General features: G+C 38.6%; 5 protein-coding genes and 1 pseudogene across 6 annotated transcripts; 2 read left to right on the plus strand and 4 right to left on the minus strand.

Annotated features, from left to right (window-relative positions):
• Window positions 1-29,881: 29,881 nt before the first annotated feature.
• wars2 (tryptophanyl tRNA synthetase 2, mitochondrial) lies at window positions 29,882-106,073 on the plus strand. Of its 2 annotated transcripts, XM_051959135.1 has the most exons (7): window positions 29,899-30,009; window positions 67,646-67,745; window positions 85,269-85,529; window positions 93,335-93,415; window positions 97,478-97,560; window positions 100,041-100,159; window positions 104,997-106,073. In XM_051959135.1, the coding sequence occupies exons 2-7, from the start codon at window positions 67,722-67,724 to the stop codon at window positions 105,443-105,445; spliced, it is 1,017 nt and encodes a 338-aa protein (XP_051815095.1). In that variant the 5' UTR covers window positions 29,899-30,009; window positions 67,646-67,721; the 3' UTR covers window positions 105,446-106,073. The 2 variants fall into 2 exon arrangements, with proteins under 2 accessions (XP_051815094.1, XP_051815095.1); XM_051959134.1 differs by lacking the exon at window positions 67,646-67,745 and having other exon boundaries at window positions 29,882-30,009.
• Window positions 31,685-53,170, minus strand: LOC127537184 (tripartite motif-containing protein 16-like). The gene is given in 3 exon segments (XM_051959130.1): window positions 31,685-32,853; window positions 51,646-52,992; window positions 52,995-53,170. Coding segments are annotated over 3 exon segments (1,662 nt in total). The 5' UTR covers window position 53,170; the 3' UTR covers window positions 31,685-32,713.
• Window positions 40,369-46,356, minus strand: LOC127537185 (E3 ubiquitin/ISG15 ligase TRIM25-like). The gene is made up of 2 exons (XM_051959133.1): window positions 45,227-46,356; window positions 40,369-40,510 (listed from the first exon to the last, which is right to left on the minus strand). The coding sequence occupies exons 1-2, from the start codon at window positions 46,354-46,356 to the stop codon at window positions 40,468-40,470; spliced, it is 1,173 nt and encodes a 390-aa protein (XP_051815093.1). The 3' UTR covers window positions 40,369-40,467.
• LOC110945626 (tripartite motif-containing protein 16-like) lies at window positions 58,784-60,555 on the minus strand. Its single transcript, XM_022187214.2, has one exon. It carries the CDS (start codon window positions 60,520-60,522, stop codon window positions 58,819-58,821), a length of 1,704 nt encoding a protein of 567 aa, XP_022042906.2. The 5' UTR covers window positions 60,523-60,555; the 3' UTR covers window positions 58,784-58,818.
• A 6,930-nt stretch (window positions 106,074-113,003) lies between the features above and the next one.
• Window positions 113,004-164,219, plus strand: tbx15 (T-box transcription factor 15). The gene is made up of 8 exons (XM_022217804.2): window positions 113,004-114,323; window positions 121,912-122,119; window positions 125,421-125,522; window positions 136,980-137,151; window positions 148,145-148,312; window positions 149,877-149,941; window positions 160,153-160,250; window positions 162,566-164,219. Exons 1-8 carry the CDS (start codon window positions 114,137-114,139, stop codon window positions 163,399-163,401), a joined length of 1,836 nt encoding a protein of 611 aa, XP_022073496.1. The 5' UTR covers window positions 113,004-114,136; the 3' UTR covers window positions 163,402-164,219.
• Window positions 164,220-174,300: 10,081 nt separating this feature from the next.
• On the minus strand, window positions 174,301-175,971 carry LOC127537249 (nicotinamide riboside kinase 2-like; annotated as a pseudogene).
• Between the last annotated feature and the right edge of the window lie 112,387 nt (window positions 175,972-288,358).

Here is a 288,358-nt window from a genome sequence, read left to right on the forward strand (position 1 = left end):
GGATGGTTGGTTGCTTGGTTGGTGTGGTTGGTTGGTTGGTTGGTTGGAAGCTGGACGGATGGTTGGTTGGTTGTTTGGTTGGTTGGTTGGAAGCTGCATGGTTGGTTGGTTGGGTTGGTTGGTTGGTGTGGTTGGTTAGTCGGTTGGTTGGTTGGTTGGTTGGAAAGCTGGATGGTTGGTTGGTTGGTTGGTGTGGTTGGTTAGTCGGTTGGTTGGTTGGTTGGTTGGAAAGCTGGATGGTTGGTTGGTTGGTTGGTTGGTTGGTTGGTTGGTGTGGTTGGTTAGTCGGTTGGTTGGTTGTTGGTTGGAAAGCTGGACGGATGGTTGGTTGCTTGGTTGGTTGGTTGCTTGGTTGGTTGGTTGCTTGGTTGGAAAACTGGATGGTTGGTTGCTTGGTTGGTGTGGTTGGTTGGTTGGTTGGTTGGAAAGCTGGACGGATGGTTGGTTGGTTGTTTGGTTGGTTGGTTGGAAAGCTGCATGGTTGGTTGGTTGGTTGGTTGGTTGGTTGGTTGGTGTGGTTGGTTAGTCGGTTGGTTGGTTGGTTGGTTGGAAAGCTGGATGGTTGGTTGGTTGGTTGGTGTGGTTGGTTAGTCGGTTGGTTGGTTGGTTGGTTGGAAAGCTGGATGGTTGGTTGGTTGGTTGGTGTGGTTGGTTAGTCGGTTGGTTGGTTGGTTGGTTGGTTGGAAAGCTGGATGGATGGTTGGTTGGTTGGTTGGTTGATTGGTGTGGTTGATGGGGTTGTTGGTTGGTTGGTGTGGTTGATGGGGTTGTTGGTTGGTTGGTGTGGTTGATGGGGTTGATGGTTGGTTGGATAATTCAAGGAAACTAAGTTGCAAAAGAACTTGGAATTAGCATATAACTTATGCTGGTTGCAGACATAAGGTGCAAAAACCAAAGACATTTCACAAAATCTTTCTTGGACATTCCTTGTTTGCAGTTTAATTTGCATAAACTCTTCAGTGCGAGACAGTTTTCATTTTATTATCCAGTTTATTGCTTTACTGTGACAAAAATAAACACAAATACTGCAGTACATGAACATTGTACACAGCACCACTGTGAAGGCACATACAGTCAGATTAATGGCTTTAACAGAAAGAGGAAAGCATAATGGAGGAAAAAATACCAAAGAGATATTTAATAATGGTGAAAAAAAGCAAAGCAGTTTTGTTTGTTTGTTTCGCTGATCTTCACCTAGAATTATAAGAATGCCTAAAACTTTCCAGATATGCAAATGAGCTGACTAAAAGGTCATACTTGCTGACCTGTCTTTCTGTGGTGCAGCAGAAGTGAACACGCTAACAGGCCTCTGACCCTTGTTGTTCTGCTGAACATGGCAGTAAAAAGACGTGAAAACCTCGAGGGAGCCTTTAACGTCGGCTTCTGAAGTTCATGATATAGAAACGTTAAACCCACTGCTGACAGAGATGAGGGGATTAGAGAGAAGAGACTCTACAGAGCTACAGAACCGCTCACAGCAGGACTACCTGGAATGGAGAAAACATACATTCCTGCTGCATCATAGACTCTTTACAGAGAGCATTTAGGGCCTTTCAGTGAAAAATCGCGGCCCAGACAGCTCTGAGTTCACTGTGTTTAGCTGCAAATGCCCCACTAAAGGTTATTTTGACCCTAATATGGACCTAGTGCATTTGTCTGACTTTATACTCCAGTAGAGCAGAGTAGTCAAACTCATTCTAGTTCAGGTTCCACATTCAGCCCAATTTGATCTCAAGTGATCTGGACCAATAAAATCATTACATAAAGACCTATAAATAAAACATCATGAACAACCTGAAATTTCTGAAGAAAAATAAATTCAGTGTCAACAATTTTAGTCTCAGATATCTGAAACTGAATGATATAGTATTTTACTTTCTGATCAAACAACAAAAAAGACAAAAACAACAAAACAAGACAAATGAAAGTCAGAAAAATGACAAAAAATTAGACAACACAAACAATACAAAAAAGAGACAAAAATTTGGACAAAAAAGTTACAAAGCCTCAAGAAATGGACACAAACGAGACAAAAAATTACCAAAAAGAAACAATACAACAAAAAAGACAAACAACACAAGCAAGCGAGACAAAAAGACACAAAACGACGAAAAAACAATGAACAAAGCAAAACACAAAATCACAAAACCAAACAAAAACACAAGCAAGACAAAAGGAAATACAAAACGACAAAAACAACAAAGGACAGAAACAAAAAACAAATCAACAAAACTCAGACCAACAAAACAACAAAAACAAGACAAAATATTACAAAAGTGAGACACAAAATGACAGAAGAGCAATGAGCAATCTAGTATTTTACTTCATGATCAAAACAACTTGTCATGGTCTAGAAATGAATTTAAATTTATAGTCTCACTAATTTACAATTGTTAATGTCTTCTCTGTAATTTTTACACTTTACCAAGTCATCCTGCGGGCCGTATCCTCTGGAGGGCTGGTTTTGGTCCATGGGCCGCATGTTTGACACCTCTCATCATCATATTAACAGAAATTTAAGGACAGCAGTGAGAAATGTTTCCCCAAAAAGCTGCTTGTTCACAGCGTTACCTGCAATGCACCACTAAAGTGTAAACTGATGATTGCATTGGATTTGGTCATAATATGTGACTTTATGCTGTTCTGTTTTATTAAAATGCCGCCAAGTAGAGGACAGAAAACCAGGTGCAGCATGCTGGACATGAAGTCATAGATTTCTGCTTCCTTATTGAATGAATGAATGAATGAATATATGGATGATTTTATTTGGTTACAAGATTACAATACAAATAATTTCATTTTGTGAGTTCAGTACAATATATTACACATTTTTGCAAGAAGCTCTTTTTTGGCGTGTTTTGGTTCGTCTCTGGAAATGAAAACAGCAAAACAGCTCCATGTTCACTGTGTGTGCAGCAATGAGCAGACTGACCAGTGCTGCTCTCACACTGGTGTATGAATGCGTGTGAATGTTGGTGGTGGTCAGAGGGGCCGTAGGAGTGGATTGGCAGCCACACTTCTGTCATTCTGCCCCAGGGCAGCTGTGGCTACAAATGTAGTTTACCACCACCAGAGTGAGAATGTGTGAGTGAATGAATAATGGATCCATTTGAAGCTCTTTGAGTGCCCAGAAAAGCACTATATAAATCTAATCCATTATTATTATTATTATTATTTAAGTATTAAATTTAGCATTTGACAAGAAAGGTTTATAATATTTTCTTCACATAATTAAAGACATTTCAGTGAACTGATGCAGAAAAGGCAGAAGTTGGTGCATAAAAATTCATCAGAATTCAGGAATTAGTAAACAGCAAATTTATATTATCTTACTATATTTAAGTCTTCTAAAATATCAGTATTTTAATGATATTTGCATTTATTGTCATAGTTTTTCAATAATAATAATTAATTAGTTCATTTAAACTCCAGCACAATCGTCCTGTGTTCAAATTAACTCGTTAATTATTATTTTTCTAGAGTGTTTTGTGTTTCTGTGTTAGTTTTTTGTACATAAATAAAGATATTAAAATAAATTGATGCAGAAAAGTCACAAATTGGTTCATAAAAATTCACCAGAATGCGAGAATTTAAATGTTTGACACTGTTTTGTAAATTTCTCTAGGTCATTAAAATGTATCTTACCATACCTAAATCTGCTAAACTGTCATTATGTTAACTATATCTACATTTATTGTGACAGTTTTTGAATCAAATTGTAAATTAAAATGAATTATTTTATCAATCATGTTCAGGGGCCACCTGCATATTTAATCAGGTTACTCAGAAAAGGACAGAACATTTTGCGTGCTTCTGTTTGCAATAAATTGATGCAGAAAAGGCAGAAATTGTCGCATAAAAACTCACCAGAATGCAGGGATTTAGGATCAGTGGTTTTGGGAAGTTTTAAAACTGTGCTGATGCTTTATTGGTATTTGGGGGATTAATTGACTTAAAGAACAATATCTGAGTAACAGCAGCTCTATGGTTTTACAGAGACACACCTCTGTCCCAGCTTCTCTTTCCTCCTCTGTCCAGCTTCGAGGCGTTTTAAAGCTCCAACAAACCCCGATGTGGCCTTTTTCTTCTCCTCACCGCTGGTCTGGTTTCAATTTCTGGAAAACGAAGAGGCTGTGAGGAGGAGAGAGAAAGAGGGAGAAAAAATTCCTGCCTTGTAAATCCATTATTGTGGAGGATAGAGCAGAAATCCCGCTTTAATCGTGCTGTTTGTGTAGGATCTACTCTCAATCCTCCACTACATGATCCTGCCGGCCGGCCGAGGCTTAGCTGCACAAATAAACACAGTAACGGATCTGAACGTACAGCGACCAGAAGAGGCAGCAACAACAAAAGGCCCAATCTCTTCCAGATGGCACCGATAGATCACATTATTTGCATCGGCTGTGCTCGGTTCCTACGGCAACACTGACCCAACTTTTTTTCTCCTCTTTCCTGGGCCTTGATTAGCGCAGAAGATGGATCTGTTTGGTGGAGGAAAACGCTACCGATGCACAGATGTGGTGTCACCTCTGCACATCTGGGTTCTCTTATGACATTCAATCCTGCAGCACTGATCAGCGCATCGTTTCCATTAGTGCAGCTCCGTTCACCCGTGAACCGTCTTCGGGATCCGTTATTAAAACCTCGGCTCTCCCGCTGCACTTTACGGCTAGTTAGCCTCCATTCGTGACCCCTAATCGTTTCTTTTCTCCTCTTTTTTGTGTTTTTGTGGATCCAACCGACAGGCGGAGACATCTGCATTAGAAAGAACACCAGTCTGGGGACTTTTTTAGACATAGCGACTGTTGATTTATTCCAATTCCCAGCACCAAAGTGAAAATAAGCACAATTTTAAAGTAAAGCATCTCCTCCAAGCTTGATCCTCCTCTGTATTCTAAAATACTTTGTTTTGCATCTTTCTACTGATGATATTTGGTGCATTAAAGTGAAAGAAACAGTTAATAGAACTGTAAAAATCCTCCAACTGAAGCTAAAGCAACAACAAAATGCACGTTCAACCAGAAAACTACAATGATTTACCACGAATTAGCTTTAAAACAGAAGAATCAGCATCTTAGGGTGAAAAATAAAAGTTTTATGGTTGGTGGAACATCAGAATAGACAGAAATTACCACCATCATATAAGTGGTTTGTGTTATTCTTTCAAAGCAGGGTTAAACCATTGGAGACCAGATGTTTGTATCAATGAACCTGCAAACAATTAGGACTCCAGCTACATTACATACATACAGCTATAGCTCTTTAAACATTAATCCACAGTATAATAAGTTCATGCACAGTGGTGTGGTGGTTAGCATTTTCACCTTGACGCAAGAAGATCCCTGGTTCAAATCCCGGGGTGGGCCTGGGATCTTTCTGCATGGAGTTTGCATGTTCTCCCTGTGCATGCGTGGGTTTTCTCCGGGCACTCCGGCTTCCTCTCACAGTCCAAAAATATGCTGAGGTTAATTGATTACTCTAAATTGTCCGAGGGTTGAATGTGAGTGTGATTGTGTGTCTGTATATGTAGCCCTGTGACAGACTGGTGACCTGTCCAGGGTGTCCCCTGCCTTCACCTGAGTCAGCTGGGATAGACTCCAGCCCCCCCATGACCCTAGTGAGGATGAAGCGGGGTATAGAGAATGAATGGATGGATGGATTCCCAGGAGAACTTTAGCTGCAAGCAGCATTTCTTGCATGTTTATCAAAGCTGTGGAGTCTCTGAAAGTCTGAAAACCAGCGAGAAGGTCATCCAGCTACACGAAGTCTGTTCAAAGCAGACGTTTTATTTTCTGTCTGAACCAGAAATGTTCAGCGCCGTAGTAGTCAATAGTACAATTCTGGAGATCTGTGTGTCGAACATGATTGTCTTCTACTACTATAATTTCTTCTTCTACAATGTCTTCTTCTACTATAACATCTTTGTCTACAACAACCTATAACTTCTTCTTCTTTTACCATCACTTCTTCTACAATTTCTTCTACTATTATAACTTCTTCTACTACTATAATTTCCTCTTCTACTGTAATTTCTTCTTCTACTATAACTTATTCTACTACTACTATGACTTCTTCTACAATGTCTTCTACTATAACTACTTCTTCTGCTACAACTTCTTCTTCTACTACAACTTCTACTAAAACTTCTTCTACTACAACTTCTTCTTCTTCTACTACAACTTCTTCTACTAAAACTTCTTCTACTACAACTTCTTCTTCTACTAAAACTTCTTCTACTACAACTTCTTCTTCTTCTACTACAACTTATTCTACTGAAACTTCTTCTACTATAACTTCTTCTTCTACAACTTCTTCTGCTACAACTTCTTCTTCTACTACAACTTCTACTAAAACTTCTACTACAACTTCTTCTTCTTCTACTACAACTTCTTCTTCTACTAAACTTCTTCTACTACAACTTCTTCTTCTACTAAAACTTCTTCTACTACAACTTCTTCTACTACAACTTCTTCTTCTTCTACTACAACTTCTTCTTCTGCTAAAACTTCTTCTACTACAACTTCTTCTACTACAACTTCTTCTTCTTCTACTAAACTTCTTCTACTACAACTTCTTCTTCTACTACAACTTCTACTACAACTTCTTCTACTAAAACTTCTTCTTCTACTACAACTTCTTCTACTAAAACTTCTTCTACTACTACAACTTCTTCTTCTTGTACTACTACTTTTTCTACTAAAACTTCTTCTTCTACTACAACTTCTTCTTCTACTAAAACTTCTTCTACTGCTATAACTTCTTCTTTGCTATAACTTCTACTAACTTCTTTTTCTACTACAACTTCTACTAGTATAACTTTTTCTTCTTCTACTGTAACTTCTTCTACTACTATAAGATATTCTTCTTCTACTACCACTACTACTAGTACTACTACTACACATTTCCTTCTTCTACTTATACTGCCATAACTACTTCTTCTTCTTCTTCTTCTTCTTTGATGGAAGTCAAACCTTCAGTCTGTTGCTAGTTTCTGACTTAAACAAGAACAGTTTGGAGGATGTTCAGACCTGGTGATTCTCCAGAAAGTTTTGTCTTCATGGTTTGGATTGTTGCTGCCAGTTAGATTGTGTTCATGTGTGTGTTTGGACATCAACAGTTTATGTATGAAGCAGGGTTTGACTTGATCTGCAACAGTGGAGGCCAAGATTGCAATGTTTTTAGAACTTTATAGCCGTGCAAAATATCTTGAAATATGATGAACGCAAAGAAGAAGTTTTAAAAAGTACATTTCAAGGATTACGTCTTCTTTCTGGCTGCATTATGCTGTGAAGTTTAAACCACTTTGGAGGGAAAAAAGAGTTAGTGTGTAATGCAAATATTTGCCTGCAGTCCTTCCATTAGGCTTGAAAGAGCCTTACTAAAAGATTTTTTAAGGATGTGAGTTAAAAAAAATGAAAAAAAGATAGTAAATTACAGTACCTTAATACTAAATTCCTCAAAAATGTGTTCCCCTTGTTCTTCCTTGACATGATAAGATGATAATTTATTAAGGATTATTATCTATTGTGCACATATCAGTAGTATTGGGCAGATTCTTTCTGATGTGTGTAATTTCTGTCAAGATTTGGATCATCTTGGACAAATTTTTAGTCATTTTGGACTAATCTGTTTAATTTTTGACAAAAGTTCTGTCATTTTGTGGTCTAATTTTTATCATTTTGGAATAATTTTTATCATTTTGGAATAATTTTGAGGAATTACATGCACATTTTACATTGTTCTAGACACAATCTGAGTCATTCTAGACTAATTTTATGGCATTTTGGAAACACTTTGGTCATTTTGGGTTTATTTGTGTAATTTCTGGCAAGATTTGTGTTGTTTTGGACACATTTTGTGTGACTTTGGACTGATTATTAGTCATTTTGAAAGATTTTGAGTCAGTTTGGAAGCATTAGTTCCACAGTGGGGAAATTTGCATCGTTACAGCAGCAAAGGGGAAACATGAGGAAATATCAGTAGAAAAATACAAGTAACCAAAAATATACATAACTAGTTCTAGTTCTAATTAAAGGTTCAGATTCCTCTGGATGGAAATGACAGTATTGCACATACCAATGGAAATTTGAGTCATTTTGGACTAATTTTTAGGTATTTTGTACAAATTTTGCATTATTTTGGACAAATTGACTAATTTTAGGCCAGTTTTAATGTATTACAAGTTTTGGTCATTTTGCACTAATTTGTGTCATCTTTGACAATATTTGAGTAATTTGAAATAATTTTGAGTCATTTCAAGCATTTTGATATAATATATGAAGCCTTCACTAACCCTACGGTGGGGAAATGTACATTGTTATAGCACTAAAGCGGACAGAGCAAACATTTTAAAAATATCAGGAGAAACATAGAAAATAAACCAAAATTATACAGAAGTACTACTTCAGATTGTTCAACTTCCTCTGGATGTGGAAATAACACATATTTATAATAATATAATAATAATATAATAATTACACATATTTATGGTATTGCACAGATTATTTCATGACACATTTTTAGTCCTTTTGACTTTTTTTAAGCATTTTGGATGAATTTAAGTCATTTTGGGCAATTTTTTAGTCATTTTGTAAAAAGTTTGCACTATTATGGAAACATTTTAAGTCATTTCATTCTAATTTGTAAACATTTTTGGACACGTTGCAGTTATTCTGGATTAATTTGTGTTATTTTGGGCAACTTTTGTGTCGTTTTAGATCAATTTTACATGACTTTTAAAGAATAATTAATTCTAAAGTGTACTAATGAAAGCCTCAGAAACACAGATGCAGTTTCATACGTTACAAACCTAAAGAACTTCTGCAGAATCAGTTTCAAATGTATTCGGCTGGATTATTGTAAATTACAACCTGTGCAGCGTAGAATGGTTTGTGGTGAGCCGGTGGAGGCAGAAACACTTCATAGATCCTAGAGGAGTTCAGAGTCACAGCTAAAACATTTCAAGGCAGTACAGTGTTTGTGATTCATTTCTGTGTTCTCTTTTCTGTGCAGGTTTCATGCGCCTTTTAAGTTACTTCCTGTTTTATTTTGAAATGACCTTTTCTTGTTCCTCCCTCTGTCTTTGTCACTTTACCTCCACCATGTTCAACCTCCTCTTCATTCTTTTGGTACTTCTTTTGTTCCAGCTTCTTCTTCTTTTGGTTTATCTGGACTGCTGTTAGTTTTTATGTCAGACTTCTGATGTAAGTTTTGTTTCTTTGTGTTTGTATTTAGATCCTTAATCACCGATTTATGACAAAAAGATTGCTTTGATGGACACAGATGAGTTTTTAGGGATTAAATTGATGACCAGAGAGAGAAAACTGGATTTAAAGGAGTCAGTTGTAGTAATGAATCCACAGATTTTCATTTCAGCTGCAGGGAATCAGCTGTTTTCAGAAAAAATACATAAAAACAGACTGTTTTGCACCGAATAGCATTCAGTGCTTCAGGACAGATAAACAGTGTTGAAGTCACAAAGTGACTACAACAACCTGATAAGAACAAGTTTGCACTGTTTAAAATGCAATAAAAAGAGCAGGTTATGTAGCATTAAAGGCCAATGGTGGGAGAAGAGCATAAAAAGCTGAGTTTAGAGGAAAAAGAGGCAGAAATGAGCAATCATTTGTCTCCTGTGGCGTCAGAAAGAGTCCCACCCTGTTTGCTATTGACAGATTCACAGAAGAACGTGTGTGTGCAGTTTCCAGATTGATAAATTTACCGTCTACAAAGCTCGCTGGTGATCCAGTTAAACCCGGTCAGGCCAAACTTCGACCACACAACTGTCCTTCCTCCGACTCTGACTGGAAAATGCTTTTCCTGGCTGGACCTCGTCTATTTCCTCTCCCTCCGCATGTTACTCGTGGCGATAAAACCTAATAAAGTTCTGCCCAGAAGCGTCCTGTCCACCTTCCAGAAGACTTAATTAAAGTGGAACTCGGAGCAGCTGCTAAATCTTGGTCTCCACTGACAGATTCGTTGGAATATACGACGTGACGGCGAGAGGAGGAAGCTGGGAATCTAATTATGATTAGCTTTAGCTAGCAGCGAGCAGGGCTGAGACGCTCGGCCTCCGGATGGTTGTGGGTGCGAATCCCTGGATGCTGGAGGCCCAAAGAGCAGCTGAATAAACCAGCAGAGGAATGTGGAGGCAGCAGAAGAAGTCATTAGAACCCAGATCTGCAGCTCTGAGCTCAGAGGACAGACGTCTGAAGGTAGAGGTTTTGACTGACAGTAACGAGAAGGTTTCACATTCTGGGAAATTAAAGCTTTTCTGTCCAGATGTAAAGAGTTCAGTTTGCAAAAATGAATAAATAAACCAGCAGCAAATAAACAAAGCAACACCAGATAAATTAATAAATAAAAATGTTTGATTTGAATGAATGATTAGAAACATGATTGAGAAAACAAATTAAAAAATAAAATAGAAACTGAGCTCAACTGTAATAATTATATATATTTAAAATTTAAATTAAATTAAAGAATGACTTCTTTAACCTTAAAAACCCTGAAATAAAACAGAAGTTAAGGACAGTAATGTGATAGATCTTCATTTTCATGGAGGAAAAAGTTTTTTCTGTCTCGATATGGAGTTCAGTTTGCAAAAATGAACCATTAATGACTAAACAAGGGAAAAAAGAAGAAAAATAAAATAAATATGATAGTTTATTAAGACAACCCAACACTAGTTTGACTGATGCTCTCCGAAGTAAAAAAATCTAACACAATTGGAAGAAAAATAAAATAAAAAACTGAGCTATAACCTTAATAAATATATTTTGTAATTAACTGAAAGAGGGACTTTTTAAAATAAAATAGCAGCAAAAACACTACAAGTTTAAGGACTGTAATGAGATGGTTCTGCACTTTTTCTGTCTTGATACGGAGAATTGTAAAATGAATAAATAAATTTGAAAAAAAATAACTTAGTTAATTAAAATGTTTGATTGATATTCTCTGGAGTGCATAATTGTAAATATGATTAAGAAAAAAGAAATACAGAAAAAAAGAAGAAAAACTAAGAAAAAAAACAACGTGTGATAGAACCCAGCACTAGTTTGACTGATGGAGCAAAGAATTAAAACACAACTAAGATAAATAAAAAAAAGTTACAGTTCTTATGAATATGCATTTTTAATTAAATCAAGGAGAGACTTCTTTACAAATTGAAATTTAAAAATGCATAGAAACCTTAAAAATACTTTGAATGTAAGATCTTTTTAAATGAGTTTAACTTTTGATTCAGCATTAATGAGATGGTGAAAAAATGAATTTCTTTCTGAAATGAATCAATAAACCAGCAACACTTTGACTGCACTAAAAATAAAAATAAAAACATGATGATAATCCATGGAGTGCATAATTAGCAACACAACTGTGGAAAAATAATTTTAAAAATTAAAAGTATTAAAATTAAATTGAACTTTAAAAAGCATTATCCCTTAAAATACCATCAAACTACACACAAATAAAACAATACATAAATTCTATGATTTGTGTTCATATTTAAAGTAGATTATTAGCAAGAATCTATGAATACAAAAACTGGAATAAATAGTTTTTTCAGTGAAGAGGTGATAAATAGAATCTGTTTAAGGCTGTAGATTATTTACTGATCTGTAGATTAAAATGATCGTGTTTGTAAACCAGCTTCTGTCGTTTGTTTTGCTTGAATTATTTTCATTTTTCCTTCATAAATTCCTCCAACCATCACTGTTGACTGACTCTAAACATCAGATTCTCCTTCATCTGTAAAAACATCCAGAGCTCCTGTGTTTGTTCTGATATTCTGCCTGTTTAAAGACTCTGTTTAAACTGGATTTGACTCTTTTCTCTGAGCGTCGATCAAACAAAGAGCCGCAGCTTTTTCCTTCAGCACCCAAAGTGTCCGATTATTTTTCTACAGATGAGATCAGAATGCTCCTTTAAATCAATAAAACGGCCTTTTATAAGCTAATCCTTTAAGAATCTGTCGTGTAGTCAGAGCTAACGTGTATTTTTGGGTTTAAACTGGATGAAAAAAAGCTCAGAGGAAAAATAAAACGATTAAAGAGACATTCTGTAATGTGTCTACAATCAGTCCAAATATGTGTGTTTTTGTGTTTATTTCTTAAATGGAATCACTTCCAGACGTGTCCTGATCCAGATTCCTGCTAACAGAACAAACGTGCTTCGTTTGGTTTCATCATGAGGAAAACATGACTTTAATGTTGCAGCATTTCACTTTATTTGGTCATTTAATCCCAGTTTTTGCCCTCTTTTGCCTTTTTTACTGTAATTTATTTAGTTTTGTAAGTTGTTTTTAGTTCCAGCAGCATCGTTTCACTGCTGAATGTCTCACTACATGTGCAGCACTTTGGTTTGAAAACGTACTAAATAAATCTATTTTATTATTTTAGCACAGAGACTGACTTTAGATGGTTTTTAGGTGGAGGCACTGAATGCACGCTGCAAAACTGCACTGACATCCCTAAAATATAGTGTTTTAGAGTATTTAAATGTTCTAGTCGTATAAAATCTAAATTAATTTTGATCGTTTGCAGGTGTTGTAAGTTTTATGATGTGAGTTTGTGCAGTTATGAACAAACCTGAACAACACAGATCACATCTGAATGAACGAACGACACAAGAAGAGTCAAAAACACGCAAAATGATAACAAAAAGACACAAAATAAATGAGAAAATGACTTAGAATGAATGATAAAGAGATAAAACCACAAACAAAAGCTTGAAAAATTAGATTTAAGTCAAATAAAACTTTGTGTTCAGATTCATAAACTAGTTCATCTCTGAGGAAATGTGAGACGCAGGAAGGAAGCCGACGTTAAAAAAACATTTAAATGTTGAACTAGTGAATCAATGACTAGAAAACATTCAGATTTAATAAAATAATCAGTCTGAAGCTGTTCTAAAAGATGTATATTCTATATTTACACAGCAAATATAGCGTGTAGATCTTTTAAGTGTATATTCTGAAGTGTTTTTAGGTGTAAACTGTTTCATCAGCAGCAGATGCAGACTTCACAGTGTTTACAATATTTATACGTTCACGTCATGTCAGTTATTATCGTGTTCCTTTATTTATTTTGCTTGTTTTTCATACTTTTTCTGCTTCTCGTGCTGAAAACAAACTATTTATTGCACCTGATCTCTCATGTAGTGCAAAGCAGATGTTTGCACAAAAATCTGACTTTTAAGGTTTTTTTTAAGCGGCAACTATTTAATTAGCACCAAATGCACACTTCAGTTTTTTTAGAACGTTTATATGTTCGTATACTGTAAATTAATATTTTATTACTGTCTTTATTTCCCTTCTTTGGCACATTCTGTGCTTCTCGTGCTGAAAACAGACTATTCAGCGTTTCTCTCTGTTCCAAACCTGGTGTCCTGCAGTTTGCAGCTTTTTGCACAAAAACTTTTTTGTTTTATTTAAGTGGAAACTATTAAAAAAGCACCAAATGCACATTTACAACAGTATTTTAGAATATTTACATGTTCATATACTATACATTTGTATCATATTACTGTCTTTGTGCAGTTTTTAGGGTATTTTTTCTAATTCTCATGCAGAAAACAAACTATTCATTGTGTTTCTCTCTGTTATAAACCTGATTTCCTGCAGCTTGCAAAGAAGCTTTATGCACAAAAAATAGTGTTTTTTTAAAAGTATAAACTATTTAATTGGCACCAAATTCAAACTTCAAACTGTGTTTTAGAATATTTACGTTTGCATAATGTAAATTATTATCGCATTACTTTATTTTGAAAATATTTCCACTTCCTGTGCAGCAAACAAACCATTTGTTGCACTTAATTGTTGCAAACCTGATTTGTGTTGCACAAAAAGCTGTTTTATTAGGAGCAGATGCAGACTTCCATGGTATTTTAGAATGTTTAAATGTTCTTTAAATGTAAATGATTATTGCACTTCTTTCTTTTTAATACTTCTTTGGTACTTTTCTGCTTCCTGTGCAGAAAACAAACCATTCCTGCTCCTCTCTCTGTTACAAGCCTGATTACAAAGCATTTTTCTTTTGCACATAAAGTGACTTTGCAGTAGTTTTTAGGTTCTTCTGCTCCAGATCAAGGTGATGCTGCAGCTTTTTATCAGAGAGCATAAAGGATGAAAACACGTCCACTGAGCAGTTATTGTCACTTCAGGACGTTTGCTGTTTAATCACTGCTTGTGGTCACATCCCAGAATAGTCGCCGTAGAACAGAGGAAAGCTTCAGAGGCAGAGGGACGTAAATGAGAGGAAGTTCCTGTGGATGAGCTGTAATTTCACAGATTGTGTGACTGCAGCTCGTCTCCATCACGTCTCTGCTCATAAACATGTCTCTCTGGCTTTTCATGTCCTCTTTCCAGATGGAGAAAAACGCAGACAGAAATAACTTCATGTTTTTCTGCATCTTTAACGGCTGCAGGACCAGGATCCCTTTGTGCTTCTCAGCCGTTTAGTTTAATGTTCAAAAACAGTTCTTAGGTCAGATAAACTGATGAGAACGAGAAGCAAACTACAGACAGAATAAATCAGGATTTGTGTTGATGACTGAACAGAGAACAGAGCCGTCGTCTGTTTGGAGGTTTGCAGCAAAACAACAACGTTTTTACTGCCGCCAGAATTATCGCAAACTGACATAAACATCACAAAATGTGAATAAATGCGATGCTTTAGACGTTATAATAGAGTAATAATGTCGTATCGAACTAAATATTTACTTTCTCACTCTGGTGCTGCAGATACAGAGAAAAAGGAGCAAATGATGAAGTATTTGTCATTTTAGGATGAGAAATAAAATATATAAAAATAAAAAAAGAGTAAAAAGAAAGAGAGAAAAAAGGGATTCAGAGAAACCAAACTTCAGTTTCGGGGACATTTATCCCTGTAAAACCCACTGATGTAAAACATATCGGTGGTCTTTTTTTATTATTGTTGTTTTCTATTATTTACATTTTTTATAGATTTTTGGCACGTTTTTCTACATTTATTGTCTATATTATTATTGTCATTATTATTATTATTATATTATTATTATATTATTGTCATTATTATCATTATTTATTTTTGCTACTTCTTTTTAATTTGGGTTTCTATATATGTATATATATTTTTTCAGTGTTATTTCTTTATTTATGCTCATTTTTATTTTTTTTTAAAGATTTGTGTATATATATTTATACACAAATATATAGGTTTGGTATATATATATATATATATATATATATACTTTTTAAAAAGTACTTTTGAAAATTTTCTGATTGTTTTTCTATATCTGAGTCTTTCAGGGTGAAATAACATTTTTCTTTGTAAATAAAGAGTTTTAGGGGTTTACATATTTTGACCATATAATTCAAATAATACACACATTCCTCATTAAAAATTCAACATTAATGCTGTTTATTACACTTTTGTCTTCATGCTGTTGTTCTAGAGTTTTTGTTTGGTAGTAACAAATGCTCACTTAAAAATGACACTGACATCTGGATAATGAAGTGTTTTACAGTATTTATATGTTATTATAATGTAAAATGTCATTACTTTGGTTTTCTCTGCTTCTCTGCAGCAAACAAAGTATTTATACATTTCACTGTTACAAACCTGATTTCCTGCAGTTTGCAGCTTTATTTCCCTTCAGTGAATCTGATCCGACTCTTTAGTGCAGAACTCAGATCCGTCTTTCTGCTCTGCAGCTGGAGACACAAAATATAATAAACTGTACAGAAGCACACATGCACGGATCCAGAGGCTGCAGGTTTACTTTGGTTTTACAGCTCCATAAACACAAAACAGGATTTTTAGAGCAACATGGAGTCAGTTTTAATAAAATATAGGCGACTATCGAGAAGGAGATTCATAAAAATGGATTATTTTTGATGCTCAAAGACCAAAAATAGTGAATAATAAACTGCATCTTTTGTCAGATCCTTGTCGACTTCTGCAGATCCTTTAAACTTCCTGCATGCAGTTTGGATGCAGGTTTCAGCTAAAACATGTGGTTTTCAAATCTAAATTTATTTACCAGAAGGACAGTATGAACTATCAACAACAATAACAGCTTTATTTATACAGCATCTTTTTAAAACTACGGTTACAAAGTGCTTCACAAACAGAATAAAAAGAAGCAGACGAGGACACTGAGGAAGATCATTGAACAGCAGAAGTTAGCCCTGATCAGACCACATGGTAAACCCGGTTTATGTGGTATTTCATCTGTTTCATGTTTCTGTACCTGTCCGTTTACTCTCAATTTATATTTTCACAAAACATGTGTCGTCTGTAGATACAAATATGAAGAAACAATGAAACTACTGCTGTGATTACAGACATGTGTTGCTGACAATATTAGTGTGAGAACTCCTGAAGAGCAACACACTGATAAATAAATAAAAGATGTTCAGTCCAGCTGGGTCCACGTGGCCCCAAATGATTTTCTACATAAACACCACAAACCTGGATGGAATCAAATAAGCTTTGGTTTATGTGATGGTAACTATGAGGGTGAAAACTACCTAAAGGCACTGAACAATCCAGCTAGTAAATAAAAAGATACGCCTGCTGTCTGCATGGACCACAGGTGTTCTGATGAGGGTTACACAGAATGCAATACGACAACAGCACCAGATAAAAGAACCAAAGAAAGAACAAACGAAATGAAATACAATAAAATAATAAAGCAAAAAAAATGTCATAAATAAATAAAAGGTAAAGAATAAAGTGAACAAAACATTCTTAGACAATAGAAATAGACGACAGCCAATAAAAATAAAAGCAGACAGTGATCGGAAGAAGTCATTTCCTCACACATGTTTGCTGTTGATGCTGAATAAAACAGACGCCTTTCCAAAGAAAAAATCATTTATGAAAACAGAAAAAAACTGGAAAAATAAAATGCGGATTCCCTTTCAAGGTAAATAAAGGCTCCAACCTGTTGCATTTATCTTCAGGTGAACAACACTGTCAGTGTTTTTGTTCCATTTATCATCTTTCATCTGTCTTTGACGTTTAAACTTCGTGGATCAGTCCTTTAGCTTCTTATTCGCCTTTTTTAAACCACTGATCTGCTTTCTACTTCGTTTCCTGAGTCGTCGTTGTGATGCTGCTTTCTGCTCACATTCAGGTTTGGTTCTTCTGACCTCAGTGTCACTCCTGAGAGAAAAAAACACAAACCCCTCCATAATTGTCCTGCTCGTTCCCTCTGCACTCCTCATTAGCCTGTGGGATCCAGAGAGGAGCTGCAGCAGACAATCACATGCAGATTGATGCAGGACGTCGCTGCAGCGTTTCTGTTTTCCACCGAGCGGCTGCATGTAAAACAATCCTCCATCAGGCCGGCTGAAGATCCGACGTGCTGACAGCCGTGATGAGGCCCGAGAACACATATTACACATCTATTACACATGTGAGCATGAGAGCAGCAGCGTGCACATGTAGCATCGCTGCAGCTGTCTGCTCCACACACTCAGCAAACACACACAGGATGGATTTACACACCTGATAAATGGAACAAAAACATGAAGGAACAAATGCGATCACATTCAGTTTTATTGCCAGGCAGGTTTTTGTAGGAATTAGACTCACAAAAGTGAACAATAATCAAAACATTTTTCTAAGGATTGAAGGTTCTAGAGTTTATTTTTTTTTCAGATACTCATACAGTCTGCAGGGAAATGGAACGTGACTGTCCTCAGGCCTGTGCAGGAACAAAAAGACAGCATTAGAGGACAGCTATTTAAAACAACAGGGAATTAGAAAGATTTTAAAAACGAGTCTGTAGACAACAAATGCAGCAAATCCAAGGAATTCTAAAAGTAATAAACACTTACACTGTGTAGAAACGTGCCAATTATTCACCTGAGAATGTACACAATGTGTTATAGATGCTATCAGACTGTAGCTGTTATTTCCCTCCACTGTTTATTTTCTTCTCCTTGTGAACATCAAACCAATGCAACCACATTTACCTTGTTCCTAAATCATTTCCTCTGCATTTCCTCCGGTCATAGCGTAATAATAATAATTTATGTAGCACCTTCCAAAAACAATCCAACCTACTGGATGAATCAAATAAAGTCAGCACGGCTCAGAAACAGAGAACAGAGCAGCGGGTTGTTGTTGATCCATCCAGCATGGAGAAACATGCAGAGAGAGGAAAAGTCTGGAGAGGAAACATGGAAATACTTATGTCCAAAGCTACTCAACAGTTGTCCAAAATGGTCACAAAGATCATTCAAGATGGCTGGAAATTAGTCAGAAATGACCTACATTTATCAAAGATCACCAAAAACCAGAAACGCTGGTCCAGTATTAGGTAAGATGTTAAGAAGCATCTATGACAACAGGAACGAGACAATCCATGAGTTATGATGTAAAAATATTACAATTAAAGTAATTCAGATTCAGAAAATTTATTTGTCCCCAGAGGGCAATTAAAAAGGCAGGTAGAGCAGTCAGTGCAACAATGACATAATAAGAAATAGGGGATAAATATATGCAGAAATGTAGAGCAAGTAATAATAAGAATAAAAATGAAAAGAGAGAAATAAGAAAACATGCAGCTTGATAACGGTGCAAATATGGCATACATAATAATTAATACTGATGGAAGCAGAGTGATGTATCACAACAAACAAAGAAAAACATTATTTTCTTTTATTAATTTTGGAAAATAAACTTAATAGAACATGAATTTATCACAATAAAACTCTAAAACTGCATCACAGCGTTGTATTTCTGGGTAAAGTTGACCCAGTACTGCTCTGGTGCTGTATTAGCCCAGCCCCAGGTCAACTTCTCCTCCACTTCTGGGAGGTTTCTGGTTTGGCTTTTACTCATGATGCCTATTTTCTGCTCTGGAAATGGAAAACCCCTCTGAGTGGATGTGGGTGTCGGCGTGGTGGTTTGAAAACCAGATAAAGCTGCAGCAGATGACACCGTCCATCCTGTCAGAGCGTAGCTAAAGATCCAAACATGAGAGATAGTAAAATATCTGCAGCTTTAAGGAGGCCCAGGTGTGATTTTATTTAGATTTTATTCACGTCTGAACGTAGAACAAACAGCAGTGACCTCTGCTTCACTCCTGTCTGCTTTTAAATGAGACTGAATTAGGTGTTATAATGTTGGGGCTGTTTTTAGAGCGAGGACACACACACACACACACACACACACACACACACACACACACACACACACACACACACACACACACACACAGAACAAACACTCGTATTTGTACACACATGCTGGATTTGCTGATATTTGGACAGACAGTTTATTCAGTGTTTCTAACTCTTAATCAGTCATCAGGATCAAGGAGAGGCAGGCGTCATGTATGAACACACACACACACACACACACACACACACACACACACGCTCGGCTAACTGGATAACGAGGTCACATTAGCAGATGGGGTTTACTTTGGCTGCTGCTGCAGTTCTTTAATCATTCGATCATTTATTGGTTCTGGAGCTGCTCTCAGTTCACACATTTGTGAGGCTGACGGAGTGACGGCAGCTCAACAAAGACACACACATGTCGACCGGTTTGCACCAGCACACGCTTACACTTAGCGTGTTTATTTACAGACACAGAAGACAAAGTCTTGTTGATGTTACACGCCTCAGAACACGGCTGTGTTTTCTAGAGTAATTCACTAAGTAAGGGATGTTTAAGGTCAGACACAGTACATTCAGAGCTGGACAATTATAAAAATAGTGGTAATATTTTGAGTGGTTTTTCATTTTTAGGTCACCTTGCTGGCTGACAGCAGCTGTACAGGAAATCTACTCTTATGAGCTGTTTAGAAAATGTATTTCAACTGTTTTTAACTGAATTTATTTGACAACGACACTCTACAGGTGAAATATTAATGCTAACAGACCAGTTAACATGCAGCTTACCATGTGGTTACTGATAATAAGGCACTGATTTTTAAAAGAAGTTCTCTTAAGAAGTATCTTTAAATATACAAACAAGATATTATATATGTAAAAATAGCTAATGTTCATTTCTTCTGTTGAAATATCAATGTACCGTAGTTATAGAGATACAGATAGAAATATAAAGATACAGATCTAGGGATAGAGTTATAGATATGAAGACATAGAGTGAGAGAGAGAGTGATAGAGATACAGAGATAGAGCTACAGATAGAGTGATAGAGATACAGTATAGAGTTCTAGAGATTTAGAGATATAGAAATATTGAGTTAAGAATATAAAGGTACAAATATACAGATAGAAATGCAGATGTAGAGATAGAGATATAGTGACAGAGATTGAGACATACAGATCCAGAGATATAGACATAGTGATATGGAAATAGAAATATATAGAGAGAGAGATAAAAGAAGGAAGAGATATAAGTACAGATATAAAATAGATAGATAGATAGATAGATAGATCGATCACAATAGAGATAAATATAGAGATATGGAGATATTAACAGACACAGAGATACAAATATAGATGCAGAGACAGACTTATAGATATGTAGAGACAGAGATGTAATGACAGAGATTTAGATATACAGAGATAGAGATATAGAAATACAGTAATAAGGGTAGAGATAGAGTTATTGAAATGCATAGATAGAAATATGGACATATCAAAATAGAGATATATATAGATATGGAGATATAGACATAGAGATGTAGAGATGTAGAGATAGAGATATACGGACAGACATTTAGACATACAGATGCAGACAGAGATAAAGAAATAGAGATGGATATATAAAGAGCTATATAGAGAGATATAGATATGCATAGACATAGATATGTAGAAACATTAAGATATAAACATAGAGTTAGAAATACAGAGATGTAGAGATAGAAATATCGACATAGAGATGGACTTACAGATATGTAGAGGTAGATATAGAGATATGGAGCTAGAGACATAGAGATATAGAGATAGAGATGTAGACATAGAAATAGAGATATAGAGATTGAAATCTCAAACTTCAGTTCTCATCAGAGCTTTTTGACCTACAGATGATAATAAGGTAAATAAACAGTAGGTTAGTCTTTTTTCTTTGGGCTTTACTGCTGTCGGTATTGAGATAATTAGCATTTAATGAATTAAACCAGAGCGAACAAACACTCAATTTAATCCAGTGTTTTAATGAAGTCTTTACAGATTTTATTTCAGTCAATAAACCAGTAAACTGGTTTGTTGATGAGTTTACTGTTGATGTTTGTGCTGCAGAGTTTTAACCAGAAAAACAGACGGAAAAAGTGCCTAAAAGCAAACTGATGGATAAAACCCATGTTCCTCTGTACGGCTGCTGCATGTGTTTGGGAGGTCCAGCTGAAAAATGACACACATTAGTTTGACTTCATGTTATGGAAAAGAGAAGAGAAAAAAAGAAAAGACGGCTGAATTGAGCTGCATCTGACTGCTGGGAAAACAAGCAGAACTGTCATCTGAATGGAGCGGGCCTGCCAGTTCCTTTGGTGGGCGGTTTGGAGGGAAGATGGGGGAAGATGGGGGGTTTGGTACCCAGAGAGACAGTCATTAGTCTTCAGTTCACAGGAACAGAGCAGCGCTGTCAGGCTGACTAATGACGAAGAAAGTCTGACCCAACCATGTCAGTCACGTTCTGGAGGGTCTGGCTCTGATTACACGCTGCACTGGCATCCACTCATCCCCGGATCCCTTTGTTATTCTGGAGACGGCTAATAAACACACACACATGCTGTAGACGTGCACGCCAGCTCGTGCACGTGGCATCCAGCCTTCATCGGTTTTGACGTTTTTCTTCCAACCTCAGCTCGGTCGGATGCTGGGAAACTCCCGAAAACACGCTCTGGTTCCCACAAAGCGCTCAGCTACACTTTTACTGCTCCATAATCACTTTGAAAAGAACTAAACTCACATTATTCAGACAAAACTCATGCTGTTGTTGTGATTTTTAGTTTATTTGGTGTGTTTTCTATGACTAACTTTCTAGAAATCCCCCCAAATAACTATTCAAAGCATGCTTTGTGTATTATTTACAGAACATTTCATCTGTTTTTTAAGTAAAAGCAGCAATGTTAAATGTAAAATGCATGCATTTAAATTCTACTTAGGTTAAAATATAAAAATAAACATATGAAGACATTCCTAAAGTACCTAAATTAATGCAAAATGATGCTCTTCTACAATATTTATTGGCATATTAAGTGAAAATTGTTGATATTTGGATAAATGGGCTCATTTTAATGACTTTCAATGGATGAAAATTTCCCCTTTAGGGTCAAAAAAGTAAGTAAGAATTATATATTATATTATATTGTATTACATTGTAAGTGATTTGAATTTGCAAAATAAATAGTAAATTAAAGTGGTAAATGAAGGGAAACATACGTTGTGTATTCAAATATAACGTAGCAGAAAATATTAAATATTGGCATAAAAATATTCATAAAGCATCAAAATTAAGGCAAAATGGTGGATTTCAGTTTTTTTTGTATTATATTATTGCTCAAATCTGTAAAAATGTGCTAATTTTAATGACTTTAAACGGATGAAAGTTTGCCCTGACGTCACATAATAATAACCTGTATTAATTCAGAGTTTATTTCTAGATCGTATTTTGCTCATAATTAGTCCAAATTTACTAACTGAGTTGTAGGTAAAGCTGTGAGATAAAGGAAGGGAAGTGAAATGTGCTTTATTGACCTCTGAAGTGTCCAGAGTCCAGTAAAAAGAACACGATGAGGCGTTTTCTACTTTTCTGTTCCCCTTTAAGCTTCAGTGTACCGCCGGCGGTACACCTACTAATTTGCATAGGAATTTCAAGAATGTCCGACGGGTGCAAACACGATTATACAAACACTATACGCCGATGGAAAGCTTAGATTCTCATGAATCCGCCGGTATAAACCACTTTCAGATGCGATTACCATAGCGGGTGAGAAAAACACATTTGTCCGACAAAAACAAATATCCATCCATCCGTTCTCTATACACGGCTTCAACGCACACAGCGCGACTCACATTTCCGGGTTTATTATTACACACAAAAAAAAAGATTCCACAAAAAACGGCCATAATCCAACCTTTTACATCCAGATGACACAAGCCAGTAAACTATTTTGTCCAAAACATGTCCTGAAGTCGGTATAAAATCCCCGAATCGGTCGTTTTCAAGGAAATGCACCTCCCGATGCACGTCCAATATTCCCCGTATTTTTCGTAATTTTTTTTATTTAAAAATAGAATATTAGCGATTTTTTGTACTGAAAACGGCTGGAATTGACTGAAGCTTAAAGGGTTAAAGAAAGTTCTTAGAACATGTCAGAACAGCCTGTTTACGTTTTAAATAAGGTTCTCTATGATGTCAGAACAGTCTGTTTACGTTTTAAATAAGGTTCTCTATGATGTCAGAACAGCCTGTTTACGTTTTAAATAAGGTTCTCTATGATGTCAGAACAGTCTGTTTACGTTTTAAATAAGGTTCTCTATGATGTCAGAACAGCCTGTTTACGTTAAGGTTCTCTATAACATCAGAACATTCTCTTTCCATTTCCTTCTACATTCTGCTTGAACTGACACAAACTTCTGGATCTTGTCGTTCTTCCTGCTTCCTTCAATCTTTTCTGTTCTGTCGTCACGACAACAATCAACCAGACGAGGTGCTGAAATAAACCGACTCCCTGAAGGACCCTGAACACCCCCTACTGAACATAAAATTATGCTGATAGATGTATTTTCTAGTTTCTTTTACATGTACTGTCTGGTCTAAGCATGTTTTTTTAATAGCACTAAACCAAATTTAATAGTTTGATCAGACACTTTCTGGTGTTAAGACGTATTATCTGGTCTTTTAAGATATATTGTCGAGTTTTAGGACACACACACACACACACACACACACACACACACACACACACACACACACACACACACCATGCTTTATTCTTTCATTTAGATGTTGTTTATTAATGTTCTGCTTGTTTTTGATGTTACAAGTGAAACATCAACATTTAAAGCTGTAAGTTATGACTCTGTTGTGCATTTAAAAACTGTGTATATCGTACAATCTGTTTAAAAATAAAATAAAATATTAAAGCAGCAAAGTTAAAATGATGAAAAAATATAAAATAATATGATAAAGATATAAAAATAATAAAAGAGTAATGTAAAAATTGTGAAACAAACGTACTAAATATAATCCTAATAATAATAACAATAATGTAACAATAAATAACACAAATCTTAGTAGTAAATATTTGTTTATACTCATACTAAAGATGTTTTTCTGTGTTAAAAAATCAAATATATTCCACATTTTATGAAATATCCTGTGTCCTGTGGCTAGAAAATGTTTTGATGGAGGTTTGTTTGTTTTTTTTTAGCAGAGTTAGAACTAAATATATGAAAACTATGAAACACTGGAACAGATTTGTCAGTTATCTGAGATATAAAGAGTACATTTATGCATTTCTTATCCTGTATACATCTATTTATACATAGATTCTTGCATTTTGTGTGCTTAATATCCTCATATTTCAGCGTTAACTCCCTGTATGGACCACATTAGTTATCATTTATCATCTTATTTATAAATTTATCATTTACTGATCACATTATCAGAGCAAATATTTCAGTAAAACAGTAGATTCTTGTATTTTTGGAGCTTAATATCCTCATAGTTCAGTGTTAACTCCCTGTATGGGCCATATTATTTATCATTTATCATCTTATTTATAAATGTATCATTTACTGATCACATTATCAGAGCAAATATTTCAGTAAAACAGTAGATTCTCATATTTTTGGTGCTTAATATCCTCATATTTCAGCGTTAACTCCGTGTCCAGAGCCTCCTCATGCTCCCTCCTGTCTGTGGATCACTAATGGGATCCAGACCCTCCTCAGGGAAACAAACGTTGGTCTACACAAAATACTTTGTCCTGGATGTTTATTATGTTTAGTGAGGAGATCAGCGGGTCGGTGAGGGAGGCTGTGTGCGGTCAGAGCCCCCATTCAATCCCTCACACTCCTTCTTATTGGACTTCAGTCTTATTATCATCATTTAGATGCATTAATCTGATCCCTCCAGCTCTCAGAGTAGATCTGGTCGCTCCTCCGTCCGTCCGTTCTGTCTGCCTTCCATCCGTCCATCCGTCTGTGAGTCCGTCCACTTGGGTGGTGGACGTCCTGCAGCTCTGGTGTCAGAGGGGACATCCAGTCTTTCAGCATCAGGATCCAGAGAGCAGAAACACTCCCCTCACTCAGCAGAACCCCCAGCTCCCATCACGGCCTGCCTGGTCTGTATTATGACAGGTGGAGCGTCCACAGCATCCACAGCGTCCACAGCGTCCACAGCGTCCACAGAGTCCACAGAGTCCACAGCGTCCACAGCGTCCACAGCCTCTACAGCGTCCACAGCGTCCACAGCGTCCACAGCGTCCACAGAGTCCACAGCGTCCACAGCGTCCACAGCCTCTACAGCGTCCACAGCGTCCACAGCGTCCACAGCGTCCACAGGGTCCACAGGGTCCACAGCGTCCACAGCGTCCACAGCGTCCACAGGGTCCACAGGGTCCACAGCGTCCACAGCGTCCACAGCGTCCACAGGGTCCACAGCGTCCACAGCGTCCACAGCGTCCACAGGGTCCACAGCATCTACAGCGTCCACAGGGTCCACAGCATCGACAGCGTCCACAGGGTCCACAGGGTCCACAGCGTCTACAGCGTCCACAGGGTCCACAGCGTCCACAGCGTCCACAGGGTCCACAGCGTCCACAGCGTCCACAGCGTCCACAGGGTCCACAGCGTCCACAGCGTCCACAGGGTCCACAGCGTCCACAGGGTCCACAGCGTCCACAGCGTCCACAGGTCAGTTATGTCTCCTATTTACTGTCTAGTATCGCATTTTGTGGATGTTTTTGTGGTTTTTGTGTGCATTTTTTAGTGTATTTTCTACAGAATACATCTTTTCTATCTGTGTAGCTACGTCCAAATGACAACAAGACAAATCCACAAATTATGCTGTGAAAATATCAAAACTCTAAATAATAATTCATATTAATAAGCTTAATGGTAGCAGAGAGACGTATCACAACACCAACAAGGAAAATGTGATTAGCAAAAGGCTGGTCGGTTCATAACTACAGCCAGAATCAGTCTGATGGTTGTGAGTTCTCTATAAATGATAAATGACGTGCATATCCAGACAAAAGGACTAAAAAATGTGGTAAACGACATGGATGATGGGCACAACAATAAACAAGAGCAAAAGGAAAACGAGAGAGAGAGACAGAAGAGAAAGGTGACAATTATGAAGACAGAGGCGAAAAACTGGTTTAAATGAAGCAGCAGGAGGAGCAGAGGAGCTGATGAGGAGAAAAAGGAATCCTGCTGATGGAGAAAAGAGGAAAAGATGAGCGATGAAAGCTGAAAGTCGTCACTCATCGACTGCTCGGCCTCCAGAGATCAAACTTTCTGTTTCTTCTGTTGGGCTGTAACTGACTGACGGACATTTTTTTACACCCTGAATGAGAGTAAGAAAAGAAAACGCTCCACAATTCAACCTTTGAGCTGCGACTGCAAAAGGATAAATCATTTCTGTTATTTTTGCAGATTTTTCTGTTTAGTTAAATCACAGATAATATCGAGTCAAATCACAGAAAACCCCTAAAAAAATAGCAAATATTGTAAATGTTGTTCACATTAATAAATCCGTATTTTTTAACAATTAATAATGAGTTATTTGACAAAGTTTTCTAATTAAAATTGCACAATTTTTTTTACCACATTAAAAACATCTAAATAAGCATACATATATTGTCATATTTGAAATATATATATATGTATATTAAGGTTCAAAAACTGGTAAATCATCAGTTTGTTGTTATTTTGCAGATTTTCTTTGTTTTGTTGAGTTCCAGATGATCATTGTTTAAATCATTACTTTTAATTGTTTGAAATAATTAATATTAATTCAGATAAAGACTAAAGCTGCTCATAATGTCCACATCAATAATATTAATTTTTTTTTTACAATTATTAGTTGTTTATTTTTTACATTGTGTGACTGTAAAATCACACAGTTTGACTGTATTAAAATCGGCAAAAAATCATTATTTTACAGATATTTCCGACTATTTTCACAATTTTCAAATGTTACAGTGTTGCAGTTTTTAATGTATATTTTCCGCTTTTCAAGATCTTTTTACATATTTTTTTTCAGTGTAATTTCAGCGCTAAAACAAATGCAGATGTTGGTTTCTGGAAACCTCACTTTAAAAAAAACACTTTTTTTTAACAGTTTTTATCTGTAACTTTGCATGAATTATATGTTTCTCAGTCACACATTGCAGAAATTTTATTTTATTCTATTTTATTTATGAGATCCAAAGACACACACAAAAAAATGAAATAAAAACAGATGTTCCCTCTTGGAATTTTTAAAAACTTAACGTGTACTTTTAACTGCTCCTGTAATCTATGAAGTCTTTCTCAGCCTCGTGTTGCAGAGAACATTTCCTGGTGCAGACGTGAGACCTAAAGACTGGACTATGAATGGTTTTCACATCCTCATGTCTCCACAGAGCTGCAGGAGTTCATGAGAGGCTCAGAGTGGATCCATCTGTAGATGACCAGCCCAGAACGCCTCGATATATAGACGGAAAACCAAAGCAGACCTTTAAAACGCATCAGCAGTGGGATTTTAGTGGAAGTTAAAAGTTCAGTCTCCTTTTCTAATTAATAATAATAATAACATCTGGCTTCTGGTGGTTGTTAATGGTCCTCATCTTTCAAACTTATCCTATTTATGCATAAAAAGCAGAAAAATGTGCCTCTTTCCTTTCAGAATAAAAGCAGCAGCAGCAGGTCTACTGGGTGGTCAGGAAACAGGAGCAGCAGTCGGACTCTCCAGCAGAACATCGGCTCTCCCAGTCCAGCTCAGCGCCTCGGGAAATAATAATGAATATGGAATGATGGTGTGAAGTTTGTGCTGCAAACGCAACCAGATGCCAGAAGGTGGACGGAGAGGAGGGAGAAGAAAATGAAAAACCAGGAGCAGATGTTGTGAGATGCCCTGAGAACATGCAGTAACCAGAGTGGACCAGCATCTCCTCCACAGAGAAGCTCTGAGCAGACACAGCCATCATTATTATTAGCATGATGAGCACAGCCCACATGTCTGACACTTTCTAGCAACATGTGGAGCTGAGAGGCTCCGATCAGGTTTCTGAACGCAGAGCAGAGCAGCAGCTGGTCCTCACATCACACCTGAAGATCCTCAGCTCTCCAGGAGATACTTTCTACTCTTTATGTGTGTTTTTAACCTTTATATCTCATTTTATTGGTGTTAAAACATTCATTCTACATTATGAGGCGGAAAAACAGCAGCAGATGTTAATGTTGCATCAGTTATTTATCAGGTGGAAGCTTTATTCTTTATTCATAAGCAAGAAATTCTGTAATAATTAAATGTTTACTGTGTGATAGTTTGTTCATCTTTAGTATTTAATATATGTTTTGTCTTGTTTTATCTTTTCTTCACTATTACACTTTGACTGATGTCATGATCAGCTCAGGTTCTTTTAACCTGCTACTGCAAATGTTTTTTAACTTCTAATACTACTATAACTACTACAACTATAGCTTATACTACTATAACTTCTATTATTACTACTACTACTACTGCGACCACTACTGCTACTGTGACTTCTATTATTTCTACTACTACTACTACTATTTCCATAATTTCTACTACTTCTACTACTATAATTTCTACTACTACTGTGTCTACTATACTGCTACTATAACTTCTGCTACTACCACTATAACTTCTTCTTTTACTATTATGACTACTAAATATGTACGTCTTCTCATACTACTACTGTAATTTCTTCCACTAGTTCTACTACTAAATATTTTTCTTCTTTTTTACTAGTACTACTACTACTATATATACTACTATATATTTACATCTTCCCATGCTACTACTATAAATTCTTCTACTTCTTCTTTGACTACTACTTCTACTACACATTTTCTTCTTCTGTTGCTGCTAAGATAATATAAGATAAGATAAATTTTATTGATCCCACAGTGGGGAAAGTTCACCGTTACAGCAGCTCCAAGGAGAACAAAATCATATAAAGCCAGTACAGAATAACTTGCAAACACACAGTATTTTCCTTCTTTTACTTCTACTGCTACTACATGTTGTCTTCTTCTTCTGATACCACTACTATAACGTCTTCTACTTCTTCTTTGAATGCTACTATGTATTTTCTTCTTGTCATAACACTACTATAACTTTTATCTTTTTAAATGCTACTGCTACCACATATTTTTCTTCTTTCTCTTCTTTTACTCCTTCGAGTAGTTCTGTTCACCCACTTACAAACTGTGCAATAAAAAAATGCAAATAATGATGCTTTGCAATTTCATAATTTTTTTTACTGTACATACTGCTTTCTTTTCTTCTTCTGAAGAAAATATTTCTATTTATATACATGCACTGTGTGCATTGTGTGCTGCACTCTTTCTTTGATTCAAGTGTTCTATTTGCTGCTGTACAATGTAAATTTCCCCGCTGTGGGATAAATAAAGGTTTAATCTATCTATCTATCTATCTATCTATCTATCTATCTATCTATCTATCTATCTATCTATCTATCTATCTATCTATCTATCTATCTATCTATCTATCTATCTACTCCTTTGTCTGCTACTAATACTACTGTATTTTTCTTTTCCTCTTTCTAATTATACTACTATCAGTAAAACTTCTTCTGACTATTATTTTCAGTATTGTTACAATCACTGACTTCAACTTTCCTTTTCCTTCTCAAACCAAACCTGCTCCTACGGTTCGGTTTGTGATAAATCGCTAAACCGCCGCTCCGCCTTTTGTCCCTTCACAGCCGCCGTAGTGTGAGGTCACGATCCAAGATGGCGCTTCCCGTGCGGACTAACTTCAGACATGTCCAGAGCTTCATTCAGAAGTTTAACGTCTCTAAAAGGTCTCTGAGCGCCGCGGTTCGCCCTGACATGAAGGTAGGAGGAGAAAAGTGTTGAGTTCTTGTTTCCGCTTCGTGTTTTATTCATTTATTTTATTTATTTTAGCGCTGTTCAGACACAGTTTGATGGAAACTTCTGCTGTTTGTTTCTAAATAAAACACACAGGAGGTCATTTAGTTCACTAATCTGTTAATTAACTCTAGTAGAAACATGTTTGGAGCTATTTTTGGTGTTAATTATCTCATATCTGTATATATACAGCCTATAGGTGTCCTCTGTGAGCGTCTCAATGGAGCTAAATGAGACAAACGTTTCTCATCTAATTTTACTTTCTGCTCACAGACAAACTACATAGCTGTCTATTACAACAGGTCAAAGTCTTGTTTTGTTGTTAAAATTATGCATAACTCACAATTCCAGCTGCTAAAAAATGTATTTACCGTAATAGCAGCCACACATTTGTCATATGCTAATAGTTTTTGTAAAGCAACTTATAAAAACAGAAAATGCTTCAACAGACAAGAAAAAAAGAGGATATTCAGGAAAAATAATACGACAGTAGAAAAGCAAGAAGTGGAGATATAGAGTTTTGTAAATATATGTCATGTTAAATATTGAATTTCGAAACAAATAAATAACAAAACGAACACCAGTACTCTGCTGTAAATCACTGCACTGATAAACTGGTCACTGTTATCCCATATTATCTTACTATAGCTCTGTAAATTGATGTTTTAATGAACAATAATAATAAAATAACAATGATAATAATTGTATTTTATTTGTTTGTAGCTATAAAACATTCAAGAACGCATTAGAAAACTTCAAACCTAAAAGGACAAAATGTGAGCATCACAAGTGGATCAGACAGTAAAGTTTTAATGAGGATCTAAACTCCACTTCTACAGTTTCATCCAAAGCCACCTACATCTGAGAGTAAACTAATGTGCTTCAAAACTTCTCCAAAGTGACTCGCAAAATCTTCAAAATGGTTTAAAAAAAAGTCATTCAAAATGACTCCAAGTGTTCCCAAAGGGACTCAGAATTCTGTAAATTAAAAAAAAAAAAAGAAACAGGAGTGATTAAATCTGGACACTTTGATCTATTTATGTGGGACTGACTGACAACAATGTTTCCAAAATGACTTAAAATTCTCTAAAACTTTTCCAAACCAACTCATAGTTTTTAAGGGTGAAAAAAAATGTATCCAATCTGACTTAAAATTTGAAAAAAAAAAAAAGTCAAAACATTTCCAAAATGATTTACAAAAATCCTCTAAATGGTTAAAAAGTCGTCCAAAATGACTCAAACTGATCCTAAAGTGACTCAGATTTCTCCAAATTTGGTACAGTACAAATAGACATGATTAAATGAGGACACTTTCCTGTGTTTATGTGGGATCAACTCACAAAATGTTTCCAAAAGGATTTAAAATTTTTTAAGACTTTTCTAGTTTCATGGTGAAGCTTCAAAGCCCTGTGACTGTTGTGGAAGATTTTAATAACTTTTCATCCTTAAGGCCTGATTATAAATGGACCAAATCTGAGGAGTCTTGGAGTTACATTTGTTAAACTGAGACACTTTCGGATACAACTGAAGGAACATTAACCCCTTTAATACAGTTTACAGGAGAAAAAACGACAAAAATATCAAATATAGAATAATCATTTCAATGTATAATTAGAGCATCAATGACAGAATCCAGACTCTGTTTATTTATTGTTGTTTATTTGATTTGATTAGATCAACATGAGGATGAATCACAAGTTTGTCCACAGTTTAGAAGCAAAACAAAATTTTAAAACATCACCAAGTCAGATTATTAAATGACATCTGACTGCAATAAAATATGATTAGTGTCGACCAGAAAATCCACAATAAAATACAAATCCAACACATTCTGTACAAATATCCCTGTGAAAGAGAAATGAATGCACATTTGAATACAAAGCTGGTTTTTCCTTCACCTCAGCTGGTTCCTTAAATGCATCACTAACATGAGATTGAAGAAAAATGAATTCAGATCAGATTCAGAAGGACGTTAAAAGTCATTCACTGTTACATTTTCATTCAAACTCTTAAGCTGCAAAATAGTTTCTGAGAAGGTAAAATGTGAAAACAGGTAAATATTTATGATAAAATGTAAAGAATAAAATGTGATTTTAGTGATTTCATGGTTAAGCTGATGCAGACGTTTAAATATTTCACTTGTACAAAATGTCACTCAGCGGTTCAGTGAAGAGTTTTTTACTTTTAGATGATAAATTCACACAAACATTAAACATTAACTGAATTCCATTCAGACTAACTGGTTGTTCATCAACAATAATCTCAGCTTTCACAGAAAATATCCAACATAAATGATGAAACTATGGATTCCACGACTTCAGTTAATGATTATTTCATGATGATTATTTTCTCTGTCAATGATTCTGAGTGTAAAATACCAGAAAATACTAAAACAAACAAATATTTGAATCCTCCACAGCTCAACAATTCAACAATTTTGAATCCAAAGCCCACAAAACATTCAGTTTCTGTCAGATATGAAAAATAAAATCAAGAAAAGTTTCAGAAGCTGAAAGCAGATTTTAAAATGAGTGAAACATTTCAGAATCAATAAGTTCTGTTGTCATGTGACTAATTAATGCTGCAACTACAGAAGTAAACCTTAGATGATGAACTTACATCAGAGCTGGACATGAACCGACCCTCAGACACTGGAGTTACTCTATTTGAATTAAAGGAACTCTGCAGTACCGAAACGACTAAATAGACTGCCTGAAAGCCAAACTCCAGCATGTATGGGTTCAGTGAATGTGGTCTGGACTCTGTGGAGGAGAGTCATGGTTTCAGAGACGCTGTAGAAAGACAGAATACCTGCTCTGTGATCCAGATAGACTCCAATTCTGGAGTACCGAGGACAAGAGACGGGAGTTTGGATGTTGTTGTACCAAAATGTATAACTGATGGCATTACAACGTAAAGACCAAGATTTATCATTGAGCCCAAATCCACATTCATCTGCGCTTCCTTTTCTGCAGATACTCTTGTATGCGACCGCTACATCAACTCCTCCTTCTCTCCACTCCACCTCCCAGTAACAACGTCCAGTCAGACTCTCTTTACTCAGGACCTGAGACCATCCAGTGAATCTATCTGGATGATCAGGATAACATTGGTCTTCTGTCATTGCTGTCACTTTTCTGTTACCGTCAGATAATATCAGCCATTTGTGTGCTGTGTTTGGATCCAGAGTGATTTCTCTTGAATATTTTAACAACTCATCTCTGGTCTTTGGTTCTGGTTGTGGCAGTAGAACATCCACTTCAGTGATTGCCAGTGAGATGTTTGTCCATGTGTCCCTCAGAATGTCCTGTAGATGATCTCTGAGCTCTTTCACAGCTGCTGTCACGTCCTCAAAGTGTCTCAGAGGCTGGATGATGACATTGGATGAGGGTTTGGACTCAGTGAGTGCTGACACTGAGGGGTAGTTGTGGAAGAAGTGGCTGTGATCTGGTGTATCTGAGAGCTGCTTCAGCTCAGCGTCTTTCTTCTTCAGATCCCTGATCTCCTGCTCCAGCTTCTCCTGAAGCTCTTTGACTCGACTCTCTTCCGTCTTCTGCTGGGATCTGATCTGCTGCTCCACATCTCGGCCTCTTTTCTGGATGAGACGGATCACGTGGGTGAACATCTCCTCACTGTCCTCCACTGTTTTATCAGCAGAGACTTTGATGTCCTTCATCTCCTGTTGGAGCAGCTTCACGTCTTTCTGTCTGTCCTGGATTCTCTGCTGGATCTTCAGTCGACTCACCTCCAGCTCCTTCTGCTTCTTCTTCCTTTCTGCTGCTGCTGAGACGGTTTCATGTCCTTTATGTTCATCCATGGTGCAGAGATAACAGATCAACTGCTGATCAGTGAGACAGAAAATATCCATCATCTTACCATGATGGGAGCAGATGTTCTCCTGGAGGTTCTTGGAGGGCTCCACCAGCTGGTGTTTCTTAAATGGAGGTGAATCATAGTGAGGCTGGAGGTGAATTTCACAATAAGAGGCCAAACAGACCAGACAGGACCTGACAGCCTTCATATTCCTCCCAGTGCAGACGTCACAGGACACATCTTCAGGTCCAGCATAGCAGAGATCAGCAGCTTGGAGTCTGGTCTTCTTCAGATCCTCCACTAACTCTGCTAACATGGTGCTTTTCTGCAGGACAGGCCTCGGTGTGAAAATCTTCCTGCACTGAGGGCAGCTGTAGAGTCTGGTACCATCCTCTCCATCCCAGTGTGTTTTAATACAGTCCATGCAGTAGCTGTGTCCACAGGTAGTAGTCACCGGATCCTTCAGGAGATCCAGACAGATGGAACAAGAGAATTTCTCTGAATCCGTCTGATTTCTTTCCTGCGCCATTTCTCCTGTCGCTCAAACAGACTGTGTTTGACTTCCTCTTACATGAAACTAGTCTGAGCTGTGATCTATAAATCACGTGTTCCTGCAGTGAACGGCTTCCTGTCAGCTTCTTTCAGCCGTCATCAGAGTTCAGATCTGAAGGGAGGAACCAGAAAAGGTGTGGACAGAGTAGAGCAGGAGGAGGAGGGTCATCAGGCTGAAGTTCATTCCAGGAAGAGCAGAGAGACGCTGAACCTTTTTACAGCAGACCTCATTTGTATTCAACCCTCAGACAGCGGTTTAACCCTCATGTTGTCCTCATTTATTGGCAGCAAAAAATATAATTTCCCTGTCTAAAAAAATCCAAAAATTTTGCAAAAAAATTCCCCAGATTTCTGAAAATTTGCAAAACCTTCAGGAAGAAAATTTCAATAATTCCTTAAGTTTCACTTAAAAGTTTTATTTTTCAAAACATCCCCCAAATTTGGCAAGAAAATTCTTGTAAATATTTTCAAAAAAATGAGTAAAAATCTTCCAAAAAAATCCTAAAATATCTAAAGTGATTCCATGTACATCAGTAAAACTTCTAATATTTTCTTTCAGAGCATTCACATAAAAATCAACCGAAATCCAGTGAAATTTGTTGGATTTTTGTTGATTTTTCTGTGGATGCTCTTAAGAAACATTTTGAACATTTCTTTTTTTTTAAAACTAAAAATTGGTCAACGATTTCCCCAAAATGTTGAAAATGTGGACATCAGACGTTTCACTGTGAAAATATATATTTTTTCCACATTTCCAAACTTTAAACCAAATCAATTTTGACCCACATTACGACATGAGAGTTAAAAAACGTACTCAGATTTCCTCAGTCATAAAATACGCTTGTCAAATACGCAGTGATGAAAATATTCCACGTTCACATTGTTCAGACTTTGGTGGAGTCGCTTTTTTAAACCAACATCGCTCCTGATCACAAGCATCTCAGTGGAGCTAAATGACACAAACACAAACATTTCTCATCTAATTTTATTTTCTGCTCCCTAGTGGCGTAGACTAGCTCTGGGGACGTGGAACGTCACCTCACTGACGGGGAAGGAACCTGAGCTGGTGCGGGAGGTGGCGCGATACCGGCTAGATATAGTTGGGCTCGCCTCCACGCACAGCAAGGGTTCTGGAACCAGAATCCTGGAGAGGAGTTGGACTCTCTCCTACTCCGGAGTTGCCCAGGGAGAGAGGCGCCGGGCGGGTGTGGGGATACTCACAAGCCCCCAGCTGAGCGCCGCTTTGTTGGAGTTCTCCCCGGAGAACGAGAGGGTCGCCTCTCTGCGACTTCGTGTTGCAGGGGGGAAAACTCTGACTGTTGTCTGTGCTTATGCGCCGAACAGCAGTTCAGAGTGTTCGGCCTTCTTGGAGTCTCTGGGTGGTGTCCTGGAAGGGGTACCGCCCGGGGATTCCATAGTTCTCCTGGGAGACTTCAACGCTCATGTGGGCAACGATGGAGAAACCTGGAGGGGGGTGATTGGGAGGAACGGCCTGCCCGATCTGAACCCGAGTGGTCTTTTGTTATTGGACTTCTGTGCTAGTCATGGTTTGGCCATAACAAACACCATGTTCGAGCATAAGGTTGCTCATAAGTGTACTTGGTACCAGTGCACCTTAGGCCAAAGGTCGATGATCGACTTTCTAGTCGTATCGTCAGACCTGCGGCCGTATGTCTTGGACACTCGGGTGAAGAGAGGTGCAGAGCTGTCAACTGATCACCACCTGGTGGTGAGTTGGATCCGATGGCGGGGAAGACTGCCGGACAGACCTGGTAAACCTAAACGTGTAATGCGGGTGAACTGGGAACGTCTGGCGGAGGACCCTGTCCGTAGGGTTTTCAACTCCCACCTCCGGAAGAGTTTCTCCTGCATCCCAGGGGAGGTTGGGGACATGGATTCTGAGTGGTCCATGTTCAAAGCCTCCATTGCAGAAGCAGCTGTTAGGAGCTGTGGTCTGAAGGTCACTGGTGCCTGTTGCGGCGGCAATCCAAGGACCCGCTCGTGGACACCAGCGGTGAGGGAGGCCGTCAGGCTGAAAAAGGAGACTTTTTGAGCCTGGTTGGCTCGGGGGTCTCCTGAAGCAGCTGACAGGTACCGGCTGGCCAAAAGGGCGGCAGCTGCGGCAGTTGTGGAAGCTAAAACTCGGGTGTGGGAGGAGTTCGGGGAGGCCATGGAGAAGGGCTTTTGGTCGACCTCGGGGAAGTTCTGGCAAACCATTCAACGCCTCAGGAAGGGGAGACAGGGCTTCGCTCAGGCTGTGTATGGTCGGGGTGGAGAACTGTTGACCCGTACTGGGGATATCGTCGGGCGGTGGAAAGAGCACTTCGAGGAACTCCTGAACCCGGTAAACACGTCCTCTATGGAGGAGGCAGAGCCTGAAGACTCAGGGGTATCTGCGTCCATATCCGTGGCAGAGGTCGCCGAGGTAGTTTAAAAGCTCCTTGGTGGCAAGGCGCCAGGTGTGGACGAGATTCGCCCTGAGATGCTGAAGGCTCTGGACATTGTTGGACTGTCTTGGTTGACACATCTATTGTTACAACCCTGGCTCGTGTAGTGGGTAAGGGAAGCAAGATAAGAGCCAGATGGTTATGGCTTTAAAGATATTTATTATAAAGAAATGAAAATGAGGTACAAAATAAAAGAAAAACGGAGGACACTAGTCACGACGTAAAAATAAATATAAATGAGAACAAAAAGAGACTCTAAACTAGAGCTATCAATTTAACAAAAAGATCGTAAATGTACCCAATAAACCTAAACACAGCGTGTGTAAACAACAGCAACGAAAAAGACTAGTGCCTCCACAATAACAGAGCGACCGGATGGCTAACAAAGTTTCTAAGGCGATGAGGCACATGGGCAAGACTGGAGTACAGTGACAAGCCGACGATTCTCAGGCACTCCGGCTTCTTATGCTGAACCAGGGCCGCACTGGATTGGCTGACGAGAGCACAGCACCTGATTCCAATTACCCAGCACAGGTGGAGCGGATTGCCGGCAGCCTGGGAAGATTGATAGCCACACACACACACGTACACACAAGCACTCACGTACACACAAGCACTCACGCACACACAAAGCACAGGGGAGGAGCGCACACACAAACACAGGGGAGGAGCCAAAATACGGCTGTGGCCGTAACATCTATACAATGTCGCGTGGGCATCGGGTACAGTACCTGGGGAGTGGCAGACCGGGGTGGTGGTCCCTATTTTTAAAAAGGGGGATCGGAGAGTGTGTGCCAACTACCGCGGTATCACACTTCTCAGCCTCCCCGGGAAAGTTTACTCTAGGGTGCTGGAAGGAAGGATCCGACCGATAGTCGAACCTCGGATTCAGGAGGAGCAATGCGGATTCCGTCCCGGTCGTGGAAAAGCGGACCAGCTCTTTACCCTTGCGGAGCTGCTGAGGGTGTCATTAGGGCTGGGTATCAATCTAAAAGTTTCGATACCGGTACCAATTCCGATACCTCACTTCGATACCGGTTCCTAAACGATACTTTTTCGATACCAGTTTTACAATATATACTCTAACAGAATGAAAATTGCATTACACATTACTTTTCACATCTTGAGTTTAATTTTCCAGTGATTTCCAGTGCAAAAGAACATTTGCAAGCAATGTACAGTTCAGTACATACTGAGCCACCTTCGCCCCCAGACCCTTCCTGGCTGACCCGGAGCCGGTCGCGGCGCACCGCCGCGGAGGAAATGCGCTCGGCGGGGGACGGCCCGCACCCGGCGAGAGGTCCCGCGAGGGGATCCTTCCGCACCGACCGGCCGCCCCTGGCCCGCCGAGTTGAATCCCCTGGGCGGACTGCGCGGACCCCACCCGTTTACCTCTTAACGGTTTCACGCCCTCTTGAACTCTCTCTTCAAAGTTCTTTTCAACTTTCCCTTAAGGTACTTGCCGACTATCGGTCTCGTGCTGGTATTTAGCCTTAGATGGAGTTTACCACCCGCTTTGGCATATACTGCACCACACACTATTGGCGTCCATTTTACAAAAGTAGAGCCACGTTTTAGACCTCAGAGGCATCTATTCCCACTTCGACGGAGAGGGACCTCCTGCTGCAGCCAGGTACTCTTGCTTCGACGACACGCTACACAACTGCAGTAAATTCAATGCACCTAACGTGAAACCTGTCTGTGAATGGGCAGCATGTTTTTTTTCCGGCTTGCCGCAATCACGTGTAATGTTACAGCCAATCACAGGTTTGCTTTATCATAATCACGTGATAAGTACCGGAACATGGAACCGAAAGACGAGGCTTATTTCGATACTCATTACTACCGAAACATTTCGGTCGGTGCCATTAAAGAACCGAAGTTCGGTACTCAGCCCTAGGTGTCATGGGAGTATGACCTGCCAATCTACATGTGTTTTGTAGATCTGGAGAAGGCCTACGACCGTGTCCCCCGAGGGGACTGGGCTGCCCCTTGTCTCCAATCCTGTTTGTGGTTTTCATGGACAGGATTTCAAGGCGCAGTCATGGTGGGGAGGGTTTTCGGGTTGGGAGCCTCAGGATCGCTTCTCTGCTTTTTGCAAATGATGTGGTTTTGTTGGCATCCTCAGACCGTGACCTCCGGCACGCACTGGAGCGGTTTGCAGCCGAGTGTGAAGCAGCGGGGATGCGGATCAGCACCTCCAAGTCCAAGGCCATGGTTCTCTGCCGGAAACCGGTGGAGTGCTTCCTCCGGGTTGGGGGGGAGTTGCTTCCCCAAGCGAAGGAGTTAAAGTATCTCGGGATCTTGTTCACGAGTGATGGGAAAATGGAGCGAGAGATGGACAGGCGGATTGGTGCGGCATCAGCAGTAATGCGGGCGTTGTACCGAACCGTCGTGGTGAAGAGGGAGCTGAACCGTAAGGCGAAGCTCTCGATTTACCAGTCCATCTACGTTCCAACCCTCACCTATGGTCATGAGCTTTGGGTAGTGACCAAAAGAACAAGATCGCGGATACAAGCGGCCAAAATGAGCTTCCTCCGTAGGGTGGCTGGGCTCAGCCTTAGAGATAGGGTGAGGAGCTCAGACATCCGGAGGGAGCTCGGAGTAGAGCCGCTGCTCCTTCGCATCGAAAGGAGCCAGTTGAGGTGGTTTGGCCACCTGATTCGGATGCCTCCAGGGAGACTTCCTCTGGAGGTTTTCCGAGCACGTCCGTCTGGGAGGAGACCACGGGGCAGACCCAGAACTCGCTGGAGAGATTATATATCTCGTCTGGCCTGGGAACGCCTCGGGATCCCCCAGGAAGAGCTGGAAAGCGTCGCTGGGGGGAGGGACGTCTGGAACGACCTGCTTCGCCTGCTGCCCCCGCGACCCGGCCCCGGATAAGCGGAGGAAAATGGATGGATGGATGGACATTGTTCAGACTTTGGTGGAGTCGCTTTTTTAAACCAACATCGCTCCTGATCACAAGCATCTCAGTGGAGCTAAATGACACAAACATTTCTCATCTAATTTTATTTTCTGCACTCAGAGAAACCGTACAGATGTTTGATACAGCAGGTTAAAGTCTTCTTTTGTGGTTAAAATTATGTAATACTCTCAATTCCAGCTACTAAAATGTCTTTAATAGCAGCCACACACCTGTCATATGCTAATAGTTTTTGTTAATAAACTTTTAAAACAGAAAATGCTTCGACAGACAAGACAAAAAGAGGATAATCAGGAAAATAATATAACAGTAGAAGAGCAAAAAGTGGAGATACAGAGTTTTGTAAAGATTCCTCATGTTAAATACTGAATTTTAATACAAATAAATAAAACAAACACCAGTACTCTGCTGTAAATCACTGCACTGATAAACTGGTCACTTTTATCCCATATTATCTTACTGTAGCTCTACAAATTGATGTTGTAATGAAAACTAATAAAACAACAATGATAATAATTGTATTTTATTTGTTTGTACCTACAAAACATTTAAGAACAGATTAGAAAACTTCAAACCTAAAAGGACAAAATGTGAGCATCAGAAGTGGATCAGACAGTAAAGTTTTAATGAAGATCTAAACTCCAGTTCTACAGTTTCATCCAAAGCCACCTACATCTGAGAGTAAACTCATGTGCTTTGAGTTAGGATTTCAACCAGAGACAGTTTTTTTCTTTTTGGACCCATTCTGATGCCAATTATTGGTAATCATGAAAGACCAATAACTGATATTTGGACCAGATATACATAAAATGTGATGTTTTATCAGAGAAGCTGTCATTCATAACAAGACTTCTTCATTAGTAAGAGTGACTATAACTGAAGATGTAAAACAGAAACAGGAGTGATTAAAGTAGGACGTTCTCTGTTTATGTGGGATCCACTGACAACACTATTTTCACATTGACTTAGAATCTGTCAAAAAATGACTCAAAACATTCCAAAATGATTCAAGATTCTCAGAATGATTCAAAACTTCTCCAAAGTGACACAAAATCTTCAAAATGGTTTTTAAAAAAGTCATTCAAAATGACTCCAAATGTTCTCAAAGTGAGTCAGAATTCTGCAAATTCCGAAAAAAATAGAAACAGGAGTAATTAAATCTGGACACTTTGATCTATTTATGTGGGACTGACTGACAACAATGTTTCCAAAATGACTTAAAATTCTCTGAAACTTTTCCAAAGCGACTCAGATTTTATTTTATTTTTTTCAAAATGGTTAAAGAATTGTTGCAAATCACTTAAAATCTGACGATAATGACTTGAAATGTTTCCAAAGCGATTCAAAATTAACCATCATGATTTAAAACTTTTCCAAAATGACTCAGAATTCTCCACATTTGGTAAAGTACAAACAAGAGTGATTAAATCTGGACGTTCTGCTCTGTTTATGTGGGATCCTCTGACAAAACAGTCTGCAATGACTTAAAACAAGACAAATTGACTTAAAATTCTCTGGAATTCTCAAAAACCCAAAATAAACTCAGATTTTTTTTCAAAATGGTTAAAGAATCAGTCAAGTTGACTGAAAACTTAATAAAAATAACTTGAAATGTTTCCACAATGATGAAAAATTCTGATAATATTCTGTAAAACAGAAACAGGAGTGATTAAATCATGACGCTCTGCTCTGTTTATGTGAGATCCACTGATGAAAGTTTCTCCAAAATAACTGAAAACTCTCCAAAATGACTCAGATTTTTTTCAAACAGTGAAAAAAGTCCAAACTGACTTGAAATTTGCCCCCAAAACATTGTTAAAACATTTTCAAAGTGATTTAAAAAAAATCTTAAATGGTTAAAAAGTCATTCAAAATGACTCAAAATGTTCCTAAAGTGACTCAGATTTCTCCAAATTTGGTAAAGTACAAATAGGAGTGATTAAATGAGGACACTTTCCTGTGTTTATGTGGGATCAACTCACAAAATATTTCCAAAAGGATTTAAAATTTTCTAAGACTTTTCTAGTTTCATGGTGAAGCTTCAAAGCCCTGTGACTGTTGTGGAAGATTTTAATAACTTTTCATCATTAAGGCCTGATTATAAACGGACCAAATCTGAGGAGTCTTGGAGTTACATTTGTTAAAATGAGACACTTTCGGATACAACTGAAGGAACATTAACCCATTAATACAATTTACAGGAGAAAAAATGACAAATATCAAATAATCATTTCAGCGCATAATTAGAGCATCAATGACAGAATCCAGACTCTGTTTATTTATTGTTGTTTATTTGATTTGATTAGATCAACATGAGGATGAATCACAAGTTTGTCCACAGTTTAGAAGCAAAACTACATATATAAAAATCACCAAGTCAGATTATTAAATGACATCTGACTGCAATAAAATATCATAAGTGTTGACCAGAAAATCCACAATAAAATAGAAATCCAACACATTCTGTACAAATATCCCTGTGAAAGAGAAATGAATGCACATTTGAATACAAAGCTGCTTTTTCCTTCACCTCAGCTGGTTCCTTAAATGCATCACTAACATGAGATTGAAGAAAAATGAATTCAGATCAGATTCAGAAGGACGTTAAAAGTCGTTCACTGTTACATTTTCATTCAAACTCTTAAGCTGCAAAATAGTTTCTGAGAAGGTAAAATGTGAAAACAGAGAAATATTTATTATAAAATACAACAAATAAAATGTGAATTTAGTGATTTCATGTGTCAAACTGATGCAGATGTTTAAATGTTTCTCCTGTAAAAACTGTATCACTCAAAAACACAACGGGTTATTCATCAACAATAATCTCAGCTCAATCAACAGAAATGATGAAACTATTGATTCCAGGACTTCAGTTAAAGATTATTTCATGATGATTATTTTCTCAGTCAATCATTTTGAGTGTAAAATACCTGAAAATACTAAAACAAACATTTGAATCCTCCACAGTTCAACAATTCAACAGTTTGAATCCAAAACACACAAAACATTCAGTTTCTGTCAGATATGAAAAATGAAATCAAGAAAAGTTTCAGAAGCTGAAAGCAGATTTAAAAATGAGTGAAACATTTAAGAATCAATCAGTTCTGTTGTCATGTGACTAATTAATGCTGCAACTACAGAAGTAAACCTTAGATGATGAACTTACATCAGGGCTGAACATGAACCGACCCTCAGACACTGGAGTTACTCTATTTGAGTTGAAGGAACTCAACAGTACTGAAATGACTAAATCAGGGGTGTCCAAACTATGGCCGCCCGCGGTCCATTTTTAATTGGCCCGCAAGAAATTTTACAAGTAGAATACAATATGGCCCGCATTTCAACTTTTGCCTGAGTGTATTGCACTTCTTAGTTTTAACACCAGGGGGAGCTACTGTTGATTAAGGCAGTTGCTCCACCAAAAAGGAAAATCACAGAAGAAATTTACCCCAAGTTACTAAACATGTCAGAACCAAAGAAGCAAAAAGTAGAAAGTGAGTGCAGAAAATTTCAGACACGATGGGAGAGTGAATATTTCTTCAAAGAGTTCAAGGGGAAGTGTGTCTGTTTGATCTGCACTGAAACTGTGGCAGTTCTGAAAGAGTATAATGTACAACGTCATTATGAAACCAAATATCAGGCCTATGCATCCTACACTGGTGGTCAGCGACAGCAGAAAGTAAAGCAAATGGTAGCTATCCTGCAGGGTCAGCAACAGTATTTTTTTCGTGCTCAAAAAGTCCAGGAAAAGGCTACAATAGCCAGCTACGAGGTCGCCCAACTCATCGCAAGACATGGCAAGCCATTTTCAGGTGGAGACCTCATAAAACACTGCCTCGTTAAAGTCGCAGAAATAATGTGCCCGTAAAAAAATGCAGGACTTAAACAACGTCAGCATGTCCAGAAATACAGTTGTGCGACGCACTGAAGACTTGTCAGCCAACATTAAACTGTCTGATAAAGCTTGTGCTTTTGGTTTTTACTCCATCGCATGCGATGAGAGCACTGATGCTACAGACACAGCACAGCTGCTAATTCTTTCGCGGGGAGTGGACGAGAACTTTGGAGTTACAGAGGAGCTGCTCGATCTTAAGACTCTAAAAGGCACAACAACGGGTATGGATATTTTTGAAGCTGTGTCAGACTCAACTGACAAAATGGGACAAGCTGTGTGGAGTTACAACAGACGGAATAAGCATGCATGTGCAGGTACACATATGACAAAGCATCAATTCTGTCACTACCCTGCTTTTACGCACCACTTTCTGATATGCGTTTTTCTTGTTAACACACAGGGTACACACCGCTGTGCACAGTGCACACACTGCACATGCAAAGTCAGCTGATCTCATCTGATGCAGATTTGCTCCTTGATCAGGTGACATTTGTCCGTATTTTTGGCACGAGTGGCATCGGATCAGCACTGCAGCTGGATGGCCCGATTTACATACCCAGTGCAGTTGATAATCACCAGAACAATTTACTAAAATTATATTCACGCCTGTTATTAAGTCCAGTTCAGTCTGTTAATGTTGATAACCGTTTCAAACGAACGTTACTAGGTGTGTTGCTAAGCCTAGTAACTTAAATAACAAGCTTGAAATTTATCAGTCCCATTTTCCCCTTTATTATTTTTTCTCTGCACTGTAAATCTTCTGTCTAAGAATAAATCTGAGGCTGCTGTTCTGAGAATGAGCTACTGAAGCTTTTTCTGAATAAATAAATAAAGATCCATTTATGGAAAGCTGTGATGAAGGCAGTTTTGTCTTTAATTATATTCAACAATATAACATATTTGACCACTTTTAATTGATCATTCTAACTTTAATAGACTAAAGTTAAGGCTATATACTTAATTTCTAATAGGTGGTCCAGCCCCTCCTATATTTCTATGTATGTGGCCCTCAGTGGATAAAATTGGGACACCTCTGGACTAGACTGACCCACTGAAAGCCAAACTCCAGAATGTAAGGGTTCAGTGAATGTGGTCTGGACTCTGTAGAGGAGAGTCATGGTTTCAGAGATGCTGTAGAAAGACAGAATACCTGCTCTGTGATCGAGATAGACTCCGATTCTGGTGGACCGAGGACCAGAGATGGAAGTTTGGATGTTGTTGTACCAAAATGTATAACTGTTGATGCCACAATATAAAGACCAAGATTTATCATTGAGCCCAAATCCACATTCATCTGAGCTTCCTTCTCTGCAGATACTCTTGTATGCCACCGCTACATCAAATCCTCCTCTGCTCCGCTCCACCTCCCAGTAACAACGTCCAGTCAGACTCTCTTTACTCAGGACCTGACAACATTCAGTGAATCTGTCTGGATGATCAGGATAACATCGGTCTTCCTCCATTAATGTCACTTTTCTGTTCCCTTCACATAATAACAGCCAACTGTTTGCTGTGTTTGGATCCAGAGTGATTGGTCTCGAATATTTTAACAACTCATCTCTGGTCTTTGGTTCTGGTTGTGACAGTAGAACATCCACTTCAGTGATTGCCAGTGAGATGTTTGTCCACGTGTCCCTCAGAATGTCCTGTAGCTGATCTCTGAGCTCTTTCACAGCTGCTGTCACGTCCTCAAAGTGTCTCAGAGGCTGGATGATGACGTTGGATGAGGGTTTGGACTCAGTGAGTGCTGACACTGAGGGGTAGTTGTGGAAGAAGTGGCTGTGATCTGGTGTATCTGAGAGCTGCTTCAGCTCAGCGTCTTCCCTCTTCAGATCTCTGATCTCCTCCTCCAGCTTCTCCTGAAGCTCTTTGACTCGACTCTCTTCCGTCTTCTGCTGGGATCTGATCTGCTGCTTCACATTTCGGCCTCTTTTCTGGATGAGACGGATCACGTGGGTGAACATCTCCTCACTGTCCTCCACTGTTTTATCAGCAGAGACTTTGATGTCCTTCATCTCCTGTTGGAGCAGCTCCACGTCTTTCTGTCTATCCTGGATTCTCTGCTGGATGTTCAGTCGACTCACCTCCAGCTCCTTCTGCTTCTTCTTCCTTTCTACTGCTGCTGAGACGGTTTCATGTCCTTTATGTTCATCCATGGTGCAGAGATAACAGATCAACTGCTGATCAGTGAGACAGAAAATCTCCATCATCTTACCATGATGGGAGCAGATGTTCTCCTGGAGGTTCTTGGAGGGCTCCACCAGCTGGTGTTTCTTTAATGGAGGTGAATCATAGTGAGGCTGGAGGTGAATTTCACAATAAGAGGCCAAACAGACCAGACAGGACCTGACAGCCTTCATCTTCCTCCCAGTGCAGACGTCACAGGACACATCTTCAGGTCCAGCATAGCAGAGATCAGCAGCTTGGAGTCTGGTCTTCTTCAGATCCTCCACTAACTCTGCTAACATGGTGCTTTTCTGCAGGACAGGCCTCAGTGTGAAAATCTTCCTGCACTGAGGGCAGCTGTAGAGTCTGGTACCATCCTCTCTATCCCAGTGTGTTTTAATACAGTCCATGCAGTAGCTGTGTCCACAGGTAGTAGTCACCGGATCCTTCAGAAGATCCAGACAGATGGAACAAGAGAATTTCTCTGAATCCGTCTGATTTCTTTGCTGCGCCATTTCTCCTCTCGCTCAAACAGACTGTGTTTGACTTCCTCGTACCTGAGACTAGTCTGACCTCTGATCTCTAAATCACGTGTTCCTGCAGTGAATGATTCCTGTCAGCTTCTTCCAGCCGTCGTCAGAGTTCAGATCTGAAGGGAGGAACCAGGAAAGGTGTGGACAGAGTAGAGCAGGAAGAAAAAGTAGGTTTTCAGGTTGAGCTTCATTCCAGGAGGAGCAGAGAGACGCTGAGTGTTGAATCTCTATACAGCAGAGCTCATTTCTGTTCAACCCTCCTGTTGTCTTCGTTTAACAAAAATATTGTTTCCTTGTCTGAAAAAAATCCAAAAATTCAGCAAAAAAATTTCCCAAATTTCTGAAAATTTGCAAAACCTTCAGGAAGAAAATTCCAATAATTCCTCAAAGGTTTCCCTTAAATGTTTTATTTTAAAAAAAAAACAAATTTGGCAAGAAAAGTCTTGTAAATATTTTTAAAAATGAGTAAAAATGTTCCAAAAAAATTTCTGAAAAACATCTAAAGTAATTCCATACATATCAGTAAAACTTCTAATATTTTCTTTTAGAACATTCACATAAAGATCAGCCAAAATCAGTGAAATTTGCTGGATTTTTGGTTGATTTTTATGTGAATGTTTTTAGGAAACATTTTTAACATTTCTTTTTTAAACCAAAAAATGTTCAAAGATTTCCCAGAAATGTTGAAAATGTGGACATCAGAAGTTTCACTGTGAAAACATATTTTTTCACATTTCAAAACTTTTAACTGTGTCATTTTGACCCACAGGACGACATGAGGGTTAAAAAATGTACTCAGATTTCCTCAGTCATAAAAATACGCTCGTCAAAAACGCAGTGATGAAAATATTCCACGTTCTCATTGTTCAGACTTTGGTGGAGTCTCTTTTTTAAACCAACATCGCTCCTGATCACAAGCATCTCAGTGGAGCCAAATGACACAAACACAAACATTTCTCATCTAATTTTACTTTCTGCACACAGAGAAACCATACAGATGTTTGATACAGCAGGTTAAAGTCTTCTTTTGGTTAAAATGATGTAATACTCTCAATTCCAGCTGTTAAAATGTCTTTAATAGCAGCCACACATCTGTTATATGCTAATAGTTTTTGTAAATCAACTTTTAAAACCGAAAACGCTTCGACAGAGAAGACAAAAGGAGGATAATCAGGAAAATAATATAACAGTAGAAGAGCAAGAAGTGGAGATACAGAGTTTTGTAAAGATTCCACACGTTAAACACTGAATTTTAATACAAATAAATAAAACAAACACCAGTACTCTGCTGTAAATCACTGCACTGATAAACTGGTCACTTTTGTCCCTTACTATAGCTCTGTAAATTGATGTTTTAATGAAAAATAATAATAAAATAAAAATGATTGTAATTGTATTTTATTTGTTTGTACCTACAAAACATTCAAGAACAGATTAGAAAACTTCAAACCCAAAAGGACAAAATGTGAGCATCAGAAGTGGATCAGACAGTAAAGTTTTAATGAAGATCTGAACTCCACTTCTACAGTTTCATCCAAAGCCACCTACATCTGAGAGTAAATTAATGTGCTTTGAGTTAGGATTTCAACCAGAGACAGTTTTTTTCTTTTAGGACCCATTCTGATGACAATTATTGGTAATCATGAAAGATGATAGCCAATATTTGGACCAGATATACATAAAATGTGATGTTTTATCAGAGAAGCTGTCATTCATAACTAGACTTCTTCATTAGTAAGAGTGACTATAACTGAAGATGTAAAACAGAAACAGGAGTGATTAAAGTAGGACGTTCTCTGTTTATGTGGGATCCACTGACAACACTATTTTCACATTGACTTAGAATCTGTCAAAAAATGACTCAAAACATTTCCAAAATTATTTAAAAAAATCTTCAAAATGGTTAGAAAGTCGTCCAAAATGACTCGAAATGTTCCTGAACTGACTCAGAGTTCTCCAAATTTGGTAAAGAACAAATAGGAGTGATTAAATGTGGACGCTTTCCTGTGTTTATATGGGGTCGACTCTCAAAATTTTCCAAAAGGATTTAAAATTTTCTAAAAACTTTCCGTAGCGACTCAGATTTTTTCGAAAGGGTTACAGAATTGTTCAAAATGACGTAAAAATCTGACAAAAATGACTCAAAACATTTCCAAGAAGAGCAGTTCCATCTGCTGTTCTTGTATTGATATTTCTCTTTTGTATCTCTTTTATGGCTGCACAGCGGCGTAGTGGTTAGCACTTTCGCCTTGCAGCAAGAAGATCCCGGTTCGAATCCCGGGTTGGGATCTTTCTGCATGGAGTTTGCATGTTCTCCCTGTGCATGCGTGGGTTTTCTCCGGGTTCTCCGGCTTCCTCCCACAGTCCAAAAATATGCTGAGGTTAATTGGTTACTCTAAATTGCCTGTAGGTGTGAATGTGAGTGTGATTGTTTGTCTGTATATGTAGCCCTGTGACAGACTGGTGACCTGTCCAGGGTGTCCCCTGCCTTCACCCGAGTCAGCTGGGATAGACTCCAGCACCCCCCATGACCCTAATGAGGATAAAGTGGTGTATAGAGAATGGATGGATGGATGGATCTCTTTTAGGGTCCAGATCTAGAATCTTTATTAGTTATTATTTTCCAGACTCTGTTTCAGGTTAACCTGTGGCTGCCTTCTAACTTAGCCATTAGCTGTTAGCATAGCATTAGCTGCTGTGAGAGAAGCTAACTTCCTGGTTTGTGTTTCTTGTTCAGAGACATTTCTGAGACCACAGTGATGACAGACAGAGAGACCTGAAGTGGAGCATTTTATTTAGCAATAATTGTTCATTTTACTATTAAATATTAAATCTAGACATATGCTTATCATTCTGGAATGCATGTCAGAACTACAGAAACTGATCAATGGGAAAAATTAAAATTTTTAACTTTAATTCCACAATAAGTCTAATTAAAGCTTTAAAGGAGTCGAGATTTCTAATAATAAAATTACATCAAAGCATAAAACATGTAATTTCCTGTCACCAGCAGGTGGCGCTATGACTGTAAATGGATATTAACATGCAACACGGTCTCACGGGGATTCGTGAAACTGTCACGTCAGTTTTTGTTTCGGTTTCGTGCGCACCAACACGATGTCGTCATGTTTTTCGTGCTGCTCACCACGAGCGAAACCCGCTGTGGTAATCACACCTGAAAGTGGTTTATACCGGCGGATTCATGACGATCTAAGCTGTCCATCGGCGTTTGCGGCCTCCGCTTCGGCCGCCGGACATTCTTTAAATTCCTATGCAAATTAGGCGGATTCATGACGATCTAAGCTGTCCATCGGCGTTTGCGGCCTCCGCTTCGGCCGCCGGACATTCTTTAAATTCCTATACAAATTAGGCGGATTCATGACGATCTAAGCTGTCCATCGGCGTTTGCGGCCGCCGCCGCGGCCACCATTGCGGCCGCCGGATCACATCTGAAAGTGGTTTATACCGGCGGATTCATGACGATTTAAGCTGTCCATCGGCGTTTGCGGCCGCCATGGCGGCCGCTGCTGCCGCCGGATGTCTGGCGGCCGCAATGGCAAACGCCGATGGACAGCTTAAATCGTCATGAATCCGCCGAATTTGCATAGGAATTTAAAGAATGTCCGGCGGCCGAAGCGGCGGCCGCAAACGCCGATGGACAGCTTAGATCGTCATGAATCCGCCGGTATAAACCACTTTCAGATGTGATTACCACAGCGGGTTTCACTCGTGGTGAGCGGCACGAAAAACATGACGACATCGTGTTGGTGCGCACAAAACCGAAACAAAAACTGACGTGACAGTTTCACGAATCCCCGTGAGACCGGGCTGTAACATGTGGATGTGGTCAGGACAGGACTCTATTTAAACATGTAAAGTTTGATTGAAGCATGTACAGGGGAGTTAGACATCACTTCCTGTTTCATAGTGAAGCATCAAAGCTCTTTGACTGTTGTGGAAGATTTGAATAACTTTTCATCATTAAGGCCTGATGTATGAACAGACCAAATCTGAGGAGTCTTGGAATTACCCCTTGTGAGTTTTGTTAAAATGAGACACTTTGTGACACAACTGAAGGAACATTAACCCCTTTAATACAATTTACAGGAGAAGAAATGACAAAAATATCAAATATAGAATAATCATTTCAATCTGTAATTAGAACATCAATGACAGAATCCAGACTCTGTTCATTTATTGTTGTTTATTTGCAGATTAACATGAAGCTGAATCACAAGTTTGTCAACAGTTTAGAAGCAAAACAACATTTTAACAAATCATCAAGTCACATTATGAAATGGCTACTGACTGCATTAAAATATCATAAGTGTTGAACAGAAAATCCACAGTAAAATACATATCCAACACATTCTGTACAAATATACCTGTGAAAGAGAAATGAATGCACATTTGAATAAAAAGTTGGTTTTTCCTTCACCTCAGCTGGTTCCTTAAATGCATCACTAACATGAGAATGAAGAAACATGAATTCAAATCAGATTCAGAAGGACGTTAAAAGTCATTCACTGTTACATTTTCATTCAAACTCTTGAGCTGCAAAATAGTTTCTGAGAAGGTAAAATGTGAAAACAGGGAAATATTTATAATAAAATGTAAAGAATAAAATGTGAATTTAGTGATTTCATGTGTCAAACTGATGCAGATGTTCAAATATTTCTCCTGTAAAAACTATCACTCAAAAAAAAAACAGGTTATTCATGAACAATAATCTCAGCTCAATCAACAGAAATGATGAAACTATTGATTCCAGGACTTCAGTTAATGATTATTTCATGATGATTATTTTCTCAGTCAATCATTCTGAGCGTAAAATACCAGAAAATACTAAAACAAACATTTGAATCCCCACAGTTCAACAATTCAACAGTTTGAATCAAAAACAAACAAAACATTCAGTTTCTGTCAGATGTGAAGACTAAAATCAAGAAAAGTTTCAGAAGCTGAAACAGATTTAAAAATGAGAGAAACATTTAAGAATCAATCAGTTCTGTCGTCATGTGACTAATTAATGCTGCAACTACAGAAGTAAACCTTAGATGATGAACTTACATCAGGGCTGGACATGAACCGACTCTCAGACACTGGAGTTACTCTATTTGAGTTGAAGGAACTCTGCAGTGTCTCCAAAACCAAAACGAACAAATAGACTGCCTGAAAGCCGAACTCCAGCATGTATGGGTTCAGTGAATGTGGTCTGGACTCTGTGGAGGAGAGTCATGGTTTCAGAGACACTGTAGAAAGACAGAATACCTGCTCTGTGATCCAGATAGACTCCAATTCTGGAGGACCGAGGACCAGAGACGGGAGTTTGGATGATGTTGTACTGAAATGTAGAACTGTTGGTGCCACAATATAAAGACCAAGATTTATCATTGAATCCAAATCCACATTCATCTGACTTTCCTTTTCTGCAGATACTCTTGTATGCGACCGCTACTTTAACTCCTCCTCTCCACTCCACCTCCCAGTAAGAACGTCCAGTCAGACTCTCTTTACTCAGGACCTGAGACCATCTGGTGAATCTGTCTGGATGATCAGGATAGTCTTGAAGTTTGGTAAATGTTACTTTTCTGTCTCCTTCAGATAATAACAGCTGTCTGTGTGCTGTGTTTGGATCCAGAGTGATTTCTCTTGAATATTTTAAGAACTCATCTCTGGTCTTTGGTTCTGGTTGTGGCAGTAGAACATCCACTTCAGTGATTGCCAGTGAGATGTTTGTCCACGTGTCCCTCAGAATGTCCTGTAGCTGATCTCTGAGCTCTTTCACAGCTGCTGTCACGTCCTGAAAGTGTCTCAGAGGACGGATGATGACATTGGATGAGGGTTTGGACTTAGTGAGTGCTGACACTGAGGGGTAGTTGTGGAGGAAGTGGCTGTGATCTGGTGTATCTGAGAGCTGCTTCAGCTCAGCGTCTTTCCTCTTCAGATCTCTGATCTCCTCCTCCAGCTTCTCCTGAAGCTCTTTGACTCGACTCTCTTCCGTCTTCTGCTGGGATCTGATCTGCTGCTCCACATCTCGGCCCCTTTTCTGGATGAGACGGATCATGTGGGTGAACATCTCCTCACTGTCCTCCACTGTTTTATCAGCAGAGACTTTGATGTCCTTCATCTCCTGTTGGAGCAGCTCCACGTCTTTCTGTCTGTCCTGGATTCTCTGCTGGACGTTCAGTCGACTCACCTCCAGCTCCTTCTGCTTCTTCTTCCTTTCTACTGCTGCTGAGACGGTTTCATGTCCTTTATGTTCATCCATGGTGCAGAGATAACAGATCAACTGCTGATCAGTGAGACAGAAAATCTCCATCATCTTACCATGACGAGAGCAGATGTTCTCCTGGAGGTTCTTGGAGGGCTCCACCAGCTGGTGTTTCTTTAATGGAGGTGAATCATAGTGAGGCTGGAGGTGAATTTCACAATAAGAGGCCAAACAGACCAGACAGGACCTGACAGCCTTCATCTTCCTCCCAGTGCAGACGTCACAGGACACATCTTCAGGTCCAGCATAGCAGAGATCTGCAGCTTGGAGTCTGGTCTTCTTCAGATCCTCCACTAACTCTGCTAACATGGTGCTTTTCTGCAGGACAGGCCTCGGTGTGAAATCTTCCTGCACTGAGGGCAGCTGTAGATTCTGGTACCATCCTCTCTATCCCAGTGTGTTTTAATACAGTCCATGCAGTAGCTGTGTCCACAGGTAGTAGTCACCGGATCCTTCAGGAGATCCAGACAGATGGAACAAGAGAATTTCTCTGAATCCGTCTGATTTCTTTGCTGTGCCATTTCTCCTCTCGCTCAAACAGACTGTTTGTGTTTGACTTCCTCGTACCTGAGACTAGTACTAGTCTAGTACTAGTCTGAGCTCTGATCTCTGAATCACATGTTCCTGCAGTGAATGATTCCTGTCAGCTTCTTCCAGCCGTCGTCAGAGTTCAGATCTGAAGGGAGGAACCAGGAAAGGTGTGAACAGAGTATAGCAGGAAGACAAAGTAGGTTTTCAGGTTGAGCTTCATTCCAGGAGAAGCAGAGAGACGCTGAATGTTGAATCTTTTTACAGCAGATCTTATTTCTCATTCAACTGTCAGACGGCAGTTTAACCCTCCTGTTGTCCTCATTTACCAAATAAATATTGTTTCCTTGTCTGAATAAAATCCAAAAATTCAGCAAAAAAAATCCGCAAATTTCTGAAAATTTGCAAAACCTTTAGGAAGCTGAAGCTAGACTGATACGTTTGCCACTTTTATCCCATATTATCTTACTGTAGCTCTGTAAATTGATGTTGTAATGAAAACTAATAAAACAACAATGATAATAATTGTATTTTATTTGTTTGTACCTACAAAACATTTAAGAACAGATTAGAAAACTTCAAACCTAAAAGGACAAAATGTGAGCATCAGAAGTGGATCAGACAGTAAAGTTTTAATGAGGATCTAAACTCCAGTTCTACAGTTTCATCCAAAGCCACCTACATCTGAGAGTAAACTAATGTGCTTTGAGTTAGGATTTCAACCAGAGACAGTTTTTTTTCTTTTAGGGCCGATTCTGATGCCAATTATTGGTAATCATGAAAGATGATAGCCAATATTTGGACCAGATATACATAAAATGTGATGTTTTATCAGAGAAGCTGTCATTCATAACTAGACTTCTTCATTAGTAAGAGTGACTATAACTGAAGATGTAAAACAGAAACAGGAGTGATTAAAGTAGGACGTTCTCTGTTTATGTGGGATCCACTGACAACACTATTTTCACATTGACTTAGAATCTGTCAAAAAAAAAATGACTCAAAACATTCCAAAATGATTCAAGATTCTCAGAATGATTCAAAACTTCTCCAAAGTGACTCACAAAATCTTCAAAATGGTTTTAAAAAAAAGTCATTCAAAATGACTCCAAATGTTCCCAAAGTGAGTCAGAATTCTGCAAATTCCAAAAAAAAAAAAAAAAAATTGAAACAGGAGTAATTAAATCTGGACACTATGTGGGACTGACTGACAACAATGTTTCCAAAATGACTTAAAATTCTCTGAAACTTTTCCAAAGCGACTCAGATTTTATTTTATTTTTTCAAAATGGTTAAAGAATTGTTGCAAATCACTTAAAATCTGACGATAATGACTTGAAATGTTTCCAAAGTGATTCAAAATTCACCATCATGATTTAAAACTTTTCCAAAATGACTCAGAATTCTCCAAATTTGGTAAAGTACAAACAAGAGTGATTAAATCTGGACGTTCTGCTCTGTTTATGTGGGATCCTCTGACAAAAATGTCTCCAATGACTTCAAACAAGACAAAACGACTTAGAATTCTCTTGAATTCTCAAAAACTCAAAAGTTACTCAGATTTTTTTCAAAATGGTTAAAGAATCAGCCAAATTGACTGACAACTTGATAAAAAATAACTTGAAATGTTTCCAAAATGATGAAAGATTCTCTGCTAAAATTCTGTAAAACAGAAACTGTCACACCCCCTCCCGCTCCGGTGTTCTGGCTCGTCAAGCCAACGACGAGCAGCTGTGCGTCCTGCACAGCCGCCGCGAATCTCAATCAGCAGCTGATAAAAGCCTGGCTCTGCCACAACTCAGACGCTGAAACATTGCCTCATGCTTCATGCCGGATTCTTGCCGTTCACCGCCATACACTCATCACTACCAGGACTCAGCCTTCTTTGGATTACACTGTCTCTGTCTTCGCTGACAGAGCCGGTAGTGATTATTCAAACTGACTTAAAATTTGAAAAAAAAAAAGTCATCAAAAATTTCCAAAATGACTTACAAATAGCTTCTAAATGGTTAGAAAATCATTCAAAATGACTCAAAATGTTCCTAAAGTGACTCAGAATTCTCCAAATTTGGAAAATGCACAAATAGATGTGATACTGCATGTCCACTATTCTTCTCTGAAAGAGCTTTTAGCATCTTTTAATAATGCAGTGAAGGAGGCCAGAGCTGCTTGTGTCTAATAACCAGCGTAATCCTAAAGTGTTATTTGAGACTATTGGTAGTATTGTTACCCCAGTATCACCTACTGTACCAATATTCTCTGATGAGGAATGTAAGAATTTTCTTTCTTTTTTCTTGAGCAAGATTAATGACATTACAGCGCTCGATTTAGACGGTTGCCAGGTCACCATTTGCGATATTTTTAGTTGCAAATGGGGACCTGGCGACTGTCGAAACCGAGTGCTCAATCGAGCTGAACCGCCTATCATGTTTTCTTCATGGAGGCAGCCACTTTGTATGATGTCATCAACCTGCCATGATTCCCGGCGCTCGCGGCGACCTGGCTACCGCCTAAATCGAGCGCTGCATTAGATCAAATATTGTCCCCTCTCCTGCCCCCTCTGGTTGTTGCTTCTCTTGGCGGTCTCTCCTGGAGAGTTTTTCTCCGATAATCCTGCAACAACTTTCTAACTTGGTTAACCGTATGAAAACTACCTTTTGCTCTCTTGATGTCCGACCAACATCTTTGTTTAAAGATGTTTTTGGATCAATTGATCCTGCGGTGCTCTCTATAATTAACACCTCTTTGTTAAGTGGTTGTGTCCCTGCTAATTTCAAATATGCTGTTATTCAGCCTCTACTCAAGAAATCAAATCTAGACTCTTCTCTACTTCAAAACTACAGGCCCATCTCCAAGCTGCCTTTTGTTGCAAAAATCCTGGAGAAAGTGGTTGCAAACCATCTTACAACTGTTCTAGATTAGCACTGTATTTTTGATAAGTTTCAGTCAGGTTTTCGAAGGCTGTATTCTACAGAAACTGCCCTTCTTAGAGTCTCTAATGACCTCCTGATGTGCAGTGACGCAGGAGATTGTTCAGTGGAGGTGCTGTTGGATCTCAGCTCAGCATTTGATACAGTGGACCACGGTATACTGATAGAGAGACTTGGTCAGTGGGTGGGTGTGACGGGGACAGCCCTGCGGTGGTTCTCCTCCTACCTTTCTGACAGGAGCTGTGCTGTTTCTGTTGGTAATTTCGCCTCCTCACCTGAACCTCTCCGCTGTGGTGTGCCCCAAGGTTCAGTCCTTGGTCCAGTTCTATTTGCCTTGTATTTGCTTCCTTTTGGGCAAATAATAAATCAGTTTAAAGGTATTTTTTATCATTGCTATGCTGATGATATTCAGCTTTATTTTTCCTTTAAGCCCCACAACCTTGCTTCACTGTCAGTTCTAAGTGACTGTGTGACAGCGATTTTTAAAAAAAAAAAAGCAAAAAAAAACTGGATGGGTAATAACTTTTTGCAGTTAAATTCTGACAAAACTGAATTCATTATCTCTGCTCCTCCAAGTCTTGTCCCTAGAATCAAAGATGGTTTATGTTTTCATACCTCCTTGATTAAACCTTCCGTTAAAATTCTTGGTGTCACTGTGGACCAGGCTCAGGCTCTGACTCTGGATCAGCATGTGAAATTGCTGATTCGCTCTTGCTTTTTCCAGTTGAGGAACATGGCCAAACTCAGGCCCATTGTGTCTCAAGCTGAGATGGAGATGTTAATCCTTGCGTTTGTGTCTTCACGGCTGGACTACTGCAACTCGCTTTTTACCTGCCTCAGCAAAGCGTCTCTGGACCGCCTGCAAGTGGTCCAAAACGCCGCTGCCAGACTGCTGACCAGGACCCCTAAAAGGTCCCATGTCACTCCAATTTTAATTGCTCTTCACTGGCTCCCCATTAAATTTTGGATACAGTTTAAAGTCCTTGTGGTCACTTACAGAGCTCTGCATGGTCAGGCACCGGCCTACATCAGAGATCTGCTACAGCCTTATGTCACCAGCAGGTCGTTGAGGTCCTCTGATCAGGGCCTGCTGATAGTTCCTCGTTCAAGGCTGAAAAGTAAAGGAGACTGCGCGTTTGAGGTTGTGGCACCCACTCTGTGGAACTCTCTCCCACCTAAATGAAGATCAGCGGATACTGTCGATACTTTTAAAAAGCAGCTAAAGACCCATCTTTTTAGACTTGCCTTTGTGTGATTTGTTGTATGTTTATCTGTTTTCTTTTTTTTTTTTGTCAATTTCTGCTATTACTTTGTGTTTTTATGCCTTGTTGTTTTATGCTTTTGTAAAGCACCTTGTGACTTTTATGCTCTAGATAGGTGCTATATAGATATAGTTTATTATTGTTATTATTATTATTATTATTATTATTATTAAATGAGGACGCTTTCCCGTGTTTATGTGGGATCGACTCACAAAATGTTTCCAAAAGGATTTAAAGTTTCTAAGACTTTTCTACTTTCATGGTGAAGCATCAAAGCCCTTTGACTGTTGTGGAAGATTTTAATAACTTTTCATCATTAAGGCCTGATTATAAATGGACCAAATCTGAGGAGTCTTGGAGTTACATTTGTTAAAATGAGACACTTTCTGATACAACCGAAGGAACATTAACCCCTTTAATAGAGTTAACAGGAGAAAAAATGACAAAAATATCAAATATAGAATAATCATTTCAATGTATAATTAGAGCATCAATGACAGAATCCAGACTCTGTTTATTTATTGTTGTTTATTTGATTTGATTAGATCAACATGAGGATGAATCACAAGTTTGTCCACAGTTTAGAAGCAAAACTACATATATAAAAATCACCAAGTCAGATTATTAAATGACATCTGACTGCAATAAAATATCATAAGTGTTGACCAGAAAATCCACAATAAAATAGAAATCCAACACATTCTGTACAAATATCCCTGTGAAAGAGAAATGAATGCACATTTGAATAAAAAGCTGGTTTTTCCTTCACCTCAGCTGGTTCCTTAAATGCATCACTAACATGAGATTGAAGAAACATGAATTCAAATCAGATTCAGAAGGACGTTAAAAGTCATTCACTGTTACATTTTCATTCAAACTCTTAAGCTGCAAAATAGTTTCTGAGAAGGTAAAATGTGAAAACAGGGAAATATTTATAATAAAATGTAAAGAATAAAATGTGAATTTAGTGATTTCATGTGTCAAAACTGATGCAGATGTTTAAATGTTTCTTCTGTAGAAACCGTGTCACCCAGAAAAAACAACAAGTTATTCATCAACAATAATCTCAGCTCAGTCAACAGAAATGATGAAACTATTGATTACAGGACTTCAGTTAAAGATTATTTCATGATGATTATTTTCTCAGTCAATCATTTTGAGTGTAAAATACCAGAAAATACTAAAACAAACATTTGAATCCTCCACAGTTCAACAGTTCAACAGTTTGAATCCAAAGCCCACAAAACATTCAGTTTCTGTCAGATATGAAAAATAAAATTAAGAAAAGTTTCAGAAGCTGAAAGCAGATTTAAAAATGACTGAAACATTTAAGAATCAATCAGTTCTGTCGTCATGTGACTAATTAATGCTGCAACTACAGAAGTAAACCTTAGATGATGAACTTACATCAGGGCTGAACATGAACCGACCCTCAGACACTGGAGTTACTCTATTTGAGTTTTAAGAATTCTGCAGTGGTTCCAGTACAGACAAAAACAACTCGATCGCCTGAAAGCCAAACTCCAGCATGTATGGGTTCAGTGAATGTGGTCTGGACTCTGTGGAGGAGAGTCATGGTTTCAGAGACGCTGTAGAAAGACAGAATACCTGCACTGTGATCCAGATAGACTCCGATTCTGGAGGACCGCGGACCAGAGACAGGAGTTTTAGTGTTGTTGTACCAAAATGTATAACTGATGGCATTACAACGTAAAGACCAAGATTTATCACTTCGTCCAAATCCACACTGATCTGAGCTTCCTTTTCTGCAGATACTCTTGTATGCCACCGCTGCAGAAACTCCTCCTCTCCACTCCACCTCCCAGTAACAACGTCCAGTCAGACTCTCTTTACTCAGGACCTGATGACATCCAGTGAATCTGTCTGGATGATCAGGATAACGTTCAGGTTGAAACATGAATGAAACTTTTCTGTTCCCCTCAGATAATTCCAGCCAACTGTTTGCTGTGTTTGGATCCAGAGTGATTTCTCTTGAATATTTTAAGAACTCATCTCTGGTCTTTGGTTGTGGTTTTGGTTCTGGTTGTGGCAGTAGAACATCCACTTCAGTGATTGCCAGTGAGATGTTTGTCCACGTGTCCCTCAGAATGTCCTGTAGATGATCTCTGAGCTCTTTCACAGCTGCTGTCACGTCCTGAAAGTGTCTCAGAGGACGGATGATGACGTTGGATGAGGGTTTGGACTCAGTGAGTGCTGACACTGAGGGGTAGTTGTGGAGGAAGTGGCTGTGATCTGGTGTATCTGAGAGCTGCTTCAGTTCAGCGTCTTTCCTCTCCAGATTCCTGATCTCCTGCTCCAGCTTCTCCTGAAGCTCTTTGACTCGACTCTCTTCCGTCTTCTGCTGGGATCTGATCTGCTGCTCCATATCTCGGCCTCTTTTCTGGATGAGACGGATCACGTGGGTGAACATCTCCTCACTGTCCTCCACTGTTTTATCAGCAGAGACTTTGATGTCCTTCATCTCCTGTTGGAGCAGCTTCACGACTTTCTGTCTATCCTGGATTCTCTGCTGGATGTTCAGTCGACTCACCTCCAGCTCCTTCTGCTTCTTCTTCCTTTCTGCTGCTGCTGAGACGGTTTCATGTCTTTTATGTTCATACATTGTGCAGAGAGAACAGATCAACTGCTGATCAGTGAGACAGAAAATCTCCATCATCTTACCATGATGGGAGCAGATGTTCTCCTGGAGGTTCTTGGAGGGCTCCACCAGCTGGTGTTTCTTTAATGGAGGTGAATCATAGTGAGGCTGGAGGTGAATTTCACAATAAGAGGCCAAACAGACCAGACAGGACCTGACAGCCTTCATCTTCCTCCCAGTGCAGACGTCACAGGACACATCTTCAGGTCCAGCATAGCAGAGATCAGCAGCAGCAGCTTGGAGTCTGGTCTTCTTCAGATCCTCCACTAACTCTGCTAGCATGACGTTTTTCTGCAGGACAGGCCTCAGTGTGAAAATCTTCCTGCACTGAGGGCAGTTGTAGAGTCTGGTACCATCCTCTCTATCCCAGTGTGTTTTAATACAGTCCATGCAGTAGCTGTGTCCACAGGTAGTAGTCACCGGATCCTTCAGGAGATCCAGACAGATGGAACAAGAGAGTTTCTCTGAATCCGTCTGATTTCTTTGCTGCGCCATTTGTCCTGTCGCTCACACAGACTGTTTGTGTTTGACTTCCTCGTACCTGAGACTAGTCTGACCTCTGATCTACAAATCACGTGTTCCTGCAGTGAATGATTCCTGTCAGCTTCTTCCAGCCGTCTGCAGAGTTCAGATCTGAAGGGGAGGAACCAGGAAAGGTGTGGACAGAGTAGAGCAGGAAGAAGAAGGTTTTCAGGTTGAGCTTCATTCCAGGAGGAGCAGAGAGACGCTGAATGTTGAATCTGTTTACAGCAGAGCTCATTTCTTTTTAACCCTCCTGTTGTCCTCATTTATAGACACCACAAAATATTGTTTCCTTGTCTGAAAGAAATTCAAATATTCAACAAAAAATTCCCCAAATTTCTGAAAATTTGCAAGACCTTCAGGAAGAAAATTCCAATAATTCCTTAAAAGTTTCCCTTAAATGTTTTTTTTAATAAAATCTGCCAAATTTGGCAAGAAAATTCTTGTAAATATTTTTTTTTAAAATGAGTAAAAATGTTCCAAAAAAATCCTAAAAATATCTCAACTGATTCTAGATATATCAGTAAAACTTCTAATATTTTCTTTAAGAACATTCACATAAAAATCTGCCAAAATCAAACAAAATTTGCTGGATTTTTGTTGATTTTTTTTGTGAATGTTCTTAAGAAATATTTTTAGCATTTCTTTTTTTAAACCAAAAATGTTCAAAGATTTCCCAAAAATGTTGAAAACGTGGACATCAAAAGTTTCACTGTTAAATTTTTTTTTTTTCACATTTCAAAACTTTTAACTGTGTCATTTTGACCCACAGGACGACATGAGGGTTAGAAAACGTACTCAGATTTCCTCAGTCATAAAATATGCTTGTCAAATACGCAGTGATGAAAATATTCCACGTTCACATTGTTCAGACTTTGGTGGAGTCCCTTTTTTTAAACCAACATCGCTCCTGATCACAAGCATCTCTGTGGAGCTCGGTAGCTTCGTCTTAACGCTCTTTACCCGGTGTCCAATGGCTTCATTGTCTCTAGCGATCTTTTCCATCATTTCAGAGAGCATGTTTAGACGTCCTTCAATAATGGACTTGATCTTCTGTATTCCTTTCTCCATCTCAGAAATAAACCACTGAGGCTCGTGCTCCGGAGGTTTGCTAGCTAACTCGCCGGCAATGTTAGCACTCGGAGATGGTACTTGTCTGTTCTTTTCATCTTTATTCTCGTCGGTCTTTTTCGGTGGCATTGTTTCGTTTCCAGTGTCTCTACTTACTAAGACAGGAGTAGCACCGGGTTGACTCGGTGTAAACTTGGAAAAAGGCTAGTTTTCAGTAGTCTAGCAAGCGGAGCACGGCACCTTGCGTCTGTTCTCTATGCCTCCATAACTGGAAGTCCATATGCTAATAGTTTTTGTTAATCAACTTTTAAAACAGAAAACGCTTCGACAGAGAAGACAAAAAGAGGATAATCAGGAAAATAATATAACAGTAGAAGAGCAAAAAGTGGAGATACAGAGTTTTATAAAGATTCCTCATGTTAAATACTGAATTTTAATACAAATAAATAAAACAAACACCAGTACTCTGCTGTAAATCACTGCACTGATAAACTGGTCACTTTTGTCCCTTACTATTGCTCTATAAATTGATGTTTTAATGAAAAATAATAATAAAATAACAATGATAGTAATTGTATTTTATTTGTTTGTACCTACAAAACATTCAAGAACAGATTAGAAAACTTCAAACCTAAAAGGACAAAATGTGAGCATCAGAAGTGGATCAGACAGTAAAGTTTTAATGAAGATCTAAACTCCAGTTCTACAGTTTCATCCAAAGCCACCTACATCTGAGATTAAACTAATGTACTTTGAGTTAGGATTTCAACCAGAGACAGTTTTTTTCTTTTAGGACCCATTCTGATGCCAATTATTGGTAATCATGAAAGACCAATAACTGATATTTGGACCAGATATACATAAAATGTGATGTTTTATCAGAGAAGCTGTCATTCATAACAAGACTTCTTCATTAGTAAGAGTGACTATAACTGAAGATGTAAAACAGAAACAGGAGTGATTAAAGTAGGACGTTCTCTGTTTATGTGGGATCCACTGACAAAACTATTTTCACATTGACTTAGAATCTGTCAAAAAATGACTCAAAACATTCCAAAATGATTCAAGATTCTCAGAATGATCCAAAACTTCTCCAAAGTGACACAAAATCTTCAAAATGTTTAAAAAAAATCATTCAAAATGACTCCAAATGTTCCCAAAGTGACTCAGAATTCTGCAAATTCAAAAAAAAAAAAAAAAAAATTAGAAACAGAAGTAATTAAATCTGGACACTTTGATCTATTTATGTGGGAATGACTGACAAAAGAGTTTCAAAAATGACTTAAAATTCTCTGAAACTTTTCCAAAGCGACTCCGATTTTGTTTTATTTTTTCAAAATGGTTAAAGAATTGTTGCAGATCACTTAAAATCTGACGATAATGACTTGAAATGTTTCCAAAGTGATTCAAAATTCACCATCATGATTAAAAACTTTTCCAAAATGACTCAGAATTCTCCACATTTGGTAAAGTACAAACAAGAGTGATTAAATCTGGACGTTCTGCTCTGTTTATGTGGGATCCTCTGACAAAAAAGTCTCCAATGACTTCAAACAAGACAAAACAACTTGAAATTCTCTAGAATTCTCAAAAACTCAAAAGTTACTCAGTTTTTTTTTTCAAAGGGGTTAAAGAATCAGCCAAGTTGACTTAAAACTTGATAAAAATAACTTGAAATGTTTCCAAAATGATGAAAGATTCTCTGCTAAAATTTTGTAAAACAGAAGCAGGAGTGATTAAATCAGGACGCTCTGCTCTGTTTATGTGGATCCACTGATGAAAGTTTCTCCAAAATGACTCAAAACTTTTCCAATCCGACTCATATTTTTTTAAGGGTAAAAGAAATGATCCAAACTGACTTAAAATTTGAAAAATAAAATAGTGAAAACATTTCCAAAGTGACTTACAAAAATCTTAAATGGCAAAAAAAGTTATTCAAAATGATCCTCAAGTGACTCAGATTTCTCCAAATTTGGTAAAGTAGAAATAGACGTGATTAAATGAGGACACTTTCCTGTGTTTATGTGGAATCAACTCACAAAATGTTTCCAAAAGGATTTAAAATTTTCTAAGACTTTTCTAGTTTTATGGTGAAGCATCAAAGCTCTTTGACTGTTGTGGAAGATTTTAATAACTTTTCATCATTAAGGCCTGATTATAAACGGACCAAATCTGCAAAATAGTTTCTGAGAAGGTAAAATGTGAAAACGGAAATATTTATAATGAAATGTAAAGAATAAAATGTGAATTTAGTGATTTCATGTGTCAAACTGATGCAGATGTTTAAATGTGTCTCCTGTAAAAAAAACTGTGACTCAATGTTTCAGTGACGAGTTTTTAACTTTTGGATTATGAATTCACACAAAACACTAACACAAGTACATTCAAACTGGTTGTTCATCAACAATAACCTCAGCTGTCACAGAAAATATCCAAAAGAAATGATGAAACTATGGACTCCAGGACTTCAGTTAATGATTATTTCATGATGATTATTTTCTCTGTGAATCATTCTGAGTGTAAAATGTCATAAAACACTAAAACAAAGAAACATTTGAATCCTCCACAGCTCAACAATTCAACAGTTTGAATCCAAAACCCACAAAACATTCAGTTTTTGTCAGACATGAAAAATAAAATCAAGAAAAGTTTCAGAAGCCGAAAGCAGATTTAAAAGTGACTGAAACATTTAAGAATCAATCAGTTCTGTCCTCATGTGACTAATTAATGCTGCAACTACAGAAGTAAACCTTAGATGATGAACTTACATCAGGGCTGAACATGAACCGACCCTCAGACACTGGAGTTACTCTATTTGAGTTGAAGGAACTCTACAGTGGTTCTAGTACCCCAAAGATCAAATAGACTGTCTGAAAGCCAAACTCCAGCATGTATGGGTTCAGTGAATGTGGTCTGGACTCTGTGGAGGAGAGTCATGGTTTCAGAGATGCTGTAGAAAGACAGAATACCTGCTCTGTGATCCAGATAGACTCCAATTCTGGAGGACCGCGGACCAGAGACAGGAGTTTGGATGTTGTTGTACCGAAATGAATAACTGTTGGTGCCACAATATAAAGACCAAGATTTATCACTTCGTCCAAATCCACATTCATCTGATCTTCCTTTTCTGCAGATACTCTTGTATGCGACCGCTACAGAAACTTCTAATCCTCTCCACTCCACCTCCCAGTAAGAACGTCCAATCAGACTCTCTTTACTCAGGACCTGCCAAAAATAAGTGAATCTGTCTGGATGATCAGGATAAAAAAGGCCTAGTGTGATTAATGTCACTTTTCTGTTCCCTTCAGATAATAACAGCAGGCTGTGTACTGTGTTTGGATCCAGAGTGATTTCTCTTGAATATTTTAAGAACTCATCTCTGGTCTTTGGTTGTGACAGTAGAACATCCACTTCAGTGATTGCCAGTGAGATGTTTGTCCACGTGTCCCTCAGAATGTCCTGTAGATGATCTCTGAGCTCTTTCACAGCTGCTGTCACGTCCTCAAAGTGTTTCAGAGGACGGATGATGACGTTGGATGAGGGTTTGGACTCAGTGAGTGCTGACACTGAGGGGTAGTTGTGGAGGAAGTGGCTGTGATCTGGTGTATCTGAGAGCTGCTTCAGTTCAGCGTCTTTCCTCTTCAGATCTCTGATCTCCTCCTCCAGCTTCTCCTGAAGCTCTTTGACTCGACTCTCTTCCGTCTTCTGCTGGGATCTGATCTGCTGCTCCACATCTCGGCCTCTTTTCTGGAGGAGACGGATCATGTGGGTGAACATCTCCTCACTGTCCTCCACTGTTTTATCAGCAGAGACTTTGATGTCCTTCATCTCCTGTTGGAGCAGCTTCACGTCTTTCTGTCTGTCCTGGATTGTCTGCTGGACGTTCAGTCGACTCACCTCCAGCTCCTTCTGCTTCTTCTTCCTTTCTACTGCTGCTGAGACGGTTTCATGTCCTTTATGTTCATCCATGGTGCAGAGATAACAGATCAACTGCTGATCAGTGAGACAGAAAATATCCATCATCTTACCATGATGGGAGCAGATGTTCTCCTGGAGGTTCTTGGAGGGCTCCACCAGCTGGTGTTTCTTTAATGGAGGTGAATCATAGTGAGGCTGGAGGTGAATTTCACAATAAGAGGCCAAACAGACCAGACAGGACCTGACAGCCTTCATCTTCCTCCCAGTGCAGACGTCACAGGACACATCTTCAGGTCCAGCATAGCAGAGATCAGCAGCTTGGAGTCTGGTCTTCTTCAGATCCTCCACTAACTCTGCTAACATGGTGCTTTTCTGCAGGACAGGCCTCGGTGTGAAAATCTTCCTGCACTGAGGGCAGTTGTAGAGTCTGGTACCATCCTCTCTATCCCAGTGTGTTTTAATACAGTCCATGCAGTAGCTGTGTCCACAGGTAGTAGTCACCGGATCCTTCAGGAGATCCAGACAGATGGAACAAGAGAATTTCTCTGAATCCGTCTGATTTCTTTGCTGCGCCATTTCTCCTGTCGCTCACACAGACTGTTTCTGTTTGACTTCCTCGTACCTGAGACTAGTCTGACCTCTGATCTACAAATCACGTGTTCCTGCAGTGAATGATTCCTGTCAGCTTCTTCCAGCCGTCTGCAGAGTTCAGATCTGAAGGGAGGAACCAGGAAAGGTGTGGACAGAGTAGAGCAGGAAGAGGAGGAGGATTTTCAGGCTGAAGTTCATTCCAGGAGGAGCAGAGAGACGCTGAGTGTTGAATCTTTATACAGCAGAGCTCATTTCTATTCAACCCTCCTGTTGTCCTCATTTACCAAATAAATATAGTTTCCTTGTCTGAAAAAAATCCAAAAATTCAGCAAAAAAAATCCACAAATTTCTGAAGATTTGCAAAACTTTCAGGAAGAAAATTCAAATAATTCAAATAAAGTTTTATTTTTCAAAAGATCCTTCAAATTTGACAAGAAAATTCTTGTAAATATTTTCAAAAAATGAGTAAAAATGTTCCAAAAAATGAGTAAAAATGTCTAAAGTGATTCCATATATATCAGTAAAACTTCTAATATTTTCTTTAAGAACATTCACATAAAAATCAACCAAAATCAGTGAAATTTGCTGGATTTTTGTTTACTTTTGTGTGAATGTTCTTAAGAAACATTTTTAACATTTCTTTTTTTAAACCAAAAAATGTTCAAAGATTTCCCAAAAATCAGAAGTTTCACTGTGAAAACATATTTTTTCACATTTCAAAACTTTTAACTGTGTCATTTTGACCCTCAGGACGACATGAGGGTTAAAAAACGTACTCAGATTTCCTCAGTCATAAAATACGCTTGTCAAATACGCAGTGATGAAAATATTCCACGTTCACATTGTTCAGACTTTGGTGGAGTCGCTTTTTTAAACCAACATCGCTCCTGATCACAAGCATCTCTGTGGAGCCAAATGACACAAACACAAACATTTCTCATCTAATTTTATTTTCTGCACACAGAGAAACCATACAGATGTTTGATACAGCAGGTTAAAGTCTTCTTTTGGTCAAAATGATGTAATACTCTCAATTCCAGCTGTTAAAATGTCTTTAATAGCAGCCACACATCTGTTATATGCTAATAGTTTTTGTAAATCAACTTTTAAAACAGAAAACGCTTCGACAGAGAAGACAAAAAGAGGATAATCAGGAAAATAATATCACAGTAGAAGAGCAAGAAGTGGAGATACAGAGTTTTGTAAAGATTCCACATGTTAAATACTGAATTTTAAAACAAATAAATAAAACAAACACCAGTACTGTGCTGTAAATCACTTCACTGATAAACTGGTCACTTTTATACCATATTATGTTACTATAGCTCTATAAATTGATGTTTTAATGAAAACTAATAATAAAATAACAATGATTGTAATTGTATTTTATTTGTTTGTACCTACAAAACATTCAAGAACAGATTAGAAAACTTCAAACCTAAAAGGACAAAATGTGAGCATCAGAAGTGGATCAGACAGTAAAGTTTTAATGAGGATCTGAACTCCACTTCTACAGTTTCATCCAAAGCCACCTACATCTCTGCTATGCTGGACCTGAAGATGTGTCCTGTGACGTCTGCACTGGGAGGAAGATGAAGGCTGTCAGGTCCTGTCTGGTCTGTTTGGCCTCTTATTGTGAAATTCACACAGACTTTGTGTTTGACTTCCTCGTACCTGAGACTAGTCTGACCTCTGATCTACAAATCATGTGTTCCTGCAGTAAACGGGTTCCTGTCAGCTTCTTCAGCCGTCATCAGAGTTCAGATCTGAAGGGAGGAACCAGGAAAGGTGTGGACAGAGTAGAGCAGGAAGAGTTGCAGAGAGACACTGAGTGTTGAATCTTTTTACAGCAGAGCTCATTTCAGCAATGAAAATATTCCATGTTCACATTATTTAGACTTTGGCTGATTCGCTTTTTTAAACCAACATTACTTCTGATCACAACTGACAAATTTAAAGCTTTATAAGCCAGATGGCCAATTTTTATTTCACTGTTATTTATTATGAAAACAAGCATAAAATGAGTCGTTTCTCGTATAATCAGAGGTAAATTCTAAATTCTGTCTTTTGATTTTAACAATCAGGAATATTTTAAAGATTACTGACGTTGAATCTGATGTTTTTTTTAACAGACTCAGGAGCTATAAGATATCTTCCTACTTTGACTTTCTTAATTCTTTAAAAAACGAAACACAAAATCAGTCCTGATCACGACACATAAATATTCATTTTCAGGATTGTACCATTTTAACTGCAGTTTGTCACCGTCGGTTTATTTTTAAATAAAAATAAAAATTATTATTATTATTTTGTGCAGCATCAGATTCAATGAAAAAAAAATCACTTGAGACCTTAAAGAACTCACATGTTGACTTGTAACTCATTAATCAACCTGAGGTTAACACATTTTTATGGCTACAGGTGAACTTTGGTTTGGAAGTTAAATATTTTCAGATCAGAGTCATTCCTGGATCTCTGCTGATGATGTGTGATGATTTTATGTTCAGTTTTTACTGCCAGAAATCGTGATTATTACGTCGTGTTTATGGCTTTTGTGATGAGCCATCCAGCTGAACGCAAGAATCCAGTCAAAGCAGTGTTTCTTCTGCAAATACACAGATTAAGAAGATGTATTTTTCATGTTTTTAGGTTCAGCAGTCCCTCTGTGTGTGGTGGTCTTGTTTCTTCTTGATCCCATTTTAACCGTTTTATGCAGAGAATAGTAGCGGTGCTGCAGCAGGAAGTTCTTGTATTCAGAGCAGCTGCATCCAGTTTGACAGTAGGAAGCTTTTTTTCTTTTTTAAGCTTCTACAGCGACTGTCAGCTTCGGTGTCAGCTGCTCACAATCAAAGAGGAAAGAGCAGATGAAAGCCAGCAAGGCTACGCAGATCCCCGGGGAAAGGCATTCTGGGAAATGGAGGAAATCATGGAGGGAACTAAAACGAGGCTCCGCGTAGAAACACTTTACAGCCTGCCATCGTGAGAATTAAACATCAGACACTGATTATACCCGAATCTCCTGAGTTAGAGTTTACAAACCTGTGAGTTTATTGGGATTATTTGGATTTTTTATGGATTCTTTTTTTCACCATAAAGAAAGAAATCAAAACAGCTGCCATTGTTTTCCAATGTTTTTATCAGAAAAAAATGCAAAAAGGACACCTTTAAGCTGACACATGACTGAAATAAAATAACTGAGCTAAAATTCAAAATGATCAAATGACACCATTTATTGAAGTCAGAAATGGTAAAAATACAAAGAATTGTTGGATGTTACGACGATCCTCAAACATTTTATTGGCAAAAATGAACTAAACCAAGTGTAAAATTGTCATATTTCATTCTAATAACTTTATTCTACATGCCTCATTTAAAATTAAGTGTTAATAAGATAAACTAAGGCTAGAATGGAGCAGTGAACGGTAAATGTGGCTGTTATACTGAAGATAAATTAACCAAATCTGAGTTATAAATTGTGATAATTCATCATAATCACTTTATTCTACATTTCATTTAACAATTTGCCAAAAATAAACAGATTTATGCTAAACAGAAAAAAAAATGACGTGTTTGTTGTAAAATTTTGCAAGAATTGTTTAATTTTATGACGGTCTTGGACCTTAGCATGTGTGACGTGGAGTTTTATTGCCAAACATAAACAAATAGTGTAAAATTGTCATATTTCACTATTTTCACTTTATTCTGCTCGCCTCATTTGAAAATCTCCCTACAATACGGTACTAATGAACTGAAATAAAACTAGAATTAACAGTTAATAAAAAAATAAAATAAATAAAATGTTAATGAGCTAAAATAATGCTAAAATGGAGCAGTAAAAATTTAATCTGGTGATTATACTGAGATAAATTAACCAAATTTCAGTGTAAAATTGTCATATTTCACTGTTTTCACTTTAATCTACATGCCTTGTTTAGGAATTCCCCTAAAATTAAATGTTAATGAGCTAAAATAAGGCTACAATTAACAGTAAATCTGATGATTATAGTGAGGTAATTTAAGTGTAAAATTGTCATATTTCACTATTATCACAAAAATATTTAAGAATTCCTCTAAAGTGAAGTGTTTTCTCCGACCAGATTCTTTGCTCCACCCTGAGTTTATTGATTATTTTGTTCTGTTTTATGGATCCTTTTCTGTCATTAGTTGCGTTTAGCTGCTCTAAATCGTGACTGAAACTCTTGTTGTCATCCGTCTAGAGTTCGTCCTCTACTTCCTGTCTGCTGTGTGACATCACTTCCTCGGTAGCTTTTCCTTAAGTGCAGCTTTTTATTCGAGAAATAAGCGAAACGGCTGCCCAGGAGAAGCAAATGGGGTGTGAAGAGAAACGACGAGTCCCCTGGCGCTCGTAAGAACAACGGGTCGGACAACAACGCTAAATGCTGCGGTGTAGCGGCTGATGGACGAGCTGGAAGGCTGCAGTCTGTGTTTGGTTAGGAGGAGAGTCTCCAGAGAGGCGGGGAAAGCGTGGCAGCGGTGCTTCATTAGCAGCAGGAATGAAGTGTCGCTGCTCCTTTCTGCTCCTTTTCCAGCCCCACAATGCAGCCGAGGTGTGATGTACGTCAAACCGGCTGCTCTCTCCGAGGCTTTTTCTGGACAAAAGGTGTTTTAAAAGTCGCACAACCTCTGACAGATGCTTTTAATTTGGAGAGGAAAGTTTGTCGGTAATTTAGGACAGAATAGGATGCAGGACTCTAAACATCCATAGAAAACTCTGTGCTACCTGTGGCGTTTCTTCTAGGAAGGGAATCCAAAGAACAATTTGCATTTGTTGGATTTAAAATGCTATGAGATGACATGTTGTGAATTAGCCCTATAGAAGTACAATTGCATTGGACTAAACAGAAAAATGAGCCCTGAGTGGGTAAAAAAAATGTGTGAAAACCAGCAAATCTTTACATATTTTACCAATTAACATCATAATTTTGCAACATTTGAAGCCATGTGTGAATTACCTTGAGCCTGAACCATAAATTTCATAATTTTAGTGTCAGATTCTCTAAAAAACAAACATATTTTACAAATTAAGGTATTTTTTTGAACATTTGAAGCCATATGTCAGTTAACCCAAACAGTGAATTTTTATTAATGTTTGCAGCCCTTTACTGCTTTTCGGGTTGTTGGAAACATATAAAAGAGTGAATTTAATGGAAATAAACTGAAAAATTAATCCACAGTGCATAAAAGATGGGATAAAACATCATATATCTCTGAAAAACAAACAAATGTTCAAATATTTTACTAGGTAGGCTCATAATTTCATCACATTTGAAGCTGTGTGTGAGTTAACTTTAACCCAAACATCAAATTTTGTTGTCATAGTGTTTGGTTGGCATTAAAACAGGCTTCTACTGCCTTCCAGCCTGTTGGAAAGATACAAATAAAAGTGAAATTAATAAAAACTAGAAAAGCACTCGGAGAGCGCATACCTCCGCCATGCCGTTTGTCTGTCTGTGTGTGTCTGTCTGTCTGTCTGTCTGTCTGTCTGTTTGTCTGTTAACAGCATAACTCAAAAAGTCATGGACGGGTTTTCACCAAATTTTTACAGGATGTCCGGAAGAGCAAGAGTAAGAATCGATTAGATTTTGGAGGTGATCCGAATCACCGTCTGGTTCCAGGAATTTTTTTGAAGGCCTGGCGGCCATCTCTCAATTGTCCTTCGACCTTCAAAAAATTCTTGGATCCAGACGGTGATTCGGATCGCCTCCAAAATCTAATCGATTCTTACTCTTGCTCTTCCGGACATCCTGTAAAAATTTGGTGAAAACCCGTCCATGTCTTTTTGAGTTATGCTGTTAACAGACAAACAGACACACAGACAGACAGACAGACAGACAGACAAACAAACTCCGGTAATTACATCACCTCCTGGCGGAGGTAATAAGTAGAAAAATGAGTCCACAGTGAGAAAAAAATGGGGTTTAAACATCATAATTCTCTGAAAAACAAGCAGATCTTGACATATTTTACTAATTAAGCTCATAATTTCTTCACATTTGTAGCCGTGCATGAGTTAACTTGAGCATAAACAGTGAATTTAGTCATTTTAGTTCCAGTTAGTAATAAAATTCTCGTGTTTGCAGCCTTTTACTCCCTTCCAACCTTTTGGCGCTACATAAATACAACTGAATTGAACTGAAAAATGCAAATAAAAAAGTGGTTAAACATCATAATCCTCTGAAAAACAAGCAAATCTTCACGTTTTGCTAATTAAGCTGATGATTTAATAACATTTGGAACCATGTGTAGATGAATTTGAACCTGAACAGTGAATCTTTTCATTTTAGGCTACAGTTAGTATAAAACCTTCATGTTTTCAGTCCTTTCCTGCCTCCCATCCTCCACTGGGCTGGAAACATGGCCGTCCTCTCCTGTGGTCTGTTATTGGCTGGTATCAGTCATGTCAGCTCGGGGCTCCAGGAAACAGGAAGTGACTTCTAATTTGCCTCTCCTAGTCCGAGTGTAGCGACTCGGGTGTCGGTTAAAACCATTAGAGCGGCTGCCGGACCACTGGGGAGTCTCGGGCCTGGGCGAGGAAACCGGGCCTCCCCTTTGAGGACGTTCATTAAGCGCCCTATTTGTTTTCAACTGTCAGAGACGCCCGTTAATCCTCCCTGCCGGCTAATCAACTCTGTCGTATTCCTTCTGATTCTGGAAAACAATCCCACATGTTTGAGGAAAACCTTCGTCCAGCTGATTGCAACTACAGAGTAGCTCCCACAGTGCCTTTCCTGACATTTTTAATTAAAACGTAGCGAGTGTCCGACGATATGCCGCCCCCTGACACTGAGGAAACGACGGCAGTGGAGGTTTCTCGCCATAATTGCATATTGATAAATTTACAACGTGCGTGGAGGTTATTTTTTGCAGCGTCGTGACTTTGTGTTTTTTTTCAGGTATTATTAGCTCTCCTGTCAGTCATCTTGTTTCCTGCAAGTGGAATAAAATGAAACGTGTCCATTGTCAACACAGAGAGCAGGAGGAAGCAGTTTAATGAAACTATTCAGAGAAAACAGGGAGCTTAGATTGGCTTTTCCAGCTGCTGCACATGTTTTTAACCTGAATTTACACTCAGGATGGATGGATGAATAGAGGGTGGATGGATGGGAGGATGGATGGATGGATGGATGGGAGGGTGGATAGATGATGGATGGATGGATGGATGGATGGATGGGAGGGTGGATAGATGATGGATGGATGGATGGATGGATGGATGGATGGATGGGAGGGTGGATAGATGATGGATGGGTGATAGATGGATGATTGATAAATGATAGATTGATGGATGGATGGATGATAGATGGATAGAGGATGGATAGAGGATTGATAGATGATAGATTGATGGATTAATGGATGATTGATAGATGATAGATAGATGGATAGATGATGGATGGATACTTTATTAATCCCAAAGGAAATTCAAGTTTAGTGAGAAAGTGATAAAAACTGCTGCATATAAAGTTGAAAGTGTCATGATAGTCATGAAACTCGCAGATTTTAAACACCAGACAGTAAATATCATCAAACCTGTGTTATATTCAGCATTGAGATGTTAGTCTATGTCCAGACATGAAGAAAGTAAGTCATATTTATTTCAGTGGAATTGCATTTTTCGAGAAAACATGGTTTTCTAGAAGTTTGTCTTTTTAGAAGTTTGGTTAGTTTTTTGATGTTCTGTATTCTTTCCTACTGTAGCTTTAACAGACGTCCTCGAATTACAGCATCTCATTGTTATGTCAGAACTGGTTATGTGGAAGTAGTTGACGAGTGGAGCGGATAAATATGTCATCACTCGGCGCTATAAGACGGCTTAGTTTACATTCACCACCTTGGATTGTGCTACATTCTTAACTTTTTGCCCTTCTTTATGATGCCGAAGTGTAAATCAGACTCTTCTGATGCTTCAAAGAAAAGGAAAGGCATCTCCATGGAGGTGAAATTAGATAGAATGAAATGCTGATGTTGTAAAAACAGTGGAACATATTCTGTTATCTTCTTGTAAAATAATTCATACATGCGTACGTGATTTATGATCTTTCTGAAGAACTGATCGACATTGTGATGGACGTATTAGCTTTGTTCACATTTTCGCCAGATCCGAATTTTCTCGATCCGTAGGAACGTAACTTTATCGTAAGTCTAGGACCTCCTATAGTGCGTTAGAGTCGGTCTTCTGTTGCATATTTACTGAGCATTTTCAAATCGAGTTGATACTTTTGGCATCTGTTAAATCTACAAACTCACTCAAACTTATTGGATTTCTTTTTTAGTACTTGAAGCAGAAGAATGAAAATGTGCAGACTTTCAATACAGTTGCATAAATTCTGCAAATGTTTCAAATTTTTTGCAACTATTGAGACTTTACCTTTTTCTTGGCTTTAGAAAAATTTTCCTCATTGGAGATTTTATCAGTTGTTTAACAGCAGATGTACAAGTTTTCCATTTTTTGACTTTGTCTGATAAACTTTGGACAAAAAAAAATCAGTGAAATATTCAGTGCTGGTCTGTAAAGTTTCACATGGAGGGAAATTTTCAAACTTTTTAGAGGTTTGGTTTGTTTTTCAATGTTCCAGCCTAATGTAGCTTTAATCTGTTTATTGTATTTTGTATGTTTATTACATTAGCGTCAGTCTTTTGTTGAGCACTTTTTTAAATTGAGACGATAGTTTTGGCAGCTGTTGAATCTACAAACTCACTCAAACATACTGGATTTCTTTTCCAGTTCTTGAAGCAGAAGAATGTACTACAAGGTTCAGACTTTCTAAAATCCTGTTACCTACGTTTTTTATGACTGTTTTATCGTCTCTGGACTTTGGAAACATTTTCCTCTGCTGAGATTTTATCGGTCGATGAACTGCAGATGTGCACATTTTCCTTTTTTTAATTTTTTTTTTTACTTTGTCTGATCAGCTTTGAATAAATATTCGAGTTTGATCAGTAAAGTGTGACAGATGTTGTGTAAATAACACCAGAAGGTAACCTGACGCCGTCACTGATGGACTATCAGTAAACCAGAGGAGTCCTTAAACGTTTAGTTTCTAATGAGGCAGGTTACAGCTTCCTGTCTCCAGCAGCTCCTCCTGGTTGTCCCTCCAGGCTGCAGAGGTCTGGTTCCTCCAGAAGCTGCAGCCTGTTAGGGCAGGAGGCCGGCCGTCCTGCCTGGTTATTTTTGGAGCGCCGTCGGGCCCTGTCTGCGGGGAGTGCTGTTTTTGAAGGGCCTCCAGTCCCATTAATCAGCCGGGGGACCCCACGGCGTGAACGGGCCCCGAGCCCTGGCCCGCCACACTGCAGCGTTCTGTTCCTGGACCGCCGCTCTCCTCACAGTGTGAAGCTCAGAGGAACCTCATCAATCTCACCTGTCCCACACGTCAACCGCAGATTTAATCAAACGCTCCTTCTGGGCCTCTGCTGCTGCACCAGGAAAAAACGCCTCCGCCGGACCGCTCACACGTTTCTTCTCGCTCCTTTAGCCCGTCGCTTCCTGTTATATCCTTTATTGTCCGTGCATGTTTTCTCTGTGGTCGTGTGCACTTTGTTTCCAGCTGCGATGCGTTCCCACGTCGGGGGATAAAAGAGGCCGAGCGGCCGGGGGCCGTTTCCCGTCGATGGCCGGCTGAAGTGCAGCTCTGTTGGTCGCCGGCTCTAACAGGTCCCACAGTGGGCCCAAGACAGAGATGGAGAAAGATACGCAGGAATGAGGAGGAACAGTGGACCCAGTGTGTCCCCCGTCCTCAGGCCCAGATCTGGAGCCACAAAGAGCCGATGGTGATTCACAGCGGGGTCGACGGCGGTGGCGGTTTCAGCGACGTGTTGAAGTTGGCGAGGTTCAAAAATAAGAAGGAAAAAAAAGAGGCAGCGACTGTCGTGCTGCTGCTCAGCTCCTCGGTGAGAGAGATGTCAGTGGACCACTCCAGGAACCAGAGGCTCTGAGATGATGTATGAGGCCTGAACAGACCGGAGCTGATCTGAGGACAGAAATGTTCTGTTAGCAAACCAGAACCATCGCTGTGATTAAAAACAAGCAGCCAAACGGTGGACCAGCTGTAGAGTACTGGTCCATGATGGTAGAGGAGCAGCAGTAATAATGGTAATGATAATAATAATTACTCTGCAAAGGAACTTGGTGGAGTTATGTGCTGATCAGTGTACGTCTGTCTGTGCACATCATTACTCATAAACGGACTCACAGATTTGGATGAAATTTTCGTTGAAGGTCAGAAATGGCACAAGGACCAAGTTAGTAGATTTTGACAGTGATGTGGCTTATAGTCTGGATCCATGGATTTGTTAAAGATTTCTCCATCATTGTGAGATAGCATCACCAATGTAACCATGACAACAAGTGAACACTACATCAGCTGATTGTGATCCTAATACAAATCCACCACTGAGGACTTACCAGGACTTATCCTGTGTAAATGATCCAAGGAACAACTGATTAAACTGTGGGGGTGTTTCTGAGTCCCATCGATTCCCGCTGCCCGCTACATATTGAGGTCATGTGATTCGGTATCCGTACATGACGTACACATCCAGAACACACGGCTGTGCTTAGCACAAACTCAGGAAATGAACAGCCTTGACAGTCCTGCTCTCTGAGTGCTTTTTTTTGTGCTTTTATGATAATAATAATAATAATAGTGCTGATGATGATATTTATAATAATAAAATAGTAACAACGATAGTCGTTACATTGATGATAATAGTAATAAAATAGCAATAATAATAATAATAATAATGAATCTCACTGATGAGGGAATTTGTAATCATTTCTTATTCAGATTCATTCATTTATGTATTTATGCTCCATGATACACGAATGCGTCTCATTCATGTGGTTTTCTCTCATTTTGGTCGTTTTGAGTCTCGTTTTAGTCATTTTGTATCGTTTTGCGTCTCAGTTTCACTGTCTTGCATCTCATTTGTGTCATTTAGTTTCTGTGTTTTGCCGTTTAGTGTCTCGCTCTTGTCATTTTGTGTCGTTTTGTGTCTCATTTTGGTCAAGACACGCAGGAATGAGGAGCAACACTGGACCCAGTGTGCCCTCCGTTCTCAGCCTGTGCCTCGTTTTTGTCACTTTGTGTCTTGTTTTTGTCATTTTATTTCTTTTATGTGTCGTTTTGTGTCTTGTTTTTGTCATTTTGTGTCTTGTTTGTGTTGTTTTGTGTCTCAGTTTTGTTGTCTTACGTCTCATTTTTGTCATCTAGTGTCTCTTTTTTGCTCTTTTTTCTTATTTCTGTCATGTCTCATTTTTTCTTTCATGTCTATTTTTTGTCTTTTTGTTTAGTTTCTGTGGCAGTCCAAAGAGACGAAACGGCCACATTTCCATCCCTAAAGCCAGTTAGACAGCATGTATCACATTTTCTAGCCTGAAAAACCTTTTAGTTGAATGAATCTGAGCAACAACAGTCATTTCTTTATCCGGTTAATCAGACTAAAGCCCTGATGATCAGTGGGATCCTTCTTCCTCTATCGTCTCCGAACTTTTCCGACTCTTTGCGGCCTTTTTGTTTTCCTGCCGACGAGGGAACCGCTGCTCGTTTTCTGCTCATATTATGGTCGAACCACGCCGTCGCTGGAGGTGACGAAAGCTTTCCTCGTCTGCCATCTGCTGAAGGCATTACGCTGCATGTGTGTGTGACATTAACGCCAACAGCTAGAAGGTTACATACACTGAAAGGCCATGTTTTCACACTTGCAGCACCTTTCCGGGAATACGTGTTCATTTGTCTGTGTGTGTGGTAACATCCACGGGGACGGCGGTCATGTGAAAACACACACGTATGTTCGCACGTGTTCCCGGTTCCTGCCTACATCAACATGGGTGGAGCGGTGGAGGTGTCCGTCCATGTGAAGCTGACGGCTCACATCAAGGATCAACACCGGAGCAAAGAAAACTGTCAGACGCCCATCAGGAGCAGAAACACAAGCGGATCCGAGCTGCTTTATTAAACAATAGTCTGCCGGAGCTGGTGGAGTTCACAGCTGAACAATGTCGGCTTTCCCACAACTAACCCAAACCCTCCACGGAAACTTTTCTCTCTAAAATCTTCCAGAGTCCTGCAGCGACTGCATGTTGGGAGCTGGAAAATGCTGAATTTATCATTTAAGTCGCCGCAAGAAGCAATGAAATTAAACCCTTTATAAAGAAGAATGTCAAACATGACAAATAACACTTGCATTAATGCAAAAAAAGCAGAATTTCACCTTAAATCTACATATATGCATCCTTTTTGGCAGATTTGTAAAGCGGTTGAAGACTTTGCGAGTTAAATTTTGGCACAGTATGGTTAAAACCATGCAGCTTTTACACCCATAGTGGAAACTAGCATCCTCAGAACCAGCTAGCAGGTTTGAAAGACATGCTAACATTAAAAGAGCATCAAAATTCCACCATTTATCAGAGACAGAAGCTGTAAAAACAGAAAGAGTTGCTTGATTTTCCATTAAAATCGCGAGGGCCGGACAAGAATATCTGAATATTTGGTCATTGTGGTAGTATCTGAATATTAATTTTGAGATCCGAATATTCAGGGTTGAAGCATTTTCAAGACTAGCCAAATTTTCAGATATTTGTTATTAATTGGGACCAAATATCCGGAGCCCAGAAATTGCTATCCGGACCAGCCCTGAAAATCACAATATTTTGATTTTTAAACAAAATGATGTTGGGTTTTTCACAATCACAGAGTCACAATCACAGTCTCACTCTGTGGAAACTTTTCTCTCTGAAATCTTCCGGATTCTTGACACAGCTGAATTTTGGGAAATAGAAAATGCTGAATTCATCATTTAGGTCAGTGCAACAAAAACAAAACAATTAAATTACAAGCTTAAAGAAGAAATACAACGACAAATGCAAAAATAAGTGTAGAATTTCATATATAATCATTCCATTTTGGAAGATTTTTAATGCTGTGCATTTGGATTTTCCACAATTCCGGAGAAAATCTCTCTCCGTTTCAACTTTTCTGTCTTTGAACGAGTGAATTTTAGGAAATGAAGTCAGCTCAAGAAATGACTAAATTGTTGACAGATATATATACTTTCTTGTAGATTTGTAAGACTGTATTGCCCAAATTGAATTTTCTCAAACTGTGTCTAAAATTTTGCACACTGACCAAATGCAACATCTGTTAGCTGTAATCAGCTGAATCGTTCCATCACTTCCTGTAACACAACAGGAAACAGTCAGCGTTCATCAGCTGTTGACGGCAAAACACCTGCAACAGGATCAGTGGACCAGGTGTGGCTTGAAGGGCAAAGCGTAGAATATATCCATCGATTTATGGTACCAGCCATTAATATGTTTAATAAAAAGCATGAAATATGACTATTTTCATGCAGAGCCACATTTCAGCCTCATTTTATGATGGTTTCAGGTCTTTATTCAGGCGTTTATAAAGTTTAGACAGCTCAAAGCTCGATTGATTTATCTAACTATAGTTTTTAAAAAGCCACAAGGTGTCAGTTCACCTCTAAGACGTGAACTCTGCAAGTGTTTCACCAGTGGATGAATGAACTCGCTCAGGTTTAATATAGTCCATAGCTAAGGTCTGCCAGATGATACTGTTTTATTACTGTTGGCGTTGCAGCGCAGTATTCATTACAAACATTAATTGCTTTACAGCGTTTGCTGTCTGCTCTGTCATCAAGCAGACGCTGATTTACTTCCCTGTTTAGCCTACTTTCTGCTCCAGCGGCTACAGACTTTAAAGACGACCAACAGAAACACTGAGGTGTCTGGTGAAGCAGCACGATAACATGGAAAACATCAGACCGCATGAATGAGACGCGAAAGAAATATGAGACACAAAACTATTAAACCAAGAACCAGATGGACACAAAAAGTCAGGAGATACAAAAAGACAAACAAAACTCAAAAAATAACAAAAACAAGACACAAAATGGCAAAAAGAAGAAAAAACTCACCTGAAGAAACATAAAGCAACATCAATGAAACACAAAGCAACAAAAACGAGACAAAGTGACAGAAACAAGACTCAAATTACAATGGTGAGACATAAAACAAGACAAGAAATGACACAAACGAGACACAAAATGATGAAACAAAAACACAAAAGAAAAATACTATATAAACAAGACACAAAATGACAAAAACAAGAAGGTAAAAATAACGAGACATAAAACAAGATATAAAATGAGATTCAAAACAACACAAATGAGGCACCGAGATTCAAACTATAGTAATGAGTAAACAGGACAAAAATTACACAAACGACACCTAAAAGACAAAGACAAGACACAAAACAGCAAAAAGAAGAAAAAACTGACCTAAAGAAACATTAATGAGACACAAAACAATAAAAAACAAGACACAAATTGACACAAACAAGATACAGTGATAAAACCGAAACGCAAAGGACAAATTTGAGAAAAACATGACATACACGAGACACAAAATGACAAAAACAATACAACAAAAGGCAAAAATCAAACAAAATGGTGAAACCAAAACACAAAAGCAAAATAAGACAAAAATCGACAATAACGAGACACAAAACAAGACACTAAATGGCACAAATAACACACAAAAGACAATAATGAGACACAAAATGCTGCAAATGAGAAAAAAAATGTGACGCATAATGCCAAAAAAAAGACAGGCATTTATTTACTTCCTGTTTATTATGCAGGTGTTTGTTTACTTCCTGTTTATTGTGCAGGCTTTTATCTAATTCCTAATTATCATGCAGGTGTTTATTTACTTCCTGTTTATAGTGATAGTGTTTATTTACTTCCTGTTTATCCTGCAGGTGTTTATCTACTTCCTGTTTATCCTGCAGGCATTTATCTACTTCCTGTTTATCCTGCAGGTGTTTATTTACTTCCTGTTTATCCTGCAGGTGTTTATTTACTTCCTGTTTATCCTGCAGGTGTTTATTTACTTGCTGTTTATCCTGCAGGCGTTTATCTACTTCCTGTTTATCCTGCAGGTGTTTATTTACTTCCTGTTGAACTTCCTTGAGTCTAAAGACTCTTTCCTGGTCCGACAGTGACTCTGAGGTGCAGCTTCGTAACGCCGACCCCTGATCGGCTGGTTTCTAGTCAGCCATGACTCTCATTTGACACCTGATTGGCTCAAATGACTCCATTAGCATGTCTGCATGGCTAATGGCTTCCCCTGGGGCCGGGGCAGGAGGGGAACACGGGTTTGGCGTGTCGGCTGGAGGTGAGAACACACATGAGCCAGACTCAGGGCCCAGATGGACCCTGACACCTCTTAAGAGCCCCTCAGCATCAGTGGAGCTGCAGTCAATTACCCCACTGGGTAATGACATCAGCATCCAGCTCCTTCCTGCCCTACATGGTGACTGCTGGGCTGGACGGCCTCGGAGCAGCCGGATCCTTCCCTTAGGGCCGGACGCTGCCGTTATCTGATCCCTCGGTCGGATCGAGTGTTGATACAGCTCAGCAAGCCGTCAAGATAAACGCCTTCTCAGAGAGGAAACCCTCCGAGAGCGTCGGCGTTTATTGATTGGTTGTGATAACCTCGGAGAGCGTGTGATCGTCGCACAGATTTCAGCTGATAACGCAAAAACCTCAGAGGGTTGTGGAGGGAAGTTGCCCAAAGTCATCCACGCATTTCCTACATCCTATCTAGGAACTACTATAGAGTAAACTATGTATGATCCTTGATAAAGTCTCAGAGCAACAGGTAGAGAAAAGATGTATAAAGTAGAAACAGAAATATGTTTTAAGACTTTATAATGGATCTTGATGCATGAAAACATGTCGTATTGCTGTAAAATACATCATAATGCTATAAAATACTTAAACTACAGAATACATGTTAACATAAGAAAAAAACATTTCAGAAAACTGCAAAGTATGTCTTAACACTACAAAGCGCATATAAACCAACTAGAAAATGCGTCTTAATACTAGAAACTACGTCCTAAATCAAGAAAATATGCCTTAACACTACAAAATACGTCTTGCCGCAAGAAAATAAGTCTTAATACCAGAAAATGCGTCTTTAGCGCTCTGAACATTTGTTTGGTTTTCCAAAGTTTAGCAAACCTTCGTACAGCCACGTCAATGCGTCACTGTATACAGAAGCTGTAAAAAGTCATTTTCCCCTTTTATTGATTTTCTACATTGAATTCTGGTCAATTTAATTTGGCTTTTTGACAACAATTTGCAAAAAAGACTCATGTCAAAGGGAAAACTGAATTTTGCTAAATAGTTTAAAAGATGTGATCTTGTTTTCGCTAAAAGGCGCAAAATGACTTGAACAAGACAAAAACCAGCAAAAATTAGTTTTGTGTTTCATTTTGTGTCTCGTTTGTGTTGTTTTTTTGTCTCATTTGTCATTCTATCTTGTTTTTGTTGTTTCTCTTGTTTTTAACTAGTCTGTTTTGTGTCTTGTTATTTTTGGCCTCTTCATCTTTTGTAGTCGTTTTGCGTGTCAGTTTGGTTGTCTTGCGTCTCATTTGTGTTATTTACTGTCTGTGTTTTGTTGTTTTGTGTCTTGTTTTCATCATTTTGTCTCATTTTTTGTGTCTTGTTCTACTCATTTTGTGTCACGTTTTAGTCGTTTTGTGTTTCAATTTGGTTTTCTCGTGTCTTGTTTGGTTTGTATTGTCTGGTTTTTGATGCTTTTTGTCTTTTGTCCAATTTTTTGTTCAGTTTTTAAAGCTCTTATCAGTTATTCTTCCTTTTGGCTTTGAAAAAAACAACAGCTCTTTCAATTTTTAACCATATTTTGGACTAACAGTTCACTACGGTTAGAAGTTGGCTGTATTTTTACAGTACAGTGTCATTTTTCTTGATCGTTTGATTAGTTTTTGGGCCAAAAAGTGTGTGGGGGGGATGTCAATCAGTGCCTTCCACAGCTCTTTCTGCCGTATTGTTCTCCATGTGCTCTGTCCTCTTGGAGTTTAGTAGAACCTGCAGGTCTGATCATTTGATCTCCATCCTTCATCACTTTCATGCCTCTGACTTTGAGCATCAGTCTGATCCTTGTCCTGCCGGGAACTGAATCCTGTAACGTTCATCACCGAGGCGACCAGCACTTCGTCTTCCTGCAGCCCAACATAAACACAGAGTTCCCGTCTGCGTTTCTTGTGTCTTTCTGCTCCGTCGAAGCCCAAATCTACTGTGAAATGTTCTGGTGAAGAAGAAGTTTTCTGGATGCCGCCGTGGTTTCACGTCTCATGGCAGGTGTCGCTCTGTTCGCCCTCTAATTCTATCATGTGGTCCCACAGACGGCGCTTAAAGCTTTTCTCTCAGCAGAGCCAGAAGCAATGAGGCGTTGTGGAAACTGTAAAACAACATTCTCGTTTTAATGTTGGTGATTCCGTCGACGACACGCTGCTATATTTGAAGTATTTCGTGGTTCTGCTGCAGCCTGTCGAGGTATCGGAGGCCTTGAAGCCGGTTGGATGGATGAGAAGTGATATTGTTGGCCACTGAGGTGATGCATTCTTTACTCTGGATGTGTTTGGGAGAGAACAGAGGTGTTAGCCACAAGTTAGCATCTCAGCAATACTAGCGTGACTGCCAGTAGCTTAGCACTGACTCTGCAACGGCTTCTTTCTCCCCTTTTCACCTTCAGCCACACCTTTTCCATTAGACAGATATAGACTGATATAGACAGACCAATATAGACAGTTTATTTGTCCCATTAGGGAAATTCAAGGTGTCCAGTAGCTCACATGTGCTGCATTCAAAATAGATAATGAGACTAATGTACGGAAGAACATAAAATTAACATGCAAATCATTCTAGTTGAAGAAATAGGTGCTAAAAATGTTATTTACAAAATGGTAAAAAAAATATTTGATATTTATAAAAAGAAGCAAAACTGTTGGTGTTTACAAGCAAAAAGAGTTCACAAAATGTTAATATTTATTTTAAAAAGTGCAAGAATGTTGGTATTTGCAAACAAAATGCAAAATTCGTTGGCATTTATAAACAAGAGGTACAAAACTAATGATTTTTACAAAGACAAGGTGCAAAAAATTGTTGATATTCACAAACAAAAAATTGCTCAGTAGTTTAGATTGTTAGTATTTACAAAAAAAGTGCGAAGGCATTTACAAAAAAGTTGAAAATATTATTGCTATTTACAAAAACAGGTGCACAAATTGTTGGTATTTGCAACCAAAATGTGCCCAAAATGTTAATGTTTACTAAAAATGTGCAAAAATTGTTAGTATTTCCAATAGAAAAGAAAAGTTTTTGGTATTTACCAGAAAAATGTGCAAAACCATAGGTATTTACAAAAAAGGTGCAAAAATTGTTAGTATACATTTTAAAAAGTTGCAATAATATTGGTATTTACCAAAAAAAAAGGTGCAATTTTTAGAGGTATTTACAAGAAAAGGTGCAAAAATAGTTGATATTGACAAATCACTTTGGAAATGCCATTTCAGAAAATTGCTGAGGCATTGTTGTCAAATTTTAAGATGTTTTGGACAAATCTTTAAATGTTTTAAGAAAAAAAGTCACTTTGGAAAAGTTTTGAGTCATTTTAGACAACTTTTAGTCATTTGTGTAAATTTTAAGTCATTTTGGACAATTATCCATTTTTTATAAATCTGAGTAACTATGGAATGATTTTGAGTCATTTTAGAGAATTTTAAGTCTTTTTTGTCAAATTTTTAGTCATATTAGACAACTTTTTTTAACCATTCTTCAAAATGGTTAAAAAAAAAAGTTGTCTAGAAAACTTCTGAGTTGTCTTGATTTTGCTGAGTCATTTTAGAAAATTGCTGATTCATTTTTGGCAGATTTGAAGTCATTTTGGACTATTTAACTTTTATGCTTTTTTGAAAAAAAAATAACAGTTGCTTTGGAAAGGTTTTGAGGCGTTTTAGATTTTGGAACCACTTTTGTCAGTTGATCCCACATAAACATATGTCCTATGTCTATTTTATATGCTCAGTTATGTCACCCTTTTTCATGAAGAAGTCTAGTTATGAATGACAGGTTCTCTGACATCACATGTTGGTAAAACATCACATTTAATCTATCAGTTATGAGCCTTTCTTGATCACCAGTAGTTGGTATCATCCCTTTAAAACGTGTATCTGTTGATCCCTGTTAGAACTTCCAGTCAAATCTGAGCCAGTCGTTTCCTCCTTGTCCTCCAGGACCCTCCAGTTATCGGTCGTGTCTTCTCTGGGATCCAGCCCACCGGGGTTCCTCACCTGGGGAACTACCTGGGGGCCCTGGAGAACTGGGTGTCCCTCCAGAACCAGTACTCGTCGGTCCTGTACAGCATCGTGGACCTTCACTCCATCACTCAGCCTCAGGACCCCAAGCTGCTGAGGACCAACGTCCTGGACATGGTGGCCAGTCTGCTGGCCTGTGGCATCGACCCGCAGAGGGCCGTCCTCTTCCAGCAGTCCCAGGTACGTCGTGTTTAGCAAAAAATATGGTCCAAGGAGAAGTTTTCCTGTCGTTAATAGAAGCTAATTAGAAATATACGATGACTAAATGTTCCATTTACACAAACGTATTCCAGGACTGTAACCAGCGATTAGTTTAATTTTTATCTTTTGTGTCTCGTTTTTATCTTTTTTTGGTCTGGTTTGTCACTTTTGTCTTATTTTGTGTCTCGTCTTTATTGTTTCATGTCTCATTTATGTTGTTTCATGTTTCTTTTGGTCATTTATGTCTCCTGTTTGTTTTGCCTCTTGTTTTTGTCATTTTTTTGTTGTTTTGTCTCTCGTTTGTGTCATTTTGTCTTCTTTGTGTCTGGTTTTTGTTGTTTTGTCTTAATAATGTTTTGACTGATTTGTTTTGTTTTGTGTCTCATTTTTGTCGTTTTGTGATCTTATTTTTGTCATTTTCTTCTCATTTCTGTTCTTTTATGTCTTCTTCTTGTCATTTTTGTCTCATTTTACTTGGTTTTTGTTCTATTGTTGTGCTGTTGTGTTTAATACTTGTCGTTTTGTGTCTTCTTGTTGTCATTTTCTGTCTCATTTATGTTTTTTATGTATCTGTAGGTCAGTTATGTATCCTATTTGCTGATTTCTGACTTGTTTTGTCTTGTTTGTGCCATTCTGTATCTCTTTTTTGTGTTTTCGTGTCTTGTTGTTTTTGTCTTGTTTTAGCGTTTTGAGTTTCGTTTGTCATTTTTTCTCCCGTCTGTCGTTTCGTGTCTCGTTTTAGTGTTTTATATCTTCTTTCTTTTTCTCTCATTTTACGTTTTTTTTTTACATTTTGTGTGCTGTTCACATTTCATCTTTCTTTAGCTCCTTTAATGCTGTTTTCCATCTTGTTTTCACCCTGTTGTGTCTCCTTTTAGTAATTTTGTGTTTCGTTTGTGTCTACAGTTTAATAAATACTTCTTTAAAAGCAATTCTTCAGAATAGAATAGAATAGAAATCCTTTACTGTCATTGTACACGGTATACAACGAAATTGGGAGCGCTGCTCCATTTGGTGCTTGGAAAAATATAGACATTACAATAAATAAATAAATAAAAATAGAATAAAATATGATAAAAATACAATAAAATACAGTGAGAAAGAGAATTGCACATACTGATACTGATAAAGTGACTTTGCATATTGTTCTTGGAGGTGAGTGGAGATTCAGTGTGAATGAATATTGCACAAGATTACACGTATGATGTGTGTTCCTAGTGATGTTACTGTGTTCATGTCTTCTTGTTGTTCAGAGCACTGATGGCTCTGGGGAAGAAACTGTCCCTGAGTCTATTTGTTCTTGTTTTCTGTGCTCTGTAGCGCCGACCAGAGGGCAGAAGGTTGAACAGATTGTGACTGGGGTGGGATGGGTCCTTGATGTTTGTAGCTCTGCTGAGATGGTGAGAGCTGGCGATATCGTCCATGGAGGGGAGGGGGCAGCCGGTGATCTTCTGGGTGGCGTTGATCACTCTCTGCAGTGCTCTCCTGTTGGCTGCAGTGCACCCAGCATACCACACTGTGATGCAGTACTCCAGGATGCTCTCAATGGTGGCTCGGTAGAAGGTCAACAGCAGCTTCTCCTCCAGGTGCTTTTTCCTGAGCACTCTCAAGAAGTGGAGTCGCTGCTGGGCCTTCTTCACCACTGCCGTGGTGTTAACAGTCCAGGAGAGGTCATCAGAGATGTGAACACCCAGAAGTTTGAATGAGTGGACCCTTTCAAAGCAGACCCCGTTGATGAGGAGTGGGGCCGGGTCCATGCTGCGTTTGTGGAAGTCCAGGATGAGTTCTTTAGTTTTTGTGGTGTTCAGTGTGAGATTGTTCTCTGAACACCACACTGACAGTCTCTCAACCTCATCTCTGTAGGCCGACTCATCTCCTCCTGAGATGAGCCCGACCACGGTCGTATCATCAGCCAATTTGATGATGGAGTTGGAGAGATGGGCTGGTGTGCAGTTGTGTGTGTACAGTGAGTACAGTAAAGTGTTCAGTACACAACTTTGTAGGGAGCCAGTGCTGAGTGTTATGGTGGGGGAGTGGTGTGAGCCGAGTCTGACAGTTTGTGGGCGGTCTGTTAAAAAGTCTTTTATCCATCTGCAGATGGATGTGGACAGTCCAAGGACAGAGAGTTGTTGACCAGAAAGTCCGGGATGGTGGTATTGAAAGCTGAGCTGTAGTCGATGAAGCGCATCCTCACATAGTTCCCCTGGTGTTCCAGGTGACTCAGCACTTTGTGAAGAGCTATGGCGATGGCGTCCTCAGTGGATCTGTTTGCTCTGTAGGCAAACTGGTACAGGTCGAGTGTGGGGGGCAGTTTGGTTTTGTTGTGCTCTGCCACCAGTTTCTCAAGGCATTTTGTGATTATGGGTGTGAGAGCGACGGGTCGGTAGTCCTTTAGGCTGTCAGCTGATGTCTTTTTCGGAACTGGAATGATTATTGATGATTTTAGGCAGGGAAGGACGGTGGCTTGTGACAGGGATTGATTAAAGATTTTGGTGAAAACCCCAGCCAGCTGGTTGCCACATCCCCTCAGTACCTTTACCAGTACTCCGTCAGGACCAGCAGCTTTCCTGGGGTTTACAGTCCTCAGCACCCGTCTCACTTGGTGTTCATGGAGTGTTAGGATGCTCTTGCAGGGGGCTTGTGGGTTTGGTCTGCATGATGTGGATCTGACAGCTTCAAAGCGGGCAAAGAAACGGTTCAGTTCCTCCGCCAGTGAAGCGTCAGTGTCCACAGACACAGGATTTCTGTCCTTGTACTGTGTGATATGCTGGATGCATTGCCACATCTTCCTGGGGTTATTGTCGGTGAAGTGCTCCTCAGTCCTCTTTTTGTTGGGCTGCCTTGGCCTCTTTGATTCCTCTCTTCATGGTGGCTCTGGTCTCGCTGTACTGAAGCCTTTAAAAAAGGCTGTGAAATCTTGACATTTTACTCTAAATTATTATTTTGTGGGCTGTTAAATTCATTTTTTCTGGCAGAAAATGAACATTTTCTCACTTTGCGGGGCTCCTAAAGTGCTTCAGTCGTGTGTTTTTAATCTAAGCTGGTTTTAACAGCTGGACAGATGTGCTGCTGCCTGCTTCTCCTTCATGTCTGCACATTATTTCACAGTCTGCTTATCTCTGCATCTGTTTATGAATATACTGAGCTTGTGTATGTTTTTTGAGTTTGGCAGAGAGAAAATGGTTTTATTTTGCTGCTGTTTACCTGCTGACCGGCTCCTGAAATGTTTACTTGATTGCTGCTGATGCTTATCTCTGTGGAAACACAAACTGTACACAAACCTGCAGCGACTCGTCACCACATCCCACATTTCTGCTCCTCTAGAGTTTAGGAGTTAACCTGAGGAGTTCAGTCAGTGTGTGTTCCTCTATTTTTACTCCCGTTTAGCTTCATGCCACATATCTGGGCAGCGCTTCCACCCCCATGTCCAACACGTCGGCTCCACATGCACAAATACGAAGACCGCCCAAAGAAAACACTCGACGACTTTTTAAAAAAATGACGAGCCGAGTCTGTGAGGATTAGAAGATGTGCTGAATCGCTGGCTTCGTTTCTGATACGCTGAGTTTTATAGAAGCTCTGAGGAGGAAAGAGAATTTACTGAGCAGCCTTTAGAACGTCTCGTGTTCAGCTTGTTTTGTCTCGTTTTTGTTGTTTTCTGTCTCGGTTTAGTTGTTTTTTCCTCTAATTTCTCTTATTTTATGTCGTCTTGTTGTCATTTAGTGTCTTGTTTTTGTTTTTTTGTGCCCCGCTTTTGACAATTATCTCATTTTATTTTTGTTGTTTTTTTCTAATTTTGTCTCATTTTAGTCGTTTTGTTTCATTTTGTGTTCCTGTTGACCTTTTATGTCTCGTTTTTGTCATCTTATGTCATGTTTTTTTCGTTTTCTGTCTTGTTTGTGACCTTTCACATCTTGGTTGATTCATTGTTGTCTAATTTCTGTCATTTTGTGTCTTGTTTTTATCATTTTGTTTCGTTTTTAATCTTTTTGAGTCTCGTTTTTGAGTCATTCTGTGTTTCGTTTGTGTCGTTTTGCATCTCGTTTTAGTCATTTTGTGTCTCATTTGAGCTGTATTTTTGTCTCGTGTTAGTATTTTGAGTCTCGTATTAATCTTTTTTTTTTTTGTTTTGTGTCTTGTTCTAGTCGGTTTGTGTTAGTTTGTGTCTCATTAGTCATTTTGTCTTGCTTTAGCGTTTTGAGTCTACTCTCAGTTGTTTTGTGTTTCATTTGTGTCGCTTTACATCTTGTTTTAGTTGTTTTGTATTTCAATTTTTGTTGTGTCTAGTTTTTGTCATTTTGTGTCTTGTTTTAGTTATTTTGTGTCTTATTTTTATTTTTGTGTCTTGTTTTTTTTCATTTTGTGTCTTGCTTTAGTTGTTTTGTGTCTTGTTTTTTGTTGTTTTTGTGTCTAGTTTTTTTCATTTTTGTGTCTTGTTTTAGTTGTTTTGTGTCTTGTTTTTTGTTGTTTTATTCCTCATTTTAGTCGTTTTTTCGTCCCGTTTCTTCTCTGACCTCTGAGGATTGGTGTTTCTGCTGAATCTCTGGCATCGTTTCTGATGCTCTGAGTTCTCTGGAAGCACAGAGGAGGACAGTGGGTTCAGTGTGTAGCTGTACACTCTGATAACTTCCTGTCTCTGTGTTGATATGATCTGTAACATCTCTTGTTGTGGTGCGTTCCTGCTGTGCAGCATGAATCAAGGCCTTTACAGATCACTTTTATTGGCCTTCAGACCACATCCATCCCTGTTCCTGCTCTGTCATCCGCATCTGGACTAACGTCATCGTCCTGCATCCACTCTGGATTTCTGTTGGAGTTAATTTAGCAGCATTCATCTCTTCATGCACTCAAACATGTTTTCATTTAATTACAGATGCAGAACAGAAAAGTCACAAACCAGCCGATTAGACATTAAAAGTCAAGGGAGGAATAGTTTTGGGTCATATTTATGTCATTTTGTGTTTAGCTGTTGTTGTTTTGTGTCTGTATCTCATTTTGGTTTTGTCGTTTTTTGTATCATTTATGTTGTTTTGTCTTTCTAGTGTTGTCTTTTTTAATCATTTTGAGCTTCATTCTTGTTGTTTTGTGTCTCATTTGTCTCTTTTTTGTCTGTTTCCTTTCGTTTTGTTGTTGCTTGTGTCATTTCATGTCTGATTTTGTGTCTCGTTTGTGTCATTCTTTTGTCCAGTTTTGTTGTATTTTTCCCTATCTATGTTTTTTTATGTTCCTTTCGGTCTCCTGTTTGCTGTTTTCTGTCTCATTTTCGTCATGCCATGTCTTGATTTATCTTTTGTTACGTTTTTGTTGTTTTGTTTGGTTTTCAGTGTTTTTTGTCACGTTTGTGTCATCTTGTATCTCGCTTTTATTATTTTGCGTGTCATTTTTTCTGTCTTTTTTATATTGTTTGTTATTTTGTCTCGTTTTTGTCTTAATGTTTGTGGTTTTTGATATCTTGGATCTAGTTCATGTTGTTTTGTGACACATTTTTGTCATTTTTTGTGGGGTTTTTTTGTCTTGTTTTGTGATTTTAAATTGAGAAACACAGTCAGAAAAGTTTTATAGCCAGGTAGGTTTTTTATTTTACACACAAGGAATTTGCCTTTTAGTGCACAACGTTAAACAGTAACGCATTGATTCTGATACTGAAGTGTAATCGAGGGACAGTAAGTTATAAAAAACTAATAGAAATGCTTCCAGTGTGCAGAAATGTGCAAATTAATCGCCTCAAAAAATGCAAACTACATAATAGATCATGCAAACAAGTTGAAATGTGCAAAACAATAATAATAACAATAATAGTCCTGTTTAAAACTGTGTGTCTGCATGAACACATGTGTAAACCCTGTTGTCTGCTGCAGCTGTAGTTTATTTCCATAAAGTCCTCGAGTAAAAACAGAGCTTCAATGTTTGAATATTTCTATCTTTAGCAGGGACTACTACACTACAAAGCTCTAATTTAACCACAGCTGATGCAAAATCACAAATTGTTTTATGTCTTTGTCCTCCTAAAACCCGATTTAAGACAGATTTCCTGTTTTTGAAAGTGCTCGTTTTGAAAGTTCTCATCATGCAACGACATAATTTCATCCATATTTCTTGTAGATGCACAAAATAAAATAAGAACATTGAAGAAAGGCAAAGAAAACAGCACATCAGCACAGAGGATGGTTATTATAAACCACCGTTTATCAGGAAACAATGAAGGTAAATCCAGGCGTGTCTGAGCTCACCTGTCCAGTAAAAAGGTGCACAGCAGCAGTTTTCTTCTCTTCCACTTGGAGGCAGTAGGGAGTTACCCTCCTGTTCCTCCTGCCCTCACACTTTTAATCCCTTCATCTGTGTTTGTTTAATCTGCCTGATTTATTTATTTCCTCCCTTTATCTCTCCAGTGCTTGTCTGAGCTTCTGAACATTTATTTATTTATTTTGAAATAACTGGACTGTTTGTTTGTTTGTTTGTTTGTTTGTTTGTTTGTTTGTTTGTTTGTTTGTGTTTTATAGATGTAAATGAGGGTTTGTCAGTGTTGTATCAGGAATTTTTATTATTTTTTCTTATGTAAACATCACTGGATCAGGGTTTTATCAACTGAGCAGCTTTTCAGGTAGAAATATATATGTATATAAAATAATGGGACTGCTCTTGAAGTTATTAAATCCTGAAAAAATTCTTGGATTTTCCAGCCAACTTTGAAGATGGAGAGATTACAGTAAATGTGTTTTTTCTCCATATCTTCTTGCAAATCACTTCTTAAAACACATCTTTTAGGTTTGTTTTATGTGATTATTTTTGTTACATTTTCTGTTACATTCATTGTTTTATGTGATCGATTTTTGTCCTCTAATAGTTTTTAAAATTGTAATTTTTAATTTATTTTTTATTTATTTATTTATCTATTTCTATTTATCTTGTTTTTCTGGTTTTACCTTTTGTTCCTTTTATTTATTTACTTTATTCTCTTTTATGCTTTATTCATTTACCTTATTCTCTTTTACTCTTTATTTATTTACTTTTTAAATGCCTTTATTTATTCTATTTACCTATTTACTTATTTATTTTATTTTTATTTTATTTATTATTCTTCTACATGGTCATTATATTCTCTTAACTTTTATTTCTTATTTTATTTATTTATCATTTCTTTTATTATTTTTACACTCTTTTTGTTTTATTTGTTTATTTTAGTCATTTTCTCTTTATTTACTTTTTAAAATGCCTTTATTTATTTTATTTAATTATTTACTTATTTTTTATTTTATTTTATTTGCTATTCTTCATGGTCATTTTATTTTCTTTTAAACTTTATTAATCTACATTTTTACATATTTTATTTATTTACCATTACTGCTATTATATTCAACCTCGTGTTTAAAGTGTTAGCCTCTTTTTTCTTTTATTTCATCATTTTATTTTCTTTCTCCCTTTATTTGTTTGCTGATTTTATTTATTTACTATTACTGTTTTTAAGGCATGTGTTTAAGGCATTTTTGGTTCAGAATGAGATTACTGAGTGTTAACTCAAGAAAATAATTCACTGACTTGCAATGGAAACATAGTACTTCATTCTTTTATTTAATCTGGTGCTGTAATGTTTTATTTTGAAAATCTTTTACCATGTTTAACTTTAAGTCTACACTTTCTCACTGTGGTTTGATTGAATTTTCTGTTTTGTCCTGTCTGTAAAGCAGATAAAATTATTATTATTACTGTTTTTAATTGCATATATAAACTATAATACCTTCATAGATGTGTTTTTTGATAACTACAGTTTTATTTTGAACTTCCAGGTGTCTGAACACGCTGAACTCTCCTGGATCCTCGGCTGTCTGACCAGCATGCCTCGACTCAGACACCTCCCACAGTGGAAGGTGAGGATTCATAATATCCTGCAGCAGAAACTATCACATGAAACAATGAAACAATTTATCAATAACCAGGTTAGAGGTTATAAAGTCTTTTTTTGCTTTTCCATTCTAGTCCTATTTTAGTTAATTTTATTTCAGTTATATATTCTACAAAGATCTTGTTGCTTTACTACTTTTTAGGGGCTGTATTTCTTTTGGTGTTTCATTTTGTTATTGTGGGCTGCACAGTGGAGTAGTGGTTAGCACTTTCGCCTTGCAGCAAGAAGCTCCCCGGTTCAAATCCCGGGGTGGGCCTGGGATCTTTCTGCATGGAGTTTGCATGTTCTCCCTGTACATGCGTGGGTTTTCTCCGGGCACTCCGGCTTCCTCCCACAGTCCAAAAATATGCTGAGGTTAATTGATAACTCTAAATTGCCCGTAGGTGTGAATGTGAGTGTGATTGTGTGTCTGTATATGTAGCCCTGTGACAGACTGGAGACCTGTCCAGGGTGTCCCCTGCCTTCACCCGAGTCAGCTGGGATAGACTCCAGGCCCCCCTTTTGACCCTACAGAGGATAAAACGGTGTAAAGAGAATGGATGGATTTTGTTATAGTTTTTGATTGTGCAACATCAGGCTCAAGAATTTCTTTCAGTATTAAGAAAGTCTCATCTCTGTCTCATCTCTATCACATATCCATCTCATCTCTATCTCAGCTCTGTCTTTCTCTATCTCATCTCTATCCACATCTCATCTCTATCTCATCACTACCTCTATCTCATCTCTATCTCATGTCTATCTCATCACTATTTCATCTCTCTTCACTATCTGTCATCTCTATCTCATCTCTATCCTTGTCTCATCTCTCTCATCACTATCTCATCACTATATCATGCCTATCTCATCGCTACCTCTATCTCATCTCAATGTCACCTCTGTCTCATGTCTATCTCACCACTATCTCATCTCTCTTCACTATCTCTGTCATCGCTATCTAAGCTCTATCCTCATCTCACCACTATGCCATCACGATCTCTGTCTCAACATCATCTCCATCTCATGTCTATCACATCTCATCTCCATCTCCTCATTATCTTTATCTCATGTCTATCTAATCTCTAATTTTTGTCTCATCTCTGTCTCTACTTCATCATATCTCTATTTCATCTCTTTCTCCTCTCGTGTATCTCATCTCCGTCCCATCTCTATCTCTGTCTCATCTCATCTTTGTCTCCATCTCTATCTCATCTCTATCCAAATTCTATCTAATCTCTGTCTCTTCTCATCTTTGTCTCTGTCTCTATCTCATCTCTATCTTATCTCTATCCCAACTCTATCTGCCTCTATCTTAACTTTATCTCATCTTTATCTCTGTTTCTATCTTGTCTTTGTCCCATCTCTATCTTTGCCTGTCTCATCTAACTTCTATCTAATCTGTCTCTTCTCATGTCTTTCTTATCACTATCTTATCTGTCTTATCTCTGTCTCTCTTTATTGTATCTCTCTCTGTTTTATCTCTAACTCATTGTTATCTCTGCCTTACTTCTATCTCATCTCTATTTCTGTTTCATCTCTCTTTCTGTCTCATCTCATATTATGTTATCTCATTCATTTAAATTTGGTCTTATTATAGATTATTATCTGTTATTTAAAAACATCTTGGTGTTCATTTTTCAAAATGAATCTAACACTGCAATTTTGTAATGTCCCTTATTGGTGATTTATTTGTCATTTAATAACAAAAGCAAGCAAATAATAAAAAATAACACCATGAAGTCTCACTGTTTAGCATCTATAAATAAAATGAATTAAACTTCTACTCTTTTTCAGTCAGAGTTTATTTGACTGTATTCAGGACAAGACAATGTTTATTTATTCACCAATAAACAGTAAAATAACACATTTTTACAGTAATTATATGTTTAATTCCTTCTCTGTTGGATGCACAAACTAAAAAAACTTTACAGAACAAATATAACGGCAGTGTATTAAATTCCTTCTTTGATCATTCCTGCAGATCCAGTTTGTGCTGAGCTCAAATAAAGCGTCTGCAGTTATAAATCACTCATGCAGATAAAAATAATCTTTCATCCGTATCGTATGGACTGTCATTAAGTCAGCGCTGCGCCAAATAGGATTTTAATTGGCTGATGTAAAATCAAAAAGAGTCCAACCATCAATTTAGTTTCCATTACTTCCCACATCATCGACTGTGTGCAAAAGGAAATGTATTTATTTCAGTCTGAATTTAATTAAATGTACATTTTACCAGCGTTAAACTCCAGCTTTGCTCTCTGTGCTTGAAGTAGTTTCTCCAAATCTTCTGTTAAACAGCTAATCTGAAGAAAAAGAGGATTTATTTTGAAATTCTTGTGTTAAATGTTGGATCTCCTCGTGTTGATTCAATTATCACAACGTTGGCTTCAGTTTCAAATTAAAATTTTTCCTTTTGTCTGACTTTCTGTTTAGTCCAACATTCCTATTGTCTCATTTTTTGCTTTTAAAGTCACACATTTGCAGTTGTTTCTTCTTTCTTGTGGAGTTTTAAGCCAGAAAAACACCTTCTGTTTACCCAAATGTGAATTGATCTCGAGCTCGGTAGAAAATGAATCCAGCCGAATCCCCGTTTGTCTGCGAGCCGATGAGTCGTGAAAGTGAAAACGGCTCTTTGTGGGGGAAAGAAAACGTCGACCGGGGTCGGTCTCTTCTTTTGTTTCTGCTTCTCAGACTTCTGTCAAGTCTGTACTTTTTAGTTTTCTACTCCAGCCTTATTTCAGCTCATTCATTCTTACTTGCATCTTGTTGCTGTTCCACTTTTTAGATGCAGCATTTCTGTTTTTATGTTGTTTTGTTTTTTCCGAGCAACATCTGGCACAAGAATTTACTTCAGTATTAATAAAACTTTATTTCATCTGATCTCATCTTATCTCATCTCATCTTATTTCATCTTATCATATTTCTTCTTATCTTATCTCATCTTATTTCAAATGATCTTATCTAATTGTATCTTTTTTATCTCATCTCCTCTTATCTCCTCTTTTTTAATCTTATTTTGTCTTAACTTATTTTGTTTCATCTTTTTTGTCTTATTGTATACCATCTTGTTTTGTCCTGTTTCATCTTATTTAATCTTATCTTGTATCGTCTTATTTTATTCTTTTTTGTCTTATCTTTTTTTATCTTACCTTATTTTTTTCATCTCACCTTATTTCTTGTTATTTTGTTTTGTCTACTTTCATCTTATTTTATCTTTTTTCATCTTATCTTATTTTAGTTCATCTCATCTTATTTCATCAAATCTTTTATTTCCTATTTTATTTCATCTTATCTTAAAACTTATTTTATATTCATCTTATCTTATTTTATCTTATCTTGTAATATCTTATTTCATCTTATGTCATCTTGTCTTATCTTTTTTATCTTACCTTATCTTTTATTATCTTTTTTATCTTATCTTATTTTAGTTAATCTTATCTTATTTCATCAAATCTTTTATTTCCTATTTTATTTCATCTTATCTTAAATCTTATTTTGTATTCATCTTATTTTATCTCATCTCATCCATCCAGATGTGACATGATTATATCTTATTGTGCGTAATTATCATGTTGTATTTAAAAACCTTCAATTTCTTATAAATTAAACCTGCACTGCAATTTGTAATGTTTCTTCTTAATCGTGTATTTCTTACTTTTAACCAAAATAATCTGCAAATAGAAAAAGAAACAAACAAATTAACAACATTTGAATTAATTACACACACACACATTTCTATAATAAATAAAAATGACGCGAGAATGCTTGAATTCTCACTATTTAGCATCTATAAACATTACTCTGTAGAAGTGTTAGTAATGTTTTTATATACACGTGTTATATCCATGCTGTAATAAATGACAGCACAGTAAAACTAATTCATCATTTTTAATTTAAAATGTATAATTACATTCTACTTAAATCGATATTACATTGTTATAATAGTTTAGAACTGTGTGAATTAGTGCGTTATCAGCTCTTTATCATACACTGATCATAAATACTATGTCTTTTATTATTTTCACTTCCCTTCATGTTTTCTCTCCTGCAGATGAAGAGCAAACAGAAGAACGAGGGCAGCGTGGGGCTCTACACGTACCCCGTCCTGCAGGCTGCAGATATCCTCCTCTACAAGTGAGACTTTACCTTTATAATTATGCATTTGGGCCATAAATTGTATGAAAACTGGAGTAATAACGATGAGAAATGACTCAATACGTTACAAACCATCATGGAAAAGTTGACATTTTCCCTAAAAGTGCAAAAAGAGAGGTTTTTTTTTTTTTTTTTTTCCCATCAGATCTGGACGGTAAAACCCATAAATTCAGATTTTACTACTTTATTTACAGATAAAACTAAAGATTAAGCTTCTCAGTTCTTCTGTTCTCATGCAATAACAAAAAAGTGATTTAAAAAATGAAAATACATTAAAAACAATCAGGGAGTTGTAATATTTTCTCCTCTGCAAGTGAGATTTTCATGCCAGTCGGTTGTCTCGTGTGAAAAAAGAGAAACTTTACCGTTGCGTGCATTAATGCAATAATTATTTCCAGCATTTCTTGAGCCACGAAGCTTTTTATTCTTTGTCCAGGACATTTAGTAATTTTTAAATCTGCTGTTTTTCAAGCCAGATCTTCTTTTCTACGCTGCTCCCTCCAGGTTTTTCTCATCCTGCTCCCTACAGATGCTACATAAAATCCATACATCGGCTTTAAAAGCATTTATTGCTGCTCCTCTCGTTGCTAGAACACATACAAACATGTGCGTCCGTCCTGCGCTCAGAGGCAGATTTATCCTCGTGTCTGAAGGTCTGCGTTTAATCTCAGAGAGGATCTTCAGCTGAGACGTCGCTCTTCTAAAAGCCAGATTTGTTTCAGGTCATAAATGATGATGGTATTAAAAAAGACTCATTTTAGTGCTCAGGTTTCGTGTAATTGTAGTTTCTGGCCTCTAGAGTTTGATTTTTTGTCACTTCTGGTGCAGATAAACTGTATTTACGTTGTTTTCTGGAATATCGATGGCCTTCTTTAGCAAATAAAAAATCAAATGTGGCTTAAAGTAAAAGACAAAAGAGCAGATGTACCTTTTATGTGTATATTTTACTGCATGTATTCTGTGTGTACAATGAGATTAAGCAATGAGATGAAACAAAATCAGATGATATGACCAATAGCACAGCAAGAAACCTGCAAATATGAAGCAGAACGGAATAAATATAGAAGAAAAATGTCATGTACAACTGTAGAAACCTTTATAGATGCTTATTTGTGATACGAAAGGTCATAAATAACCCAAAATAATACTATATTTGGTGTACGCATCACTTATTTAAATGTAAAATTGTGTTTTTTGGTGATATATTATTTGAAAAATGAAATATTAATGACAGAAAAGTTACAGTTATTGGCAGCAAGTAAAAGAAGTAGATTGATTTAACCTGAGGTACTTATCAGCATAAATAGACTATAAAACCCATAAACTCCCATTTTACTGGAACTTATGTGTCATTCTCTTATTTACTTTTATTTCTGTTCCTTTTTTTTAAATACACAATTGAATTACAAAGAAAAGCAGCAGTTTAGCTGCATGTTTCTGCACACATATGAAAACATAATAATGTAAAATAGAGCAGAAATTACATAGAAGGTGCAGTTTGCATGTAAATGTGTAGTTCCAGTAAATAAATACAAAGTGCATGAGGAAGTAGGTGCAGATATTTCCAGATTCTGCAAATTCAAAAGTGAGTAAATTATATTAAATTTAAGGGCTACTTTGTATTTTAACGGATCTGAAGCATCTGCTGGGTTTAAAATCCAGTTTTTCACTTAGTTTGAAGTCACTGAATAAATATTTATTGCAGTAAAATCATTTAAAGATGACTTAGAGGGAGAATTCACCCGTTTTAGACAAGAAACGCAAACAAAAGTGCATTTTTTACAGTTAGATCATTTGGCGGTTTATTTTGAATAGAAATAATTCAGTTTCTGCTACTCACAGCTTTTTTCCAGAGGTAGTTTTCTATTACTGTTAGAAATCTACAACAAAATCTGACTTATCTGTGTGTGCTGGTGTTTATTTCCAGTAATTCGGACAGTGTGTCTGTAAATAAATCTGGCCGCTGAACGCAAAATAATAAAATAAATTCACTGTGGAGGCAGAAATCTGACACATATCTCCAAATAAAACCAAAACCACATGCGTAAAGAGTAAAAAAAATAAGTCTTTATGTCATTTATGTGATGCAGAACTTCTCGTTTTTGATTCTAAAGCCGACATGTTTGTGTTAATGGAGTCGGTCTGAGGCGGTGCAGCCTTCCTCCATCACTGGATTCTGATGTGACATGAATCCACATTCAGAGCTTCATATGTGTCTGTTTGAGTAATTATTAAACCCCCGTCTAATTTCCTGTGAACATGAAAAGGGGGTGACGTATGGGAGAAAGGACTTTATTAGAGAGGGAATGGATGAATCTCTTCCTGCAGAGCGACACTTGAAACGAATCCTCCAGCTGTGACTCCGAGTGGCTCCAATTTGTTTCTTCACTCCTTTGTTCGTCCGTTGGGGAAGCTTCACGCCGTCTTTCTAGACTGTTTTTTTTTTTTCTCTCCTTCAGGTCAACTCACGTCCCCGTCGGAGAGGACCAGGTCCAGCATCTGGAGCTGGCTCAGGATCTCGCTCGCATCTTCAACCACCGATTTGGAGACTTTTTCCCTGAACCAGGAGCTCTGCTGAGTAAGAAAACACAAACACACACTCACATTCAGCAGGATTTAGCTGGTTTTAGGGTGTAACTGCTGGAAAACAAGGATTATTGTTACACAGAATCACAGGTGATGAACAATAAAGAGAAAATGTGATGTTTTTCTCCACTTTATAATTAGTTCATCCAAAAAAACTAAAGATTATTAGTTGTAGATTTCTACAACCGGGAGGAAAGGAGTCCAAAGTGACGTCTGACATCTAATTATAGCAGCAAGACTCTACAGCTTCATGTTTTTATGCAGAAATTGTGAGTTTCATTGAGTAAAAGTGGGAAAAAAACTCAATAAAACTTCATCTTGGTGCATTAAACTTCTTTAAAACACACATTTAAGATGTTTTTTCAGTATTAGCAGATGTTCAAGTGATGAAAATTTAACAGTAACAGAGTTTATTCAGTGTTATTACAGTAATATTGAGTGTTTTCTCCATTTTATATGATTTTAATTAGAAATGCTCAAGCAGTTCATCCAAAAATACACCAGATTATCAGCTGCAGTCGACGTCTGACATCCAATAACGGGAACCAAGGAGTTTTATTTAGTGAAAGTGGAAAGAACTTCAAGAAAACTCCACCTTTAAAACACACGTTTAAGACATTTCTTTAGCATTAGCATCTGCTTCAGTGACAATATACACTTAAGAAAGACTTTATTTTTGACAATTCTCGTAATATTGAATGTTTTTCTCTGTTTTATATTATTTGCAGACTTCTGTAAAATGGAGCAAAGAAGTTATAGTTATAGCTTTATGTTTTCATTTCACTTATTGTTTAGTAAAAATGGCAAAAACCTCCAGAAAACTAATAATGTTTTAATAATATTTTACTATTAGCAGCTGTTTGGATAAGAACTGAGAGATGGCGCTTCATTTGTGTGTTTTAGTGCATAAACATCTGACTTTAAGTCATTAAAACTTTCTATAAACATGTATCTATTATTTTCAGCTGACAGATAATCTGTCATTTATACAGACAGATGTGCCGTTTTTCTCTGCTTTATAAACGAATTAATTCAAATAAACTAAAGATTATCGGTTCCAGTTAATAGGAGTGGAATCTCTGCAGCTTTATGTTTTTTCTGTAAATTGTCAGTTTTCTCGAGTAAATGTCTGAAAAACCTGCAGAAAACTCCATGTTGACCCGTTAAACTCCTTTAAAACACACATTTAAGACATTTATTTAGCAGCTGTTTAAATGAGAATCTAAACTTGAGTAAGATTTTATTCTTGGAATTTACGTGAAGTGATATTCAATGTTTTTCTCCGCTTTGTATGGTCCATCCATCCATCCTCTATACACCACTTTATCCTCACTAGGGTCATGGGGGGTGCTGGAGCCTATCTCAGCTGACTCAGGTGAAGGCAGGGGACACCCTGGACAGGTCACCAGTCTGTCACAGGGCTACATATACAGACAAACAATCACACTCACATTCACACCTACGGACAGCTTAGAGTAGTCAATTAACCTCAGCATGTTTTTGGACTGTGGGAGGAAGCCGGAGTACCCGGAGAAAACCCACGCATGCACAGGGAGAACATGCAAACTCCATGCAGACAGATCCCAGGCCCACCCCGGGATTTGAACCGGGGGACATTCTCTGCTCGCTACTGTGGGGCGCATGGCTCAGTGGGTAGAGTGGCCGTCTTGCCGGTTCGATCCTCGGCCCGTCGTGCTCATGTCGAGGTGTCCCTGAGCAAGACACCAAACCCCTAATTGCTCCTGGTGTGTCGTGGTTAGCGCCTTGCATGGCAGCTTCCGCCATCAGTGTGTGAATGTCACGTATCATGTAAAGCGCTTTGGGTACCTTGCAGGTATAGTAAAGCGCTATATAAATACACACCATTTACTATTTTACTCCACTGTGCAGCCCCACTTTTACAATAATTGTAATTATTGTAATTTATAATTACAATTTATAATAATTTATAACCTTTGAATTCAAAGGTCAACATTAAACATAGAAGGGTTTATAGAAGCAAGTTGTGCTTGGTGTCAAAATTTAGGGAAATTCCTGTAATTTCACATGATGTCTTTTATTTTTTGATACCACCTATCCCACATGCTGATATTGACCTTTGAGTCCGAAGGTCGGACAGATTTTTTTGATTTTTAGCTGTTCAAATGTAGCAGTTTAGAAGTTCGTGATGGATAAAATCACAACTTTGTCATTCTCTGTAACATGCAATTATAAATATAAAGTAAATATTTTCACATTTCTGAGGACTATAGGTCACTGTGAAATGATTGTGAAAATTCCAGATCTCTCGCTTTTGTTGTTCAGAAGTTCTAGAAGTCTGAAAATGGTCGAAAATTTCAAGTCTTAATTTTGACTGCAATAATACGGTACCCCCTACCTACTTCAAATGACCATAACTTTGAAACTAATGACAATAAAGCATTCAAATTTTGGATTTTCCCATCATATATAATGTACTAAATGTATGTAAAAACTTAGCAAAATCTGAGAGGGTCAGGTGGGAAGTTTTCTTAAAATTGGTTGATTCCATACAGAGTGACCCTGTTTTGTTCTCCAGACAGCCTGAAAAATGACCAAAAATTACAACTTTCTGACTGAAGTTCCTTTTTTCTCTCATATATGGACAAAGTTTTACTTGTTTTTTTTCCTTTTAAAGGTTTTAGATGCTGCAACTTGGATTATTTTCTGGTAACAGGTGATATACAAACCTATTTATTTTAAGATTTTACAAAATAAAAGGTTTTTGGGTGTGCATATTGAATTACAACCTTAAAAACGTCACAGCTTTTCCTTTTAATAGTTTCTAACAACTTTTTTGCTGGATTTTTACTGCAGTAAAGCATCAAGTGGCTGAAACTGACACTTTTTAAAGACATTATTTGCTCCAAAGCCTTATTTATGTTTGTTTGTTGATTTTGACACATTTTATAGGTTCGCTTCCAGGTCGTTTGACAGGGTTAGGGTTAGAAACCTCTCTATTGTGCCATTATGTCATTCAACCGTAATCTGACCTGTAAAGTTTTACTTTTATTTGAAAGAGCTTTTTAAACAATTTTTTATTGCAGTGAAGCATCAAATAGCTGAAACATTATTTGGTCCAAAATCTCATTTAAGTTTTACTTGTTTTGACACGTTTTAAAGCCAAAAAGAAACTAAAAGAAAGAGACTTTCTCCTAAATTTTTTTTTTTATAGTTTCCAAGAACTTTTTTTCTGGCTTTTTATTGCAGCGAAGCATTGCGTAGCTGAAAGTGAACATTTTTAAAGACATTATTTGCTCCGAAGCCTCGTTTATTTTTGTACTTTGTTGTTTTTGCCACATTTTAAAGATTTGTTTCAAATTTGATTGACAACCAAAAAGAAACCTCACTATTCATCTATGATTTGACCTAACAAAGTTTTACAACTTTTTTCTGTTTTTTTTTTATTGCAGCGAAGCGTCGAGTAGCTGAAACTGCCAGTCTTTAAAGACATTATTTGCTCTGAAGCGTCATTTATGTTTGTTTTTTGGGGGATTTTGTTGTTTTTTGCCACATTACAAAGGTTTGCTTGAAGTTCATTAGAAAGCCACAGAGAAACCTCACCACTGTGCCGTTCATCTTTAATCTGACCTGGAGTCTGTCATCATTTCTGTTGTTTTATTTTGAAACTTTCACTCCAAGATGCTCTGGCTTTCTCACACATGGCCAACATGTTCCTCCCAGTTTGATTCTTCCTGATTATCAGCATCGTAAAAACACAAGATGGAGTCAGTCATGTGTGCAGAGAAGCTGTGATTAAAGAAACATCTTCTCCTCTTGCATCTGAATAAAACCAACAGATAATAGATTTGTGAGGACGTCGTCAAGACGACTCGTATTTAATCAGCGGGAGCCTCAGATTGGAGCGTCTCGTCCTTATTTCTGGCAGTCAGCACCTTCCCTTTAAAAGCAAAGACTTCATTTCGTTTAATCTGAAGCGAGGACGTCTCCGGGGTGACGCTTGGGACACATGTGGGCAGAAGAGGAGGAAGGATGAGGTTAATAAATAAGAAAGCAAAGGAAATCCTGGCTGCCGTGGTCGACTCGTCACTTAACACTGAGATCCGTCTGCTTCTTGCTCCGCTATCTTCTGATTTCATCGCTTCACAACATGAGGTTTACATCTGAGTTTAGAGAATTAAAACCTTCATACAGACAGGTAGAGAGACAGTTTCACCTTCTCAAAAGTAAAAAATATGCTCAGTTAATCCAAAAACTAAACATTATCAGCTGAAGTCACCCAATCATAGGAGCCTAAACTCTGCAGCCTTTGGTTTTTATGCACAAAATTTCAGTTTTCATTGAGTAAAAGTGCAAAAAAAACTCAAGAACCTTCATCTTGGTGCATTGAACTCCTTCAAAACACACATTGAGGACATTTCTTGCTGTTTTAAATGAGAAATCACCCTTAAGAGAGACTTTGTTCCTCCTAATTGCAGTTTATTTGTCTGTTTTAGTGCATAAACCTGTTGCATCTTGAATTTAAAGAATTAAAAACTTCTCTTCACAGCAGGAAAATGAAGATCTTTGGGTCAAAACAACATTTTTTTTTCCATTTTCTGTCATTCTAAATTCAGTACTTGTCAAATGTTTCATCAATCACCAGCTGTTTTGATAGTCGATCATTTTGAGTTGTTTTCTAGGTAAAAAGTAAAATTCTATGATTTCAGCTTCTGAATATTTTCTGGTTGTTTTCCTCTTTCTTAAAGGTAAACTGAATGTTTTTGGGCTGTGGATGAAATGAGACTAAACCTTGTTGTTCTGAAGCGTCTTTCATGTGTTTCTTGATCTTTATTTCTTTCCTTCTTCAGGTTCTACACGAAAGATCAAATCTCTCCGTGAGCCGTCGGCCAAAATGTCCAAATCTGACCCTCAGACGATGGCGACCGTCTTCCTCACCGACTCTCCTGACGACATCGCCCTGAAGATCCGTCGCTCTGTCACCGACTTCACCTCCGAGGTCACCTTCGACCCGGAGAACCGGCCCGGCGTTTCCAACTTGGTGAGCATCCACGCCGCCATGGCGACCATCACTGTGGAGGAGGCGGTCTCCCAGGCGATGGGGCTGGACACGGGGGCCTACAAGCGGCTGGTGACAGAGGCGGTGGTCCAGAGGCTGACACCCATCAGGCTGCAGATCGAGCGGCTGCGGTCCGACCCGGCTCACCTGGACCACGTTCTGGCTCAGGGGGCCTCCAGGGCCCGAGAAGTGGCCGCTCCGGTCCTGAAGGAGGTCCAGCAGAGGGTCGGGTTCTGCTGAAACCAGACGAGCTGCTGCTGTTGGGACTGTTTGAGGATGTTAGAGCGACGAGAGAAAGACTCGAGGTGACTTTAGTTGTTTTGAAAGAAGAAAACTCTCTGACACCGTGGTTCTGTCTGCTGGTTCTGGTTCTGTTGAAACAAAAGAAGAAAACTAGAAAACTCTCAGACACCGTGGTTCTGGTTCTGTCTCTGGTTCTGGTTCTGAGCATCGTGTTTATCACCTCACAGCTTATTTATTTGCATCTGAATGTCTTCAAACACCACATCCACTCTCTAGTTCTGTCTTTTTCATATTGTTCACACTGATCACTGTGCCACAAACATCATTAAAAGTTCTGGAAATCAACATTTAAAATGGATTTTGTTCAAATGTGCTTTGATAATTAATGTTACAGGGATTTTGTTTTACTGAATTGCAGCTTATTTATTTGTTTTTATATTCTCTCAAGCGCCACATTTCCTCTCTTTTTCTGTCTTTTTAACGTTCTTTACCATATAGCAGGATGTCTGTGCCACCAGAACTGTGAAAACTTCTGGAAAACAACTTCTAAACATGATTTTCATTGGAGGGGTTTGTCATGTGTGTTTTGATAATTAAAGCTGCAAGCATAATTATGAATTTTTAACACTTTGCACCTTATTTATTTGTCTTTTTAATATTCTTTACAGTTTACCAAAATGCTGTACCAACAAAATCAGTTCAAAAACAGTGAAAATTTCTGGAAAATAACTTGTAAAAATGATCTTCATCAAGGAGGTTTATCACGTGTGCTGTGATAATTAAAGCTGCAAGCATCCATTGTTACACATCAGAGACCAAGATTATAGTATTATTTGGCTCATAACACTCTGAGTTCTGTGTCCAGTCCAGTCTGTTGTCGAGGTGAAGATCCAGTATTTATGTGAGTCCACCATCTCCATGTCCAAACCCTGGATGTTCTCCTGTGCAGTCTGAGGTGTTGATGATCTCCTTCATCTTACTGTTGAGCTGCAGATGGTTTAGCTCACATCAGTCAATCGAGTCAGAGATGACCGTCCTGTACTCCACTGTTCCCCCTCAGATAAACACCAGACGATGGATGTATCATCAGAGAACTTCTGCAGATGACAGCTCCAAGAGTTAGTGGAAGTCTGATGTGTTCAGGGTGAAGAGAAAGACAAAGAGAGTGTCCCCTGTGGACCTCCATGCTGCAGACGACCGCATCAGACTCGCAGTCCTGGAGCCTCATGCTGGTCTGTAGGTGAAGCAGTGGATGGTCCATCAGCCAGGTGACCGTTCTACTGAAGCTCCTTAAAGCTCCACCCTGAGCAGAGAAGGCTGGATGGTGCTGAAAGCTCTGGAGAAGAAAAAACATGACCCTTACAGTGCTGCTGGTGTTGTCCAGGTGAGTCAGCAGGTAGATGACTGCATCATCCACTCCAAGGTTTGGTTGGTCAGTGAACTGCAGTGGATCCAGATGTGGGCTCACCTGGGGATGGAGGTTCTTCATCCTCTCCATGGTCTTCATCAGGTGAGGAGTGAGGGTTCAGGTTTGAAGTGGCTCTTTGGGGTTTGGGGTTTTCATCATAGGAACATTCTCAGACTCAGGCTCAGGTCTAGATGTCCAGGAGAACCTGACATAGCTGTACCAGGTCTAACCCTGACCCAGGTCTAACCCTGACCCTGGTCTAACCCTGACCCTGGTCTAACCCTGGCCCTGGTCTAACCCTGGCCCTGGTCTGTGAGGAGTCTGGAGCTCCATCAGGGCTTCTGGACTTTCTTGTCTTGATTTTTAAACCACCAGATTCTTGTTGCGTCTCCTGGAAACCCAGCTGATGTGGAATCAGAGGAGTTTGGAGGCTCTCCATGGTCCTGTCTGATGGACCACACCACCTACTTTATCGTGCTGAACTGTTTCTGCAGCGTTGCATTAAATGTTCTCGGTCTAAAACAGTGTTTACGTTTCTATAAACCCTCGACATGAACGTGTAGAGCCAAAGTTCCTCTGCTTTTTAACGAGATAATCAGATTTCTTCATGTGTTGGTGTTTATGATCAAAGCTCATTCATCTGTAATGTTTGTCTGTTTTCAGAGCGTTTGTTTTTCAGTTTGGGCCTGAACGTCACACAAGTCAGAAAATCTCTGACAGAATGTGGTTTTAGCATCTCAATAAGTGATTTTTATTTTAACTCTGTTGCAGGAAAACTTTCCCTGAAGAAGAATAACAACAAGGATTTAAAGGTAAACGTGAGCACTGAGCTGATGGAAGCTGGAGGTGGAGAAGTTAAATACTTCACTGTTTGAGATCTGAAAATATAAATTAGAAGATGTGTTTCATTCATCATTTTTTGTTGTTTTGGACGAATTTTGTCTAATTTGTGCAATTTTTGACCAAATTTGTGTCATTTTGAAAACATTTTGTGTCATTTTTTGTTATTTTGGACACAGTTTAGTGATTTTGCTCTAATCTGTGTAATTCTGATAAGATCTGTTTCATTTTTGAACATTTTGAACAAGTTTTATTCAGTTTTGATTAATTTACAGATTTTTTCAAACTAGACTTGTTTAATTTTTAACATAATAAATCATTGTAGACTCATTTTTTATCATTTTGAACAAATTTTAGTCATCTGGTTCTTATTTGGTTCATTTTTGATAAGATTTGCGTCATTTTGGACACATTTTGAACAAGCTTTGACAAATTATTTTCATAAACATTTGGAGTCATTTTGGACATTTTGATAGAATAAGACATGTCTTTATTAAATACTAATTATTCCAGTTATAGATACTCAGATTGTCTGAATTCCTCTGGATTGAAAATATTGTTGCACAGATTCTTTATTGACAAATATTGAGTCATTTTAGACAATTTTTAAAGCATTTTGAACAAGTTTGAGTCATTTTGGTTTTATTTGTGGAATTCTTTTGTATAATTTGTTTCATTTTAAAAACATTTTGAGTTATTTTTTGTTATTTTGGAATAATTTTGAGTCATTTTGGACACAGTTTAGCGATTTTGATCTACTTTGTATAATTTTTTTTGACAATCTTTGCGTAATTTTTTACTAATTTTTAGGGACTTTGGACAAGTTTTACTCATTTTTTTCAATCAATTTCTATATTTAAAGCTAGATTTGTGTGATGTTGGACCCATTTTACGTCATTTTGGACACGATTTTGTAACTCTTAGCTCATGTGTAATTTTTTTAACAACATTTTTGTCAATTTGAAAACATTTTGAGTCATTTTTAGCTCGTTTCTTTCTAATTTTTGGCTAATGTGGAGTCATTTTGGACATTTTGATACAAGAGAAGCCTTTATTAAACCCTAGTTTCAGCACCAGTTCTTCCACATGTGGATGTTCAGATTGTCCAAATTCATCTGGATGTGTAAATAGCAGCACTGCACATGTGGGTGGTTTGCACAGATTCTATCATGATAAATATTTGGTCATTTTGTCCAAAATTTGCATGATTTTTTAAATAGTTTTGACTCCTTTTCGACAATTTTTTTGGACAAACTTCACATATTTCGGTCGGATAAGTTTAAGTTTCAACAAGATTTTCATCCCATTTGAACATTTTGGGCACATTTTTCAGTCATTTTGGATAAATCTTTAGTCATTTTAGAATAATTTGGTGTCATTTTGTAGATTTTGATGGGACGCCATAAGCCTGTAGTAGAAATATCAATAATTCACATTTTTGTGGTTTTACATGAGATAGAGAATATTAATACTGCACAGATTGGCCAGAAATACAAAAATACCATATTTCTTTCATATGTACTAAGAAACCACATTCAAAAAGCAGACAATGAGCAAAATGTGTTGGAAACATTCCTTTCCTCCAACTACAGAGTGGGCAGTTTTATTTCTGCAGCTTTGAACACGTGTACTGGTATTTTTATTGTCTTCAGTCGCTCTTTTCTCCCTGTTCTTTGTTTTCTTTCATATTTTTAATCCTTTTTAATTCTCCTCTCACTCCTTCTTTTCTTCCTTTGCCTCTCTCCTCTCTTCCCTCCACTCCATCCCCCTCCTCCTACTTTCTGCGCTCTGTAATCACACTTTCTCTAATTGAAAATGCATTTCTCTGCTGCTAAAATACTCCTGCAGACACACACACACACACACGCAGCTGGACCGCGCTCCACTTTTTCCAGTGCGTGTTTACCTGGGAACAGACCGGATCCTCGCTCCGTTTGCTTCCTTTTTTTCCTGTTGGCTCCAGCAGCTGACAGAATATAAACCTTAGAATATATGAAGTACACGGAGGCGGAGCAGCAGGCCGTAAATCACCGCCACCAGCCCGCTCTGACAAATCCGTGTTCCTGCTCGGGCAGTAAGTCGTGTGTGTTTTAATGTGAAAGCGACACCGGCGCTGAACCGTTTTACGCGCGGGACTAAAAACTTTAACGTGAGTCGTAATAAATGTTACTTATTAAAGAAAACTGCGCTAAATGGAAATCGTGTCACATGGAAACAACTGGTGGAGAGAAAATAAAAATAAAACAAGTCATTTCACCGACGCTGACCTGACAGGAAAGCAGTAAAAGCTCTTAAACTTCCAGACTTTTCGCTCCTAAACGCGACGCTTTGTGCGTTTTATTGTGACAAACTTACCTGTTGATGCCGATAATCACCCGGTCCGCGGAGATTCATGGTTTCTGTTGCGCTTTTACGCACCGAGGCGGCTAATTTAGGAAGAAAACTGTCCATTTATCGTATTTATATGTGGCTGTGTGCGTGTTTGGAGCTTTGTTTGGCAGCTGCTCGTCTATTTTTAGGGTTAAAACTTAAATTTAGGGTTTATATTTTCTGTTGGAGGCTCTGCTGTGGCACTGAAATGGAAAATAGACGCACAAATGTGAGTTATTGTTGATCCCAGAGGCCACTTTTGTCTTCTGTCCTTTCTTTAAAGAGTTCTATAATCTTTAACACCTTATTATGGATGATTTCGGCTCCAGTGGAAAATGTGTGCACGTTATTTATTTAACTCAAGCGGAAAAGTGTAGTTTTACAGCTAGAATTGAGCTTAATTTAATTTAATTCTAATCCTAAACCTGCAGGATTCATTTTCTAATCATCTGCGCGGCATTCATTTAACATTTACTGTAGTTTTTAGCCTCAACATCTTTTAAAAACTGCGCATTACGGCCTTTTTTCACCATTATTATATTAAATTATTGAAAAATGTGGGCAGCTGAGACTGTTCTGGAAAAGATGCAGCATCAATGACTTCTGAAGAGCTCATTTTGTATTTCTTTATTATTGTTGCTGTTATTATTACCGGTCTGGAGAGCCTCAACTTTGTTTTTTAAAAACATTCGTTTCTGCAGAATTTAAACTCGTAACGTGTCTTTATAAAATGTAGCTACTTTTTCTGTATTTTTTCTTTTTTTCAGAGTAATTTTACTGCTTTTAAGCTCTTAAGGAGTCATTTATGCTACAGGGTTGTACATGTTTTAGTGTGTTATAGTCTGTTTTCAATGCTGCTATTCAGAGAGCACCAAACCGATTTTCATTGTTCTCTGTAGCAGTGACAATAAAGATCTATTCTGTTCTATTTTCAATAGTTTAATTTAATAATACTATAGTACTACTGTTCATATCAGCTGTTAAATCGCCTGAAAACATTTCAAAATTGTTCTGTTTTTACAAATATCTCATCATGAAATGCTTAAAGTAGAAATATGTGTGCAGAGGAGATTGTATTGAATCTGGAAATTTAAAACCTGCTGTAGCTGGAGACTGTGTGACTTTAAAACAATGATGGAAACACGAAGTTTAGCATAAATATCGTGTCATCTTTCCCTTCTACAGTGTTGTTCAGTGTTCTGTTTGTAACCTCTGAGATTCTGAGTCAAACAAAGCAGCTTCTCTTGTAAACAGTCACATGTGAGGCTGAACTCTGACCTCTAGGTCGTCATCAGGGGAGAAACACAGTTTCTTCTCAGACGCGTAGTTTCGTTCGGTTATTTTCGGTCAGAGCTCCGGGTGGGTTTTACGCGCAGGTCTGAAGCGCACGGACCACTTTTAATCTTCACATCTTCGGTTTTTCGGTGTCCATGGCTCGTGCAGTTGCTCTCCGCGCTATATTTAGAGTCCTTCGTGGCGAGGCGCAGTCCTTGGCCTAAGGTTGAAGGCGCTGAAACAGTCCGAGGGTCGCTGTCAGTTTGGATGCTTTACTGCGCGCTGCACGCTTCGCCCCCCTCAGGGTCAGCCGGGGTCAAAGGCTTGCTTTTACTAATTGAATATTAACGGGGCGTTTGACCGTTTCCGCCCACCTTCAGGACGCTATACGTTTCTGGTTTCTGGCTGTATTTGTGCGTAAAGACTCCACGGAGCGCTCGGTTTGGATAAAAAATGGTTAAAAGCAAAAAAACGTGACAAGAACAGCGCGGAGAACCATGAGGGAAAAAGTAGAAGAATTCGAAGAGATTATCTGACTGAAAATGTGTAAAATAATAACCTGATTAATTCAAAATGTTCCATCAGATTTAGTTGAACGGAGTTGAACTAATCGGTCAGATGTTTGATTTTTACGCGCCGGCTCTGAGATGCCATCGAGGCTATAATTGGGATCTAAACAGCAAACAGTTGGCTTTAGTTTTTACTGCTTGTGTTTAACGAGTTTCCTCCCACAGGGATTAAACCTCCTCCTCCACCCGCACCCACACCCCCCATCCACCCCCTACACCCCCACACAGGGGCGCACCAAGAATATTTACTTGTTTGCTTGGGTCGAACTTTACGCACGAAGATTTACGCTCAAACTCATCCAAAAATGTCACAACCAACACAAACCCGTGGCTTATTAATTAAATCCAAAATAAATATTGATATTCACATATTTTTTTACTATATCATTTTTTACAATATGATTGATTGATGATTATTTAACTTCTGATTGGACACGTTTTCAGTCTTTGCGCGCCATTTATTATCTATCTATCTATCCATCTATCTATCTATCCATCCTTCCTTCCTTCCTTCCTTCCTTCCTTTTCTCTGAGTTATTCCAGTCTCCTCGCATTTTTTTCCTTTAACAGGACAAATGCGCATAAATAGCCTCTAAAATCTTGATTTCCATCAGCAGCAGTTTGACTTCAGGCCTCCAGATCCTCCGTCGGGTCAGACCAGCAGTGCTTCTCTTTCTGCTCCTCCTGTCGCTTCGTTTTGCCCCTGATGGACTGGAAATGTGCAAAGTCAACCCCCCCCCCCCCCCCCCCCCCCCGGCAGAAGCTGATCGGCCTGCGGACAGATCACATGCTGCTCAGGGGGACAAATCTGTGAGAAACCGAGTCTGCTTTAAGAAAAAAATCACTCACCAGGAACCGATCATTTTCTGTCTAATTCCTTCTTTTGAAAACGCAAAAAATTCTAATAATTACTTAATGATTATTATTGTTGTTTAATTGTAGTATTTAGCTGCAGAAGTGGCCGAGATTTGCACTGATCCAAAATAATGAAGAATAAATGGTTACTTTCTCAAAAATAAATAAATAAAAGACACCGAGTTAGTGTCTGTTTTGAAATTGTTAATCAGTTAATCGAATAAATAATTCCGTTTTACTTCAGCCGAAGCTTGCTTTGGTTTATTTTTCGGTTCATGCGTTTGTACTTCGGTTTCTAAATGTTTGAGTGACCAGTAAATGAGTCCGCAATCAGACTAATGGAGGAAATAAACGGCAGAATGTGGGTAAAAGTTGGATTTTTAATTTAAAAAAATCACACCAGCTTCAGGATTTTCCCCCTCTCAGCCCCTTCATAAACACACACTTTCATTGCGGCCGTAATAAAAGCAGATTTCTCTTTTTCAGAGCTGCGGATCCGCTGAAACAAACCCCCAACAAGCCGAGCAGAGCCCGAGCCTCTGAGCCTCTGAGCTGCTCTGAGGACCCGCAGCTCGGCCCACCTGTTCTCTGCTCCATGGAGCTGTGGATGGGACTTCTCCTCACATCCCTGCTAATGAAGGAATCAGCGGCTCACACTCTGACCAATGCTGGGCTGAATGAGCGGCTGGAGGCCTCTGAGGGGAACCTGGAGCCGGATGGAGAAGCTGCAGGTCTGAGGGGCAAACATTAAAACCGTGGAGCTGCTCGGGTCAGTGAACGCACCACTGCGCTTAAACTGACGTGTTTTTATTGTTTAATGATTGTGTTCGCAGTGAAATGCGCCTTTAATCCAGATGCAGGAGCCTCCAGACTTCCACGGGCTTCATTCTGGAGGCTCCTCTTCTGCTCCTCCATTGGTCCCGGCTCTCCGTCTCGCCGTCTCTCCTCGCTTGTGATTGGCCGCCGGGGTTTGACAGAAGCAGCGGATCCGCCCCCTGTGCGCCCGAAAAAAACTCCTCCAGAAGTGAGTATCAATCAGAGAGAAGTTCGGGGGACAGAAAGAGAAAAAGAAAGACGCGAAGAGGAAGGACGCGGAGACGAAGCGACAGAAAAAGCAGAAATCCTGCGGACTTCGGTGGCGCGCAGCCGGGATGGCCCAGTCTGCCTCCGGGTGTCTGACGCCGCGTTTCTAGACTCACTTGGATTAACTTTGGACACTCGGTGAGTTTGTTCCTCCGCTGTGAACTCTGACGTGTGTGATTTTTTTTTAGTTTTTTGATTGTTTCGCTGCTCCACTGCCTCGGACAGACGGACAGACGGACGGACGGAGGGTTTTTCGCCGCGTCCCCCCTGCGGGCGGATTTGAGAGAAATGAGTGAGAGGAGGCGATCTGCCGCAGCTCTGAGCTCTAGAGCCCACGCTTTTTCCGTGGAAGCCCTGATCGGCTCCAACAAGAAGAGGAAGCTGCGGGACTGGGAGGAGAAGGAGCTGGAGTTGTCCATGGAGAGCCTCGCCACGGACGGAGAGGACGCGGCGCACTGCCTGGATATGGACCCGGGTCAGTCTCACGATCTCTGCGCTCAAAGTCCCGAGTCAAAACATGGCTCCACGCTCCGTGACCCACCCCACACCCCACGGCTCCATGTCACCGTGGAGGCTTTTCTCTTGCACAGATTCCGCTGCCTGTCGTAGCTGCAGGTCGGTTTGTGTTCGGGCCTGACAGAAACACGTTTTGTGGCGCAAAATTTTCGTCATTTTCCCGCAAAGAAGCGAATTTTAAGCAGAAAAACATCAAACGGTCAGAAAACCTTTTTAAAAAAACAAGATTTAAGAGCCAAATTGAATCTTTTTCTCTGTCATGGCGGGTTGAGGGTCGCCTTGTTTTGACTCCGGACTGATGGATTAAAGTTTCTCATTCCCCCAAACATCAGAAACAAACACGTTGCACGAGCCGCTGCGTAAAGTTGTTTTGCTGCTTGAACTCTGTTTGGTAACGATGTAAGTTTGGCTTCAGGCCTCCAGAGACCAAACAAACACTCAATCTAAAGAAGTTTAATCTCAAACATGAGCATTCTTTAAATCTTTAGAATAATTTTGTCCTCTGATCAGAAATAACTTCCGGTTAATGCGCAGAATCACATTTAACACCAAACGCAGAACATTCAGTGTGTTCAGGTGTGAAGCTGCTCAGAGAAGCTTTAAAGTGAAAATTAAATATCAGGTAATTAGAGTTAAAACGTTTAAACAGTTTAAAAACGTAACAAACCAGCAGACACAGCTTTAAACCTGCGCGTAAAATGTAAAAATAATTCCGCTGCAGCTTGAAATGGACGAGAAAAAAAAAAAACACAGCAAGAAAATCCAAAATAAAGAAAAAATAAAAACACATTTGTAAAGCGCAGTAAAACAAATGAAAGAAATTAAGTCTGTTAAAACTGGTCATATTTAGTTGTTTTGTTTTATTTTATTTCTTCATAATTAACCTGAGATGAGGCGAATTTCACAACGATGAAGATTTCTGAGCAGTTTAATTATAAATGTGTTTTATTTTTTTAATTTGAAGCTTATTTGCATCAAGTGAAGCTTTAATTCATTTTTTTACGACATCAGCACAACATTACTGCAATATTGATATTATTATAGAGGACATTTATTTCATCACACATTTAATAAAATGTTCCGGCTGCACCTTAAACTTCATCTTATCGCTGTTTGGAGGAAAACTGGAGCAGAAACTTTTAGCTTTTAAAATATTTCAGTGACTTTTAACCTTCAGTTTGACTTCAGACGTTTAGAAGCTTCGTGTTTTTAGCATCTGTGTCTGAAATGAGAATGAAGTTTGCTTTTAAATTCAAGAAAGCTCAGTCCAAACATGCCAACAAATTATATTTCTGAGGGGAATATTTTAAAAAGAGCACTTTAATTTTTAAATATTTAATTTTAATCAAAAATATATGAATCCTGGTGATGCTACAGGTGCAATGAGGCAAATTAAACATTTTCAGAAATGTAGAAACAAACAGAAGTGACGTCTCCAAACCTCTCCGTGCTGCTCAGACGGTCTGAGGCCGTTTGACCTCCGGGCCGCTGCGCCTTTACGCATGGCTCTGCTGCGCCTTTACGCACGGATCCTCTGCTCTGACCGTGCCTAAAAACCGCCCAAACACAAAACATTTCTTAAGAAAACAAAATGGAGAATAGTGATGTGAACTCATGGAGGGTCTGATCAGGGGGGTTGGTCCCAGAACTTCTCTTGGGAAGCTTGGAGTGTCTGCGCCGCGGTTAAATGAGGAGCTTAAAGCGACGCTGATTACAAGCAGCATGTTTGTGTTTTAAAAGGGCAAAGATAATCAACAGAGTTTAAAGGGGAGACGTCATTAAATGAGCCTGCAGACATTTTTTTAGTCTTGTTTTGTCTCATTTTGGCAGAAAAAGTCTTTAAGTTCATCCTCTCCTGGGTTTTTTTGTCTCGGCTGCTCAGAGGCTTGAATGAGGACCCAGTCCTCAGTTCTCCAGTTCTGCAGCTCTCTGGTCCCGCTCATTAGCAGACTGCGGCTTCCTGGCAGGTTCGGCGCGCCCTGGTCGGGTCCTAAAGCCTCGGACGACGGTGACCGAGAACAGCGAGCCTCTGTGGTCAGATTGTGTGGTTTAGAGGAATCCTTAACGGAGTGATTTTGTTTTTACTCAACTCCAGGCGAAGCTGGAAGCCGGCTGGTCGTATAACACGTTTATTAGCCTGCAAGACAAGGGGAGGACTGAGAAACCGAAGCAGGCCGCATTAACTGGCGGCCTGGAGGAGCTCAGCAGCAGAAAAAAGAAGTAGTTTAGCTGGAGCTCACAGAGCTGCTGCAGCCTCACGGCCAACACGCTCATCATCAGGGCCTGAAGGAACGGGCTGATCCCTAAAACCTGCCCAAACATCTGCTCATTAAACCGACCGAACTCTGCTCCTCTGCTTGTCTGGAGAAGTTTTTCTTCTTCTCTCTCAGTCTGATAGCAGAGACGTGAAGCAGGACTGAGGGTTTCACTGCGTGAGTCTCCATCAGCGGGAAACAGGTGCTGGATGCAGTTACTGTGCTGCTGTCCACTTCAGAAAGCTGCTGCAGCTTCACTGAACACAGTCACCTTCATCCCATTTACAGTCACAACATCTGGTTGATTTGCCCTTTTAAATGCCGAACGTTAAAGCTTATTGCTCCAATACTCAAATCTAAAACTGTATTTTTCTAAAGCACTGCAGGACAGCTACTAATGAAAACAAGGTTTCCTAATTCCAGCTCCACATATTTGATGTTTTTGTACATATTTTGTCAGATTTGACCGCTTAAATGTTTGAAAAAATTATGCAAACACAGTTATGTTTGAAGCAGGAAATAACTCTGCATCTGCACCGCAAACAAACAGAAAAGCAGCGTTTAGAAAATCCGCTGTAACGTCACTACCAGATGCAACAACAGGCCGGTTTTTACCCTCTAGATTTAAATCGCTCATCCAACCACTGAATCTGTTCTGAGAATCAGAATTATCTCCACGTGGATTCTTTTCTATGTTTGTCACCCAGTGCATGAATTTAGTGTTTGACTTTGTATAAATAAGAACAATTTCAGCCTGAATTGATGCAGAAGAAGCAGAAATTGATGCTTAAAAATCAGCAGAATGCAGGACAGCAAATCTAAATTTGCTTTAATGAGCTCATCTCGATATTAAAATGAAACCCAGCTACAGCTTTTAAACAGATACAGCTGTATGTCAGGCCAGTGTTGAAGTGATTCTTGTAATTATTCACATAAATGTAGAATCGTTTTGCGCGCAAAAGTACAAGTTTGCTTTTTACGCGCAGTCTGTCCGCGCCACATTTAAAACCTTAGTGCAATATGTTTCATTTTCTAATATTTAAACGTCAAATTCTCTCCTCTGGAGCTGCTCCAACGTCACAATAATCCGCTTTCTGATCACAAACCTCCTTTAAAGCACCTTTTCCCTCGCAGTAATTCCTCCTAAATGTATGTTTACTTCAGACTCTCGGCCTCCCTGATGTGACAACATGTGAACCGAGGACAGTTTGATGAACAGCAGCGACTTGATTAGATTCAGACCAATTAGTGGCCAGAGATGAATGTTAGTCTCAGTTTAATGAGGGCTGGCATGAGCTGATTGGAAGCCGAGAACCGCAAGATACAGACCGGAGTGTGTGTGTGTGTGTGTGTGTGTGTGTGTGTGTGTGTGTGTGTGTGTGTGTGTGTGTGTGTGTGTGTGTGTGTGTGTGTGTGTGTGTGGTAACCACAGCAGATGTCAGGACAGTGTTCTGCTGATTTGGCACATTTTTGTCCATCAATAAATGTCAGTTTTTATTTGAAATGAAGCAAAAAATTTTCCCATAAACTCAAATTTGCGTGACGCTGGACTCAAATTGTTTCCTGATTTGCCACTTTTTAGCCAAACGTGTTGCGTTTAAAAACCAGAAACGGACAAATGTTGCATTCTCGGTGTGTATCTGCCTCCTGGTCGCTGCTGAGCTGCCCTTCAGCCTGATGAGTCCCGCTCGGCCGGCGTTTCCCTGCTCTGCGTTCAGAGGCCAAATTATCTCATGTGATCGTGCTGCTCTCGCCGTCTGGAATGCGTCTGTCACCAGATGAGCACAGCAGATACGGAGCTTTTTGCTGCGGAAACATTCGAGCTTCGGTGCCAGAAATGGTCCGTTTTCTCTGGAATTCATTCAGATCATTAGCTGACCCCAAACCTCCGTGGAAGCGAGATTTATCCCCGTGTTTAGGTGACTTATTTTAAGCCTGTAAGCGACAGCTGCTGCACAATTACTGAGCCTCAAATCAGAGAAAAATAAATCCAAGTCCAGAGGAAAAAGAGCAAACACGTGAGAATGTCTGAGGGTTTAATCTGCAGCTCTGATTTAAAAAACGGATGCTTTTTTTTTTTTTAATTTAACCCCCAGAAGGTTCCAGTTTTATAGTTGGATAGAAACCACACGTAAGACTTGTGCAGGGGGCTGTAAATGTCTTTAAATGTGGCCCAAATTGTGCAAGAAAGGACTCAAAATGTCTCAAAGATGAGCCCAAAATTGAGCAAACTTTCCAAAAATCATCCAAAAAGTCTTTTCACTTGCAGCAAAAACAGCAAAAAATGCAACAAGACATAGAATATAGATTAAAGAAAAGGATAAACGTGTCCTTAAAGTTGTGGACTGTGACCAAAAAGCTGCAGATCCTCTTCATACAGGAATCCTTCAGTGTGTGATTTAATGCTATGTTGGTAAGATGACACCAGTTTTGTGCCACAGTAGTTACATTTTCTCATCAGTGCAGCAGATTTTAGAGGGAGAACATCCAAAAACACGACTTGTTCTGCAAAATCTGGTGATGAGGGTTTAATCTGCAGCTCTGATTTTAAAAATGGATGCATTTTTTTGTTGTTTCACCCCAAAATATTCCAGTTTTATAGTTAAACAGGAACCACACATGTGTTAAGTGACGTTGGATTCCTCTTTCAGTTGAAGAGGAAAAGCCCGTGCAATTATGCAATATGGTTCAAAAAAATGTCCAAAATGTGTTTAAATGTGGCCAGAATTGTTCAAAAATGGTCCCAGAAGTCTCAAAAATGTTTTAAACAAGCTCAGAAGTGTTCAAACTTTCTGAAAATGGCTCAAAAATCGTCCAGAATGTCTTTTAATTTGCACCAAATAACAACAAAACAAATAAAAAATGCAATGAATGAGAGAATATCGATAAAATAAATAAATCTGAGGGTAAATATGTGTTCTTAAGGTCCTCTGAATTAAAGGCAGTAAATTATAAGAATCCAAATGTGATTATTGATGAAATTAGACTTTTTTTGGTCATTTTTTTACTAAGATAAATAGTTTCCTCTTCAGTGCAGCACATTTAAAGGGAAATTGTCCCAAACTTGTCCAATATTTGACCTAAAAATTGTCCAAAATCTCTTTCAACTCGCACCAAATAACACAAAGAAAACAAACAGAGTGAATCCTACATGTGATTATTGACAAATTTAGACCACGTTTGTGCTGTTTTTGGCCAAAACAATTAATTTTATTCATCAGTGCAGCAGATTTTAGAGGAAAAACCTGAAAACAGTGAAACAGGAAAGAAGCTCATCCAGGTCTGTTTTATGATCAGAAGTGTAACAACAGTGTAGATTTGTAGTTTTACATCCCATAATCCTCCCAGCAACATGTAATAAGTGACTTTATGAAGTTTTATTCATCTTTCTGCACCAGTGTGAGCAGCTAGAAGACAAACAGTGGAACATCAGCCACTGTGGCACATTAAGACGATGGAAAGATTCTATCTGTGGTCATCACCTCCCCTCTTCCTCCCCTCTTCCTCCCCTCTTCCTCCCCTCTTCCTCTCCTCTTCCTCCCCTCCTCCCCCCTCCAGCTCTTCCTATCTCCTTCGTTCTCTCGGTTCCAGCGGTGGTGGTTTTTGCTCTGGGACTCTGTCCAGCAGCTCTGCATCATCAGATCTGTGTGCCCAGTGGACCTCCTGGTGTCAGAGCCCCCATAAATAAAACATTATTAGATTCTTTGGTGTTTGGGTGGAGGAGGTTCGGCTAATAAACCGTTTCTGAGGGTTTCATCTGCAGCTCTGAGGAGAAAACTGGAGCATTTCTTTGGTGTTTAACCCCGGAAGGTTCCAGTGTTCTGGTCAGATAGGAGCACACGTGTTGAAGAGGAAAAACCTGTGCAAAGTGGTGGAAATGTCTTTAAACTCAGACACAATTATGCAAAATAATATCCCAAAAGAGCCGAAACGTCTCAAAAACGACCACAAAATTGAGCAAACTTTCCAAAAAACGGCTCAGAAATCATTTTAACTTAAACTAAATAACAGCAAAAAATGTAGTCAGAGAAAATAGATAAAAATGATGAAGTTTGAAAAACCTTTTTTTTAAAAAAAGAATTTGATCTAATAAAACTGAATATAAATGTATCCTTTAAGTTCTGGACTGTGAGGAAAAGCTGCAGCTTGTCTCAATGAACAAATCCTACATGTTGTTATTGATGGAATTAGACCATTTTTACTCAATAATTACATTTTCCTCATCAGTGCAGCAGATATTAGAGGAAAAACTGCAAAAACTGGCGGTGAGGGTTTAATCTGCAGCTCTGATGTTAAAACTGATCCATCTTTTTAGTGTTTCACCCCAAAAGGCTCCAGTTTTATAGTTGATGAGTGAAGCAGAGTGATCCTGTGTTCCTCTTTCAACTGAAGTGGAAAAAACATGGAAAATGGTTAAAAATGTCTTTAAACTTGGTCAGAATGATGCAAAAATGATACCAGAAGACCAAAAGTGTTTCGAATTCACATACGAAATGAGCAACTTTCCAAAATGGCTCAAAACATTTCCCAGAATGTCTTAAACACAGCAAAAAAAAAAAAAACTGCAGTGAGATTTGGGCCCCAAAGCTTCCAGTTTGTCGTTAAATCAGAACCACGCTGTGTTCAGAATAATCAGAGATTCTGTTGAAATGCTGCATTCCTCTGTCAGCTGAAGCCTATTTAAAGTTTAAAAGTGGCTTGGATTTGGTGTCTGCTTCCTTTTCGGGGCTTTTTGGGCTTAATAATGCAGCAGAGGAGGCCATGGGTGCTTCTTCCTGGTTCTGAGGCCTCGTGTTTGAGGATGAAGTGAATATTTCAGATGTGAAGCGGCCGCTCGGTGTCTGAGCCTCAGACTGATGGAAATCTCTCCTGTAGGTCTGGAAAAGTGTCAGGATGGAAGAAACGTTTTATCTGCTGCAGCTCTGCGGATGGTCAGTCTGTAAAAGCGGGTCCAGGAGGAGCACTTTGAGGGGAAAATTTCATTTGCCGAGCGTTTCCCGTCGGAGCTCTGCGTTGTGTGGCCCCAATTTAAGCTTTAATATTTTCTGCGTCGCGTTTCAAAAGGCGTCACGCAGCATTTCTTCTGGTTCTGACATCCACCCAGAGTTCCATGACGACCTGAGCCACAGAGCCAAGCTAGGCCGCTGCTCTCCAGGCTGCAGGTGATTTGGAGAGAACCGCTGTGCTTTTTTCTTTCCTCAGAGAGCCAAGTTTCCTGCGTAGAAGCCTAAAGGGCATTAATTCCACTGTTTGAGCGCTGCCTTCTCATCATCTCCCTCATTTTCCCCTCAGACTCAGAGGCGAGCCCCGGCTCGGACGGAGAAGGTCTCGCCGAGAGGACGTCGTGCTCCTTCGGCTCCCCCGCCGACCTGGCCCCAGGCCCCTGTGAGCCGTCCCCGCCGGCCTCCATGGAGGAGATCCAGGTGGAGCTGCAGTGCGCGGACCTGTGGAAGCGCTTCCACGACATCGGCACTGAGATGATCATCACCAAGGCGGGCAGGTAGGCCGGACACACGCACACAGACTCAGAGTAGCCCTAAAGTTTAGAAAGAGGCGGGCAAGTGACTGTGCGTAAAAGGAGAACTTTACGCGTAAAATGCCAACTTGTACTTTTACGCGTAAAACGTTTTCTGTTCCTTTCTTGGTGACAAACAGCTACGTTTTCTCAAAATAACTTCCTAGGAGGTAAAGTTCTGACAGCTTAGACTCAGCTTGTCCCATATATGTGCACATTTATCAAGCGTGCGGCTCCAAATGCCCGCACCTCTGCTCTGTCTGGAGGGTGTTAATGTGTTGCACATGCAGGCCGCTCCGCTGCGTTCAGGCCTCCATGACGCGGCAGGTTCCTTCTGACGCTGGAGAATAAAGGAGAGCTGGTTCTAATTAATCTCTCTTTAACATGTTGGGCCTTTTCTCGCTCTCTCGGGCCAACAAGTCCAAACCCGGAGCGAGAACAGGAGCTGACCTGCGGATCCTGGAGGAAGGACCTTTCCCCCCGCAGACTCATCCGCTCCCCGAGCCCTCCAACATCTCCCCCCACGCCGAGAATCTTCATACGACGTGACTGATTCCACTTTTTACGGCAAATAGACCCTCTTTAAAGAGCTTTTATTATCGCGTCGAATATTTAAAGATTTCTGTTCCGTTTTGTAAAAGGTTCTGACAATATTTACAGAGTCAGAAATGTAATAATTACATGTTAGAAACGTGAACATTTTATGACCTGAATGTGACAGCATATAAACTGTGGTCACATTTTTGTTGATTTTGTTAATAATAATATCGCGAGAAAATCAGTTCTGCCGTTTTATTTCGGGTTTTTACGCGTCTTTTTTTTAAACTGTTTGTACTCCATATCTCTACGGGATTTTAAGATGAGGCATTTTTTTTCTTGCACAATGGCTAAAAACAGCAGTTTATGAACAATCTGTTTTAATTAAAGAAGGATTTATTTATCCAAGCCGCTTTTCAGACAAGTGGAAAAACTCGTCTTTCGCCTGCAGATCTGAAAATAAATAAAATACTGTCATTTAACTGTATTTTATTATTTTAACAGAAGAGCTGCATTTGTTTTTAATTTTTAAAATAGTAGATCTATTGGATATATTTAGTCCATCTAATTAAATCTGGTATTTTCTGCTTTTTTTCGTGCGTAAAATTAGATCAAAGCTGTTTTTCAGCTCTTCTCCTGTCGCCCGTCTCTCCTTACAGACTAAACTCTGCTGTGTTTTTTTCTTTTTATGAATTGGCTTTAAATTAGTAATCGGCTCATAAATGGAGCAACAATCAGTTCGCGCTGAAGCGGAGTGGAGGCGGACACGACCGTCGCCGCGCGCATTTCACGGCCTGCTCATAATAAGCCCATAAATCCCGAAGAGCAGAGAAGCAAGAAAACAGCCGCTCTTTTCTCATTACGCGGATTTACGACCTCAAAATGAAAACGGGGAGAAATGAACGTTTGAAGTGCAAAACGAGGAATTAAGTTGAAACGTGTCCGTCTCCATCTACAGACTGTTTAAAGCAGGAGCCCTTTAACCTCAGACTGCAGCTTTCACGGCGGTTTGCATCAGTTTGAGTCTCAGACTTTACAAGCTGCAGCTCAAATATGAAGAGCTGCTCGTTAAAATCATTTCTATTTATTGAAATATAAACTTTTCCACTTTCAGTTCTTCTTCAGATTTGCAGATGCAGAGAAAACCCTCAAAGGTCAGAGGTCACAGAGACAGTCTGCAAGACTGTTTGGTTTTCTGTCCACCAATGTAAATGAGCTGCACAAAGAGTGTGGATGGAAAATAGTTTTTTTGTGAATGTAAGAAGTGATTTTTACATTTTTTTTAAAAGGGTGTCAATAAAAAAAGGTGTCCAGCACTGAAACATGCAATACTACACAAAAAAATACACAAATGACTCGAAATGTCTTGAAAACAACTCAAAAGTTGACCAAATGTCTTGTAGCCTGAAAAAAATGGCTCAAAAATTGTCCACCTTGGAAAAAACTTCAAATATTTAATGAATATTGGGTGTTGTTTCAGTGCAGATGTAAGATAAATGAACTTATCTTTGGTGAAATGCAGCAAAACTGTCACTGGATCATAAAAAGATTGTCCAAAATATCTTAAACTTGCGCAGAATTGCACATAATCTGCCCAAATGACAAGAAAAACTTCCCATCATCACAAAAAACGTGTCCAATAGATCTTTTTATTTTTTGCAATTTGACCCAAAACTGTTTCTAAACTTGCACCAAAAACTAAAATGCTAAGAGTGAGAGAAAATGCATAAAAATGATGAAATTCAACAAACACTTGAGGTAAAAGCAGCTTTTTTTTAATGCTATCAATGAAATCTGCAGATAAATTCGTCCGTAAAGTTGTGGGTTGTGACCAGAAGCTGCAGATCGTCTTAATTAAAGTCGCTAAACGCTCTGAGAGGAAACTTTTAAACTAAATAAGGTGAAAACTGTTATGATTGGACGCGTTTCAGACGAAGCAGCGACCAGAACTTGTTAATGTGAAACAGTTTGCAAAGAAAATAAAGAAGGAATTGTTGAAATTAATCCCAAAAAACAAGCCCTGAGAGGAAAACAAATATCTGTAACAGTTTAAATATATGTTTTTTGTTTTTTTTATTAATAGGAGCTTTTAAAAACATGATGGAGACACAAAAATGACTCGGCATGAAGATTTCTGCTGGAGGAGGAAAAAATCAGCGCAAATGAAGCTTTAAAAACTGATTTTATGTCCTGAACTCGTGATGAAAACGGAGCTGCATGAATGAATCCAGTAGTTCTGATTTTACGTAACGCTCTGTTGTCATTTTCCAAAACAAACATAATCAGCATAATGAACATCTGGAGGGACAGATGTGCACGTAGCTGCATTGTTTTCATGCTGACGATGCTCACATCTGGAATATTCTGTGTTTCTTTTAGAATTTAACGCCTTTATGTTAAAAAAATCCCACTTTAAGACATGGAAGAGAATAAAACTGTTTGGTTTTTCTACTTTATTTCTAATTTTTGCAGTCATTGAATTGGAGAAATGTTTATTTTTCCTCCTCTGATCAACTTTTTTCCTTTTATTTTCAACATTTTCAGCATTTTTGTGTTGGTAACTGTTTAGTAAAACACTGCTTAAAGGACAAATAATCCAGAGTTTGGATTAAATGTGAGTTTTGAGCTGATTCACTGAGTCGTATTATTGGGTGATGTAAATGCTGTTTAACCTGTGATGCTGATGAACGTCTGGACAGAAACACTTTGACTAGACGGATCAGTGACGTGTTGTTTTTAATCCCTTCAGGAGGATGTTTCCTGCCATGCGAGTGAAGATCGCAGGTCTGGACCCTCATCAGCAGTATTACATCGCCATGGACATCGTTCCAGTGGACAACAAGAGATACAGGTACACAAAAGGACTTTAAACGTCTGGAAAATGAAGCAAAAATGGACCTAAATGCCTTCAAACCTGCCAAAAAAAGACTCAAAGTTGTTCAACATAAAAAATGTGACCAACAAGGAAGAAAAAAGTGCAATAGAACTCCAAAAAAAAGATCCAAAATGTCTTTAAACTTGCCCAAAATGGCTCAAAAAATTGTCCACATTACAAAAACTTGACCCTAAAATTTTTCTAAATATCTCAACTTGCCCAAAATGATGCAAAATATGTCCAAGATGATTTAAAAAGTCTTGAAAATGGTGTAAAAATTGACCAAAATGACAAAAAAATTGGCCAAGATAATACAAAACATGTTGAAAATGATGCCAGAAATGGTGCATTGTCTTTATTTTCCCAAAATGATGCAAAAAAATTGACCAAAACATCTAAACAAATGACCCAAAATGTCTTGAAATTTGCTCAAAATGATAGAAAAAGATTTCCAAAATTTCCTAAAACATCTTGAAAATGACCTAAAAAGTGACTAAAATGTCTTGAAACTAGACAAAAATGACAAAAATTGACTCAGAATGACACAAAACGTGTTGAAAATAATGCCAAAAATGGTGCAATGTCTTAATTTAGACAAAGTAATGCAAAAAATGACCAAAGCATTTTGAAAATGATCCAGAAAGACACTAAAATGTCTGGAAATTTCCCAAAATGTCACTAAACTTGACAAAGATTATATAAAATGATGCAAAAAATGGCCAAAACATCTTGAAAATGACTCAGAAAGAGACTACAATGTCTTGAAATTTGTCCAGAATTGCACAAAATTTGCCCAAAATGATACAAAAGTTGCCCAAAACGTCTTGAAATTTGCCCAAAAATGACCCAAAAACTGAAGAAACGGTCTTCAAATCTGCCAGAAATGACTCAGTGGTCTGTATTGGAGCTTCCTTCCTGAACAAAGCAGCAGAAACCAGCGTGATTGTCTTAATTTATGTCCCTTTCCATTCTCCTCCTGTCCAAATATATCCCACAGTTTAAGCGCTGCTAAATCAAAAATGATTTCATCCTTTTTCTGTGAGCTGATGCTCTGAACGCTGCTCGAGCTGCTTCTACAAAGTGAGAACGCTGAGTAGCTGCATTATTCACACACAGACGCTGCTGTCAGCAGAAGAAACGCTGAGAAGCTTCAGAAAGCCTCTAGTAAACATCTGTACGGCCACATGTGAGCACCGGGCTGGACGTGGAGCTCCGCTTTCCTGGACGCTTCTCGTAAACACTCTGACCCAGTTCTCATCCTCCAACAGTTCAGGACTAAACAGATGCTGCAGCGTTTCTCTGCTCCGTTATTCTGCAGTTAGAGTTGATTAAAAGGCTGCAGGAAAAGGCCTTGTGTGACGGATCTCTCTGGATATGCAATAAGACGAGGTTCTGGCCGGCAGCCCTGCAGCGGGAGCCGGGGAGGAGATTGAAATGTATTCATCATCCTGCTGAGCCAGAGGCCGCCTGCAAATAGGATAAGTCTCAGCGTTCACCTCTAATGATGGAAATGGGGGAAAAATGCAGCTAAAATGGAAAGAAAGTGTGTTTGTGACGTGTGCTGGACCTGGAGAAGGCTTTAAAAGTCGCTCTTATCTGCATCTACACGTGATAAAGATGCAAATAAACCAGATTCTATTATTATTGTTATTATTAAATAAACCAGATCCTGCAGCTGAACTACAGTTTGACCAGGAACAGCATTTCTACCATAAAAACAGGCAGATTTAGCACAGTTTAGTCTGCACCTGTTCCTACTGAAAATATCTGAAAAACATGATATTCCAGCAAATGTTGTTCAAACTGGAGTAAACAGAGCATTTAGTGAGCATCGCTGTAATAATGTGATATGTGGTTCTAATCGTTTTTTGATTCAGAGAAATAACAAATAATAATAAATAAATCACAGGCAAATTAATAGAATTTCAGTGTTATTTTAAGATATGTAAACAAAACTGTAACTCTATGATAAAATAGATTGTCCAGAATGTCTTTTAACTTTCCCAAAGTTGCTCCAAATTTGTGCAAAATGACTCACCGTGTCATGAAACTGATGCAAAAACTGACCAAAATGAATGGAACCAGCCAAAAAGAGGCACGGTAATAGGAAAACATACGCAGTATGACTCAAAAATGTCTTTAAACTCTCCCAATATTATGCAAAATGTCTTAAAATAACCTCAGATATGACAAAAACTTATCCAACATATATGTTTTTGCAGTATGACCAAAAAAATGTCCAAAATGTCTTTAAAGTTGCCCAAATGACACAAAATATCTGGAAAATGGTGCAAAAATTGATCAAAATGCCTTGAAACCCGCTAAAAATGTCCAAAAATGTGTCTGATATGGAGAAACCTGTGCAATACGACTTAAAAATGTCTTTAAACTGACACAAAATTTGGAAAAATGTGCTCAAAACTGTACAGTGTCATGAAAATGACCCAAAAGTTGATCAAAATGTTCTTTAAACTGGCCCAATATTATGCAAAATATCTTAAAAATAAACCAAAAATGTATGGCTCAGAGATTGTCCACCATCATCCAGCATGACAGGAAAGTGTCTGTGGAGAAACTTATGCAATATGACTCAAAAATTTACCGAAATATCTTTTAGCTTTCCAAAAATGACAAAAAAGGGCAAATTGATGCAAAACGTCTTTGAAATTTCCCCAAAAATTGACTGAAATGACTTCAGACCAGCAAAAAATGGCACAAACATGATCAGTTGTGAGAAAATCCTGTCCAATATGAAACATTTTTTGACAAGATTGTGTTTAAACTCGCCCAAAATGGCTTAAAACTTCTCAAAAATGAGCCCCAAATTAACCAAAATGCCTTGAATCCTGCTTAAAATGCACCAAAATGATCCAACATGGCAAGAATCGGTCAAATATGGGGAAATAACTATGCAATATGTCAGAGATTACACAAAATGGGCCCCAAATGACAAAAAAATAACCCACAAAGGACTCAAAAATGTCATAATTTGACAACAAAAAGAAAATTTAGAAGAAACATACATAGTTACAATTTTTTCTCCACATTAAAATAGTAAAATTTACATTTTAGTATTAATTTCTGTGAGATAAATGATTGTCATTGTAAAAGATTCCTTAATTTTGTATAAAAAATGAACTAGAATACACACAGTCTTTAACTATATTTGCACAAATGCTGTAGGAATTCTTATGAGACAAAGAATTGATTGTATCTTGAGATTTATTTTGAAAGTTTGCAGCATCTTAAAGGCAAATTTTAAAGCTCAGGGACATAAAGCTTCAGCTTTTTAGGTTTTAACGACAGAAATATTCACTCTGTGAAATAAAACCGTCGGCTTTGTTCAACACAGATTCAAAGTAAAACTCACTGAAACTACGATCTTGTGGCTCTTCAGAGTTTTAGAGGCCAGACGTTCTTGTAAAATTAAATCGGATTTTCTTCCTGGCTGGAGAATTCACCGCAGGGCTTTGAGAGCTGTCGCTGGAGAGCGTCAGTCCTCAGGGAGGCTGGTTCCTCGTATCAGTCGTCTGCTTCCTCACAGAGAAACACTCACTTTAAAATTCAACAATCATGGAATAAAAGCTCTACAACATGCATCCAGAACTCAGCGTTTTGACCAAAAGTTTGATCTGAATCGAGCCTTAAAGCCAAAAACACTAACCTTCGTTCTTACACAACCTCCTACTACTTCAGACCTTACAACCATAGAAAGACACATTTTCTACCAACAAATGCAAAAAAGACCCCAGAATCTACAAGTCTACCCTGTTGTAACTCCAAAAACCCAAGAAATGAGTCTCTTATTTTGAAAATACATGAAGACAACATGACTTTTGATGTAAAGATTGGAAAAATGTCACTTTTCCTCTGATACAGAAGGATCTAAACAATACATTTTCAGAATAAAAGCATGTCAGGATTCCCATTTTGCATGTTTTGAGTGTTTCTTGTCCTCTGGTGACTTTCTGTCCACCACTTTATGACTTTTCTCATTGAATTTATGGTGGAAATGGTGCAAATGTCTTTAATTATGGTAAACAAAAAAGAAAAATCCATGTACAATGCGTAAAAAAATGAGTCTTTCATGTTTTGGATGTTAAAAACAACAATTTTCCTGCATCGAACCAGAAAACTACGTATAAAAATACTGAAAAGCATCAGTCTTGCTAGACTTGTGAGGACATTTCACTGTAACTAAACCCTTAATTACCTTTAAACTGCAGGGATCTTGGATCAAAACTCCTAAAAACGCTAATTTTGAGTCAGAAACTGGGCATTAAGGTAATGAAGACCATATCGTTGTGTGGCCATTTGGTTTTTGAGTATAGAAACAAAAAAACACATTTTTTGAAGGCATAAAAGGCAGCCTTGTTACTATGAGGACAGCCACTGATTATAAATGGATATTTCTAACCTTCTTAGCTAAAAAGCCTTAAAGAATGTAGCTTAGCAAAGATTTATTCACTTGTCTGTGTTTTTTTTTTAGCATGTTTGGTTTTAAAAAGTATAGAAATAAAAGGACACGCATGTTTGGATACTAATACACATTTAAAAACACGATAAAAGAGGAAAAAATGCAGACAAAACTGACCAAAGGCGTCTTTGTCACTATACTTACGAGGACAGCCAGTAATTCCAGTCTTTTTTTTTTTAACAAAATCTGATTTTAAACTCAACTTTAAATCAGCTGTAATCTTAATTCTAACCTTTTTTTAAATTCTACCCTTAACAAATGTAGTTTAACAAAGTCGGTAGTTTCCATTATGGTCTTCTTCAGTGTAGAAATAAAAGAACACACTCACACACAGTTAATAACACAATGAAACGCATAAAAACACCTCGAACCCTACCCTGATCGTTCCCACGGCTGAAGTTTTAACATAATTTGACCTGAAGCTGCTGTAATCTGAGTTTCAGCCATTTTTTTTTCCTGTTTAACCATCTTTGTGAGGACATTTGTAGAAATTTATGCTCAAACACACATTAAAGAAGCAGTTTTAAAGCGATAAACGGCGTAAAAACACGCTAGTTTCTTAGCAGAGGGATTACAGAACACACACACTCTTTCTCTACGTGTGTGTGTGAAACAAGTAAAGTCAGTATTAGACGCTGCAGTTTTCTCAGCTGTAGCGTTTCTTCGTCGGCTGAGAGAAAACATAAAAACTAAAACCTCTCCTCCTGCTTTTCGCCTCCATCTGTTCGGTCCGAGTGTCACATAAAGTCCGGAGTCTTTATTGACGCCGTCGGTGCCAGATGGCAGATTTATGGAAGATGAAAGCAGCAGCGACTAATCAGATTTCCAGTCCTGTTTTGGGGGCTAAAGTTTCCTCCTCGACACCGAACGAAACCCTAAACAGGAAATTACACAAACGCCTGGCATCCTCTGGTGGGTGTGAATGCGTGAGTGTGTGTGTGAGGAGGTTAAAAGTGTGTGTTTGGGGTTAGATAGAGTAAAAACTGGAGTTAAAGGTTCTGATTTTGGCTTTTAACAACAAGAAAAGTGTAGATTCTACAAGTTTAGCCCTGTTTTAACTAGAAAAAACAACAACAGAAAGAGTCTTTTATTTTGAAAATACATGGAGAAAACATGATTCTAGATGTGAGGATTGAAACAATGTCTTTTTTTAAAATAAAGAAGGCTTGTAAAATATTCTTTTTAAGGACAGAAGCAGGTCAGGATGTAGATTTTGCAGACTGTTAAATGCTTCCTGCACCAATTATGCTCTAACTTTAACTTTTCTGATGGCAAACGGTGGAAACGTGTTTACTTCTTGTCAAGAAAATGCTAAATTCAGTCACAATGAATAATGCACCAGTGTTTTGTGACATTTCTAACATAAAGAAGGTTTTTTTTAAAAAAATAATTTGCACTTGAAGCAAAAGTTAGTGCTGAAAATTCAGAGCATTTTTGTGCATTTTGCTGAATTTTTATGCAGCAATTTGTGTGTTTTTTTGGTGGGAATGTGTTTATTTATTGTAAAGAAAATGCTAAATGTAGCTACAATGAGTAATAAATGAGTCTTTCATGTTGTTTCTGTCATAATGAAGTTATTTTTCTGCATTTTGATGAGTTGTGCTTCTCTAGATTGCATTTCATGCAAACTTTCAACAAAAACTCAAGCAGATTTTATTTCAAGTTTATCAATAAAAGCAAAGTTTGGCCCTAAAAATCAGCTCAATAAGTGTACACATGCATTAAATAACTGGTAAAACAGACTTATTTAGCCATTTCTGATAAAAACAAACCACCTCTAATGGATGCTTTGCTGTCAAATATCAGTTTAATGAGCTTTTAGAGTGAGTTTTAGCTCATAGAAACCTGTTCTCGACCTCAGCAGGGGGCTGTTTTCTGCAAGAAAAGGAAAATAAATTTATCAAAAAAATCACTGAATGACAAACAGACGCAGTTATAGAGACACTGTGGTTAGCACAGTTCAGCATTTAGCAGCTGAAGAGTCAAATATTTTAGTTTCAGGAGGTGGTGGAGACCAAAAACGGAGCTAAAGCAAAATATTGGAGCTTGAAAGGTGACTAGGAGAACAATTTTGAGGATAATTAAGCAAATTATTGCAAACAAGATGAACATACCAACTTAAAGTTAGAAAAAGTTAATGCAGATTTGGAAATAATTCACCAATTTTGCAAAAAAAAAAACTACATTTCTTCACTCGCTTTAGGTGGTTTGTGGCTTCAAAAGCATAAAATTGGAGCTTCTTTGATCTCCGAACAGCATAAAACACGTTAAAACCAGCTGACATAAAAGACTAATGACAGCTTCCTGATTAAATACAGTTTTCAAACACTTTCCCACGTCTTTTCCCGTAGACGGACAAAGTTGTGTTATTGTTTAGCAGCAGCTTTACTGTTTTACTTCACTCTTGCTGCTCTTGTTCTCGGCCACAGCAAGTGGCTGTTTTCCGCAAAAACTTAAAGATGACAAACAGACGCAGTTATAGAGACACTGTGGTTAGCATCGTTTATCATTTAGCAGCTGGAGAGTCAAATATTTTAGTTTCGGGAGCTGGTGGAGACCAAAAATGGAGCTAAAACTGAAGAGTGGAGGTTGAAAGGTAGACGGAAAAACAACTTTTAGTATAATTTGGTCACTCATTGCAAACGAGATGGCTATAGCAACTTAAAATTAGAAAAGGGTAATAAATAAAGCACCAGTTGAATAACCAACACAGTTATAGAGACACTGATTAAAGAAAATGAAGCATTTAGCAGCTGAAAAGTCGAGTATTTTCATTTTCTGAGCTGGTGGAGATCAAAAATGGAGCTAAAACTGAAGAGTGGAGGTTGAAAGGTGGACAGAAAAACAACTTTTAGTGAAATTAAACCAGTAATTGAAAGCAAGACTCCCTTATGAGCTTAAAATGAGAAAACGTTAATGGAAATGTGAATAAAATTAGCAAAAAATTGTTTCTACACTCACTTTAGTCTGCTTTTGACTTTTAAAAAAAGAGTATAAAGCGTATAATTGGGGATAAAAATGCACTGAACTCACATGACTAATTTATTACCAGCTGACATGAAACAATAATTACAACGTTTCTGATACAGCGCCACCTTCTGACAGCAGCCTGGTTTATTCGCGCCAAAGCAGTGAATGGGAATGAGCTTAATTAGCTTCCGGTTTGATTGAAGTTATCGTCTTAAATGCAGAAACGCCACGAGGAACATCATTGTGTTCTTCCAGTTTTAATAATCGAGTCGTGTCGCCAAGTTCAGCTTCCCTTTTGTTTTTGCCAAAACAACAAAACCAAACAATAGGAGATCACAGATTATTGGAGCAATAAAACAACAAATTGGCTTCATTGGGTCGACTTCCCACGCGGCTGCTGCGTCGGCATCGAGGTCTTCTAGTGAAAGCTGGATTTCTGTGTAAAAAAGCAGGATGGAGAGAGAAAGAAATGAAGCTCTGGGAGGTGTGGTTGTGGACGGCATTAGGTTGTTAACACAGAACATTTGTTGCCTCTCACATTCCTTCAGCTCAAACCGCCAGAAAACCTCTGATTAAATAAGTCGAAGTGGTTTTAACTAGTCCAGCATTCAGGAACCTCTTCAGGAGATTCTCTGCCAGAGATTATCCGTTATTGTTTCTGATGGTTTTGAAAAGACAATTAGTTGGAGAAGTTGAAGGTGGACGAGTCTCACATTCCAATTTATACATGAATTTATTAGGGATGATGGTTCATTAGTGTCCAAAGTGTTAGTTTTAGACAAATGTTACTGCTTCTAAAGTGACAGAAACGTCTCCAGAAGCTGCAAAAATCACGTTTGGTTTGAGTTTGTTGTCGTGTTTTTAAGTTTAGTCCTAAAATAAGTGAAGTATCCCATCCTCCCACCATTCTTGTATTGATTTTCAGTGCTCTTTTCCTATATATTGAAAATAAAGTTGATATTTGAGCCTGATCTTCCTGCAAAAACCCTGTAGATGATGATGAGGAAGTGTCCAAAATCCCAGCTTTAGACCAACTTTACCATTTTTAAAGCGACAGAAACATCCCCAGAAGCTGCAAAAACCACATTTAGTTTGGTTTTGTTGGCTGTTTTTTTTTTTTTTTTTTTTGGCCCTAAAATAAGTGAAAATCCCATCCTCCCACCATTCCTGTAATGATCTTAAGTGTTTGATGGGAATTGAGAAGATATTCAAGCCAGATTTTTTGCACAAACCTGCATTTTTCAGTCCTGATGCCTCATAAGTGTCTAAATCTCAGTTCTGGACAAACGTTACTGCTCTGAAGGTGACAGAAACTTCTCCAGAATATTTTAGGCATTCTTTTTCCAATAAATTGGGAATGTAGAAGACATTTGAGTCTGATTTTCCTGTAAAAACTTGCACTTGATGCTTGTCTATTTGTGTTTTTTGTGAGTTATGATGAAGCTGCTCCAACTTTTACACCTCTGGAACCAGAATAGTCCAGTAAAGCAGATTTATTCCTGCGTATACCATCAGAAAGCTGCCTTTTCTGGTCGCTCCAGCATGGCATCCAGAGGGTCTAGAAGTGTCCAAAATCTCAGTTTTAGATAAACTTTACTGATCCTACAGTGACAGAAGCTTCTCCAGAAGCTGTAAACACCAAATTTAGTTTGTTTTTTTGTTTGTTTTTGCACCGGGAGGATTCATGTTTGTCTGATAATTGAAGTTTTTGTGAGTTTTGAGGAAGCTGCTTCAACCTTTACACCTCTAGAAGCAGAATAGTCCAATAAAACAGACTTATTCCTGCATATACCATCAGAAAGCTGCCTTTTCTGGTCGCTCCAGCATGGCATCCAGAGGGCGTGTTGGCCAGGGAACGCCTCCTTTATGCTTTTTTAACGTCCATATGCGTGTGTGTTGTGTTTTTGTGGCATGAAGAAGGCTGACTGTGTGTTTTTTCCTCCTCGTACATGGACGTGTGCGTGTAAAACGGGGCGGCGCGGCCCTTCCAGGCAATAACAAAAGGACCAAATGAGGGTTTTGTCCGTGTTTCAGCAGTGAGTGATGACTTTGGCAGAGACGCTGCAGATAAAACTCTTTCAACTGAGCGCGGGGCCAGAACTAAAGGCAAACAGCTGTGCTTCAGAGCCTGAACCTCGCTCTGCTGCTCTACCTGGCTTTAGCTCATCAGCTCCTCTCTGCAGGTCTTTGCTTCTTCCTTTCCTGCATTGTTGATTCTGTTTTCTAGCGTTCTGGTTTAGTTTTGTTCTCTAAAGGAGGCTAAAGGTCCGTTTCTTTGCTCCTTTCTTGTTTTCTCTCCCTGCTGTTTAATGGGTGTAGCTGAACCCAACGCTCACAACATCATCAAATATTATGGCTGCGCTTAATTGAAACTATGCAGCCGAGCGTGCGACTGCATATGGAATATTTTATGTCGCTCTTGTTAGAAATTTCAAGCGCAATGAAGAAACAACAGATGAGCTTTAGCAGCCAGTGTTGTGGCAACGTGGCCGAGTGTTTGCTGGAGTTTTTTTTTTTTTTTTTTCCCCAGTGCGGTGAGAAAAAAAAGAAATCAGAGGCGCTTGAGCCTCGTTTGAAACCCAAATGAGCTTTTTAATAAGTCAGGCAACCCTGAAGTGACCCTGAAGAAGTTTTGAAAACAGCCAAGTGATGATGAGGGACTTTCTGGACTTTCTGATGAACGAAAACAAGATTAGTGAGTGAAAGCAGAGGAAGGGAAACGTGCAGCAGAGAGCTGGGAGAATGTCGCTGCAGGACGCTTCTTTAGAGTGACTTTTACAATAACTCAGGTGAACGCAGGTTTCTGACAATAAATCCTGAAAGTCCTGCAAACTCTTCATGCAAACTTTCTCCAAAGACTCAAGCTGCAGATTTTAATATATTTTTTTGTTAAAAAAAATTTGACTCAAAATTAATATTAAATATATATTAAATATATAATAGCTTGTAGATTATAATATATAATTAGTTAGAGTGTTTAAAAAACTAAATATAGTCACTCGCTAAAATATTTAAAAATGGGGTTTTAAAAAGGTTTTCTGATTTTTAAAAAAAAATTAAATTAGATTTGAGAAATTTGTATTTTAAGAATGAAATCTCCTCGTATTTCTGTAATAATTTTTGGAGGTAAATGCTTTCATTTTTCCACCAATATTTTAGGAAAGGAGAAAATGTTTGAGTCTGATTTTCCTTCAAACTTTCTGCAAAGACTCAAGCAGGCAGATTTTATTTTAAAATTTTCAGTGATAAAAAACAAACAAAAAATACTTAAAAAACAATTAAATAATTCGTGCACACTTACCAAAAATATACAAAAAATATTGTGAACATAAGTTTTCTTATGTTCACAATATTTTGAGAAATGAGTATTTTAACAATGAAATCTCCTGCTTTTCTTGTATTTGTGGTTTAAACTTTTCAATATATTGAGTGAAGAAGATTTTAGAGTCTGATCTTCCTGCAAACTTTCTGTAAAGACATAAACAGATATTTTATATAAAAATAAAAGTTTGACTCAAATAATAAACAAAAAAATGACACACACTTACTAAAATATATACTTAAAAATATTTTAAAATACATCCAAAGGTTTTCTGAAAAAAAAATCAGTTTTGACAAATTTATATTTTGGAAAAAATTCCATTTTTATGGAAACTTTCTGAAAAGACTTAAAACAAACTAAATATTGATACACTCTCTAACAACAACAAAGGTTTCCTAAAAAATGAGTTTTGGCTTTTCAGTTTTGAGAACTTTAGAATTTAGCAGTGAAAGTTTGTGATTCCATGAATGTGAACCTGCATTCAGCAAAAACAAACAAAGGGATCAGAGTCTGTCTGATATTGTTTAGTGAACATCCTCACATCTTGTGCCTAAATGGAGAAAAGCCCGAATGTTTCCAAATCACAGCCACAGCTTCTTCTTTTACTGTTTTTGCTGCACCTGATGTCTGGCTTCTTCCATTAATTCCTCGTCTCGTCTTCCAGGTACGTCTACCACAGCTCCAAGTGGATGGTTGCAGGAAACGCCGACTCCCCGGTTCCTCCCAGGGTTTACATCCACCCCGACTCTCTGGCCTCAGGAGACACCTGGATGAGGCAGGTGGTCAGCTTTGACAAGCTAAAGCTCACCAACAACGAGCTGGACGACCAGGGACACGTAAGAGCAACAAAAATCACACTTTTTATCTTCACCTGCTGCAACCACAAAGACACGGGGAAGAAAAATAGAAAATACACAAGAAATATGCAGAAGTACTGGTGATATTGTGCAGATTCTTCTAAATGTAGGAAATCTAGATGCTCCACAGATTCCTCTAAATGTGGAAAATGATGCTTTTGTACAGAGATTTTCTGTATGTATCAAATCAAATCAAATCAAACTTTATTTATAAAGCACTTTTCATACAAAAAAGCAGCGCAAAGTGCTGTAGTGATGTGATGTAGTCTCAGTTCTGATGAAAAATGTCCTTTTACTTGGTAAGATGAGTTTATTTCCACAATGCAGTGTTACAGCAGTGGAGAGGAAAGTGCACAAATGTGGAAATAAACAAGAAATATGCATTTATATTGTTGATGTTGTGCAGGATTACTCTATATGTAGAGTAGAAAATAGAGATTTTGCACAGATTTTTGTACATGTAAGGAGAAAAACGGTCTTAAATCTGCAAATGCATGGATTTCAAAAACAAAAAAAAGTTAAATTGCACATTTCTGAGGCATTAAATCATCACTGATATGTAACTGACTACCTTGTATTTTGCATTTAAAACCAAACTATGTGCACATTAAGAGTAAAAATGAAGCTAAAACAGCTCTCTGTGTTTGAGTTTCTACTATATATATATATATATATATATATTTATTTATATATATAATTTTTTTTTCCCGCCACAATATTTTAGGAATGGAGAAAATGTTTGAGTCTGATTTTTCTGCAAACTTTCTGCAAAGAGTCAAGCAGGCAGATTATATTTTAGATTTTTCAGTAATTAAAAAAACAAAAAAGCAAACTAATAATGGTTTTGTGCAGGATTATCCTTTACATAGAGGAGAAAATGCAGATTTTTGTAAATGTAGGAAGAAAAACTACCTTTTAAATCAGCAAAATATTCATAATGCACAGATTTCAATGCACGAATGCTGCAGAAAACAAACAAACAAAGTGATAAGTTACACATTTCTGAGGCATTAAATTACTCCACTAACTGGTATCTCGCATCTAAAACCTAAATATTCACACATTAAGAGTAAAATAAAGCTAAAACGGCTCTCTGTGTGTGGGTTTGTGTTATATTTGCTCGTATTCCCTCCCGGTGCTGCTGCTGCTTCATGCACGGTTAATTCTGATGTTTCCCACATGACCTAAAGGCAACACGAGACCAGAGGAATCTTTCCGGAGATAAAGCAGCAGAAGAGGTTAAGCGATGACTTCATCAGATCCGTGTTTTAAAGCGCTGACATCATGTTCAGGCTGCAGCCCAGTTAAATAACGGAGCACACTGCAGAAAGGATGAGATGAAACCCATTTTACTGTCTGCAAATGAGGAATGTATCCTGTAATCTGCATAATACGGCCACAAACATGCATACTGATGGAACTCGGTGACCTATTTCAGGCTGCTTTCGCTGCTTTTGGTTTGAACGTTCAAGCTGTGCTCCATTAGTTTCATTTTTGTGCTTTATTCCCGTCCATGAATTCACTCTTGGAGAGAAAAGTTTCTGATGCTTTTGCTTGAAAGTGAAGCTGACAGTTGTTCTTTTTGAAGACGTTCCACTTTGTTTAAGTTTGTGGATTATCGTGGAAACCTATTAAAAGTCTGGCCCCTCTGTTTTTAATGTGTAATCTTAATTTCCGTCGTGGCACTGTGACCGTAATGAAACGGTTTTTTATTAAGAGCACTTAATGATTGGATTTGATTTGTAGTTTCGCTCCAGCAGCTAAATCTGAAGCCTGACCACAATGTGCCTGATTTACGGCCTCGCCTCCATCCAGTCAGTAACGGAGCTGCCGAGCTACAGCCAGCCTCTTCTTGGCTCCTGGCTGCTCCCGATGTGTAATGTGGCTTTCATAGGTGAAATATTTAACTGTAACGCAACAAGTCAAACCGCAGTTTGTTTGATTTACTGCCGTCCGTCATGTAGGAGGCTGAAGGGAGTCCCTCATTTGCACTTCATACCTCTGTGGAGTTAGAAATGAGTTTCACGGGAACGACATAATATTAGATGGAGATTATTTTTTGGTTTATGTTCAATCCTGCAAACAGAAGAATTAGAAAATGTGGGAAATGACAATCACAGTTGGTTTTGTGCAGCAACACTAGAACTTATTTCCATTTTCTGCCAAAACCCCAGGTGAAAACGGTTGGAAATGGAAGTTATTTTTGTCAGGAGTTGGTTGAGACCAAAACAGAGCCACAAAAAGAGGAGCTTATTGGACGTTTAATGCATTATTATACTTTTTGGTCAAATTTAGTAACTTCTTGTTGGCTCGCTAGTCGGCTGTTTGTGGAGAAAACATCTGTTTTTGTATGAAGCCCTGGATCTGGAAATGTAAAATCAATAATCCACGCAACAGTATCACAGCGTGTCCTGTACATGTTCATGTTTATGCACAGGACAAGACAAAAAGGAGGGGAAATGAAGAGAAAGGAGCTAGCTGACATGCTAACTATCTAAATATGACTGATCTTTCTACAGAATCCACCATTAAATTCATCAGAATGTCTCACTGGTGCATCTGTTTACCAACATATGAGCATGTTAGCTTGATTTCTGCTTCTAGTGGCCAGAAATTAACACACAATGTTAGGTGAAGGTTTTTAGGTTTATGTTCCATCCTGCGAACAAAAAACTCAGTAGAATGTGGAAAATGACAATAACGGTTGGTTTTGTGCAGCAACACTGGAACTTATTCCCATTTCCAGCAAAAACTCTGATGAAAATGGTTGGAAATGGAAGTTATTTTGGTCAGGTGTTGGTGGAGACCCAAACTGAGCAAAAAAATGATCAGCTTATTGGACTTTTCATGCATTAGTATAACTTTTGGTCAAATTTAGCAACTCCTGTTGGCTCGCTAGTCGTCTGTTTGTGGAGAAAACATCTGTTTTTGTATGCAGCCCTGGTTCTGTAAATGTGAAATAAATAATCCACGCAGCAGTATCACAGCGTGTCCTTTGCATGTTTGTGTTCATGCACATTCATGCTCGTGCACAGAACAGCATGAAAATAGGGAAGACAAAGAGAAGGAAGCTAGCTAACATGCTAACTATCTAAATATCAGCAATAAGGTTTTGCAGAATTGCAGACTGTACTTTTAAATTCAACAGAATCTCTCACTGGTGCATCTGTTTGCTAACATATTAGCTTGTCTTTTTGTGATTTTCTGCCCCCTAAAGGCCAGAAACGGATTACCGATGCCGTAGTGTCACTAAATATTTTATCTTATATGTCATTTAGAATGCATTTAATACCATTAACAATCTCAAATAATGGCACCAGTGAGCAACTGTTGGATCATCTTACAGAATAAAGTGTTTTCTGCTGAATGTGTGAAGCTCTTCAGAGCATCAGTTTCATTTTGTGGACTGAAACAAAAGCAACAACTCGAGGAGAGTTTCAGCTCTGAGTGCTTTTATTAACCGGTGCAAACAGGAGAAGATGAGCTGTTTGTTCCGACGTATTAAGACGACACGTTTCCTTCTCTGAGATGCTACTCGATGATTATAAAACGCCGCCATGACAGTCGTGTTTCCACCTCTGTGACAAAATGGCGTCGTGGTCTGCAGCGCTGCGTGGGGCTGCAGGTTCCTCGCAGCGCTGCAGACGATCGCATCAGCTCAGCGGTGACAAACGCAATAACATCTGGGCGTGAGTGGGCGGAGGGCAGGCTTGTTTCCTCTCCCGCTGCTTAGTTTTAGGACTTTGTTTCCATCACAGAGGAGGAGGAGGGAGAGGAAATGAATCCTGGAGCTTCCTGTGTGGGAGAAGATAACACTCCTTCTTCTTCTTCTTCTTCTTCTTCTCCTTCTCCTTCTCCTTCTTCTTCTCCTTCTTCTTCTTCTTCTTCTCCTCCTCGTGGTGTCGTGAAACGTCCGATTCATCAGAACCAGACAGCGAACACATTCATGAATCATCTCGACAGAAGCAGAAAAAGAAAACAAAATTTATTACGTGTCAGACGTCAAACGGCGGCTCCTTTAGTTTGCAGGTTAAGCTGTTAATTGCACATTAAACTCCCATTATTTTGGATAAATGAGGCAAGAAATGCAGTTTTACTAGTTAAAAAAAATCACAAAAGCACTCGTCAGAGCAGATGATCATATATTTAATCCCTGCTTGGGAGAAAAAAATCTAAAATAAATAAAATAAAGCAGGCAGAAGCGGGATGTGCATGAACTTTGAGATATTTTCTACTATATATAACTTGGAAATTATTTAAATTTACATTCAAAACACATTATCGCTCATAAAACAGGCTTGTAGCATTTCATTTGCTTATTTGCTTGGCTTTCATTGCTGTGTTTTTCTGAGCAGTATCTGACAATAACAATTTCCTCTGGGATTTTTTTTTCTTTAAAAAACTACTGCATTTAAACTCTATAGGATCATTTATTTATACATTAAACAGAGAAAAACTGGAAAAAAAACTGCTCTAGAAGTGTTTTTATTTAGCTGAGAGGTTAAAAATGTGAGTTAAAGTACAATTAAATATCTTAAAGTTCATTAAAACTAAGCAAAATTGCTCCTAAAAGTATTCAGATCTTTTACTCAGAAATAACATGACCTGATGCTTTTATTTTGTAATTTTAACAATAATTTAATATCTAGTGAATTATTCTGTGAGATAGTTTCTGATCACATTAACTGTTTTGTGTGTTAAATGTTCACTTACCACAATTACAATTTGTGCAGAGGATTTTGTTTTTCGGTGAGGAAATGCAAACAGTTTTTCTACGATTCAAGCTGCAAAATCTTTAGACATTGTTTTTTACGTTATCGACAAATATCACAAGACAAGGTGAAAAACTCCACTTAAGCTTAAATCTGCAACAGCTGGAAAACAATCAGAGATTTCAAGGAAAATGCTGCAAAAATATGTTTATATGTCAGAACAAAAAGTTTTTTTTAACATAATTTCCCACTTTTTGCTGTTTTTTTTAAAGAAAAAAGTTTGACTTACTTAAGAATCTGCAACAAAGCAAAGACAATCAGACAGATTTTAAGTAAAACTCTACAAAACGTCATGTTTGGAGCAGACTGAGCCTCTTCAAGTGTTGTTTGGTGTCATTGGTGCGAGTTCACAAAATTAAATCCTCTCTGCACAAACTGTTTTTCAACGATTTGAGCTGCAAATCTGAACTTTAGACACTGTTTTAACTCTATTATTGTCTGGCAATAACCAGAGGGTACGCAAAAAAAGTTCTACTTATTAAAAAAATCTGCACCAAAGTGCACTTTAGACACTGTTATTGTGTCAATATAATCACAAAATATGCAATAAAACTTCCACTTATCTGCAAAAAAGGAAGCACAATGAGACAGATTTTAAGGAAAACTCTACAAACATCATGTCTGGAGCAGTTTCATCCTCTAACTTGAGGATTTTGTTTTGTGAGCGAGCACCAGCTGTTTTTCTGTGATTCGAGCTGCAAATGTGCACGTTAGATGCTGTTTTCATGCTGTCATCATCTGACAGAAAGCACAAGATCTGCAAAAAGTTCCACAAAATCTGAAACAGCGGTAAGACAATTGGAAAAAAGCCAAGGAATAATCTCCAAAACGTCATGTTTGAAGCAGGTTGAGCCTCTTTGACTGTTGTTTGATGTCATTTCTGCAGAGGATTTTATTCTGAGGCAACACAAACTGTTTTTCTGCAATTTAAGCTACAAATCTACACTTCAGACACAGTTTTTAACAGTTATGATGTCAAAAAGTCACAAGATGCACAAAAAAGTTCTGCCTGTTAAAAGGTCTGCAACACAGGAAAAACAATGACAGATTTCAAAGAAAACTACAAAAATGTGTTTACATGTCATAATTAAGTTTTTTTTTTAACATTTCTCACTGTTTTGATGCAAAAAAAGTTCTACTTATTACAAAAATCTGTAGCAGATTTCAAGTAAAACTCTAGAAAACATGTTTTGAGCAGTTTGGGCCTCTAGAGGTTCTGTTTGGTGTTATGTTTGTCACACTTTCAGGATCTCCAGGTGTTGTTTGGTTTCACTTCCACAGAGATCGTTTTATTCTGATGCAATACAAACTGTTTTTTCTGCAATTATACAAATCTGAACTTTAGATGCTGTTTTTTATGCCAAAAAGTTCCACTTATTAAAGAATCTGCAACAAAAGGAAGACCAATCAGAGAGCTTTCCAGTAAAAGTGCACACAGCGTGGTGTTGGGCCAGCCTGAGCCTCTCCAGAGCTGTTTGGTGTCATCTCAGCTGCAGCTCTGCAAAGTCTCGCCTCTGAACGTTCCCCTTCGGGCCTCGTGGCTTCAGATCCGCCTCACGCTGTCACTCTCGCCTCTCGCCTCTCTGCTCTCTGGGAAAAGCCAATAAAAGCTGCGAGACGGGCGGAGACGAGCCAGAAAAGATCCTTTAGTTGCTCCTCTTTTGTTCTGTGCTGCTAACGAAGCATCGCGTCGTCACGTATCGATGCTTTGAAGAGCCGTCGTTCTGGTGACCTGCTCCTAACCACGACAGCATGTCCGTTCAGGAGTCCAGCCTAATTCACCGCTTTGATTACTAATTTTTCACGCTTATTAAAGCGTTTCTTAACCGCGTTTGAAAGCAAATTCAGGCCAAATGTGCTTTGGAAAACAAGCTTTAATGGGATTTGAGACATCTGCTGCGTGCATGTGTCTGCTGTGGACATCCAGATGATTTGTGGAAGGCGTCATTACCTCGCCTGGAAATGAAAACATCACTTATTAAGCTAATCGTATTTGAGCGTGAACAAGTGTCAGCTGATGTCCTCTGGCTGCTCCCTGAGCCGTTTGTCGTCCATCCGTTGATCCGCCTCGACTCCACCGGAGCGACCGAGACTCCTCGTGACCCGGAGCAGTGACACCGCCGAGCCGTCGTTCCGCCAGAAAAAGCTGAAAATCTGCACTTTACACGCTGTTTTTAACACCGCTGTCATCACAAGATATGCAAAAAAGTTCCACTTATGAAAACATCTGCAACAAAGGACAAACAATCTGACAGATTTCAAGGAAAATTCTACAAATATGTGTGTTTATATCACAACTAAAAGGTTGTTTACCATCATTTTCCACTTTTGAAAGATAAAATTCCACTTACAAAGCAATTTTCAACATAGAAAAACTACAAATCATCATGTTTAGAGCAGTTTCAGGATCTATAACTGTTGTTTGGCGTCATTTCTACGGAGATAATTTCATCTTGAGGCAACACAGACTGTTGTTCTGCCAGAAAAAGCTGCAAATCTGCACTTTACACGCTGTTTTTAACACCGCTGTCATCACAAGATATGCAAAAAAGTTCCACTTATGAAAACATCTGCAACAAGGACAAACAATCTGACAGATTTCAAGGAAAACTCTACAAATATGTATGTTCATATTACAACTTAAAAGTTGTTTACCATCATTTTCCACTTAAAAAAGAAAAATTTCCAACTACAAAAGAATCTGTGGCAAAGAAAAAATGCTAATCGTCATGTTTAGAGCAGGTTGAGCCTCTGCGACTGTTGTTCTGTCATTTCTACAGAGGATTTTATTCTGTGAAGCAACACAAACTGTTCTTCTGCCAGAAAGAGCTGCAAATCTGCACTTTAGACACTGTGTTTAACGCGGTTATCGACACAAGATGTGCAAAAAATTTCCACTTATGAAAGAATCTACAGTAAAGCACAATCAATCTGACTGATTAGAAGGAAAACTCTACAAAAATGTGCTTATATTTCATAACCTAAAGTTTTTTCTTACAGTTTTAACATCATTTTCCACTTTTAAAAAGAAAAAAATCCACGTACAAAGAATCTACAACAAGGAAAACATCCAAATCATCGTGTTTAGAGCGGTTTGAGCCTCTCTGATTGTTGTTTGGTGTCATTTCTACTGACGCAACTTTATCCTGTGATGCAACACAAACTCTGCCAGAAAAAGCTGCAAATCTGCACTTTAGACGCTTTTTTTGACACCGTTATCGACACAAGATATGCAGAAAATTTCCACTTATGAAAGAATCTGCAACAGCAGACAACAATCTGACAGATTCCAAGGAAAACACTACAAAAAATGTGTTCATCTGTCATAACTAAAAGGTTGTTTACCATCATTTCCCACTTTTAAAAGAAATGTTTCCACCTACAAAAGAATCTGCAACAAGGAAAACGTACAAAACTCATGTTTAGAGCAGCTCCAGGATCTACAACTGCTGTTTTGTGTCATTTCTACGGAGAAAATTTCATTCTGTGAGACAATACAGTGCTGCAAATCTGCACTTTAGACGCTGTTTTTAACACCATTATCAACACAAGATGCGCAGAAAGTTTCCACTTATGAAAGAATCTACAGCAAAGCACAAACAATCTGACAGACTGGAAGGAAAACTCTACAGAAATGTGCTTGCATGGCATAAATTAATTTTTTAAACAGTATTTCTAACATCATTTTCCACTTTTAAAAGAAAAATTTCCACTTTCTGCAACTCTAGAAAACATGTCTGAAGCTGTTTCAAGATGTTTGGCTGTTTTTTTTGGTGTCATTTGTACAGAATGGATTTAATTCTGTGAGGAAACACAAACTGTTCATCTGCAGTTCGAGCTGCAAATCTGTTTTTAACACCAGCCAAAAATCACAGGATACGCAGAAAAAGCCCACTTCTGAAAGAATCTGCAGCAAAGAAAACATAGTCAGAGAAATGCACGACAAAAAATGTGTCTGTGTGTGAAAACCAGAAGGATTGTACAAAGAAAATAGAAATTAAAGTGTAGAGCAGAAATGTGCACACCTGCAAAGACAAACACTATAAGCTCTGACAGGTTGAAAACTAGAATGCTGCTCACATCTGTACTGCTAAGCTAAAATAAATCAGACTAAATGGAGAAATGCTGCATTCAGGTAGCTACAGTGGTGCAATATCAGCTGTGAATTATGAATATTTTATATACAAGAATCTGTGCAGCATTAATACTTCTCTATCAGTATTTCTACTCATAAAGAATCTGTGCAATATTATTTCCACATGCAGACAAATGTGGACAATCTGAGCTCGTGTTTAGGTATAATTTTGGTTTATTTGTTGTCATTCTACTTCCCAAAATGACTTCAAATGTGGTCAAAAATGACTTAAGCTCGTCCAAAAATGCTCCAAATGTGCCTAAAATGACTCCAAATGTGTCCAAAATTGTGCAAAATATTGTTTTCTTACATCCAGAGGTCTTTATTGGGCAATCTCAGCTACTATTTATGTATATTTATGGTTTATTTTTTACTTTTCCACTGACATTTCTGAAATTTTTGCACACTCCCCTTTGCAGCTGTCATGAATTTACTTAATGCATCAAATGAAAATGTCCAAAATGACTCAAAATTGTTGCAAAATAGACAAATCTAAATAAAAAAGGAGTCCAAAATGTGTCCAAAATAATTTATTTTTAAAGAAACAGTATGTGCAATGTTGTTATTTCCATCCAGAGGAATTTGGACTCAAAGTTGCCTCAAAATGATTTCAAATGAACAAAGAATATGTCAGAAATCACTCAAAATTTGTCCAAAATGACATAAATCTTGTCAGAAATTACACAAATGACTCCAAAATACTTCTAAAATTCTTTCAAAAATTGTCCAAAATGACACAAATCTTGTCAAAAATGACACAAATCAGTCCAAAATGACTAAAACCTGTCCAAAAATGCTTAGAAATTGACCTAAAATGGCTCAAAAATGTGTCCAAAATAATGTGAAATGTTGTTTTTTCCTTCCAAAGGACTTTATTGGAAAATCTCAACTAGTACTAATGTATATGTTGGGTTTTTTTAATTTAGATTTTTCTACTGATATTTCTTGAATGTTTCCCCTTTGTTGATTTAAAGATGCAGGCTTATGGTATCATTCCAAAATAGCAAAAAACAACAACACTTGCAATGGTTAAACCTTCAATAGCTGTACTTCCTGCTCTCTTTCACAATAAAATGATGATGGAAAAGGATGTTGAAAGAATAAAGCAAATCACAAATGATATTTAAACTTCACTTCTTTCAGGACCAGCCCACAGTTACGTCTGTTTAATCTGCTTCCTGCTGGGTTCTTATTGTGCCGCTGACTTTATTTTTTATTGAATGCTAGTGCAGGTGTGTGAAGGAGTGTATTTATGCATGTGTCGTGTTATTCAGGTGTTGTGCTTGATACAAGATGATAAAGCTTTCTGATTCTGGATTAAAAGTAGCAGCTAACAGCTAATTAGCTTTTTCTTTTTGTTCGTTTATTTTGCACAGATGCTTCCAGGACACATTTTGAGCCGTTTTGTACCGATTTTGCAGCATTTTTGGACAAAGATTGAGTCGTTTTAAACATTTTTTGATACAGTACAGTAAGACTTAGCATCATTACAGCAGCAAAGGGGAAACATCAGTGCAGGAAAAATGCACGTGCAGATAGAGCGACTTCTACTGGAGGTGATAGTTGTTTTAAAAAGACAACTTTTCAGTTTGTTTTCTCTGTTAAAGCAGTTAAAAAGCCGCCTGATTGACAGGTGGCGTGTGGGCGGGGCTTGCAGACAGGAAGTCCCCAGCAGCACGTGGGGACGACGTCTTCAGAGCAGAGCAGATTGTGAGCCGATGGTTTTGATAATGGGAGGTGTTTGGCCCCCCGCGGCCTGCTGGGAAATGACCCCCTCTGTTGGAGCAGAGCTGGGAGGAGGTGTTTGGCTCTGGGGAGGTTTTCTCACCCTCTCCTTAATCAGGAGCAGACCGAGGCCCCGAGGCCAGTTTGTGGGGCCGACGCCGTCTGACGCCTCTGCTGAGAAATAATCCCGCAGCCAACGTTTCCGCTTCGTGTCACGGAGCTCAAATCAGAGCAGCTAATTGTTGCTGTGGAGGAACTGTTTGCAGACAAAACTCTTTAACTGCAAATAAAGAAAATGAAACACTGACTGCACGTTTTTTTTTCCTCCCTACGTTCACAGATCATCCTGCACTCGATGCACAAGTACCAGCCTCGAGTTCACGTCATCAGGAAGGACTTCAGCAGCGAACTGTCTCCAAACAAACCGGTGCCGAGCGGAGAGGGAGTCAAAACCTTCAGCTTCCCCGAGACCGTCTTCACCACCGTCACCGCCTACCAGAACCAGCAGGTACCCAGGGAAACCAGGAAAACCAGGAAACTGTGCATTGTTTGAATCTTTGCAACTTTTCCTGCAAAAACAAGAAACAAATCTGGGAAAAGATCCGTCTCTTCTGACGCTATACGTACATATCCATGCAGTAAAAACTAAAACAAATCAAACTAAATACAGAAAGACTGCATTCATCACAGGAAACCACACTGGTGCAACATCAGCTGTCAATTCTGAATATTTGGTGCATTTAAAAAAAAATCTATTTTTCTATAATCTGTGCAGCATTAATACTTCTATATCAGTATTTCTACTCAAATAATCTGTGCAATATTATTATTTCCACATGCAGATACATTTGGACAATCTAAGCTACTGCTTAGGTATAATTTTGGTTTATTTATTATTCTACTGCTTTAAATGACTTCAAAAGTGTTCAAAATGACACAAATGTGGTAAAAAAATGACACAAATTAGTCCAAAATTACTAAAGATTTTCGAAAAATGCTTAAAATGCATCTAAAATGACTCAAAATGTGTCTAAAATAATACAAAATGTGTCCAAAAACAATATGTGCAATAATGCTATTTCCATTCAGAGGAATTTGGACTCTAAATGGACTCAAAGTGATTTCAAATAACTAGAAATATGTACAAAATCATTCAAAATGTGTCCAAAATGACATAAATCTTGTCAGAAATTGCACAAATGACTGAAAATTATTTTTAAATGATTAAAATGACTCCAAAATAACTAAAAATGTGTCCAAAATGACACAAATCTTGTCAAAAATCACCCAAAATTTGTCCAAAATGACTCCAGTGCTTATTCAAAATGACATAATAATGACACAAATTAGTCCAAAAATGCTTAAAATGTGCCTGAAATGACTGAAAATGTGTCCAAAATAATGCAAAATGTAGTTATTTTTTCATCCAGAGGATTTTATTGGACAATCTCAGCTAGTATTTATGTATATTTTTGGTTTATTTTTTATTTTTCCACTCAAAATCTTTGCAAAATGCCTAAACATGAGTCCAGAATGACTCCAAATGCGTCCAAGTTTGTCAAGAAACAATATGTGCAATATCATTATTTCCTTCCAGAGGAAAGAGTTGACTTGAAATTATTTCAAATTAACTAAAAATGTTTCCAAAATGACTAATCTAACATTTATGGGAAATGAATCAGAACCAGTTTTATCGCCAAGTGGGTTTTCACACACCAGGAATTTTAGTTTTTTTATGCATAACAGTAAAAACTAACATGCAGATTAATAAACAAGTCACATAAGCAGCGAGTAAGACAAATAAAAGCACTCCTAAGTCATAAAAAAATGAGCAAAAAGCTCTCAGTGTGCAGGAATTTGACTTGTTTTCGTACATAACAGTAAAAACTAACATGCAGATTAATATTTAAGTCACATAAGCAGCAAGTGAAGCAAACATAAGCGCTTGTAAGTCATAAAAAAGTGAAAAAAAAAGCTCTGAGTGTGCAGGAATTTGCAGACTGTGGATGTGTTAAGTTGAACAGTTCATTTTAAGGTGCAATAATTAAACAATCTCTCCTTCTTTTCTGCAGATCACCAGACTAAAGATCGACCGCAACCCGTTCGCTAAAGGATTCAGGGATTCAGGCAGAAACAGGTTTGTGGTTTTAAGCTTCATGCAGCTTTACCTGTCAGTTAAACAGCAAAAAAACATTTTTGTGGTCTATTTGATGTTTTTACCTGGAAAATGTTGGTACCTTGTGTCAGATTTGCACCTATAGAGGTTACAAACTATGGAGGTAGAAATGAGGGTGTAGAAGCATTTCGAGGTCTGTCCAAGCTGACACACTCTTAAAGACCTTAAAGATGGAGTCAGCGATTCTAATCCAACACATTTCCTGTCAGAGTTCAGACGCTATCGGCCATTAACTTAGGGTGGGATATCGTTACCGTTTATGAGTCACTGGAGACTTTCTGCTCCGCCTTCAGAGGCGTCATCGCCTCGTTTAAAGGCGACGGAGCTCCAGTTTGCAACGAGGAACAAACTGATGGAGGGTTTAGTGGAAGACTGGAGAGTCTCCAATCTTTGATTTGAGTCTCGCTTTGGGTTTCATTTACTGTTTTGTGTTTGGTTTAGTTTAGATTCAGGGGAAGGATCACGGTTTGGTTTCAAGTATACCAACATTTACCACGAAGACAAGATAAATAAATGTGGTATTAGAGCAGAATAATGAAAGGCAAAAAATACTTTTTACAAGCCTAAAAGTCAAAATATGTGGGATGAGTTACTTCACCACACAAGTATTTGTCTTTTTTTAATTGGAAAGACAAGAAAATACAGACAAAATACAACAAATATAACTGAAAATATGGACAAAGCATTGCTAAAAGTATTATTTTAATATGTTTGTTGGTGGGTAGATGGTAAAACAAACTGCAGCATCTGGTCTTCACTGAAACGCTGAAAAGGACATTCTGAATGAAGGCAAAATAAGAATTGAAATGATTGTTTTATTGGTTACAAATCTATTTTTAATAAGTTGAGATAAAACTTCATTGATCCTGAAGGAACTTCTTTTGTTAGATTTTACTCAGAAAACTAAATTCCACAACATATGCAGGAAAAACTGCAGATCTTAGAAGAAAAACATTAAGATATTAGCATGATGCATTACTATAAAAAAGCAATAGATAAGCTAAAATAAGACTAGAATTAAAAAGTAAGAATAAACTCTGACAGTGATGCTGAAGCAGTAAAGTCATATCACACAATCATGAAATGTTGCACATTAAATTAGAGTTTCGCGCATGAAATTAAAATACTGCACGTAAAACAGAAATATCACACCTTATTCCAGTGCCTGCAAGAGTTAAATCAACATTTTTGAAGTTATTTTCTGGTTTTAGTGATCAGAATAGCTTTCGAGAAGCTGGAGAAAACCCCTGCTGGCTCATATTTGTGGGATAATATGCTCTGATAATGAATTCTGGAAGAAATCTAGCGTCCTCTACTTAATATAACCTGCATATTTTTGGCCGGTGGGAAGAAACCAGAGCAGCCAGAGAAAAGTGAGAAACTTCCTGCTCCGAGGCGACGGTGCTGCTAGCTGCTAACCGCTAACCGCTACACCGGCCCGCTGCTCTTTACTGTGTGACCTTTAAGATGGAAATAATCCTCCGGAGGTCACGCACATGCTGCTGCACATAAAAAACACGCTTTTGTCTCCGTCTGTTGCCAAGAGGAACGCTTCAGATCTCTTTAGCGTCGTCTCAAAGTCAAAATGTGCAAAAATGTGCAAGAATGCTGGAAATGGAAATGAAGTTTAGCGCCAAAGTCCTGCACAGATGGACACATGACGCTCAGATTACTGCAGCAGAAGTGCAGTTTTTCCGTCCAGAGGAATTTGGACTCAAAGTTGACTCAAAATGATTTCAAATTAACCAGAAACATGTCCAAAATCACTCAAAATATGTCCCAAATGACATAAATCTTGTTAGAAAATACACAAAATGACTCTAAAATTATTCCAAAATGACTTCAAAATAACTACACATGTCCACATAGATGTACATCTTGTAAAAAATTAAATAAGCTAGTCCAAAATGACTCCAAAAGTGTCCACAATTACACAAAAATGGCACAACTTAGTCCAAAATGACTAAAGCTTATCCAAAAATGCTTTAAAATGATCTAAAATGACTCAAACTGTGCTCAAAATAAGCAAAATACTGGTTTTTCTTTCCATCCAAAGGACTTTATTGGACAATGTCAACAAGTATTAATGTATATTTTTGGTTTATTTGTTACTTTTCCTCTGATATTTCCTAAATATTTGCACTGTCTCCCTTGCTTCTGTAATGAATTTACCCTGCTCTAGGATTAATGTATCTTATGAAAATGTCAAAAATGGCTCAAAATGACTGCAAAAATTACAAAAATAAAGTCCAAAATCCCTCAAAATGTGTCCAAAATTACATAAATCTGGTCAGAAATTACAAAAATGACTCAGAATGATTCTAAAATGATCAACATTACTTCAAAATAACTAAAAAGGTGTCCACAAAGACATATATTGGGTCCAAAATTAAACAATTTAGTCTAAAATGACTCCAAAAGTGTCCAAAACAAAAAGTGTCAAGAAACAATATGGGCAGAATTGTCAGTTCCATCCAGAGGAATTTGGACTCAAAATTGACTCAAAATTATTTAAAATTAACCAGAAATGTGTCCGAAATCACTCAAAATGTGTCCAAAATGACATAAATCTTGTCAGAAATTACACAAATTTACTCCAAAATGACTCAGTGATCCTGAAATAATGAAAATAACTTCAAAATAACTAAAACTGTGCCCAGAAAGACAAAAAAAAATTAAGCAAATTAGTCCAAAATTAGCCATAATGTGTCCAACATGACCCCAAATTATTGCAAAAATATCTAAAAATAAGTCCAAAATGTATTGTTATTTCCATCTGGAGGAATTTGGACTCAAAATTGACTCAAATGAACGATAAACATGTTTGAAATTACTCAGAATGTGATCTTCAGATCTGCAGCACAGACTAACCTCTTTAGCGTCGTCTCAAAGTGAAAATGTGCAAAAATGTGAAAGATAGCTGGAAACAGAAACAAAGTCCTGCACAGATGGTCACCTCACACTCACATTACTGCAGCAAAGGTGCAGTTTTTCCCTTTTTTGGGTGAATATACCTGCCTGAAGTCTCCAGTTCTTCTTCTTTTTCCATTATCAGCCATCTTTAACCAGCATTAGGAGCCATCCTGGAGCAGTTTTTAAAGTTTGTGACCTTAAAATCCTCCATTTTTATTCTAAATTACCATCTGAATCTGGGTTCATCTACAGTGAGAGCTCCATATCCCCCTTTTTATGGCTCAAAAGTTCTATTTTTGAGACATTTGGTTGCATAAAACCATAAAAATTTCAACACGTACTCAGGACCTGCTTCAGCCTGAAATGCAGTCGTAAAAACCAGAACAATGGCTGCATGTAGCCCCGTTTAGCCCACTTTCAGCTAGACGTCTAGACATCTTCTGACCTGTGAGTCACCATCTCAGTGCTCACAGGGTTATTAACACTGTCTGAACTGGTTTAAAAAGAATCCACAGTGGAACCGTGTAGCGTGAAACTGAAACAGGATTCTTTGTGACACCAAAACCACACAACATACATTAAGGGGCAGATATTGTCATCGTCTTTGCTGTGGTGCTTTTCTCAGCTCTCTTGTCACTGACAGGCCTCCTATTGGCGGCAGAATCATAAATCACACCAGAAAATGTCTGCTGTAATTACACATAAGATATAATTTATGTATGTGCGTTTTATTTTGACATGCCGGCGTAGTTCCTGTGTGACATCACCCACCGTAACTGAAGGAAAATTCACCAAACTTAAACTGCGACTGCGTAAAAACTGTAAAAGATAACAAAACATGGATTTGGATCAATAATAATTAAAGCCTTGTGAGCTGTTTACACTTTGAATTTAGTTTCTACTGTAAATTATTCCCGAGATACAGGGTTCCAAATATTGATGTTGTTGGCAGTTGTCCAGTCAACGTCCATTTCATTTTAATTGGGATTTTTAATTTTTTTCTTTTACGAATTTCATAAAAACTGTACGATGAATCACACCAAAAATTCATAGCATACTGTTCCCAATTGAGCTGCATGTTTTGATATATAATTTACATGGGTTTTCTGAAAGCTGCAGTACGAGATACACGGCGGAAGAATCTGTGGGAATAAACCGAAGGAATACACTAAGTGAGCTTTAATGCTTTAACAACAAACCAGAAAAGATATAAATATTTGGTTGTAGAGGAGTAATATTCAAAGCCTTGTGAGCCGTTAGAATTTCAAATGAAGTTTCTACTGTAAAATAATTCTGAGACACATGATTTCAAAGATGGATGGGATTGGGCCAAGTTCCCATTCATTTCAATGGGGATTTTAGTGCTTTTTTTTTACGAATTTCGTAAAAAATGTACGACGAATCGCTGCAAAAATTCATAGCACACCACTGACAAGCCGCATGTTTTGATATATAATTTATTTAGGTTTTCTCAAAGCTGCAGTTATGTCCGGCTATAAATATACATAAAGGACAACTTATGTGAGTAAACTTCATTTTGAAAAGCCACCATGTTTCCTGTGTAACATCGTGAACTCTAACTGAAGGAGCATTCAGGATTTTCACCAAAAAAATATAAAAAAAAATAATAATTTCAACTGCAGCTGCAGAAAAAACAGAAAAGATAAAAGGTTGTCCACCCGACTTCTCATTCATTTCAATGGGGATTTTTAACGCATTTTTAAGGTCAAAGGTCAAAAGGTTCTTTATTGTCGTATCATTCCACATTTGCACATGAAACAATACGAAATTGGACCCTGGCCCCTGGTTTCAGCCATAAGACAATATAAAACACTTTCATAAAAGACAATATAAGTATAAAGAGACACACTAATATATACAAACCTACAACATATATTTATGTTGTAGGTTGTGCAGTGAAAATTAAATAAAGATGAATTTCGTAAAAATTGTACGAAGAATCGCTACTAAAACTCACAGCACACTATTCCCGATCGAGCCGCATGTGTTGATGTATAATTTCTAAGGGAGTTACATCCACAGAATCATGTCATAATTCTGAGGAATATTAATAATAATTAATACTAAGTGTGCTTTTTCCTACTCTGGCAGTTTTACAATTTTAGCTTTTTGTTTCAACAATTTCAAAATATTTTTATGACTTTTAAAATCATTTTATTAATCATTTTTAGACATTTAAATTAATTTTTGAGATTTTAACAAGATTTACTTGCAAATTTTTTGAATTTGTGAAGATTTTTCTGACATTTCATTCATATTTATGTATTTTGGGACATATTTTTGGACATATTTTGACTTTTTTTCCCTCCAGAAGTCACCACTTGAGCCTCAGCTTAGAATCTATAATGGAATAAACCCAACGCATACTAATAAGTGTGTTTATTTTATCTCCTGCTGTGGAAATCTTAGAAATTTTTTTTTTTTCAACATTTTGAAAATATTTTTATGAATTTTTCAGACATTTATTTCATTTTCAGTCATGTAAAACGTTTCACTTGCAATGTTCTTTGTATTTGTGGAGATTTTTTCCAACATTTCATTCATATTTTTACATTTTTGAGGCACATTTTTGGACTTTTTTGGCTGACCCAGAAACCTCCACTTGGGAATCTATAATAAAATAAGCCTGAGGAACAGTAATTATTGTGCTTGGACTAGTCATCGCAGGCTAATAATCGTGTTAAACATGTCTGATTCTGCACTAAACTGAAGCTCTAACGTTGACGTCTTGTTTTCCTCGTCACTTTCTTCCCCTCTGTCTGCCTTTCTCCTCTCTCTTCTCTCTGAATTATCATGTATAACATTAGCGGAGTGGAGGAGGAAGCGGGAGAAGGGGGGAGCTTGAACCGCCAGACGCCTCCGAACATGAAAGCGGCCTCCATCATCTGGTCCGCATTATTGGCACACAGATATTTGAGACATCTTTTTTCATTTTTCAAACAATAGGCCGTTTGATTTACGAACCGGCGTTGGAGTTTCATTGCAGAAAAGCTACAGATGAAAAGATAACGGGAGGGAAAGAGATGTTCGGCCGCCGAGGCACAGAAAAAATGAATTTATCCTCACGTACGGCTCGATGCTCCTCCTGGGCTTCGTTTTTCTTTGCGTTCAGATGGAAAGCTGCTTCTGTAGCCTTCAAAACCCTTCTCTGACTCACTCTGAGCTCCTCCGTGCTCGTCATGAATATTGTTAGCGAGCTGCAGCTTCGACCTTCGACCTCCACGCCGCTGTTTTTGGCATAATTATGGTGATTTAGGAGTTTAATCGGTCGCATGCTGTAGGTTACTCTGGATTTAGCCGTTTGCTGAATGCAATAAGTAACTGTAGACGCTGGATTTCTTAATTTACAACCTCCTATGGGCCTCTGATCTTGTTTTTCAATCAACAAAAACCTCCATATGTCCGTTTAAATCACATTCCAGCTCATATGTACGAGCACTGTTGCAGAAAACGCTCGACTTCTTGATTTATTTGGATGATAATTATGTTTTATTTACATTTTTTTAAAGGTAATATAATCGTCAAGATGTACAAAGTAGGAGGATTACAAGGAAAATATGAAACTATTGTTAAAAAAAAGGAAATATAGAAGAAGTGAAAGACTTAAATTGAGGCTAATGGTGGAATTAGTGTGAATTTGTGCAGCTAGGTGGGTTATTAAAGGCTAGTTTGGTTTGTGACTGGGTCCTGTGCACATAAAGTGAGTTTTATTTTAGTTATTTGATCTGTAAAATGTCAGAAAAGTGGTGAAAAATGTCGATTTAACTTTCCTGTAGTAGAAAAGAAAGTACCTGAAAATGGTTTGTATCGAGAAGCTGGAATCAATGAATTTTGGCTGTTTTTTAACTTAAAAACAAAATTATTAATTAGTTATTTTTGAATTATTTAAATATTAGTTGCAACTCCACTGCACAGATAAATAGTAATTAGTAATTATTCACAGTTTTATTGCATGCATATAATATATTTGGCTACTTTATCAGGTTTGAACATTGGATCTGCTGACTTGGATTGGAAAAGCATCAAGAAGAAATGGAAAACACAGAAAGCTGAGCACAGAGAAGCAGACTGAAATCACAATAAACTGGAAAAGCCTTGTTACCATGACAACAAATCCATCTTTTATTACTCTGCCAATGAACGTATGTGAATCTGTCTGTTAGCAACATTACTAAAAAATGGGGTAACAGATTGAAAGCTGGAATTGATGAATTTGGTAAATTTTTTTCTCAAAAATACCTTCAATTACCAAAATTGTTAGTAGTGGACAGCTAACAAATCATGTGCTGTAGGTCCACTGCACAGATAAATCAGAAGAAATAGTCATTTTGTGCACAAAATTGCTCAAAATTAAACTACAATCACCTAAAAGAAATAGAGAAGACACGCATAGAAACAGAAAACCCTTGTTACCATGACAACAAATCCATCTTTTATTCCAGCTGTGATTAGAATGATGCTACAGGAGCCAAAAAAAACATCTTTGAGAGAAGCAAAACTATCAGAAAATCTACATGAATCAACTAAATATGATGTAATATTCACCGTTTTCTTGTAATTTCTTGTGTGACACTATATTTTGATATAAAAAAATCAGGTTTTAGCTGCTGGACTAAAAAAAATACTTTCTTGAATTGGCCTCGGTGCAGCCAGAAATATAAAAGCTTAGGCAAACATAAAAGCAGGTGTGACATATTCTGTTTTTCCTGCCACGTGTCCTTTAACGGTTCTGTTAGCGTCGGATATGAGCGACATAAACAGTCTGCTGCAGAACTGGAGGCTCTTCTCTGTGGGTTTTCTGACCGAGACCTGTTTTCTGTGGAACGTCACCAACTAAATCCACATTCAGGGGGAAATTCCAAATTAATAGAAAAGGGCAAACTTGCTCTGCTAATGCTCAAATTAAGCACCGGCTCCTTTTTTTCCCTTCCTAATATAGAAGTCTAGGATTTTATGTGGTCTGCTGAGCGGCTCTGTATGTCCCGGCGGAGGGATACAGCTCATTTGTTGGAGCGGTGCTATGAATGAGCGCAGTGATGGCCGATTAGCGTGCTATGCTAACGAGTCGCCGCAGCCCTAAAACAACAGCAGCAGCGAACGGGAAGTAAATCAGGCGGGAAGCAGATTCGAGATGAAACGTCGCCTCAGATTTATGTGCTCGGTAAAAAGCTGCTCCTTTTTAATGGCCCCAGTTTCCTCCGAGCAGAAATCCAGTTTCTCAGTCTGAAGCTAACACGGTAAAACTCAGCGACACGCAGGATCACTTCCTGTTCTTCAGCTCGGTTTATCTTTCAGGATATTTTCCCACTTATTCACTGTCTCATGAGTGCACCGGGCACATATTTTAGGACTAAACAGCTTTTATTCACAGGACAGTTCTTCAAAAAGTGATGCAAGAACCCAACTAGAATGTTATTTGTTTTAAAAACGTTCTGAAAAAGTTCTAGTAACGCTTCTGAGGGAAGTCTTCCTTTATCCCATCTTTAAGAACAGTTTAATTCTGAAGAGTTTAAAACTTCTTCAGACATTATTTTTTGTTTATATGTTATAAAAACAAACATTTTGTCTGCAGTGTTCTGAGGATGTTCAGTGGATGTTGCTGTTGAGAACATTACTCTATAAAATGTCTCCTTAATGTTATCTGATAACAAAAGATTTTCAATGCAACATTCGGAACATTTTAGAGAACTTTTTCATGTCTTTAAGAGGAACATCCTGTAAAATAAGGAAAACTTCCTGCTGACACATTAGTGCATTTTTAGAACAAGAATGTTTTTATATGACCATTTTAAGAACATTTTTAGAGCATCTTTGAAGAACTTTAATTCCCAGAAGACGTTCTTCGTAAAGGTAGCATAAAGTTCTCTATTTATGTTCTTCCTCTGTAATAATGGAACATTGTATTGATGTTTTATAGAAGAACATTCTCACTGTATGTTCTTGTATTGAGAACGTTCTTCTATAAAACGTCACCACGACGTTCCATGATTACAGAGGAAGAACGTTCACAATGCAAGAACATTTTTAGAGAACTTTACCCTGCCTTTAAAGGAAACCTTTCAGCTGAAACATTAGTAGAGCTTCCTTAGAATGGTTTTTAGAACAAATGACTTTTTATTCTATTTAGTTTTATTTACAGTTTTTCTGTGGAATGTTTTGCCTACAATATTCAGCAGGAAGTTTTCCTTTAGTTCCCAGAATGTTTTCTTAGGATGCTCTACAAATGAAATGTTCTTCCTTTATTTGCATGTAGCATTGTGGGAACATTTTATAGGGAAATGTCTCATTGCAACACTCAGAAAACATTCCAGGAACATTTTTTAAGCGTCTTTAGATAACTTTATCCTGCCTTTAAGAACAACATCCAGGGAACTAAAACAAAACTTCTGACTGAAACATTACTCGAATCTTCTCAGAACCTTTTCATTCCATGTTCTTGTAATTTGGTGTAGTAACATACATTTCGAGTGCAACACTTTGGGGATGTTTTGATGTTGTTGTTGAGAACGTTCTTCTATAAAACGTTCCCTTCATATTACACGATAACAAAGGTATGCAGCATTTTCAGTGCGTTTACAGAGAACTTTATCTTTAAGAAGAACATCCTGGGAGCTAAATGTCTCCAAAAACACTCTTTTAAAGGAGTGTCTTTGGAGACAGGAAAATGTCCTTCCTTTCTTACCATGTAACATTGTGGGAACGTTTTAGAAGAACGTTCTCAACAGCAACATCACCAAAACATCTTCAGAACATTGCAGAAAAGTTCTTCTTTTGGTAATGTGTTGCGTTACAAGAACGTTTTCATAGATCTGTAAGCAGAACATTACTGGAAATCTGACAAAAGCAAAACAAAGCACATTTTAATTTTTTATCACCAAGAATCCTAAAGATGCTGAATATCTGAGGATCCAAACTGATCAGTCGACCTCTAATCTAAGTGTCAGACTGCAGTATGGATGGTGGAAAGTTACTAAATGAATAAAAGCTCGATTGTGCAAGATAAAAAGGAGATTATAATTGAAACAAATGAGACCAGAGGACGTTATTTTTTGCTGCTATGGATCTTTGATCAGGATCTGAGGACAGAAAATGTTCAAACTGAGTCTGATGCTTTTAGGATTACAAAGGAAACAATAAAATCAAATCCACAGTAAACGTCATCTGGTCGACACGCATGGAGTTCTTGTCCTGTTTTCTGTTTTCAGTGTTTTCTAGTCCCTCTGTTTGTGTTTCTGCAGGACCGGTCTGGAGGCCATCATGGAGACTTACGCTTTCTGGAGGCCTCCAGTCAGAACCCTGACATTCGAAGACTTCACCAACATGCAGAAACAGCAGGGTGAGTCCATGATCAGCATCTCTGTTTGGAAAAATCCTCCTCGTCTAACGCAGTTTCCTCGGTTTTACTGTGGGATCTTTTATGTGGGCAAGTAAATATGTAGAATCGTAGTCAGATCGCTCACCTGCAGAGGAGAAACTATAAGTTTGTCTTTATTTAAATCGGAAAAACAAGAAAATACGGACAGCATACACAAAATATGGAAGGAGCTTCGCTAACAGCATTTGTTTGTTTGGATGTTTTGTAGATGATGTGGTTGACTGTTAAACAAACTAATTTTTGACTTGGAGAAACTGCAAGTCACTGACCAAGACTTTGTTAATTTATATTTTTAACAGAAGATAAAGAAAAAATTGTTAATATTAAAATGAAATTAAGATCAGATTAGATTAAGATAAAATGGAGATAAAGATGAGATAAGGATAAAATTAAATCAAGATTAAGGTGAAGCTATGATAAAGTTAAGATACAGTTAAGATCAAGATAAAATTAAGACAAGATAAAGATAAACTTAAGGTAAAATTAAAATGAAATCAAGATTGAGGTAAAGATATAATTAAGATAAAGTTACAATTAGATTAAATAAAATATGATTAAGATGAAAGTGTTTTCATTCTGTGTTTACTTCATTTTCAGTCAGTGTTTGGTTAAGTTTGGGGACCAAAACTGTCTGTTTAGGTCACAAGAAGATCATGATTTGAATTTAAAAAGAGAAGATACCATTAAGATAAGATAAAGACGAGCTAGGATTTACTGATCGCTCACTGAGGAAAGTACAATAAGGCTAAAAATAAATCCATAATAAAGGCTCTGTGCACCTTTTGACCTGGATAATTGTAGAACAGTGGTGTCATTGTGTTAGCGGACACGTTTGTATGATGGAACTGTCGACATAAGAAGTGATTTTTTTCAGGTTACTGTAGAATAAAATGCTAAATAAACTCCGATCTGTTCTGACTGTGACCTCGCTGCTGTCCTGTCCCGACCTGAACTCTGTTTCTGCATATTTTCCCTCCGTATCACTGTGTCGCTGCTGCTCGTCCTTGGTTTGAGCTTGGCCATGCGCTGCAGCTCTGGCAGCTCCTCCTGCGTCTGCTGAACTTTTCACATTGAAAATAAAAAAAAACAAAATCGTTAAACGAAGCCCGTGGCTCTTGGACGGCTCGGCGACACGAGCGCCGGCCGGGCCACCTCCCTCCCTGCCTCTGTCCCGGCTCCAGCGACTCGGACTCGGTCTCGGTTGAACCTGGAGGTCAGCATGACGTGACGCCCCGACATGTGTTTGTTATCTGCGGGCGGTGATTGGGATTTAATTAAAGTCCTTGCCAGTGAACCCTGCGTCACCCTGTAAGGACACGGCGGCTACATGTGCAGCTCTTCTGCCCTTCCACTCCACCAGACGCCCTCCTTCCCCTTCAAGCAATCAGCTCGTCTCCCTCGACACCCAAGCACCTTGAGGAAAACATGACATCACCTCGCTATCGCTCCCCTTTTTCCCTTCGTGCACATCCACCTTCCTTCTTTCTCTTCTCTTTCCCTGAGCGGTATTATCGAAGGCATATGGTGCAGGATTGGAACCGCGGCCAGCCAGTCCTGGATTATTTAGTTCTGCCTCCGATGAAAATCTCCAACAGCAACATGAATGCCAGCCAACTTCTCATTAATGGAGAAGTGTGTGATTGATATCCCACAGCTATCATTTCACTCTGAGAGGCCCCCCGACTCGTGGCCGTTATTGTGCCAGCTGAGTTTATAGATATATATATTTATGTTTTATATGCAGGGGCGGCTCTGTTGACCAGACACAGCCCAAAGTGGATCCATATTTATCTGCACATACCAGACGTACATTTTACAACGAGGTTCATGATGTCGTGTGCAGCAGAGTGAAGCCTGGAGAGGATTTTCAGAAAGTTCAGGTGGCTCAACGAGGAAGAAAAATTGGCAGCAGGTGGATTCATAATGTGATCGACTACCTGCTTTACCAGTCTGCTGCTGGACTATCAGTGGAAACTAGCCTTACATATGGCTGTTTTGTGTAGTTGATAACTAAAATGTCTCTTGTCAATATTTTAACTTAACGTGAGGAAATCTCATCAAAATTGGAGAAATAATTAATTGGTTCTAGTTGTTTGTAAATGTATATACAGTGCCATAAAAAGTATTTGCCCCTTTCTCAAATTCTCATTTTTTTTTGAATATTTTTCCCACATTAATGTTTAAGACCATAAAAAAAATGTAAATATCAGACAAAGATGACCTCTGACACTTAGAGACTGTGTTTCACTCATCTTCTCTGTGTTTCTGTCTTCCAGGCGGCAGCACAGGAACTTCTCCCACCACCTCCAGTACAGGAACTCCTTCTCCGTCCGGTGCCGCCCACCTCCTGTCTCCGTCCTGCTCCCCTCCGACCTTCCACTTGGCCCCGAACACCTTCAACGTGGGCTGCAGGGAGAGTCAGCTGTGTAACCTGGGCCTGTCCGAGTACCCGGCCTGCGCTCGCAGCAACATGGCTGCCCTGCAGGGCTACGGCGGATTGGCCGACGGCTCCTACGGACGCCTCCAGGCAGCGGGGGGCGCCGTGGCCTCCGCCCAGCCGTCCGAATCCTTCCTGCCACAGAGGACTTCCTCCTTGATCGCCGCCGGCATGCAGGGCAGCTCCCACGCCTCGCTGACCGGCGGGGGAAGCGGCGGTGGCAGTGGGGGGAAGATGGAAGCGTACGGTGGCCAGCTGGGCTCCTTCCCGGCCTCCCAGCTGCAGTACGTGATGCAGGCCGGTGGCGGCTCCGGCTCCGCCTCGTCCTCCTCCTCTGGATCTTCGCCGTCCTCTGCCCACATGTTCGGCGGCGGCCACCACCACGTGCAGCAGGGCTCCTACAACGCCTTCTCCCTGCACAACCCCTACAACCTGTACGGATACAACTTCCCCGCCTCCCCCCGCCTGGCCACCAGCCCCGAGAAGCCCCAGGGTGGCCTGCTCTGCTCCTCCACCCCCGCCGGGGCCTTCGCCGAGCGCCAGTACCTGTCCAACGGCAGCATGGACACGATGCACATGATCGGCAACACCAGCGGCAGCCAGCAGGGCGGCGGCGGTGCCTGCGACGGGCGTCAGTACGGCTCCTCCTCTCAGATGTCCATGCACATGGTGTAGGAGCTGAAGACCCGCCGAAGAGGCTCCACGTCGACGCAGCGTCTTCACACTTCCAGGAAAAGGATATCATCTCATGTTTTTCTTTCGACAGCATCACCGCGGGAGTCAAACTGCTATTTATCTTTGTATCAGTGAAGCTGGGACAGCAGCCGACAACTCCGCTTCGGGAGGAATTGTGAATATTACGGTGCAATAGCAGCAAAAGCCTCGTCGAAGTGACTGATTTTTTTGGAGGGGGGGGACTCAAAGGACCTCCCGCCATCCTGCAACCAAAGAATCTTCACTGTGATCGAGAAGTTGTTTTTTACTTCTCGTGCCACGTAGAAAAGCTCGGTGGTTCTCGCGCTGAAGTTTTAGCTGGAATGAAAACTGGACAAAAAAAGAAAAACTCGCTGCTCCACAGACGTCTGGTTTCTCTGGATGCAGTGTTTTGGTTTCACCTCACGCCTCCATCAACCGGTTTCTCCTCACAGACTGGAACGGCTTCACTATTTTTGAGTGGATTAATGTTTTTAAGCAGACATATATATATAAATATATAAATATAAATAAAAGATGGCGAATGCAATCAATAACGTAAGCTTAAGAAGTTGTCGTGTGAAAAGTTATAATTAGCAAAACAGAGTAAAGTATGTTGTGGTGTGTATTTAAGTGCTGAGCAGTATAGCAGTTTTACAGGCCAATCTGTTATAAAAACGTGTGGAAAAAAAGGGAAATAGCAAAGGAATTCTTTTTTGTTTCTTTTGGAGGCATTTTGAAAAAAATGTAAATAGAGGTGCCAAGCACATAAAAACTCAATAAACGTTTTAATTCATGTACGTGGATTGGATTTATTCCCCCCTTTACTGGCAGCGCATTTCAACTTACTATTTTAAGACAATTATTCTTCTGAAATAAAAGTATACTGTTATTTTTAACTCAAGAGAATAAGAAATTGTAGTTTCTTGCAGACTCTTCTTATTGCAATCTACATTTTCAAATGAGAACTAAAGGTTAAAGTAAGTCTGATAAAATATCGTGTGTTTAAATGGTCTTTATCTATCTTTGCTGGCAGCACATTTCAAAATAAAACTGCCATTTTTAGGCAGTTATTCTTGCTAAATAAGACCATAATGTGTTTGCTCACTCTTGAGAATGATAAACAATGTTTTTGTTTGTCTCTGATTTTTATTTTTTTGTCACGTGGCTATTCATAGCAGCTAAATTTCATTTTTTGGTAGAATCTAATCATTGTAAGCGCTGTATTTTTGGAAATTTTTTAATGAGATCTGCAGGGTAAAGTGAGATTTACTAAATGTCCAATAATGATAAAATATGTCCTTAAATAGGATGTTTTCCCTCTTTGCTAGTAGCCCTTTTCAAAATAAATCTGCCATTTTAAGACAATTATTTTGAAAGAATAAGACCATAATGTGTTTTTTTTTGCTCAAGAGAATGATAAAAGATGTTGATTTTATTGGTAACGGTCTTGGAATTTTTGGCATTTGGTTGTTGATCGCAGCTTTTTACAGAATCTAAATATAGCAAACACTTTATTTTGGGAAGTTTTTGAGATCTGCAGTGTAAAGTAGGACAAAGTGTGTTTGATTAAGCATGCTGTACTTTAATAATTTTTTTCTCTTTGATAGCGGCACATTTCATAATAATCTGGGTGTTTTAATTCTGGAAAACTAAGACCACAATGAGTTTTATCACTCAAGACAATGAGAAAACCTGTTTTTATTGGGAAAAAGTCCCTGAATTTTTATCAGGACTGTTGGTCACAGCAGAAGTTTTATTTTGCAGCTAGATTGGATGTTTTCCATCTTTGCTTGCAGCACATTTCAAAGTAAACTTTCAATATTAAGACATTATTCTGGTGAAATCGGACCACACTGGGTTTTCTTGCTCTAAAGGATGAGAAACGTTGTTTTTGTTGGTAATAGTCCTTGAATTTCTATCACGTCATGTTGAGTCACAGGTCAGGTTTTGTTTTTGGCAGAATGTCATCACTGCAAACACTCTTATTTGTGGGAATTTGAATGAGATCTGCAGGATCAAGTAGGATAAAGTGATTTGATTGAATATCCAGTTTTCCCTTTTTGCTAGCAGCACATTTCAAAGTACACTTGACATTTTAAGACATTATTCTGGCAAAATAAGACCTTTTTATCATTCTCTTGAGTTGAAAACAAGTTTTCATTGGTAAGAGTCCCTGAATTTTTTTGTGACTGTTGGTCAAAGCTGAGGTTTTGTTGTTTTGCAGGATTTGCTTAATTTCTTTTTAATTTTTGAAAAGGAGATCTGTAGGATACAGTGAAGGGTTTGGAAGCAGAGTGGTCTAACCCACTTTCTGTAGCTTTGAGAAAAATGGGTTCAAAGTTTGTGTTTTTTCGAATGGTCCAACATTTGAATTGCCACTGTAATGCTGCACTGGGATTGTGGGTTAGAGCACTCAGCAACTTATCTCTAGACCATAAAATATTATAGAAATTATAGAAAACTCAGTTCAGATTATTTGTGGGTTAGACCACTCTGCTTCTAACCCCCTCGAGTAAATTTGGTTAAATATCCCACATCGAGATTAGATGTTTTCCATCTTTGCTAGCAGCACAGTTGAAACTAAACTTGCCATTTTAAAGACAATTATTGTGGAGAAACAGGACCATACTGTGTTTTTATCACCCTAAAGAATGGAAAAAATAAGTTTTTATTGGTAAAAGCCCCTTTGGGTTTTTTTTTTTTGCAGAATTTTGATTTTTTTTTTCTTTTTACGGGATCTATAGGATAAAGTCTATTTCCTGCACCAAGATTGGATGTTTTCCATCGTTACTAGTAGGACACTAGCAGTTTTAAGACAATTATTGTGGAAAAGCAACACTGTATTGTGTTTTCCCACTCAAAACAATGAGAAAAAATCATGTCTGTTATCTAAAGACTTTATCATCTGAGGGAAATTCAAGTCTTCAGCAGCTTACATACAACAACATAAATATAAAAAGGCAAGATGGGCAGGTTGCTAATATAAACATTAAAGGTTACTATATACTCTGGTAAAAGTCCCTGAATTTTCATCATGCGACTGTTGGTCACAGCTGAGGTCTTGTTTTTTTTTGCAGAATTTGCTTTGCTTTTAGATTTTTTTTAAATATGAAATCAATAGGATAAAGTAAATTTCCTGCACCTAGATTGGGTGTTTTCCATCTTTGCTAGCATCACATTTGAACATAAACTTGCCACTTTAGGACAATTATTGTGGACAAACAAGACCGTACTATGTTTTCCAACTCAGGAGATTGAGAAAATGAGTTGGCATTGCTAATTCACCGTGCAGAAAGCATCTCCACAAACTCCGGAAACAGAAGTTGCGTACAAGCAAAGCAAATGATGGCAATCAACGAAATAATGACGCCGGATGTTGTGTGTTTCGCCACTATTTACTGATTATCTTTTGGAAATATTCTGTTAAAACCTGTGGGAGCCGGTCAAAGCTACAGTAACAACAAACACCACCATTATCAATCACACTGCTTATAAAACACACATCTGCTTCGCTCCACATCACAGGCTCCCAACGCTGACGCAATGAATCCATCATAAAGCAAAGTGGAAGAAAAAGACCAATTCTCTCCCTGCTGGTTCTGTTTATTACGAGGACGGAGGATAAATCTCCGGTGCCAACTGCACTCAGCTGCACATGAATATGGCACCTGTTTAAAGAGATGGAGAAATCCCCTCGTAATCATACGAAGAAGGAAAAAAAGGGCTGGAAAAGACGCAGCGTTCGGCCTCATTCCGCAGTTCCCCTTCTTGTTAGATTCCAGGGGTTTAGCCAGGCTCCAATCAGCATCCATTACACGCATGTCTTCTGAACGGCTCTCCCCAATCACTTCCTGTCAGCCGCTCAGCTCCGGCCATGAAATATCATATCTGAACCGTCATCAGAAAATGAAGCAGGGGGAGGGTAGAGACCAGCGACCCACTATTGGAAACACCTGTTTTTCCAAGCATGACTTCAAATAATGAGCGGGGAAGAAGCGCATGATTTCATAATTTGGCCAGGCTCCATCTATCTGGACATTATTTCCAACCATTATTCACATTTTTTGCCTCCTCTCCGCCCGTCCTCGCCGCTAGCTCACCCCAGAGTGTTTTGTCAAGAGCAGCGCTATGACATAATGTTTTGGTTTTTTTTGTAACTGTACGTCTGTTTTTATCCCGTGGACCATCCGTTGGGTCTCTCAGTGGAACAGAACGGTGTGATTAACGGTGCGGCCGTAAAACATGGAGATACAGGAAGGTCTTAACGAGCTCCTCTGACAGAGATGCTGCTCTGAGGCCAGTCTGAGTGACAGCAGGTCCACTGGAGGACATCCCATAATAACCTCCCCAGTCACAGTCGTTCGTCTGCCCATTGGAACACATTTTAGCTGTTTAAAGGGGAACTTCAGTTTTTTTCAACCTGGGGTCTGTTTCCATATGTCATTTCATACATGTAAGTGATGGAGAAATGAATTGCGAAAAGTATGGGGGGGGGGCAAGTTGCCCCATGCTTTTCGCTAGCCGAGCTGCTAGCTGAGCTGCTAAGCTGCCTGCCTGCCTGGCTAAATACTGGAGCTATGTCGAAAATTCATTTCTCCATCACTCACATGTATGAAATGACATGAAAACAGACCCCAGGTTGAAAAAAAAACGAAGTTCCCCTTTAAGAAGGCTCTGGATAGATGTTATAGTATCATAGAGTGTGTTACTATGTTACTATGTGTTTTATATGTTACAGTATAACAAAGTATATTACAGTATTATACAGTGTGTTTCAGTATAACATAGTATGAATTACAGTAGTAAGCAGTATTAAAGGGTAAGAGTATGTTACTATATAGTATTTCAATTTTAAAGTATAAAACATTATGTTACAGTATTTTGATGTTACAGTATAATACAGAATGTTACAGTGTAGTACTATGTTAGTATAGTATTTAGATGTTACAGTGTAAAACAGTATGATTCAGTATAATATAATATTTTACAGTATAACAATGTTATAGTATAGTAGAATGCGTTACAGTTAATACTATGTTACCATAGCATTTAGAATTTACAGTATAATAAAGTAGCGTTACAGTTAACACATGATGTATTACAGTAGCAAGTACTAGCCCAAGATTATGAATCAGAATGTTGCAGTATAATGGAATACTTTACAGTGTAAAACTATGTTACAGTAAAGTATTTCAATGCTACAGTATGTTACAATATAGTACAGTGTGATTCAGTACAATTTAATATTTTACAGCATAACACAGTATGATTCAGTATAATAGAATACAGTGTAATACAATGTTACTATGGGGTCGTCAACTTACATCAGAGTTCCAATCTTACAGTGTGACGTAAGTCGATTTTCGCCGTAAGTTGGAACTGCGGCAAAAATTTAAACAAAGCCTTATGTGGATCACGATCTCAACCAGTTTACATGTTTGTACAACTACAGTAAACAAACAGTCATTAGCTCACACTGAAACACAACTCAGCAGGAAAATACTGACGAAAATGTAAACTGTAAGTCTGACTTGTGCTTGGCAGCCATGATGAAGTTAGCGAATGTAGCATAGTCCAATGTGGCGGCTAATGTAAACAAAGGCAGCTTATAGAGCCGTGGTACTACTGTACGTACAGTATTCATCCGCTCCACTCGCCAACTAGTCCCACTGAATCAGTTTCACTATAACGACGAAATGCCGTAAACCGAGGACCCCCTGTATTGTATTTAGATGTTACAGTATAATACATTGCAGCATAGTATGTTACAAAATGTGATAGTATAATACAGTATCTATAACATTATATTACAGTATAATAGAATGTGCTACAGTATAATAAAGTACGTTAAACTGTAGTATTTAACCGTTACAGTATTATACGATATGTTGCACTGTAGTATTTAGATGTTACAGTACGGTATATTACAGTGAGTTGCAGTTTAGTTTATAGTATTTTACAGTATAATGCAGCATGTTACAGTTTAGTGTTTAGATGTTACAGTATAATACAGTATGTTGCAGTATAATATAGTTAGGTGCTATATAACAGTATAATAATACAGTATGGTACAGTATTTGTTACAGTGTAATAGTGTGTTACAGTGTAGTATTTAGATGTGTTATGCAGTATTTATGTGTGTAAGTTCCATGTAACTGTAGTTTGAGCAACTTTTAAATAACTATTTTAATATGAAACAGATCTGAACTACAGGAAAGAGTTTCATGTAGTAAAACCTCCTGCAAACATCCTAAAACTAAACTTCACTCAGAGGAGCCGTGACCTGAAAACAGAGGAACGCTGCTCTAATTTCTAGAATGTGACGGTCTGGTTTTGATACGACGGACTGAGTTTATATCTCCAATCAGAAAATTCCTGGTAAACTGTTGCCCTCTTGTGTTTATTCTCCTCTGATGCTGGAGATTCTCTGGCCGGACTCATCTTCACAGTGAATTACCGCTGACAGGAGACGCAGACCCACTTCTCTGAGGTGTTACAGCGAGCCTGACATGTGTATCCAAGCACTAAATCATCGCTCTTTTACAAAAAAAAAAAGAAAAAGAAGAGGCCTTTCGCATACCTTGGGCCGCCTCGCACCACCACTGCCTGCTCCAGGGAACATCTTGAAGCTATTTCAGGATTGATAAAGTCATGATGCAGATGTCAAGCTTCAGAAAAGAAACTTACAGGCTCCGGTGATGTGGCCAAAGTCTGTCCAGCCACAGAATCCTAATGACTCAGAGTGTAATAAAAAACAACATACATGTTCTGCAGCGGAGTACAAAGCCTCCACATGTGCTCCGCTGCTCCGTGTCCAATGTTGTGGTTCTATTATTATTAAAATAACAGCTAAGTTCTGCAGAGTCAGCCAGGTTTTTATAGTGATGACTAACGGAACTTTTATTTCTAACACATATCATCTGCTTGTGATCTTTTGGATTTTAAAAAAAAAGTGGTTTTAAGGACAAAGTGACAGAATAGCAGAATTCTGTTTTTATTAGGAGACACTGTGTTGAGATCACAAAATGATGATTTCCTGGTTGTGACACAGTTATTGCAGAAACAACAGGTAATAAATCCTCTGAAAACTCATCTCTAGTTATATATTTTGAAGTTTTTTCCACTGAAATAGCCCCTTTAAAAGTAACTTTATACTGTTGTCTCTACTTCTATCTACATATTCCTGCAGCTCCAGCACACCAGCTCAACTACAACTCTGCTCAAACACTGTAGAACAACTTTACGTTGCACATTTGAGGCTTTAAGTTCTACATTTTCAGATGAAAACTGATTCTGAAGAAGAAAATCTGCAAGGAAAGTCCGACCCTGCAAGCTGATTGGTTCTTTAGGGTTGTGACATACACACGTGGACAAAATTGTTGGTACCCCTCAGTTAAAGAAGGAAAAACCCACAATTCTCACTGAAATCACTTGAAACTCACAAAAGTAACAATAAATAAAAATTTATTGAAAATTAAATAATCAAAATCAGCCATCACTTTTGAATTGTTGATTAACATAATTATTTAAAAAAAACAAACTAATGAAATAGGGCTGGACAAAAATGATGGTACCCATAACTTAATATTTCGTTGCACAACCTTTTGAGGCAATCACTGCAATTAAACGATTTCTGTATTTGTCAATGAGCGTTCTGCAGCTGTCAACAGGTATTTTGGCCCACTCCTCATGAGCAAACAGCTCCAGTTGTCTCAGGTTTGATGGGTGTCTTCTCCAAATGGCATGTTTCAGCTCCTTCCACATGTGTTCAATGGGATTCAGATCTGGGCTCATAGAAGGCCACTTTAGAATAGTCCAACGCTTTTCCCTCAGCCATTCTTGGGTGTTTTTGGCTGTGTGTTTTGGATCGTTGTCCTGTTGGAAGACCCATGACCTCCGACTGAGACCAAGCTTTCTGACACTAGGCAGCACATTTCTCTCCAGAATGCCTTGATAGTCTTCAGATTTCATCGTACCTTGCACACTTTCAAGACACCCTGTGCCAGATGCAGCAAAGCAGCCCCAAAACATTACTGAGCCTCCTCCATGTTTCACCGTAGGGACAGTGTTCTTTTCTTCGTATGCTTGGTTTTTGAGTCTATGAACATAGAGTTGATGTGCCTTATCAAAAAGCTCCAGTTTGGTCTCATCTGTCCAAAGGACATTCTCCCAGAAGCTTTGTGGCTTGTCAACATGCATTTTTGCAAATTCCAGTCTGGCTTTTTTATGAGTTTTTTTCAGCAGTGGTGTCCTCCTTGGTCGTCTCCCATGAAGTCCACTTTGGCTCAAACAACGACGAATGGTGCGATCTGACACTGATGTACCTTGGCCTTGGAGTTCACCTTTAATTTCTTTGGAGGTTGCTCTGGGCTCTTTGGATACAATTCCAACGATCCGTCTCTTCAATTTGTCATCAATTTTCCTCTTGCGGCCACGTCCAGGGAGGTTGGCTACTGTCCCGTGGGTCTTGAACTTCTGAATAATATGAGCCACTGTTGTCACAGGAACTTCAAGCTGTTTAGAGATGGTCTTATAGCCTTTACCTTTAAGATGTTTGTCTATAATTTTTTTTCGGATGTCCTGGGACAATTCTCTCCTTCGCTTTCTGTTGTCCATGTTCAGTGTGGTACACACCTTTTCACCAAACAGCAGGGTGACTACTTGTCTCCCTTTAAATAGGCAGACTGACTGATTATGAGTTTGGAAACACCTGTGATGTCAATTAAATGACACACCTGAGTTAATCATGTCACTCTGGTCAAATAGTTTTCAATCTTTTATAGAGGTACCATCATTTTTGTCCAGGCCTGTTTCATTAGTTTGTTTTTTAAAATAATTATGTTAATCAACAATTCAAAAGTAATGGCTGATTTTGATTATTTAATTTTCAATAAATTTTTATTTATTGTTACTTTTGTGAGTTTCAAGTGATTTCAGTGAGAATTGTGGGTTTTTCCTTCTTTAACTGAGGGGTACCAACAATTTTGTCCACGTGTGTACGAAATCCAGGAAGTCTGAATTTGTGTTTTTTTACATTAGAACTACTTTAAGGTTGCACAATTGTATTATTTGAAGCTTCAAGTTGTACATTTTCAGATGGAAACTGATTCTGAAGAAGAAAATCTAGGAGAAAAAGTCCGACCCTGCAAGCTGATTGGTTCTTTAGGGTTGTGACATATGAAATCCAGAAAATATGGATCTGTGTTTCTAAGACTTACATGGTGTTGACGGCAGATTTAGCTTGCGTAAAAAACACACATAATATAAACATATTAATAATGTACAAAAAAACTTTAAAATTCTTCACTAAAGGAGTTTTTTAAAAGTTTAAAGCTGCACTGAAAATGTAACCTTGCCAGCAAGTTGATTTCTCGCGATATTTGTGAGTTCACAAATCTCTCAAGAAACCATCTTGCTTCGCTCCCGCCTTCACTTTTCGTACAGCACCAAGTTGGTTCGCGGCCAATCACGCAGCAGTGTTCGTGTGTGGGGCGGGATATCCGGGTGTGACGACGACACCAAGCACCAGTAGATCAAAACAAACATGGCAACGGAGGACAACGATCGTGTAGATGCTGCTATTAAGTCAGTTTTAGCCGAATCTCCTATCGCTTCTTTGAAGGAAGAACAACGAGAGGCGCTTTGCGCATTTCTGGATGGTAAAGATGTTTGTGCTTTTTTACCTACGGGTTTTGGTAAGAGTTTAATCTACCAATTGGCTCCGCTTGTTGTGAAGATCCCGCGATTGGCTAAAAACAAACCTGTCAGAGGCGGGACATACTGTTGCATTGTCCAATCTGTGCCTCTTTCCTCCGAACGGATTTACATGGAGCGGTCCCAGATTGATATTGTGGAGTACTATCAAGTACTACACAATTATTAATCTGGCTATTGCCAGGTTACTGAAAATACTGAGCTAGCTTCTTTACATAGCAAGAAGAAGATCTCTGGTGTTTCACGCATTTTTCTTCCTGCTCACCAACGTTACCTTGATAACCTCAAAACCTGCTTCATAATACACAACTCAGCTCATCCATGTTAAATACTGACTGGTTGTCTAGAATATTGATTATCAATCAAGCAACAGATTTACCATCACTGGTTACTCAAATCTTCTAAACTTTCATGTAAACTTTCATGAGTGAAAAAAAAGGAAAATTTTTACTTTTTGTAAGAAAACAGGAGATTTAAAAACCTGATTAACTGGTCGTTCGCTGGTAAAAAAAAAAAAAAAAAAGTCCTCAGATGTCTTTATTCATATTAAAAGGAAACATTTATTTAGACTAGATTAGATTGAAATTTACTGTTTTTGTACTGACAACAAAATACAATCAAAGCAGCATCTAATCAGAGGTTTAAATGGAGAAATGCAAAAACAGTGTTTTAGTGAGGAGGAGTCAGAATCCAAGATGGCGCCACCAATGGCAGCCTCAACACTGTGCTCCTGAGGAATTTGTCTGTTTTTCTTACTTTAGCAAATGTCATTTTGCACTACTGTGTCCATATATTCTTTTCTAGATCTGTAGATGTAGAAGTCCCTGTATGTTGTGTACGTACTCGGCCATTAAACCTGATTCTGAAAATGAAAGTGGAGCCATTGTAGCAAGTCACAGCGGCATCGAATCATATGTTATAAAGAAAAGTTCTTGTATAGTGTTGCTTTAGTCCTAGGTTGAACACCAAACCTAAAACAGACGTCATGTTTGGTTTCTTTACCTTCATCGACACATGTTAAAGGATCAGAAATAAAATACAGAAATATTCTCACACTTTCAGAAAACGGCCTCAGCGTGGCTGAAGGTCAACAGGAAACCAGCCTAAATGATTCTTCTTCTTCCTCAGGAGGGAATAAAGATGCTGGAGATATGCTGGACCCTCTCAGGCAGGTGGTTCTGATAAAGACTCCAGGTCCAGATGGATCCAGGCCGGTCCCAGGACGTCCCACGGTGCCGGGCCTGCTGGGAACAAAGATGCCCTGCTGGGAAACCTCCCCATGTCTAAATGAGACAGGTCCGGCTCTGAGATCCAGACGGTGACCCGGACATTAAACCCCACAGAGGGTTGATTAGAGGGTCTGAGAACTGGATGGCAAGAAGGGAAGCTAAGGGAGTTGTACTGAAACTTAACCTTAGTTAGTTAGTTTTTCGAAAAACGAGAAAACTGATTATCAGTGAAGCATCAAGTAATTTACCCAGAAAATATTTGCAATTCTGTGGCTTCTCAAATGCAAGGATTATTAACTTTAGTTGGTTTATACAGGAGTGGATCCAGATTAATGTTAGTGGGGGGGCACAGGGGGGTACATCAGATATTTTTTTTGGGGGGGGGGCACCGAAAAGTTGTAAGAAAAAAATGAAAGCTCTACCGGCCTCTCACTTTTACAAAGTATTTTTCATGTTTTTTTTTTTTTTGCTCTCTAACCCAATAGGAAAGCTGTATGTGACCTTTTCATTTTGGACTGTTAACATTCAAATTCTGATGGACTTGTTTCCTTGTTTATGTGAATTACAGCATCATTAGCTGCAGCATCTGTCTGTTATGTAAAACTGGTAAGCTCAACAACAGTATCCTGAGGGCAAGTAAGTGACAAATATTGTGCAAGAACAGCACTATATACAACCCTGTCAATTTCCACTTCTTAGAATGTTTACTGCCAGTTATCACACCTAAAATAAGAAATAATATTCTGTACTTTTAGAAACTAGTTCTCAGCTGTAAACCATAAACATCACAGGGTTCTGTATGCTAATCAGTCTAAATCAAAATGAGTTCTACCCAATACACAGTGAACAACAACAATCTGTACCCTTGATCTGTGGTAAAATAATCTGAATGTTCTGTGCAGTAATGACAATTTAAGAATACAATAAAATACAGTAAGTAGCACTCTGTACATTTAATAGTAAATCTGAGAACAATAATAAACAGTAACAATATTCCATATTCTTAAGTCATTTAATAGTGCACAGCTCAGCAAATATCATCGTGTTCTGCATAGAAATCACAAAAAGCTGCTCTCACTAATCTTTCACAGTGAGCAGATGTTCTTGTGTTGCAGGTCCATGGTCCAGACGTGGACATAGAACAGGCCGGGGGGCTCTGGCACGTCTACTTCCTAGAGCACCTCCTCTTTTTACATTCTTCATATGGGATAGAAATAAAGTAACATTGGTTTAGTTCATCCATCAAAGACCTGTAGGTGTGAAGCAGGAAGCCCCCCACAATGAGGATGTGAGGCTCCTCCTCCTCAATGTGGTCGGACTTCAGGACCATCTCTGTGTCCAGGGTGTTATTAACGCCATGAGACTTCTCAGACTTCACCGGGTTCTCCAGCCACGCGTAGATCCTCCTCATCATGGCGTCCATGTCCAGAGCAGTGATGACATCGTTTTGCTTAAAGCCATCTTCACCAACTTCAATCTGATCTTGGGCCTTGAAGAAGTCATCCTGATGGACCACACAGCAGTTGGGCAGGTTCTTGATCAGGCGGTTGGTGAGGGTGGATTTCCTTCCATTGGTTACACCGCCGATGCTGATGATGTGCTTCATGTTCTCGGGTTGGTCGAAGCTCGGAAAAAAGGGTCAAAAACATCAACAAAAACTGGGTCGGGAGTGATCGGACATAGAAGAAAGCTGAAAAAGAGAAAGTTGCAGCAGGAAACGTCAACTACTGGAGTCCTCCATGGACCTTGAGTTCAGTGAGTAAGGTAAGAGCAGAAAGGGAGCTGCTCATCGGACGCCGTTCTTCCACCCAGAGAGGACCTCTTTCTGCTGTCACTGCTACACATACTGCTCTAGTGGAGATTTTAGGTGGAATATTCCTTTTAACCAGCCCCTCAGGTCTCTCTGAGGATTTTGGATGGAATACTCGGTTAAACCAACATTTTAGGTGCATGTCCAGGGATTTAAGGTGGAATGTTCCTTTAAGGTGGATGTGTGAGGACCTTGTAGGTGGAATACTTCCTGAAACCAACCTTTTAGGTCAACATTCAAAGATTTAAGGTGGAATATTCCTTTAAACCAACTTAAATTTCATGTTTTGATCATTATCAAGTGAGAAACCTCAATCCAGACTCCTCATAATGATGTTTGGGATTTATGCTGCTGTTATTTGTTTAGTCCAGACTAAATGACAGAAATCCACAACTGTCATTTTATTTCAGGACTCGGTTATTAAATGTCAAAACAATCCATGTGACTCTAAAAACTCAACAGCTTTACAAACTCGAAGATTAAACTCTACAAGGATCCAAAAGAAGTTAGACTTCTACATGAGAGCTTTAATTATTCTTCATCTACTTCCTGAAAAGTTTGGTCAATAAATAAGACAAAACTAATATTTTCAGCTGAACTAAAGACAGACTTTGTGATTTTTCTGCTCACATGTAATGTTGTTGTAAACTTACTCTTTCTACCCCCTGGAAACCAGTGTTTGTCCTGTTTTTGCTCCTCGGTGACCCTAGACAGCCGGTTGTATGCTTTTTGAGCAACACACCATACTATGACATTTTTACAGTGAAGGTTCTACTATGGGACTGCACGGCGGTATAGTGGTTAGCATTTCCACCTTGCAGCAAGAAGGTCTGCAGTTCAAATCCCAGGGTGGGCCTGGGATCTTTCTGCATGGAGTTTGCATGTTCTCCCTGTGCATGCGTGGGTTTTCATCTACTTCAACATCTAAATTCAGCATAAGCATTCAACATTGGTACCAAATACACAAAAGACAGATAGAATAACACTGGTTTAAAGTGTAAAAATAACTTTAGATAAAATTTATAGATCCCTTACAGGAGAAGTTAATGTTTTCCAGCAGATTATTTAAAAAATAATCCAAAAAGATTTGTCCAAAATAATTTAAAATGTCCAAAATGACTAAAACATGTCCAAAATTCCAAAGAAATATTTCTAAAAAGATTTAAAATGTCTTCAAAATGACACAAATCTTGTCAAAACTTACTCAACATTAGTCCAAAATGCTTAAAAATTTCTCCAAAATTCCTACAAATTTCCTAAAATGACTCAAAGTGACCTTAACTCATCAAGAACTAGTCAAAAAAAATGACTAAACCATGTCCAAAATGAAAATTATTCTAAATACATTACAGACTAGTCTGAAATTAATCTTAATAAGTCCATAATTTAGTAAAAATTGTGTGAAATAACCTCAGCTTGTCCAAGATGACATGAAATCTGTCCAAAAGGACCAAAACTTGTCAAATATTGTTGTTTTGTATGTGCTTTTATTTCCCATTTTATTATTATATTTTTTTACCTGGAAACCACTTTGGCCACCTTGAGTGTTGTAAAGTGCTCCATAAATAAATTTTGATTGATTGATTGCTTGAAAAAATATTTTAAAATTCGTCCAAAATGACTACAACTTGACAAAAAAAGTCCTAAGAAATAATCTAAAATTATTTAAAATGTCTTCAAAATGACAAAAAAAATAATAAAGAAAAGATCTAAAATGATTTGAAATGTCTTCAGAATCACTGGAGAAGTTAACGTGTTGCAGTCGGTGGATACAGATGAGACATGAAGGAAACAGGACAAATAGCCCAATGAGGTTTAAAACAAAGATGCACACCATCTTAATGAGGACTTTATTACAGATATGCCACCAAAGCGTTCAGGCGTTCCTTGAAACACATTTAAAAGCTGAACTTTTCCCACAATATGCTGCTGTAGATGACCAGGAAGCTGCACTTGATTCACTGTTTGACTTGAGAAATGCAAGAAAGTTCAGGGAAACCCAACAGCATTTGATTCACCTGATTGTGTCCGACACCCATCGGCTCTGTGACCCGGCTTTGTTCGTACGAAGAGGTCAAACACTGAAGGTCATCTCGTAAAAACGCCACAATGCTCAGAAGTGTGCGTCGTCGGAGTTAACGGAAAACTCACTTTTCCATTCGCTCTGCTCATTACTTTCGCAGGAAGTTTGTTTAACGCGACGACCGGGCTGATTCTGAAAATGCAAACCCCCTAATACCCCCTCAGCTAAATATTCTAGGAAAACACCCCCCCCGTCCGACACACATGCGTTCAATAAATCACCTTTATAATGCTTGTCACATAAAATGTTACTACGACTGTGGGCCTGAGAGCGTGTCGGCTGTGTTAAAGCTGGCCTGAGTTCAGCCTCCACCCCCCTCCGCCTCCATCAATCTATCTATGGGGCCATGCATGGCTGCCGGTGCGTGTCTGAATGCGGGTTTGGACGGCGGCAGCTGCTCGCTCATGGACCTCACCTGCACCGGCTGGTCTAAGGCCAGGGACAGATTCGCAGAAATTTCACGGTGACATTTCTGCAGCGGCGAGCGTCCGACTTACTGCTCCGATAAAACAGCGTTCTATTGTGAAGCGGCGGTGCTAACAAAGCCGGATCACACTCTGTGTTGTTTTTTTAATACAGTGACTGAAAACAGGAAGTTGAATTGTCGCTTCATTCTCCTGCAGGAATTTGAAAAGGCAGTTGGGAAACTTGTCTTAAAGAGGGAACAACTGCTTGAAGCCTCGTTTTAAGTCCCTGAAATGTGCAGCTGGATGGACGGCTGTGGGGGTGAACGGGCAGCTCCACTGTTTAGTCACTGGTTTCATTCAACAAGAGCAGATGCAGGAGTTTTTGGGAACGTGTTTGAGTCCTATTTATATTGTAAATATAATCTGAATATTATTCCAGAGGAGGAGATCTTCTGTCTGCAAATCGATGTCAACATCACCTCCAAACCTGCTAATCTCTGCAGAAATAATTGTTTTTGGATGGAAAAAAGAGGTGAAATTTAGGCAAATATGCAACTAATTAAATGACAGAAAACAGAAAAACTTCTGTGTTTGTATGATCTTGATTAGCTGGACTGCTAACCTAGCTGTCATGTTAGCGAAGAAGGAAAGGAAGGAAATAACTTTACGATCCTCCGCTCATCTTGTTGACCGCACAACTAAATCCACACATTTACACTTGTAGTGTAGCATGTAGCCAGTTTAAAGGCTCATTGAAGCCGTTTTAAAAGGGTTAGTTCACTCAGATTACACTTCTACGTCCAAAATTACTGAAACTCATCAAGAACTAGTCAAAAATAACTAAACCATGTCCAAAATGGTTACAGATTTGTCCAAAATGACTCAAAAGTATTCAAATACATCATAAAGTAGTCTAAAATCAGCCAAAAAATGTCCACAATTTTGTAAATGTTGTCCAAAATAACCTCAACTTGTCCAAGATGACATGAAATCTGTCCAAAATCCCTAAAAAAAATCATCTAAAATGATTCAAAATGTCTTCATAATAACACAGATCTTATCAAAACTTGCTCAACATTAGTCCAAAAATGTCTAAAACTTTTCCAGAACTCCTAGAAATTTCTTAAAAGGTTCATCTTTATTATGCATTTATATCGACTGATACTATTTTAACACTTGTGGTTGTGTTTTGGAGTCAAGACACTTATTTATATATTTTTCTTTATAAGTATTCTTCCAGAGAAGGAGATCTTCTGTCTTCAAATTGATCTTGACATCTGCTTCTTTGGTTTTTATTAGTCAAACTTGCTAATCTCTGCTGACCCACATTGCAGCAACAGTTAGCTTTGGAAACAGAAATGAAGCAAAACATGCACATAATCAAATGACAGAAAACAGACTGACTTCTTTATTTGTGTTTTCCTTTTGCACTGCTGCATATTTAAACGTTAACTTAATGGAAACTGTCGTTTTGGAGACACACGTGGCTCTGATTGTAGGTTTTTCACTTGATGGGGATGGATGTTTATATAGAGTAAATCTTAAGGTCATAAATAAACAACAACAAAAGGCAGTTTAGGAGCTCTTTGGGTTTGCAGGATGCAACAAAAGAGCACAAAGACATTACAAACAATAAAAAATAAAAATAAACAAGAGAAGCATTCAGAGAGCGCAGTCCTCCTCCAAGGCTGTTCATTCCCCCATATGTCAGAAATACAGCATTTGTTTATTAGTTATTGATAAACAGAAATCACAACAACATAGAATGTGTCCATTTAATATAGATGTACCCACAAACAAAATGAGCTTATGCTGATCACAGATGTGTGTTTTCCATGTGTATGTTATGTACGGATACTGAATCACGTGACCTAAGTATGTAGCGGACGGTAGGAATTATTAATTAACTCAGAAACACCCCCACAATTTAATCAGCTGTTCCTTGGATCATTTCCGATGGATAAGTCCTGATAAGTCCTCAGTGGTGGATTTATAGTAGGATCACAATCAGCTGATGTAGTGTTCACTTGTTGTCATGGTTACAGTGACACTGTGCCGCTATCTAGCAATGGAAATCTTTAACAAATCCATGGATCCAGACTATAAGCTGCATCACTGTCAAAATCTAATGAGGTGGTCCTTTCTTGTGTCATTTCTGACCTTCACTGAAACTTTCATCCAAATCCGTTGGTCTGTTTATGAGGAATGTTGCTAACAGACAAACATACTGACATGGTCACATAACTCCAAAAACAAAAATCGTACAATGCAAGAACAAGATTGCACAGTCTATAACCTAATAAAAGAGGTTATTACAGCTGATATCTGAAGCTTTCACTGGTGGCCAAAAAACTCTGGACTCTATGAACTCCACTTGGTTACTGTGGTACCAATTTTTACTAACTGTGGGCTCATTTTTTCTCACTTTAAGGTAATTTTTTTTCTCACCCTGAGGCTCATTTTTTCTCACTTTGGGCTCACTTTTACTGCCTGGGGATAATTTTTCCCGACTGTGAGCTCATTTTTCCTCAATGTGGGCTCGTTTTTACTCACAGTGAGCTAACTTTTTCTTTCTGTGGGCTAATTTTTCCTCACTATGGGATAATTTTTTTTCTCACTGAGCTAATGTTTTCTCACTTATACTCACTGTGAGCTCATTTTTTTCACTTGTACTCAGTGTGGGCTCGGTTTTACTCCCCATCGGTCATTTTGACTTGATTCTTTCTGTTTTTACAGTTTCTAGGTCTCATTTTGGTCATATATTTTTAAATTACATGCTTTTCAATCTTGCCGGCAGGTTTTTTTTGGGAGTTCAGAGGGTCAAAGGTGATTTAAGGAACCGCAAAGGTTTCAGCAGACAGCAGATCTTCAGCAGTAAAGATGTCAGATGATTAGCTGACGTGAGTCCTTCCAGCGTCTGTATCTTCATCCATCTGCTCAACTACCGTTTGTCTTAAACTTCACTGGTTGTCTTTTAATATCCGGAGTGAACACCGTCTGCTCCGACCTCCTCTGCTCTTCTGCCTGTGAATCAATCAGTGTGGAGAGTTCAGATTCAGATGTTTGTGAAGTCTAATCCTTCACACCTGCTGCATGAAGGAAGTTAAATTTACAGCCGTGAATGAAGACACAGTGGAAGAAAGACGGTTTAAACTGAAGCTCAGTGATGTTTCCACTGTAGTCCAATGAATTACTTCAGTTTGTGTTCAGTAAAGTTTCAATCTTTAGCAGTTTATTGATTTAATTCACTACAGCATGATTAAAAATAAAGTTAGAAAGTCTTCTGAAGCTCCTGTGTTTAGTGTTTTAAAGAAAATAAACGCAAGAAAATGTTTTATTCTCAGCGGATAGAGAAGCGTGGTGGTTTTGTTGTCTGCAGAGCTAAAGTCACATATTTCCATGTGTAGTGGAGCATTTCTTAGCTAATTAAGAAGCTCGTTTAGGTTTTTTTTAAAGGTTAGTTGACTGAAATTACAGAGTCATTTTTCTGCTGGTTTCTAATTTTGGTTTCAAGTGTTGGAGCTTTCTGTTTGTCTCAGAGATTTCTGCTGAAATTATATCACACTGTAAAACCACACAATAGACCAAAAAACAACAACAAATAAACAAAAACAATGATCAAATTAAATGAAGAAGATTAAAATAATAATCAGCCATAGGGGAAATGATGATAAAATAATAGAAAATGAAATACAGTTTATATAAATAGATTTAAATAATAAAGTGATCAGTCATGGGTTAAAAGATAATAATACATTGAAATAAATTCAATTAAAAACATTTAAACCACAAAATCATCTGTCCGGCCAAAAAATATGTCAATGAAATGAAAATAGACAGATAATAAAATCATCATCAGTCATAGAGAAAAAAATCTAAAATAAATAGAAATCAATGGATTAAAATCTAATCATCAATCACTGATGACAAAATAAAATAAAATAAAATAAAAATACAATTTTCAATCATACACAAAAAATATGATGAACTGACATAAAAATAAATTAAATAGATTACAATAATAAATTCATCAGACAAAAATATGACAATAAAATAAAATTAATAAAAATTATATTATAATATTTAAATAATGAAAATATCATGAGTCACAGACAAAAAAATAATGACAATATGAAATAGATTAAAACAATAAAATCATCCATCAAGGACAAAAAATATGATGAAATAGAATAAAATAAAAATAATCAAACTATCAGTCATAGATGAAAAACTGATAAACTGAAATAAAATGAAATGAAATAGATGAAAATAATAAAATCTTTTTCATTCATAGATGAAAAATATGATGATGAAATGAAATTCATTACAATTTAAAATATTAAAACAATAAAATCATCATCAGACAGACTTAAAATATATAAAACAAATTCAATAGATTAAAATAATAAATGCTTATAATATGATGATGGAATTAAATTACCTACATTAAAATAATAACACCATCAGTCATAGACTAGAAATATGATGATAAAATGATTAAAATAAAGACATTTAGACAAAGTTTTGTGTTGGAGTTTGTTTAATTCTATATTTTGACAGGAGGATTTTCATTTTTTAATTACAAATAAATATTCAGATATCAGTTATCATTTATTATAATGAATTATTGGTATCAGTCAGTTATTTCTGAAGCGTTCATTTCCCTGATAACTGTAGATGTAGCTTCATATTAGCTCTATGTGATGAAAACTGTATATTACACCTGACAACACTTAATCTGAATACTTGTGATCCATTAAAGCACTTATTTTTTTCTGTTTATCTTCCTAAACATCGTCTAAACAAAGCGGTTGCTGTGGGACACCTGCCCGTTTAGTGGACAGGTGTGATCTTATTGTCTGTTTAACTGAACCTTCAGCTGTGTGTCCTAACAGCGACTGTCAGCACGATGGTCTGTGGTCCAGATTGAGTCCTCACTCGCTGCCACGGCAACAGGTTGTGTTTGGACCGCAGCCTCCAGGCCAGAGCCTCGCCGCCCTAATCTACTTAAAGCCAATTACAACACCATTACCGAGATCGGCCTCCTGAAAATGGCAACAGAGAACAGAACCAGCCCTCAGCTCTGCCGCCTCCATTAGCTGCTGCCCCACTGATGGACATAATCACTGTTTGGGCTACAGCGAGGACAGACGGTGTCGACGGACAGCTTCCTACTTCAGCTAAACGACTTTTAGAAAGTGTTTTGTGGGGTTAGTTTAAGGTCAGAGGGCAGACGGAGGCCCAGTTTTATTCATTTAAACACATTTAACTCTGTGTTTTGTCCTTACGAGTCTAGAAACTAATAAACATCCTCATCACCGTTCAGTTTTTGGTGTCAAAACCAGAATTTAATACAAAATAAAATCACAATGCTGCATTATGCTACTGTAGTTTATATAGTAAGCTGCACATCTGTTTGATTCTTGTTTTGGTTTGCAAATATCTGTTTTTGAAAAAAAGAAAGCAACAAATGGCTGCTTTACTTTGTCAGGCTGAACCTGTATTAATATACACTACCAGTCAAAAGTCCGGATACACCTTCTCATTTAATGGTTTTTCTTTATTTCCATGAATATTTATATTGTAGATTCTCACTGAAGGCATCAAAACTATGAATGAACACATATGGAATCATACAGTAAAAAAAGTGTGAAATAAGTTAAAACATGTTTTACATTTTAGATTCTTAAAAATAGCCACCCTTTGCTTTGATTACTGTTTTAAACACTCTTGGCCTACCCTCCATGAGCATCATGAGATAGTCTCCTGAAATCGTTTTTACTTCTCAGGTGTGTCTTTTCAAGGTTCATCTGTGGAATCTCTTGCGTTCTTCATGGTGTTGGGACCATCAGTTGTGTTGTGCAGAAGTCAGGTTGGAACACAGTTGACAGCCCCATTTGACAACTGTTAGAATCCATGTTATGACAAGAACCAATCAGCTGAGTAAAGATAAATGACGGTCTGTCATTACTTTAAGAACTGAAGGTCAGTCAGTCTGGAAAATTGCAAAAACTTTGAATGTATCCTTAAGGAACCATCTAGGAACTACCGAACCATGTAGGAATTACCTAGAAATTTACCAGAAACCATCTAGGAACTACCCAGGACCCTGCCAGGACTTTGAATGTATCCTCAAATGCAGTGACAAAAACCATCAAGCACTATGACTGAACTGGTTGACATGAGGACCGTCCCAGGAAAGGAAGACCAAGAGTCACCTCTGCTGCTGAGGAGAAGTTCATCTGAGTCACCAGCCTCAGGAATGTAAAGTTAACAGCAGCTCAGATCAGAGTCTAGATAAATGCCACACAGAGTTCTGGTAGCAGACACATCTCTACATCTACTGTTCCGAGGAGACTGACCAATCAGGCCTTTATGGTCAAATAGCTGCTAAGAAACCACTACCAAGGAAAAGCAACAAGCAGAAGAGATTAGTTTGGGCCAAGAAACACCAGGAATGGACATTAGACCAGTGGAAGTCTGTGTCTGATGAGTCCAAATTTGAAATCTTTGGTTCCACCCACCATGTGTTTGTGAGACCAGAAAAGGTGAAGGGATGGTCTCTACATGCATGGTTTCACCGTGAAGCATGGAGGAGGAGGTGTGATGGTGTGGGGGTGCTTTGTTGAAGACACTGTTGGGGATTTATTCCATATTGAACCAGCATGGCTACCACAGCATCCTGCAGCGACATGCCATCCCATCTGGTTTGTGTTCAGTTGGACCATCATTTATTCTTCAACAGGACAATGACACCAAACACACCTCCAGACTGTGGAAGGACTATTTGACCAAGAAGGAGAGTGATGGAGTGCTGCTTAGGTCAGAAGACCTGGTTTCCACAGTCACCTGACCTAAACCCAGTCCAGATGGTTTGGGATGAGATGGAGTGCAGAGAGAAGGCAAAAGGACCAACAAGAGCTCAGCATCTCTGGGAACTCCTTGAAGACTGTTGGAGAACCATTTCAAGTGACTACCTCATGAAGGTCATCCAGAGAATGTCAAGAGTGTGCAAAGCACGGATCAAAGCAAATACGAATCTTAAATATATAAAATGTTTTAACTTATTTCAAAGTTTTTGGTTACTGCAGAATTCCATATGTGTTTTTTCATAGGTTTGATGTCTTCAGTGAGACTCTACAATGTTAATAGTCATGAAAATAAAGAAAAAACGTTAAATGAGAAGATGTGTCTAAACATCTGAATTTTAATGTACGCCCTGGATATATGGAGAAACTAACAGTAAACATTTTCTATTCTCTTCTAAAGATCACATTCCAATTTTACAATTCTTGTGTTTTCAGCCACATTTTTCTTATGTAATATAAATAAGAAAATTCTAGTAATGTTTTAATTAACATCTACATGCACAGTTTTGCTTCCTCTTCTGGTTCAATTTTCTTTTTGGATATTGCTCTTATTTATTTATTTATTTATGTTATTTTACAACAGCTTTTATTTACACTGCACTTCTTCAACTTTATTGTCAAGTACTAAGACAACGAAATGGGTCATTCCACCTCAATTCACCAAATCTTTGAAAAAATGTTCTTGAACTTGAACATGACTCTTGACACGACTGGTTCATTTTGTGCAGAAGATGGGTCAAATGACACGTTAAAGTCTCCTTTTTTATGTGAAGCAAAAAGTCTGGGTTGACAAAAAAAGCTGAAAACCACCTTCATGTTATTATGGTGACCTTCCTTGGTAGTCAGACTCACCTGTGAATAAAAATGAGCACTAAAAACCCTGAATAATCTGTTTTATCAGCGTGTTTGTTTGTGTTTCGATGGCCTTTACTGTTAGCCAAGTGTTTTCCCGACACCAGCGGTTGAATTCCTGCCTAACTGCTGCCCTGGATTTCCCCCTCTGCGGATGGTTCAGACTTAAATGGCCACAACACGTCGTAAATAAGCCGAGTGTCACAGGGCTCCACTTCCTGTGTAATTAAACCAACGTGTTGTACTATATGTGACGCTGGAGAACGCCTCGGTGTGCTCGCCATATGGACGACGACGCACACACTGGACTCATTCTCCTTCACGCTACAAACACACACACGCATGCTCTTAAATGTGTTGTATGAGCGAACATAAAACAGTTTCCTTATCTCTTAATAAATAAACCGCTGGAGGTTCGCATCCAGCTGCTGCAGTTATTGAATCACATCGGCATGTTTGGGGAAGAGCCTCCCGCGGCTTTAAAAGGCAAAGACTACAAACTAACCGGATAGCAACATTTCATTATTATGTCTTCCAACTGAATGCAAAGGTGCAGATTGATGAGTCGTTTTAATTTGTTGCTTCAGCGTGTTTTGTACACTTTGATACAACAGTTGTGCAGCTAACCCAGTCCGCTAACCATGGTGATTTAGCAGGTCAAAATAAAGACACCATCAAGAAAACACTTCGTAGTTCAGACTAGCCAAAAATTGTTCTACTAAATTTCCTCATGCGTTACACAAATTCTTCTTTAAGCAGTTTCAGTGTCACTGCATGTCACTGTAAGTCAATGTATGGATGCAAGGGTGGATGGAGGGGTCAACAGAACATCTGAGTTGACTTTTTATTTTTAGCCTGAGAAGATCACCCCAAACCAACGGAGAATGGTCAGACTGCAGCTCGGAGGGAAAACAAAAAATGCTTTGGTGGCCATCTTAGTTGTTGCTAAGCCCAGGATGTAGTGATGATGCCCCTGCAAAATAGTGATGGGGTTTCAGTGAAACATTCTGATGCAGGGAGGCTAGGACTGTTGTCAAAGTGCCTAATTCACCAAAATAACTTGACATTTTCAGCATGCAGGTTGATTTTGGTCACCGTTGTTGGTTCCTGTAGCAACGAGGATTTTAAAAACAGTCACAGATATCAGTCTACATCTGGTGAGTCAAGTTATTTTGTTCCTAAGCATTTTCAAACATTTTAGAAGGCACAGACAAGCAACTCCATCCTGCTAATTGGGGGAATTTATTCAGAGAATTCACTTCAATTGTAAAATACCTGTATTATTGTTTTTGAGATCCAACACATCATGTCTTTTAAACACCTACTGGTGGATTCTGAGCTTCAAAGGGTTAATTTGACTTGTATGAATGGAAAGTATCAACAACATTAGAAAAAATACAGGTGAACATGTATATAGTGAGTCCTCGACTTATGTCGGAGTTCCATTCTATGGATCGACCAGAGTAGATTTTCGCCATAAGTCGAAACTCTGGAAATAAAGGAAACAAAACCATTATGTGCATCACGATATCAATCAATTCTGTGAAAAAGTCGTGAATACCAACAACTTTCATGCATGTATGAGTCATTTTACAAGAAGACAACAGAATATGTTGCACTGTTTTTACAACTTGAACGTTTTATTCTATCTAATTGCACTTCCATGGAGACGGCTTTCCTTTTCTTCAAAGCACTGCCATCAGAAGAGTCTGACTTACACTTCGGAGCCATAATGAAGGACTAAAAGTTAGTGAATGTAGCACAATCCAAGGTGGCGTACAACCAGAGAATGGAAACAAAGCCGTCTTATAGGGTATTTGTCCACTCCGCTCTCTCATCCACTACTTCCATGTAACCAGCTCTGATGTAACGATGAAACGCTGTAGGTCGAGGATGTTGTAAACCGAGGACCCCCAAAATAGTTGAACTGTTTTCTCAGTTTCTTTTTTAACTGATTATCTGTGTTATTTGTCATTGTGTCTGTGCCCAGACTGATCCATTTGAGGTTCTTACTTTTTAAATCAGGTGATTCTTTTCACATTTATATCAACGTGTGACTTCAAACGGTATGAAAACATCCTGTGTGTCCCGGTCCAGCAGTGAAGAGTCTCATCTTGCTGTAGGTTAAAGTTAATGCAGCAGTTCTGGCACAGAGAGATGGATGCCTGGATGTCCCGGTGTAACGTTATACATCTGCTTTTTCTTTTTTTTTATCTCCACTGAGTGAGCTGCCAGCTTTAGTTGTATAAGTTACAGAGCAGCCTCAGTGGGAGCTATCTGCTTTCTGCTGCATGAGTGTGTGTTGCTGAGCGTCTGCTGAGTGGAAAATGGCCTCTAAAGCTCTTCTACTCACCTTTCGCAGTGACAACATTTAGCACCACCCCTCCTCCTCACCCAGATCCCCCCCTTTTTTTAAACTGTTTTTGGAGTGATCGGAGGATAAAGTGATTTTGCCTTCAGTAGATGGTGGGAGCTGACAGGATGCTGCTGGTGGTTTAGAGGCCCGTCCAGCCCCCACTGTGGCCCAATGTGACAAAATGCAAAGTGGAATTCGCCAGCCAACCCCCCCACCACCACTCCGGTCCAGAATTGGCCCGGGGAAAAGAACATGTGAGAGGCACGATGGCATGTCCTTCGCGGTCCAGGCGAGCTTGGGTGACAGCTGCGATGTTTATAGGCCGGCTTCGATGACAGTCGGGGGGCGCAGGGGGGGCGCTCGGCTCTTTTCAGACAGGAATTAGGTTTGTCATCAGATTCTAAAATCCGTCTGATTTATGACATTTCCACTCCTGTTTTCCCCTCTACCCCTTTGACCCCCGCCGACAAACACCCAGCAGGGAGACGATGACATTCGGCAGAATTGTTTGTTTGTTTATCTCTTACTTTCACCGCAAAGGATCGATTTCCAGCAGACGGCAACACCAGCAGAGCCACTGCTGAGCTTTAAATGATAATCACTGTTTGATTTATTATGCTTCACAGGAAACATTCTTGAGTTTCTTTTTGTTAAAGTTTGTCTTGTTGCTCAGTCGGTGAAAAAAGGCTTCGTCTATTTTTACATTCACCTCCTCAACATCAGGACTGCTGGACTTCACTGCTCAATTTAAACAAACTATATTACTGTTCAACAGTTTGGGGTCACCCAGACAATTTCATGTTTTCCATGAAAACTCCCACTTTTATCCATGTGCTAACATAACTGCACAAAGGTTTTCTAATCATCAATGAGCCTTTCAACACCATTAGCTAACACAATGTAGCATTAGAACACAGGAGTGATGGTTGCTGGAAATGGGCCACTGGGGTCACTTAGAAATTTCCTCATTTTTGAAAGAAAAGCAGTTTTTTTTCAATATTGATAACATTAAATGAATCAGAATGTCAGTCTAGACATTGTTAATGTGGTAAATGACTATTCTAGCTGGAAATATCTCTACATCCTCTTATGTGCTCGGCTCTTATCTCTTATTTCTGTATATTCTGCATGTTTAATATGCTGCTCATTTCTTGAATTCACAGTAAAGGTGCATGAGACTCACAGATTTTTACTTCATGATGTTGAACGTGACATGACTCTGTCGACAATAAGTTTAAATATATTTATAAAAATGTCATTGCCAGAAAGTGAGGTTCTGCTTTATTTCTCAGCTAATAGGAAATAAATTGAGTCTTTTCTTCTCTGTAGTGAGGAAATGAAAGTAAAAGGCATTTAAGGTTAAAGAGTAAAATCAGCATGAAGCCGTGGTTCTGCTAAACATCACCAGTCGTTTCCTCGCCAACAGCTCAGTTGGTGTTCGTAGCATCTCAGGGCTCGTGCTGGTTCAGATTTTTACACATTTGACCTTTAACTGAGCGAACCAATGGACTTGCTGTCTTTTTTGTAATGAAAAAATGGTACAATATCAATTTTATCAGCTGCTTAATGTATTTTGCACTAAATAGTTGTCCAATGTTCCACTTTGCTCAATGTTTAGTGTGTAATCATAGATGAACCCTGCAAAGAGAGATCAAGGTTTAGCTGTGGAGCGTCTTTGGACCACATAAGTACACAATAACAGGTAATGCAAGATTCATAATTGTATAATTTTGCATTCTGATATTTGTCACCTCATAATTCTCAAATGCAAACTGCAGTTTGTGGGTTTTAGCTTCATTAGCATTTTTGCTAACACTGAATTCTGCTCAAAAACTGTCATGCAAAACACATTTTTCATCACTTTAAAAAGAGGTTTTCTGTCCTTTCTTTGGCTTAGAAGTTCCAAATTGCATCTGCTGTGTTGTTCTTTTTCTTTCTTCAGTGCTGTAATCATAACTAAACCTGTATTGATGCAATTATTAGCTGTAATTGCATCACTGATCACTTCCGTCTTCACTTATGTCGGCTTGATCAGACGCTGCTGTTTGCACTGAGACAGAAGTAATCGAAAAGCATTTTGAAACTATTCTTTTGGGCATTTTAGCTTTAGATACAGACAGTGAGTCAGGGAGAATGAGGGGAAATGACAGCTACAGTCTGATTTGAGCAAGCTAATTCCTGTTTATCACACAAACAAGAACAGTTAATCTTAAAATACTACTTAAGGAGGAAGCTGAACATAAGAACAATTATGAAAGCAATTAGCGTCAAGTCATAACCTCTGTAAAGCCAAATGTACTGAAAAAGCACATTTAAAAACAATAAATATGCTGTAGAAATAAAATACCAGGTCATTTTGGTGAATCAGGAACATCTACAGACATCTAAGTTCCAATGACTCCACTGCAAAGAGGCAAGGATCAGTCACTCTAAAGGACACCAGATGAACCTTAAATCTCATCGCTTCTCCTCTCTGCTTTCCCCTTCGTCTTCTAAGATGTCTTTTTTGAGGACTGGCAGAGTCTTGCCTCCCGGATTGCGTCTTATCAATGTCTCAGCAGCAGCTCGGATGTTCAGAAGTGCTCAGCTATCGTAAACAAGTAAGCAGAGACATCCTGACAACATACAAACAGAAAGAGAGAACCAGCAAACAAGAACCTGAGCTGATGTGACAGATGAAGATGTTGCACCGACGCCATCATGACAGCCGGTTTAACGGGGTCTGCAAACCTACATCGATATGACCAGATGATAGTAGGCACCTAGCTGGGTTTAAAAATTGTAATCACAATGCATAAGCGCTCTGCAGGCTTCCACCTCCACATGGGGAGTCAAATCTTAAGGACCTACAACTTCCTGTGCAGCCAGGATCCATGAATTCTGCAGAATGCATCCATGCAGTGTCAAATTACACGACAACAGAGAAGAGCAGCTTTGATTATTGTGTGTGGAGCCTGTTGCTGTGATGACTTACCCACTGATGAACAAGGTTTTTAATAAAGACTATGTAAACCTATCATTTACATAGAAACCTCCTCAGATACAAACTGTTTTAGAGATTAAACATTGACTCGACCAGAGAATGAACTGACTAAATATCTCGCATGACAACCAGCTAATGAGGAGATTACGTGGGGAACATCTCTTTTAATAGAAGCTCCATCAGCACCAGGCAGAGCAGTTATTTCAGGAACCACATTGGAAGATAACTAAAGTTTTTGATTTCAAGATTAAAAAGTCAAAGCTGGGATCAGAGGCTCGACAGTTTCACCTTCAAGCCCAATCTTCGGGTTAAACTTCTGTTTGAAAAAAGGTGATTAGTTTTGTCCAAAAGGTGTTTATAAATCAGCTCTATTCAAGAAAGAACAGAAAGGAATGATTTGAAACTATTAAATAATAAGAATTTGAACTAGAAAATATAAGAAATGTTGGTGTATTGGAATGGAAAGAAAGGACAGGAAGCAGTTTGGTTCTGGTACAGTGGATGCCAGAAGATGAACCCAATGGAACAATTCTTTGGTGCATTTAGGTTGATTTCACTGTAAACATCCCAGTATGTGCATCTAAAGTTAAATTAGTGTTTTAGTTTTCTTATGTTTAGGCTTTAAACCTATTGATTCATCTCTTATTTGGCCACAGTATTCATAGTTTCACCTGTGTGTCCTACAACTGCTATGTACTTCCAATTGTATGTCTCATTTACTTCTGAAAATCTGAAAATAAAAGACTTGATGACTTTTAAATTCCTGCAACTGAACACACACAGTCACCAGCTACTTTGTTAAGTCCACCTTGCTGGTTCTGGAAACATTTCTCAGAGATTTTGGTCCACATTTACATGAAAACATCATATAGTTGCTGCAGATTTGTTGGCTGCACATCCATCGTGATTCCACCACATCCCAAATGTTCTCTATTGGATTGAGATCTGCTGGCTGTGGAGTCCAGTGAACTCATTGTCATGTTCAAGAAACCAGTTTGAGATGATTTCAGCTGGAAGTGTCCTTTAGAAGATAGTCCACTGTGGTCATAAAGGGATGAACATGGTTAGTAGCAATACTCAGGGAGGCTGTGGAGTTTAAATGATGCTCAGTTGGTACTAAGGAGCCCAAAATTTGCCAAAAAAAATGGTCATTTTCCTCTGACCTCTGGCATAACCAAGCCATTTTCGCCCAGAACATTTGAGGCTCACTGGATATTTTCTCTTTTTTGGGGCATTCTCTGTAAACCCTAGAGATGATTGTGTGTGAAAATTTCAATAGATCAACAGTTTTTGAAGTACAAAACTGTAGAAAACTGCCTTACTGAGATTTTCTCAGTGTCACGGCCTCTTAACTTCTAATAAATGATTGGGATTGACTACAGCTGGTGACTCCTCTGACTGGACAGAGTTAAAAAGTGGATAGAATTATTGACTAACTGATAAAAGAAGGTGGATGATTTATGAATTATTGTATGTTAAAACTTGTTAAAGTTGTTCTGTCTCCGTTTTTAGCATCAAAACTGCGGATAATAAAAATTACGAGCAAGCATTTGACTTTGACGGTGGCAGGTTCTTCCACCATTTTCCTCTCCTTCACCTGCCTCATTGGAAGTTTATGGTGAACTTCTTGGTTTTCAGCATTGCTGTATTTCAAAAGGGAAATCAAGCGGGGCGGCATTTCCTCACATCTTAAAAAAATGACACCCAGCTATGTGACACTTCCCCTCTCCTTATCGTAGGAATTTATAAGCTCTCATCTGCGCCAGGTGCTCGGACTGGGGAATGTTCACACATACAGATATGCTTACAGACATGTCATTCACACGAATCTTTAAATTAAAACACACCCACATGTTAGATAGGCCACATATAGATTGCACAGCCGTACACAAGCACGGTAACACCTCCAATATATCTTCTAGGTGCAGATACAAGCAAACATTCACGGGTGTCCCACTTCTGAGGCCCATTATTCTGCAGCTCGGGATCCCTGTTCTGTCTGATGCTGCTGTTAACGGAGTGTAATTCACAAGCTGTAAATTCTGAGCAGATATATAAATCACAGAGGGCACAGTGGGCTCGCGGAGTGGGGGGCATCTGCAGACTTTTGCCCCTGGGGTCACCGGTGCTATTCCAGATCTAGTCGAGCTGTTTCACCACCGATGGGAAGGTGAAGGGGGTGGAGGAAGGTGCAGCTGCACAGAGGGGGCTCTAATGGGACCACCACCCTTAGTTTGGTGCAAAACACTGTGAAATGTCATTTGAAAATTGTTTGTTGTTCAAGAATCCAGTAAAAACATCAGATAAACAATCACAAAATGAATGTGTGAATCTAACAGGTGATTTTGGCACAAAGTGGTTAAATTGAAACCAAAATTTTCACCTGAAGAGCAGCTTTTTTTTTTGCAGAACAGCAGCTGTAGTCAACTTTGACTAACCACAACCAGTTTTCATGGAGAAAATGTACAAATTTGTACACTGTAACCTCAGTTTTGACTATTTAGGAACACAAAACCCTGAAGTGTAACAGCAGGATGTTGATTTTGGGTTTGTGTTAGAAAATACTAATTTCCAGCTTACATAAACTACAACATTTGGAAAAAAAATACATATTTCATACATGCATTTTCTTGTCACCAGTTACTTGCCAGCTTGTTAGCTAGGAAGGTAGCCTGCAGCTAGCTGTTACAAATGGGATTGATAAAAGTTGCAAAAATAAATCATAAAGAAAATGTGCTGCAGAACCAAAACACAAACAAAAATCCATAACTTCCCTATTATGTGACAATGTTCTCCTGGTTTGTATATGTGACAAGTAGCTTGTTTTTATTAAAATTCCAAGCATTTTTTGGCAAGTATCAATGCCTGAAGTTATTTTGTGATATATGTTAGAATATACAAACTTCCAGCTCGTACAAACTGCAGGCAGAGCAGCATTTGTTTTAATTCTGAGTCAAACTGATGAATGAATGTGAAATATTCCTTCTCCTTTTTTCTCTATTTGGGTCTCCACCGCGTAGAAAATACATGCTTTATACATGCATTTCATATCTTTTATTTCACTTTTTTGTTGTTTTACTCACTAATTACTTGCCAAGTCTGTTTGTCTATTTGATGCTAGGCAGTTAGCATGCTAGCATGCTGCTAGAAAATGAGGTTGACAAAAGCTTTGCAACTTTGCAAGACTGAACCATAAAATAAATGAGCTGCAAGACCAAAATGCAGACAAATGAGGCCAAAAAATCCATAACTTCTGTATTATATGACAGAGTTCTCTGGGTTAATTTAGAATCCCACCCAAACTGACTGATAATGGTTTCTACTCAGTGGTGGTCCTCCACTGAGTAGAAAGACACACAATTCATACATGATTTTTATGTAAAACATATTTTACTTGCCAAGTTTGTTTGTCTATCTGATGCTAGGCAATTAGCATGCTGCTATCTGCTAGACATAGGGTTTAAAATGCAAGTTTCCATCTTATACAACCTGCATTTGCTTTTATGTGGAGTCCCCAACAAACGGATGGTGAAATATTGCTTCTACTTTGTTGCTCTCTTTGGGTTTCCATCAATTACCAAGCTACACGACTCATTCATGCATTTATTATGATATGTTTTTCACTGTTTTTGTTGTTTTTCTTACTAGTTACTTGCCAAATGTTTGTCTATTTTGATGCTAGGAAGATAGCATGCTGCTAACAAGACCAAAATACCGACAAAACAGGCTAAAAAATCCAAAACTTCAGTATTTTTTGATAATGTTTTCTGGGTTTGGAATATGTCACCCATTTTTTCTTCACAGTTAGTTTGTTCCATTGATATTTTAACCATTTCTTGACACTTTAAGATGATTATTACAAGCTTCAGGGACAGTGGAGTTCAGGTAAATGTCTTCACAACAGGTAAAGTGCATTTTTCAACATACAGCTAAGCTACAAATGGTTTGATGAGGCTCATATGTGTTTGTTTGCATAGTGGCTGGACAACACACCAGAAAGGGCATTGTGCAGGATAGTGCAATAAACAGTCAACTATGGAAACAGTGCAGTCAGATTGGTTTTGAAGGTGATAGTTAACTACAAATCTTTCCTGCTTCTGACTGAACTGTCCATCTGTGTTTCAGACCAAAGAAAACCGACTGTGAGAGGTCTGTGACTGTCGGATGGCACATGGCTCGGCAGGCTGAGATTTGTTTTCCCCAAAACCTTGTGTGTTGCAACAAGATGCCGTCCTCCTCCTCCTCCTCCCATTTGATCTGCTCACCCCCCGCTGATCCATCATCGGATGACAGTAGTGTCCAAAGCTGAATTTCTGCTCCACAAATAGCCCGGCCAGACAAGCCTCACTTTTTTTTCTTCTGAGCCCCTGCTATCTACAGTAAGTCATGCGTGCTGGTTGAACACATTGGTTCTGCAGACGACCCCCGGGTTTCTGCCCTTGCCGACCCCCCACGCCGGGATATTTTAGGTCCTCCGCCCCCCTTCAGCTCTGTCTGCCCTCCTCTCTCTTTCTCCTATTTCTTCTCCACGCTCTCCCTCCTCCACCGTCATCAATCATCCGCCCGCTGGAGGTGAAAAAAACAACAAACAGTTCCCCCTCCAGGACGCAAGGGGCAATTTTCGAGTGGTGGCAACAACTTTGCAACTTTTCAAAAATATTCTTCCCCCAGCGGGAGGTTTCACGACTGTTCGCCATGAATCTGCCAGCTGACAAAAGTTAGCACTCAGCGGAGTCCATCAGTAACCCCAGCCCCCCCATCGGATGCTGAGACATCTACACCAACAATTAGAGCTTAATAAATCAGTTCCCCGTTTTAACACCTTGATTCTGCGAGCAGAGGGGAGCCTCCGGAGCGTGATGTCTTGGTTGTAGATGTCGTCTTTGCTAATTATCTGTTCAACCCGGCGGGGCGGCAACACAGTGGACTTTGGCTCAGGGAAAGTTTCAGGGGTGTTGGAATGCTGACGTAATTTTACTTTTGTAAATACATCAATATGTGTTCATTATTTTAAAAATATGACTGGCCAAATACATCCAAGTGCAATCAAATATATCAATATAGACTCTTTTTCTATCACTATGACTCACTAAGAGCATTTAAATCATTTAAAACACCAACATTATGGGAAAAATGAGAATAAATATCTGCCTCTGGGTTACTTTGAAGTGCTAATATTGACTTTATTTATATAGCAACCTTTTAAAAATAGAATCTACAGATGAGACAAATAAAAAACAATATTGAACAACAGACATGGTTGGAAAAACAAAAGAAAATAGAGAGTAAAACCATAAACACAAAGCTAAATTTGATAATAAGAATAGCAACAGTGAATAAGTAAAACAAATACATACATAAGTAAATAAATACAGGGTAAAAGACAGTAAAATGAACAATAAAATAACGTTTAAAAAATAAGATCATAAAACTAGACAATAAATATAAAAATAATTATATAGAATGTTCCGCCCAAAGTTATCACTTGAGTGTCACTTTTTTGAGCTTTCAGGTGACAGAATGTGACCTGATAGCTTTTTGTTTAACATAAGCTAAGCTAATTTAAGCTAAGATAAGATTTTTATTAATCCTAAAAGGAATTCTTGTGCCAAATATTGCTCAGAAAAACAAAAAGGCATAACAAAAAGAAATCCAGTGCATTAAAAAGTAGAAAAACAATAAGATATAAGTACTGAAATACAGTAAGTAAACTGAAATAAGGCTGTAATGGAAAAGTCAGCATTGATGCTAAAAATAAGTAATATCACACATGATTGTGATGTATTGCACCTGAAAAATGAGATAAAATGTGAAATATTGCACATGAAACTAAATGCTCCACCTGATATGGAAACTGATATTCTACTGTTATTTGTGTTTTGTAGTGTTGTGGTTAAATCATTACTACTTGCAGCATACAGATGGACACTGCAGGAACAGTTTGACAACTTTCCAGGAATGCTTTGAGGGTTTTTCTTTTTCTCTCTCTTTTTGGCCGGACTGTTGGAATGTTTAACAACTGACATAAATCTCAGCAGACCACAGGTGCTGCTCCGTCACAAACTGTTACAGTCGCCTTTCGACAGTATTACTTTGGTTTTCGGTGGGTACTGTATGCTTTAGCGGTGATAAATGTTCAGACAGGAGGGTGGAGGATCATATGTGATGGCATGAACACCTGTCTCAGTCTGAGGAATGTGGCAGTGACCTCAGGATGAAGGCGAGCGTTTGTCGGCTCAGGTTTTGTTCTCGGTCAGTTGGATCAGTTGTTTAACGTTCTGTTGACACCGCATTAGAAAGTTTGGGAGCTTGTTTTGTTGAGTCACACTGCCATCTGAAACCAGCTGAATAATGTAGTGGAGCTCCGAAACGGCTCCAGATCATCATGAGGAAGAACTATGAAGCCAGATTAGCGGGTTAGCAGCTATGTTGAGCTTAAAGTCAGATCTTAATCTCCCAGATCTCCATGGTAACTGATGCTGCAGAGCTAGATCTCCATGGTAACTGATGCTGCAGAGCTACATCTCCATGGTAACTGATGCTACAGAGCTACATCTCCATGGTAACTGATACTACAGAGCTAGATCTCCATGGTAACTGATGCTGCAGAGCTAGATCTGCATGGTAACTGATGCTGCAGAGCTAGATCTCCATGGTAACTGATGCTGCAGAGCTACATCTCCATGGTAACTGATGCTACAGAGCTAGATTTAAAGTGATGCTGGCAATGGATGTGTTCAGTTTGTAGTTTAAGAAGATATCTTCTTTTCAGAATCACTCAAAACTATTGAGAAAAATAATGATATTGATATTATTGTTCATATCTAATATCATTTGCTACATTATTTGTAAATAGTTTGCGTTTAGACAGCCATAAACACTGATAGACTGAGTCTGACTATTGAAATTTCTGGTCAATAAAAACATTCATTTACATTACTTTTGCTGTAGTTTGACATTTGGAGTATGTTAAGTTGTAGCTACTATTATGTGTTTAACCTTCCAGCTTTCATTGGCTGATGCCGTTCCGGGGCGCTGGCATCAACACACATGTTGCTGCTCTCTGCAGCATTTGTTGTATAATGCAAACATGACTAAATTTAAAGTACTGTGTGTTCACGCTTTACTGCTGCCGGAGTTCCAGTAACATCACAATGACATTTCTCACATCAACTGACTGTCTTGGCCGACGTCAGCGGCCTTCTAATTTTTTATTAGCTTAAATGTTTTGTTGACTGCTACAACATTAGAAGGTCCAGTGAAACCAACACCTCCCTCCAAACACCCGCCTCTGCTGCTCACTTGGTATGCTCTGGATGGTCAAGTGGAACATTCCTGCAGGCTGCATTTCACTGGCTTGGCTCAGATCTGCTTTAATCACATCAGCGATGGCTGAGCTGCAGATATAGAGTTTCAGTACCAGGGAAAAATGGAGCGCAGACCCCAGAACGACTTTACCATCGCTGAGGGCTGGCCGAGGTTTCACAGGGTCACTGCATGTTCATATCAACTTCTCAGAGGTCCTGCAGATGTTTGTGGTTTTGTCGGGTAAATTTAGCTCCGGTTAGGGTTTGAAACAAAGGAAATATATGCTGTAAAACAAATGCACCAAAATAAACATCAAAATAGGCCGTTTTTCTTGCAGAGTGACACATGAGCTTCTTTTGATCTGGTGTCACGATGTTCAGAACAATGTTAGCGACTTTCAGTTGTCTGCACAGAACAAGCAGACATGAAAACATCAGCTTTCATTTCATTTTTATGCTTTCCACTCTATGGGAATGGCTAGTGTGACGTCACGGACCACTTCTGTGTCCTACGCCGCGGCGCACCGAATGAAAACACAATGGCAGTAGCGAAAGAACCGGTCACCTTTTTCACTGTGACATCTTATTTTGCAGATTTTCCGAAGTCGGTAAAGCAAGGTCTTAACTCTTACAACTCAAACAGAGTTGTAAATGTTAGTTTGCTGGCAGGTGGTTTTAAAGGGAAAGTCCAAGTCACATAGACCCATATCCTAGTCAAGTCGAGTATTTTGGGCAGATTGGTCAAGCAAGTCCAAGTCCCCAAAACTGGGACAAAAGTCTCCCTCGGCAGACTTTATTCTTATAAATTAAAAGTATAAACTTATTATCAGAGACTTTAATCTCGACCACTTTTAGTTTCTTTTGTAATGTGGCCCTAACACTCCTCGTAACACAAAAAGATAACATGATTCAAGTGGCAAATACTAGCTAGCGCACGTTAGCTCCCGGTGCTAAATGTATTTTCTAAGATTAGAAATCCGACTTACCTTATCAGTGTCAGCCATCTTCTGTTCTCCTTTTTGTCCAGAGGAAAGCGGTAGAAAGATATCGTTTTATTTACATCATTTCTATTGTTGCAACACGGGACACAACACAGCACCATTATATCGTTGGTTTGGTAGGACACGGAATTGACATTTTTGGACACGATGATGTATTTACTAGCCATCCCCATTTCATTTCAGTTTTGGTCTCCACCAATTGGCTGCTAACTTTATCACGTTTTGTGTTGAAAGCAATAAAGCAAGTTTATTTATACAACGCCTTAACGTACAGAGAGTTTATGTCAAATGTTTTACATGCAGAGTTTAACAAAACAAAATGAAATAAAATGTAATCAAAAACAGTACAGACAAGTTGGATAGACGATGTTCAGAATCTTGTGAAAGATGATTTATTTCTTTCAGATGCCTTCACCAAACCAGCAGACATAAAGACATTAGCATTCATTTCACTTTTTTTTCATTTACACAGGTCTATCTTTCTCTTTTCTTTTATTTCAGTTTTGGTCTCCACCAGCCAGTTGCTAACTTTATCTCGTTTTGTGTTGGATGCAATTAAACAAGTTTGTTTATTTAGCACCTTAGCATACACAGAACTCATTTAAAATGTTTTACATGCAGATTTATAAAAACAAATTTAACCAAAATAAAACCGAATTAAAAACAACAGAGAAAAGATGTTGAAAATACTGTTAGTGACTTTGTTAGTGACAAAATCATGTAAAACATGATTTGTTTCTTTCAGTTACCTTCACAGAACCAGTAGATGTACGAAAAACTTAAATTAATTTTGACTTTCTTTAATTTACACAAGTCTATTTTCCACTCTTTTTATTTCAGTTTTGGCTTCCACCAACTAGTTGCTAACTTTATTCCATGTTTTACGTTGGATGCAAGAAAGCAAATGCATTTATTCAGCACATTTTCTTACACAAAGTTTATTTAAAGTGTTTTACATGTATATTTAAAAAAAAACTGAACATAATTAAACAAAATGTATAATCAAAATTTAGGGATAGTTGGGCTGACGATATTCAGAACACTATTTCTTTCAGCTGCCTTCACATAACTGGCAGACAGAGAAAAATTAGCATTCATTTAGACTTTCTTTTATTGGCACAAGTCTATTTTTTACTCTTCTTTTGTTTCAGCTTCCGTCTCCACCAACGTCCGAGAAATATGTGCATCATCAAGTTTGTCATAGATCCTGTAGTTTTAAAAACAGTAAAGACACGTTGGACAAAGCCCAGAACTGACTGACTAAACCAGCTAAAAAAAGACATGAAAAATGTAGAATATAAAAGTAGAAATAAAGTACACAATAAAAAATGTAACGAAATTGATTAAAACAGGTGCATACAAGTGCAGAGAGATGGGTGATGTAGGGGGTTATTCAGGCTTTTTGGTTTAAAATCATAAATGAAAAGAGCAGTAAAAGGCTGAAAGTCTGACTGATGCCTCTGTAGCTTCATGTAGAGACAAATCCACAGTCATCATTTGAGCCTTTGTGTGCCATTGTATTATGTTTTTCTTTAACAAAAATGCTTGGTCAGGGCGGTCGTGGTTCAAAGAAACCAACATTAACAGTTGGCTTTTGGTGGGATGCAGACTGCAGAGTCCCGTGTCGGAGGCGCATGTTTTGTTTCCTCAAACCAGACGGACTTTGTGGTGTTATAACAATGCGAGGCTCTCGACAGAAAACAGTCATTATGCCGGCGACCACTAAAAAACAGAAAAACAAACCTTTTAGGTATCAGAGCAAGTGATTTGTCTTGTTTCAGCTGGTTTACTAAATAAAACAGCTGATTTAGTCGGTGTCGTATGAATAGCATGCGAGCTAACTCCTGTGTTGAGCTAAAGTCAAAGTGCCCTCGGCTCTGAGGACAGATCTCATCTGTCCACACTGGATCTAGTGCCTGCTGGTCCTGTTAAACTAGTCATCTGCGCATAAAATGAAATATTATACACTCTGCTCCCCCCTCTGTCAGCCTGCCATGGACCTGATCGTTTACACTGCTCATACTGCGTGTCAGCAGGTCGTTACGTTTATTTCAGACGAACACCAATTAGCTGGCTTCTAATTAATCAGCACTTTCCCTGATTCCACATATCGCAGGGGTTCAGTCCATCAGCGCCGTGGAGCTCTGTGATCGTCCACTAATCACACTGTGATCCATCTTTGTTCGTTTGGACCGAGTCCTAACGGTCGGCTGTGTTGAAGTGCTGCTCGTTCTGCTCCATGTGCTGTAAATGATGTGCTTCCTTTCATTTAGATACACTTTTACTGGACATCTTTTCACACAACAGAACACTTTGTGCTTCGGGTGAATGTTATATAATCAGAAGCACATTTCTGTCTCATGTGCCACTGCAAGATTTAACTCTTTAATGTACATTTGACTTTTTATACTTATTTACCATACGTGATTCTGTCACTCCAGTAGAACATTTTTATTAACTAATATATTATTTCTAAATTATCCGTTTATCTTCTAAACTGTATCTACAGCTGACATAAGAAAACAACAGTTTTAATCGGCTGTGTTCGTTGTAGAGTCAATGATTTTAAGGTTTAAATCACCCTTTGGATGTTTCCAGCTCTTGTATTAAACAGAAGTCAATGCACATTAGCTATTATCCACTTTTAACTTATAAAGGACTTCTGGAGGAAAGTTCTGGGGTCAGATGGAACAAAAAAGTGAGCAGAAATATGTTTGGAGGAGAGTAGGTGAGGCCTTTAACCCCAAAAACACCAAACCTACCATCAAGCATGGAGGTGGCAGTATCATGCTCTGAGGCTTTCTAGAAGAACTTCTGGACTGGTTTCAGACTGGATGTTGGACTGGTTTTGGACTTTCTTGGGACTGGTTTATGTGTGGTTTCAGTCTTGGTTCTCCTGGTTTTGGATGTATTTTATGATTTATTTTACTCTGGATCTGGATCTGGATGAGGACTGGTTTCAGACTGTCTTGGACTTTTTTTTATAGAGCAGTTTAGGTTTGGTTTTAGTCCTGATTTTGTACTGGTTGTTGACTTTTTTAGGACTTGTTTCAGACTGCACTTTGACTGGTTTTGAACATTTTTTGACTGGTTTCGGTTTGATTTTGGTCCTGGTTTCAGACCGTCTTTAACAGGTCTTTTTTTAATCCCAAAAACACCAAACCTACCATCAAGCATGGCAGTGGCAGTATCATGCTCTGTTGAACTGGAGCTTTACACAAAGTAAATGGAACAATGAAGAAGGAGGATCACCTCCACATTCTTCGGACACAGTCTTGGACACAGTTGGATGTTTCAACAAGACAATGAGCCCAAACACACATCAGATGTGATAAAGAAATGGTTCCATTAGGATAGAATGAAGGTTCTAGACTGGTATCCCAAAAGTCTTGACTTAAACCATCAAGAACCTGAGGACTGATGGAGAAACAAGTCTGAGTCAGAAAGGCAACAAATTTAGTTAAGGAGTCAAAAATACAATTAGTAGCTAAGTGAGGTGAAAAAGGACGTTTAACCAAATATTGTAATTGCAGTATGCATATTTTTGACCCAGCAGATTTTGTCATATTTCCAGTAGACCTTTAATAAATCTATGAAAGAACCAAAAATACATGATTGTTTTTAGTGAAAAGATTCATGTGTTTCAATGATTCCATCACAGAAAATTCAGAGTTATGGGAGTCTTTGGAAACTCAAGACTGGCATGGTCTTTACAAGTGGATGGAAACTTTGGTTCATGACTGTATACATGTCAACACTGTTGGGATGCCTGCTCTCGTCAGTGTAGCTTTTTAGTAGCATCTTTACACATTACTGTTTTACATGAACCCCAAAGTTACACTCAGCGCATTATTAGGACATGCGGTGTAAGAAGCAGGAGATGTATGAGGAAAATGAGAAATAGAGGAAGGACAGAAGGAGGTAAATAAGGACTCAACGAAGTAGAAAATGAAAATGTAGATTGATGGTTTGTGTTGTGATATATGTCCTCAGGTCTTCCTGTGCAAACCTTGAAATAAATCTAATTACATCTATAAATATTTTGCTTCTCTCATGATAAAAAGCACATGAATCATGTTGCTACCAACTTCAAATGTAATTACGAATAATCAAAGTCATTAATTTAATTGCAGACTGACCTCCTAATTCCTAATCCCGCTCGTATTAGTGTCTTACAAATGTCAGCTGTACACAATATGCCATATGCATTAACACATAGTAGCCTGCCCTAATAATAATTTCTGTACGTGTATGAAATGTTCATCCCGAGGTAAATAAGTGTTTGAAGCTGCAGCACATGAAAGAGAAGGAGACCAAAGTGGTTCATGATTTGATCGCTCCATCAGTGAAAATAGCTTGCTATGATAATCATTTCAGAAGACATGATATGGCCCCACGCTGACTGATGAATAGTGTTGTCTGTAATTACATCTAAATTGATTTATGGGGATACATTTCCAGAACGCTTCAGCCGCATGTAAGGTTGCACCTGTTGGGCCAGATGGAGATATAGATAGATCACAAGGTACAGAGCATATGTACAATACACAGAGTATATAAATAGAAATCCTGCATGGTAATACCACTTTAAGTTTTATGCGGATGCAGTATTGTGGCTTTATGTTGTATATATTTCACAGTAAAACTGCATACATACCGACAACTTTCTTTAAATCAGCTGTAGAGTAAACCAAGTCATTGTTTTCTTTCCGTGATGTTAATAATACAATGAATCTGTTATAATTGGACGTGTTTATTATATTTCTAGCTATGTGTAAGCTGCTGAAGGATTGAATGTCCCGACTTGATGTATTCGTGGACGGAGAGGGATTGAAAAAAGGTTTATATTACTACGTTCTCGGTCAGTTTCACTTTAATACTGGGGCCGTTCGAAGGGTCGGCACAACCTTTTCCCGTCATTGAGTCCCACCTCGCTTTAAGAGGAGCGCAAATTACAGCAGGGTGGGCTTTTCACATTAAAGGCCAGTGGAAATCTAAAAGGAGGACGGGGAGCACACCTGGCATGCGGTCGGGCAGCCATCGCATGTTCCAGATATCGTCACATCACATGAAGATTCCTCGGCGCACACATCAATCTCTCAGTGGGACGACTTAGGGTGACCCAGGCTGCCAGTATGTGCTCCTGCATGTGGTACAGCATATATCAGGTCCACTGTATGTCGGATATGTAGTTCTGCTCAGCAATGCTCTTTATATCTTGAAGTGTGGACTGTTTATCACCCTTTACCCTTAATGTCTCACTGGACAAATATTTAAAGTAAAAATGCATGTGTTCCACTAGTTTTATTAAGCATTAATGCTGACAAAAAAAGAAGCTTCATCTCTACACAAATTGAAACAGTTTGAATTTATCTTAAGGTTAACTTGCTAGTCTCAAAATTATGCCTCTTTCTTAAACTGTACTAAGAAACTCTTGAGATATTCAAGGAACCCTGTTTGCTCGGGAGGTTCCTGGAAGTTCACTTCAGAGAAAAGGTTCCTCCAGGACTTTGTTTTTTGTTTTTTTTGTGTGCAGAGGTACGTGTTGGCCTAACTGACACTATAACTGCATTTACATTTTGTTTCACTTTATTTTCAGAACTTAATTTTATTCTGACTGTGTACATTCCAATATTACAACATATAATAACAATAATCCCTAAAAGTAATAAATGGTTGGCTAAATGGAACAAAAAGCTACCTAAACATAATAAATAATTGCCTAAATGAAATGTACAGTTGGCTAAAAGCATCAATAGTTAGCTAATAGAAACAAATATTGAGCCAACAAGATAAAGAAAAGGTAATAAGACTGTTGGCTAAAAGTAATATGTAGTTTTTTGCTTAAATATGTGTAAAAAAAGCAGCTAGCTAACAGAAACAGTTAACTGAAAAGAATAAATAGTTTAAAAGGAATAAATCATTTGCTCTACGGATAGCAAACTAATTAGCTAAAACAATGAAAAAGCCAACGAAACATAAATAGCTGGCTGAAAGTTTCAATGGTTAGCCAAGTGTTTAAAAAATAGTTAGCCAAAAAAAAAAGCTAGCTAAACATAATAAATAACTGCCTTAATGTAATATATATAGTTGGCTAAATGCATCAATAGTTAGCTAATACAAACACTTAGCTCAATGGGGGAAAAAAATCTAGATAAACATAACAAAACTGTCAGCTAAAAGTAATATGTAGTTTTGCTTAAAGTATCAATATTTAGCTACATGTAACAAGTAGTCAGCGAATAGGAACAAACAGTTAATTAAAAGGAATATACAGTTAGCTATATAGGAATAGTTAGCTAGAAGGAAAGTAACTATTTAGCGAAAATGATGGAAAAAGCCAGCTAAGCACAAATAGTTGACTAAAAGTATCGGTGGTTACCTAAGCATAAAAAATAGTTAGGTGGGAGGATCAAATAGCTACAAGTAGGAGGAACAAAGGGTTAGCTTGGAGAAACAAATAGGTAGGATGAATGAATAGTTAAAAGAATCAAGTAGATGGCTAAAAGTAACAATAGTTAATAGTAATAAATAGCTAGCTAAAAGTAATAAGCTAATTACTTTCTTTTTAGCTCATTTATTTGATTACTTTTAGCTCGCACGTTACTTTTACCCATTATTAGTGCGAACCATCTAATCCACCACTTTTAGGCAACTATTTGGTACTGTTGACTATCTATAACTAACTGTTTACACTACTAATATTACCACTAATAATAATACTAATAATAATCATAATAAAAAATTAACCCCGTCTGCCTCTAGGAGTTATCTTAAGCTCAAAAGGTTCCTCCACAGTGGTAATGCTGAGGAACCTCAAAACGTTCCTCAAGGTTCCTCTATTTCCAACAGTGAATTAATTTTTTATCCACTAATTTTGCCTGCAGCTCCATGTTGTATGCAAGTCATCTGTGGATGCTGCTGAACTCTTCACTGTTCCACAGTTCTTCGCATTCACACCTCAGAGCTGCACAGAGCTTCATTCATTCCGTCCATCCTGCTGTTATCCGCTGACATCTGCTAACAGCCTTCCTTCTCCAACCTTCAGGCTTCAATTCCAGCGAGCCGCGGAGCAGGAATGTGAAAATCAAATAAAAAAGTGTTGAGGAATCAGAGAGCTGCGCTGTGTATAAAAAAAAACCCAAAGCTCACCCTGTTTTGGCCAAAGATACACTGGGAGATATCTACAGCCAGAGATTACATCTTTTTCAAAGTAAATAAATGGAATTATGATGTTTTTCTTGGCCGATGCACATTGTTTATAAAAAAGCAAAGAGAGCAGTCCGTTCACACTTTAGGTGATAACTACAGTGGGCCTTTGTGAAGGCCAAGTGCTGGACCAGGACTGATAGTTTACTTTGGAGGCTAAAATTGAGCTCAACTTTGTGTGCAAAGTTGTCAGGATTTGTACCTTGTTTGCAGAGCGTTTGTGAACAGCTCTGTGTGTGTGGTGTGTAGCTGGCTTAGCATTCAGATATATAAAAAAAAATCATTTTATATATTGTGAAGGTTTATGAATAAGAACACATTCTTTATTTTTTTTCCCTCCGGAGGCCGACTCTGGCACGACGCTCCCTGAATGATGGATGGATTTGTGAAGCGGAACAGAAAAGCCCGCGAGTTGATACGATTACAAAACGCTTACCGAGAATAGCTCGGCGGTGAAACGCTGGACCTGCAGCACCATCCGGCTTTGATCTAAATTAATTCTGACTGATTTAACTCACAAGTCGCAGCTTTGAAAATCTAGTTAGCGCAACATTTAGCGGTGCAATGAGCCTCTCCACACCTACTGTCACCACTGCGGTCCTGCTCGTCTTCCCAGTGCCGCCATTCGTCCCTCAGCAGTTTACAGAGAAACTCCCTGATAAGAACTGACAGGTCAATAAAAGCAGAAATATCATCAGCTTCGTCATTAACCTGGCAGCTGCCAAAACATCCTCCCCCCCATCACGGCTCCTCTCCAAACATCACCCTCCGTCTTTTTAGAAAGGTGCTAATTTTATGACACCAGAACAGTTTAAACTGGCCACGGAGCTCGGTGCCAGTGCGCCCCGACTGGAAAACTGGTCTTTTCCCAGCTTGCAGCGGTTCTGGTGCCAGTGATGCTGACATGGGTTCCTGAGCAGCTTCCCACATATCACCCCGTTACTGAGCCGGACACCTCGGTACCGACTCTCAACACCCTGGTACGCTGAGGTGTTTACTGACAGTCTTCACACGTGTATCACAGTAGTGTCAAACTGCAGTCGCTGCCCAACCTAGCAGTATGAACACAACGTTTAATGATAATCTGTGCACGGGCAGAACTTTATTTTACTTTAATGCCACACAAGCTGCAGCACGGACCAACATGCAGTGAAGGAATTATGATGATGTGGCCCAACTGACAGCATAACTGCATTTACATTCAGTTTTCTTTTATTTTCAGAACTTATTTTTATTGCAACATGTGTATAATAATAGTGATAATAATAATAATAACTAGATGTAATAAGCTAGAGGGACCAAAAAGTTAGCGAAACATAATAAATAGCTGGCTAAAAGTAACAAGTTGTAAGCTAACTATTAATAGTTAGCTTATAGTAACAACTGGTTAGTTAGATGGAACAAAAAGCGTGTGAAACATAATATATAGTTGGTTAAAAGTAGTAAATAGTTGACTACACATATCAGTAGTTAGCTCATAGGAATACTAATTAGCAAGAAGGAAGAAATGGTTAGCCAAAAAGCGAGCTAAACATAATATATAGTTGGTTAAAAGTAGTAAATATTTGGCTAAAAATAAACAGTTAGCTAATATGAAAAAAAAATAGCAAGAAGGAACAAATAGCAAGAAGGAACAAATACTTAGCTAACAGTAATAAATGGTTAGCTAGTAGGATCTAGCTAGAAGGCACAAAAGCTAGCTAAACGTAGTAAATAGTTGAAAAAAATAATATAGTTTTTGGTTAAAAGTACTAAGTAGTTTGGTAAACTCAGCAATAGTTAGCTAACAAATTGTTATGCACAGCTATTAAGTAAAGAATAGCTAGAAGAAATGAATGGTTGGCTAAACATGATAAGTAGTTGATAATTTTAGCTAACTACTTCCTACTTTTAGCCAATAGTTAGCTCATAGGAACAAGTAGTTAGCTAGAAACTAACCATTTGTAAGCCATTCAAACATCGCTGCAAGATTAGGACTTTTTCTTAATCTTTCTTGCACAAAATATTAACTAAAGAACTAATGATATGAATACTTAAGTGTCCAGAGTCATCACAAAGTACACATAGAATTTATACTTGAATATGTAGCAAGAACAAGTGATAATGATCAATTTTTCGGGGCGAGTTGCATACGCTCTATAAAGCATTGTAAATAAAATACTCATAGTTCAGACTTATATCACAACCTGAATAAATGCATTCCTGGAAAAGATCAATTAAAAATGTGCTGATTTTGATAGGCATTTTAAGCTGCAGACATGTTTTAATGAGTTGTGTTGACATAATAATATGCAAACTGTTCTAGCTGAGCCTAAGCATTTGTATTTAGGATGTATGATGTCTACCTCTATTTGTATCTGTGTTTTCTGACCTCAGGAAGCAGAATAATAGCAACAGGTGATCCTAATTGGTCATGCTGTATCTTCCCTTTTTATATTACATTTGATTAATCCTAGTGTTGTTTGTCTTAAATATTTTTTTCTAACTGTCTTAATTGTTTTTCTGCCTCTATCCACATGCTACCCACACGTTATATTGTTGCCTGACCTCGATGTAGTCAGAAATCTCAATTAGCTGTGTGAAAACATGAGTGCAGATGAGTTTTGTTGAGTAAACTCAGAGGTATTTGCGGGTCTCCTGGTGTCCTCCAGTGGATTCTCCCGTTTATACCAGGCCGACCGGTCGAGACAGCATTGTTTTGCTGTTGTCCGAAGCATTTGATTCTATTTCGGTGCACACTTGAAAGACCACTCTGTCACATTAATCAGGGATGCAGCGAATGCCTCGCAGTGTTTTCTGTCAATCCAAAAGGCCTCCGCCTGCACCAACCACGATTTATTGGGGAAAAAAGCGGCTATATTTGTAGCGGCAACCTTTTGGCCACGCAGGACTCACCACCAGCTGATGTCAGTTAATTATTTGTCCCCCCGAATCTAATACTTTTTCCCTCCCGGTGCCAAAACTCAGAATCGAGGCCTTCTGCGCACACACTCGTATGGAAGCGCACACATGCTGACGCACACAAATAAACACAGCAGCAGATGCCGCTTCGTACTGTCGGTCAGCGCGGAAAATCAGACGGTCCATCCATCTGCTGGTGTTATTCCTAGCAACCAAAGTTATGTTGCTACGCTAAAGATCTCCCCACATGAACTTGTCAATCAAAGCTGCAGCGACTTAATTTTTTTTAAAATTGTTTTGGGGTTTTCTTTTTTCGCCCCGTCTGTCAGTTTGCTGTTAACCTCTTGACTTTTTGCCATCACATCTGCAGTGTTTGTCTGTTTACAGCTTTTCTTCTGCTAACTTTAGCTTAAAAAACACACAGCTGAGAAAAGAAGAAGAACTTTATGTCCTTCTAGACCATGAATGAATGGTCAGATTCGCATCTGAATCGATCGGGACGCTGAGAAAAGGTGCTCCGAAAGCCACATCTGTTTGGACAAATGTGTGATTTAGTTTCGTGGCTTTAAGACGGGCAGAGGGGGAGAAAAGCCAGGAAAACTTGATAAACCACACAAATCCTCCATAACCGCAGAAAGCCTCCGTAAACTAGCGTAATGCCCAAATGAAGTGTGAGAAAAAGGGGGAAAAGAATGACTTTGTAAGACCTTTAACGACACGGTTTACTCTGGGATGAGTGTCGTGTTTCCGAGGAAATATTGCCGCGTCCGAAATGCGGGCCGGCATTTGTCTCATTTTGCACGCCGACTTATGCTTCGGTATTACAGTGGAAATAGTTACGCTTGGATTTCAGGCCGCTGCGACAACCTTCTTCCTCCTCCATTAAAAGTGAATCGCTCCCATGGCAGGTGAAGCAGCAGTTTTATTTGGTTCTCAGCACAAAGCACCTGGTTTTAGTTGTGTCTCATTAATAATTAACATTTAAACGCTTTGTTTAGTCTTATGCAGAGGTGAACCTTCTTTTACTTGATATTAAATTGAGTACTTCTATTTAAAACCACTCTTTTTAATTCCAAATAATACGCTTTCAGCTTCATTCAACTGTTTTGCTTATTAGTTATTTTACATATTAGGTTTGTTTTTGCATGTAGACACATAACACTCAAAGTATAAAATATAGCACATATGTACCATAATTAAACTAGTTAAACACTCACAAACCAACAGTTTCTTTTAAAAAAATGAACTTTTATACCAATATTACTGATTTGTAAAAAGTTATATTGAATTTTTAGGGGTTTTTTGCCCACTTTATTACTGAGGGAAATATTGCACTTTTCAGCTTTAGTTACAAATTTTACATTTATGTCATCAAATAATATTAATATGAGATAAATGCTAGATCCGGTTGGAGTTGTGCAAAACTGGTAAATAATAGTACAACATTTCTTTAAAAACTGACTGCTATTATTTCTGAGTTTTAAAAAACTTTCATTGACTGTTTTGGTATTTTTTGCCACTTTATGGTGTCCGTGTCATTTCAAAAGGGGAATATTGCACTTTTCAGCGACCAGTTACTGATTTTACATTTAAATATGTGATTTAGGTTGGAATTGTGCAAAGCTGGGATTTACTTTCCATTAATAATATTAATAAACTGATCTTGCAGAATTTTTTTTTTCCTGCACAAAATATTAACTTCAGAATTCATAAATTTACTTTAAGAAAATTAATATTTAGATGTCTAGAGTCTTCACAAAGAACACAAGGAATTTATACTTGATGCAATAAAGGAAAATATACTTAATTGACATAATTAAGCTGGGTGAGCTGAACAAATACAAACATCCTCGAAAGATTCATTCTGAGTAATTTCCATTTCTTAATAAAATGCATTGCTGCAAAATCTAAATGAAAATTTACTGATTTAAATAGGGATTTGAAGATGAAAACAATGTTTTGATGAGTTATGTTGACATTTAATCAACTTGTTGGGTATAACGTAAACAGAAACTTCTGTGTAAATTGATTTAAAACAAGAATTAAGTTTTAGTCAACACATTTTCTCCACTTTTACCTCCTTAAAAACGTACAATCATGAAATAATTCCCCATTTTAATTACCTTTGAGTTAAAAGAATCAGTCTTTCCTCTATCAGTGCAGATTGTAAGTTGAACATATTTTCATGAGAAGTTGCCAAAATGCAAAAAAAAACAATGCATACTGTTTCTTGTTGAGCCTAAACCTTTATTTCAGAGTATGATCTCCAGCTCTCTTTGTATTTGTGTTTTCTGGCTTCAGGAGGCAGACTAATAGCGACAGGTGGCCGTATCTCAGTGACCCTAATTGATTTCTGGGAAGAACCGGGACCCAACCCGCTCTGCACCTTTAGCTCATCCGGACAAACTGCTGACCTTGATTACACAACTCTGAGCTCAGGTGGGGTGTAATGGAAAAGCTGCCGCGGACCCCGAATCTCAGCCGCTTCCATAAAACTGGGTCTTTGAACGCGACGCGGCAGCAGGTGGGGGCTCCGTGCCACGGCCGGAATGCCGAGCGGCGAGTGGAAAAGGACTCGGCGGGGGGCTTACAGATGCCCCTTGGCACCGTGGAGGAGACCTCGGCGGGGTTGCCCTTTAAGGCTGCACGGTCAGTGAGAACCAAGTCCTCTACATGTGAACCTGTCACTCCGGAGAGGGGGGAGCCGAGCGGTGGATTTAGACCATTAGTTCTGGGCGGCCTCGACACACACTCACATGTGTGCGCAGAGTCACCGAGGTCTTTCTGCTAATTATAGGCTGAAATCTGACAGAGAAAAATTAGAGGGAAAAGGGACAGCTGCAGGATGACAGAGGGAAGAGGAGAAGGCAGAGGAGGTGGGTTTTCATTTCTTGCTAAATCCTCAAACCTCCCCCCATCCTCCCACCGCCTCCTTGAACCAAAAAAAATAACAAAAATTCAATCGCGCCGGTGTCCTCCTCGCTCGGCAGACGAGAGGTCAGGGGTCAGAGCAGACGGGACCGGGGACGTCCTATCTTTTCCCTGAATTAATGCAGTTTCCTCAGAGGAGAATGCAGAAAAATCAAACACAATCACATCTCACAACACCTGTGGACCCACAACACGCTGGCTTTGAGAAGATAAAGTTTGGAGGGAAATTTCTACCAAAAGTGGGTCAACATGACATATAAATTCTGACACATTTGTGCTTTCTGCAGCTCATTTGGTGGAAGAAGTTTTGCCCCATTCATAGACATCATCTGTTTATTTTTTTTTATCCAGATACAGTCAGCTAACGGGAAGAAATTATTAGTCAGAAGGAACACAACGGTAGCTAAACATACATAATTGGCTTAAAGTGATAAATAGTTGGCTAATATAAACATATAGTTAGTAGAAACCGGTTCGAGAAAGGAACAAATCGTTAACCAACTAGAAAAAAAACTTGCTAAAAGTATCAATAGTCAGCCAACAGAAACTAATTTTTAGCTAGAAGGAAGACAACGCTAGCTAAACATAACTAGTTGGCTAAATGTAATAAATAACTGTCTAAAAGTATTAATAGTTAACTCTTAGGAACATATAGTTAGCTAATAGTAGCAACTGGTTAGCTAGAAGGAACAAAAGTTTAACCAGCTATAAAAAAATAGTTGCCATTGCTCTTGATGTTTCACGTTGTCTGCATTTGAGGTTCTTCCTCGCTGTTGCGAGGATCCAAAACGAAGACAGACTTATGAATAAAGAAAACCCTCCTGTGTGATGCTGTATCCTCAGCTATCATCCAGCCTTCAAAGAAATCCAAAAGCCTTCAAAAATTATAAAATTTCCGTAGCCACATTTCAAAACAATCTGACCCAGACTATCCTTATCTGTGGTGCAAAGTTATAGGAAATAAATGGAAGCTTGCTTGAGGAACCAACTAAATGGGTTCTTTGAGGCATAAATATTAGATTGAGGTGAGTTTAAATGAATTCAGTTCGGACGAAATCATTGTTTTGATGAGTTGTGTTGACATACCAATGGTAAATAAATCAACTTGTGCGTAATTTAAAGGGATATTTCTGTGTTAATTGACGTAAAACAAAATAAGTTGTAGTAAACAAATTAGTTGAATTCTTCTCCACTCTAAGATTTCAGGTTCTTAAACACATCCCCATTTTAAATACTTTTCATTTTAAAAGACACACTAATTCAACACAGCTCGTTGGTTGAACAGATTTTTGTTGGAAGTTGTCGTAACTCAAAAACAAACACTTTCTGTTCAGCCTAAACCTAAAATGTAGAACATAGAGAAAGTGCTGGAGAGTCTCAAACAGTTTTTCAGTTGAAGGGTTTTGGTTCTTGAAGATGTTTCACGTCTACATCCAAGATTCTTCCCCGGTGTTGCGAGGATCCAAAAAGACAGCTTTAGGAATAAAGAAAACCAGCCCGTGTGATGCTTGTATCCTCTCCTGTATTTAAATCTACTTGTGTGTAATTTAAAAGGGATATTTCTGTGTTAATTATGTAAGACAATAAAATAAGTTGTAGTAAATTAATTTAATTGGTGTCATAATTGAATTTTTCTCCACTTTAGGCTCCCCAGTTCTTAAAAACATCCCCATTTTAAATATTTTTGACTGTAAAGGACACTAATTCAGCACAGCTTGTTGGTTGAACAGAATTGGACAGTTTCTCAGCTGAAGGCACTTTGTTTTGGTTCTTGAAGAGGTTTCACGTCTACATCAAAGACTCTTCCTCGGTATTGCGAGGATCCAAAAATAAGACAGATTTAGGAATAGAGAAAACAGTCCTGTGTGATGCTCGTATCCTCTTCATCCATCATCCCGCCACACCGCTGGCAGCACAAGTTTCTCCACAAAAGCCGCACAGACAATCTGAAGTCTGTTTACGGCTGAGGAGCATGTTACTCATCTCGCCCTTCATAATGTGCTAGTGTGCAAAATGTCTCTGCATGTTGGTGTAATACTGTAAGATCATTATCTTGTTACAGGGGTTTCCGTGAGAATGTCGTGAGCTCGCCTCGGCCCAGATTAACCGTCTTACGGCTCGGACACAGTAGCCGAGCGCAGATTGTTTCCCTTTCCGGAATGATTGACAGGTGTCCAACAATTCCCCTGGCTTTGCGCCGGAGATCCAACGAAGCCGAGGAGGCCCCCGGTGCTGTCGGGGCCCGACCTTGCCCAATTCATCAATAGCACTGGCTGCTCTCAGGCTGCGTGGGACAGGTGCTCCGGCCCAAACCTCTAAATCCTGTTCATTTTTATTGGTCCGCCCGCCTTCCCCCTCGTCCATGTTTCCTCCGGGGACGTTTGGAAGCGAGAGCTCGGGTCTCCTCCGGGCTCAAATTAAATGCCTGTGGTTAATTAGCTGAGGTTGCTATTACCAGCAGAGGTGGAAACCCCTCACCAGTGCCGGAGCCTGGGAACACTGGGAGATGTGTGGCCTCCCGCTCCAAAACAAGACGGCATTTGTAGTTCCTCAGGGCGGCCTTTAAAAACCTTTAACAGGACACAGACTTTGGCAAACAGGAGGCTGCAGAGAGTTCAGGGAAAAAAAGACTCACATCTCCCCCCTGGTGGTCGCTAATGGACATGCAGCCTCCAACAGCTGTGCTCATGCAGTAGACGCACAGAAACGTAATGAAGCTCACCTGATTTTTTCAATATTTTTGTCATTGTGGGTGTGCCCAATTTCAAAATATATCAGTAAAGTCTGCTGCAAACTAATAAATCTCTCGTCTGTAGTTGCAGATGTTCTGCTCCTCACCTGTGGAACAAACTTCCTGAACACCTGAGGTCTGTTGAAACCGTCGGCTTTTCAAAATCAAGCCTGAAAACCAGATTGTCTATTGCAGTTTTCTCTTAGATGATTAATTATCTTGACTTTTAATGCACTTTTATGATCTTGATGTCTACTTTTATGTTTTATTTCTATGATTTTACTGCATGTCTCCCCTTAAATCATTTTTCTGAATGTATTTCTTGAATTGCCTCGTGTATGAATTGTGCTATACAGATAAACTCGCCTTGCTTGATCTTGTATGTCCAAGTTTTCTTTATTTATCCTTAAATATGCTATATGATCATCTCAAGGCTTCGAGCCACCAGAGCTGCAGGAGAAAACTTCATCTCACTCTTGCACAATCCTAAAACAATGACATCCACTCAGAATTTCTCATGCAGGATTACAGATTTCACTGCAAAGTTGATGTTAAGGATGCAGCAGCTTTTAAAACACAGCTAAATGCAGAGGCGTTACAACTTTTAAGCACAGCTTTACAGTGTTTTTGTGTCTTTGTCATCCATTATATCTGTTCGTCTCTGTGCTGCTGCTGGCTAAGGCTGTGTGTTTTCAATGATCCCTGCCTGCATCCAGATGTATTTTCTGTGCGCCGGTCGAGGTCGGAGCTCCTCTCCAGGCCAGCGGTATGTCTGCAGACACCTCCTCCAGCTGCTTAACCTGAAATCCTGATGAGATCAGGAGGGAAGCTTTCTGCGGAGTCCTCGTCTTCCACGTTGCAGAGTTTGTCCGTTTCGTTTAGCTCAGATGATATCTGTGTCTGGATGTTGTCGGCTTCTTTCCACCTTTTGTTTCTCGTTTAGCTTTTCAGTGTCTACGCTGAGCTCATGTTATTTAATTTAGCCTGGAAGCGTCATTATGACCCCAGCAGAGAAGGAATGAGGGAACCCGAGGAGACATAACTTCAGTCAAAAATCTGAATTTAAATCAGCACTTGTGACCTCAGACTGACTTTCAACCTCTCGCATTAACAGAAAAATTAAAACAGGTCATTTTTAATGCAGCGTTTAGGATTTCATACCAATGTGAACACAGAATCTGAATCATAGACTGAGCATGTTTTCCAGAATGAAAAATTTGAAAAATTTGAAAAAAGAGGTGTCCTTTTGCTTTTAAATGTTGATTCACACCACATAATTTAAACACTTATGTGTGGATATGTCATGTAAAATGAGGCTGTTGGTATCACATTAACACCATTTATATCTGCAATCTGGATTTTTTTTTTCAATCCAGTTGAAGAGTCTTTCACCAACATACTGCTTTTTAGGTGTCAGTGTTCAGTTTGTGTGTTAAAAAGTGTAATAAAATGCACTAACAGTGGTATAGGAAATGCTAGTGTCACACACTGATATTTAAAGCTCACTAAACTGCAAGTTTATATTGTAAAAGGAAAAAAAAGCTTCAGTTTCCTACACTTTTAAATCACAGATGAACACAAATACATCGGAAAAAGGAAATGATTTGGGCCAACAATCCTTTAATACTGTTCACAGGTTCCCCAGTTTAAAAAGATTTCTCGATGGAGATAGGCTCCCCTTTGGGAAGTTCAAGGTAACTAGAGGTTCACACGCATTACATTTAAGAAAAAAAAAGGAAAATAACCTCCAGAGTAACATGTCCATCATGTTGATAGCAAAATAAAGTGTGAAATCCTGCTGGTATTTTAAAGAAAAAAGAAGAAAAAAAAGAGTATTTGAAAGTCTAAATACTATACATATAAAATACATTGCTAATTGTACAGTTCTTTGATTTATATTTTTCTGCCTACTTGCGTATAATTTTTTAGCTTTAGTATGTACATTCTGTACATAATTATGCCTTTATATCTCTACATCCTCTTATGTGCTCGGCTCTTATTTCTGTATATTCTGCATGTTTAATATGCTGCTGGTTTCTTGAATTTCCCTCAGGATCAATTAAGTACCTAAATATATACTGTATAACAAGAAAACAAACAAGCAAATAGAAGGGAGAGGAGAGATTGTCCAACAGTTCATTTGACTTCTCTTGTTTTACAGCCATGTTTGAAGCACTTAGATTTATCCAACTATAATCTTGTTTGTAGTTTGGTATGTACACTGCCATTAAAAGTTTGGGGTCACTTAGAAATATTCTTACACTTGGAAGAAACAGTTAAGCAGTAAATGAATGATAAATCCAGTGTAGACATTGTTAATGTGGTAAATGACTATTCTAGATGGAAATGGCTGATTTTTAATGCAATATCTCCATAGAGGTACAGAGGAACATTTCCAGCAACCATCACTCCTGTGTTCTAATGCTACTTTGTGTTAGCTAATGCTGTTGAAAGGCTCATTGATGATTAGAAAATTCTTGTGCAGTTATGTTAGCACATGAATAAAAGTGTGAGTTTTAAATGGAAAACATGAAATTGTCTGAGTGACCCAAAACTTTTGAATGGTAGTGTATATTTCTGTTTTATTTTCTGGCCATTAGAACTGCAAGAGCTCAAGGACAAAAGCAACTCAACTGACTGAAATCAGGGTCTGTGTCTGATCTAAAGTGTTGACTTACTAATCAGCTCCACTCTTTAACACAAACAAACCCAATATTCTGATCCAGGATCCAGTCCTCTGAGTCCCACCGCAGAACACGCGGCATGTTTCAGGTTTCTTTTCTGAAATTCTTGCAGCTTCACCGTCTCCCTTGTTATGTGCACCGAGTGCTGCTGTGTGGCTGTGTAGTGTGAGAAGTTGTTAACACCGTTATTCCTAACCCAGATGAAGGCCGCGGGGCTGGTTGTTCACAGCCCCGAAGCTTCTGCGGCATCCTGAGGGACCCAAGCCAAGCGACCGTCACATGACCACCGGCATTAACTCCTAACACCTGTGGGAAGGAACAAAATAGCCTCGCGGTGGTTAAATGTGAGGGGCGATAAGTCTTGTGACTTTGTGCTGATGAGGGACATTCCCTTCTTCTTACATGTGTTTTGTATTGTGTAATATTGTATTATGAGACCCTGAAAAAGAGGACGAAAATCACTCAATTCTGTTACTAAAGCAGGTAAAGGTCTTCCAGAAACATAACCATACTAGGATCATTCTGGTGCTTTCTGACACATGTAGGAAATAAAAACAAGCCTGATAATTTGATGTAGCCCAGATGAAAGACAGGTTTTTTGCCTTCCCTTCAATCTAACAGGTTGTCAAAGGCCACAAACCGAGCAAGTCTTTTCAAAGTAACGCCAGAAATCTAAAGCACGCCGATCGACATACAGAAAACAATTTAAATGTGCAGTCGTTCCTTTATTATGTGTTAACTCTGAATAGGTGTGGTCCTCTGTCCTCTGTCCAGAGCGGCAATAAAATGTGAAAGAGCAACAGGGCGGTGAGTCTCTAATGTGTTAATGATGGAGCTCTGGAGGGAATGCACTGACAGGCCGGTCAAAGGGTGACTTCACCCAAATCACAGTAAAATCCACGTCATCGGCTTCATGGGAACATCTATCCATGCAGAGCTGTTTCCAAAAAATTCTGTTTATACACAGTTAAACTGTATTGTCATTTAAATACCAGAAGAAATGTATTTTCACATTAAAAAGTAAGAATCCAGTTTGAAAGTCTACTACAGGACCTTCATCCAAGGTTCACGTCCCATTTGGGATCATTATTCTTTTTCTGCTTTTTACTCTCAACTTTTACTTGCTGTGTGGCTAGGTGTAGGAAAATATTACACTTTGGTTGACAGTTTGAGTCAACCAGATTCTCCTCAGAAGCATACATGACCTCATGATCAATCTAAAAAAGGCACAAGTGGGATTTCAGTTTGGGAAGCGGAAGTCAGACTGTGCAGACGAAACCTTTCTACTTTCAGATTTCACTTCCTGCATGGCTAGGTTTTGAAAAACATCATGATTTAGTTGATAATTACAAATATAGCCAAATTTTAGAAGCCTGGTTAAGCTTAAGCACCAAAACTATTAGGCCACTGCAAAAACAAACATTGTTAGACTGTCTTGGTTGACACGTCTATACAATGTCGCGTGGGCATCGGGTACGGTATCTGTGGAGTGGCAGACTGGGGTGGTGGTCCCTATTTTCAAAAAGGGGGACCGGAGAGTGTGTGCCAACTACTGGGGTATCACACTTCTCAGCCTCCCCGGGAAAGTTTACTCTACAGCCATGGCCATAAGTTTGGACACAAGTACCATGACGCTTGTGAATCTTAGAAAATACCACAAAATTGTCACTTACAATATAATTACCAGTCATAGCCATCAACCAAAATTAAATATATTTTCATTTTGGTTGATGGCTATGACTGGTATTTACAATATAAATACCAGTCATAGCCATCAACCAAAATTAAATATATTTCATTCATACAAGCGGCCGAAATGAGCTTCCTCCGTAGGGTGGCTGGACTCAGCCTTAGAGATAGGGTGAGGAGCTCAGACATCCGGAGGGAGCTCGGAGTAGAGCCGCTGCTCCTTCGCATCGAAAGAAGCCAGTTGAGGTGGTTTGGCCACCTGATTCAGATGCCTCCAGGGAGACTTCCTTTGAAGGTTTTCCAAGCACGTCTGTCCGGGAGGAGACCCCGGGGTAAACCGAGAACTCGGTGGAGGGATTATATATCTCGTCTGGCCTGGGAATGCCTCGGGATCCCCCAGGAAGAGCTGGAAAGCGTCACTGGGGGGAGGGACGTCTGGAACAACCTGCTTCGCCTGCTGCCTCCACGACCCGACCTCAGATAAGCGGAAGAAAATGGATGGATGGATGGATGGAGTGCAGGCCAGTGATTGGACAGGGCCGAGATGTGATGCCTACATAGTGCAGGCCACTGATTGGACAGGGTGTGACAATGGATCAGAGCGACTCCTGCATGGAAAACCAAACCCGGCGTTTTTTAAAACAACTGGCAACAGCGACAGTCTTTATTCTACTCACGGCTTTTTTTATTGTACGAATATGGAGAGCAAAAATGTTCCATGGTCGACCTAGGACGTTTCTGTCTGTGGTGGCGGACCGGAGACTCCAGAGGGAGCTGGATGGAGCCACTCAGAATCAAAAAAATTTACCAGGAGATCTCCGAGCGGATGGCTGCCTGTGGATACAACAGGTCCTTGAAGCAGTGTTGGGAGAAACTGAAAAGTGACTATCGGTCTATCAAGGACCACAACAGCCGAAGTGGGTCAAACCAGTGGTGTTGGAAGTGGTTTGACCAAATGGACGCCATTTACGGACACCGACCGGCAAGCAATGGGGGGGCGAGTAGCCTCGACTCTGCCGCTGGATTAATGGAGACGTTCGAGAACGGTGAGTGTTTTGTAACTTCAAGAAACTGTGGCATTATTTATCCCATTGGTGATAAGCTCACTTTAAACAAAAAGTATATTTAGAAAGCAACGTCGTTATCTCCAATAGCAGACAATAGGCTAGCAAGCTAGTCATCAGCGCTAACTCCGTGCTCTGCTTGTATTTTGCGTTTGCCGTGTCCTACGTTTACTTCGCAGAAGCGAAAATATCAGTCAACATCAGCCAGTGGTCTTACTGGTTTATTTTTTCCACGTTACGATTTCGTGTACTTAAGGTGAGTGTCTCTTTCTGTTCAAGAATCCCCCTCCACATGCAGGGTCTACTCCACCTCCACGGAGCCCCAAAGCTCCAATCCCTCCTCTCCGGCACTGGTGGGTTCTCTGGCGCAAGCAACGGCTTCTCCAGCATCCTCTGCGGCATCCCTGACACTAGCAGTGGATTCTCTCGCACCACCTCGGACACCCACGACATCGAACTCCAGCACACAGCAACGTCCTGTTGCTGGTAAGAAACACTAAACAGAGGCCATGGTTGATTTTCGCATTATTATTGCAGGTGTAAAATAATAATAAGCGTAATTATAAGTAGTACTGTGTACGCCTGATGAAAGCTCCAGTGGCACATAAACAGGACGCATGCAGCTGCATTTTTTTCCATTGACTTTAGTTTCTGGTGCAGTGTAAGATCTGAAGCCGTTATACAGTATACTTCAATCCATGACTGGAGTAAAGTATACATAGAATTAGGAAACCACAGCTATTCTTAGCAACTAAAAAATGTGCATAGGACGAAATTAAGTTTCACACCACATTAGTTGTGGTGGAGGAGGCCCAATATGTACTCAAGTAAATGCATCAAAGACATCATGACTGAAAATTGATGAACGGGTGGATAAACATATGACTTTTCTGTCTTTGGTAAGGCAAGAGGAAAAGGAGCCACAGCATGACTGAAGTATTTTTCAACAGTTATGCATCTTTCGAGCATCACGCTTTTGTTTTTAGCAACACCCAGATCCTCTGTCTAACAGTCTACAGACCACCCCATCACTCCAGCCTTTTTATCAGTGAATTCTCAGAACTCTTGTCAATCATTCACACCAAGTACAACAAAATTTTAATAACTGGTGATTTTAATCTACACATTGACAACATCTCAGACTCAATGTCCAGAGACTTTTTAAATCTTTTAACCTGCCTTGATTTTACAGAGCATGTCACACAGCTGACTCACAACAGAGGACACACCCTGGACCTGGTTATAACCCATGGCCTGTCCATTGGTGTGTCCATCAGTCTGGTTTCAGGATGAGCCACAGTACAGAGACAGCACTTTTAAAGAACTTTTAAATGAAATCAGGTGGAATTTAGATAATAAAAAACTAACAGTGTTGGTTCTACTGGATATAAGCGCCACTTTTGATACAGTACACCATCATATTTTATTAAACAGACTCAGACACCTGGTCGGCCTCTCTGGTACTGTTTTTAACTGGTTCACTTCTTACCTCACAGACCGATGTCTTTATGCAAGTATGGATACGTGTTCCTCAGGAACCCATGAAATTAGGTGTGGGATTCCCCAAGGATCAATTTTAGGTCCCATTCTTTTTAATCTTTTTATGCTTCCTCTTGGGGACGTTATCAGGAGACACAGCATCACTTTCCATAGCTCCGCTGATGATACACAGCTGTACATTGCCGTGTCTCCTGATGACAGAGGGTCAATAGATACCCTTTTAAAGTGTATTTTAGACATTAAGTGATGGATGGCAGCAAACTTCCTACAGCTCAATCAGGACAAAACTGAGGTTTTAGTTATAGGTCCTGAAGGTCAGAGAGAGAAACTTTTACCAAAATTACAAGATTTTAAACCTGTCATGGTCCCACTCCTGCTCCTGTCTTTTTCCTCCTCTGTCTCTGTCTCTCCCGGTCACTCGCCCCTGACTCTGCCAGCTGATTGCAGCATGAGCTTCAGCTGCAGTTAATCGGCCAATTCCACTCACCTGCTCCCCTCCTCAACTACATAAGCCCTCTGCTTCCCTCAGTCATTGCTGGAACATTGTTTGACAAACCCTTCTGGACTGCATCAGCTCTGGACTTTTCTGCTCCTCCCTTTTGTGGATTTCTCCCTCCTTGGACTCTTCGGCTTTCCCTCTGTGTGGACTCCCAATCTTGGACTCAGCGTTTTTTTTTATTATTCTCAGCCGGTTTGCTCCTGTGATTGTTAGTTTCCCTCATTGAGTGAGTACCCCTCAGGCCCTCTGTGTTTTTGTTTCTTAGTACTAGAGTAGTTTTGGTTTTTGCGCTGCCCCCACAGTCCCGTCAGTAGTTGTAGTAGTTTCTGACTGTTGATTTAATAAAACCCTTTTTCTTAACACCCGTTTGTCCGTCTGTTGTCTGCGCCTGGGTTCTACCACTTACCGTAACAGAATGTTCCAGCCAGACCAAAACCCAGCAGACCAACAGGCTATTACTATCCCTTCCCCCGACACTGTAGCCATCTTTTTCTCTGCGGAGGAAAACCTGGAATATTATGATCTTTTGTTTGATTTTTAGTGTGAATGGATTGGGGCCCTTACTCAAGAACACAAACATGAACTGGTGTCTGAGGGCTGCAGGTTGGCCTCCCAGATGCCGTGGCTGATGGGGCCACCTGCCTGACCATATTTTAAAGTTTTTGAACACTCCGTCTCGACACGAGACCCCTCCGAGAACTATTAGGACTGGAGTTATGAGCCACAGTCAGCCAGCATTCATGGACTTACACCCCCAACAGCCACTACTCCCCCCAAGTCTCTACCTCCAAATAACCCCTTATATTCCGTCTCCCCGGAACCCTTGGCTAACGAGGCGGGCAAGTCTCCTTACTGGGGAACTAGACTCACCTACAAGCCCAGCTCAGGGAACCGAACTCACCGACGCCGGAACTCCAAACCCCCCAAATCACAATTTCCTCCAGTGATCTGTGCTCTTTCCTATTGGATAGAGCCCTTTGTCTTGACAATTTCAACCCCAGCCAGGACAGTTCATTGTCAGAGTCAGAACCCAAGTTCTTTGATAAACCGCCTCCCCTAAAGGCGTCCAGAAGGGAGCGAGGTTCTAGTAAACCCCAGACCTCGCCGCTCCACAGCGTCGTGGAGGTCCTGCCGCCGAGCGGCACTACCTCTAACTTCTCCGAGCGGGTCGAGGAAGCCGCCCCAGACGCCGCAGTCTCGGAGCAGGTCGAGGACGCCTCTACAGCCGACTCCTCCAAGCGGGTCTTTGCCGCCGCCGGCCTTCAGAGTGCCTTTGCTGCCGACAATCCTCCAGTGGCTTCCTCTGATCCTGAGTCAACAGAGGGTCCTCGTCTCGTCTCGTCCGTCGCCGTGGGCCGTTAGGTCCTCGTCTCGTCCGCGCCACCAGAGGGTCCTTGTCTCGTCCATCACCGCCGGCCTCCAGAATGGTTTCGCCGAGTAGTTTTGGTTTTTGCGCTGCCCCCACAGTCCCGTCCTTAGTTGTAGTAGTTTCTGACTTTTGATTTAATAAAACCCTTTTTCTTAACAGCTGTTTGTCCGTCTGTTGTCTGCACCTGGGTTCTACCACCCACCGTAACAAAACCGAATTTGTAAAAAACCTGGGCGTTATTTTTGACTCTGAGCTGAATTTTATCCCACATATTAAAAACATAAAAAAGATAGGTTTTACCATCTTAGCAACATAGCCAGAGTCCGCCCGTTTCTCTCTCAGGCCAGCATGGAGGTGCTAATGCATGCTTTTATCTCTTCGCATTTAAACTATTGTAATGCCCTGGTCTCTGGTCTTCCCAAAAAGAGTACTTTTAATCTCCAGTTACTACAAACCTCAGCTGCATGTGTGCTGACAAGGACCAGAGGGTGGAAACACATTACACCAGTTTTAAAGTCGCTGCATTGGCTCCCCGTCCACTTCAGGATTGATTTTTAAGGTTCTTTTATTAGTTTTTAAATGTCTTAATGGCCTTGCGCCTTATTTGTCCGATCTCCTTTTAACATACCGACCCTCGCAGACCCTGAGGTCCTCTGGCAGCAGCCTTTCAATTATACTACAAGCCAGAACTACAACCCACGGCGAGGTGGCATTTAGCCACTATGGCCCCCGCCTCTGAAACAGCCTGCCGGAGAACCTCAGGACTGCAGAGACTGTCGATGCTTTTAAAAGAAGGTTAAAGACTCACCTTTTTAATCAGGTTTTTAAATGACCTTTTAAGCCTTCTTATGTTCTTATCATTACTTATTTATTATCTTATCTATTTTACTGTTTTCACTTCCCATGTTTTACTTATTTATATATTTATTTATTTTATTTCTTTTAAATCCAGTGTTTCCTCAGGGGGGTCCTCCACACTGGGGGCTGTGTCTGGTCTGCTGCTGGGAGTGTTGGCCACAGGTCCCCTCAGCTCGGCTGGTTGGGGGGCTCCCCACCTCGGTGTGGGGGTCCCTGTGTCAGCCGGGGTCGGGGGGTCTGGGTGTCGGCGCTTCCGGCAGGCATGGCCTGGAGCTCCTCCCAGTGTGGACGGCCCAATGGAGGAGTTTTCCACAATCGTCAGTGCCATGCCATGTCCCCCTACAGCCAGTGGTGTGTGTGTGTGTGTGTGTGTGTGCGTGTGTGTGCTTGTGCAGTTGTGCGCCTATATGGAGGGAGGGTGGGATGGGTCTTTGTTTTTAATGTTTTTAGATATTGTACAGCACTTTGCGTTACTTTCTCTGTATGAAAAGTGCTCTATAAATAAAGTTTGATTGATTGAACTGTGCTGGCTCACATGCAGGCTGCAGATGAACGGCACCAGGCACATATGGAGCTGACGTCTCAAAGTTTACGCACCAAATACACAAGGGCACTTCAAAAACATCACATTAGCAAGACTGTTCTTGCGTTATATTTCATTGACTTCAATGCACTTGGTCTGTCGATGTTCAAATTTACCAAAAGAAGGTACCATCTTGACCTCCAGATACTCCTCAGTAGAATGCACGACCTCATCGTCAATCTGAAAATGGTGACCAGACCAGTGGGATATCTGTTTAGGAGACTTCCCAACTTATGTGTAGCTTTATGAAAAAAAAAGGTTTTGCACATTTGACTGAATAATTGACAATGTATTTTAGTAGTACAAGAATGGAATTTATGGTACTGAGGTCATGTTATTTCCTCCACTTTAATACAACAGAATTCAATGTAACTTAGCTTATACTGCTCAATGCATTGATGATAAAATCCTTTTGGAAAAAAAAATTCCTCCTTAGAATTATAATTATAAACAGGCAATTTTAGTAAAAAAAAAAAAAAAAAGCGATCATAATTGTAATGAAGTAAGCTGTATTTCTTGCTTCTTTTTTTTTTTTTACTTCTACTGCAGATTAGTAAAATGTACAGGAGAGTCCAGATTGAGGTCAAGTAAATGAATTGATTTTCTAACAACATGCCCCTCTTAACCATAAGAACTACAGAACTGTCTGCAAACTGTGGCTAGTCAGAGCATAAAATAAACACTGAATAATGTCTTCTGGGGCACTTTAACGTCTGTGGAAATTATTAAGTTTGGGCTGAAGGAGTGCAAACAGAAAGCCTGTGTCTGGAACTTAATGGAAGCAGTTACTAGACACTATTAAAGTTGCATTATGGGAAATGTAGTGTTTACTGAGCTTGATCCTTGACAAAAAGTCTTACATCTCATCTTCAGCTGGATGGAATTTAATGACTTTTGGTGTTTTTATGAAAATGAAATTGCTCAAAGTTGTGTTATAAATGCACAGAAAGTTTAGTATCATCAAATTAAACTAAAGGTCCAGACTTCCTTCTACAAAACACCACTTTGTTATGCTGAATCCCATTTTTTATCCCAGGCCTGCTGCTGTTAGAGACATACTAGACCCCTTGCTGTTGATTAGATTATTAGATTACAGAGAATTACATCAATATATTTTACCTAAAGAAAGGAGGGGTGGAATCCGTTTTCACTCTGCCTTGCAAAAATCCCACAAGAGTGAAGCAATGTGTGTTTTTGCATGCGTTTGTTCTAAATGTGTGTGCATGTGTGTGTGTTGCATTGCTGAATGGTGTTAGTGTGTAGTAGTAGAGTGGTGGAGGTGCTGAGCTCTCTCCTGCTCATTAGAGACTCTCTGCTGGGAAGGTAATGGCTAATGCATCCTCACTGAGCTATATTGTGCGTGCAAAAAGCCTTCGTACCAAAACCGCTCAGACTTCACTCAACTAGAAGCATATGTCAGCTCGGTGCATGTGATTATGAGTGTGTATGTTCGTCTTCTACACAATGCTGACTGACTCATACACCAGCGTTGCCTTTAGTGAGCAGAAGGAACACATTTTCCAGGTGAAAGTGGTTTTTAGAAGCATCATTTTCTAACCAAAAAACTTTAACAGCATGACCTTCAGTGTTTCTCATGATGTGTTTAAGAACAGAAGCACATCGTCAGCGTAAAGACGAAGAAAAACAAAGTGTGTTTTGTAACATATGAAGCTGAAGTCTGTTACAAATTCTCTCATAATCGAGTCATAATCAAGAGAAGCAGCAACATTCTGAAGCTGTAATTCCATAAAACATGGTTTTCTGCACTTTATTTTCTCTGTGCTTCTGTCTAGATTAACCAAGACATGGATTTAAAAGTCTCAATTGCAAAATCTCTTATTAAAGAAGCACATCAGGAAATGCAACATTTTAATGCTGAAATTACAAAAAAAAGATTAATTTCTTTATATTCTCTGCATTTTTGTATGGATAATCTAATTTTAACCAAGAAATTCATTTGGTTTTTGCTTTCTTCCCCTCAAACAAAGATATAATTCCTCATGTCTCTGTCAGAAATGCTGCAGAACATGAGCATTTATCAAAACGAATGGAAAAAAGCAAGAATCAAAGGACTTTAAATCTTTAAATCAGAAAAACTGCTATAATGTTGCAAAAGCAGGTCCATTTTTAACACTCTAAATGTGAATTATGAGCCCTTATAACCACTTAGCATATTGAGGAGAATGTAATTGGCTTCATATATATTTAATTATACTCTAAATTGCCACCTGGTGCAATTTTTGGACACATTTCAACGGGAATTTTACTCAGAATTTGACACTTACAAAATGCATTATTTGTCCCCTCCAGTATAAAAATGTAATCTAAACCCATTTAAATCAGTGGTCCGTCCCAAAAAAAAAAAGGCAAACTATTTCATTCCCGCCCACTAATTATCTAAGTTTAATTAGTTTGGATGTGGACTAAAAATATATTTAAACATAGGACAGTTTTTAGGTGGTAGGGTGTATTTCAGTGCATGACTTTGCAGGTTTGCATGCGTTTTTGTGTGACTATGTGTGTGTTAGTGTGTGATTTTGAGCCCACTAAGTGAAGAATGAAATGTGACAGCTCCGTCCACAGGAGCCTAAATCCAAACTCCATCTGCCTTCGTGCAGCTTCGACACACTGGTCTTCTCTCAGCACCACTTTTTCTTCAGATTTCTCACTTTTCCAGACTTTATTCAGTCTGTTTCAGTCGCTCAGGTGGCTTTTGCCTTTTGTTTTTCCTCCCATGTCAAATATAGTGGTTTTAGATGCAGTGATCTGACCAAACCTTTGGCTCCAAAAACTTACTGAAAAGCATCAAGTTATGCCATTGTTAGTTATTTTAAGCAGGTCAATTTTATTTGACTCAGAATCAAATGAAGGTTTAAAGTCTCAAACACACATTTCATTTAGAATTAAACCATTGCAAATAAATACAACTGAAACAATAAAACAAACCTAAACAAGTCACATTATAAGAACTCGTGTTATGAAGTGGTCTGGAAGTATGTATATTTAGAATAAATAGAATAGAAAAGCTGCTTTGATTGAAATAAATTCATGCTGTAATTGATGTACAGTGCACCAAACTGTTATTTTAACAGAAATAGTTCACAAGAAGAAGGAAAGCTTGGATTAACACACTTCAAGATGGAAAAAAAGGCTCAGTAACAAATTAAGATTTAGAGTCTGTACACACCTGCTACATCTGGATTGCAACCAGTTAAATAAATGCAACAGAAACTGATCTAAAGACACTGAAATGGACAACAAATGCAGAAACGCTGCTACCAAAGTTGCTATGAGTGAAGTAAGTGGAAAACATGCTTCTAATTAATGAAAGACTGCAGCTGGATGCAGCAAATTTAACATTGGAATCACGGAATTAGATGTTAAAGTGGAAATAATCATAGTTTACTCTGTTCATGAAATTATAGCATTAAATGTCATCTCAGCTCTGGTTCACTGGTTTTAGTGGCAACTTTTCTGCAGTTTTTTGGTGAGTAGTTCAGTGCGTCTCAATTTGGCTTTTGTTTTACTAATTAAAAGCATGTTTTCTTCTACTGCTCATGAAATTGTGTTGCTTGTGTTCAGACACCAGTTTATTTCATTATTTTAGTCAAACTTTAGTTCTCCAACATGAAAACAAACCAAACTGACAGAAAAAAAAAACTTTTAGTCTAAAATAATCAATCAATCAATCAATCAATCAGAGTTTATTTGTATAGCACTTTTCATACAAAAGTAGCACAAAGTGCTTAACAATTTAAAAGCAAACAATAAAAAACAATAAAAAGACAATGGCCCACATCCCTCCCAAACCCTGCCCCACAGCATACTTCCTAAGAACACACAGACATACACACACAGACAGTCAGACACACACACACACGCACACTACTGTAAAAGAAATAATAGTGTGTATTGGCTGAGAGCAGAAGCACCAGAAAGAGGAAACACCATCAATGAGAGTCGCCTGCACCCGGGGCAGCAGCAGGCCCCATCAGGGCCAACAGGCCACCTAGCTCCAGGGCCACTTGGCCCTGGCCCTGCCAAAGCCCCAGATGCAGACGGCTCCCCACTGAGGAAACACTGGAATCTAAAATAGGCGTGTTAAAAATAACATGTAAAACTAAAAATTGAAGAATAAAATAGCTACTAAAAGATAAAGAATAGTAAAATAGTAAATAAATAGTAAAATAAATGGTAAAATAGATAGTAAAATAAATACTAAAATAGTGAAATAATAATATAGTATACAAAATAATAAAATAAATATAGAAATAAAAGCAAAACCAGGGAATAAACAGTATAAATCAAGGCATTAAGATAAAATAAAAGCATTATGTAAAAGCCAGTTTAAAAAGGTGAGTCTTGAGCCTGCATTTAAAAGTCTCTACGTTCTCTACAGCCCTCAGGTCCTCTGGCAGGCTGTTCCACAGGCGAGGGCCATAATGTTGAAAAGCTGCCTCGCCATGTGTCACTGTATTCACCTTGGGAATTATCAAAAGGCCAGTGCCAGAGGACCTGAGGGTCCGTGAGGGTTCATAAGGTAAAAGTAGATCAGATAAATATGAAGGCCCAAGACCATTAATACATTTAAAAACTGTTAAAATAATTTTAAAGTCTACCCTGAAGCACACAGGGAGCCAATGCAGTGATTTTAAAACTGGTGTAATGTGGTCCCGCTTTCTGGTCTTCGTCAGGACTCGTGCAGCTGAGTTCTGCAATAATTGGAGGTGAGAGATAGTTTTTTTGGGAAGACCAGAAAGCAGGGCATTACAGTAGTCCATTCTACCAGAAATAAAAGCATGCATTAACATCTCTGTGTTTGCTAGAGAGAGAAATGGGCGGACTCTGGCTATATTCTTTAAATGGTAAAAACCTGTTTTAGTTACTTGTTTAAGATGAGGTATAAAATTGAGCTCAGAGTCAAAAATGACACCCAGATTTTTTACAGAACCAGCAGGTTTAAAAGATAGCGAAGACAGTTTTAATAAAAGTTTCTCTCTCTTGGCCTCAGGGCCGATAACTAAAACCTCAGTCTTGTCCTGGTTGAGCTGCAAGAAATTCTCTGCCATCCAAGATTTGATGTCTAAAATACAGTTAAAAAGGGCATCGACTGGCCCTGTGTCATCGGGAGACACGGCAATGTAAAGTTGAGTGTCATCAGCGTAACTGTGAAAACTGATTCCATGTCTCCTGATGACATCTCCAAGTGGGAGCATGTATAAGTTAAAAAGAATGGGACCTAAAATTGAGCCTTGAGGCACTCCGTATTTCATTTTGTGGACATCTGATGAGCATGTATCCAAACTTACCAGAAAACTTCTGTCAGAGAGATAGGAGTAAAACCATTTTAAAACAGTCCCAGAGAGGCCGACCAGGTGTTTAAGTCTAGATAAAAGAGTTGGGTGATCTACTGTGTCAAAGGCTGCACTTAAGTCCAGTAGCACCAGAACAGAAAGTTTATGGGAGTCTAAATTACTCCTGAGGTCGTTAACAATTTTTAACAGAGCCGTCTCTGTGCTGTGGTTTGTCCTAAAACCTGACTGAAATTTTTCTAAAATATTGTGTCTTTTTAAAAAAGCATTCAGCTGAGTAAAAACAATTTTCTCTAAAACTTTGCTTAAAAATGGTAAGTTGGATACTGGTCTGTAATTATTAAAAATAGCAGGATCCAGATTAGTCTTCTTCAGAAGGGGTCTCACCACTGCCGTTTTAAAAGCAGCAGGGAAGACCCCTGTCTGAAGGGAGCAATTCATGATGTTTAAAAGCTCGTCTTCAAGATGTCCACAATATGTCTTAAAAAATGAAGTGGGGATGGGATCTAAAAGACAGGTTGTTGGGTTCATTTGGGATAAAATTCCACCAAATGTGCTTGCATCAACCAGGTCAAAACTGTCCAGTGTTTCCTCAGTTAAAGACAGAGTCGCGGAAGCAGTAAAAGTAGAGGCAGTTTTCAGATTTGATAAAATGCTAGATCTAATCGACTCTGTCTTCCTTCCGAAGTGGACTGCAAATTCCTCACAGAGTGTGTTACTTATGAAGCCCTTATAATTATTGGAAGTGGGGTTAAGTAGTTTGTCGATGGTTGAGAAAAGAAATTTGGTATTGTTTTTGTGACTGGCAATCAGTTTTGAGAAGTAGTTGTTTCGGGCTTGCTTAAGTGCACTGTTGTATGTTTTTACTAGATCACGAAATATTTGATAATTTACTGTCAATTTGTTTTTCCTCCATTTTCTCTCCGCTGCTCTGCATTTCCTCTTCAGTGTTTTTGTTTCCTCAGTCCTCCATGGTGGTATGTTTTTTATATGTATCTGTTTTGTTACAAAGGGAGCAGCTGAGTCGAGGCTTGACTTGAGTTTACAGTTAAAATAGTCAACAATAAAATCGCAGGGAGCTGGTAGAAAAGCCGGAGGATATTTCTCTAAAATGTCTAAAAAATTTGCAGCCACTTCAGAAGTCAAATAGCGCTTCCTCACAGTTCTCACAGGGGCCTCCTGTTGGATAAAACCAGTGAAAACACACAGAAATGGTCAGACACAGCCAAGTCAACAACAGAGGACACACTGATGGACAGAGGACCGTGACTAATGACCAGGTCCAGAGTGTGTCCCCTGTTGTGAGTCGGCTGCGTGACGTGTTGTCTAAAATCCAAGCAATTAAGAACATCAATAAAATCTTTAGACATAGGATCTGACAGCTTATCTATATGTAAGTTAAAATCACCAGTAATAATGATCCTGTCATACGTGCTGTGAATTATTGTTAAAAACTCAGAGAATTCATTGTTAAAAGCAGCACATTGTTTTGGTGGTCTGTATATTGTGATGCATAAAATTGAGGGATTGTTAAAAGTAAAGGCATGGTATTCGAAAGTGGTGTACTGATCAAATAAAATTTCTTTAACTGAGAATAAACCAGAAATGATTGATGCAGTACCACCACCTCTCCTACCATGCCTTAATGAAAACACAGAGTTAAAATTTGGTGGGGAGGCCTCTGCGAGAACTGCTGATGCATCTGCCCCCAGCCAAGTTTCAGTTAAAAACAAGAAGTCAACATGGTTATCTAAAATCAACTCATTAATAATAAAAGTTTTACTGGAAAGAGAGCGTGAATTTAAAAGTGCCATGTTTATGGTTACTGCTGTCTTTTGATCTGTGATGGGTGGTGGGAAGGCGAGATTGTCCTTGTTTATAGTTCTGATGCTGCGACAACTGAGTCTGATACTATTTGTTTGTGATGATGACGGGAATCGATGAGTAGAGAGTGTCAGTGGTGAGACTGCAGGTGGAGCCAGTTGTGTTGTGAGTGGTGGTGACAGTACCTGGGTCATGTGGCATCAGGAGTCAGGAACGTGAAGAAGAAGGTGGTAGTGACGTGAGTGATAATGATCCGAGCTGAACAGGTGGATGGTGATTGACCATGTGGTTATTGAGGGAGAAGTGAATGTTGGAGGAGAGCAGCCAGGCGCCACGGGGATTCAAGTGGAGGCCATCCTGTCTAAAAGCGTCCCTGCGCTCCCATAAAAGATTAAAATTGTCAATAAAAAACACACCGTGCTGCCGACAGGCGGTGGAGAGCCAGGTGTGGAGGCTCAGGAGCCTGGAGAAGCGGCCGAACCCGCGGCCGACAGTCGGCACAGGACCAGAGATGAAAGTGAGTACATCAAATTGTTTTAGGGCCTGAAAGAGCCGGGTGAAATCATTTTTAAGGATTTCTGATTGTCGTTTCTTTGTATCGTTTGCGCCCACGTGAACGACCACCGCTTTGACAGAGGGGTGTGCCTCCAGTACTTCGCGGACCTTGGTGGCGATGTCATTCACTGTGGCAGCAGGGTAGCACAGCGTGGTGGAGAGGCGAGACCTCACATGTCTGACGGTGAAGTCTCCGATGATCACTCGATGATGTGGACTCCTGATGACATCCGGTGGCCTTTCGGCGGTGGCATTTACCGGAGCGGGCTGAGTGGCCATCCCAAGGTCTGGTAAAGTTTCCCCTGGGCTCCTGCTCCTGGGAACCAGAGGGCAGGATGGACCAGACGCAGTCGGGTTCGGCCGCGGGGTAAACACAAAAGCTGCCGGTTTTCGTAGAGTAGAGTGAGCCGCTGCCGAAACTGTGCTCCGGTGCAGTGCCGAGGGGGGAGCAGACCGTCTTCGCCCGGGCGGCCGCAGCGAGTCACGAGACAATGGTGGGAATTCCTCTTCATCCAGGACAGCAAACCTGTTTGACAGGCAGATATCCTGGGCTGGTGGAGGAGGACAGGGTGGTGAGAGCCTCAGTGATCCGCCGCGGCGGTGAACTGGGCGCCATGGGGCCGGCTGCCCCGGAGTAGAGCACCGGAGAGACTTGGGCTTGGCTCCTAGAGGTGCCCACTGGTCCCCGGTGGGCGAGCCGGTCCATGGTACGGTGTCGTCCAGGGGTCCTCCTCCGGCTCCAGGAGCGCTGGATCCCTGCGCTAGCAAAGAGTCAATGAGGCGTTCATCTTCCCCGATCTGATGGAGAAGGGAGACCCTAGTTTCCAGTTCGGCGACTTTTTGACTGAGCCAAAAACAGCCATCGCAGGGGCCAGGTGGAGAGGTGAGTGGTGGCATGCTCCGTTGTCGGTAGGAAGCTTGTTTTGCTTTTGCTAGCGAAAAGTAAGCTCCACGGCTAGTGCTAGCTGGGCCCAACGACGGCTAATGCTAGCCAAGTTGACAGGTATTTTGATAAATACCTCAACTGCACTCAGCGTGTTAAGCCTTTTTTCCCCAATCTTGCGTTAAGGGCAGTTCAGTTTGCTCTACATACAACTTTGGGCAGTTAATCAATATAGTACTTCAGCTTCAGTCGGCTTCACGCAGCTGGCCTGCTGTATGATAATGTACTTGCTTGATGATGTTAGTCGTCGTGTTCAATCCTGCTTACTCCTGGTTTTTGCCTACCTGATCCTGACCTCTGTCTGAACCTGCTGCTTGTCTGATCTGTATGCCTCCTAAGCCTGTCTGCCTCGACTGAGCAGAGAGCTTTTTGACTTACCTAATCTTGCCTATGACACCTAAAACAAACAAGGGGAACAAAATGGGTCGAAAACAGCAGCTGCTTTCACTAAAACCAACATGTTTGCAGGTGTTTGTCGTCTCACCTGGCTGAAGGAAGGGAATCAGGAAATGAGAGGCGGCTGCTTCTGGCATAGACATAGATACTAGACGCCTCATCGACTGGCCGGAACGTACGTCAGTGTGTCCGTCATTTCCCAAGAGTTCAGGAACGATGCCGTATCACTGCTCAGCTTGGGGTTGTACAAACCCACAAAATAAAGACAATCAACTGTGTGGAATGACCTTCCACAGGTAGGAAAATGTTTTTTGTTATTGTTGTTGTGTTTAGCTCATATTGGCCTGGGAGATAGATCAGTTGGAACCGTGGAAAATGCCGTCTATTCTGTTGCTATAGCTAGCCCTCAAATAACAGCAATATCGACGTCTATTTGGTTTAACTAACGGAGGTTATTTTAGTTGCAGTACATAGAATCTACCGATTAAAGAGGTTTCTGGCAATATGAGGCCTATGTTCACACAATAAGCTCAGAAATGTCCACTTCATGACGTTCTCTGGACTGGGCAGTAAGAACAAAATGCTGTAGGTTTGTATATATTAGTAATGTCTTTTTATGGAAGTGTTTTTTTATTGTCTTATGGCTGAAACCGGGACCAGGGTCCAATTTCGTATTGTTTCATGCGCAAATGTGGAATGATATGACAATAAAGAACCTTTGACCTTGACCTTTGACCAAAAACACGTATTGCGTTTTGCAAGCATCCTGTAAGGATGACTGTTTTCAAACATATGGATATAATATCCATATATTGCCCAGTCCCCTTCTGTTCTCTTTTTCTGCAAGTTCATGTGATGCTCAGTTCACTGAGTCCCATCTTTTTTGCTGTGCTGCTTGTTGCTTTATGCCATTGTTCCAAGTCACATGACTGTCATAAAATGAGGGAAAAAATGTTCTGCAACTGTGGTTTACCATGAAAGTATTAAAAATGCATTTTCTTTTTGCAGGTACTTGTCTGTCATGGGGTTCATCATTAACATCGACACACTAATATTTATGATACCGGATCAGCTTCAGAATCAGCGCTACATCTGCACCTATCGCTTCAGCCAAGAGTACTTGGAGCTCCTCTTCAATCAGGGCATCTGGTAGGGATTTCAGAATATTTTTCCCCCTTGTGACTGAGAGCTGTGATTGTCTACTAAGTGGGGATTAAAAGTATAAACTGTACATGCAAAGAAAACCTTTGGTGTGAAGCTGATAACCTATACAGTCTGCAGAGGCTACATTGTCAGCTGTAAAGCTTCATTAGTTTTTCATTAGTTTTAGGATCTGATAAGAATAAATACCCAGAGGTAAAACCACAGTACTTGTGTACATCGATGTTAATGTGTTTTTGTTGTTTATCTAAGGGGACTGGAATAACAATCCATCTGCAGGCCGATTCCAGGCTGTTTTCTGTGGCCTCATGATCAACTGTGGTGTGTCTCCTGTCTGGAAACGTGGCAGCAGTGAATGACACTGTCAAATGTCTAATAATAGATAGGTAACAGTAAATATGTAATGTAACAGATGAATATGCAACAATGACTATGTAATATAATATGCAATAATAAATGTCTAATAATAAAAATGCAATGTAAATATGGAAAAATAAGTAACTATGTTATTGTTTATAAAAATGTTAAAATATCTACATTTGTTACACAAAAAAACTTATAACTTGTGGCCAAATGTACATGTTCATTGTACATAAATGTAACATTGTATGTAAATGAACGCTTTTCCATATTTTTGTTTTGGGCTAAATCATGTTGCTGCTCCAAAAGAGAGTACAGCAGTCCTAATATCTGATCTGAAAACTTTTTATTTCCTCTGAATACTTTCTATAAGTATGCTACATCCATACTTATAAATAAATCTAAAAAAGAACGCAAACATTCTTCACAGTCACGTAATTGTACATTTACATGGTTTTCTTTAGACAGCACATCGCCGTCACATTGACTTGTTTAGGCTGACAGGGCAGACTTGACCCTCACAATATGGCAGCCACTTTGACGTGTCGAAGCGGTGGGCAAACACAGGCTCCACGGCGTCTAGGGTATATGCATAGATATGGAGAGTAGATACGACACGCCCCTCAGAGCGGCGTGCCTTCGGAGACACAAGGCTAGTGGGGGGAAAATTTCAGCTTTTTCCATTGGTGTGTACGGGGCGAAAACAAAAAAATGAACAATGCCGGCTCATTGCGCTGCATTTAATTGCACACTACGTCGAACGTTGGAGACAAGGAAACTTGGAATAACTTTCCATAGGTAAGATTTTTTTTGGTTCTTTTCATTGTTAAATCTTGTTCAGAGTCTATGAGAGCTAACCAGTTAGCTAGCAAAACACTAACGCAAGCTAACAGCTGGACAACCAAACACCAGACGATTATTAGTAGCTGTACAAGCAGTAGTAATAATACTAAAAGTACACGCAGCAGTAGTAGTATAAGTAGCCGTTAGAGTAGTATAAGTAGTATCAGCATGTGTAATAGCATTACAAGTTGTAGTAGCAGTGACAGTATCAGCAGCAGTAGTTGCTGTATTACCACTACTACTAGTAGTAGCATTACTATTAATACCACCAATACTACCAATAGTAGTTATAAAGCCTAACTCATACATATCCAGATTAGCATCTACACACGTGGACAAAATTGTTGGTACCCCTCAGTTAAAGAAGGAAAAACCCACAATTCTCACTGAAATCACTTGAAACTCACAAAAGTAACAATAAATAAAAATTTATTGAAAATTAAATAATCAAAAACAGCCATTACTTTTGAATTGTTGATTAACATAATTATTTAAAAAAACAAACTAATGAAACAGGCCTGGACAAAAATGATGGTACCTCTATAAAAGATTGAAAACTATTTGACCAGAGTGACATGATTAACTCAGGTGTGTCATTTAATTGACATCACAGGTGTTTCCAAACTCATAATCAGTCAGTCTGCCTATTTAAAGGGAGACAAGTAGTCACCCTGCTGTTTGGTGAAAAGGTGTGTACCACACTGTACATGGACAACAGAAAGCGAAGGAGAGAATTGTCCCAGGACATCCGAAAAAAAATTATAGACAAACATCTTAAAGGTAAAGGCTATAAGACCATCTCTAAACAGCTTGAAGTTCCTGTGACAACAGTGGCTGATATTATTCAGAAGTTCAAGACCCACGGGACAGTAGCCAACCTCCCTGGACGTGGCCGCAAGAGGAAAATTGATGACAAATTGAAGAGACGGATCGTTGGAATTGTATCCAAAGAGCCCAGAGCAACCTCCAAAGAAATTAAAGGTGAACTCCAAGGCCAAGGTACATCAGTGTCAGATCGCACCATTCGTCGTTGTTTGAGCCAAAGTGGACTTCATGGGAGACGACCAAGGAGGACACCACTGCTGAAAAAAACTCATAAAAAAGCCAGACTGGAATTTGCAAAAATGCATGTTGACAAGCCACAAAGCTTCTGGGAGAATGTCCTTTGGACAGATGAGACCAAACTGGAGCTTTTTGGTAAGGCACATCAACTCTATGTTCATAGACTCAAAAACCAAGCATACGAAGAAAAGAACACTGTCCCTACGGTGAAACATGGAGGAGGCTCAGTAATGTTTTGGGGCTGCTTTGCTGCATCTGGCACAGGGTGTCTTGAAAGTGTGCAAGGTACGATGAAATCTGAAGACTATCAAGGCATTCTGGAGAGAAATGTGCTGCCTAGTGTCAGAAAGCTTGGTCTCAGTCGCAGGTCATGGGTCTTCCAACAGGACAACCATCCAAAACACACAGCCAAAAACACCCAAGAATGGCTGAGAGAAAAGCGTTGGACTATTCTAAAGTGGCCTTCTATGAGCCCAGATCTGAATCCCATTGAACATATGTGGAAGGAGCTGAAACATGCCATTTGGAGAAGACACCCATCAAACCTGAGACAACTGGAGCTGTTTGCTCATGAGGAGTGGGCCAAAATACCTGTTGACAGCTGCAGAACGCTCATTGACAAATACAGAAATCGTTTAATTGCAGTGATTGCCTCAAAAGGTTGTGCAACAAAATATTAAGTTATGGGTACCATCATTTTTGTCCAGCCCTATTTCATTAGTTTGTTTTTTTAAATAATTATGTTAATCAACAATTCAAAAGTGATGGCTGATTTTGATTATTTAATTTTCAATAAATTTTTATTTATTGTTACTTTTGTGAGTTTCAAGTGATTTCAGTGAGAATTGTGGGTTTTTCCTTCTTTAACTGAGGGGTACCAACAATTTTGTCCACGTGTGTATGTTCTTCCTCCAAACCCATTTTATGATTGGGATTACAGGCAATTCTTTAGGACTGCTTTCACATAATTGAAATGTTACTAAACAATGTTATACTGATCAAATTAAATAACTTTGGTCTCCAGAATATTGGCTACTTCTGTTCTTTGTCCTTAATTTAGTAGCATGATTTATTTTTAGATATGTTGTTGTGTACAGACTTATTTACTTTTTTGTCTATTGTTCTTACTCCATGTAGGTTTCCCAAAGACTTTCGGCTGAGGAGGAAGTTTACATTGCTGGATTTGTTGTTCGACCAATCCTGAGCAGGCTGTCCTGTGATGTGTGCCATGAAAACCTAGTGTCTGAGGCTACAAAATCATCATTCAGTGAGAACTACCATCTTCTGACCCTGAAAAACCATGGTGGGTTGGTGGTTCCCTCGGACGGCACTGCTCAGGTGGTGAGAGCTGCTGAGTGGGCTATTCGCCAAAGTCCTGGACGCATACCACGGGAGTCTGTAGTCACACACTTTGTCAGAGAAGAGACTGGCACAAAGGATGTGTTTTCACTCAGGGAGCATATTGAGGAAACCCAGTTTGGAATAGAGAACCACCTGTCTCTCTTGATCACTTACATTGTGTCAGTGTTCTTCAAAATAAGGATGAACCGCATAGCTAGACTCACTTCCCTTGACTTACAAGGTCAAAGTACAAGATAGAAATCGTGCAAAACGGTCCTCTCAGGGTTTCTAGCCATGACTTTGTATGAAGGTGAAGTGTAACTTAATCAGGGACACACACAACAATGTACCTGTGTTAATATTAATACTTAAGTAGTTTATTGTAAAAGTTAAACTATCCTGTTCTAGTCTCTCATTGTTATATGTATATATCATCCTAAAGAGGTATAAAAAACAAATATTAATAATAGTGTTTATTGTAAATGTAAATAAACTATCCTGTTCTAGTCTAGCTCCTTGTTACATGCATATAATAGCCTAGATATATATTTATATATAAATAAATTATAATAAATTAATCTTAATCAGAAATAAATAAATAGATTACATTTACAATTAAATCTTTTGATCTCAAAACATTTTCTATGTATCCAGGCATTTATATTTATATGTGTAATGGCTGAACTGAAAAGAGTCCCTGCCTCTGGACCTAAAGAATATGAGAACTAGAATTGCAGGCTCCATTTGTAGGAAGCATTTCTCAGTGTGTTTTTTTAGATCACATATTTTCTATTAATAGTACATGAAAATGTGTTGAGAAATGAGCAAATTATGATTTATTTTCAAAGTACATGCATTTCTTTGAATGGGGACTTTGCCCCCTTCAAGATGGCCGCCACGTAGGCACGTCGATTAGCCGGCTGCTACAGCGGCTAATCGACATCTACTTTTCATATCTATGGGTATATGTCTCTGTGCTTCTGGTTGGAATGTACCAACTGGCAGAATGAAAAGGGGCTAAGAAATAAAGTTTGTATAAAAAAATCTAGCCAAAATGAGAAAAAAAAAAACATCTATGATGCATAAAACCGATTAGGGGAACAAAAAGAGCCACTTACAGCAGTTACTTTGACTAAAACTAACATATTTGCAAGTATTTGTAATCAGGAAATGAGTGGCAGCTTCTTCTGGTTGGATTGTACCAACTGAATGAATGAAAGGGGAGTTTAACACAAAGTTTGTGGTGTTTGACTTCATTGGCATTGAGTTTTCTGGCTACCCGACTGTTTTAACTCAAATACATTACTGATTGTTGTAATACGGCAAATAATCATCGTTTACATATTTGTTCATCAGTTTGTAGCATTAACTGCTACCTCATTGCTGCTTTATTGTATTTGGCAGCAGCGTGTCGGCAGTTTGTCAGTGACTTATTCAATGCGTTTCTCAATTTAGCTTTTCTGCTACCAATCAGAAGAGGTTTTCTTCAGCTGCACATGAAATAGTGTTGCTTGTGTTCCCTCAGTCGCAAGTTTAATTCAGCATTTTACAGAAAATCATTTAGTTCTCAAACATGAAAACAAACCAAACTGAGCAAAACCATTGTCTACAAGGCAATAAACCCAATTAGGGGAACAAAAAGAGCCACTAAGAACAAATACTTTGACAAAAACTAACATATTTGCAGGTATTTGTAATCAGGAAAAGAGAGGCAGCTGCTTCTGGTTAGATCGTACCAACTGAATCAATAAAAGGGGTGTTTAACACAAAGTTTGTGTCATTTTGTTTTCATTAGTGTTGAGTTTGCTGGTTAATTGACGGTTTTAATTCTTCAACAAATTAAAATAGTAACTGCTATAATAAGGGAAATGGTTTACTTATTTGTTCACCAGTTTATAGTATTAACTGGTTTATTGGTTTTGGCTGCAGCGTTTTTTGGTGACAAGTTCAATGTGTTTCTCATTTTGGCTTTTCTTTTACTGATCAGAAGAGGTTTTCTTCAGCTGCACATGAAATCGTTTTGCTTGTGTTCCCTCAGACACCAGTTTATTTCAGCATTTCACCATTTTACTCCTCAAATCTTAGTTTTTCTGACATGAAAATGAGCCAAACAGACAGAAAAACTCTCTTTTACTGTTAAATAATCTCATCTACTTGGCACAAAATGAATTAAGGGAGCAAAAAGAGCCAATAACAGCAGATACTTTGACTAAAACTAACATATTTGCAATCAGGAAATGAGTGGCAGCTGCTTCTGGTTGGATCGCACCAACTAAATGAAATAATAGGGAGTTTAACACCAAGTTTGTGTCGTTTTTCCTTCATTAGCATTGAGTTTGCTGGTGAATTGACCATTTAACAGTAAAATAATTGTAATGAGTGATTGGTGTGATCAAAGAAATCATAATTTTCTCATTTTCTAGTTATTCTTTCGTATGTTCATCGATGTTTATGAATCATCGGGATGTAAAATGTCAGAAAAACATCTTCACATTAGCTGCTGATGCCCATAGAGCAGCAGCAGATGATTGTCTCAGCCTGCAGGGATTAGTAGGTACTAGTTGCGCCCATAATCACACACTCACTCACACTAACACGTTCACATTTGCTGTTGCACATTCTCTTCAACACAAGGGCAAACACATGCTGTCACACTTGAGATGTTTGAGCGGCGTCCAGGCTGAGAGACCACATGATGGTCAGAGGGAGATTTGAGAAGCTTATCTGAGGATAGATAGAGCAGCAGACTGCAGCTGTGCTGAAATGATTTATATCTGCACAAACACACTCGCACTTTCTCCTGAAGCCCAAACCCACAGACGTGTGCAAGTGTGTGTGAAACACAAGGGCATGTTATTGCAGGGGAATCGCACATGATACGAATACTAGGGTGGAAAATCGATTTGCACATTTGTCTGTGACGAAAACCCCGATGTAAGTAGATTATTGCCTTTGTTTGGTCACAGGACGGAGCGGCAGAAGTTACTGTAGTTTTCATATCTGCAGATGTTCACTGCTCAAGATTTCAAAGAGGATAGAAGTCCCTCGATTCCTGGTGAGAACTTATGGAAGTACCCATGTACACGGTCAGGCTGAGGGAAATGCAGCTTGGACACAAACATCTGCTGGATCTGCTACTCATCGTATGGGTGAAAACCATCAGACTGGAATGTTTGATGATGACTCTGACTCCCCCTGACCACTTAGTGATGATTAGGACTAAACTAATGTGATTGTTAAATGTCAACACATCTTATGTCATTTACTACAACTGTTTTCTTACTACCTTTAAAAATCACTTTAAATCCTTGTGCCTTGAAATGTGTAAATACTATATATTGACTTTAATATATTTAATATTTCTATAGATTTTAAGTTGGAAGTGTTTTTTGTCTTATAGTAGAGTTTATACACTAACCTTTAATGAAAATCTGGATACTGGCCTGCCCGTTTTGTATTTTTTTTGTTGCATGTAGCTGCTGAAAACATGAATTTCCCTCAGAATTAATAAAGTATCCATCCATCAGACTGTTTTGTTTTTCTGCATGTTTGCATCGTGGTCTCAGAGAAATATCCTGTACATATGGCAGAATTGACAATAAAATTGTCAATTCACTTTGGATTAAAATACAAATTTTGACAACACGTTTGAAGCTTCTACTCCATTTTTTTTAATGTATAAAACACCAGTGAAACAACTGGCACAGACGTTGATTTGAAACATGACTGATATTTCACAGATTCCCCAGAGGTAACTACAGGACAAAGGAATGGTCTGTTGGTATAAAAGGGTTTCTCCCACTTGGATAAAGAGGTCAGTTGGTTAAAAACAGACAAACATGCTCCTCGATCTAAAACTGAGGGATTGTTGGTGTCCAGACTTAATCTAATGACATTGATCAATAAACAGTTGATCAATCATTAAAAAAGTAGTTTTCCGAAGGATGTCCATGTCAAATAGACCAGACTTTTTCCTCAAACATAAAAAAATATATACATATATGAAAATACATTCCAGTACATGGCCATATCCAAGTCAAATAAATGATTTTCACAGTTTCCCATTGGAAGAACTCTGATTTCAGCATGCTTGGTATGAACTGGAATCACAGTTAGGTGGTGAACCTCAAAAGCCTCGATAGATACAAATACGGGTAGTTCCCTAAAACTGATCCCTGAGGTACCTCAGATGTAACTGCTTTACGTGGAGGAATGATCGGATATAAAAAGGTTTCTTCCACTTGAATAACAGACCAACGTGCTTCTCAGTCGAAATCTGAGGGATTGCTGGTGTCCAGATTTAATCAATCAACATGTATTCTTAATTTTCTCCCTAAATAAATGGTCATTCAAATAAGTTTTTTTCCCCCAAATGATTTTCTCGTCTAAACAGACCAGATTTTTCGGAAGAACTCTTAAAAAAAAAAAAAAAAAAAAACTTGCTTCAAATGTTTGGGAAACGCATTCCGATGTCTGGTTGGCATCATTTGTTCGAACCCCTTCTTCCATTTAAGGAAAATGATGTCATAAGGAACATACAGTAATTAGAAACAATTCACTTGAAGGAATTCTGTGCTTCTTGTAGACAATACAAATTCAAGCATCATCCTAAAACCGATTTCTGAGGTTCCCCAGATGGTAGAACGATCTCTTGATGTCAAAGCTTTTCTTCCACTGAGTTAAGACTTAAAAAAGTTAACATATTCCTAAATATAAAATCCACAGGAACTGAGGGATTGATGGCAATCATCGTTTTCAGTCATCGTTTCTCTTTCTTTAACAGGCTTTCTGCCACAAATCCGAGTGAGGAAACCTGTTTACAAGTTGTCGCTTCAGATGTTTATGGTGTCTGGTGTGAGCGGTGAACTGTCCCACTGAGTGTAGACACGATCTGGACGCTCGGTATCCAGACACTGATGCTGGCTGAAGTCTTCCTGGCAGACGAGTCTCTGAGATCATTGATGGATCTCTGCTGATGCTGTCAGCGCACTGAGATTCGTCACTTTCACACCACATCCACACTTTCTCAGATACCCCAACACAATTCTGGGAGACCTTTCAGCAGCTTGGTCGCTCAAATACTCTGGATGGATAGTCCGTTTCACCGTGCACAAGAAGAAGAAGAGCATTGTCTTTATGTCAGATCTCAGGACGGAGGTACAAAGACCAACAGAATTCAGGGAAAGATAGACTAACTCGGGAAATTCAAGGTTGCCAGTAGCTAACAAGGTACATTTAAAGAAAAAATTGGGAAAATAAGGTGTAAAATAAACATGCAAATCATGCTGATAGAAGAAATAAGGTGCAAAATCATGCTGGTATTTTACAATAAAGAGCATTAAAAAGTCTAAATGGTGTAATAACACAAAAGTTAATTAATCTCAGCTGCATTCTACTTATTTTTACATTTCAGACATATCAGTATCATAAAGCCAAAGGAGAAAAAAAGACTACACAAAAAACAAACAAAACAAATCCAGAACTTAACACCTCAAAACAAGTACAATATAGTTTAACTTACTAGATGCAACCTGCTACTTGTCTGTATATCATATTTTATTATTTCCTGTTTACATCGAACTTTATGTACACTACCGTTCAAAAGTTTGGGGTCACCCAGACAATTTAATCTTTTCCATGAAAACTCACACTTTTATCCATGTGCTAGCATAACTGCGCAAAGGTTTTCTAATCATCAATGAGCCTTTCAACACCATTAGCTAACACAATGTAGCATTAGAACACAGGAGTGATGGTTGCTGGAAATGTTCCTCTGTACCCCTATGGAGATATTCCATTAAAAATCAGCCGTTTACAGCTAGAATAGTCATTTACCACATTAACAATGTCTACACTGGATTTCTGATTGATTTAATGTTCTCTTCATTGAAATAAAAAGCTGCTTTTCTTACAAAAATAAGGACATGTCTAAGTGACCCCAACCTTTTGAACGGTAGTGGTGAATGGTAGTGTTTGTTTCTTTGCTTTTATTTATTTTATACTGAGTTTATGATCTTGTTCCACACCTAGAAAATTATTCTCACAAACTCTCTCAGTGTTAGTGTTATCAGTCTTTATCTGAATTAACCCTTTGATGCACAAAATGGGTCAAAAATGACTCAAATCCAATGGACATCTCCTGACCCACACTGTGCATCAAAGCGTTAAAGAGTTTGCTAATTGTAGTTTCTAGACTAGGAGTGCCAATTGCAAGCACAGAAATGCTAGTGGCTTGCCTGGAAATGCCAATTATGAGCCTGGGAAAGTCAGTGGTTAGCCTAAGGATTTTAGTGACTATGGCTGTGTCCGAAATCGCATACTAACGTACTACTCATACTAGGTGTGACGTCAAAATAAGTATGTAGTGCGTTCACATTAGATAGTATGAAAAGACTGAGTGCGCGAGAAATACCCGGATGTATACTATATCCGGAAAAATTTTAAGTATGCGCGGTGACCACACTAGTCATACTCAACCGACCCATAATGCTTTGCGAGCTATCCACCGAAATGCAAGCCTCTGCGGGATATGTGGCCGGACCGGGGCAATTTTTATTTTATTTTATGTGGTTAAGTAGTCATCCTAATCACCCCACAGATTTGAGAAATAGGTGTTTTCTGACCAACGTTTTAAATTTGTCAGACGCCTCACAACGTGCTACTGAATGCTAGCAGCTAGTTGCAGCAGCTTGCTTTGCATACAGAACAAGTAGCAGCTACCTCCAGTAGCCTGCAGCTACAACTGAAACGATTCGCATAATCTGGCTAATAACTGCATGAGGAGTGCCGGCTTGAAATTGCCACATTAATGATGCGACTGTTTGTTAGCGTAAAATCGACCTGAAGCCGGCATTCAGCCGAGATATTTGATAGCTGTACTTCCGGTTTTTGTTGTCGGAGGTTTGAAATGCATTATGGGAAACGTAGTAGTATACTACAGTGTGAACGGTCGGCATTCTAATCATACTTATAGTACGTAGTATACAGTATATACTCATTGAGAATGTAGTATGTAGTACGTTAGTATGCGATTTCGGACACAGCCTATCTTTGCAATGTTAGCTTATTTTACAATTGTCAAACAATGCTCTAATTTCCTTGCAGTATCTGGTCATTACAATGGGACAGAATCCAAAGCAAACTGTCAAAAAATGTCCCGTTTTTGCACTACAAGATGTTGTTTTGGACGTTTTTTTTTTTTTTTTAGAGTGGCACTGAAAAGTTTAAGATTGATTTTAGAAATACACTCAACAAAAATATAAATGCAACACTTTTGTTTTTGCTCCCATTTTTTATTAGATGAACTCAAAGATCTAAAACTTTTTCCATATACACAATATCACCATTTCTCTAAAATATTGTTCACAAATCTGTCTAAATCTGTGATAGTGAGCACTTCTCCTTTGCTGAGATAATCCATCCCACCTCACAGGTGTGCCTTAGACTGCCCACACTAAAAGGCCACTCTGAAAGGTGCAGCTTTGTTCTATTGGGGGGTGTATTATTGGTGTATGTTGATGCTTTCCTTTGATGAACGTGTTCAAATAATTCTGTGATTATTTGGGGCAAAGTTGGGATCAAAAACCTTTCTAAAGTGGACAGCTGATTTAAATTAGATCCCAGAAAACATTTTAGAAAACACACTTTCTGAGCTTTCCCCCTGCTTATTTAATTTCTCCAAATTGTCTGCAGGAATTTGTGGAAGGATGAAGGAGCATTAGGCAGTTTCTCAGTTTTTTTTAAAGTGCTGTGATTGAACTGAGGGGCTGTTTATACGAGGACCATCTTAACAGAAAACGCAAAAGTGCCGTCTTGTCATTTCACGTTTAGACGAGCGGTTTTGAAGGAAATCTGCGTATATACGGTGACTCTATAGTGTGTGGAATTCGATTGGATATGCATGGCAGGCAGCTAGGTGGCGCTGTGATAAAACTCCATGTCTACGCGCATGCGTACCATCTCCCTTTTCGGATCTCCGCCGCGGTAAATGTTCATGAATGGAATCTGTACAGATTCTGTACGTTTGTTGGTACGACTCCTGTAGTGTACATAGAGCTGCCAGAGTTGCTTGAAGGTACGAAGGATGGAAATAATCACACATCTTTGTTTACTTCCTTGTACCGACCGGCAAACCAAAGCACCGGCGCACGTATGCGACGTAATCACGTACGCGACGTGGTCAGATCTTGGCAAAGTTTTGCGTTTTGCTGTTTAGACGGAAACATAACAGCGGAGCGTTTTCTACTTTTCCACTCTGGAGGCCGGTTTCAAATTTTTGTGTTTTTGAGCCCCCAAAACGCCGTCCTCGTATAAACGGTAGGGTGTTTTGTTGAAATATTTTGACGTTTTTACCTGCAAGCATCCTCGTGTAAACGGCCCCTGAATCTCCAAAAGTAAAAGATCTTCTATAACAGAGATGTTAAAGCTTCCCCTTCCCCACAGCCAAACACCAGACAAGAGCCAAACCTTCTGATTAAATACTATCGAGAATCAACCATTAAGTCTTGCTGCAGGGGGGGATAATCCAACATGATGCATATAAATAGGAATTTTATTACAAAAATCACTGATTACATTTATTTTAGAGTTAAAAGAATTAATTAATCAACAAACTCAATAATAATGAAGACAAAATAGGTCCACGATCTTTATTTCTTCCCCCCTTTCATTCAGTCATTTGGTACGATCCAACCAGAAGCAGCTGAATCTCATTTCCTGATTACTGCCTTCAACCAGGTGAGACTACAAACACCTGCAGATATGTTGGTTTGAGTGAAAGTAGCTGCTCCTGTCGACTCTTTTTGTTCCCTCTGAATTGTTTATGCAACGTAGACGAGTTTATTTCAGACAAAAATCTGATTTTTTTTGGTCAGTTTGGTTTCTTGTTTGTTTGTTGTTATAGAACTAAAATTTGAGTAGTAAAATGACAAAGTAATGGAGTAAACTGGTGTCTAAGTGAACAGAAGCGAAACTATTTCACAAATAGTTGAAGAAAACATCTTTGCTGATCAGTAAAACAAAAGCAAAATTTAGAAACACATCAAACTCCTCACCCAGAAATGCTGCAGAAACACTGCAGCTGAAACCAACAAACCAGAACTGAGGAAACAGGAAATACTATAAACTCGGATTATTTTCACTTTAACATCTAACTGAACGATTCCAATGTAATATTTGTTGCATCTAACTGTAGTCTTTCTTTAATTAGAAGCATTTTAATCAGTTCATTTTTTTAGCAGTGTTTCCATGTTTGCTGTCTGATTCTTGATACCAAACTTGTTACATCATTGGTGTCTTTAGCTTTATTTTTGTATTTATTTGAAGCAGTTTTGCACTAAATGAAACCTGTGTGTTGTGAGGCTTGTAAATATTCATTTGTTTGCTTCTAAGCCATTTTCCCCGCATTTTGAAGCGTTTTAATCCCAAGTACCATCCATTAACGGTCTGGATATCCAGAGTTTTCATTTAGTTAGTGAGGAAATGTGGCTTCTAGCTCTTATTATAGATTCCCCATTTAAATGAATGGAAAGTCGACCAGACAGCAGCCAAACCCATCCATCTTTGGAACCCTGTAGCTCTGGAATATTTTACAGTAGAAACTTGATTTTAAGTTTCAGCGTGTCACAGGGCTTTAAATGTTATTCATCTTAATCCATGGTTTGGTATCTTTTGCAGTTTTTGCACAGTCACACTTTAAGTTCTCTGAACTTTCCTTCAGTTAGAATGAGGAAATATGGCTGGCTTTTCAAAATAAAATGTACCTTATAAATATTGCTGGACATATTAACTGGCAAAAGCTGCTGAATTTTGTCAGAAATGTCTTTAATCTTGAAGTTTTTAGCTTGAATTTAGTAATAGTTTACATTATATTTCAGTGTGGATGCACAGATCTGAGTGTTTCCTGTGTTTTTATGGCCATAGTTTTTTTTTTTTTTTTTTTACACTAAGGATCTCCGTCCATCCACTCTAAACCCGTACGGTGTGATGGAGTTTCAGCGTGCTGTGTGGTTTTGCTCTCCTGGCAGCTGTAAAGGTGAGTGTTAGATATTTATATCTGGCCGTGGTGTCGGGGAGCTGCAGTTGGCCGGGGTTTGGGTTACCGAGGGCTTAAAGTGTAAGTTAATAGAAAGTGCACGGTGGCACCGAGATGAGCTGACGCCGTGCACTTTTCTATTTTCACTGCACCAAAAACCCCCTCGGCCCGGTCAGACGCAGCGTCTGACGGGGTTTTGGCCCTGATGCCGTTAGCAGATGCGGCCGTGTTACTGCGGTGGAGGGAGTTGGACTTTCTCCATATACCGAGCTGTAAATATCCCCGTGACGTTTATTGTGCTCTCCAGGGTTCAGGTGCTAAAGCGCTTGGATCTCATTCCATCCTTTTTGTCTTTATTCATTGTTGTTGTCCGAGTCCGGTCACTCCTGAGGCTGGTGTCATGGGAACCAGAGAGGGCAGAGAATGGAGGGAAAGTCTAAATTAAACTGACGCTGTGCTTCTACCATCACGGCTAGAGTCAAAATGACTGTTTCCTCTTTCAAATTGAAAAAATGATTAGATTTTGCAATAAAAAAGTCTTGTTTAGTTTAATGCATGCAAGGTTTTTTTCATTTGTCAGTTTTTACTGTAATTGGAGACACAAAGATGGCAAAAAAGAGGATTAAAAGAATTAGAAATTTTTCAATAAAGCACATTTAAATTGGATCAAAGTGCTTGAAAATTAGAAATAGCAACACGTAAGACATAAACCCAATGACTAAAAGATAAATCGAAGGTAAAAGCACCCAAAAAATGTGAAAAGTAAGAGAGAGTACAATAAAAAATTAGGTCAGAGGGTCAAAGTCTGCTTGGATGGAAGCTAACGAGAGAATTAGTTGGAGTGAACCACTATATTTAGCTAATTTTGCTAATGCTAATGTTTTACTTGCATATAAACTGTAAAATAAAAAGTGTTAATATAAAAAAACTATTTTATGAAGCTTTACTCCTCTACATTTGTTCTCTAGATAAAGACTGAACTTATTGCAGTGACTTAAGTTCATTATTTTCTATTGAAGTTGATTATTATGTTTTAATTCTCTCCAAGAATTCAGCTAAGTTCATCAAATTTAGCTTTGTAATGCTTATTGTAAGCATCATTGGGTTTGGTCAGGGTTTGATTTTTCACACAGGTGCAGAGAAGAACGCTAAAAAGTGGAGTTGAAGTGACACTTTAGACTCGTTGAACTCCATCCATCCATCTGCTGCTCCGACTGATTAAACATCACGATCTGCAGCAGGAATTTTAATGCAGAATAGATGCTGACGGAGCGACTGGCGGCCCAAAATAGACGAGAGCTGAGATTACGTCTGTTAGCATCCAGAGCTGCCCTGAGGTCTGATTAAGTTCTGATTAAAGGGACTCTTTGCTATCAGAAACCTTTAGAGTCCAAGATATCAGAGCTGATTGCAGTTTATACTTTTTAGATTTAGTTTGTAGAAGTTTGTCTGTTTGCTGCTGCAGCATCAGGACAGACGTCATGGCTCCAACTGATAATTTATCGTGGCTAACGTTACCGCTAATCCCCCTGAAAATGAGATTAAGGCGTCTGCTAACGTTTCACTCGATGTGCACATATTCACTATACATTCTCCTCCCAGAATACCCTCCGGTGGATCGCTACCAAACTGAATGTGACTTCTGGCTGTGCAGGGAGACATTCTATACGAGGGACCGACGGCTCCGAGATCGAGCGAGCGTGACTTAGTGTGTGTTTGTGTGTGTTTTCGCTGACTTGTGCAACTCTTGTGTGTGTTTGTGTGGCAGTTTTCCATTGAAACGAAACAGAAACAGCTGATGTTCTTGCAACTTTAAGGTCTTCACAAGTCATTTTAATCCGCTTGTGGCAACGTAAACCAGTGTTTTAGTTAAATTCTCCTGGTTTAAGGTCAGATAGGACATAGATTTTGTTTTCTAAATCATCCAGTGCAACTAACCGTCGTCCTCTGAAGGTTTTCTTTTATCTGAGGCATCAAAAACTTACTCATGAAGTGCAGCGGGATCAGTTTTACATCCATCCAGGTGTCAAATACAAAAACACTAAAAATCCAGACAAAGTTCAAGACATTTTGGACAAATGTGAAGTATTTTTGTCCCATTTTGAACATGTTTTTTGAGTCATTTCAATAATTTTCATTAGTTTTGTGTATGTTGTGAGTACACAATACTCAGAAATTGTGTAAAATTGTTGAAGTGTATTTAGATCCGACACTGTCCCATAATGCAGGATGTAAACATAATTTTAGATCTAGCTCTGCAGCATCAGTTACCATGAAGATGTAGCTCTGCAGCATCAGTTACCATGGAGATCTAGCTCTGTAGCATCAGTTACCATGGAGATCTTGCTCTGTAGCATCAGTTACCATGGAGATCTAGCTCTGCAGTATCAGTTACCATGGCGATCTAGCTCTGCAGCATCAGTTACCATGGAGATCTTGCTCTGTAGCATCAGTTACCATGGAGATCTAGCTCTGTAGCATCAGTTACCATGGAGATCTTGCTCTGTAGCATCAGTTACCATGGAGATCTAGCTCTGCAGTATCAGTTACCATGGCGATCTAGCTCTGTAGCATCAGTTACCATGGAGATCTAGCTTTGTAGCATCAGTTACCATAGAGATGTTGCTCTGCAGCATCAGTTACCATGGAGAGCTCTGCAGCATCAGTTACCATGGAGATCTAGCTTTGTAGCATCAGTTACCATGGAGATCTAGCTCTGTAGCATCAGTTACCATGGAGATCTAGCTCTGTAGCATCAGTTACCATGGAGATCTAGCTCTGTAGCATCAGTTACCATGGAGATCTAGCCCGTTAGCCGCCTTCGTGACACTGAAAACTCTGACTTTAGGCTCAACATAGCTGGAAACCCACTAATCTCACTTTGTAGTTCAGCTTTCAGGTCATCGCGTTATAAAAAACACTTTCTTTTTTTTTTACACTTGTAGCAACATAAACCACTGTTTTCTTTTAATTCTTATGATTTAAGGTCAGACAGGACACAGGAATATGGCATGACGGCTGAAGTTTCCAATGTTGACCAAACAAGAGTGTCCTGTCTGAGTTTTATTGGATGCACAGAGCAGCGTTTGTGCCACAACACTCTTGAAAAAATGCATTTACACATTTTTCCTAATGGAAATAGCTACATTGTGAAGAATAGTGGTTTCATGTACTTAATACTTTCTAGTTTGTTTTGGTTTCAGATTTTTTTGTGAGTCACTCCTGTGTGTTTTCCTTTTCTGTCCCATTTCAGATACTTTCTGTTTTAATTTGAAAGTCTCTTTTCTTGTGTGTCGTTCCGAATTTACTTCTGTTTTTGTCCGTCTTTTCCCTCCCTTCTGATTGTCCTGATTAGTTTCACCTGCGTCTCGTCTTCCCAATCAGTTCTCAGAGTTTAAATCTTTTCTCAGACTTTGCCTTTTCAGTTTGTCTTCTTGCCTTCCAGTTTCTTCTTCTTGCTCCTTTGGTTGGTGTTTCTTTGTTCTTTTCATTTGTGTAAATCTTTTTGATTATGGTGTAATTAAGCAAGAAGATGATGCATCTTTTTTTAATTCCTTGAACAAATTGAATCTCAAATTTTACATTTTGCAAGCTTGAAAACATGCCTTTATGAGAAAACTGTTTTTACACAGAAGACATCCTGGCAAAGAGATGAACCCGTGAATAAAAGTGAAGCTTTTTGTTTGGGAGAACTTCCTCTAAACCAAATATCTAACCTACATGCTGATACGATGTTTCAAAGTTGACCTAAAATGCACTTTTGGACCCATTTTTTTGCACTTTGAGGGTCTGTAACATATAAATATTCACAGTATGAAGGTAAAACTTTGCTGGAGTCGATAAATTTATATACACAAGCTGTTTCTGAGGAGGTCAAGCGCACATTCTTGTACGATTTGGTTCCTTTCAGGTCCCTACAACTCTAATCTATCATTAAAGGAGGTTTAGCTGAGGTTAAAAAAGAACTTTTCATCTAGAACTGAAACCTGAGCTGAAAGAAGCAGCAGCAGAGTTTCAGTTCCTTCCTTCTTGAAGCTCCGATTTATTTCTAAAATTGACAAAATCCAAATTAGCAGTGATCTTTCTAAAGTTCTGCAGGGTTCGGTCTGGTGTGTAAACCTGAATCCACCTACAGAACCTGTCCAATAGAGTCCTGCTAAGATGGAGGTTCCTCTTCCAGCCTGCAGATGTTGTGAATTAGCTCCCTGTAAGGCTGGAGGTTCCCTGGAGACGAGCCCTGCAGGGTTTGTGTGGTCCCAACCTTCTTCCTCTCAACCTCTACTCAGATGTCACTGCTTTCCTTCTCTTTGGTTCCTCTTATCTGCAGTCCTTCCTTCTTTATTCCTTTGTGTTTTTATCCAGACACGACAGACATCTTGACAGACCTTTCAAAGTAGAAATCTGAGAGCAAGACTTCAAAAAAACTCCAAAAAACAAAGAAGGAAAAGTCCCTAATTTCTAAAAGAGAAGCTCCTTTGATGACCGAGCTGTAGCCGTGAAGAGGAATGTGAGCATCGGCAGCACGTGTCGACCACCTGTTCTCTGAAATGACCCGAAATCAGACTTTTCTAAAAGACGTCTCAGGCAGCAGAGCAGTGAAACTCGATCTGAGCCGTCGGACATCCATCCAGACTGCATCATCACGGTTCTGATTGGAGAGGATACAAAAAAAAAGCAATGTGATACAGAAGTTGTTTTTTTTTAATCTTTATGCAGCATCTCCTTTCTTGGTTTATCTTGTAAATTTTGATGTCTTTGCAGCTTTCTGAGCCACACAACATGAAGTTTTAATGTTCTGATCACAGGACTCATTCATCTTATTGTGGATAGTTTGCTTTTTAACATCTGAAAGTCCTTTATCAGTCCAACAGCAGGAAATCTGCAGCACTGAAAGGGATTGTGCAAAGAAAATGTAGGAACATCTTTAGTAAAATAAAACATAAACAAGAAATATATATAAATACTGTTATTATAAAGATGATTTCAGAATGAATTTTAGAAGTTCAGATATCACACAGGTTTAATCTACATGTAGAAAAACTTTGATGTTGAACAGGATTCATCCATTCGAAGAAAATATGCCCGATAAATACACTGACATGGCACAGATACTGGGTATGCAGGAAAAAAATGTGTGTGTGTATTCATATATACATATATTAAATGTACAAAATATGAATTATGCACAGGTTGAATGTGTTGAAAGGGGCACAATTAGATTTTTATTTTGAAATTATAGGTGAGGGAAAAAATATTGGAAATAGTAGTGTTTTTTTCTTTATTATTATTATTATTATTAATAATATTCCTAAAAATATTCTTCATATATAATCTTATAAAATTATTTATTATTAATAATAATAATAATATTATCATTGTTATTATCTACATCTTCGTCTTCCTCTTCTTTTCATTATTATTATTATTATTATTAATAATGACATTTTTAACATATTCTTTAAAACTGTCTTTATATATCATCTTTTATAATTATATTATTAATACTACCATTATTGTTATTAGCATTATTAATTTTGTTAAATTCTTTAAAATTTTCTTTAGACATAATCTTATATAGAGAATTATTATTATTGTGACTATTATAATGTTACTATTATTTAAAAACATTTTTTTAAATATTCTTCATATATAATCTCATATATATATATATATATATATATATATATATATATATATATATATATATATATATATATATATATATATAATTATTATTTATTGTAAAAAAAATAATGTATATTAACCAGAGACTTTTTAAACGTACAAATCTTAATCCAAATCTTTAGATCCAACTAACCCAAAATGGTTCATTTTGTGCAAAAACAGTCGTAAATATTAATTCTTATTCAGCATGTAGAAATGATTGAAGAGAATTTAATGCATGGAATTTATTTTTTTACTATCTAACTTGTTGTCAGAGCTCTACAAACTAAACCCACAAAAGGCTGTAAAGGCAAGAAAAAGTCACATCCAGTTTTTTTTTACACTTTGAGCACTCTGTCACGCTAAATCCTGGAATTGTTCCTGAAAGCTTCTACTTGAAGGGACTAAACTGTTTACACAGAGGGTATTTATTCAACATGTAATTTCTGTCAGGACATTCTCTCCTTCCAGCAGCTGTCAGGGTTTTTTTCACCCTGGTTTACCCTGAAAATGGAAAAGTATGTTGTGTATCTGCTGTTTCTCCAAACCAAACCATGAAACCAAAAGTGAGCAATGAGTGAGAAGAAGAATCCTGGCTGCTGGTCTCCTGGCTGAACTTCCTGTTGCTGACAGATGAGCTAAAACCGTCAAAATGATTTTTGAAGTTTTAAAACACATTCGGCATCTTTTTTGGTGGAAATAACACCTTTTTTAAACAGTCACATTTACATAAGATCTCTGCAAAAAGGCGATTTTAAAAATACAGAAAACAATCCAAAAAACAACAAAATGAGTAAAATTAAGATGCCACACTTAGGATGACAAAACAGAGCTCTCTTCCTCTTACAATTGAAAAAAAAGATAATTTATTTGAACAAACCATTTCTATGTTTAGCTTGATGCATGCAAGGTTTCAATTTTTTTTTTATCTACTAATAACTTTTGACTATAAATAGGGACACAGAAATGGAAAAATACTAACTTAGAAACATTAGAACACCCTGTTCCTACTACTATTCTTCACTCTGTTAACTTTTAGAGATTGAAAAAACATTTCTTTCTAAATAAAAGCCTTCAAACTCTAATTGAGAACGTAGTATACTGTATAATATTGTCGTCTAATATCTAGTGATCTAGTCATTATCATGGGTTTCTTTGCTGTAAATGCATTTTTAGCACTTAAATTCATGTCAAACCGCTCCGTTTCTATATCTTTTACTGTACTGAGGTGCATTATTTGACATTTTCCCATCAAGATTTGACTAAAATGTTCTGTGAAGTCGTAAAATATTAGTAAATCGTAAAGTCTGAATAAAGTCATTGAGCAAAGCCAATCCCAGATTCTTCATATTCAGATTCTTGATAAAAAATAATAAAGTTAAAGTTCAGCTACTATGCATAAAAAAACATCAGAGCACATCCGAGTTGCAGTTTACAGTGTCTGAAATGCTGTAAAGATGTTAATGTTGGTTCAGGGGAACCATGGAAGGCAGGTAAAACTGTGAAAAGCAAATAAAAAGACGAAGCAAATCTATAAAAACTCCACCTTAAGACTCTTTAGAAGGAAACTTTACCTTTGACCTCATCACACGAGTCGACATCTGAGCTCTGCAAAGCAACATCTGGATAAAACTGAGTCATTTTGGAATTTTAAGCTGAGCTTTTAGACAAAACAGGATCAGCTTTTGATGAAAATAACACCCTGCCATCTGTTAAACATGGTGGGTAGAATGGATTCTGTTAATCTACAGATTCTGGATGCAAATATCACACAGGAAGTGGAGAAAGTGAAACTAGAAAGAGGTAAAATTCAAAATATACCATTAATTGCCTCAACAAGTACAAGTTTGAGTTTTTGAAGTGGCTGTAATGGTCACCAGAAGTGCACAAAATTAGACATAAATACATGAAAAAGAGACTAAAATGATATCTCAAAAACTGAAATCAAGACTATAAAGAGCTGCATCATCTGCAAACAGGGATTGTTCATTAAAGCAGTGATAAACTGAAGCTTAAATGTGGCTAAAGTTCACCCAGGAGTGCTGTACTGATGCATTATGGGTAAAAAAAACAGAACAATCCATCAAAGCAGCAGTCAGAGCAGCAGAACAAAGTCGAGTCTTTTTAAATGAGCTGTTTTTACGGCTGCAGCTAAATTCCTCAAGAGTCAATCTGAGGTCGTGACTGAGGTTTTTTTCTTTTTCTGATTTCATGTTGTAGGTTAAAGAACGTCGTGTTAACAAGCCCCGAGCTGATTCCACCAGCCGCCTCCCTCCCTCAGCTCCACTCAATGGACTTTACAGACCCACAAAACCTCATCTGTGTGTGTGTGTGTGTGTGTGTGTGTGTGTGTGTGTGTGTGTGTGTGTGTGTGTGTGTGTGTGTGTGTGTGGTGCACATTTACTGGTTTTACTGGTGTGAGAAGTCCTTGTATGAAAACGTTCCACCCTGTCGACATGTGACAAGTCAGATGTCAGTTTTCTAACTTCAGGTTTGGTGAAAAATCTCCATTTCCTCTCTCATCTAGAATATAAAAAGTTCTTGAACAGGAAATCCTCACAGCCTAAAAGACACATCAGGGTTATTCCAGAATTGGAGGACATTTTTGCATCCCAACCATCAAAATATAAATAATTCATGTACAAAATACTGAAACTTGTGACTGTTGTGTGCATTTACTAATCAGAACACAATCAGTCTAGAACCAGGACACAACCAGTCTAGAACCAGGACACAACCAGTCTAGAACCAGTCTGCAACCAGGACAAAACCAGTCTAGAACCAGTCTGCAACCAGGACAAAACCAGTCTAGAACCAGAATATAACCAGTCTAGAACCAGTCTGCAACCAGGACAAAACCAGTCTAGAATCAGGATACAACCAGTCTAGAACCAAGATATAATTGGTCTAGAACAAGGACAGAACTAGTCTCGTATGAGGATGCAACCTGTCTAGAACCAGGATACAACCAGTCTAGAACTATCACTAAAAAGTCTGGAACAAGGGCACAATAAGTTTAGAACCAGGACGCAACCAGTCTGGAACAAAGACAGAACCAGTCTAAAACCAGGAAATAAGTTTAGAACCTGGACAAAACCAGTCTGGAACCAGGACGCACCCAGTCTAGAACCAGGACAAAACCAGTCTAGAACCAGTACACAACCAGTCTAGAACTATGACAAAACCAGTCTAGAACCAGGACACAACCAGTCTAGAACTAAGATATAATCAGTCTAGGAACAAAGACAGAACCAGTCTAGAATCAGGATGCAACCTGTCTAGAACCATCATTAAAAAGTCTAGAACAAGGACACAAGAAGTTTAGAATCAGGACACAACCAGTCCGGAACAAGGACAGAACCAGTCTAGAACCAGGATACAACCTGTCTAGAACCAGGAAATAAGTTTACAACCTGGACAAAGCCAGTCTGGAACCAAGATTCAACCAGTCTAGAACTAGGACAAAACCAGTCTAGAATCAGGACAGAACCAATCTAGAACCAGGATACAACCAGTCTAGTGTAGAACCAGAACAAAACCAGTCTGGAACCTGGATACAACCAGGCTAGAACCAGGACAAAACCAGTCTAAAACCAAGACAGAACACGTTTAGAACCGGTACAAAACCAGTCTAGAACCATTATAAAACCAGTCTGGAGCCAGGACAGAACCAATCCAGAACCAAGACACAACCAGTCTGGAGGCAGGACAAAATCAGCTCAGAACCAGGACAAAACCAGTCTAGAACCAGGACATAATCAATCTAGAACCAGGACAAAACAAGCTTAGAACCAGGATAAAACCAGTCTAGAACAAGGATAGAACCAGTCTAGAAGCAGGACAAAACCAAACACTCAAACTACATGTTTACGTATAACTGCACCTTGTATGTACTTTCTGTACTACTTTAAGCCTTTACTTCTTCGTATATGTTCTAAAATCCACAACAGTTCTTCATACACCAAATAAACTATCTTTAAAGTGTTCATAGATAAACTATTTTTCTTCCACATTTCTTACTGCACTTTTAAACATGTTTTCTGAGTTTTGTGAATGCACTGATAGGATCTGCCGTTTAATTTCTAGAGAAATTCAGTTTTATTCTGTTCATTTTCCTGATAAATGCTTCATATTTCATTCCTGGAATGAAGAACTCTTCCATCACTGTCCGTAGAAGCAAATGATTTGTGTTTTTCCTCATTTAATCATAAATTTTCTGGTCTTCTAGTCGTAACCGAGGCCTGTAGTGTGATTGACATCCCTCTAAATGGAGCTGAATATAAACCTGAGAGTGACTCATCCTCCGTGGCGTTAAAATAAAGCAAAGGCCTTATAAATAGAAGAGAGATGTGACTATTTATTGGCGTGTTCTTGCAGCGTGAGCTCAGATTTCAGGTGTTTATGCGAAGACAAGGCTTCACTTCGAGACTAAACTTGGCCGTCGTTTCTCCATGTGAGGTTTAATCTGGTTTGTGGGGCTTTGACATGTGTAGCTGCTTTTATCGGCAGACGTGAACGATCGTTAGAGAATCAGTCCATGTCTGCTGGTGAGCTGGGGTCAGCGGCCGGTCGTCTCCTCTAGAAGGAATCAGCATCTGAAGCTCCAAGGTCAGGACTGATGTTTTTCTCTCCGCTCTTGTCCCAGAGGGCGGCGCAGAGATTAGGTCGTCATATTTCACCTGTCAGACCCCAAACGGACCAGACAGAGCCGGCTGAAGACGACGGCGGGTCTCCTGAGGTCACAGAAAGAAAAGAGATGAGCAAAGGTGGAGGCTGAACAACGTTGATACTTTTATTTAACGGTGGATCGACCGTTCAGGCATCCTGATGATTGATCGGCTTCCTGTTTGTTAAGGCCTGCTCCTGTTATCACCTCGGTCAGATTAAAAACCTGGAACTGGACCTCTGGGAAACTTTCAAGGGCAAATGCTCAACATTTGCAATCTGAGTAGCCTCTGTGACATTGATTTATTGATTAAAAACAAATTTACATGACCATTTAAGGGTCTGTTTGGTGGTTCACCACATTTTCTGTCAATGAATAGAATTTATTTAAATCTGAAAGTATTTAAATGTGATTAAAATGTCAGCAATTTGCAGATTTTTGCTGTTATTTTTACATTTTTAGTAATTATTTTACTGTATTTAAAAGAGAAAATTTTACTTTTACAAACCTTTTGCTCTTACATTAACTGTATGAATATTAAGAATTAATGTATTATTTTACAGACAGTTAAATTACAGATGATAAATATTAATTTATATTCTGATTGAACAAAAATGAGCTAAAACTATACATTATAGCTGTATAAATCTGCAAAAATGACAGTATTTTTGCAGATTTTTGCCTTTATTTTTACATTTTTAAACAGTGTTTTATTGTATTTAAATCAGAAAATTATTACTTTAACGGACCTTTCGTTCTTACAGAAATTATATGAATTACAGTTTAAAAACAGTTTAGTTTTTACTGTATTTAAAACTGAAAATATTGCCAGTATTTTACAGATTTGGGCCATTATTTTAAATTTTAAGAGCTTTTTAACATAATATTTAACTGTAGAAAATTATAATATTTGAATACCTTTTGCTCTTACAGAAATTATGTGGATCACAGTTTTAAAATAATTTCTTAATTTTTTAATTCTGCTATTGTAATCGATTTTTGTCGTTATCATTTAACTGTTTTTATTTTTATTTTTTTACAGATTTTTCTCGCTCTATTGCAATCAGATTTATAGGGTTTTTTTTAAAAATGTATTTTGTTTCATTGATTTGTTTTTATTTTTATTTTCACCGTGTATTTGAGCAGTAAGTTTGCTCACCACTGCATTTTACGTTTTTTTTAAAAACACCTGAACATGACGTGTTAAACCGCCACAGGAAATGAAAGTGGAGGAGCAGAAAGATGGAGGGAACCAGAGAAGGAAGGCATAAAACGTGGAGCGGAAGCAGCATTTAAAGGGGAAAAGGAACCAGGTAATAATTCTAGATGTTCCCCGGGGGAATTTAACGACTTCTACAGATACCACTCTCCCTGGCTGCGTCCCATTCGCTCTCCCTCACCCTTTCCTCACCCCTCACCCCTCTTCCTCACCCGGTGATGTCAGACCCAGTATTTCACGGTCAGAGGTGGTGATGACACGGACGATTTGGCCGCGAGTTGTGTTCTGGTCGGACACGGTGTTAGGATTACACGCTCCGCTGCAGGTCGACATGCCGACGGCGGAGCTGGTGAGTCTGAGAGCGTTTGAATAACTTCCCTCTAACCGTCCGTCTACTCGTAAAACAAAGCAACGAAACTGCTGCAGATTGCTGGAAAACTTCACTTCCGGTCCAAATCTCCCACTCAGGAGCGTCTCAGAGCTTCAGTCCGTCATCTGCCTCTAATCTGCTCTGCAAGCTGGGAGGGGGATTTTAAAAAAAAACAGAGCAAAATAACTCTTCTTCCTTTTTTTGGTGTATTTTTTTACTTTACAGTCAGTTTGGGTTTCATGCTCGCAGCAGGTGAAGAGCTGAGCAGGTTTACAGTCGATCCTTCTGCAGGAATCCGACCTCCGGGCCAAGAAACCGGCAGGAAACCCAGCAGAGATACCCAAGTCCATACGAATATCTGTGACGAGAGACGCTGTGCCTCTGGATGGAGGACGAGTCGAAGAATCAGGGGTTCTTTAGCAGCGTTTAGAAGATTCTACTGGACAGTTTAGCAGCAGGTATCAGTGAAACACAGCAGGGAGCTTAGATAAGACAAGATAGGCCTTTATTAATCCTGCAGAGGGGAAATTTGTAGAGTTACAGCAGCAAAGAGGGAAAAATAATACAGAGAGGTGGATGTTCTGACACTGCAGATTCCTCAGGATGTGGGAAATAAAAAATATATTGTACAAAACTAAAAATCTCGTGAAGCAAATTACGTTTTAAAACTCCTTTCAAAACAAACAAAAGCTTTATTTATATAGCACTCTTTATACAAGAAATTGCAATACAAAGTGCTTTACAGATTAAAAACGATTCAAAAACGATGCCTCACCTTCTACCCATTCCACCCATTCCACCCCCCCCCTACAACTGCACAAGCCATAACATAAAATTTAAAAAAGAGAGAGAATAAAAAGTACAGATAAATGCTGATTCTTTCATATGTACATGTTCAGATATGATATGACAAAATTCCTCAGGATGAGGAAAATAAAAGAAAATTTGCACTAATTGGAATCTATTGCAATTTCATTGTACTTGTTGCAATGACAAATAAAGTTCTATTCTATTAAGTCCTCCTAGTGTTGAAACTTCGGCAAATTAAGTTTGAAAACTCCCCATGATAAATAATGTAAACAAAAACCTTTGTTATGTTTGGACGACTCTGTAAATATCCAGAAAAACTCTTCAGAAATCAATCCTCCGCTTCGTTTGTCGTAGATACAGGGTGTCCTGTGTGTACGACGTCGTCAACCTATAGCGTTCCATCATTACATCAGAACTTGTTACGAGGGTCCTCAGTTTACGACGTCGTTATGTTGCATCGAGTTGTAAAAACAATGCATCTGTTATCTTCCTGTAAAATGATTCATACATGCATGAAAGCCGTTGGTATTCGTGACTTTTCAGAATAACTGATCCATGTCAAGATGCCTGTAACGGCTTTGTTTACATTTTCGTCAAAATTCCGACTCATGGCGAAAATCGACTTAAGACGTGTCGTAGGAACAGAGCTCTGATGTAACTGAATCGATGAATAGACATATATGTGAACTTAAACGGCAGAATATGTTTCTGTTTCAGTTATATTCATCTACATTTTTCATCGGTGTACGTCATTCACAGTTTACTCAGCATATGATGCGTCGCCCAGGAGCTCATCAAGTCGTTTCATTTATGCAAATGAGGCGCGGGGAGCGGAGATACAACGCATCACGAAACTTTTGATAAATGTCTAAACCAGTCGTTGTTGAACTGAAACCAGTAAAGATTCAGCAGCTTAATTCTTGCCTCAAATGCTTTCAGAAATACTTTTTGCTAAACTGTTTTTGTAATGAAAGTTTGCAACTGAGCTGCCATGTTGGTCCGACGTTTCTACCGGATTGAAGGTCTGAAGGTCTGTCATGTGACCAGCTAGTGGCCCACTACTGACCTGTCCACAAAACGGGAGATATTGAGATGCGGTGTGTTTCCATGCAAGAATAAACAGCCCTGTGGACACGTAGCTTGTTAACAGCAACATGTTTTACATTGAGGCTTGAAGTACTGCAGTGATCAGAAAACTCTTTGTTGAATAATTTGCACAGCCATGCTTTTATCTAACATTGGGAAGATTTTAAAAGAAAACTTTCCTCCCAACAAGCTCAATGTGTTTTCGTCTTCCTTCACTGTTCACCAAAGTTTCTTGACGTCACTCAGTGCGTCCTGTGCATCTTCTTCACGGCAGGAGAACAGACTTTAGGTTCATTACTGCCACCTACAGAACTGGAGTGGTAACACTGATGAACAGGGAACTGAGAAAGGTGCGATTAAGTGCGTTATTTTTTTAAAGTGTTACTTTTTCTGTTATTAACTAATCTAAATGCATTAAAGTCCCAGTCCTAGTTAAAATACAACTGTTTTGTCACATGTTTGAAGCTTCGATAAAATAAAAGACAAAGACATGTCGACTGGAAAAATATTTGTGATGCATCGCAAGAACATTTAGGTCAAAACTTCATCATAAAGGCAAAAACTAGCTTCTAACTCAACTTCTACCTGTTTGCTTCCAACCTGATACCCAAGAACACCTTTACTGTTTGACTTCTAAGCTGTTTTTTTTGTACACTTTCTAAAATGGGTTTATTGTTTGAGTTCAGACTGTTCCATAAACTGACCTCACTAACTGATAAACGTCTTCATGGTGCTACGAACTAACATGTTTTTTTTTTAAATTTTAGAATTTCCTCTTAATGTTTGGAAGCAGCTTATTGTTTGAAATGTGTTAATTTAGCTCAGATTTATGCTTAATCAAAGCATTTGTTCTGGAAAACAACAAATGAGTGTGTTTTTTATATCCAACCGTATGGACTATAAAAATATTGCAAATAAAACCTGTTATTAACACACATAATGTAGTTGTATACAGTCAAAACAGTGAGCAGTAGAATGTAAACAAGACTTTTCAATTCAGAATGTGTCTTGTCCTTTGTGTCTCTGCTCCTAGTATATGAACTTTTTATGAGGTTTTCCAACTAAATTTGTTGTCTAAAAGCACACCTCCAAATTAATTTTCATAAACTCCTTCAGTGTTGGAGTTATTGATCTTTATCTGGACTAAAGAGTTTATCTTACAGTTTCCAAATGGCATAAATTCAGTTCAGGAATGTTGTTTTTTTAGAGATAGAGCTGTTGCAAAGTCATTATTCTTCGACATTTACAACATTTGGCTCATTTGCTACTTATCCAGGACATGAGATAATAAAATAATTTGCATTTTAATACACAATCATATCAAATAACCCTTGTGCACATCTGTTTAATTTGTCTGTGAGAGCTCCCCAGCCAGTCGTCCATCCTGAAGCTGTTGTTCCAGTCGGACCGGGCGTCTAAATAACTCGACACCTTCGCGTCGATTGTCCCGGCGTTAGTGCCTCTGCAGGAGACGGATTCTGTGGACGTGTCACTTCCACAGCGGGATTCATCAGACCTATTACCAAGGTGAATTATCCGGCCTGCAGGAATCGGCCGCCATACTTCATCCGCAGGAATCCGGCAATGACAGGCGTCTCCCCGTGGACGAATAAACATGGAGTCCTCACTCAGCACGACGCCCGGCGCTCGCTAGTCTTCACACATCTGCTCACATCGACATTTAGATATCAGGAGGACATGAGTGATGAGGCTACATGCTAAATTAGCAATTTGGTAGTCGGATTTCTTCATTCTTGTTTTCCTTTTTGGAGCTGGAAGAGATTGACTATAAATCAGTTATTAAAAACAAATCCTCTCACAGACCTACAGCATCTTTCATATGTTGTATTTTCAGGACATTTTTATTCTCCTCAGTGTGAACCAGAAACACCTGCAGTGGAGGTTTGAGTCACCAAAACAGACTGAAGAAGGACTTCTGCTTTCTGCAAGTTAAATGAGAGAAATGCTGCTTTTTGAAACTCACGTCTTTAGTTAGATCCTATGAAATGACTTTGGCAGTTTGCTGTTTGTTAAAAAAACTGAAGAAAACCAAACAAATACAAGTAAAATGTGATAAATGCTACTTTTTGAACCTTAAATCTTTAGCTAGATGGCATGAGGTTACAGCTTGTATATTGTTTAAAGATTAAAAAAACAAGTAAATGCAAGAAAAATGAGTTAAATGCTGCTTTTTGAAGACTTTAGATGCAATGAGGTGACTTTGCCAGCTTGCATTTTGGTTAAAACTTTAAGAAAACCAAGTAAACGCAAGTAAAATGAGTTAAATGCTGCTTTTTGAACCTTTAGGTCTTTAGTTAGATGCAATGAGGTGACTTCAGCAGCTTGCATTTTGTAAACAGTCGTAAGAAAACCAAGTAAATGCAGGTAAAATGAGATAAAAGCTGCTGCTTTTTGAATCTCAAGTCTTTAGGTAGATACAGTAGGTAATTTATGCCTGAAGAAAACCTGACCAATTAGCCACAGAAGATGCTAATTGACCTCTAACATCTTGCAATGCACAGTTCCTACCAACCTGACTGTGTAGTGCAACAAAGCAACTGGATGATACGTCAAAAATGATATTTTTCCAACATTAATTCACAGATTTCTAACATTTTAGATGCATTTATTCAACCTCAGCACACTTTAACATCTAGTTTTTTCCTTCCCAGCTCATAGAAGACAATCTTGCAACACTACCTAACATCACCTTCAAGTTCTAATAATATTTTAATCTAATGCACAAACAGCATTTAAAGAAGTTTTTTCCCCCCCAGTAATGTTATTTTAGGTATCAGCGCCGTTCACAGTTTATGTTTGCAGGAGAGCATGTGGTTAAATGTTAAATTAGCAGCTAATCTCTCACTTTCTGTCAGTAAAATGAGATAAATGCTGCTTTTTGAAGACTTTAGATGCAATGATGTGACTTCTGGCAGCCTGCATGTTGTTAAAAGTCTTCAGAAAACCATAAAAATGCAAGTGAAATAAAGTAGAAACTGCTGCTTTTGCCCTTCAAGCCGTCTGTAGCCTTGGTGCTCGAACAGCAGATTCAGGAACAGTCAGAAGGTTTCTGATGGAGGATTTTAAACAGCATTCAGGATTTCTGGGTTAAAAGATCACAAGTGTACAGTAAGCATGCAGCTGGACGTGTAGGACTTTGAAAACATGGCATGAAATAATAAAATCACTCCTTAAATGGACTTTTAACCAGTAAAAATCAGCAGAAAATGGGAGAATCTGTTTGCATCTACTGGACCAAACTAAAAACAGAGCAGCAGCAATCAGAATGAACCAAAGACTATGAATGTTGGCATTGTAGTCAGTAATTAAAACACTATTTACTGTATCCCAGCTGTTGTTTTCTGGATAATCCTCCAGCAGACCTCAGTGCTGATCGATTGACTAGACGACTGTTTTTCTGGTGGTTTTTTCCTGACATGATGAAGGTTAAAACCTAATCGCTGCCGACACGTCCGTCCCCACGGAGCTGTTGTTGTTGTGATGCGCTCACTGGATCGGAGCGTTCTGCACCGGATAAACAGTTCCACATAAATAGCTGTGGCTGCAGAGTCGCTGCTGCGCGGCACAGAGCAGAATACTTAATAAAAATCAGAGTATTGATTTATAATTTGTGCTCCGAAATGTTCCAGACGCTTTGTGTCTGGATTGAAATGAGGGGAATCCCACCGAGGTCCACATGAGGGTTCCATTACTGCAGTGGGATCGGGGTTTGGAGAGTAAACAGGGTTTGGATCTGGAAAAGTGGGTTTGGTTTTCACATTTTAACAAATATAGCAACCTAAATATGCCCCTAAATATGGATCATCATGTAAATCTGTGTCTCATTAGGCCTTTAAATCACTTTGTATTTGGCTTTAAATGCAGGTACGACAGAAGAATTCCTCTTTTATATCTTATTACATGTGTGGAAGCATAGCAGAGTTTAATATCCAAGTTTGTAACTGTTTGGTGTATATATCCAGATTATTGGTACTTCTGTGTGTTAAAATCCAGGTTTATGCTACTTTTGCATGCTAATATTCACTAATTTTGTGTGTTCATATCCAGATTTTTGAAACTTTTGTATGTTAATATCTACTTTTTTTTATACTTTTGTGCATCAATATACAAGTTATTGACAGCTTTGTGTATTAATGTCCAGGTTTTGAACGTTTTTGTTCTTTGAAATCCAGTTTAATAATATTTTGTGTGTCAACCTTGAGGTTTGGTGCGTTAATATGTAAGTTTTTTGTTTTTGTGTGTGTTAACATTTAGTTTATTGACACTTTTTCGCATAAATATCCGGGTCAGTGATAGTTTTATGTGTTAATATCCAGGTTTTGAACAATCCAATACGTTAATATCCACGTTTTTAACATTTTTGTGTCTTGATATCCAGTTTGTTTAATACTTCTGGGTGTCAATGTCCAAGTTTTTGTCATGTTTGTGCATCAATGTATCATATTTTTCATAATTTTGTGCATCAGTATACAAGTTATTGATAGTTTTGTGTCAATATTCTTTCTTTTTTTTTACATTTTGGTCTGTTATTGTCCAGTTTATTGACACTTCTGTGCATCAACAAACACGTTTTTGTTACTTTTGTGCATCAATATGCAGGTTTTGAACACTGGTGTGTTAATAGTCAACTTTTTAACCTTTTAGTGTGATGATCTCAAGTTTTTTTTATACTTTTGTGTGTTAATATACAAGTTATTGATACTTTATGTGTCACTTTACAGGCTTTTCATACTTTTGTGTGCTGTTATCCAGGTTTATGATACTTTTTCTGTTGATATCCAGGCTTTGAACACTGTGGTTTGTTAATCATCTAGTTCTTTACTTTTTGTGTGTGTTAATTTTCAGTTTTTTATACTTTTGTGCCTCAATATGCAGGGTTTTCATGCTTTTGTGCATTCATATCCGAATTTTTTTACTTTTTTGTGCATTGATATTGATTTTTTCAAAGTTTTTGATACTTTTGTGCGTCACTATCTGCATTTTGAAATCTGTGGTGCTTTAATATCCAACTTTTGAACTTTTTTGTGTCTTAATATCGAGTTTATTGACACTTTGGGGCATAAATATCCAATTCATTGATAGATTTATGTGTTAATATCCAGGTTTCGAACAATTCAATACGTCAATATCCAAGTTTTTAACATTTTTGTGTCTTGATATCCAGTTTTTTAATACTTCTGGGTGTCAATGTCTACAGTAAGTTTTTGTTACTGTTGGGCATCAATATCCAGGTTTTAACTTTTTTCTGTGTTGCTCTCCAGTTTTCTTCATAATTGTGTGCATCAATATACAAGTTATTGATACTTTTGTGTGTTATTATCCAGGTTTTGCACAATCCAGCACGTTAATATCCACATTTTTAACATTTTTGTGTGTTTATATCCAATTTTGTAATAATTCTGGGTGTCAATGTCCAAGTTTTTGTTACTTTTGTGTGTCAATATCTGGATTTAAAGACTGTGGTGCCTTAATATCCCACGTTTGAACTTTTCTGTGTGTTATTATTGAGTTTATTGACACTTTGGTGCATTAATATCCAGGTTTTTAGCTTTTTTTTGTATTAACATCCCATTTATATCAGCATTTCATGTCGCTATCCAGCTTACTGACATTTTTGTGAACTGATATCCAGGTTTTTTCTGCTTTTGTGCTTGTTGCATGTGTAGACGTACAATTATTGCACAACAGAGAGTTGGAAACTTGTCTGTTTAATCCTGGCCTTGAGCAGTTTGTGTCTGCCATGGTCTTTACACAGCTGTTCAGAAGCAGAGGGGATCGTACACACAATGCCACCGCTGGAAAACTTTCAGACTGGAGCCGAGACCTGATTTCCTTCAACGCTCTCCGTTTGCTGAGTGATCCGGGTTGGGGTCGGCAGCATTAAGTCCTGAACCGTTTCCCATTTTCTTCTAATGATCAGAATAATGAAAACCTCTTTCCAGCTGAAACTGAAAACACATGACTCCAGATCCGCGGACCGAATCGTAAATCTCTCTCCGGTTTGGACGTCAAACGGAGACTCTTGATGATTTGGCAGCAGATCGGATCCATCGCTTCTATCTGGGTTTGATTTATAAATACGCTCTGTGTGTTCTTCATAATCATTTATACTCCTGAGCCACAGCTGGTTATTAATACTTTACCAATATCCAGGTTATCCAACTGTAGAACTCACATGTTAATACCTACGGTTAAAACACTTTGTTAAGGTAATACATTCATTTTTTAACTAGTTTACTGACACCTTTGTGCATCCTTATTGAGGTTGCTCCTACTTTCATGTGTTCATATTCAGGTTATTGATGCTTTCACATCTTGACATTCAGGTGTTTTGCATTATTTGGATAAACATCCACTGTTTGAACAGGTTCATATGTTAATATCCAGGTTATTCATATTTTGATCCAGATTGCTGATACATTTCTGCATTAATATCGAGGTTTTTGATTAATAAGCATGTTAATATCCTGGTTTTTACCACTTTTATGCATCAATAGCCAGGTTTTACAGAACTTTTCATTTCTGTTTTGTGTATCACTATCTAATTTTTTGACACTTTTGTGCAACAATATTCAGGTTATTGATACTTCAGTACATCATTATCCAAGCTATGAATACTTTTTCATGTTAATATCCAGTTTACTGACATCTTTTTTGCGTTAACATTAAGTTTATTGGCACTTTTGTGCATCAGTATCCAGTTTATTGATCCTTTTGCATGGTAACATCTGGGACTTTCACTTTTTTTCTAAATATTGAGGCTTTTGATATTTTAGTTTGTTTTTATCCCGTTTATTGATACTTTTTTGCATTAATATCCAGATTATTGAAACTTTAGTGCAATAATATACAGGGTTTTAACTTTTTTATGTGTTAGCATCCAGGTTTTGAACATTTTGATGCATTAAAGTCCAAGTTTTACATTTTTTTGTGAACTAATATTCATGTTATTGATAATTTGGTGCAATAATATCCAGGGTTTTAACTTTTTTATGTGTTAATATCCAGGGTATTGTCATATTTGCATGTTTGATCCTGATAGTTGATGGTTTCATGTGTTAAAATTCATGTTAATTATAGTATTGTGCGTCGATATCCAGGTTTTGGGTCTTTAAGCGTGTTAATATCCTGGTTTTGAATATTTTGCTGGGTTAAAATCCAGTTGTTGAACACTTTTATGCTTTAATATCCAAGCTGTTTATAATTTTTATGTTTTTGTTGTGTAATATTCCGGTTTTTGTTGCTTTTGTGTCTTCATATCCACAGTCTGATCTGCTGGCTGCTCCAGTGTTAACTTAGGGAACATTAAGCTTCTCCAGACTGCGCTTTTACTGGGCAGCTTCCATTTGTTTTCAGCACACTTGACTTCTAAAAGCGTACGGTTCAGCTGTTAATGAACTCTGCTCTGACATTCCCTTGGAGCAGAGGCCAGAGAGATGGGGAGTCCATTTAGAGAGCAGACAGAAACAAATGAACATGGGCAGGATGTTCATGTGCTGCTGATGTGATGTATGAGCCTCCCACTGTCTGCCCATGCCAGCTCTATAGGAGGCAGTTTCATCTCTCTCTGCAGGGAGCTCCAGATTTATGGGTCTGAAACCGTACGCCGTATACAACCTCTTCCAACTCCACAATCTGTGAGGATAACAAGGAAAATCAGAGTTTAAGCAGCATGGAGACCTGCTGATCCGGGTTACTGGTAGTTATGTGCATCAGTATTCAGGTTTTTGATGCATTTGCATGTTAATAAGCTGTATATTAACACACAAATGTGTCTAATAAACTGGATATTGACATTTTTGTATGTTATTGTCCAAACTGTTAAGTGTTGCAGGTTAATATCCACTTTTCTGTGTTAATATCCGAGTTCTTCACTCTTTTGTGCCTTAATTCTGAGGTTATTAATACTTTTTGTGTGGTAATATCCAGATTGTTGATACTTTTATGTGTTCATATCAATGTTTTTTATATTACTGTGCATCAATATTCAGGTTATTAATACTTTTGTGTGTTCATATTAATTTTAGAGACACTTTGATGAGTTAATATTCAGGTTATTTAGACTTTTGTGCATTAATATACAGTTTATTGACAGTTTTGTGCATTAATATCAAGGCTTTTGATCATTTTTTTGGTAATATCAATGGTTTTGATGTTTCTGTGAACACAAAAAAAGGTAAAAATGTTTAACTTTCTTGTGTGCTGATATCCAGGTTATTGCTGCTTTTGTGCATTAATATTCGTGTTATTCACACTTTAATGTGTTAATAGCTACAATGTTGAAACTTTTGTGTCTTATATGAAAGTTTTTGAGTTCTTCTGTATGTTAACATCCTAGTTTTTAACATGTTGGTAAATTTATATCCTGGTTTTTGATTTTTTTGTGTGATAATGTCCAGGTTATTAATACTTTTGTGCATTAATTTCTAGTTTATTGACACTTTTGTGCATTTGTATCAGGGTTATTAATACTTTTGCATGTTAATATTCAATTTTTTGGTACTTTTCTGTGTTAATATCTATGTTTTTAAATTTTGTTGTGTGTTGATATCCAAATCCTTGATAGTATCGTGCATTAATATCAAGGCTTTTGATGCTTTTTCATTTTAATATCCAGATTATAAATATTTTGGTAGGTTGATATCTTAGTTTTTCACTTTTTTCAGTGACAATATACAGTTTATCGACACTTTCATGCAATAATATCAAAGTTATTAATACTTTTGTCTGTCAGTATCCACTTTATTGACACGTTTATGCATTAATACTCAGGTTATTTATACTTGTGTGTGCTAATATCCAAATTTTGAACTCTTAAGTGCATTAATGCCCAGATTTTTGGCTTTCTTGCCTGCTCTTATCCACTTTATTGACACGTTTATGCATTAATACTCAGGTTTTTTATACTTGTGTGTGCTAATATCCAAATTTTAAACTCTTAAGTGCATTAATGCCCAGATTTTTAGCTTTCTTGCATGCTATTATCCAGTTTATTGACACTTTTGTATGTTAATGTCCAAGTTATTGCTAATGCTCATAAGAATCAGGTGTTAATCTGCAGCCAATTTTACTAATTTCTAAAAGAAGCCATGATTAAAATGTTGCAAAAAATGTTTTTTTCCCACACAGACTCGTGCACAAACCCTGTCCCACGTGCACACGCTGCAGTGTTTATGGACAGCAGGTCTTCCTCCTCCTGTTTCCTCCGTCTTCCAGCCGGCCGGCCTCCTGCTGCTCAGTCATAAACTCTCATAATACGTTTAGCATATTGCGGCTCAGCGATGGGCTCAAGGCCACGCTAACGTACGAGCACAGCGAGGCCGTTACAGATCTGTAACGCTGAGATAAAGCACCCGTAATGAAATATCAAGAGAGCCAGCTGGTTTCTGGTTTCATTACAGCCTTTTATTGAAGCTTTTTGTTTTATTTCTTTACCCTTTATTCTCGCTCAAATGTCCTGTGACTGAAACCATGCACTGTCCACACGTTTATTTATTCAAATACATGTTTAACTAGACTTCTTCAGGCAGAATAAAGCTTATAACTGTCGCAATCCAGTCTATTGACACTTTTGTGTATCAATATTCAGATTATTGATGCTTTAGTACACCAAAATTCAGGTTATTGATGCTTTTGCTCATTAATATCCAGTTTAACGCTTTTTTCCATTAATATCCAGTTTATTAACGCTTTTTTCCATTAATATCCAGTTTACTGACACATCTGTGAGTTAATATCTAGGTTATGAACATGTTAATATCCACTCTATTACCAATTTTTTTTTGCATTAATATCCAGGTTATGAATATTTTTTTCCATCAATATCCAGTTTGTTGATACTTCAGTGCAATAAAATCCATTGTTTTAACTTTTTCATGTGTTAACATCTAGATTATTGACATTTTTGCATGCTGACATCCATTTTGCTCCACATTGTTGATATTTTCATAAGATAATATCCAGGTTTATGACCCTGAACCATGTCAATATCCTGGTTTGAACTCTTCTATGCATTAATATCCAGGTTTAAAAAACTTTGGTGCATTAATATTCCAGTTTCTGACTGTTTTGTGTGTTACTGTCTAGTTTATTGACTTTTTGTGCATCAGGTATTTTTTGTCGGTGCTCTTGTTTGTTTACTCAGCTGTTTCCGTGGCAGTTAAAGACATATAGACACAGCTGAGATTTACTGGGATTTTTGTCTGCAAACTGTCCAAACTATGATTGGGTTTTCACTTTTGCACTGAAGTTGTGACTCTTGCAAACCTTCTCAGCTCCAAAACTAAGTTCTTCTTTTGTCAACATGTTGTCAGCAGTTGCATGATAACTTCACTGTATACCTCAAGTTACCTTAAAATGGTGCAAATCAATGAAAGCAAAGTCTGATCATGCAGTAAATACATCCCAGAATCTGCAGAATTCATACTGTTTTTAAGAGATTTTGTGAACAGAAGCATGAAGTTGCTTCCAAACTTTTGGCCTGTAGTTTATGTACAAGATACACTACAGGTCAAAAGTTTGGGATCATCCAGACAATTTCATGTTTTCCCAAAAACTCGCACTTTTATCCATGTGCTAACATAACTGCACAAGAGTTTTCTAATCATCAATGAGCCTTTCAACACCATCAGCTAACACAATGTAGCATTAGAACACAGGAAATGTTCCTCTGCACCCCTATGGAGATGTTCCATAAAAATCAGCTGTTTCCAGCTAGAATAGTCATTTAGCACATTAGCAATGTCTACACTGGATTTATCATTCATTTACTGTTATCTTTATTGAAAAAAATGATTTTCTTTCAAAAATAAGGACATTTCTAAGTGATGTCAAAGTTTTGAATGATTAAATGAGTGTGTAAATGAGTTAAAGTTGCTCTATTTTAGCTAAAGTTGCTCAAAAATGAATTAAAGTTGCTCTACCGGGCTTTGCAAAAGTTCTGTTACACTTGCAAAATGCAAGCAAAAATGAACACAAAGATTTTTTGGTGCAATAACATAATTTTTATTTTCCAAATGTTTCAGTATATGTGTTAATGATAATATTAATCAGAAATGTGGCCACCCAAAAGTTTTATCTTATTGCACCAAAAATCTTTGTGTTCATTTTCGTGAATGTCTCAACAATTGTAACAGAACTTTTGCAAAGCCCGGTATATTAGTGAAACAAGCTGTCATCCGTCTGCAGGAGACCATGACATGTTTGTGATGCAAAGGATTGTGGGTCGGAATGGCCAGAAAAGCATCCAAAATGTAAAATCCGTCCAGATGTCGTAGGAGATCCAGGTGTTTTTGACCTACTGCAGTCGATGCACTATGTGTTGGGACATATTAAATGTTTGCTCATGGATGTTCAAGTACGGATGTTGGAATGTTTTTAAGAAACAGTCCCACAAACTTTGTTCTCTTTGGTGAAAGACCTGCATGGACTTTACTTACTACGCCACAGTGGTGCCTTTCATTCCTGGACAAACCAAAAGTTCTCGTGTCCGACTCCTTGCACCGGTGCAGCTACAAGTTGTCACATTACACCTAAAAATGAGTGTACTGCTTTACGATTGGACGGTTGGTTAACTAGCTAAACTTCCTCAGACCGAGCACAGAGCGGCGTCAGATTCCTCCTCTCGGACCGACTTCACCAGAAAAACCTCCTGTTTCTTTGAAATCCAACTCAGTCGATGAGATTTTCTGCCTCCAGTGGAGTTCTGGATCCACTCTGAGCATAAATGAAATTCAATCTGCTGCTCGTATGTGCACATGCCAGCTGGAGTCAGGGACGGTCGGGGCAGACAAATTGACTTCCCAGTAAACTAAACTCCCTCGAACAAAGCCTGGGAGGATAAATCTCATCGAATGTATAATACCAACTCACAGGAGGCCAATCAAACCGGCCTCCTTCCTCCGTCTTCCTCCTCGCCGCTGCCAAAACCTCGTCGGTGCTAAACTGCCGTAGATCAAATCCTGCATGACTCCGGGAAGCGGTTCAATCCCCAGATTTGCCCTCATTGATGCGATCAGGTTTGGGGTTTTTTAGGACGAAGCCGTGCATAACTGGCTCCATGTGAAAGTGGGCTGAATTACAGCAGAGACGCCAAAAGTTTCTGCTCAAACTCTGGAGCTTCCACCTCGCTGCTGTCCACAATGGTTTTCTGTGACAGAGAAGAAGTTCAGCGCTGACTTTAGCAAATGATCCCTGCAGCAGCTTTGAATCTGCTGGGAGACTTTTATGCATTTATTACCCCGCCAAGGAAAACGATGTGATTATGCGACGATTGGAGTTGGTTTGTCCGTGTCCAACATCACTCATAAACGGACTAACAGATTTAGATTAATTTTTTACACATTACACTTTCACATATTACAGAAAACAGTGTTTATCACGTTACATTAGCTGGAGGTGCACTGAAGCTGATTTGGGGCACTAAACACCTAATAAAAACACTTTATGTTGTTTTTTTATCCATTTATCACCTTTTTTATCTATTTTTTCTTTTATAAACAACTGGAGCATGTAAAAACACAGAACTGACCTTCATGTCATAGCTGTACATATCCACATGTAAATTCAGCTTTGTCTTTATTTATTTCAAGGAACACAGTGGAGTTATGTGATGATTAGTGTATGTTTGTCCGTCTGTCTGTTTGTCTGTCTGTTAGCAACATTACTCAAAATCAGACTCACGGATTTGGATGAAATTTTCATTGAAGGTCAGAAATGACACGCGGACCAAGTGATTAGATTTTGGCAGTGATGCAGCTTATAGACTGGATCCACGGATTTGTTAAAGATTTCTGTATCACTGCGAGACAGCGGCATGCATCACTGTAACCATGACAACCAGTGAACACTACGTGAGCTGATTGTGATCCTACTACAGATCCACCACTGAGGACTTATCAGGACTTTTCCGGAATAAGGAACAACTGATTAAATTGTGGGGGTGTTTCTGAGTCCCATCAATGCTTTAGTTTGTCAGGAATTATTTAGTTGTGCGCAACATGAGAGATATTGTGTAACATTTTGTGTAATTACAGATAATTTTATAACAAAAATTTGTCATTAATTAATGTTCATCAGCGTATAATATCAATAAGCATCAGTAATCTCTAATCTAATTTTATTATTATTAAAAGTCATTTTCATGGTTTTGCAAATGAAAATTACATTAAAAAACCCAGAAAAATCAGTTAACTCATGTAAAATGAAGGGTTTTAGTTATGGGAAATGACTTTCTGTGTTTTTTGAAGCCCGAGCTGCAGGAAAGTTACCTCTTTGTCTCTTTCTTTTTTTTACAGCGTGGGTGATAAACCTGCTGGCATCACTCTGTGTAATTTACTGTCTGAGTTTAGCGATTAGTGGAGGCAGGAAACCGTCCGTCCGGCACCACAGAGAGACTAAAGAGAGCAAAAAGAATAGTTAGTAGAAATGTTTCATCTCAGATTTCCCTCATGAGGGGCTTGGTCTTCTCCTCTCCATCCATCAGCCTTTTGTCTCCGGTTTAGATCTACGGCTCGGTTCATCCACGCCGGCAGCAGCTTCCTCCTCTGACATCTACACTGGTCCTCTGGGCCGCAAAGCCTGCTGGGAAATCTCTTTATAGAGCTGCACAAACCTGGGAACAGCTCTTTTACTGCTGCGTCCTATTCTGGTGCTGTTTTATGAACATGTAGCTGAATAAATGCAGGTTTTACTTATGCTTCCTGGTGTTTTATTTGTTTTAGCTGCATGGGTGCTTTGGAGAATAAATAACAGGGAAATCATGAAGAGGATGCAAAATGCACAACATGACAACATTTAACATAAAAAATAATCATATTATGCATTTTTAGAAGCTTGAACAAGCAGTTTATGGCTTTAATTGTGGAAAGAAACTCATACAAACAAAGGAAAAAACATTAAAATTGTGCTATTTTAAAGGAAAAACACAAAATAACAACAAATTAATCAATTTACCAAAGAAATCATGCAGTTAAACCAATTAAAACAACCACAAGCATCATTAAAATGTGTGGGGCTGCACAGTGGAGTAGTGGTTAACACTTTTGCCTTGCAGCAAGAAGATCCCCGGTTCGAATCCCGGGGTGGGCCTGGGATCTTTCTTTCTTTCTCTGCATGTTCTCCCTGTGCATGCGTGGGTTTTCTCCAGGTACTCCGGCTTCCTCCCACAGTCCAAAAACATGCTGAGGTTAATTGGTTACTCTAAATTGTCCGTAGGTGTGAATGTGAGTGTGATTGTCTGTCTGTATATGTAGCCCTGCGACAGACTGGTGACCTGTCCAGGGTGTCCCCTGCCTTCGCCTGAGTCAGCTGGGATAGAATCCAGCACCCCTAGTGATGATAAAGCAGTGTAAAGAGAATGGATGGATGGATGGATGGATGGATTCAGAAAATAGCATCAGACTACCAATTAAAGAGCATTTTCTTGGTATATCCAACTATTTAAAGCTTCTAAATGTTAAAACTTTGTCTTTTCTTAACGACTCTTGTCATTTTTCGGCGATAGCATCAGACAAGAAGTGAGAGGAAATGATGAAAACCAGACTCCGTCCTGCTGTGAATTCACTGGTTGAGCAGATCTAGTGTTTTGGGGGACGTTGAGGGTCACCGGCTCCGTTAAAAACCGACTGATTGATGGTCCGAGCCACTCGATCGGCCGGAGGGTCCTCTGGTGTTGAGGAGTCGCAGAGGACGGCAGGAAAAACGAGGTGGGAATTCTGTTTGGAGGGAAAATACGAGGCCGAGTCGCTGCTTTACTGCCGGGGTCGTGACCGGCCGGCCCTCTGTTATGGTTTTGGGTCCTACCGGTTATTTTGTCTAGCGGCTGCAGCGGCGAGGCGATGACGGCTGCTGGGACACAGGAAAGGAACTGATGTGGAATCTATCAGCACAAGCTGGGAGTTAATCTGCTGCTCTGGACACAACTTCTGGTGTTTTGCTTGAAATTGTAGTTGATATTTTAGTCAAATAATTCACTTATGTGTTACTTCAACTTAAGCCCAAGATCTACCTTTTAACTCAGACTTTTGATTGATTTAATGCATTTTATTTATGTATTACGCTTCTTCTCGCTTAATTTAGTCTGTTAAATGTATGTTTATGACTTCATTTTTATTACTTTCTTATTCTGTTTTTTTCAATTTCAACCTTTTTTGCCCTTCACCTTTCTATCTCTCCATATATTAATAATAGATATTTTATTTTATCTCATCTGATGTTTGCTCATTGCCTGTGCTGACAGTGTTTCCTCCGTTAATCAATCCCTGTTAGAGTCCTTCATTAACGACGTGATGTTTGGGGTGTTTGTGTAGTTTTGTTGCATTCTTATTCCTTTCATTACTATACATTTTTGTTTGTATGAAAAGTGCAGTGTAAATAAAGTCTGATTGATTAATTGATTGACAGTGCTAATCAGTGTTTGCAATTGGATCGATTACTCTGTCAGGGAATAAAAAGTCAGTTTCAGTAGAGCCTTTACTGGTGTCACCTGTTTCAAAATTGTTGCAGCAGCAGGATATATATATATATATATAAATCACTCTGCTTTATCGTTAGTTTCACTCAAAATAGAACCATAACTTATTAAATAAACACAATGTTTTTTTGAAGGAGGCTTAAAACTACCAATTGAGACCATAAACTCCTTAGAAAAATGTTTACAGACATAAAAAATCAAAAGCGAAAAAGGGTCATTTCCCTCATAGATTTCTATGTAATCGACCAGTTTGAGGAGACGCCCCCTGCTGGCAGTTACAAATAATGCAGGTTTTAGATACTTTATCAGATCTGACTGATAGTTTACAACTAGAAAAAACAAAGTAACTTTGAATATGTAAACTACAAAATCTACACAAAATTGTAAAATTTCTGATAGATATTCAGTGAACAGCACAAATAAAGCCGCTCGCAAAAAGCCTCTTTTTCTTTACTAACTGAAATCTGTTTTATACGTCTATAATTTCACTAAATAAACATAATGTTGTTTAGAAGGAGCTTTTTTAGCAATTGAGACCATAAACACCTTAGAGAAATGTTTACATTTGTAAAAAACAAGCAAGAAAAAGGGTCATTTTCTATACAATCTTCCTGTTTCAGGAGGTGCCCTCTGCTGGTTTTTAAGAATAATGCAGGTTTAAGACACTTCATCATCTCTGACTAACATTTTCCAACTCTAAAAGCAGTAAAACATCTCAGAGGTGGTTAAAAAAAAAAAAAAACAAGAAAAGGAATTTCTAGGAGATTCTTTACTAATTGCAAGTTCATCTGTTTCATACAAGCATAATTTACTAAATAAACACCACGCTGTTAAGAATAAAACTGAAAACTAGCAACTTAAACCATAAACTCCTTCAAAAAAATGTTTACAAATGTAAAAAATTAAGCAAGAAAAAGGGTAATTTTCTCAAAGACTTCTATACAATTGTAGAGTTTGAGGAGGCGCCCTCTGCTGGTTGTTACAAATAATGCATGTTTAAGACATTTTATCAGCTCTGACTATTAAAAAAATGTTAAATATGACACGAGAATTTTCAACTTAGATGTGGTTAAAATAAAACAATTTGACAAATTTTCCAGATATGTAAATGAAACAAAACTCAAAAAAGTGGATTTTCTTGTAAAGTTACAGCGAACAGCACAAGAAACATTCCTCCTCTCCCAGCGTAAGCCTCAGCACTAATTGAAAGCTCATCTGTTTCATACTTTTCTTGGCCATTTCCTCCTCTGCTGGCTGCCTGCTGCTCAGCCATTATAGGCGCTGACCTGGTTCACACCAGATAATATATCACCCTGTAAAGCGAGCCGCCATACAAGTTGACCCAACACCCAATTGTTATGCTAAGGAAATTAAATGTCACATATGAAATGCATTCGGAGCTCAGAGGTACAACACGGTGCACGTTTAGCAGCACAACATGGAGTTATTTGGAAGAGTTACATTAAAGCCTGAACCTCGTTGATCGCTCACTAAGGATTCCTGTTGGCAGAATGTGTAGCATTAAAACAGCCTTCACACTCAATCCAAGGCTTTCTCTCTCCACACCAGGTTCCGCCACTGTTAATAAAGTTGTGTTGTAAGCACAGTAATTGAGACCGCAGCCTGCTGAGCCCTGACATGGCGCTTTGTACAACCAGAACCAGGTCAAGACAGCAGCGACAATACACTCGACTTTCCTTTGTGCTAATTTGAGACTTCGCTGACCTCTGAGCTGAAACCAGAACTCCTTTCACCGCAAAGTCTTTTCACAAAAGCGAGAATGTAGGCGGTATTAGCACAATAAAGCCAGGGACATTACAGGATTATAGAATGTTAAATGCATGCAGGATTCTATGAGTGGGCTCGATGTAGCTCATTGTCAGTAATTAGCTTTGGTGCCTTCATGTCGGATGAGATATGAAAGGTAGCCGTTTCTGTTGTTGTTCTGCAGATGTTCCAGGCATCTTTATAGGAAAGGTGGACTTCCAGAATGTGTTTCAGTGCTCTATAGAAGGGGATTTCCACTAGAATCAAATATTAGATGTTTGAACAATGCATACAGGGGACCACGGTTTGTGACATCCTCAACCTACGGCGTTTCATCATTACGTTAGAACTGGTTACATGGAACTAGTTCACGAGTGAAGCAGATGAACACGTTGTCATGTGGCGCTATGAGACGGCTTTGTTTACTTTCATGGTTTTACGCCACCTTGGATTGTGCTACATCCACTAACTTTTTGCCCTTCATTATTTCTCCCAAGTGGAAGTCAGACTCTTCTGATGGCAGTGCTTCGAAGACAAGGAAAGCCATCTCCATGGAAGTCTAACATTGGCCGGTTGCTTGACCTAAGTCACATGACTTATTCTGTTGTTGTTGTATTCATCTTATGTTCTGTTGTCTTTTTGTAAAATGACTCACACATGCATGAAAGTTGTTGGGATTCATGACTTTTTCCAAAGAACTGATTGATGTCGTGATGCACGTAACGGCTTTGTTTACATTTTCACCAGAGTTACGACTTATGGCGAAAATCGACATTCGTTGATCCATAAGAACGGAACTCCCTCCTGTATTCCTACAAACAGTAGCCTTGATTCTTGCAGAAAATCCTGGTTTAGCTGCAGTTCCACACTGATCCTACCGGCATGAATTGATGTACCATCCCAGTTTTCATTGCAGCAACCAAGAAATCTCCAAGAAATCAGAAAATCTAAAGTAATTTCTGGCTGTGTTACAATTTAAGCTATATGTTTTTAATGAATAAGCACATCTACTGCACATTTCTGGACTTGGCTCAGGATGAACTTCACACTACAAACCCACATTCACGTTCCGTCTGTGTTTCAGGAAACAAAAGCACTGAAACTTGGCTCCACTTTTCTGTATCATGAAGGTAAACTGGACAATAGAGGGAGTGGCTACGACAGAAGTAGCAGGAACTTCTTTGGAACAGAATAATCCAGAACTTAGCAACACAGTTCTACTTCTAGGTAGAGGTCAAGACGCATTTACTTTCATAGTATGGTAGAATACAGGGAAAGTGTTTTATAATCAGTGAAATCTGAAGCTTTGCATCATAAAGTACACTATTTTCCATGAACCAGATACTTGACACTGATACGAATGCAAGGAATTACACTCCTCAGTGAGTGTTACTGACTTTTTAAGACATTAAAATACAATTTCTGCAGTTTTTTAAATATTAAAATACTACTTTAATTTCAGTAATGAACACGGGAGACACCGTATATCTCATTTATATCAGCATTCCAGTTTGAGTTCACACATTACAGTACATTCTAGCTATTATATGATGAAGGTAAGCTCATTTTTCTTTCTGAAAATCTCATTCAAATCGACATCAGTTTTGCAAAAATGAAACCTGAGAACCTTACTTCATGTAAACAAGTTCACAATAAAGCCCTCAGACGGTCTCAGATATTACTAGAAGTACATTCCTCTTTACACACAAAGTCAGGTAGATGCTCAGAACACCATTGCTGAATCATACAGGCACCATCTGCATAAATATCCATTCCAAACGTCTGTTAAACAGTTTCCATTCAGTCACAGGCCTCAATTTGTTCCTCCTGGCCAATACTGGAAGTAGAACCTTCTCTGTAATGATGTTGGTCTAATATTGAAGCAGACATAGTCCCCCAAACCACTGGGGGCACTGGATTCCACTGCTCAGAAGATGGTACTTTTTCAGCATCATCTGTATAGATACAGTTGTTCTGACTTTTGGGTGTTGGAAAGTAAGTAGAGAGGACATTTATCAGAGAAAACCCAGTCCCTTGGAGTCAGAGTTATGGACTTCTTGGAGTCAGAGTTATGGACTTCTTACTTCAGTCTCTTCTCCTTTTGCAGTTTGATGAGTCATGGGGTACATTGCCTCTTGTAAGCTTCTAGCCCTAATGTTTCTGTTAAGTAATGATGCACAGAGCTCTGAGAAACATCTTCTCCAAGATTTTTCAGCATCTGACTGAGTCGCCGGCATCACTGGTGGCTTTTACCTTCGATCTTTTCTCGTCGGATCCTCTTGACTCTTGCAGTTAGACCAGAAGAACGTCCTGAGTGAGGCAAGTCTTTGACAGACCCTCCTTTGTTGTACCTTTGCCACAACTTCTGTCCCCAGTGGATAGAGGACAGAGGAACATTTCCAGCAACCAGCACTCCTAATGCTACATTGTGTTAGCTAGTCATAGCTCATTGATGATTGTGCAATTATGCTAACACATGAATAAAATGGAAAACATGAAATTATCTGGGTAACCCCAAATTTTTGAACCGTAGTGTAGTCGACTAATGGGATGCAAAAAACTGACGGATCCTGTAAACATGTACCTTTACTCTTGGTCATGGTAACAAGGCTTCCAAAATCTAGTTGTGAGTGTAATGCATTTGGCCAAGCAAGAAATATATTTACTAGGACCTGACAGTTTGACCAGAAAACCAACCAAATAGGACCTGATTGACCAGATGGAACCCAGTTTGGTGACAAACAATCCAACATGTTGTCCAGTGACGACAACCAACTTTTGGGACACGGTGAACTGATGGAATGTCAATTCACTGATGATTGATTTGGAAAGTTGGAAAGATTTTTCAGTTTCTAGCACAACTTGAAATGAGCGACCAACACTGACATAACAACAAAAATGCATGTTTGGTATAAATACAGTTTATTAGATGCAAAACCAAACAGAAAAACACACCTAAATAAATCTCAAGAGTCATGTTTTTTGAGTTAAACACAACCAGGAGCAGCGTTTTGAGAACAGACTTGGATAAATCCCACTTCCATGTGTCTAATCTATGTGCTCAGTGTTACACAGCCTGCAGTTCATCCAAGTTTAGCAGAAAAGTCCCAGAATTTCTGTCATGTCACTCATTACTTCTCTGTTTGTTTGTTTGTTTTTACAGAATTCACAGTATATTTTTGCAGAATTTTAAAAAAATGTCTGTCTTTAGTGACAGTTAACTCAGTAATAGCTTCTCGATTGCACCATGAATTGCAGAATTTTTTGCTTTTTACAGGTTTTGTTGGTTTTAAAAGGTCTATGTTTGGTTAATTTTGAAATGAGAGGTAGAATAAAGTGATTTTCATTAAATATTATAACTTTCAGCTTATATTTGATCCATTTTTACTGATGGAATGCCACTTCATTGATGATTAGTTTGGAAAGTTGGAAAGATTCTCCAGTTTCTGCCCGAATTTGGTCATTTATTCATATTTGACATGTGTTACAGGTAAAACAACAGAAATGAGAATAACAGCTTCATAAGAACTGAACGACCAGCTGTTACATAACAACAAAAATGCAAGTTGAGTCTAAATACAGTTTATTAGATGCCAAACCAAACAGAAAAATACGTCTAATAAACCTCAAGATTCACGTTTTTTGAGCTAAACACAACCAGGAGCAGACTTGTATAAATCCGGCGTTCCCACAAACACCAGCCGCCCCGCTGAAGGCCTGCATCGTGTAGCGCTGATTTACGAGGCTCTGAATATTTCCTTGCGATGCCTGTTGCTGCCTTTCTCTTTCATGTCTTACATACACAGACACACACAACACTGCGACTGTTGGCCTTTCATGTGTTGGGAAGAAAAAAAGAGAAGAAAAAGAAAGGAGGCAACTGCAGCGACCAGCTGTTAGGAACCGAAGCAGATTGGTCCAGCAGTTGCTTGTTCTGCTCTCACACACATAAATGTACATTCACACTCATGCATTCCATTCTAAAATGTCATTGAAGCCGACGTGGTGTCGACTGCTGGCTGGGTGGGACGAGGCTCAGCGTGTCCAAAGTTTGCATAAAGACCAATATCTGTTGCCTGAATTTCAACTTCTGTCCATTCCTGACCTTCATTCTCCTCGTTCTTGGACGCCTTTCATCTCACAGCGTTCATTTCCGTCCCTCTGCTTCCTTCTGGTTCCTTTCCCTCTTATTCCTTCTCTTCCCTTTGCGAGTTTTCCTTTCTTTTATATTCTTTCATTTCCTTCTCTTTTTGTTCCTTTACTTCTCATTCCTTTCCTTTTTATTCCTTTTCTTTCCTTGTTTTCCTATCCTTCCCTTTGGAAGTTTTCCTTTCTTTTTTTGACATTCCTTTCCTTTGCTAGTTTTCCTTTTTTATTGTTTCCTTGTTTCCTTCCTTTCCTTCTCTTTCCTTTCCTTTACTTCTTATTCCATTCCTTTCCTTTTTTTCACCTTTCCTTTCCTTGTTTTCGTTTCTTTTTATTCTTTCCTTGTTTCCTTTCCTCCCTTTTGCAAGTTTTCCTTCCGTTTTTAATCTTTCCTTCCCTTTGCTAGTTTTACTTTCATTTCATTTCCTTTGCCTTTGTTTCCTTTTCTTATTTCTTTACTTTTCTCTCCTTTCCTTCTCATTCCTTTCCTTGTTTTCCTTTACTTCCCTTTGCTAGTTTTCCTTCTTTGTCCTTTCCTTGATTCCTTTCCACATTCCATTTGCTAGTTTTCCTTTCTTTTTATGCTCTCATTTCCATTCCTTTCATTTTTCATTTAATTTCCCATCTTTTTCTTGTATCCTTTCCTTTGCATTTGTTTCCTTTTGTTCTTATTTCTTTCCTTTCCTTTCCTTTCCTTTCCTTTCCTTTCCTTTCCTTTCCTTTCCTTTCCTTTCCTTTCCTTTCCCTTCCTTTCCTTTCCTTTCCTTTCCTCCTCTGGGTTTCCCTCTTTAGTGAAGTTTGCTGCCATCACCTGCTGAATCACCTCCTCCTCCTCCTCCTCCTCCTCCTCCTCCTCCAGTCTTGAGTTACTCCAGATGTGGAACGTCGCTGTTTGGACGACTGATTGATTTTGGTCTTTACTGAGGTCCAGCTGCTGCTGCTGTAGAATCACGTTTTCTTACTTTCCTCTTCGTATTTAGCTGCTGCAGATATTTTCTGAGATTTTTTTAACCCAAGACAAGAAAACTGCTCGTAGAACTGCAGCTTCTGTTTGGAGTTTTCTTTGCTGTGGCTCATTTTTCACCGCAGTAAAAAGTCCTGTACCTCTGTGGACGTAGAGAGGATGACAGAAATCATTAAAAAAATAAGTTAGCTCAAATTTATGCTTATATTTGGTCCATTTCCTGATGAAATGTCACTTCTTCACACATTGCTCCAGTTTCTGGCATCAGTTTGTGTTGTTTAACAGAATCTGGTCGGTATAAACAGATATTTTTGCATAATTTGTCAATGAGACATGTAAAATAAAGTGACTTTGATGAAATATCTCAACTTTAACCTTATAATTGCTTTCTTTTCATGATGGAACACCAATTTCTAGATATTTTGTTTGGAAAGTTAGAGTGTTTCTCCTGCTTCTGGCTCTGATAAACGGTCTAATTTTGGCATGTTTTTCACAGATAACACACCTCTGAGTTTAGAGACTTTATAACAGAAGAGCTGCTGCTTTTTTACCAAAGAAACTGGAAGCGATAAAACATATTTCTTCATTTACATCCACATTATTGTGTAACATGCAGCAGCAGCAGCATCAGGGGACAGTTTGGTGACATAAACACATGGAGCATTTGTCTTCTGTTGCTTTAAAAAAAACCTGGTTGTGATTGGAGCAGAGCTTTAACTGTGATCGATGGAGCCCCTGAGTGTGTGTGTGTGTGTGTGTGTGTGTGTGTGTGTGTGTGTGTGTGTGTGTGTGTGTGTGTGTGTGTGTGTGTGTGTGTGTGTCTGTCAATTCTCTGCATCTCCATCAGTAAGTGTTTCTATGTAAAGTCACGTAGAAGTCGTGTACGTCTGCACATCTGGGAAAGTGTTGGCTTTAAATCAGCATGTGGTTTGAACGTGTGTGTGTGTGTGTGTGTGTGTGTCTTTAATCTTTATGAGGACCAGTTTGAGAAAACCTAAAGTTGAGGTTCCTTTAGTTGAACTGCTCCAGCATCAGTGTCTGTATTCGCTGTAGCGTTTCATTTCATGTGTAATGTTTCTTATTTTCATTTCTCAGGTGTAGTATTTCATTATCATGTGAAATATTTCACCTAAATATTTGGATTACATGTACAATATTTCATTTTCATCTCATTTTTAGATGGAATATTTCATTATCATGTGGACTATTTTATTTTCATGTGGAATATTATAAATATAATACAGTTTTGGATGTATTATTTTCATTTTCATCCAATTTGAAGGTGTATTATTTCAGTCTCATGTGCAACCATGTCAATGCACTGGGCAATATTTTATTTTCACCTCACTTTATAGGTGCAATATTTCATTTTTATCTCATTTTGGAGGTGCAACATTTGGATTAAATGTGCAATATTTCATTTCCATCTGATTTTTTAGGTGTGTAACATCTCGTTTCCATTAACAGTACAGGGGGTCTTCGACGTTCCTCAGAGTTCTGTTCCTATGAAACAACGTAAATCGATTTTTGCCGTAAGTCAGAGCTCCAGCGTTGCGTGCATCACCATATCGATCAGTTCTTTGGAACTCATGTTCTGAGCATTTTATTAGATGTAATTTCACTTCCACGGCTTTCCTTTTCTTTGAAGCTCTGCCATCAGAAGAGTCTGACTTTCAGCTGGGAGCCTCAATGAAGGACAAAAAGTTAGTGAATGAAGCACAATCCAAGGTTGTGTACAACCGGAGAACGTAAACAAAGCCATCTTATAGCGCCGCATGACGACGTATTCATCCGCTCCACTCATGAACTAGTTCCATGTAACCAGTTCTGATCTAACGATGAAACGCCGTAGGTCGAGGACGTCGTAAACCGAGGACCTCTGTATTTATATTACATTTGAAGTATTTTACATTCAAGTACAACATTGTCAGTGTAATAAGCATTTTATTTTCATTTTCATGATGTAATTTTAAGGTGCAATATTTCACTTTAATGTGCAATCTTGTCAATATATTGTACAATATTCTATTTTCACTTCATTCTTTAGGTGCAGTATTTCATTATCACATGTAATATCTCATTTACACGTGCAATATTTCACTTTCATGTGAAATATTATAGATGTAAAAGAATACTGGATGTTTTATTTTCATTTTCATCTAATTCTAAGATGAAATATGTCAGTCTTTTGTGCAACCTTGTCAATGCAATGTGCAGTATTTCATTTTCATCTCAGTTTTTGGATGCAACATTTGGTTATCACGTGTAATATCCAGTTTTCATGTGCAATAT

This window comes from Acanthochromis polyacanthus, chromosome 14 (assembly GCF_021347895.1).
Source record: "Acanthochromis polyacanthus isolate Apoly-LR-REF ecotype Palm Island chromosome 14, KAUST_Apoly_ChrSc, whole genome shotgun sequence".
In the NCBI taxonomy this organism is placed as follows: domain Eukaryota; kingdom Metazoa; phylum Chordata; class Actinopteri; family Pomacentridae; genus Acanthochromis; species Acanthochromis polyacanthus.

Bases quoted from the DNA above. Each gene is read 5' to 3' on its own strand.
- wars2 (XM_051959134.1), top strand. From the start codon at position 29,905: ATGGCGCTTCCCGTGCGGACTAACTTCAGACATGTCCAGAGCTTCATT. The intron at 30,010-85,268 runs GTAGGAGGAGAA...CTTGTCCTCCAG, and splicing joins CGGTTCGCCCTGACATGAAG to GACCCTCCAGTTATCGGTCG. The intron at 85,530-93,334 runs GTACGTCGTGTT...TTGAACTTCCAG, and splicing joins TCCTCTTCCAGCAGTCCCAG to GTGTCTGAACACGCTGAACT.
- LOC127537185 (XM_051959133.1), bottom strand. From the start codon at position 46,356: ATGGCGCAGCAAAGAAATCAGACGGATTCAGAGAAATTCTCTTGTTCC. The intron at 40,511-45,226 runs GTTAAAATATTC...GGGTCCAAAAAG, and splicing joins CCAAAGACCAGAGATGAGTT to AAAAAAACTGTCTCTGGTTG.
- LOC110945626 (XM_022187214.2), bottom strand. From the start codon at position 60,522: ATGGCGCAGCAAAGAAATCAGACGGATTCAGAGAAACTCTCTTGTTCC.
- tbx15 (XM_022217804.2), top strand. From the start codon at position 114,137: ATGAGTGAGAGGAGGCGATCTGCCGCAGCTCTGAGCTCTAGAGCCCAC. The intron at 122,120-125,420 runs GTAGGCCGGACA...TAATCCCTTCAG, and splicing joins ATCATCACCAAGGCGGGCAG to GAGGATGTTTCCTGCCATGC. The intron at 160,251-162,565 runs GTGAGTCCATGA...TCTGTCTTCCAG, and splicing joins CAACATGCAGAAACAGCAGG to GCGGCAGCACAGGAACTTCT.